The sequence below is a fragment of the Ylistrum balloti genome, unplaced genomic scaffold (genome assembly GCF_031769215.1).
Source record: "Ylistrum balloti isolate Yb309-2 unplaced genomic scaffold, AGI_CSIRO_Ybal_v1 Utg369658, whole genome shotgun sequence".
NCBI classification, from domain to species: domain Eukaryota; kingdom Metazoa; phylum Mollusca; class Bivalvia; order Pectinida; family Pectinidae; genus Ylistrum; species Ylistrum balloti.
Window position 1 is genome coordinate 971856 of NW_026781910.1, and position 205825 is coordinate 1177680.

The 205825-nt window shown below is 34.5% G+C and overlaps 2 protein-coding genes across 18 annotated transcripts; both read right to left on the minus strand.

Annotated features, from left to right (window-relative positions):
- Nucleotides 1–22461: 22461 nt before the first annotated feature.
- Nucleotides 22462–33505, minus strand: LOC132558345 (tetraspanin-18-like). Its single transcript, XM_060222895.1, has 7 exons — nt 33458–33505; nt 28844–29074; nt 28378–28452; nt 26088–26198; nt 25447–25680; nt 24405–24488; nt 22462–22542 (listed from the first exon to the last, which is right to left on the minus strand). Exons 1-7 carry the CDS (start codon nt 33503–33505, stop codon nt 22462–22464), a joined length of 864 nt encoding a protein of 287 aa, XP_060078878.1.
- Nucleotides 33506–50032: 16527 nt separating this feature from the next.
- Nucleotides 50033–168298, minus strand: LOC132558366 (poly(rC)-binding protein 3-like). Of its 17 annotated transcripts, XM_060222938.1 has the most exons (17): nt 168172–168298; nt 147488–147603; nt 128225–128272; nt 86397–86623; nt 75550–75573; nt 75223–75255; nt 74877–75014; nt 73324–73443; nt 71761–71889; nt 70476–70595; nt 68827–68865; nt 68194–68220; nt 65323–65352; nt 62846–62918; nt 62472–62649; nt 61946–62065; nt 50033–57620 (listed from the first exon to the last, which is right to left on the minus strand). In XM_060222938.1, exons 4-17 carry the CDS (start codon nt 86475–86477, stop codon nt 57344–57346), a joined length of 1389 nt encoding a protein of 462 aa, XP_060078921.1. In that variant the 5' UTR covers nt 86478–86623; nt 128225–128272; nt 147488–147603; nt 168172–168298; the 3' UTR covers nt 50033–57343. The 17 variants fall into 17 exon arrangements, with proteins under 17 accessions (XP_060078921.1, XP_060078913.1, XP_060078953.1 ...); XM_060222930.1 differs by lacking the exons at nt 147488–147603; nt 168172–168298 and adding an exon at nt 135991–136329; XM_060222970.1 differs by lacking the exons at nt 128225–128272; nt 147488–147603; nt 168172–168298 and adding an exon at nt 112695–112840 and having other exon boundaries at nt 74898–75014.
- Nucleotides 168299–205825: the final 37527 nt, after the last annotated feature.

Below are 205825 nucleotides of genomic sequence, written 5' to 3' on the forward strand. Positions count from 1 at the left end.
CAGCCAAGCTGGAGACTCTCCATCACATATACCTAGATAAATGTGAAAGGGACATCGTTTAAACCTATGCAGATAAAAGCAAACATCATTTTACACTTACAAATCAAAAGGAATGATACTTTAAAACTACAAGCGATAGGCAGACATCAAATACTAATAGTTACAAGGGGAATATATTGAGAACAATACTCATCTTTCCTACCTATTGACAAAAGTGAATTATTTCGAATTAACAAGGGAAAAATTTCTCTGATTTAAATTGTTTACAGACAACTGATTACAGTTCTGGTCATTAACATGCACTAATATAGATTCAAATGGTCATAAACATTTATTTTGAAAGCTTATTATCATCCCTTTTGGCTATAGCTACTGTGATGTAAACTAAAGCAAAACATAAATTATAAAACAATTCAAAATGAGCTATCTCTGTATCAAAGACTATTGTCGACACTGACTGTAGTGGACAGTACTGGACATTATCACCATTGTGTACCAATGACTACAGTGGACACACTGCGACTGTAGCAGATGCTGTGACAGTTCTGTACTATAGACAATAATAGTGAACATTACAACTGTAGCTGAGGCTGTGACAGTTCTGTACTATAGACAATAATAGTGAACATTGCGACTGTAGCTGAGGCTGTGACAGTTCTGTACTATAGACAATAATAGTGAACATTGTGACTGTAGCTGAGGCTGTGACAGTTCTGTACTATAGACAATAATAGTGAACATTGTGACTGTAGCTGAGGCTGTGACAGTTCTGTACTATAGACAATAATAGTGAACATTGTGACTGTAGCTGAGGCTGTGACAGTTCTGTACTATAGACAATAATAGTGAACATTGTGACTGTAGCTGAGGCTGTGACAGTTCTGTTCTATAGACAATGATAGTGAACATTGCGACTGTAGCTGAGGCTGTGACAGTTCTGTACTATAGACAATAATAGTGAACATTGCGACTGTAGCTGAGGCTGTGACAGTTCTGTACTATAGACAATAATAGTGAACATTGTGACTGTAGCTGAGGCTGTGACAGTTCTGTACTATAGACAATAATAGTGAACATTGTGACTGTAGCTGAGGCTGTGACAGTTCTGTACTATAGACAATGATAGTGAACATTGTGACTGTAGCTGAGGCTGTGACAGTTCTGTACTATAGACAATGATAGTGAACATTGCGACTGTAGCTGAGGCTGTGACAGTTCTGTACTATAGACAATAATAGTGAACATTGCGACTGTAGCTGAGGCTGTGACAGTTCTGTACTATAGACAATGATAGTGAACATTGCGACTGTAGCTGAGGCTGTGACAGTTCTGTACTATAGACAATGATAGTGAACATTGCGACTGTAGCTGAGGCTGTGACAGTTCTGTACTATAGACAATGATAGTGAACATTGCGACTGTAGCTGAGGCTGTGACAGTTCTGTACTATAGACAATGATAGTGAACATTGCGACTGTAGCTGAGGCTGTGACAGTTCTGTACTATAGACAATAATAGTGAACATTGCGACTGTAGCTGAGGCTGTGACAGTTCTGTACTATAGACAATAATAGTGAACATTGTGACTGTAGCTGAGGCTGTGACAGTTCTGTACTATAGACAATAATAGTGAACATTGCGACTGTAGCTGAGGCTGTGACAGTTCTGTACTATAGACAATGATAGTGAACATTGCGACTCTAGCTGAGGCTGTGACAGTTCTGTACTATAGACAATGATAGTGAACATTGTGACTGTAGCTGAGGCTGTGACAGTTCTGTACTATAGACAATAATAGTGAACATTGTGACTGTAGCTGAGGCTGTGACAGTTCTGTACTATAGACAATGATAGTGAACATTGCGACTGTAGCTGAGGCTGTGACAGTTCTGTACTATAGACAATAATAGTGAACATTGTGACTGTAGCTGAGGCTGTGACAGTTCTGTACTATAGACAATGATAGTGAACATTGCGACTGTAGCTGAGGCTGTGACAGTTCTGTACTATAGACAATAATAGTGAACATTGTGACTGTAGCTGAGGCTGTGACAGTTCTGTACTATAGACAATAATAGTGAACATTGAAACTGCAGTGGATGCTATGACCATTCTGTATCACAGACAATAATACTGGTCACAGCAACTGGCGGGACATTGTGCTTCAGACAATTGGGGACATGAAGAACAGGGTATTGATGCTTACTATGTCTCCCTATGGTAGGCAGCATCAAAACAATATTTTTCCTACCACAGCTGACCTTCCGTCACTCACATCATACAGCAGTTATTGGCAGAAATATTTCCATGCTTTACTTTATTCGGTCTGAAATGTAACATCATCACACATTCTAATTGTGATCAATGACAGGAAAACACAACATTCATTTATTTTTACATCATAAATGTTATAATTTCAGGAATAAATTTGATCCATCAACATATCACATCTATGTATAACTTAATATTAGTTCTGGATATCATTACAAGTAGAAAGTGAATTTTAAAATAAACTGATTTTCAGTTATTGCGTGAAAACTTGTATGTATGGTATACACAGTAATCATTTCATCAACGATCACACAGCAAATCTTCGCCCGTACAACCTGACATTTTTTTTAATTGATCCTAGCTGTTGTGAGGATTGATGTTCAAGATAGAACAAATAAATAAGAAAAATGGTTAAACAAAATATAAAACAAACTGTCTTTGGGAAGTTATTTAATTTTCTCTACACAAATGTACTTATTCTATTAGGATGTACACGTTTATTGAATTCTGAGCAAGCTGAAGAGCAAGCGTAGAGTTCCAGTCGATTTTAGTGGTCAATCACCTGACCTGTAGCTGTGCTTTAAATGTACCGTGATTAATCACCTTAATGGCTGCCCTCGGGCACATGCAGTTGGATGCATTTAAGTTACATTGCTGACCATCTGAACACTACAAAATTGAATCAACCGTAATTACATCTACGGCAAAGTTCTGAGATGCTACAAAGTTGTAAAAATTGGCACTGGGAATTTTCCTCAGATTTTTCTGTGTCATTGGGCCTACAAATGTTTTTTAACAATTATTTACTTTCCTGGTGTTCGCAGGAGAATGCATGCATTCAATCTGCTAAATTTTATGGCTGTGAAAATGTTTCTTTGAAATAGGAAACGTAGTTTCGAAATCAAGATTGAAACATAACTCTAGTCTTAAGTTTGACTAGATCCATCACTTCATTTCAATGAATCTGACAATCTCCAGTGAATAAATATTTGTCCCAAACTGGAGATTTTTTAAAAAAATAAATCAAAGTATTGTTTTCACTAAAATTATGTGTTTCATTCTTAAACTGAGTTATTAGGTTTACAGTAGACTGTAATATAATAAATTCCTGTGGGACTCTAATTTCATAGTTTTTCAACAAAATACAGTTTCATTGAAACTTGATTTGCAAAATTCATAAACAATAGATATTTAATTTAAACAATTAATTAATTTGTTAATTAAGCTTAAAAAAAAGAGTGCCATGAAATCAACAAAAATAAAACCACTACAAAAATTGATGATTTCAAAGTATATTGAATATAAACAAAACTATATAGAGTTGCTGAATTCATTCAGGCTTTACATGACCAGCTTCCTTAAGTACCTTCTCTATTCGCCATAACTGGTAATTTTGTATGTTAAAACAACTTTCTCTTATCTGATTGACACACCATCAACAGTATACACCTTTTAATATTTACACTTTCCAGCAAAAAAAGCTAGTCAATATCCACTTAAGGTCTTGCCTCCAAATTTATAGAATTATCCCTAAGGGTTTGTAAAGTAGAAATGCTGAAGATTGCTTTTAGGAAAAGAAGAGTCCAATAGGTCCTGTGTCACTCATTTGGAAATTTTGCTTTCAATTCAAAACAATTTTAATCACACTATACTGTTACATTTTCCCCAAAAGATGAGGAATGCCAAAGCTTCAGTCTAAATCTTAATAAAAGATATCGCCATCCAAAAAGAAAAAAAAGAAAATCTTAAATCCTTACTTCTGTTTCTTATGTTGTCCCTGCCCATTTACATACACTTCATGTACAGAAAATGAGCTCCAAGGATGTTTTCAACCAAATTTTGTCAAAATACTTACATTGCAAACAGAACACAATGGATTTCAAGATAGCATTCCCTATTGGGCAACACCCCTCGGCTCTTGTGTGGTAGATACCTACCATTTATTCAAAATCTAGTTCTCTTAATCAGAATCAGAGGAGAGGATGTTTGAACAAAATTCTGTCATTCCTGAAGATGGAGAAGGAATTTAAAAAAATATTCTATAAAACTCACAAATGGGCTCCATCATCCTTCATCACAAGAGAAAATTTAGGATTTTTGAGTGATTCCTTTACTTCCCCTATCAGGAACTGTCCCTCTGCCCCCCAAAGGGAATCAGACCTGTCCTTTTTAAAAACCTAATTAAACTTCACCCAAGGATGCTTCAGACCAAATTTATACAAAACCTTGTCATTGAAGAAGAATATCAAAGCAATTCCTCTTTTTCCTCTATTGGGCCTCAATCGTCTGAACACAGGGAGCAGATCACTGTCTACACAAAGTTGAGTATGCCTCACTCAAGGATGCTTCAGACCAAATTTGGACAAATCCAATCATTCCTACAGCAAAAGTATTTTTAAAGATTCACAGATACTCTACGAGAGATGCAGGTTCATGGAAATGAGGTTTGCATGAAACTAACAATCTACCCAACTCCTAAACTTGCCTTTATTACCAGGTATTTTTATCCATTTTTCAGTGCCACAGACTAGTTAACTTACAAATGTGTGAAGGCTTATGTTTCAATTCTTACTCATAGCATGTAACATACACATATGAACACTATCTACTAAGTATATTGGGTGCAAGTTTGCATTTTAAGGTTGGAATTCCCTTGGGAAGTTGAGACAGTCTAGGTTTGTGAGAATAAAGGCTTTGTATTGTACGTAAACATTAAATTTATGAATTCATACAGTTATCAATTTTACATCTTCCTTGGTTATTATAAACAGCTCTTTTAAACAGTTCTTATCTTTTAATTTTACAACTTCTATGGGTTCCACACCATTTTTCTGAAGACATAAAAAAAAAACCTTTGTAAAACTTCTAAACAGGAAAACTGTTTAAAGGAGTTAAATGTGTGATCAGTTTAATGCATAATGCAAAATTCAGGTTGAAACATGATGGTATTTTGGTGCAAGAGCCTCTGTACATACAAGCATACAAAATGTCCTTCAGTGAAATATATTCCAGAACGATATAATCAGGATTTGTTTAGAGAATTGGTAGTGTTTTAAAACAAGGTTGACATAATCTCACAAATAATGGACCAGAAAAGCTATGAGCTTGGATGATAAAAAGAACTACTCTAAATTTCTTAGGATATCAGATGAGTGATCATAACAGCACCAGAAAGTGTACCTCTACAACCTAGATAATCAAAGTTTAAACAGACTTGCAAAAAATCGAATTTTTGATACCATTTTCATAAAAGACGAGAAAACATCACACACGAACACAATGATAATCCAAACTCAAATTTGATAACACCAGGACAAAAAATTAACAAAAGATTTACACTAAGACTCCTGTGTACAGGGAGATTAAAACCCAGGTGTTGCAGGAAAATCAGCCTCTTCTGCTTCATCAACAACACCTGGCATGTAAGCCTGGGTACATCCAAGTAAGTACCTCATGTCATGTGTTCAAATGAGAATAAATATATTGATATGGAACCAACAGACAAACTAACGAGCATCAAACATGGCCAGCTTCATATCAGACAAGGAACTAGAATATTTCTCCATGAAATTTCCAAATTTCATGAAATCAGAAAGGTGAGAATGCTAAAGGAATTCCTCTGCAGTGACAGAATGACAACATAAACTTTGCTATTCACTGTTTATTTCTCAGGAAGGACAGACTGACTGATACATGATGGCGAGAGACAACAAACATGAACATCATCCTGATTTAAACTTCTGTACTATGATTAAGCCCGGATACTTTACAAGTCTTACTCTTTTTCATTACTTCACAAGAGTAGATTGTCCTAAAATATGCTCATGCTGTCTAATATTAGATTTCATATCCAACACTGTGATGTAGAATTATGATAAATGTAACACCATTTGATTATGCTGAAATAAGCCCATGCTATCTAATGTTAGACTTGATATCACTGTAAAGTAGAATTACAAAATCTATAACATTGTTCTCTGTCCTGTTATGAGCCTATGCCATGTAATGTTAAGACCTCATACCTATTTTGGTAAAGTAGAACTACAATATATGTAATACAATATAATTGTCTGGCAATAAGCCCAAGCCATGTCATATTCTACCTCATATCTCTCACGGATAAGTAAAACAAAAATACTTGTAATACCACTTTCCTGCCCTGTAATAAGCCCATCCCTAGTCCTCGAGTCAGAACTTGAAGGTTGGTGCTCTAAACTTATTACAGGATAGACTTAACATTATAAATCATTGATCTGTGTTTAAAACTAACCTGATGTATGGTCACTATTTCTACCAAAACTTGTCTTTCCCTGATGTTGACAGTGGACGTATTCTGAAAATCAAAAGTCAATCCGTTAAGCTTTCTGTACAATGTGAAGGTACCTAAGCTTTCTTTATAACGTAGACATACATTATCACTAAATTTAATACATATATCATTTCAGTTTTATATCTAATGAAAAACATGAGCAGGTTCATGTTTTTTTAATATTACATTTAAATTTCATATCAAAACCTTTTAAAGGTTTTAGATAGTATATCTCTATATCTAACAAACATTACAAAAACACCTATTAGTATTTATATTCTATAACAAAGTTATTGTGACATGGGGATTAATATAACATAGCTGGTCTAGAACATGGCCCAGTGGAGCAAGGAATGAAGTTTCTTTATATATACACCTACCTGTTTTCTTAGTGTTTGATTTGGATTAGCTTGAAGTACTTATTCTATAAATCTTCTAAGATAATATGTAATTGTCAAGGGAAATCCAGAAAATTACTATTTTAATTAACCCTTGTAATCACAAAATAAACAAAAGGCCCCGAGGGCTTGTATTGCTCAACTGGATATTTAAGTAAATAATGCAAAACTTTACATTCCTTTAGAAGGAAAACCTTTTTATTTTAAGATATGTAACGTTAGTAAATAGCCACAATTTACTGCTTGGCTAGAGAGAACTTCTCTTTAGATCAATTGGTTGAGCATCAGACTAGTACGCCAGAGGTCCTGAATTCAAATCCTAGTAGACGCAATGAAGTAAATAATGATCTCTGTTACATTGTCACCCCATAGGGACTCAGAAATAATACTTAGATAATACTTTCCCACAGACAACATCAGTGTAACCCCTGAAAAACGTGAGGACAAGTTCTTTCCTGGAGGTGGAGTATGTAAAGTTGGTAAATAACAGCCGCAATAAATAACAGCCGCAATATACCACTCGGCTAAACACAGCTTCCCTTTAGCTTGATGGTTTCAGCATCAGACTAATGTCTAACAAGTGTATGACTCTTCACACTTTATTATTTTACCTCTAATGAAGAAGAGTTTCAATATTGTGCTGTAATACTACTCACATTTTATTTTGTGTTTATTAATCAGATTAAGGATTCAACATTTTAAATCAAGTGGAATCCTGACAGAAACTTTTTAATAAATTTTTAATAAATTGCACTAAGATTTGTCACAAACTAAGACGACAATCTGTCAGCTGTCTATTTTCTATTTTTTGTTTGTTTTTTAGTCTGAGAATTTAAATGAGCGAATGTAAACTACTGTATTTATTTGATCAGACCATCACCAACAAATTTTAAAGATTCAGGAAAAATGAAAACAAACAGAATATTATCCTGAAATAAGCCCACCTTCCTACTAAGCCAGGATAAATACAGTACACATGATAACAATTCCTCTGAAACGTTAACATTTGTGAAATTTTACGTGATGTAATTAACACATTCATACTTAACTATTCTATAATGTGACTTCATTAATTTTCAAGTGGATTTTGTTTTTGTTTGTTTGGAGGCTCTCTTGCTTAATGAATTCATACGTCCATGAACTTTTAAAATTTGTATATGCAGACTGATTGATCTTTATTTATCTATGAATTCAAAATTCCACAAAAAAGTAATATTTAGAAAACCAACGAAAACCAAACCTGAAGAAACTATCTGAGTTAGCAATATATGTTTAATAGTATTATTTCTCTTCAGTATGAATTAGAGGGTGTTACCTGATCTAGAAACATGTAACTCAGTATTCAATGTTAAAGTCAAATGGCAGTATAGGTTGTTATGTTTTAATATGCAAAACAATATTTATATACAAAAGATATGTCCAAATAGTACAAGTATTGATCTTCAATTATCTACTGAAATTCACATCATTTTATAGAAAATGTACCAAACTCAAAATTGAACATTCAGGGACTGTTAACAAAAACAGCTATATATATACACATCTCTCTTTTTGTCAAGTCAGGGTACTATCAGTAAAACATACTTACGTTCAGTGATATCAGATAAAAAGATTTTTCATCCAATACACTCCATAGGAGATTGTATAAAATGTCAGAAAATGTACAATGTGTGACAAATCGGACTGGCACAGGTGTTTGATACAAATTACAGATTATAATGAAATATATCACCCAATACACCTATAATGTATATACAATTCTCCCTATATCTTCAACACTGTGTGAACTAACAACCAAATCCCACAAATGCCCATGGCAAAAATTGATAAAGTCCTGTTTATCATCTGTAACAACTGTGACGTCAACATGGACGGAACCATCAATGTTTCACTATCCACCTGAGGTGATGGTTACACAAAGCACAATTAAGTAATTGGGTTGGTGTACCCCCAAGGTCTCAACTACAGGACAAAACCTTCCACAAGCCGATTAATTTTCAGTTCTTAACACCTGTTTCATATTAACACTTCCCTGTATACGATGTCCTTTGATGGAGTCAGTCACCTTTCAGTTCTCACAAATTCTCTAATACAGTAGTATATTATTGTATTAACAAAACTTTAAGTCATATAATTTTTCCTCAGTAAATTGACCTTTTCCATTCCTAATATTGGCTAAAAAAGTCATAATCTGAGCAAACAAGGAAACAGGTTGTGGAAACTGAGAATTAAGTCATATACTTTCAGTCCATTGAGATATTCCATTCCTAATGTTGGCTCAAAAAAAAAACAGATTCCAGGCTGACAAGATTTTTGAAACGACATCACAGACATATCCTTAACAGAATATAAAGTTCAAATACAAAAACACAAAAAAACCTGATAGACATACCTTATTAACAATATATAGCAACATATTGTATTCTAATTGTGACAACAGTTTTCCCCTAAATTTATGTGCAAGACTGAAAATTCAAGGCTTTAATGTAGTTTTAATAAAAGACAATTTATTTGTCTATGTCTCTTAATATTTGGGTCTAAATGTGCCTACAAGGTACTAAAGTTTTACTACCTGTTAATCTGCAAGTGTGACTTACCAGTTAAACTTCATGTGTAACTGAATTTAAATTTTCATGTGTGAATACCTGTAAATTTCCATGTGTGAATACCTGTAAATTTCCATGTGTGAATACCTTAAATTTCCATGTGTGAATACCTGTAAATTTCCATGTGTGAATACCTTAAATTTCCATGTGTGAACACCTTAAATTTCCATGTGTGAATACCTTAAATTTCCATGTGTGAATACCTGTAAATTTCCATGTGTGAATACCTTAAATTTCCATGTGTGAATACCTTAAATTTCCATGTGTGAATACCTGTAAATTTCCATGTGTGAATACCTGTAAATTTCCATGTGTGAATACCTTAAATTTCCATGTGTGAATACCTGTAAATTTCCATGTGTGAATACCTGTAAATTTCCATGTGTGAATACCTGTAAATTTCCATGTGTGAATACCTGTAAATTTCCATGTGTGAATACCTTAAATTTCCATGTGTGAATACCTGTAAATTTCCATGTGTGAATACCTGTAAATTTCCATGTGTGAATACCTTAAATTTACATGTGTGAATACCTGTAATTTTCCATGTGTGAATACCTGTAAATTTCCATGTGTGAATACCATGTGTGAATACCTTAAATTTCCATGTGTGAATACCTGTAAATTTCCATGTGTGAATACCATGTGTGAATACCTTAAATTTCCATGTGTGAATACCTTAAATTTCCATGTGTGAATACCTGTAAATTTCCATGTGTGAATACCTGTAAATTTCCATGTGTGAATACCTTAAATTTCCATGTGTGAATACCTGTAAATTTCCATGTGTGAATACCTTAAATTTCCATGTGTGAACACCTTAAATTTCCATGTGTGAATACCTTAAATTTCCATGTGTGAATACCTGTAAATTTCCATGTGTGAATACCTTAAATTTCCATGTGTGAATACCTTAAATTTCCATGTGTGAATACCTGTAAATTTCCATGTGTGAATACCTGTAAATTTCCATGTGTGAATACCTTAAATTTCCATGTGTGAATACCTGTAAATTTCCATGTGTGAATACCTGTAAATTTCCATGTGTGAATACCATGTGTGAATACCTTAAATTTCCATGTGTGAATACCTGTAAATTTCCATGTGTGAATACCATGTGTGAATACCTTAAATTTCCATGTGTGAATACCTTAAATTTCCATGTGTGAATACCTTAAATTTCCATGTGTGAATACCTGTAAATTTCCATGTGTGAATACCTGTAAATTTCCATGTGTGAATACCTTAAATTTCCATGTGTGAATACCTGTAAATTTCCATGTGTGAATACCTTAAATTTCCATGTGTGAACACCTTAAATTTCCATGTGTGAATACCTTAAATTTCCATGTGTGAATACCTGTAAATTTCCATGTGTGAATACCTTAAATTTCCATGTGTGAATACCTTAAATTTCCATGTGTGAATACCTGTAAATTTCCATGTGTGAATACCTGTAAATTTCCATGTGTGAATACCTTAAATTTCCATGTGTGAATACCTGTAAATTTCCATGTGTGAATACCTGTAAATTTCCATGTGTGAATACCTGTAAATTTCCATGTGTGAATACCTGTAAATTTCCATGTGTGAATACCTTAAATTTCCATGTGTGAATACCTGTAAATTTCCATGTGTGAATACCTGTAAATTTCCATGTGTGAATACCTTAAATTTACATGTGTGAATACCTGTAATTTTCCATGTGTGAATACCTGTAAATTTCCATGTGTGAATACCATGTGTGAATACCTTAAATTTCCATGTGTGAATACCTGTAAATTTCCATGTGTGAATACCATGTGTGAATACCTTAAATTTCCATGTGTGAATACCTTAAATTTCCATGTGTGAATACCTTAAATTTCCATGTGTGAATACCTGTAAATTTCCATGTGTGAATACCTGTAAATTTCCATGTGTGAATACCTGTAAATTGGGATGCGTGAATACTTGTTAAATCACTGGGCGACTCAAAATTTCTATTTGTTACCGCCTGTCAATCTAAATGTTTATTACTACTTGTTAAACTCTGTGTGTAAATACCTGTAAATCACCATATGTGACTACCTGTAAATTGCCATGTGAGACTACCTGTAAATCTCAATGTGAGTCTACCTATAAGTTACTTTGTGTGACAACCTGTAAATCATCTTCAGGTGAATCTAAGGTAAATTGCCATGGGTGACAATCTATAAATTGCCATATGGGCCTAGCCTGTCTGTCTCCATGTAGGACTTACATGAAAATTGCCATGCGTGACTACTTGTTAATCACTGTGTGACTACTCAAAACTGCTATTTGTAACCACCTGTCATTCTCAATGTGTGACTACCTGTAAATCTCATAGTGATGTCTACCTATAAGTCCCTACATGTGATTACCTGTAATTCACTGTGACTACCTGTAAATCTCACAGTGATGTCTACCTTTAAGTCCCTACATGTGATTACCTGTAATTCACTGTGACTACCTGTAAATCTCACAGTGATGTCTACCTGTAAGTCCCTACATGTGATTACCTGTAATTCACTGCTACTACCTGTAAATCTCACAGTGATGTCTACCTATAAGTCCCTACATGTGATTACCTGTAATTCACTGCGACTACCTGTAAATCTCACAGTGATGTCTACCTATAAGTCCCTACATGTGATTACCTGTAATTCTCATAGTGATATCTACCTTTAAGTCCCTACATGTGATTACCTGTAATTCACTGTGACTACATGTAAACCCTCTGGTGTGAATATTGGTAAACCTTCAGGTGTGACTTTTGTAAGGGCATTTGTGACTACATGTAATGCCTATTGAATATGACATAAGCCTGTAAATCTTTGTTTGTGTTAATCCTTGTACACTTCATGTTAACAATATTTCAAACTGTGTGTGCTTCGACTACTGCTATTTATGGCTGTATGCACAATAATAAAAATGATTGTAAATGCCTGAAGGAAAATCACGGAAAATCTGTGACACAGATTACTGATCATTCATTGTAGATATTAGCTGCGACTGATTAAAGCATTTAAATGAGATTTATTCAATATACTACGGGTAAACTGATTCTCTAATGACCTAACAGTCAGTTAGCTTCACACTTCATCACACACTGGACGCAGCTCAATTGATTCTTTAATCAATTTACGTTAGTTCTGAAATTTCTACTCTTTCTGATAATTTATTCTCCATGTAAATTCGGAAATCTTTTCACACAAATTTCTATTTTATTAAAACAGAAATGTGGAATTGCAAGTGGACCATTGTTGTAAAACCTCACACCAAAAAATAAACTAATCCAAATCAAACAAATTGGGATTCCATTATGATAAATTAGGGGTGAAAGCCTGGGATCACCAAGGAAACACACGTATTTATTGACTCTTAATTCCTACGAAACATTAACGATTATAATAATTTCCGTATCAGAAGTAGGAAATCAATTTTTCATTCATTACATACTTTTTATCTAGGTCCGCTCGGTAATTTCAAACTACAATAAAACGGAATTAGGATAGGAAAACTCTGTCCAGATCAATCAATGTCTGTTTGTCTGTTGTCACCACCATTGTGATGCTATGTAGCCACAACATATAGCTTATAGACACACCTTCTTTGAAGCTTATAATTGTAACTGTGGAAAAATTCTGCCTTTATTTCTATCAAAAGTGAAATATAAATAAATTGTTTGCTTTCTCAAAAGTCAATATTCTTGAATAATATATATAATTTTTTTGTTTTCATTATGATTTCACATTTAAGAAGAAATGTTAGGACAAAATCATCATATTCCCTGTTAGCAGAGATTTGTAAGTTTAATTGATAAAGATTTCTAAACTGTACAAGAATTGTTCATTGAGATAAGTTTATTTTGACATTTGGTTTACAATGTATTGAAACAGAGGTGTTCAGTCCTCCATTGTGTTTGTTACTGAAGCTCCAACTAGTCACTTAATACTAGAGATCTTTGTGTGATGCGACACATGATACTAGAGATCTTTGTGTGATGCGACACATGATAATAGTTATCTTTGTGTGATGTGACACATGATACTAGTTATCTTTGTGTGATATGACACATGATACTAGTTATCTTTGTGTGATGTGACACATGATACTAGTTATCTTTGTGTGATGTGACACATGATAATAGTTATCTTTGTGTGATGTGACACATGATACTAGTTATCTTTGTGTGATGTGACACATGATAATAGTTATCTTTGTGTGATGTGACACATGATACTAGTTATCTTTGTGTGATGTGACACATGATACTAGTTATCTTTGTGTGATGTGACACATGATACTAGTTATCTTTGTGTGATGTGTCACATGCTACTAGAGATCTTTGTGTGATATGACACATGATACTAGTTATCTTTGTGTGATGTGACACATGATACTAGAGATCTTTGTGTGATATGACACATGATACTAGAGATCTTAATGTGATGTGACACATGATACTAGTTATCTTTGTGTGATGTGACACATGATACTAGTTATCTTTGTGTGATATGACACATGATACTAGTTATCTTTGTGTGATGTGACACATGATACTAGAGATCTTTGTGTGATATGACACATGATACTAGAGATCTTTGTGTGATGTGACACATGATACTATATCTTTGTGTGATGTGACACATGATACTAGAGATCTTAATGTGATGTGACACATAATACTAGAGATCTTAATGTGATGCGACACATGATACTAGTTATCTTTGTGTGATGTGACACATGATACTAGTTATCTTTGTGTGATGCGACACATGATACTAGTTATCTTTGTGTGATGCGACACATGATACTAGAGATCTTTGTGTGATGCGACACATGATAATAGTTATCTTTGTGTGATGTGACACATGATACTAGTTATCTTTGTGTGATATGACACATGATACTAGTTATCTTTGTGTGATGTGACACATGATACTAGTTATCTTTGTGTGATGTGACACATGATACTAGTTATCTTTGTGTGATGCGACACATGATACTAGTTATCTTAGTGTGATGTGACACATGCTACTAGTTATCTTTGTGTGATATGACACATGATACTAGTTATCTTTGTGTGATGTGACACATGATACTAGTTATCTTTGTGTGATATGACACATGATACTAGTTATCTTTGTGTGATGTGACACATGATACTAGTTATCTTTGTGTGATGTGACACATGATACTAGAGATCTTTGTGTGATGCGACACATGATACTAGTTATCTTTGTGTGATGCGACACATGATACTAGAGATCTTTGTGTGATATGACACAATACTAGAGATCTTTGTGTGATATGACACATAATACTAGAGATTTTTGTGTGATGTGACACATGATACTGGAGATCTTTGTGTGATGTGACACATGATGCAAGAGATCTATGTGATGTGACACATGATACTAGAGATCTTTGTGTGATATGACACATGATATCTTTGTGTGATGAGACACAGATTATCTTTGTGTGATGTGTCACATGATACTAGAGATCTTTGTGTGATGTGACACATGATACTATATCTTTGTGTGATGTGTCACATGATACTAGAGATTTTTGTGTGATGCGACACATGATACTAGTTATCTTTGTGTGATATGACACAATACTAGAGATCTTTGTGTGATGTGACACGTGATACTAGTTATCTTTGTGTAATATGACACATAATACTAGAGATTTTTGTGTGATGCGACACATGATACTAGTTATCTTTGTGTGATGCGACACATGATACTAGTTATCTTTGTGTGATATGACACAATACTAGAGATCTTTGTGTGATGTGACACATGATACTAGTTATCTTTGTGTGATGTGACACATGATACTAGTTATCTTTGTGTGATATGACACATGATACTAGAGATCTTTGTGTGATGCGACACATGATACTAGAGATCTTTGTGTGATATGACACATAATACTAGTTATCTTTGTGTGATGCGACACATGATACTAGAGATCTTAGTGTGATATGAAACATGATACTAGAGATCTTTGTGTGATGCGACACATGATACTAGAGATCTTTGTGTGATGCGACACATGATACTAGAGATCTTAGTGTGATATGACACATAATACTAGTTATCTTTGTGTGATGCGACACATGATACTAGTTATCTTTGTGTGATGCGACACATGATACTAGTTATCTTTGTGTGATGCGACACATGATACTAGAGATCTTACTAGAGATCTTTGTGTGATGCGACACAATACTAGAGATCTTTGTGTGATGCGACACATGATACTAGAGATCTTTGTGTGATATGTGATGAGATCTTTGTGTGACACATGATGTGACACATAGATTATTGTGTGTGTGATGCAAGACTATGTGATGTGACACATGATACTAGTTATCTTTGTGTGATGCGACACATGATACTGGAGATCTTTGTGTGATGTGACACATGATGCAAGAGATCTATGTGATGTGACACATGATACTAGAGATCTTTGTGTGATGCGACACATGCTACTAGAGATCTTTATGTGATGTGTCACATGATACTAGAGATCTTTGTGTTATGTGATGCATGATACCAAACATCTTACATAAGGGAAGATTTATTTTGATATCACATCAAATGAGCAAGCTTCAAGTCCTTATTTCATAACCATACATCTTATCATTCTACGTATTTCATCTAATAAACCTTTTGAACCCCAGTCATCCACAGGTATTTTTCCTCATCAGCATTGTATGCATCTTCGGGAGAAAGTGATAATGAATGCTCTATTCAATAAGGGACTTTGTGATAAGTGAATATATTTGCTAGCTGGGTTTAGTTAATGGGATCAATCAACTGGCCTGACAAACAGAGTCCAACACAATACAGTCCTTTATTAAATGAGAGCTAATTCCGTGATAACAAGAAGATTTTCATCAACAATATATAATTTCTGACCAATAGCCAATTGATTGGTTGGACCGAGCATCAACACTGCACAGTTCTCTTGAACCAAAAATGGTAAAACCGAGATACATGCCATTTCAGCAAATTGGAATAACCTTCCGCTAAAAGAAAGTTCAACTGGGTTAATTGTAATGACACCTGCAGCCATTTTTTTAATCATGTTTCCATCATATCCATTAGTCCTTTAAATATAATTCATGGAAACCAGAAAATAATTTGATCATTTTGCTAATAGTGTAAGACCACTGAAATAAGCCTCGATATTTCATGATTCTGGTTTGAAAAAAAACACAGATATCTCCTCAAAATTGCAGTCAGAAATGAATCCGGCAGACTTATACATGATCCGTTCCTAGTGTCATTCATTATATAGTAAAATGTGATTCATTGTATAGTTTGATATCTTCCAGGGGTTCTATATTTTGATTTTTCATTATTTTCAAGGATGGAATAGAATCAATAAGAAGAGGACCAAGTTGCTTACCTGTTCGACAGCTTACACAGATTAGTTTGTCGGTTTATAAAGTCATTATCTGTAAACTTGAAATCTTATTCCTCAAGCATGTTAATACACAAATAACATTATCAAGGTTCTATTGCTTGATGAAAATTCAGTTCTGAACATGTCTGACCCTAGTGATTTTGAAAGTGGGTCAAGGTCAATCATTTGAATAAATTTTATAGCCCTTCATCCAATTATGTTACAGCACCAATATCAATATTTTTTAACTTTTGATAATTAAGAAGAAGTGTTAGAATATGTTAGAACCCTGTGACTCTGAAAGTCAGTCAAGGTCATTTATTTGCACAAACATGCTGCAGGTCCAATATCAGCAACTTTCATATCCTTCTGCTTATTGAGAAGAAGTCATTTGAAGGTTTTTACACATTTGACCTCTGTGACCATGAAAGTGGTTCAAGGTAACTTAAAAGCCCTTCAGCAAAGCAAGCTGCAGGTCAAATTAATATCCGCACCAAGGGCCTTTTGTTATTGAGAAGCAGTTTTTTGCAAATCTCAACACCTATGACACCTGTGACCTTGAAAGTAAATCAAGGTCATTCATTTTAACAAACTTAGCAGCCCTTCCTTCCAGCATGCTACAGGCCAAAAATCAGAGCCATGTATCTTTTGTTTGTTGAGAAGAAGTAATTTGAAGATCGTTTGTTTATTGAGAAGAAGCTATTTGAATAGAAAGTTTACACACATCGGAGGACAGACAGTGAAGAGCCCACAGTGCATGACGACAGATGACATATGATGGCTTCAAGTCATCCTGACCCTTCTGGTCAGTTGACCTAAGAAAAAATGGATATCATAAAAATAAAACTAGTTTAGAAAAATACAGTCCATTTCATCACTTACTTGTGCATGAAAAAAATACACCCTTTTTGCAAACCAAAAACTCCAAGAATTGAACCCATCAAAAAATACTTCTTATACAGTACTGAAAATTTCTTTTAAACTTATTGACTTTTCAACTTTACATGAAAACCTTCCAATTTTTCACTTTGGTTTTTCATGAAGGTTCCTGGATACTTTGACGTGAAAAATGTACTGCATGAAAAAGACTTAGTGGTTTGTCTCAAGGTCACATGTGAACTGATCACATGCCTTATAACACTTATTAAGAAGAGTAATTAGTTTTTCTTTGCCCAGACAGAGATTCCATATGAGGAAATGTTTTCCCTATAAAAAAACTTACATGCACAAATGAAATATCTCAGCCCACCAATTTCATTTTGATGCTTCAAACCAAAACCTATATATGGTTCTTCCTGTTTGCTATTTACATAACCCCATGTAAAGATCAACATGTACTGTAATCTAAAGAGATTGGACGTATAGGGTACAAAGCCAGCATAACAACAGGAGAAGAATTGTATCCTTAGAAATCTTATATTTATAGAATGTAAAATAAGCGTATACACTGTACAACGCAAAATAGAAAGATAACTGTGTAGTATACAAGATAAGCTGTAATAGGTTCCTATGCTGTATTAGGAATCCTGTTATATCCTGTCTGGGCTCATACAGAACACAAGAATTTCATAAAATACTGAAATGTCCAAGCTACACAGTAATCCAAATATAGATTCTGCTAATTGTTAACATTTATCAGCAACATTTGTTCACCTTACAACAAATTTCTTTGAAACGTCAAGTATATTCAATCAAAACTATTCATTTGATAGTTATAATTAGGCTGACAAGGTCTCTTGAAAAACTAGAGATGATTCTCCGATTCTCCCATTGGTCATTTATTCTCAAGGTTTGATCAGAAACTTGACCACATTCATGAAAGTTTTCTTAAGCAGATGGTTTTGGATATATACTTGCCAATATTGGGGAATTTTCCTGCAGGAGATTGTTGTAGTCAGAGTTTACTACATCAGAGATTTGATGGAGAGATGTCTGGAATAGTCATTAAAATTGAGAAAACCATAAATTTAGGCCACCTTGCAACAAACTAGTACCTAATAATTACATGATGTTATAAAGTCCTCTTTCTAGTAGATTACATGGAAATTATTTGTTATGCCAGAACACAGTGGATTGGGACTCTGAAATCTCCCTCCTATACCGGGAGGGTCAGAGAGTTTGACTTCTAGAGAATCAACACACATTTATAAACCTGTGCCAAAGATATAAGCAATTCAATATGCAAAACAATATTTAACCCTGATCACCATGAAAACAAGCCAGAAGAATGGAAGTTGTAAAATCTTGATTTTATTGTTTCCTGATATGAAAATTGATCATCGATTTGGACAATGACAAAGAACTACACTGCTGTTATCTGTTAACAGTATGGCATGAAAAATCAGACACTGACAACTGTGATAAAAAAGATAAAATCAGAGTAAAGTTTTAATGTCTTGAGATTAAATAATATTGAAACAGAATTTCAATCCGAGATCTTAACAGAGAGTCTGGTCACTTAGGCAATGTTGTACAAAAGGCAAAATTAAATCAGAAGTGACAGATTGTATCAGGAACTGTATTAGACCCGGTAAGCACAATGTGTACACACAAAACCATATAGTAGATGATTGTTTGTGAGGCAATGAGTCAAAATGCTGAACACGGTTTTTGCTGTTCAGAAATTAAAAAAAAAGAAAAATTCAATATTTTCTGGGTTTTTAATTTTAATCGTGCCTTACCTTACCTTAAATGTTTTTGGTGACATGCAGTATTTTTTTCTAATTTCAGATGAAGCTGTCGAGGTATGCGCACCATACTACACTATAAATCGACAGCCATTAACTTGCAAGCTTGAGCGAACCCCGTCCTATCTACCTCCGAATGGCCCTTCTTACTTCCTGTTTAAATGTCCACTTGTTGTATTTCATTGCTCAATAAATAGTGCAACAATCAACTTATCGATAAACAAATTGACCATTAAGTCTGACCGCATTACATTCGGAACACAGGTAAACCCTACCATACTGGTCAATCGTTGAAGCTGCCGGAGATTATTGTATTGTAGCCTAATACTACAGCACACCATCGTATGTTGGCGGGAAAAGTTTCGGTCTGCTGTTGCAAGGGAAACAACTCCTTCAATAATATTGATATCGGTACCATTGCACTTGACGTTTTACGTCGCGGAATAAAAACGAAAAAGAAAATACCTTCTTTACAAATTAATTTTGTGAGATTTTCTCTCTAAAACTGACATTAAAATGAATTAGTGTCCGTGTGACTTTCTTTCTAGTTCAAGGAAAATATATTAAAATATAATCCGTTTCAGCTTTAAGTGTTCTATTGTCGACAATATGTACAATCAGGGACGTATAACCTCAGCGAGTATGACGAAGCCAACATCGTACCCTTACGGCCATTTTTGTCCCTTTTTCCCCAGTCATTAAACTATTATGTAGGTATCACAACATTAGATATAGAGTACTAAGTAATAATTACATCCAAGTAGTCAGTTTGGCCAGAGACTTCGCTGGTTTGGCACCTTAATGTACCTTACTAATCCAATACCTGACAGAGGTACACCGTGGAAAAGACACCAGGAACAGGTCGGTGGTTTTGTTAGTAAAGTGAAATTGAATTCAAAACTGATCTTAAGAACTTTTAAAAACAGGTCTTAACTGCGAAGTGTCTTGATAGCAATGTAGTCGTCATAGCGATAAATACATCAACAACGCCATACCGAGGCTTCACGGGTACTGAAAGAAACCGATTTTAATTGTGAGGTGTCCTAATACAAAACAAAGACATATCGAGGTTTATGTGGTCTAATAGAAAACAAAGACATATAAGCATTATAGAAAGTGAAAGTCGTTCTTAATCGTGAGGTGGTGTAATACAAAACATAGGCATATGAGGCTTTACGGGGACTGAGGTCGGTCTTAATTGTGAGGTGGTGTAATACCAAACAAAGATATACGAGGCTTTACGGGGACTGAGGTCGTTCTTGATTGTGAGGTGGTGTAATACCAAACACAGACATATGAGGCTTTACGAGGACTGAGGTCGGTCTTAATTGTGAGGTGGTGTAATACCAAACAAAGATATATGAGGCTTTACGGGGACTGAGGTCGGTCTTAATTGTGAGGTGGTGTAATACCAAACAAAGACATATGAGGCTTTACGGGGACTGAGGTCGGTCTTAATTGTGAGGTGGTGTAATACCAAACAAAGACATATGAGGCTTTACGGTGACTGAGGTCGGTCTTAATTGTGAGGTGGTGTAATACCAAACAAAGATATACGAGGCTTTACGGGGACTGAGGTCGTTCTTGATTGTGAGGTGGTGTAATACCAAACAAAGACATATGAGGCTTCACGGGGACTGAGGTCGTTCTTGATTGTGAGGTGGTGTAATACCAAACATAGGCATATGAGGCTTTACGGGGACTGAGGTCGTTCTTGATTGTGAGGTGGTGTAATACCAAACAAAGACATATGAGGCTTCACGGGGACTGAGGTCGTTCTTGATTGTGAGGTGGTGTAATACCAAACATAGGCATATGAGGCTTTACGGTGACTGAGGTCGGTCTTAATTGTGAGGTGGTGTAATACCAAACATAGACATATGAGGCTTTACGAGGACTGAGGTCGGTCTTAATTGTGAGGTGGTGTAATACCAAACAAAGATATATGAGGCTTTGTGGAGACTGAGGTCGGTCTTAATTGTGAGGTGGTGTAATACCAAACAAAGATATATGAGGCTTTATGGGGACTGAAGTCGGTCTTAATTGCGTGGAGGCTGTAATTCCGTATACTGTACTTTCATGCTTATGTACCTTGTCTGCTCCCACAGCAAAGTTATAAGAGAACAATGGGAGGGATCCGTACACAGGTTGTTGTTTGTATGAAGAAGTGGTTGAAGTGGTAGTAGTTGTAGAAGTAGGTAGTAGTAGTGGTGATGGTGGTGATAGTAAGTAGTAGTACTTGTTGTTGTTGAGGAACTCGTTGGAGGATATAACTCAAATCAACCGGAATTTCTGTTCTGGTTATTTAACTTTTAACAAAATGTTCTAGGTCAATTATAGGCAAATTGAAAAAAAGGCAAAAAGAAAACGAAAAGAAAGAAAAATACATTTGTCTGAGATAGAGTTTAAACATTTGTCTTCTTCTATCTGTTTTTATTTTTAACGATGAAGACAAACTCTTAGCTGGTCCAACAAAATGACATGGCTATACTCAGTTATTTCATCCTCATATCTTAATTTTCCAGAAGGAATATCAGATTGCATTTAATTATTTAACAATTAAATCTTTACAGAACATCAAAACTATCACTTTGAAAATCATGATCAAAATGAAGGACTTAATCCCCTCATTATACAATAGACAGACGCCAGCGCCTGTCTCTCCCCTTTCCGATCGCCACTGTGAACCATTACATAATGATTAACCCCAACCAGCGACGTGGACCCCGTCCCTCATCCAAACATGGATGATACATGGAATCTTAATCGTCCTTTTCATCATTCTGGTCTTTCTCGTCCTTTTCCTTCTTTATCAAGCAGCACGCGGCAATGACACCCAAAAGCTAAAAAATAAAATAAAACACGTGATATTATTTTTGATTTTATACCAAACAATAATACAATAGTAAACATAAAGATTTGTATTTGAAGGATAAGAATCATATCGTCGTTTTATTATTCCGCACAGAACAATACACACAATCAGCGAGACAAGTTAACATTCTGCGCAGCTTGTGAAAACGATGTATATTTTTGTCTTTACTCCAGCCAACTTAATAAGGATGTGTGCTGTTTTACTGTGTCCTGCTTTTCTTTTTAGGGTTCTATAATTTTCTTCTTTTCTTTTTTTTTTAACCTTTTTATCAATTCTTATTTAAATTTATCTAATTTTGAATCAAGTCAGATTAATCATAACACATCTTCACAAGCCGGAATATGTTTGTGTCAATGTGCACAAGATTATTTTAATCAATTTCAACAGTTCTCGCTCCATTTTTCTGGTTCTGTTTACCCAGACAAAAACATTCTAGAACGCATCTAGAGAGTATAAAAATATTTGACATTACTTAATACAGTTTTGTTTACAATATATTAGAACTAACACGCTGGTATATTCCCTGGAAGGTTATAAATATACATGTAATTTATCATAGCAAACACCCATTTCAAAACATTCCAATTAAAGATTTATTTTAAATATCCCGATATTGAATTCTTAACTGTCATACATCTTGAAGTTATTGTACGATATTAAAACTCCCCAATAACTGTCTCATGTGTTCTAAATCAGTTCTATACTTGAGAAGAGATAAGACTCCCTAATAGTTTTGTCTTTATGGGCCTTTTATATGTTGTGTAAATAAACCATTCCTTTCAGTACACTGTTCATGGGATATTTTCAAAATGAAGTTCTTGGTTGCCGGGCGTTTCGTTAACATCCCGTGGAGTTTACTATATAACTCGTTTGTTTCTATTAAATCTTATATATCACTTTCTGTAAACTTACTGGTAAGTTAATAATTCATTTGTTTCAGATGTAAATCTTAGAGATAATGATCCATGGATCTGATCTATTTTAATCCAGCAATATTTACTTTTTTATATTTTTATTCTCTTTTTATTCTCCGGCTATTTGGACGTCTAGTACACTTCTACATGTTGTTTTGTACAAGCCTTGAAACAAAGGGTTTTTTATTGAAAGCTGTCCACTGAATTCAAAAGTATACTTTACAACATTCCAAATCAATGGAAACGTTTGCTCCTTACTTTCTACCAAAGTGCACGTACTTGCATTATCTGTAACCATATACGCGTCATTGTTACACTCTCTTAAAACATTGCTGTTATCATATCTACATATATACTCCCCAACAACGTGTTAGAAAGTTCTTATACATTTATATAATGTCGGTCTGACCGTCTTTTTGCTTTTGTTTGACATGCTATGGAACTAGTTAAGTTAAAATCGTTACATAGTGATAGTATCCCCCGCGGAACTCCTCGGCGCTTTAATGCTGTATCATATGTTCGGTAGATTACATCAGTAATGTTTCTGTCTCGCCATCTTGTCAGCTCTGTTTTTCTCAGCATGACGAAGCTTTTCTTTAATGATGTTCAATAATCCCCAGACTATACTAGTATTCTTAACATTGAATTTCCCCTGTTATCGTGACAAACGAATTATCTTATTCTTTGAAATTACATCGATAAATATAAACACATCTGTTTGATGGTTTCGTGTCACTACTTTTATTACAAACAGATAAATGATTTTTCTTCCGATGCTGGTCTTATCTTGCTTGTTTTTTCCATAGAGAGTTACAAAATGTGAGTATAATCGATTTAATCCTTCAACAACTGAACAGAAATTGAGAACTACAGAATTATATACGATATTTTTTGATTTCTGAGGAATTGAACCTACCTCCATCCCCGCGATTCCGGCACCTACACCTATGACAATATTGAAGTACTGGCTAAAACGGTCCTTGATAGCCTCATAACAACCCTGAAATACAGAAAGCACTTCGTAACGTAATACTAATACCGGTAACGAAGTAAAGAAAACATAGTGCATGGGACTCCTTAACAACATGATAATGACGCATGTTTTCAGTCAAGATTTTGAAAGAGTTCACAATAGCCGTGCACTTCCTCCATCTAAAACCTCTATTGAAATTTAACCCCCTATTTGTTGTAATATTGTAAAAGAGTCGTTAGATGTAGTTTTGTTCGTCGGAACAATCTGAATCACTTTATCTCATTCTTAAACGCTCCGTCACCTTGACAGCATTCCATAAGGAGTCATGTTCTGGTTAACGTTTGTAATAGTCAATCAAACATCCCATAAGGAGTCATGTTCTGGGAAACGTTTGTGATAGTCAATCAAGCATCCCATAAGGAGTCATGTTCTGGGAAACGTTTGTAATAGTCAATCAAACATCCCATAAGGAGTCATGTTCTGGGAAACGTTTGTAATAGTCAATCAAGCATCCCATAAGGAGTCATATTCTGGTAAACGTTTGTAATAGTCAATCAAGCATCCCATAAGGAGTCATATTCTGGTAAACGTTTGCAATAATTAATCAAACTACCGCTTACTGAATATTTCAATTGAATTAAGGTGGGCGGGAAAACTTGCATACTTCTAAGTGTGCAATAAGTCATTTCATCACAACATATTTACAAAAGCTAGAGCATGTCTATACGTCAGTCCCATTTAAACACTGGTCCCTTTGCTCACTCCTACGAGAAGAATAAGGGAGAGAGAATAAAGATGTGCATTTTTATTAGCTTGTCAGCGACATGGAATGTCATAAACAAACTCAGGTGCAGTCTCCTGTAGTAGCCTTAATGTGAATATTCAAACATGAACCAACAATGGAACTGAACTAACAATGTAACATTTTCATTTCGTTCAAAATATTGGCAGTACACTAATTTGGATGAAAAACTCAAATCTTTACCTTTGACGAATATGAACTCGATTGTGTAATGGGACACGTGTTATTGGTCATAGAGTTGAGGAATCCTGTAATATCACTTGGGAAGAGAGCCATGTTAGAGAACTCGCAGCAAGTTGCAGGTATTGTGGCCACGCCCACCACGTAACTTCCGCCACCTGCGTCGTAAGCGTAAGTCGTGTTCCAGTTTGAAATGGAGGCGTATTCCGTCCCATTGTCAACGCCGCAGCATTGAAACTACAACACATATATGATATTGAGACGAGAAGCAATGTGGTTTTTTTATAAATCTACTATATTTTCTATTCAGATTCACTGCCGAGACATTATAGACATAAGTGGCTAATATGACGACATATCATTTTGATTGGTTCGTGGACACGTGGAAGGATTATGAAAGGAAACTAGCCTTCACTGCAAATATATTACTTCGTGTTTAACAGAAAGTTGATCATGAGCATTTGATATATATTTTTTTTTTACGTTTTTAAGCCATTACACACAAAAAGTCAAAATTTCATTACGTGTTTCCAAATCCTGTTACGGTAGTTAATGTCTTTCAAAATACATTTCTGAATCCATTCACTAAACGACGAAGAAATCATATACATGGGAAACAATCTAGGATACTGTTAAATACTTACATAGATATGGGCGATGTCAAAGGCGAGACTGACAATATCGGACGTATCGTATGGACCTTTGTAGCGGGTCTGTTGTAACGCCTTAAGGTTATCACGGGCATACGTCTCAAACTACAAATAAAGCGTTCTTATCAAGAAACTGATGTCTAACATTAAAATAAGCATGACTGGTAATCTGAATAATTGGACTGATCGCTTCGATTGCCTTCACAACAACATTTGAAGAAATGTCATCCTCGATACTCGTTACGCTTACTACCACACCCTACAGCCCCGGGTGGTTCTGTGTGCGACACCTTGTGGACAAGACGGGAAGACTAGTTTGCTCCGTTGGTGTGCATCAAACCTCGAATGTCACAAACTGGAATATTGTATTTGCTTTCAAGTTGGGTGTCGCTACTTTGTAATCTTCTAAGTAGCTTATCAGTCTGTGATTGGCCAGATTTTTTCTTCTGAATCCCGCTCTAGACCAATCAAATTAATCCACTTGTGCTCTTCAGTTTTGCAATGATATGTTCCAGGTGTGCAAAGAGCAATAGTGAGCGTAACTTCTGGAGTATTGAGGATGGATACAAGTTTAAGTACATGTATATATGTATTTTTGTTGAGATAAACTTGAAATGATAGTCCAAGAATCTACTCACTGATTATGATGAACGGTCACCAGAGCATACTCTGTTATTTCCAGTGATAGTACGTCTTTAAGAACCTTACGATTTATTTCATGGGAAGTAGGACCAAGTGGTCCAATTCGAGGATTTATTTCAAATTCTCATCTGTGAACGAGACATTACTTACATGGAATCACTAAGATTTACAAAGTGAGTGTCGTCGATGACGCAGAAAACACTTACGACTCAGGAACACCTGGTCCCGTAAAGTTTTTCAAGAGTCTTGAAGTAAATTTTGTTTGTTTGTTTATTTGTTTTTCTTATTATTATTTTACAATCTTTTCATTGATTTGGAGTTTGAATTTCTGTACATATGTCGGTATTGTTTTTAGCCTCGATCATTTTGTTGTTCATCCGAGGTCTTAATGACTCTCCCAATACCAAAAGGTAAGTTCATTTCTCATCCCTGTTTAACATCATTATTGATCACAATACTTTCATTTTGGATGTCAAGGTAATTTTCATGTTATGTCTTTGGATTCACCGAAAGTACGAACTTAAATATAGCCATTTTGATAAAAATCAACGACAGAAAATAAAATTAAATGGTGTAATTTGAAGACACGGAAGTTCTAGAACGTCTCGTTTCTCGATTTTTCCTTGCCGATTAACTGCACCGGAAACTGCAGCCTCTCGAATAGAACGTTAATTTGAAGTCTCAGTTCTTAGTCGAGTCTGTCGAGAGGAATATTTTTATTTCTGCTTGTTACCAGGTTGGCAGATTAAGTGACGATCGACCAGAATACGCGGTTATCTGTAGATATACATTATAGTAATTACACTATTGGTCATTAGGTAGAACCATTGTCTTCGTAATATTAATCTCCAGAACGTATACCTACAGAATAGTTTGACAACTTTAAACGCCTTCTGGAGAAATAGTTTGTTTTATATACGAACGTCTCTTAGTGTCTGCAGGCGCACTTGAAGGTGTTATGTGTGAAAGGCTACGATATAAGTAAGTATCAAACTTACGGAACTGATGTAGATTTTATAGTTTTACCACACTGAAGTATACTGACAATAGACACAATATGGGCAAACCAGTCGTTACACTACCACGACGCTGTGCCTTAAGTAAGAATGAGTAATACCATTTGTATAGATTGTGGGTATGTCTCGAAGAATAAATCCACAGCCGCCTTCACATGGGCGAAAGCTTAACTAAAGGCAAAACATGATCTCAAGTGTCAAGGTAGACATTAGAGAAAATGGTTGTTCACAAAGACCACACTACATATGTAGTCACCTGTTGTCTAATGGAGACAGCAGGCACAGTTCCTACCTCCTACCTGTGGGGTTATGTTACAGGAGAGAGTAAAACTCTTTAGTGAACGCGTCAATTGTTGACTAGAAATGGCTGTTGACTGCCGGTTTGTTTTTCTTTGAATTTACCAGTTTAAGTCGAACTGTTTTAAAAATGAAGACTTTATTCAAAGACATATATTTTCACCTGGTGTTCAAAGAACCTTACCTTACGCATAATAGGTTCGTGAAGGCTTGTTTATAATTTTCTTTAAAAACCGATTAACCTCTGACAGGTACATAAAACCACACGTTTGCCTCAAAATGGTACATGAAGCCCTGTTGGTCCCTAACTGGTACATGAAGATACCTACCTGGTCCTTGTAGATAACTGACAGAACCACCGCTGTACCTTGTGCTAACAGAATGGTACCTACAATAACAATATACTGCAAAAAACAAAATAGGTTTTAGTATTTGGCGAATTGAATTTTGTATTCTGACACATAGAGTGCATTTGGATCAAGGATTTAATCAAATTAAGATAGTCTAATTATTTTATTATTGGTAATTAAATTAAAGAAATATATCAAACGGCGTTTTCAGAGTTTACTTATCACACAACGTTCATATGTGATATTTATAGATCTTTCGACGTCATCACTTTGCTTTTCTGATTTTTCAAAATGGAACACAACTCGAATATTTTGATATTTTAAGCTTGACAATATCAACATTTTATAAACATGTAGTGTCTTACTATTTCCCTAAATTGTTCGACTCCCTTTAGGACCTAGGATGTCGATATAATGCCCGTACGAGGTACAGATTGATACCTACTATTATCAGACACTTGTTGTTCTCGCAGCATGCTCCACAGAAGCCCATCAACGACGTTATAAAGACGAAGCCACCCAGCCCTATGAAGACATAAGCGGCCGTTTCTATCAGTGATGGTGTCACGACGTCATCAACATTGAGGGAACTGGTGGCACTCCTGGTCAGTACCAGGATCTCACTCTTGTCCATCAGGATGTAGATCCCTCCAGCCAGACATCCTCCACCAAACAACTATAGGCAGCAATGAAAACGATATTCATATCAGTCTGAACAAACAAACAAAATAAAAGAGTCAGATAGATCTTCCGAAGGTACACTTATATTGGACGTTCTTCTAAAATCCTCAGGTACTATAGAACAAAATAAAATGTGAAGTTTATTGAATCCTTTGATTTTTCCCAGGTGCCTCCAAGATTTCAAAATAACCTGTTGCAGGATGACCCACGGAGGGATTCTTCGGTTAATATCTTATTATGAAAACATTTGTTCAAATACGTATGGAACGATGCGGAGCCCGTTAACTGACATGCTCCATACTTACTTTATTTCGTTTTTTCGAAATAATAATTCGTTTTTTCGAAATAATATTTCGTTTAAACGAATTATTATTTCGAAAAAACGAATTATTATTTCGAAAAAACGAATTATTATTTCGAAAAAACGAATTAATATTTCGAAAAAGCGAATTAATATTTCGAAAAAACGAAATAATATTTCGTTTAAACGAATTATTATTTCGAAAAAACGAAATAATATTTCTAATAAACGAATTAATATTTCGAAAAAACGAAATAAAATAAACATGGAGCATGTCAGTTAACGGGCTCCGTAGAACGACACATTATTTTCTTATTACTTTTTAGTGCGATAACATCGTCAACTATTGCTGATTTGGCCTGAATTTTCAAAGTGGTTTAAATGGTTGCTATTATCCTAACGATAAACCAGTTTTGAATAACATGTATGCCCGACTTGTGAATTGATTTAGCATAATTGCCATAATTCTTGCAAAAAAGCGTACCAGACAGGGATAATTTTTTCATCAATGCAAATTGATTTGGTATATTTTACATAATTCTTGAAAAAGTGTAGCAGACAGGGATAATTTTTCATCAGTTTTGATTTAAAAATTTAGAAAAGGATCAACAAATTGTATATAAAATATGTACAAACAGCGAGAGAATTTTAAGAAATATCTTTACTATCCCTGTGAATCCTTAGGGAAATATCAAGATAGTAGATGGCTGCCCAGTGAGAGAAATATCGTATTGAGAAATATTCTATATCTTTGTGCGATATGACGCTTGACGTGTTTGAGGCTGGTTAGTTTTTTGTATGTTGGTTCCCTTGTTGTATATTAGTACTTCGTTCTCATGTGAGAATGTAATATTTCCTACATGGGATGACATTGCCGGTGTCGGCCATGAAGCAGAAAACACTTACTCTTCCGGAACACATGGTATCTTTCTTCTTGATTTTTTTCATGAAAAGTCATTTGTTGTACTTGAACATGAATATACTATACCTACATGGACAAGTTTTGAATGAATTATTTGTGAGCTGATGTGATTCTACATAAGTTACCTAATACATAAATAGAGTTAAGAAGACGGAAACACTTTTTCTTTAACTTGATCCAAAGGATTCAGAAAAATGTATTATCTTCTATACTCCCTAAAATCATAAAAAGAGATGAACATTTTCAATGTTCGCTACTACCTTAGTTGAAAGACATGCCAAAACATTACTATACCTAACGTACCAGTAAGTAAACTAGTTTGGAATAAAATATGTCAAAATTATGCCTATGTTATAAGTAAAAGGGGTAGCAGACAGAAATACTTTTTTTAAAGTAACCTTGATCTTAATTCAGAAAATGATTAGAAATCGTGTCTAAAACACCGAGAACAAGCTTTAAACATGCGTTTCATATCAATGTGACAAATTATCAAGGTATGACGAAAGTTGAAGATTGGCCAGTGACAATCATGTCATTTTGCGACTCACCTATCACATTAAATGAGAAAAAATATAGTAGCCACAGCTGTTTGCATATCAACTTATTGAATCAGAATATCCGGTGAAACCAAGTCATTTATGTTGTATATCAGTTTTTAGTGTTATACTGCTTATGTAGACATATAAATACATGTTTCTTTTCATGATTTCTCTTTAGTCTGGTTATTTGGTGACATATTCAATAATTGGTTTTGACATCTAAAAGAAAAAACATATAAGGATTTTTTACAACTGATCTTCTTCCCCAAGATTGATGATTAAAAGTTGATAAATGCCCCCTTTAAAACATTGAGACGAAGTTATTTTATGTATATCTTATGTGGCTGATTTTTCTTCAAAGGAATGCGTAAACAAAATGATACATTTTACTACTTCTTTTGTTCATCCTACTTTCTCATGTTATGAAATTATCGTTTAAAAATAGAAATGTGTGCACTGTTTAAAATGTGTGATTTTGTTCAGTATTTTACTTTCTTAGATAGGGTTAAGTCAATTTTGATAAAAACGTCATCATTATTTTTAATAGTAGTTTTCTATCAGTAAACAGCACAAGACACCAGGAAATGGATGGTGTGATATTGAACTCCTGACAAATACAAAACATTGCTTGTAATCATAAATAGGTAATGCATTATATAGAACAGTTCAGCCTATTTACAGCAGCAAATAACATGTATTTTTTGCATAACAAATATTATTACTGAATTATCATTGATGTCATTGATTTGATCTGCAATACCACATTCGCATAGGAACATGCAAGTGGTGATGGATGATATCCTCGATATTTTCAAGAATGGATGAAACAATTCTTTGAAGTCGAAGGCATTGTGACTGTTGTTGGGGAGGCAAATGTGATTCCAAATTATTATCAGAGTCTTTCAAAGCAGCGTCCAAGGTCCATGTCAGAGGACTCCATTACACACGAGTCTAAGAAGAACCTGTTGATGAAGAAAGTGTCTCCAACGGTATGTATGCCTTCCAAAAGTTCAAAATTTTGAGCAACATCAGTCATGAAATCTAAACCGCAATGACGTTTATCTGAAGGCTTATTAGTTAAAAGGATATCTTGTTAATGGTGTTTGTAAAAAAAATCATGTTTGCCACACATGTATCGGTGTGTGTAATCTAATTTAAGGGGATATATAGATTCATTATAAACTCTGATGAAGACAGTTCTTAAAAACTGTAGTATCGGATAATCGGATAAATCATATATATATATTTCATGACTTTCAATACACACTCCCCCTCTCCTCCAATGTCGCTCACATGGTATTCTATGTTTGTCAAAAATAGAATCAGTGTTTAACACAAATACATTAACACTTACAACATTGGTTTTCAAAGTGAGCACATCCAATCATTTTTAACCATTTCCCACGACAAAGACCTTCTGATACTCATCTCTAAACAGTGTCACAGTTATTACCTGGTTTATAGGTAAATGTCATTTCTTCCTTTCTCGAAATTTGTCGGGCTTCTGGTTTACCATAATGTCTATTGCAAGTTTTGACAAATTTGACCCTTTGACCTTGAATATGTTTTTTTTTCAAATTTTGTCGGGTTCATCGCAGATACCTATTAACCAAATATAATGCTTTTGTGCAGTTTGATTAGGCAGAAGATGTTGCTTTAAGGTTTTAACAAATTACACAACTATGACCTTAAATAAAAGTCAAGGTTATTTTCTTCCACAAACTTTGTCGGATGTTATCTAACAAACCTATTAGCCAAACACTATCCTTCTGTCCCTTTTAGTTAGTCAGAAGAAAATGTATTAACATTTTAAAATAATTTGAACTCTGTGACCTTGAATAAGGGTCAAGGAAAGTCACTTCTTTTCGCAAAGTTTGTCGGGCTTCATTCTAGGAACCTGAACAAGTGTTACTTATAAATATATCATTTAATTCAGTGTGGTACTAGAACAAGTGTTACTCATAAATACAGAATTTGATTCATTGTGGTATTAGAACATGTTTTTACTTTTACAACAATCAAGTTTTTCCGACATATGATAAGCACTCATGTTGGCACCGCTGGAAGTACGCGGTTGGATTGAAACAAGTTTAAGTGGATTACTGCCCCATGATCAGCCGGGGACTTATTGAGGCGGAGGTTCCTTTTAGTAGCTGGTGGCTACTTCACAGAACAACACAAGGGAGGCCCGCCTGATGCCATTTAGAGTAATTAACGTAAAGCTCTTGCCAATGAACATCATGGCATCATCACAGACCGGTCAGTTTCTCAGTTTCCCGACAAACACTAACCATTTTTGATAGGGAGCATCGAACTATGCACCTCGGATCTTCGCTCTTAAGTTACGTAGGCCAAACTTGAGCTCTAATCGACAGAGCTTTTGTTTGAGGGTACACCGTATAGCGAATGAGATATCATATTTTTAAAAGTAGCTTATGTCTAAAACAACAAAAATATGCAGACGTGTAACAAACTTTAAAAATAATCAAACGAGGACGAAATATGATTAAAAGAAACAAAAAGTACCAGGAGATCAATGAGAAAGTACCAGGAGAATAGGACCAGACAACTATATTGCCGTCAATGTTCAGTAAATGTCAAATGTGGAACACTTACCAGAAATATGGTGTTAAATCCAATCAGATAGCACTTGGCACACCCCATCGTTCATATAGAGCGCGACTGTGGTGGTCACGTGCAGAGTCGTTGTCACGTGTAGGAAGGTATTTAGCGTGGGGTGAACGACTTATGTTGAAATTCACAATTTGATTTTCCTTGTCTTAACCCTTAAAACAAGGAAATAAAAGTTGTTGTGAATATTGTCAGCCGTATTTCAATTTTCATTTATCAATAAATAAGTATCTCTAACATTCCCTGGTGATGCACGTGTTTATGAAAAAGACACTGTATAATTGTAAATGGACCGTTGGTGTTATCACACTAACATAGGAAATATTATCTACAAATTCAAACTATATGAAATTCTGTACTAAATGAGCTGTATTATACATGTAGTATAGACTATTTACAGAGTGTAAAAATATATACTTCATTTACACTATCGTATTGGTGTCTCAAGTTCAGATTTACCCCCAAGTAACGCGTCGAACATGTATCGTGTCCTTTGATGATTTACCTTTTGTATCTCTTAATGAACTAGAGATATATAATATACTCATAATCAAATGAAACATATATGTATATATGTTTGAGAAAATGCATGCGTATATCAAATATTAATTGAAATATCTTTTAAATCTGATATTTCTTTTCTTTATTTAATGCTAACCTCTTCCAATATAAACTATGAAAAATAAAAACAAGAACATTCCGTTTTTGAAAAATGTCATGTTTACATTGAAAAGAAATAAAAACTGAAAAAGACAACTTACGTGCCTATTTCATAACTCCTTCTCTTTAAACCAACTGATCGAAGAAAGAATGATTGAAAACTCATGTAGCAGTTCGGATGTATAGGGTGGTCTCCGGCCTCACAGCTAACACTAAGGTATGTGTTAGAGCTTTAGTACTTACTTGTCTTTTACGTGAGGACACATCTTAAAATAACTTGAGATCCTAAACTGATTAACTGTGAAAACAATAAAATTCTCTAAGTCAATACAGTGTTATTTTGTTATTTTGTATATTTAGCTGTATTGTCAGTTCTCTGGACTTTAACCGCTTATAACGAATACAACTGGGTCACGATCCGCTTTTGTTGATACCAAACCCTCAACACCAACAACTTTTCATAATTGATTAAGTAACTGAAATCATATTGTGTGCAATAAAACCAATAATATATATATATTTACAATGTTATACCTACCAGTACATCATCATCATCATCATCATCATCATCATCATCATCATCATTATACATTTATAGGAATAATACAAATATGTTACCTGTATATAAATTCGTTGTTATGTAAAAGTGATATTAGCTCTTTAAACAGTACCGTATATCAATAGACATAAAAATGTATAAACAGCTTCACAGTTGTCAAAATTATGTAAAATAAACAACAGCAGTGTAATTGTATTATATAAAATAAACAACAGCAGTGTGATTGTATTTATATAAAATAAACAACAGCAGTGTGATTGTATTTATATAAAATAAACAACAGCAGTGTGATTGCATTATACAAAATAAACAACAGCAGTGTGATTGTATTTATATAAAATAAACAACAGCAGTGGAATTGTATTATATAAAATAAACAACAGCAGTGTGATTGTATTTATATAAAATAAACAACAGCAGTGTGATTGTATTTATATAAAATAAACAACAGCAGTGTGATTGTATTTATATAAAATAAACAACAGCAGTGGTATTATATAAAATGTATTATATAAAATAAACAACAGCAGTGTGATTGTATTTATATAAAATAAACAACAGCAGTGTGATTGTATTTATATAAAATAAACAACAGCAGTGTGATTGCATTATACAAAATAAACAACAGCAGTGTAATTGTATTTATATAAAATAAACAACAGCAGTGTAATTGTATTATATAAAATAAACAACAGCAGTGTGATTGTATTTATATAAAATAAACAACAGCAGTGTGATTGCATTATACAAAATAAACAACAGCAGTGTAATTGTATTTATATAAAATAAACAACAGCAATGTAATTGTATTTATATAAAATAAACAACAGCAGTGTGATTGCATTATACAAAATAAACAACAGCAGTGTAATTGTATAAAATAAACAACAGCAGTGTAATTGTATTGTATAAAATAAACAACAGCAGTGTAATAAAATGTATTGTATATAAAATAAACAACAGCAGTGTAATTGTATTATATAAAATAAACAACAGCAGTGTAATTGTATTATATAAAATAAACAACAGCAGTGGAATTGTATTATATAAAATAAACAACAGCAGTGTAATTGTATTTATATAAAATAAACAACAGCAGTGTAATTGTATTGTATAAAATAAACAACAGCAGTGTAATTGTATTATATAAAATAAACAACAGCAGTGTAATTGTATTTATATAAAATAAACAACAGCAGTGTGATTGTATTTATATAAAATAAACAACAGCAGTGTGTGTGTATAAAATTGTATTTATATAAAATAAACAACAGCAGTGTATTGTATAAAATGTATTGTATTTATATAAAATAAACAACAGCAGTGTAATTGTATTTATATAAAATAAACAACAGCAGTGTGATTGTATTTATATAAAATAAACAACAGCAGTGTAATTGTATTGTATAAAATAAACAACAGCAGTGGAATTGTATTATATAAAATAAACAACAGCAGTGTGATTGTATTTATATAAAATAAACAACAGCAGTGTAATTGTATTGTATAAAATAAACAACAGCAGTGTGATTGTATTGTATAAAATAAACAACAGCAGTGTAATTGTATTGTATAAAATAAACAACAGCAGTGTAATTGTATTGTATAAAATAAACAACAGCAGTGTAATTGTATTATATAAAATAAACAACAGCAGTGTAATTGTATTTATATAAAATAAACAACAGCAGTGTGATTGTATTTATATAAAATAAACAACAGCAGTGTGATTGTATTGTATAAAATAAACAACAGCAGTGTGATTGTATTTATATAAAATAAACAACAGCAGTGTAATTGTATTATATAAAATAAACAACAGCAGTATGATTGTATTTATATAAAATAAACAACAGCAGTGTAATTGTATTGTGATTGTATTTATATAAAATAAACAACAGCAGTGTAATTGTATTGTATAAAATAAACAACAGCAGTGTGATTGTATTTATATAAAATAAACAACAGCAGTGTAATTGTTTTATATAAAATAAACAACAGCAGTGTGATTGTATTTATATAAAATAAACAACAGCAGTGTGATTGTATTATATAAAATAAACAACAGCAGTGTGATTGTATTTATATAAAATAAAAAACAGCATTATGATTGTATTTATATAAAATAAACAACAGCAGTGTGATTGCATTATACAAAATAAACAACAGCAGTGTAATTGTATTTATATGAAATAAACAACAGCAGAGTAATTGTATTGTATAAAATAAACAACAGCAGTGTAATTGTATTGTATAAAATAAACAACAGCAGTGGAATTGTATTTATATGAAATAAACAACAGCAGTGTAATTGTATTATATAAAATAAACAACAGCAGTATGATTGATTGTATTATATAAAATAAACAACAGCAGTGTAATTGTATTTATATTAGTATAAAATAAACAACAGCAGTGATTGATTGTAGTGTGATTGTATATAAAATAAACAACAGCAGTGGAATTGTATTTATATAAAATAAACAACAGCAGTGTATATATATAAAATTGTGATTGTAATATAAAATAAACAACAGCAGTGTAATTGTTTTATATAAAATAAACAACAGCAGTGTGATTGTATTTATATAAAATAAACAACAGCAGTGTGATTGTATTATATAAAATAAACAACAGCAGTGTGATTGTATTTATATAAAATAAACAACAGCAGTGGAATTGTATTTATATGAAATAAACAACAGCAGTGTAATTGTATTGTATAAAATAAACAACAGCAGTGTAATTGTATTGTATAAAATAAACAACAGCAGTGTGATTGTATTTATATAAAATAAACAACAGCAGTGTAATTGTTTTATATAAAATAAACAACAGCAGTGTGATTGTATTTATATAAAATAAACAACAGCAGTGTATTATATAAAATAAACAACAGCAGTGTGATTGTATTTATATAAAATAAACAACAGCAGTGGAATTGTATTTATATGAAATAAACAACAGCAGTGTAATTGTATTGTATAAAATAAACAACAGCAGTGTAATTGTATTGTATAAAATAAACAACAGCAGAGTAATTGTGTTGTATAAAATAAACAACAGCAGTGTGATTGTATTTATATAAAATAAACAACAGCAGTGTAATTGTATTGTATAAAATAAACAACAGCAGTGTGATTGTATTGTATAAAATAAACAACAGCAGTGTAATTGTGTTGTATAAAATAAACAACAGCAGTATGATTGTATTGTATAAAATAAACAACAGCAGTGGAATTGTATTATATAAAATAAACAACAGCAGTGTAATTGTGTTGTATAAAATAAACAACAGCAGTATGATTGTATTGTATAAAATAAACAACAGCAGTGTGATTGTATTGTATAAAATAAACAACAGCAGTGTGATTGTATTGTATAAAATAAACAACAGCAGTGTGATTGTATTTATATAAAATAAACAACAGCAGTATGATTGTATATATATAAAATAAACAACAGCAGTGTAATTGTATTTATATAAAATAAACAACAGCAGTGTGATTGTATTTATATAAAATAAACAACAGCAGTGTGATTGTAATATGTAAAATAAACAACAGCTGTGGAATTGTATTTATATAAAATAAACAACAGCTGTGGAATTGTAGTTATATAAAATAAACAACAGCAGTATGATTGTATTTATATGAAATAAACAACAGCAGAGTAATTGTATTGTATAAAATAAACAACAGCAGTGTAATTGTATTGTATAAAATAAACAACAGCAGTGTGATTGTATATATATAAAATAAACAACAGCAGTGTGATTGTAATTGTAAAATATGGAATTGTATTTATATAAAATAAACAACAGCATGTTTTTTTGTAGTGTATTGTATTTATATGAAATAAACAACAGCAGAGTAATTGTATCGTATAAAATAAACAACAGCAGTGTAATTGTATTGTATAAAATAAACAACAGCAGTGTGATTGTATTTATATAAAATAAACAACAGCAGTATGATTGTATTTATATAAAATAAACAACAGCAGTGTGATTGTAATATGTAAAATGCATTATACAAAATAAACAACAGCAGTATGATTGTATTTATATGAAATAAACAACAGCAGAGTAATTGTATTGTATAAAATAAACAACAGCAGTGTAATTGTATTGTATAAAATAAACAACAGCAGTGTGATTGTATTTATATAAAATAAACAACAGCTGTGGAATTGTAGTTATATAAAATAAACAACAGCAGTGTAATTTAGGTAGATGTTAATCAACTCCCACGGCATCTAGTAATCATTCCGACTGTTGTATAAACAAATATGTAAAATCACACATTGTATAAAACATTAGCAAGTTTTTTTATTTGTTGGCAGGGTGAATTTTATCCCAAGGGTGTTTCACGCATTCACGGAAATAAGAACGCGCAGTAAATAGTTCCCGGTTGTTTTTCTTATAGTCTTATTTTTGAGAAGAAAACAAAATACCATATATCGGAATCACTCGTCGTGTTACCTCTAAATTATATGAAGGGTAAACAGTAACGATATAATCGTATTTACATCTTAATAAACAGCAACACTTTAAATTTACACTGTATATTATCTGATAAAGATCGTTTAGTGAAAGAATAGGCGTTTATATTAATGTTTTGTTAGATTTTATTTGAATTTTTAAAATCCAACTACAAAACCAATAAGTCTGTTTTACCGTAATCCAGCCCTGGTAGAGTTACTCCAGGTTGGATGCTGGTTTGGTCAGTTACAAAAGTCCAGTCGTTCTTTACCGGATCTATTTCCTTGTGACTTAATAAGTTACGACAGAATAATCGTGTTTGACAAGCTTGAACAAGAAATAGACAATATAAAGATTATCATTATATGAAAGCCATGCTATCTCAACAAACGATTGGAGTAAACCCTGTGTATTAGATCAACAATATTTTGATAGTTACCCAAAAATACACATGATTATTCACACGGAGTTATTTAAACCTCGTTTCATCCCTGCTATTTTTATTTCGGTGCATTAGAAATGCTTATCTTATCAAACTGGACCTAATGTTGTCTAGATGACTATACGTAGAAACACAATTTTCAGATAGACGGTTTGTAGTATGATCATTCTGAGGTGTAGAACTGGTAGCTGTCTCTCTGAACAACGTTTGGGAGGTCCCACACATTCTACCCAGGCAATCACTAGGTCAAGTATACTGGAAACATTCTATCTATCCGTGATTTTATGTTTTGACTTGGTCGGGGTCGAAAGCCAGAATTTACGCGGAATTTAGCGACCTGTCCATGGGTCAGCATTCGGGCAATGTTTTGTACGATTTGAAAAATAAATATATATTGTTAGTTTATTTCGTAAATAAACTGTTAAATTTCCATATTTTAAAAAATCTATCATAAATGCTTCACTTCTTGTCCACATTTTGTTGATAAATAACAAAATAGTAACCAATATCCCATAAACCCTTTGACATACACTGTGAGTATTATTTCTGATCCTGCCAAGCGGCGCACCCTTTGACTGCCGCTATATAGATATGACATGCAGACATTTGATCACGTGGTTGGTGCTGTAAATTGATCGAATATTTATAGATATTGTTGTCTGTTCCTTCAACACGTGTTCATTACTTGACATATATGTCACTCTTTCCTCTAAAGCATGCATATCGAGTCAGGCGTGCGTTTTTTTAAAACCTCTGTTAACTGGTACGGACATTGCTGAAGGATGATGATGATGATGATGACAGGGTAGAATGGTCGTTGTAACCATGGTAATGGAAGCATACATTTCTTTCTCTTTTGTTTTCTTCTCCTCATTCAGCACATGGCTGTATAGAATGATGCTTTCGTGCCATTGTGTGCAAATATTTGTTGAATACGAACGAAATCGTATCGAGTAAGATAAAATACAATGAAATTGACAGGAATATATGACAACTAGGAGTTTGTTTCCAATACTTATATCCCATCATTATCCAACATGTCGTCACCAATTCGGGGTCGTGTGATGCTTGTCTTGTGACTCCGACTTCACTGTGGTAATACTACCAACTCACACCATTTTTACAATAATTATAATTCACTTGTAGTAAACACTACAAAATGTATGTTATAAATATACAGACAAGAGATACTACAACAGCAAACAGATTTCATGTACATGTACAATGTACTAAACATTTTATCTGTTTTTTTATGTTGTATATATTCTAAAATGGCTGGATATCAATTGGGAAATCTGCGTAATCCCTGTATGTATTTGCGATAAATATTAAATATGTCAGATCATACAGCCTCGTTATATTGGTACATGTTTTTGTTTATTTTCCTTGCGATATTCCGTCACTCTAACTACTATAAGATTAGGTTTAAATTCTTTAAAGCATTGGAGTAGTGTTAGCTGCTGCGTGACTAATAATATATTTAATAAAATCAACTGAAATCGATACTTCCTATCCGCGCTGAACGCCGAACCTCTTTATTCTGTGTCGTAATATGAAACTCCACATTAGTAAGCGGCTGTAATACAATCCAGCCTTAAGAAGAGGATGATAAAATTTTAATAGTATTTCGCTCTGCATACGTAAATCTTACTGTAGATCACTTTTGTATGATGTGTACATTATATAGAATTTGAAAATAAAAAGCCTACAATATTCAAAGACCCCTCATGCCAACGGTCTGTCTGCACAAAAAAGTCATAATAGGAACGAAGTATCCTTGGTCGGTGTTTGACATAAAAAAACGATGGTCTTTTTAATATGTCCCTGGAGAGTTTCGAATTACTTACGTTTACCAGAGGATGATACTGACGCATATTCGTAATGTTTGGTTGCCTAAAGATAAATCACCTGAAATTAATTCCCAGACGGTGACGGAATGGTAACGCTTTTCACTCAGACGTTCGGGGTTCGTTCGTCCGGACGTAGAAAGGTAAAGGGTCACTTGTCCGACCAACGTGTTTTCTCTTGGTGTCAATACAAAAGAGAACTATGTTCCCGCTTAGATGATACACCTTAAAGTGTTTTTTTTATGGTGGGTAAACTGCATTTTACATATATTTAAATGACGTGCGTTTAAACATCAGTAAACAACAAAAAGGAAAAAAATAAATCTTATATTTACATTTTGAAAGCATTTTCCCTCCTTTATTTCGTTCCTTAATAACAATAAGCGTCGTTCATTTGACGTTAATCATGAAGAAGCCCAGCTGTACAAGAATTCCCAAGAGTACATATACACTTCATATTGCAATATCGAAAAAGTACGCTCTATTTCTAAACTGGACAATCAATGTCTTAACAATTCTTCGTCCTATTTTTTTCCCCCTTCCAGTACCCCCTGCACTTTAATAAGGCGAATCTCCAGTGAGACCGCCTCTAGAAAAAAACATCAAGCAACAAATTGGAACCTCCAATGTTAGATCACAATTGTCGCAGCAATAGCGTCTACGCTGTGGAACTATTTCAAATGTAGATAAAAATGTATGTTGTGCACCGTACGATTATATTAACTTCATGGCATTTAAAAAGGGAAAAGACAGTTAGGATTTAAGGAGCTTTGATATACACAGTGGTACGTTTCCAATCTCTGTTTGATTATTCATAAAATATACTAAAACAACATACTAAACTCCTCTTATGATAACAGTGTATAAGATATAAGATATAAGATAGTGCCATAGGAGCATTTCGTTATATCATTATCGAAATTTTAATTATTCCTTTCATTCTTGCAACTTCATATTTTAATAATCTTTAAACACTGCCTTATACAATAAGGTAACGATTAATTTTGATAACGTTTGCCTTTACACAGCAGCTAGCCCTGTCTCAGGTAAGCTTTTTACAGTTTCTCCCCAATACGCAATCCATTACCCGTCTCCATGTCCGCAGGTTAACCAACAACCCTCGTTCATCGCATAAAGCGGGATAACTCTATTTCCCCAATTTTCAAAACCGCATCGTTGCCAAGCTTCTTTTAGAAAGAAGTTGTAATAACTTCCGTGTACTGTGAGTTGCCGACGGGAACCGACTACCACATTTTGACGTTTGGTGGTTACTTACAGATAAATGTAGATTGATTAATTGTTGCTCTACGTCCTATTAAATGACAGGGTTTTAGCAACGGAAATCCAAGTTGGCGCGCTTAGCAACCCCCTAAACCTAACCGACACATCATAATATATAATCATGGCGGAGTGTGTGACGTCATCATTCACCGAGTTATCGCCCCTGTCACTAATCGTCTCCCCTGTTGTGTTTGCCATGTTTCAGGTGTTGCCTCCTATGTAATTCGACTGACGGGTTGCTTTTGTCGACATCATTGATGTTTTAGTTATAGTATAGTACCAAATTCGACTGATGGGATGGTTTTCATGACGTCGTTGATGTATATGACTGTACCGTAGAGTGTATACATCCATTTTTACAGCGGAATTCGACTTGTATAGAAAACTGACGTTTTGCTGTTTTTTATTGACAAAATTTTACCACTTTACAATTTTTACTAACAAAATTATTACTATTTCACATTTTATACTGCCATGCCGATTATTGGAATGTGCCATTTACCAGAGAAGTACTCTGTGTGAAGAACAAAGAACAGAAAACATTATTTAAAAAAAAAATGCGTAAAGGTGTTTGTCAGACGTATGGGAAAATGTTGTAAGAAAGCAAGAAGATTATCTGAGGGAGATATGGCAAGATCTCAAGCTCGTTTTAGGATTTACGGGTCCCTCTAAGTTTTTTGAGGGCATAAACATAAAGGTAAATATTACAGATCGTCGATTGGCTGCAAAACCAAGATCACTACAGCGTTCGAAGACAAGTGAGAAGCAAGAACCCCGGGTGAAATCCTCTTTAATCGGCGTTGGCTACATGTGGATTGCAGATTTGGCCGACGTGTCTAGCATCAAGGAGCATGACAGCATGCTTGGGTAAAGACTTAAGACAAGAAAGCCAACACCGTTTTGGAAGCTTTCAGCGAAATAGTTGCATTTTACGTTTAACATTTACGGAGCCGGAAAAACCTTCATATACGTCAAAGCACAAAAAGTAAAGAACGACGGTTCAAACACGGATAACGCGACAACGTAGCTGATACAAATTTATGATTACACAGTCTTTTTCGGACGTCAGCGTGAGTCTGAACGAAAAACACGTTTCCTCATCGAACAACCTGCATGCTTATAGTGCTTACATGGAAACTCTTTTGAGCTTCGGTCCGGCGGCCAAAGAATCTCGGTTGACGGGTAGTATGTACTATAAAAACACGCGTATGAAAATTAAGACGACCGGAGCCGAAAATCACGGTTACGTCAAAGATGAAATTGATAACGGCGACGAGCCAAACCGTAGAACTGATGGACAGATTGCACGCGGACTTGTTCGCTCAAGAGAGATACTTGATCAACAACGAAGACGTGAGGATAACGTTAACCAGAAGTAAACATTCGTTTTGTCTGATGGGGGAAGACGACAAGTTCAAAGTGGTCATACAAGACATTCACGTGAATGTGAGGAAAGTGAAACCTAGTTCGTCAGTTAGATCGGCACATAATGGACGTTAGAATTGACGCCCGTCAAATATCCCATAAGCAGCATCGAAATGAAAGCTGCTTCCATTCCGAGGGGGGAACCTCGACTTCGTAAGGAGATTTGTCGTTGGCTGCGTAGACAGCGATGCCTATAGCGACGTCGTTACCAAATATCCATTCAATATCAAATATTTCAAAATCAATTGCGTAGTCTTGAAAGTGAATGCCAAACAGGTTCCGGCAAAGCCTTTACGGCTGAATTTTACTGCGAAACATTACAGAAGGAGCTACAGGGGTTTATATTCAGTAGTACCGGCAAAATATTCCACGACGAGGGAAATAAGATCTCGAGGGAAGAACACATTTCACTTTAGAAAGAGAGGAAATCAGTTTCAGGAATTTTTTTTTCAGTGAAGCCTTGACCCAAAACATCAACGTGTATTTTCAAAGGTGTTTATGCCAGGAACAGTTTGCCTCGTGCCCTCGTGCATTAACGTCGCCATGTTCGACCCGGATACGAAACATGGTCAACACAGGAGAGTCGTATACATAGACGAAGAAAGAAGTAGAGAGTATCTGTTTGGATTACCTCCCTTTCACGACACTTTCGTGAATGTTTTAAACAGTGTATAACCTGGACACATAACCCTATTCGAATACAGCAACTCAACTCTCTAGTGTGTGTTCAGCACTGTATATTTATTTACTACACAGAAAAAGAGGGATGTCGATGTCTGACTTAACAGAAAATCTTTATTTTGTACATAGTTTCGTTCAAAATCAAGTTAAAGGGGAATAACTACATGTATGTAAAACAAAATAAAAACAAAAAATGTTGTATTAGACCTTAAAAATGCAGCGGGCAACAATGAGTCGGTTGCTAATCGATGATACCCTGTTTAATACGGGTTCTTTATAGTTTCTCGACAAATGTAAACAACCCGGGGTACTCGTAGCCATAATGTCACCGAATACTGGAAAAGTTCAAATTACAGCAAAACAGCATCAAACAGCGGCAGAACAGCAGCAAACGGCAACAAAGGATTACCATTACATATTTTGAAATAAAAAACATAAAAGTAATTTTGTAAGTGAAAAGTGTAAAATTTGGAAATGTGATAATTTAAAGAAATGTAATAATTTTTATGGTTTTTTTTGTCAGTGAAATAGTAATGATAAAGTTAAAATCATGTTCTTGCATGTAAAATACCAACAATACAAACCACACAAGTCATATTTTGTTGTTAAAAAGGATGTATACACTCTACGGTCAGTCGAAAACTTAACGACGTCGTCAAAACCAACCCGACAGTAGAATTACATAGGAGGGCACACCTGAAACACGACACTCTGATGTCATTGTATCAGGTACAACACTCTGATGTCATTGTATCAGGTACAACACACTCTGATGTCATTGTATCATGTACTACACTCTGATGTCATTGTATCATGTACAACACTCTGATGTCATTGTATCATGTACAACACTCTGATGTTATTGTATCAGGTACAACACTCTGATGTCATTGTATCAGGTACAACACTCTGATGTCATTGTATCATGTACAACACCCTGATGTCAGTATATGAGGTACAACACTCTGATGTCATTGTATCATGTACAACACTCTGATGTCAGTATATGAGGTACAACACTCTGATGTCATTGTATCATGTACAACACTTTGATGTCATTGTATCATGTACAACACTCAGATGTCATTGTATCATGTACAACACTCTGATGTCAGTATATGAGGTAAAACAATCTGATGACATTGTATCATGTACAACACTCTGATGTCATTGTATCATGTACAACACTCTGATGTCATTGTATCAGGTACAACACTCTGATGTCATGGTATCATGTACAACACTCTGATGACATTGTATCATGTACAACACTCTGATGTCATTGTATCATGTACAACACTATGATGCCATTGTATCGTACAGCAGTCATTGTATCATGTACAACACTCTGATGACATTGTATCATGTACAACACTCTGATGTCATTGTATCATGTACAACACTATGATGCCATTGTATCGTACAACAGTCATTGTATCATGTACAACACTCTGATGTCATTGTATCATGTACAACACTCTGATGTCATTGTATCAGGTACAACACTGATGCCATTGTAAAATGTACAACACTCTGATGTCATTGTATCAGGTACAACACTGATGCCATTGTAAAATGTACAACACTCTGATGACATTGTATCATGTACAACACTCTGATGTCATTGTATCATGTACAACACTATGATGCCATTGTATCGTACAACAGTCATTGTATCATGTACAACACTCTGATGTCATTGTATCAGGTACAACACTGATGCCATTGTAAAATGTACAACACTCTGATGTCATTGTATCATGTACAACACTATGATGTCATTGTATCATGTACTACACTCTGATGTCATTGTATCATGTACAACACCCTGATGTCATTGTATCATGTACAACACTCTGATGTCAGTATTTGATGTACAAAACTGATGTCATTGTATCATAAACAACACTGTGATGTCATTGTATCATGTACAACACTGATGTCAGTATTTGAAGTACAACACCGATCTTATTGTATCATGTACTACACTCTGATGTCATTGTATCATGTACAACACTCTGATGTCATTGTATCATGTACAACACTCTGATGTCATTGTATCAGGTACAACACTCTGATGTCATTGTATCAGGTACAACACTCTGATGTCATTGTATCAGGTACAACACTCTGATGTCATTGTACAACACTCTGATGTCATTGTATCATGTACAACACTCTGATGTCAGTATATGAGGTACAACACTCTGATGTCATTGTATCATGTACAACACTCTGATGTCATTGTATCATGTACAACACTTTGATGTCATTGTATCATGTACAACACTCAGATGTCATTGTATCATGTACAACACTCTGATGTCAGTATATGAGGTAAAACAATCTGATGACATTGTATCATGTACAACACTCTGATGTCATTGTATCATGTACAACACTCTGATGTCATTGTATCAGGTACAACACTCTGATGTCATTGTATCATGTACAACACTCTGATGACATTGTATCATGTACAACACTCTGATGTCATTGTATCATGTACAACACTATGATGCCATTGTATCGTACAACAGTCATTGTATCATGTACAACACTTTGATGTCATTGTATCATGTACAACACTCTGATGACATTGTATCATGTACAACACTCTGATGTCATTGTATCATGTACAACATTGTATCATGTACAACATGATGTCATTGTATCATGTACAAACAGTCATTGTATCATGTACAACACTCTGATGTCATTGTATCATGTACAACACTCTGATGTCATTGTATCAGGTACAACACTGATGCCATTGTAAAATGTACAACACTCTGATGTCATTGTATCAGGTACAACACTGATGCCATTGTAAAATGTACAACACTCTGATGACATTGTATCATGTACAACACTCTGATGTCATTGTATCATGTACAACACTATGATGCCATTGTATCATGTACATGATGTCATTGTATCATGTACAACACTCTGATGTCATTGTATCATGTACAACACTCTGATGTCATTGTATCAGGTACAACACTCTGATGTCATTGTATCATGTACAACACTCTGATGACATTGTATCATGTACAACACTCTGATGTCATTGTATCAGGTACAACACTGATGCCATTGTAAAATGTACAACACTATGATGACATTGTATCATGTACAACACTCTGATGTCATTGTATCATGTACAACACTATGATGCCATTGTATCGTACAACAGTCATTGTATCATGTACAACACTCTGATGTCATTGTATCAGGTACAACACTGATGCCATTGTAAAATGTACAACACTCTGATGTCATTGTATCATGTACAACACTATGATGTCATTGTATCATGTACTACACTCTGATGTCATTGTATCATGTACAACACACTGATGTCATTGTATCATGTACAACACTCTGATGTCAGTATTTGATGTACAAAACTGATGTCATTGTATCATAAACAACACTGTGATGTCATTGTATCATGTACAACACTGATGTCAGTAATTGATGTACAACACCGATCTTATTGTATCATGTACAACACTCTGATGTCATTGTATCATGTACAACACTCTGATGTCATTGTATCAGGTACAACACTCTGATGTCATTGTATCAGGTACAACACTCTGATGTCAGTATATGAGGTACAACACTGATGTCATTGTATAAGGTACAACACTCTGATGTCATTGTATCATGTACAACACTCTGATGTCATTGTATCATGTACAACACTCTGATGTCATTGTATCATGTACAACACTCTGATGTCATTGTATCATGTACAACACTCTGATGTCATTGTATCATGTACAACACTCTGATGTCATTGTATCATGTACAACACTCTGATGTCATTGTATCAGGTACAACACTCTGATGTCATTGTATCATGTACTACACTCTGATGTCATTGTATCATGTACAACACTCTGATGTCATTGTATCATGTACAACACTCTGATGTCATTGTATATGTCATGACATTGTACAACACTCTGATGTCATTGTATCATGATCATTGTATCAGGTACAACACTCTGATGTCAGTATATGAGGTACAACACTCTGATGTCATTGTATAAGGTACATCACTCTGATGTCATTGTATCATGTACAACACTAATGACAGTACATGAGGCACAACACTCTGATGTCATGTCATTGTATCATGTACAACACTCAGATGTCATTGTATCAGGTACAACACTCTGATGTCATTGTATCATGTACAACACTCTGATGTCATTGTATCATGTACAACACTCTGATGTCATTGTATCAGGTACAACACTCTGATGTCATTGTATCATGTACAACACTCTGATGTCATTGTATCATGTACAACACTCTGATGTCATTGTATCATGTACAACACTCTGATGTCATTGTATCATGTACAACACTCTGATGTCATTGTATCATGTACAACACTCTGATGACATTGTATCATGTACAACACTCTGATGTCATTGTATCATGTACAACACTCTGATGTCATTGTATCATGTACAACACTCTGATGTCATTGTATCATGTACAACACTCTGATGTCATTGTATCATGTACTACACTCTGATGTCATTGTATCATGTACAACACTCTGATGTCATTGTAACAGGTACAACACTCTGATGTCATTGTATCATGTACTACACTCTGATGTCATTGTATAAGGTACAACACTCTGATGTCATTGTATCATGTACTACACTCTGATGTCATTGTATCATGTACTACACTCTGATGTCATTGTATCATGTACAACACTCTGATGTCATTGTATCATGTACAACACTCTGATGTCATTGTATAAGGTACAACACTCTGATGTCATTGTATCATGTACAACACTCTGATGTCATTGTAACAGGTACAACACTCTGATGTCATTGTATCATGTACTACACTCTGATGTCATTGTATCATGTACAACACTCTGATGTCATTGTAACAGGTACAACACTCTGATGTCATTGTATCATGTACAACACTCTGATGTCATTATATCATATACAACACCCTGATGTCATTGTATCATGTACAACACTCTGATGTCATTGTATCATGTACAACACTATGATGTCATTGTATCATGTACAACACTCTGATGTCATTGTATCATGTACAACACTCTTTTGGCGATGTACCTGGTAACACTCTGATGTTATTGTTTCAGATATTTTAACAAAATATCAAACACTTGTATAAATTAAATAATCCAAATCTTTATTAATATTTTCTCATGAGTTTGGCAACACTTTTATACAGCTTGTACAAGAGTAACTGTTGCCATGGCGATACAGAGATTTACTGTCGCTATGGCGATACAGTCTAAATATCCAACACTCATGTTCCACTCCTAGTGGCCTGCAACAGTTCCTGATGACCTGTCACCCCCTACCAGTGATAAAAGACTAGTCTCTTCATTGTTTGGTTCATACCATTCCAAACACTAGGGGTGAGAGGCTATCAAAAATATCATTATAATAAATGTATATATTTAAATTACAACCATCATATTTATTTAAGTGACGATAGTGAAAAGAAAAAAAATATTTTTAAACTTTCCATTGTCAACAAATCAATCATCAATACATTACAATTGTATGACAAAAAAACCCTCAAAATTAAATATAAAATATGATAAAACAACTAGTGCCAAGTCTAGGCAAAATAGGTCACTGTTGTGGACATGCTCCTGGAGAAACATAACGTAGCAGTAAAATATATCAGTATTTCTCATCTTGCCAAAACAAGACATTTTCATAAAGATTCATATACAAATATATTCATATTTGTAGTAGTTTGAAGACGATATGCTACCATTATTTTTTACATTACAGTTGTTTGCTAAGCTATGGTCAATAATGTGACTAGATTTCTCCAAAGACATCTACACAATAGTGACCTCCCATTGTCAGAAGATACAGAACATTTTTTCAGACATTGATACAACATCACATGTACTTCCAAAACAGCACTACAAGTACACTCTAACTTCCATAAATATTTCCATCAGTCTGACATGTTTCTCATGTGAAACAGAACAAATCTGTTTAGGTACATGTTATACTATGCTACACCTTCACGATATTGATGTCAGCAATATATCTACATTAAGTACTGAGGTGATGTATAAAATGTTTTATCATTTCACAAATCTGTTGACAATTAACATAAAACAATCATTCCCTGCCCTCTATGGAAATGCTATCTACTCAGGAGCTCTGTATCCTCTGACAAAAAAGATATACTTATTGGCATGTAGGACTCGATCACAGTGATATCAGTCCATTAGGAACTTGCTTCAACAAGTAAATCAATTCAAAGAATGCCACAGATGCAAAACGTTTCTGTGACAATGATGTCTCAAACACAAACGCACATGTGATCATGAATGAAGTCATAATATGAAATAAAAGTTTGCACTTTGCCAATCACATAATATTATGAGACACACTCTGAATATGTGGACAGCACAACAATACAACAATTTTCTCAAACTCGTTTTTTTTTCCTTTTTTTTTCTTCTTTTTTTTTTACATCCCTCATGAGTTTTAACAATAACAAAAAACGAAAGTAATATGCTGTACTGATTGCTTACAAAAGTATTACTGAACACGTTCATCATCATTTCAACAACAAAATTCCGTTACTTCATTGTCCTAGGAACTATATAGGTGCACTGCCACTCTATCACTGATATGTATATTGTGTATTCAAAGATCACAGTGGGGCTCCACGCTGGGCTTCTGATAAAACTTAAAATAAACACATTCTTTTTGTAGGATGCCAAAATATAATTAACTATTCACTAAACTCAACTGATATCTGAATTTTTCTTTTCAAAATTATAAAAAAAAAAAAAAATGAAAAAAAAAACCTGACAAAATTTTCTCCCTTTGTCAGAGCCCCTGTTCGAGTATTTTTATCAAAGTATTTCTTTTGGCAGGAAATCATACAAACTTGTGTTGAACCTAATATAACAAATCTACTTTATAAGACATATATAAATATTTTGGCTTAATAAACTTGTTGAGGTTATAACTCCGAGAAAAATGTGACAAATATTGTTTATGAAAACAATGAGTCAGACGCTGTTTTTTTTTTTACACTACAGAAGTAAGAGAATTTGTGCATATGACAAAAATAAAAAAATATTCAAAGATATCGTAGCTACCTTTATGAACTTTTCAAATATAGAATCATATTGACACTGAACTATGATGACCACGGAAGCAACATCAACAGATTTTCCCTACTTAGCACCCTTTGGAATCAAGATGTGAAAAAAATGAAAGTAATTTCAATAATAATCAAAAAAAAAGAAGAGAAAGAATAATCATATATATGTATACCTGCAGTTTGAACAAATGAATCATAACAACTGTTACCCTGAGCTTCTTATTCCCTTAAATCGGTCATGCCTTACAGAGATGTACATATCTGGGTTGTGCACAATTAATCTTTTTGCTTGGGAGTATGCAAATGAGATCACCTGGTTCAGAAATTAACCAATGATAGATGGCTTGATCATGTATACAGGAAACTGACGCTAGATGGAAGATTTGATTTGCGTAGATACCCTAACTGAACATTTTTTTAACCGTTGGGCGATTATCACATGAACACATTTTAACAGGAGCTTTTTTTAAAAACAACATGTAGAGTTAACTCAGGCTTACAGAACTGCAAACTATTTGAGGTTAACGTTTTGGTATGTTTTACCAGGTAATGATTTTTCATGTGGCCAACGATTAACAGAGCAAGGTGATTGTGTAACAGCCTTAAACAGGTGCCACACACGGACACACCCACCGTGTCCACAGATAAACAACACCACTAAGACTGGACAATAGCAGTCTAATCACTTAACCTAACACCAGTATAAGCTCTTATTATCATGAAATTTTGTGAATTTTAATATGTCTACTATATAAGAAATACTTTTGAAATATTCCATCTGTGTGTGTGTTTTTTTATTTTCTCTTAATCTAATAATGCACCATCGTGTGAAATATCAATCATATGAAACAAGAAATAACTGAACATTTATTTTCAAATAATGCACAAAGGTGAAATTTTTCATCATCATTATTTGGTATTTTTCTTTTTTTGCCTTTGTGGTTTTTTTTTCTTTTTTTTTTTGCTCCCTCTTAAACAAAAAATATTCTGTTGGCAAATATTAGAAAAATGTTTGGTAATGGTTGTACACACTATGTACTAAATCTGATAATGTTAATTAATACAGGATATTACATAATAATGCTGACAATAACATTGGTGTTCTAAATAGAAAAGTTATTTATAAACACAAACTCTATAGGCCCTCGTTATAGATAAATATCATAAAGTGATGGGAACTGAATCATTTAACAAGTGAAAATTGAAGAATTAAGGTTTGGTTGAGCTGAATGGAAGTAAAAATAAATTTTGGCAAGATTTATAAATTATCTAATGTGATAAAAAATATATGATTACAATATAATAATAATATTGAGCATAATGGTTATAAGCTAATGGAGAAATGATAAAAGAATGGTAATAAAAGGGAGACAATTCTTGTATCTCATCACAAAGTGTTTCTTGTGAAATCTTGACTAGAATTTTGAGGTATTCAACGTGACTGTACAGGTATGGAGCCGTGTGTAACAAAGTGATGAAAAGCATGCATAGATCATATTTTGAACAATCCAAACATCTATTCCATCACAGGCAAGAACAGGGATACGTAAGGTGTTTTAAGCTAAGAGTTGAAAAGGAGAGCTAAGGAATGGAAAACTAAACCTGTATCACCATGGTTATTTTTCCTTCAACATGTTTTTAAGGAACAAATGTTGTTAAAACAATGGACAGTCACTATGATTCAATATTTTTGAGAAAATAAAATTGACCAAGAAACACTAGAAATCAGTTTACATGGGTTGAATTGTGTACTAATGGGCTTTATAATAACTTGTGTGGTTTAACATCCTGGCCTAGGAAAGGGCTACCCTAGAAGTATTTCTGCAGCTAAAAGAATATGCATGGATAATGACATAATATGACAGCAGGTCACAAACAATCCGACAAGTTCACTTCACACTGTTGCTAATTTTATATATATATATATAGTAAAAACACACAGTATATAAATCGGAAGCTCAGATAAAAATGAAAAAGATAATTGTAGTGTATACATGATCAAACCCTGCTACTACAAGTGCTAGTAAAACAATCGGTGTCATATAGAGAGTTCTTAGTGATGTCACATGACCTATCATTTCCTGTACATAGAACCAAATCTTTTGAGAAAATTATTTTATAATCCATCTGATATTGAATACTAATTAGCACTATTACCACAATGAATTTGTTTTTTTTTAAACACACTATCAATCTACAATATAATTTATAGAAATGAATATCAACATCTTGTTAGAATAATTTGATGGACTAGTACACATTGATACAGCCATTACGTTTCATACTTGATTTGACCCCTCGATGGCAGAGGTCAATGGTCACTGCACCAAGGTCACAGAGAACTCTCTATAATGTAGTGATACGGTAGAGTCGTGTTTGAAGTTCAATATCACGTTAACATGGTCCTCAAAGCACACGCAATTCTAGCGAATTCCCAATCCACACATCTCCGTCGTGATCCTAAAAAGTAACGAAGTGGGGAGATAACTCATTAGTGACTGTGTCAAGTGCATGACCGATTTTTCTAAGAACAATATCTGAGATGACACAAAAAAAAAGTTGGTTTAACAGCATGTTAGCAAAAAGTAGAGTTGGAAATTATTTAAGCATAGCAAACCCTTCATGAAACTGGCTTTCATCTTTTAAAAGTGATCACATGAGTATAGAACTCAATTCAATAGAGCTTATCCACTATAAACGAGACAGCATATTCTATGTAAAAAGCAAGAGAAATTCAATGGTGAAAATGGCAGAAATATAACAGCATTTCAACACTTGTCAATCAATTGTTAAGTATCAGGGGAAACACAAAATTCAAAACCTCGTAATACTTCCTTACACAAAATATGGGCAAAAAGTTAACACCAAACATTCGTCAAAACAGTAATATTGCAAACATATCTATATTGCAAAACATAAATTATGCAAATGAGGACTATGATTGTAAATGATTATAACTGTATTTAAAATCATTTCATTTTTAGAGGTACGATCTTGAAGGAACAATTCAAATAGTATCATATATATTATATATATATATATCTTTATACTGTATATAATTTCTATATATATATACATACACATATAATCTTAATGGGAAAATGAAAAACTAAAATAAAAACAAATTACGAGGGTGATATATATTGCAATCTAGTGATACGGGACCTTAACAACTACGAATGTACAAAAACACACTATGGATACACGTGTATATATATATATATATATGTAAGTATAGAGACATGCCAAATGGTGGAATCAAGTCAAAGCTATGTGACATCTGAGGCATTCAGTCTCTCATGTTTGTTAGCACAGCTAGCCACATCTCATAACAGGAAACACATAACTCTTTTACAACAAACAAAATCATTAATTTTAGTCAAAATATTTTTTTCTTCAGAATTATATTTTCTTATTCTCAATTATGCCATTTGCGAAAAACAAGGTTTCAAAAACATTTTAAAAAAAACCAAAAAGTACCCACCATAAACATATTGATAACAACTCTAATTAGATCTGATTTTTCCCCCTAAATTTGTTAAACAATTAATGAAGAAAAAAATGGTTACGATTGGTTTAGGAAAGGCAGTATGCCTCATGACAGTCACAGTTTTGACTTTGTAAACCCCATAAGACAATACTTGGCAAAAACAGTGTATCTAGAAGTAGTACAAGCTTTTAAAGAGCTACGTACCCTGTATTTATGGGGGATGGGGGATATCAAATCGATATGTACTCGGAATGTCATCACATCGGCTATACTAGAAAAATTATACATTGACAATTTTGTTAATATCTCCAGAATCAAGAAACATTAAATGTAGCCTTTTTTTTTCATTTACACAATAATTATCACTTTCACATTCTCATTAATTACACTCACTTAGGATACCATAACTGCACCATACTGTAATTAGCCACTCATTAATTATCAATTAATTGTAATCAAAAATAAAGACACCAAATTAATACTGCAAAATAACTATCAATAAAGTCTGCGAGACACAGAATTAAAAAAAATAAGAAAGAAAAAAAAACTATTTATTTTGAATGAGAATATAGTGAATAAACTAATATACATATAGATATATCCTTAACAATGAAAGTGGCTAAACTCACTCCAAAGTATCACTGTAAACTTCTCTTTGGCTCAAAAAAATACAGACTATCTCAGTGGAGTTCTAACTATTTCATTAATAATAATTAAAAAAAAAATTATAACAATTTGACAAAAAAGTTAATCATGTTGTAAGTAATTGAAATTTTGAATAATTTCTAAACAACAAACATTACACAATTAAGATACAAATGATTTCTTCATCAATATATGGATCGTCTATAAGTAGCCTTCCCCGCAGAAAGTCCATATCGTAGTCACTACAAATGCTGAGGCATGTGACGACATAACATGTCATCCTATTAGTTGATATGTTTTGGTTTTCCCTACCGAATATTTTTAAAATTCTCTGTACAAAAACATGTAGCCATCATACTCACTGAATGATTCAATAAAAACACATCCAATTTGATATAAACACCTATCATAATGGGAATGTATTTTTTAAAAAGAGAATCAGACTTATAAATTATTTTTACATACAAAAAATCTTTCAGATGTTAAAAAGTTTCTCTATAAAACCAGTTATCATATCCAATATTGAAGGAAAAAATTGAATGTTTACAAAAATCTGTTTCCATAAAATTAGATAAAATCTTGATATTTGAATATTTAATTTCCTGAAATTTAAAGTTATGAGGAATGATTTGTTGGTGAATAAATCAATGGTATCGCTCCTCCTAAAAACATGAATTTGTCCATATCACAGTTTTGGGAAAAGTCCATCGTGAAAATGGGGTGAGTGATTACTAAACATAGATGGTGTGGGACCATGGGATTGGGTAAAATACAACATATCAAAAAAACAAAAAAAGTGTGAGAGAAAAATTGAGCTGGATTAAGAACTATCACAGTGCTCCATCTCCAACAATAAAATCGGTTTGACAATGAGACAGTGAATTGGTATGTAACAGCATTGTAACTACTATATGGACTTTCTTCAGAGAGAAAATATAGCGTGGTTACTGGTAAGACCACAGCCAAATCTGTGTAAGATAAATACACTGAGCTGTTGCTATGGTAACTACCACTGAGACTAGTCAAGATATATATATATATCTATCTTATATAGAATTTTTTATAACATCACAAATGATGGTATTCGTATTTGGTCGTTATGGTGGCTGGTCACATGACGATTCCAAGCCATTCTTTACAGACTAATAGCCGACCACTCTAAGGTGCTACACCCACTCTAAATATTTGAGGTTAGTAAGGAGCGAATTTCATTCGGTCACCCCTCAGTGCATTCGTGGCGACCCCAACCCTCATTTTGGCTGTGAAATTTTTCTGACTTGCAGCAGCTGCTGCAGCAGCAGAATCCATCATCCCAATGTTTAGTCCAAGTAAAGGCATCGGCTTCATGGCTAGCTGATTCAGCGGAATTGCCAAGGGAGCATGATGGGACTGAACAGAGGTCAAGGTTGCAGAAGATGTAGGGGTCGAGGTTGTCGGGTCAAGGGTCAAATTCTTATGCATTTCCATGCTGCAGAGAAAAAAAAAGGGAGGGAAAAAGTATTAGATTTGGAATTAACAATCCACATACCAGGCAAATAATGTCTCTACGCTGGTCACATAGGCACAGTAAACAAATGTCGGAAACAAGAAACACCGTAGTCATGCAACATCCGTCAACATGCATTCTGGGTTAGGTTTGGAAGGGACAAAAAGGTCATAGTAAAGTGTCCAAAAAGGTATTTTATCAAAAAAAAAAAAAAAAAAAATTTGGAAAAAAAATCTTTTGGTTGTTAATTTAGGCTCTTGAAATTTATGAAGATACTTTTTAAACGTAATTCTAAACAAATTAAAAGGATGAAGGGAAAACAATGGGAAAATTGATTGAAGAAAAATCTTTATATTTGTTATAAAGAAATTGTTTGCATGCTTTGGTGTTTCTTGCTTGACCTGTTTTACATCGTTAGTTAATGCCAAAATTATATTGTACGTAACAAGTGTTAAAATATATATTGGTTTGATGAACGTAAATAAAAAATGTTTGAGGATTACACCTATGATATTGTATATCAAATCATGTTGGAAAAAAACAAGTACAACATATATAAGCATCTAAAAGGACAAAGTCACTACGTCATTCTGAAAAACAACAGACAGAAAAAGGACGGTAACAAAACACACTGACATCAGAGTTGATCATAAAGTGTGTGCTGATGATCGTGAAGTGAATTTTGTGAAAGTGAGGAAATGTGCAGAAAATAAGTTTCTATAGAATGAAGGGACATTGTGTGGTCAACTTTTGGTCAGATGTGAAGATCCAAGGTTAGTGTTAATTTGACCCTGATAAATGGCACTGTTTTTTTCATAAGCATTTGGTTTTATTAGCTTAAGCATACAAGCAGTGATTGTTAAAGTTAGGATTTTTTCATTAATCACAGACGTATATCAGTGTACAAAATTTTAGAATGGAATTGGAATATATAAAGTTCTTTTAACTAAATTTTCTTGGGAAGGTACTGAAGTCTTAGCAGATTTTCAATTTGTTCTCCTTTAGAAATGAAAATAATGATGAAAAGACACAATGATATGATGAAAAACAAATGATCAAAAAAAAAAAAAAAAAAAAAAGAAGAAGAAAAAAAACAGAAAAAGAAAATTCAAGTCATTGCTTCAAATTTTATTTAATTCATACAAATTTTCTGTTCACACAAAAACAGTCTGAAAATAAAATCATACACAAGCATACAATTACTTATCTTAAAGGCTGAAATATTTTCTATCTGTTCACTTTAAAGACCTAATATGTTAGTGCAATGGAAACAGGATTGGACAGCATGAGAAAGGGATCTAAGCATGAATGGTAGTCAAGCAAGAGAGGAGAGGGCTTGTGAAAGGGGAGTAACTCCACTTGAATCCTTCTACCCCATGTCTATCTGCAAACCTCCCACTGGATTTCTGATTTATCAACAATTTCACTAAGTGCAGTTATGGTTCCTTTTCCAGGTCATTTGAAATGAGATGGAAGTGACTATTGTTTCGTTAAATGTGCCATTTGATAGTTTGCTGGAACAAGAACATATTTGTATGCATTCATTGATATCTTGATTAGTAAAATTAAAGAATATGAACAAGAAGTTAAAAAAAAAAAAAAAATCATTAATGATTTTTTAAAAAAAACCTTACATTGTCAATAAAAGATGCAATGCTTATCTTCAGATGTCATTTTCGGACAACTTACTCAAAGAAAACGTCACAGAGATGTGATACATATCTAGAAATTTCTGATGTTGATGAGTAGAACATCCGTCTTTGTTTAAAAAAAAACATGCATGAAAACGACATTGCATCTTTAAAAGAATTGAATAATAAAACAAAAAAAACAAAAAAAATAAAAATAAATTAAAAAAAAAAATTACAAGAGTATGTTGTTAGTTAGCTTATTGCTGAGCAAAAATGAGAAACTGTTTCAGAAAATGAATTTATATGTGATGACATTCTTAGTAATTGAAAGTACCCCAAATAAAGGAACAATGTTCAGATCTGAAGGATTCCACCCAACTCCCAAAATCAAATGAAATCTGCATCTTTTAGTTGTTTTCTGCCTACAATATATCACTCTACGAGACGTTCATTCTAAAAGAAGGAATGAAAAAGTCACAAGATAATGGACAGCATGATAAAAACAAGAGTTTTAAAGATATCCGATTATCATTACATTAGTTCTATTCTGATACATAGCTTCTTATAAATGCACAAACACAAAACATTGCAAATTCAAAGTGAGGCAGATTGTTTTAAGCAAGGCAATGTTATTTCCAGATACAAGTTTACAGTTTACATGTAAAAAGCGAATTATCGTGAATTATCTGATAACTTAGTCAAAATGATTATTTGTAAACACAAGGACCTAAAATTATGTAATTTATAGTGTAAATTTCTGGATGTGTTTTGAGCAATCCAACTGTGTATGTCCACAACCATAAAATACCATCTATAAGCAGAAAATAATTTCTGATAGCAAAGTGCAATTTTCATTTTTTACAGAATAAATATTAGAAATTTCTGCTTTACACACCATAAACCATATAAAATGATGAGTTGACCTTGAAATATTCTGACCTTTCACACACTGGCTCTTGAATTATGTTAACCAAAATCTTTTCCAAGTTTCTTTAAAGTTGATGTGGAAAGATCACATTTATGGTGTAGAAAGAACATCTCAGCCAATTGGACCGAGTTCAATGTCATGACCTTTGAAATGTACAAAGTTTTGTTGCGGTAGGGTTAAATGGGTTCATAGAGTGAAAGCATTACTATTTGCTAACAGATGGACAGAAGAGCGAATGTATTTTAGTGTTTCAAATTTCCATTTTAACAACAGCCTGGAGAGTTTATTGCACCTTGTAATAATTTAAGACATGTGGTATTTATTGTCTACCAAATGACACCAATACATAAAAGGCAATTAATGATTAATAAATAAATAAGTTTATATGCATAATTATATTTGCTGAAATATCAATCATTTAAGCACTAGTAATGTTTTATATCTTAAAAATTGTAATTAATAGTACTATATTTTTTAACATGCCTGGGGATTTTTTTATGTAAAAAATTTAGGACATCAAAATGCATAGATTTGAAATAAAACAATTAAAAGCATTATCACACACATCAGCGATTATTCAATTACTCTTCTGTCTTGTTATCAAATCATAACAAAAAATACATATTTTGATTTTGGCTTAATCTCAACATTTTATAAGAATAATATTTAGAGTTAAGAAATACAAGTATTCTTCAAAAACTAAATTATTTGTTAGGTTCAAGATAATAAACTGTTTGAAGAAAAACAATATTATACACTTTGAATTCTGGTTTACTTTTTTTGTTAAAAAATAAAATAAAACATATTACATTATTTTTCTTACATTATTTGGCCCCTGAATACAATAAAGAACTGGTCCATTTCAGGGAAAGGAACATTTCAAAATGGCCATTCAGGAGTCTCAAAATGTGAAGTTTTATATGTGTTGAGGAACTATTGGAAGAAGTTTTGCATATAACCAGAGAAGTATCACAAATGATTCAAACCAATATTTTTGCATCCCAGAATCAAAACCTGATGTGAAAACTTGAATCAATGTGTATTATTGAAAAAAAGGTAAAGACAGATCACAATATTCATTTTTCACATGAAACACATGTGTGAAAAAGGATGTAAGTGTGAAGGTGATTAACATACAGCAGTGGTGAGGTGAATTACACAGGTGATGTGTTTGTGGATTGATTTTACTAGGACACACATATGTGAGGGCTAGACAGTGTGAGACATACACATATGAGTAAAGGGGACACATATATGAGACATGTGAATGAATTTTTCTAAGAGACAAGACAGACAGGTGTGAAATGTTCGAGAGTGAATTACAATACAAGAATGGCAGTAGACAGAAGAGACACATGAAGATGAACTAAATGGAACACATTGATACATGTAATACAAAGGTAATGGCAAAAGAGGTAGGGAGATAGGCAAAGCTGTGTAGGAGTTTACAAAGACAGGATTTATTAGTAAAATAATAAAAAAAAAATGTATATTTCAGCTAATTCTACAATTATATAATTGAATTGTTATTAAAGATAAAAGAAAATACAGCAAAATAAACAATTGTATTAATAAATAAACACTGGTGGCACAAAATATACAATAACGGAGTTAATGCGACAGCCGCGGCAGTACGACCATGCTACATTAGGCAGGCCGCGGAGCTCCAGCGGAGTCAACGGACCGCGGAGCTCCAGCGGAGTCAGTAGTAAAGCTGATGCTGCTGCACTTGCTGGTGATATACACACCTGGTGTTGATGAGGTACTGGGCCAGGCCGATTGTCTCTGGAGTGCCTGTAATTGTCACCTTCCTGTCCGCGGCACCATCCTCCGCATTTGAGATCTTGATAATAGCTCCTGACATTTGTCTGTGGAGAGAACATGGTAAAATAACAATGGTTGGGGTATTACTTTCGTCAAACTTTACTTCATACATAAGAAAGCAAATCAAATGTAGCCCAGTGAAGTGGTTTCTGTTTTTTTTTTTTAATTCTCCTGATCAACGTTATTCAATAGAAATTGAAAATCAATACGTTTTCAGAAATATTTCAAATTGAAAAAAATTTAAATATACTTCATTTCAAATTTGTTTTCAAGCTGGTCCAAACTGGAAATTCTCTATAGTGTTTCTGAACCATGCAAAGAGGATCAAGCATCCTCTTTTCTCCCAATCTGCTCATTTGATATAATGGTTTTAGTTTTGTACAAAGTTTTGAATTTTTTCCTACCTGATTTAATGAAACTTTGGTATAAAGTTCTGGTTTTTAACCCTACCTGATTTCGTTAATCTTTTGTCCACCTCGGCCAATGATACAACCAATCAAGTCATTTGGAATGGCCATCTCATGTGACTGTTGTTGATGATGGCTGTTTGGAATGGCCGTGTTGTTTGGTCGCTGATATGCCATCGCTGGGATACCTGGTGCAGTCATAGCCGGTATCATGCGGTGATCTACTAGGGACAAAAGTTGTGTTAGTCAACATTCAATTTATAGCGAACTCGTCTTTCTGAATTCTTCACAGTACAAAATGTCTACCTAATATGTGTGGCACGATAGCCAACCAATATCTATGGATCTTTTGAAAAATGACTAGAGACAGACGAAAGTCAAGATTTGTGTTCATATATGAACAATCATTGTACATACCTGGCAGTATCGTCTGAGACTGTGGAATTAGCGGGATGGCCTGACCTAACGACAGCTGATGTAGTTTCGACAGCTGTAAAGTAATATTGATAATAAAAAACATAAGAAAAATGCAATGAAAAGATAGATGTTAGAGGAATTTCATTTCAATATTAAGAGATAATTAAATCTTTCATAACTTAAACATCAAACATGACTGTTTTACTCTAGTTCATTGAAAACTTTATCAAAAATGAATTTACAAAAACTGCTAATTTGATAATTATAGTAATGTTTTTATCCTAAATTTAAGAAAAAAAATAGTCCCAATCTGTTGAAGATAATTACATGGAAATATTTACTTATCACTTAATGATATCAAACAAAATTTTGTATCTACAATTTCAACCCTTTGTGGATTGAAGCCTAAGAGTGATACAGTATATCGTCTGAAGACTTACAAAAGCAGCATGCAAGTATCATGCATATGTTGCACACTCTTAATCTTAGCTGTTTGTTCATCAAAAGTACAAAATTTCAATATAAAAAATGAATAAAGTAGTTTTGATCTTCGCCTGTAGTTAAAGACCCATTTGAGAGTTCACATTAGCTAACAAAAATGATAAAATTCCAGAGATAACTCAAACACATATGGTTTATGCTGAATTGTTCTGAAAGAAACAAAAACTTGCAGATTTTTTAAAGCCAAAATTTGATTTGCTCTGAAGTTCATGGACCTCATCAAAGTCAATTTCGACCACAAATTAGTGATTACACTTTACTTTAAGGTGTTGAATCGGTCAGAGGTACGTCAACAGTAATAAATATCTGTACCTCCAGTCGGTGATCACACAACTAAAAGGTCAGCTGACATTTGGTATCAGTGCATGTACTTTAACAGAAATCTGCTCCGTCACGTCATAAAATAGCACATACTAAAGTGATAATACATGGTCTCAGGAGGAAAATCTTCTTTTCTATTTTTTGGTCATTTAACACTATAGGCCTAAAGTGAGTTCTGCTTAACTTCTTTGGGATGGTTCCCTACTGACCATGTTAAGTGAGAACGGATATTCCATTAGTAAAGTCTATGAGTGATAAGGGCATAACCTTTTCCCTATAAGGTGTTGTTTTTTGGTAAAGATCAGTACTGATAGCTTCTGACGGTGTATAGCTTATTTTACTGATAGTCTAAATTTTCGCATTTTTACAAAAGTTGTATTGTCATATTTTTCAAGAAAAACATTTTTACAAAATTATACAAATATTTCATCAACTATTTTCTAGGAATCTATATTTAGCGATATTATTCTATTCTCCAAAACAACTTTCATCTTGATGCAAAGGAAAATAGTCAACATCAAATTTTATCGAAAAATGTCACAAAGTCATGGACAGATCATATGTCCATGTCTTTAAAACGTGTTGTCTTGCCCACAGGTGACCATCAGTTTTACAGCAATATTTTTCACACAACGATGTTTTTGTTTCGAATATCTGTCCATTCATGCTCTTTATCACACATTATTTCAAACCATTTCACATTTGTTTTTCAGTATTACAGAGAATGACAGTTAGTGGGGATGATCAAATTCAAAACCACACTTCATGATAAAGGAAAAAATAAAAAAATCAATCTGCAAACAACTTGTAATTATTCTCCAACTTGTATGGAACTTGTAAAGCATATGACATTAACTCCTGTATTTGATTTAAATACAAAACCTTGCATGTACACAAAATAGATTTAATAAATAAATGTAGCGATAATTTGAGTATGAAAAGTTTTGAAAGGAAACACTTTGTGTATAAAGTTGAATTAAAACTTGAAAAAAAACTTTAAAGAACCAACAGATACATAGAATTTAAAAATGAAAAAAGAGAGTAGAAAAGTGCATAGCTAGAAAATGTGTGAATAACATTACCATGTCCCATATGGTCAATTACATGCATGATATAATGATATGTGCACAGTATAGGTTTATGTGGATAAAATACTAATTATACTCTATGGCATAGGGCCTCCAGCGTCTAAAAAGTCTGAATCATTTTTCAAATAAAAAAAAAATCAAACAAACAAACAAACAAAAAATTTGGCGAAAAATTTAGAAGAAAAAAGCAGATGGTCTTGTTATCCACAGGGAAGGAACTGAACTAAGAGACAAGGCCGATGGGTTTTTTAACATGACAGATATCAAAACTAAATGCAGGAAGAAAGGGAGATAATCACAATAACAGAAAAATTGAAACAATTTCCTTTGAGAAAAAGAAGGAGTTAGATATACAAATATATATATATATATCGGGCTGATATAAATGTGTTCCAAAGACACTAATTTACAGCATCTACCAAACAGAAATTCACGAAAAGGTTTCAATAGGTTGTGATGAATATGGTATGTTGTATATTTGGTACAGAACTACGAGAAGAAAATTTGGAGAGAATTTGGAGAAAAAAAAATCATTCCAAAAGCAAGCGTTCACTGGAAGACCTTTACCATACAGTTATGGTCCTGAAGCCCCCAAACCTGTGAGGGAACAAGCAGAAGAGATAATCATCAGACTAGACCAGTCAGGGTAGAGATATTTGTCCCAGTCAGCATAGTATAGGTATTTTTCTAGTATCCACCTTTGACCACAAGCAATGTAAGATATGCTTTCCAATCAATCATTTTAAGAATTTCTACCTAAATAATTCAATAGCAAATATTTTCTACCTCACAAAATGTTAATTATTATGTTTTCTTTTTGCTTCAAAAATGGCACTGTACAGTAGAAATTTTTCATCCACAAACATTGTTAATATGTATAAGAAATTCTTTTCCAACCATTAATTTTTTCTGTATTCAAATTTCCAATTTTAAGAAAGAATTTTCTTCCCCTAATTAGAGTGGGAAATTTTGAATCCTAGACTATCAATATCCAGTTAAGGTGTGATAGAGGATCTGTCCCCCAAAACCTTTGAAGTGAAAGTTCCAAACAAAACAGTAAAGCAGTGATTTATGTGAGGGGAATCAGGGTTGAGATAAGATATGGATTGTCAATGTGGAGAGTTTACACAATCATTAAGTGCCTAGAATTTATAACATGTTAGAGAGTTTACAGGTGCATTTAAGTGTTTTAGAAATGGTATAGATATGTTTCACTTTTAAGCAAAAAATAAAAAATAAAGGAGTGCTACGACATAAAAAATAATTTTTTTGTCATACTCCCGAAATTAATCTTTCTCTAATTATAAATATACATAGACATCGACTCATGTGAAACACAAGAAGCCAATCATTGAACTCGAACGATTACCTAAAGATTCTCATTTTGCTACATTGTATATCATAAATTCTAATAATATGTCAATCAAGAAAATGGTTTTCCTTTCTTTTGTGTTAATGGTTATCATGTCAACTAGAGTGGTCTCCCCTTACATTGAAAGTCATGTCCGTCCATATGATTCACGGTATACAATAGCTATAAATCACCAAAGGTTAATGCTAATATTCTAATTAAGATGTATAATAAAGTCTATCATATTTTCAAATTAAATGAGAAAAAAGTTTAAAGATAAATGAAATGTCGCAGTAGCTACTATATAGTACATTTGTGTATTAAATATTAATACAAGACAAATGCATTTACAAAAAAAAACCTGTGTAATCTGACACTCTCAAGGACAATATTGTAATACAAAGATTTTACTTGTTTGTGTAACAAATGATATTTCGCCAATGTCTAACAAAACACTACCTCAATCAGAATACAGAGGGGTCAGATTTCACAGGTTTAACTTTAAATCTATATCTGTATACTTTAGTAAGTTATTTATAATTCAATAACGCATGTTCAATAAGACAATGGCATTGCCACAGAACATGGTGGTTGTATCACTGATACAATCTGTACTTCACATGCACAGCTAGGTCACTGTTGACACACATACATGCAGGTTTATTGGTTTTACAGTCTGCAGACGCCTGGCCACCATTACACCTAATCAAATCACCAAGGACAACGACTTTTGCTTACATACTTCCACAAATTTTCAGATTTAAAGGCTTGATTTTAATACCACATACCAGGAATTTTTGCGCATATATCATTTTTGTGTATTAAGTGACCCCCTGTCAGAATTGCAAAAACAATTAAATTGGAAAGTCTGCAGGTTTCCTACTTTTTATTGTAAATGCACCAGTAATACATACGGCTGTTATATCTACAGGCACCTGAACACTTTCTAGTCAGGAACACTTTTAATGAATAAATATTAGTTGGTAAATAAATCTCAAGTAGGACTAGACAGATGCCAAATGTCACTGGTATATAAGCACACTATGTCCATTCTGAAGTATTCAAAGTCTTCAAAAAAAGCCTATCAACTTTGATGACTAAATTGCAAAAAGATGCACATCCCAAAAATACCCTGATATGTGGCATTTGATGTGGGGAAACCTAAATGACATCTATGAGAACAGTTGACAGGGAATTTTTTTTATATATTTCAAACAAAACAAATAAATGATTTAGGATTAGAATTCTCATTATCGTGGAATTTGCACGATTACTCCAACTTTTTTTGAAACATCTGTTTAATGAACTTGCTGACCATCATCTACAGGCTATTAAAAGTAGATGTACTTGATACATGTACATTCTACATGATTAAAATGTAGAATGGAAGAAAGCATGGCTCCTTATTATAAGCAGAAAACTACTAGGAAGTACAAGAGATGGTAGTTAGCTAATTGGATAAACAGATGGAGCATGTTTTGTATATAAAAATTTCCTGATCAATATTCCATCAACATCCTAATTGAGGAGAACTTAAGCACTCACTTTCACATATGTTTTTTATTCAGACAGGTCATGATCATGCAGCCATGAATGTTATTTCTGGCCAGTTAATATATGTAAATTTTTTCGTTCACATCGTTTGAAGGAAAGACACAACAACCAGTTACCATGGTATTCTATAATGAGCAGAGTTTTTAAGAAGCAACACACATCTTATAAGACAATTTGAGATACTAAAATGGCTGAAATTTGACAAAAACTTTCAGAAAAGTTTTTTGGTCGAGAGTTAGACTTTTAAGAATGAATAAGATCTCAAAAACCAAACTCCAAGATAAGTGAATTTCCATATGGTTTTCAACTTATATGATTTTCTAGGTAACACAGGAGTGACGGACTGATACAGAAAATTACAAAAAATAGTCGAAGTGAAAAATGAAAGAGGATTTTGTCAAAGTAGGCCATGTCTGTAGAAGTAAAATAATATTAGGAGGATATAGTCATGGTTACAATGATAAACATACAATATCTAGATACACTGGAGTATATATTGAGATACAAGTACATGTATAATACATATCATTTACCTTATTATACTGAGACTGTTGTGTTATCTAAAAGGAAAATAACCAGATAAATTCATTAATCTACACAATCGCGATTTTCCTTTAAATGACACTATCTAATATATTTTCCTTATACATTAATTTAATCACAGGGAAATAACTCTGAAGTTTTGGAATTCTATTCTCCCGATAACAATCTAATTTACCAGAAATGATCACTAATTTTTCCTTTGAAAACATATGCTCCATCAACAGATATGAATGTATATTCTCTTCTTGGACGGAAAATTAATCACTTTCTAAATTGATAAAATGGTGAAAAGGTTAGCAAATTTAGTTCATATGACTTACATATTACAACAGCGGGTTAATAGGGTTAAATACTGGGTGCAGGATAATCAGCAGAAATGCAGATTTTTTTACCTCACAAGTTTTCAGCTCCGTGCACATAACACTCTAGTATTGTTAGTAGAAAATAACATTATTATGACAGAAAGGAAGAGAGTTCCAAAACCCTAACAGAGAAAGTCTCCTCAAACAGAATGAAGCTAAAAGGCTACATGATACCGTAGTCCAACCTACAGAGCATACATGTAGAGTAGTAGCATTAGATAAGGCTTGTTATAGAGAAAATTGTCTGGCAACTTATATTACCTGACTGTGGGACTCCGCGTTTTCAGGAACTGGTCGAAACTACCAAGAAGAAGAGGGATTTAAATAACCTGGACTTATATGGTGTATTATACCTGCTTTCATAGTCAGAACAGTTTGATGTATAGGACTTCAGAACAAAACTGCATACATTTGATTTAATTCAAAGTTTTGATAAAGTAAGTCAGACTCATTCAATTCAAAGTAGCAAGAACTGATCCTATAACATAGTGATAACTCGGGAAATCACTTATTTACTTTGGCAGGAAACAGACAAGAAACAGAAAGTATACACAGAAGAAATGATGACAAAAAATTTGTTAAGAGTCTACATTGCATAACAGAAACACAGCTGTCACTTTATTTCTCATTTCCTCAAATTCTATATGATTTTTTGAGTTTGATATGCTATTTCTCATTTCAAATAAACAAGAAAATGGTTGTGCTGTGAAAAGACAATATCTTTATGGCTCCTTTAGTTGAATGCTCTGAAGACAGGTAAAAATACTTTATACACCAAAATTAATGACTGATGGCTAAAGACCCAAACAAATTGTACATAGAGCCAACAAGTGAAAATAAAATAAGTATTTATGTACTCAAAAACATCATTTGAAACCTCAATGATGTTTACAATACTTAACCTTTACTTCATTAATTTGACACAAACAATGTTAAATGTAACTTATCTAGAACTGGTGGAATTCAAACTACATGCATGAAAACTGATTGATGATTAAGATTCCAAGTATCTAGCAAAAATTAATCCACACACATGTGTGTAAATTTGTTCCAAAAAATTCAAATAGGCTGTGTTCGTGCCACATTTCCTTGTTATATGGTGATAAGAGAATTGCCTTGATGTCTCTGTCAGGGACAGACAACTCCTTCTCATGTCATGCTGGTTGTTGCTCCCTTAAGCCAGGAACAACTTATTCCTTATAAGTGTGATATCAAGTTCACCTTTGTTTGGGACGATGGATATACTTATGAAAAAGCATACCAAGGGGAAGCTGGACATACCAGGCCAAAGATTTGAAGGACAAAACCATATATATAAAATCAGAGTTTATGATGAACATAGAGGTTTTAAACCTGAATAAAGATGGCATTCACAGAACCATAAACATCAAATGCATTGCTTTTATCACTGATTTCGTCAATGATCTTTTATCTTAGCTATTACATCACTTGAATTCACTTTGATAAATCCAGAAAATGAATCTTCAGTTATTGGCCTGGTTCTCGGGAATAAGAAGCAAGACAAAACAGGGTCATAGGCAGGTAAACAAGATGATTTCATTTTCTTTCAAAATTTTAATATTTTTTCCTTGTGTTTATGTGTCTATATTATAACAACAAAAGTATATTTTTTCCTTGTGTTTATGTGTCTATATTATAACAACAAAAGTATATTTTTTCTTTGTGTTTATGTGTCTATATTATAACAACAAAAGTATTTTCAGTGACAGAGATTCTTATTTCCAAATATCTTCTATTCACTAAAAATTTGTGAAATACTAACTTAATGTTTTCTTTGGGAAAATCATCTTGTCTTCAGCTGAACACACCACCACAAAACATCACAAAACAGAAGTACATAAATAAAACAAGAGTTATATCAGGGAAGTAACTTGGGCCCTAAGCCTTACCTCTGGCGCTGGCAGTCCGATCTGGCCCTGTTGAACTGTGTATGCCTGACCCCCTGCGAAGATTACCGGAGGGACAACAGGTTTTGGACGGTATTGGATGGTAGCTCCCTTAGGGGGGGACTGTTGAGGAAGAGGATGGAAAATACCAAAGGTTAAAGGTCACATAGACAGGAAGTATGGCTACAGTACTAGTAGATGTCAAGGACAAAAGCAGTAACCATGGAGACATTGGGAGACAGGCATAATTATTTGGTCCTCGGTTTGTCGTCTGGAAAAATTTGGAAATTGAGAAATTTCAGTGAGAATTAAATCTTGTGATTAAATATAAATATATGTACGAATATGTTTTGGTACAAAGGGTGTACATATAGTGGGTGCATATATATAGATTTGGGGTTACACTTACACAGACGCAATGGGATGATCCTGTCAATCATTCATTTAATCAAATGGGTTTAATGATGTTGAAGATTTTGTTTCCTTTTAAAATTGTTTTTGTTAAATTAAACTATGAATTTCTTTTCAGTAGTTCTTTTGAATTTTTATTTTTTAAATGAATTCATCAAAATAATTTTGAGGACATCTAGATGTATTGCCTGACTATGTAAACCTGTACAAAGACCTCGTCATACCGTCAAATGAAAAATTACAGTGCAGGTTTTATCAAAGCTTACATCCTTACACTTACATACTTGTTTAATTTCTTTCTGTTTTCAATAAGAGGATATCTTCACTTCTTCAAAAGCCAATTTTATGTCAATGAGGTTCCATTGTAAGCAGCTTTATGATGGTTTTACAACCTAATTGATATTACTCATACTATTGTATACAGTCAGTTCAGTGTACAAACTTACTATGATAAGTTACATCACATCAACCTGTTCCTTCAGAAAATACAGGATTTACCAGTGGCATTTATAAATGTGCTTTAGCTTAAAATGGATTAAAAAACATCTATTAAATCAAAATAAGAAAATTTCTATAATACCATATTTTAAGTACTTAACAATAATATCAGAGACCAAACCAGTCAAACCTATCCTGTCATAAGTCTGGGACATATAAATCTGAGGTGGGCTTATTAGTTGACATAACAATAGCATTTGTAACTGTATGGACTCATTGAAATATGTGGACATGAAAATTACCATTACTGAAAATTTTAAAGATTTAAAGCCTGTCGAGATAAACACTTTTCCGAACAACAAATTTTTTTCCGTGGCTGCCACCAGTGGTATGTGAAAGGCACGATAGTGCAGTGGTGACGGAAAAGACGTCAACTTACCTCCAACATAATATTACAGATATTTCTTATGCACTGTGTGATAGCGTCTGCGGTGCCTGACACAGTCACAGCGCGCTCTGTTGAGTTGGGTAACATCTCTGACGCCACCTGTATAGAAGCACCTGTAGTCTAAAATAAAAAAGGAAAAAGATAGGTTAAGTCCAATCTGGTTTAGTTAAAGCAGTAAATAAACCTTAATGGTATGGAACTACTTCTAAAGAAAGTGAAAATTTGGGTTAAAATATGGCACCTGAGGTTAATCTGTGGCACAACTAATACTATCACACAAGAAAACATCTGATAAATAAATACACACATGGCATTGATGAGGTTGTAAACACCAAATAGAAAGCTGAAGCTGAATGGATCGCTAGATGCCAGTGATCTGCACCCTCAACCATAAATCAAAATATTACAGTAATGCCACCTTTCAAAATGAATTATCTCTCGGGTTTGAAATATGCCAACATAGGGAGACAGACAGCTAAATGGGTAAACCTTCATCATTAGTTCCTTGTTACTACCATGGATTGATCATGGCGTTCATTTGTAAATACACTTGTCTATTTATAAGAAATAGCACTGGATGGTTTTAACAAGAAAGAAAGTAAGCGATGTTCAGGTGCATACAGTCAAATCACATACTTGCTCTCTGCTAATACTCTTGTGATGAAGCATGGCCTCTCATTGGAAATGCATAAACATTACTAATGAATGAAAATCTGCTGTAAATGTTCGGGAGATGTATTTTTATTTTTGATATTAATGACAAATAACAGAACTCCACCATGTACAGACTTTGTACATTTGATTTGTGCTATAGATAAATGAGGGATCATACATGCTGTAAACAGCTTAAATTGTTCAGTGTCATGTATCTATTACAAGTGCAAGCAGAGTGAGATATGTACTTGGGCCCATCAAAGTCATGAGAGATGGCCATCAACTTGCCACAGATATCTGTCTCTATCAATACTCCTTAAGCTGGGTAGCTTTTGGCATAAGTCCATGTCTATACTTCAAATATACAGGTAGACCATATTGGCCCATTTGCTTTTCGCTTGGGGTCAACTGTCGACAGTTATGCACAGGAATGGACCAAACATTTTGCTGCATTAGATTAGATAGAGAATTATATACCCGGATATGGTTATGAAAACCACAAGGGGAAACGAAAGTACAGATTATTCAACTGAAAGACAAAGAGAGAGACAGGGATGGTAATAAAATGGTATGGAGATGAAAACATAAAGTGACGCATTATTCTGTTATAAGACTCACTGCACATTCGTCGAAAACTATAGGACAGGCTAAGATTCAATCTTCTCAAACCTGAAGCCCCAAATGTAATAATTCTCCGAAGAAATGAACCCATATTACTAAGGACCTGTAGTGCATTATGACTGCCAAACCAGCATTAAAGGTAGATATCTGTATGTGTATGGTGGGCCCACATAAATATGTCTGATGATGAAGTATTCTGACAGAAAGTATTTGAGGTAAAATTACTTAGAAATCATTATTTTGATATTTCTGATAGTTTTTCTCCTTCCGACAACTTACTTCTCTGATTTCCTTGATTTTAGAGCCCCCTTTTCCTATGAGGGATCCGCATTGACTCGCGGGCACAACCAATCGTAATGTTACTGGGGGTTTAGGCACGGTAGGTGTGTTTTGAAGATCCTGAAAACAAAGAAAAACAAAAAAAATTGTCACTAGTTACAAAATTTCAATTCAAGATACAGTCATACAAAACAATTTTTACAAACAATTATTGAAAGAAATTAATGTCATATTTAAAATACATGCCAAACTCAAGCACTCAATTGTTCAGGCAGCATAAACAATTTATTAATTTATTGATCTGAATTAGCTTCAAAGAATGGCATCAGTTACCTTTTCATCTTTACAAATGAAAATAATTTGACAACAAATTACCTTTACTATTACATAGAGAAATCAATATCAAATGTTTGCTAATAAAGACTTATTTACTGAACACAATGATATTTTGACCAGGAACATTTCTTTCCAAAACAGTTTGATGTTCATTTTCATTTCACGTTTTTAGTTGATGAAAAATTTTATCCCCATATATGGCAGTGTGTTGGATCATATATCTACATTTATGTTCATCCCTAATGATAACTAGCATCACCATGGAAATTATTATAATTGCACTTTTAAAAAAGCCAATAGCAATATCAATATATGTCAATTTTTTAAAAATAAACTGATTTTTCTATTTTATTACTTTTGAATCACTGTGAAGGCCTAGAGTCAATCAAATGATTACTGCTTACTGGTGACAGTTTCACATACATAGTCATCGTTTTTCATGCACATGCTTTAACTGATAACAGTTTATTCAGAATGATCAAAATATTTTAGGAATGACAAGACAAGACATATATCACACTAGAGATTGTTAGACATCAAGTTCAAACTTAAAATCATTATAGACTAAAACAAATCATTATTTAATTTGTTCTCTGAACACAGATTTGTAATTAATTTTCTGTTTTAATTGGTTCTTCTGGAAGATATGACACATAGACCAGCTTCAGAACTCTTCTGATGCATATTTCTTCACAACAAAGTGGTAATTAGGACTGTTTTCTTTCTTTATTATTCATCTTAATAAAACTTAAAATGTTTTAATTTTAACCAATCAATTTTCAAAATGAAGTGGGAAGTTATTTGAGATAGATGTTGTTTTACCTCTTATTAGGGAATCATGCTAATGGGGGGCAATTCCACATGACACAGACAATTCAAATTACATGTAATTGCCAAGCATTTTTGGAAGGAATAATTATCTTAGAACGATTTAGTATTGGGGGGAAAAACCATTCCAGAACTTACTTTTTACAAATGAGAAATTTGTTAGAAAATAAAGTATTATGTAAAGATTTGCCAACAATCTTGACGTGAAAGCTTGGTCTGGTAGTAAAAACAAAACAGTGTGTCACTCTGTATCTGCCACATCAAAATTCAAACCTTTTCCAAACTTTTCAACATCTGCACCAGAGGTACATTTGTTTTTAAATGGTTCGTTAAATATCATTGTGTAAAGTAGACAAATGTAAGAAGGGTAACAAAAATGGATAACATACTTGATACGGGCCCCCGCTCACCTCTTCGAACTTTTTACAGATCATAGTGAATGCTTTGTGAATGCATTCTGTGGATCCAGTAATTGTAACAATACGTTCGGGACATGACCCGTCCGATATGTTAATTTTAGCACCACTCTGAAAAAAATGCAAACAACAATAAATATACAACAATATCATATGTTTTTTTACAGAGAGATGGATATTTTTTCTAGATCTTTTTCATGGAATCAAACTTAAAATTCATTAAAACACTGTTGTGTAATGTTTAAAGTGAAATCTTTCAAATATATTCAACATAAAATTAAGACATCTTCATCTATTATAATCAAAATGCCACACTTACATCCTCCCTGAACTTCTTAATGTTATCTCCTTTCTGAAAATAGACACGAAGAAAAAAATCAGTAATATTTTCACTGACAGCGATCAGTAAGATATCTTTGTCTGAATCAATATGTATCATTTAAAATTTTTGTCCTTAGTTATATCAACCAGTGTGAAACTATGATTGTCATCGGATCAACTGATAACTTATTGGTTAATTGGATATCAAATAAACAAATAAATGACATAACCAAAATTTTGTTCTAAGGTAGATAACTCTAACACAGAATTTAGACATCTGATTTAACTTTAGGATATAAAGTCTTAAAAATACAGAAATACTTACCTTTCCTATGATACTGCCAACTTCCTAAAATGGAAACAAAAAACTAACATTAAAATTTAACAGTTGATAGTTCATAAGTCATTCCATATTTAAAATACCTTGAAATGTCGATTCAACAGGTTTTCTTTACACATACTCAACCAAACAACAAATTACAAAATGTATTTACAGTGCAATCTATAGTCATTGAAAGGTCATATAATCCTCTTTAAGATATTAATTTGAAAAAAAAATAATACCTCAGCATAGTTGTGCTATTCACAGATGGGAATGTCCCTTTAACAGATTTCTATAAAACATGTCAGACGATTGTTTATACAGCCATGTGATACTACTACATCTCCAAATCTGTATAATTGTGCCATGTCCCTATAGTTGGAGCAACAGGATTCTGACCTAATATTGGTCAGTACACTGGATGGAGGCTGTGGTGATACCTTTACATTCCCATGGCAGTAAAAAACAAAATGGGAAGGACACCTAATTACCTAGCAGGCATACTCTCAGGTTATCCTTTAAACCCCCAAGGTAAAAAATTGGTCCAAAATTAATCAAGAAACACAATAAGTCTAATTGGCTCATTTTTTCTTCATCTTGAGGAAATGGTGGATATCTTTTGGCTGTAAAGCTGTTCAATTCCCAGGAGCATATTAATGAAGATGGCTGGAGTGAATCGGGCAAATCCATAATGCTTGGGTGGTTTAAGGGAGGGGAGGGGAGGAGAGGGGAGGGAGTTGTCTCATCATAGTAATGATTCAGGGCTGTGGTGGAATCAGATCTATATACACTACAATCTCTCAGTCAGAAACATATTCGAAGATCCAGAAATCTGTCTAATTAATCACAGTGGATGGATCAATTGCCAGTCCAAACAGATGCTCAGAAATACCAGACCTACGGCCTTTTTATGGCTAATAATAGAAATATCAAACAGATTTTAACAGACATATACTCAGATTTCATCTACAAAAGAAACATTATCATGTAAAAATATCTCATGTGATTTCAGACATTTGTATCTATCCAAAAAGCAAACAGTCAACAAATTGAAGATAACAGTTCTTAGATTATATAAAGGTTACTTGAGGCAGGAGAATATGTCACTTGTTAAAAAGATTTGGATAGCATGAGTGCTGATGACTGCACATAACATGTTGATGCATGTACAGTATGAAAATAAACCACACAACTAAGTTATATAAATCATCGATGGATTGTTTCAAAGGTCCGACCAGCTGACATTAACAATAAAATGGCAGATGTTTTTCTTCTTTGTTTTAACAAGTACTAATATGACAACAATATAATTTTCTTCATTATGAAATGGAGGAAAATGTGGGGAAAAAAACCTGTTGAAAATCAAATTTTCTAAAGTGAATTCTGTCACTCAATAAATCATGGCAGTGGTGGGAGACTGATGTATACCATAATTGGAAAAAACAACATGCGCCACATAAAATTCTTTGGTATCCCTTGTAGTTAATTGATCCTCTAGGCAAAATAGAGATTCTCAGGTATAATCTGAAGCTTTTAAATCTTTTCTCAACAATTGCCCGCTCATCAAGCAACAGATACAATTTCCGTTGGATCTGTGTAAATCATCACGTTGAAAACACGTGCATTTTTTTTTCTTGATTTGAATCCATTTTCTTATGGTGCTTTGCCATATATAACAATCAGATGAAAACCTGGTACAGTGGTAAAACAATCATAACTTTCAATGCAATAAACATAGATTTTTCTGAATTTATGATACAGTCAGATTCCTTGTATTACCGTTACAACTGAAGATATGGATAAGGAGTCCTAAGTTAGCCTCTTTGTAATTCAGCGGATTTATTTATGACACGTAATTAGTTATTGATAATAATTGATACATAAGCTCAATAATATCATAAATCATGAAAATGATTCACACATAATTTAATCATTATCAGAAATCATAGTTTTACCTCAAGACTACAAAAACACTTGTTCTCCAAAAAATGTTTTTATTCAGTAACAATGTGTTGTCTGTCCTAACATATACTTCTCATAAGTTATAGGTCTGTTGTTTATCATCACTTGTGAATTTCAAGTTGGAAGAAAATACAAAAACTTTACCAAAGAGTTATCAACATTATGTGTCTATCCTACTGTCCACTATTCACTTGTAATACCCCATCATGATCAATTTTTCTGTATCTCTCCATAGAACCATCTGAACCTCGCCCTTCCCTCTACTCCACCCTCCGCACCAATGATAACTGTACATTGGGGTTGTTTGGTTTTTTCAGATTTAAACATGTTTTGTGTTTCCCAGCTTCACACTTGTGTAACACAAATAGTACTTGGTAAACCTGGGCTAGCGATAACAACTACGAGGTATGCTTTATCGTATCTCAACATGTGATCGGTTCACAACTAATAAAATCACGATACAAGCTCTGATGTCATATCACCTGCAGCAAGTCCTCAATCACACATTTTTTTCCCATACAGAATCCTATTATAAAAGATTTGTTTTCTTCTTGTCCATAATCTCTTAGTCTTTTTTATCTACCCAAAACACACTTAACATCTTTCGTTTATTTTGCAATATAAACTTTGAAATAAATATTAATGAAATTTATCATGATCTGCAGATGTATTATCAATAAACAACATTGTAATATGTAACTGGGGCAGGTGAAAGTAAAACTTTATCTCTAAGATTTATAACTTTAATGGATAAAGCCAATTTGAAGTAATGGATCCACTTATTTATGGCCCCTCCATGTAAAATGATCTAAACAGTTTTACAAAATATGACTTATAGTTTCATTTTGAACCCTGATTTTGGTAATAATTTTGTTATATCAGTTTGGTGTGTTTAGCACCTATTAAAACCTCATTATAACCAGCACTGCTATTTACCTGCATAATTTAACCCTGTGTACTAGACTACCGCTACCTAAATTCTGATTGGCTGAAGTACCTTATGCTGTGGGCCCTGACTGACATACTGTGCTCAACACAAATCTAGATTATTTGACATTCTCTGACAAGTTACAAGACAAACTTTGGATTCTCTGCCAACGTTACTGTCATATAACACTGATTCTCTATCTCATCTGCCTCTTTTCATTATAGCTCTCTCTTCCTCTACGACATCCCATTCCCCTTCCTCCATCACCCTCAAACACCCAGTACCTATCCTCTATACCTCAATATGAACAGGTCTGTCTTTTAATGTTCAACTTCGGTAAACTCTAATGTCATTCTTCCTTCGTATTTTTTTTTTAAATACCAAAGAGACTTGTACCCACAAGATACAAATTCAGCTTCATAAAATCTTGTCTTTGAATGTCATGTATCAGACAATTTGTAGTTAGATACAAATTCAGTAGAGGCATTTTATAAAGTATACTTTATGAAACATAACCGACAAGCTGCTGCTTTCAATATGAAACTGCTAATGTATATAATGTAAATTCATTCAAACTGTACAAAGTTAATCGTATTATTAAGTTAATCATTCCTTCTGTGACTTTATCTGAGCTAATCCATTCAATATAAAAATCACATATAAAGATTATACATTTAACAGGAACACCTTCGGATCATTTCATTTATTAACACAAGTTCATGATTTTGGTGCGTTTTATTTCTCTGTTTGGTCTTCAGTATATTCTAACACTAATGTTATAAACATAAGTCATCATTTTTCAAGGATTTTGTTTGAAAAATGTGTGAATAATATACTTAGGTATATGATTTTTTTAATTTTTAGTGGTCTTTTTCTTAAACCAGAAATTATCTATCATTTTTCATGCGACATTATTGAAACATTTTTACCTTTCTTTTTATTCAAGTAAAACAAGAAAAGGCATTTTGACCACGAAAGATTTCAATACACATCCTCAACGATGACAAATTCTTAAAACATTTTCCGTCTTTTGCAGAGATTTCTAAACCAAATGTCCAATACTTTTGTAATAATTACAATATATGAGATGCTTGCACAACAAAACCTTGACATATACAGCTTTCTGCACCAGGAAGCCAAGTTTCTTTTTCAACCACCTCAGAAACCATGTGACAAGTTCAACGTTGTAATTTGCTGATGTGTTCCCAATGAAGTCCAATGTTACCTACTGCTAGATATCACAAGCTTATATTAAATTGAATTTTTCATTCATCAAATACAAAAACCCCCAGACATCTTTATGCATGATTGAGCTGTGAACTTCCTCCTTTTCTTTAATCCTGGACAAATAACATTATACTGGCACTTAGTGAGATGACAGCAGCTGTCTAAGCTAACAATTTATAATCCATCAGCTAAGATGTCCAATCCTAGATTTATACAGATTTCTATCATATTTGCATGCCTATGATTAGCATATAAACTTATTTTAAATAATTTCAAGACATTTTTTCTGTTTAAGGTAATTTTTTTTCATATATAATTTACTACAATAGTACTTCCAACTACTGTGTCATTCTTTTTTTTTTTTAGAAAAGTGAGAAAGACACAAAGTTTATTTTTGAAATTTTCATTACCCTTTATTTGTGGGGGGAGGGTAGGGAGGGAAGAGGGGGGATTTTTTTTGTCGTAATGTTTACTACAACTGTGCCTCAAATCTTCATGTCAAAATTTCTTGTCTTGCACTTGTGCCCAGCGTTCCATGAAATTTCAAACAAGAGGCTAAATTCTACTTAAGAGGATTAGTGGTTTTACAGAATGCCTGATTACCATCTGGAATATATGAATATCTAAAATCTTTCCTATTTATTTCACAATACCACTAATCGACAAATCAATTAAGAGATTTTCATTTCAATCCTACTCAACATCGAAAAAATAACCATTGGAGTTCAATACATCAACTGTAAACTAGTCAGACAACAGCTGGTTTCACTTTTTAAAATGCTTGAATAAATTTATTGCTGTGCGGCAATGAATGCATACAAAAATACGATGTACAGTTAAATAAAAAGAGAAATCGGGTATTAGTGAAACCTGTTACCAACTGATCTCACTTCTAAAGTATGAAAAGTTGATGATTAACTTGAATCAAAAACCCAGATCCAGCCAAAGTTTTATATCTTGTGAAAATGAAGGTGTCAGATGTTGCAACACCTTGTTAGAAATTCCAACCACTGAAAACTTAAAACTTAAATCAATACTCTGCTGGGCAATACAACAACAGCGATATATAACTTAGTGATAAATCCTTATTTAAGTAAGCCATCATGATGACACTTGACTCTTTGAAGAGACAGATTTGAAGTCTCCTGTTCAAGTTCTTCTGTTAAAATAGTTTGTAAAGACACCATACAAACTGCCACTATAATTTACAATTGCTTTTGAACTGCTTTTTAATCAGTTTTATTTTTCTAAGATCTGTCTTAATCCATTCTAATACCTAATATAAACAGCAAATTTAATCCTCACTTTTAAATTTTACACTTTTAATCTATTTTAAGGAAACAGCTTTAATCTAAACAAATCAAACTAAAGCATTTAGCCAGTTCTAGCTCTCTGAGACATCTTCTAAATTTCCCTTCTCTTTTTCTTTAATAAACAAATACAGCTAAATGCTGAAATTATCATGAATATAAATAACCACAATTTATAAATGAAATTTGTCCGTTTTTAATTTCTGTTTCAAATGTTTTCAGAGCATCGAGATTGCTAGGAGAAAGTTGTGTATTGCTATGGTTAATGAAGAAACACTGTTTCGTTTGCTGCAAAACAAAGTTCACTTCAACAAGGTCAACATCTATTGTCGTAAAATCTCAATCTTTCTCTTCCACAATACCCTTGTTTCCATGTCTTCATATATATTATCATGTTGCTTCATGATACTTATTGTATTGGTTGCATATTAATTCCAATCGTTGAATTATAAACTTCTTTAAATCTGCGAAACCAAACCTTTTGCTAACTTGATCTGTTGTTTTGTCAAACAACACATCACCTCTAACCTATATTGTCTGCAGCTTTGTCCTACAGAACAATATCACATTTGTTGGAAAAAAAGAAAACCTCCCTGGTAACCTCTGTTGTCTACTGGAATCACTGCAACCTAGCACATCGAAATAAACCTGACCTAATCCAAAGTGATGCCACCGAAGTGTCCATCTTGAGCAGATTATAAGGATCAACCTTACGAATCCATCCCTAACACAACGTGACAGCTATTACTAGCAGGTGACTGTACACGCTGGGGAAACTTTGTCTTGTCAATTCAAGTCCACTGAAGATTAGTAGCCGCAGTGAGACTAATGACTGTAATAAAAAAATCTAGGTTTTTGGTATAATGTATCTTTCCTGTCACATCAAAATGGAGAAGTTTCTGATATATATAACCACAAAGATATTTTTAATTCTAATCATGAATTTTCTATTTTCAAGCAATTTTCTATTTTTAAGCAATCTTCCAGTTTTGAGCATTTTTTCTGTTTCAAGGTTAAAAGATCAAGTTTTTGAAATTAATTCTGTTAAATTTTTTTATTCAAGAAAAATAGCTTTTTAGCATCTTTTTGTTTATTCTATTCATAAACTACTTCAGCTATACATATTTCCATTACTGATCCCTGAAGATCACTGTTACTTCTCAAATGTCATTTCCATCTAAAGCACAATCAAAACCAAAGCACAATGGGTAGCTGTTTCTAAACACCAAAATTTAAACATCTTCAATTGATACGTAGATGTGCCATTTATAAATTGTGATATCAGACACTTGCAATGTTAAATGTCAAGGTTATAAGTAATGATAGAATAATCCTTGAACTGTCAGGATTCCAACAAGAGCTTGCATGAACAGAAAGTAAAACGCCTAAAATGTTCAAAGTATCGGGCGAATCGGGAGTATCGGTAAACACATAAAAGAAATATTAGCAGGAAGTTCCTGGAATGACAAAGGGTAGTTGTCAGAAAATGTGCTGAACAGACGTTGTAAAACACCAAATAACTAATGTTACAGCATTTTGAAGACAATGACATTCACTGCGTTATCTAAAGCGCCTCCCCTAGGGGTAATTTCATGCCAGCAAGGTCATCCCCAACAGGTAGCCTAAACTCGGTTCCTTTAATAGCAGCCATCTTGAATTGTCTAAATAAACAATGCCAATGTGATTCAGAGGTAATGCAAAACAATCTCGATAAGTACCAGTTCCATGGTGACGAATACCCAGAGGTAGATTTACCAGATGGGATGTGACCTCAAAAGTCGTCAAATGGTGTTTTCACAGGAAAAAATGGGTCCGTCTCCTTGCCATACAAAACCATACAGCCAAACATCAAAGAGTGTTTTCGTGTGTTCACAGTTTAGCTATATAAGGTTGACACCATTTCCTTGGATTTTTACTACACACAGCACATGTCATAGCTACAATCTTCTTCTATGGTTATTGAATACAAAGAAAACTAACCTTAAATTTATGTCTTCAAAATTAAGTTAGCTAGTTCGGATAATACCATTTACTTCAAGAATCAATAAATAAATTTCACAATATCAGCTCTTAATTAAAATCATAAAATTCATTTAAATAGACGATAAACTAAAAAAAAAGAAAATTAATTTGTGTTGCTTAATCTTTAGTCAATGTCTCTTAAGTTTGCTTGATGGTCACATCACTGGTCCAAAGTACGACACCTTTATAAGAAGTTCGCGAAATCTCTGACCAACAAAAACAAACCCATAAACTAGAGACATTCAGCTGACATGAAATAATTACATTCCGAAGACATAATCATCACAAGTTGCCACACTTCAAGTGCTTTTACATTTATCTTCATTAATTTTGAAAACGCCACAACTGGCTTAAGACACCGAGTTATTTTGATCCTGTACTGGGATTTCAGTCCAGTATCAACATCTCACAAACACTACCAATATGATATTGATCTTCGTGTACTCTTCATTCAGATACCAGTATATCATTGACACAAGGGGGCGCTATTCAGTGGCAAGTTGTCATGGGATGTGCTGTTTTAATTACCTGGTGCTGGTGTTGGCTGTCACATGACTTTTCCTGTCATACAAGCCAACAACACTTCAAAAGACTGCCAGCCAACTAATTATACTGATTACAGCTACCCGTAATGCACTTCTCATGTTACTACCCTTTAATAGAACTCTCCAATAATAAAGGTAACATTGTCTACAGATTCAATTTGTTTGGTCACCATATTCATTCTTACACAGTGTATGGTCACCCATATGTAATGACTAAATGGTGGTATTCAAATGTTGTAAAATAAATTGATCTAACATGAAAATACTTCATTAATCAGAATCACTAAAATCAGTGATTTTGGGCTCTTATCTGACGAGAATCTGGAAGACGTCACTCAGTATGGTGGACTTTGTACATGGAAAAGTACTCAGACTACACTGCAAAAGTTATCTTACAGAAACAAAGTATTGCAGGTTAATCTTGGGGATTCATGTTCAGAGATCTATGGAGGTGTCTTATGTCTCATCATGAAAATGCTTTATACAAAATCTAGAAAGTACAAGATTGACAAACATTTTGATAACTGAGGTTTGAGGTCAAAAAACAAATTTTAACATGCAGCTCAATATGTACTTGTCCATCAAATTTTATAGCACCATGTAAAAGAGAGTTCCTCCAATGCTGATGATGAAGGACAGACAGAAAGTCAAATCTATAACCCCATACAATATGGTGAGTGGAGAACAACTTTAATTACTTACATCACAGACTTCATTGATAAATCATGTACAATTTCCTATAGCATTTCAAAACTGGAAAAAATGCCTGTGAAATACTTTTGTGTGTGTTTCTACCACTGTCAACAGATTTTAATTGGATACTCCATTCAGGAGAGCGATCAAATAACTCAGTAGTCAATATTACTAAAATTAATGGATTGTATTTTTTTACATGATAAAATGGTTGTGAAGTTTAATTAGACTGATAGTGTAAAAGCATTAGAACAATTACCCTTATTTACATAATTACGCCTGGCTACGTTAATTACAGTACAGATAATGAGCCCTCCCCTTGTTTAATTACAACAAAGATAATTACCCCTCCCTGAAGTAAATTACACCAGCTCACTTAATTTTGTTTGGTCTTTAAAAAAATTATGGTGGTGTCTAAATTTAGAAGAATCAAAGTTGACACAATATATCACATAATTTCAGAAAAATAGCTTACACTGGTGTTTGTTCAAAAGATTTAATGATTTTTATATTTATCAACTTGTCATTTTTAGTTGATTTTTTTGCCTTTTTTGTTTTACAAACTTTACCTTTTTTTTGCATCAAATTTTCCTTTAAAATAAATCTTATCTTTATGAACCAACATTTTTATTTATTTAAATGGATTCTGATTTATAATTATCACTTACATAATTATACATCAGTTATGATGTAAGATCATTATAACATATACATTAATCAAGATTGGCTGTTCATTATAATTAGTGTCAAATGTAATGTGATAATCATGGCCACATGATTTCCAGACTGTGCCTTACTGTATCATTACCATAATAATCAGCTTTTGTTTTCAATCAACACCTTTTACCACAGAATATTTATATAGGACCATAGTGTTATATAATACAGTAGATATGTAATTACCCTTCTACTGGGTATAATCTTGTCCCCTCACCCTCCACCTCTACACATGTTGAGATTAGAATCTGAGATAGCTCTCTCTATACCCATATAAATATCTTTCTGTAATTACAAACTGACCCCTTGCTGTCAGTACTTCCCCTAACAGGGTTCATTAGACTAGGAAAGATTATATCACATGTCAGGGTGGTCACACTTTGGGGGGATTGGATTACAAATGTGTATACAGAGTGTTAAGTAAGATAATTAGAGTAAGCAACATCATTAAGGGAAACTTAAGGCTAGAAAATGGTTGACCACAGACATCAATATTTTCTTTATCTTTGGGTCTATAGCCTTCAACATACCTATCATAACTTCTTGTTGGACTCAGAAAATTGCTTCTACAGAACTAAACTTCATCTCATCATTATCACCAACATGGTCCCAGATTTCAAGTTATCACATATATATATAACTGATTGAGACGTAGGAGTGTTTGAAGGACTCCTAAGTACTGAAGAGGTTTGTTGTTTGACAGGCAGAAAAGAAATTCTGGCACAAGCTTTAGGTAGCTACAATTACAATGCACTGGGGCTATGGGAGAGAAAGTATTTGTAGTAGTTTTGGCAATAGAGTATGGGTAAAAATCCTCAGCTACAAGGATGACTTTCCAATCCAAATTGTGAAAGAAATGGGGCTTACATTCAAGCACTGCTTTTTTCTATTATATATGTATTGAAAGAGACAGCGCTTATGTTTAAGCACTGTTTTTCCTATATTATATACAAACTATATAAAATGAACTGACATTTTCATCCAGCATCAATACATCCCTGCGGTAACATAAGTCGAGACCTAGTACCCTAACTTCAACATATTCCAAGATTCCAGACAAGTCAATCATTTTACACTTAAAAAAAAAATCTGTATCTCATCCCACCCTCTGATCTATCAGAAGGGTAAGTGACCTATAGGGCCCTCAAGATTTGTGGTTTAATGAGAAATCATGAACTTGGTAAATATTATCTATGACTTAATATATAATACCTGGTCTAATATGACAACCTCACATACCCTGTTTAATTTACTGAAAATAACTTTTAGAATCCGAAATACAAACATAGTATGCAATATCTTTGCTAAACATCAATATTATCTTATAACTGAGAAACATTGAATGAGTAGACATTCTATATATCTCTCCTGTTGACAAGATGAAGAACCAATGCTTAAATGATGTTGATCTGATGTTGACATGACATAAATCTGACGTTGACATACCTTTCCCTGCATGATCATGCGTACGGTTAACATTGTAGTGGGTGTGGAGTCTGTCTGCACCATGGTTTTGTCTGTTGCCATGTCACGTATACCAATACAAAAAGGGCCGTGTGGATCACACGTCTAGGGTCGGTGTGGAGGGGGGTAACTATGGGACTACTACGGGAGTCCGGGCCTTCAGGCCTTTGTAGGGTTTACACTGGGGCGTCTACAGTCCGTTAATCCTCCTGAAACATATCAAACACAGGTAATATTAAATAAAAATGTTATGGAATTTAAATTGTACTTTTTTTAAAAAACAAATCTCACTCAAAGGAAACGTAAAACTATCTTCATATTTTAACAAAGTACCAGCCACACAAGAAATCAACCTCCTGATTATCCTGACAAAACAGCAGAAGATATCATCTGTCAAAATTCCTCTCAAGAAAAATTCTTCACTATAATAATCTACATTTCAATAGACAATACATAAGTATGTGATAAAGACTTCATAATTAAACGACAAAGGACCTTGTCTCACAGAAATCTTAACAACGATTATCAAAACAAATCAAATCATGCAACACTAAGCTGTTCTCTATGTTTAGCTGCAGTACTAGTTAAGGTTAATATGAAGATATTATCCAGCCTAAAATTACCCAAAAAATCAACCCTGACACAAGCACATGGTGACAAGTCTCTGGAGCTACAAATTCTCCAGTCTGGCTTTGATTACAGTGGCCCAATGCCTGGTCTAACCTCAAACACACAAGTCTTCCACATGGCACAGCTTGTGTTGCTCAACCACAGAGTTCTGATTTCTTTGAATCAGAAAGTTCAACTGTATGAATCCAAAGTAAGTGTTCTCTTCAGAGGAAAGAATTTGCAAGTAAACATTAGCACAACTCTCACTTTCTCAAATACATGTATTTTCATCAATTACCAAAATGTGCATGTACACCATTAAAAGAGGTTGAGTATTCTAGCATTGTCACATGTAATGCATAATTGATTCAAACTGCATTAAGTGTTGTCTTTGTTGGAGACTTATGGTAACTTATTCTATGCTAAATGTCCAGGGATATGCTCCATCAGAAGAGTACAGAAGTCGTAAATTGTACACTCAAAGACATCAATTCTTTCCTGACTTTACTTGTAAGACAGCAACTGAAATTTGACAAACTTTAAACTCACCAGTACCATAACACTGGAGTGGAATAATATAAAATCCAAAATTAAAACTGTTCCGTCTTGTGTCTCAGTACATTATGTTTCTCTTGTTTGATTTACACCATCAATTTCTATAGAATTCCACAAGCTGGTCTAAACTAACATGTCCTTCACCAACACCAACGTCCTTGTGTCTGTCTTGGTAGGTGTATGCTAGAGATGTCGCCACAATGAGCCGACCAGAGAATGCAGGGCGAAAACTAGCAACATCTGTTGCTAAGTCTCTCCATGTGTTGTTGTGTCCTCCCTCTTGTACAGGGTAAGAAAGTGTTTTGTGTGATACAGGATAGCCCTTTACTTTGTCAGTATATTAATACCAGTGTTTCCATCACCCTGCATCAAACCTGTCCCCCCAGGCTACATGCCATACTAAAGCACCTTAATATGTTGCTATTTTTCTATCAACATTCTCCATTGAGCAATGTTTCTCGCAGCACTGCTTCTGCTTTCTTGTCATAACATTATTGTAACACACGGTCACAAATTAACACATGTCGTCCCATACATTATCCATTTTTCTGTGTTCCCTTACTTTGTCTTGATGTCTCAATTTCCATCTATCTTTCCATTTCTTCAGGTCTATTTTTAGCACAAGATCAGGACTTGTAAAGAATTTAAACTTTTGGTTTCATGCTGAACAACTTCATCGTCAAATGAAAAATAAATCTAAATAATTTCGAAAAAATATACAATGTATGTACAGCATCATTGCTGAATATTTTCATCATTTAAATTGTATAATATTCTTTTCTGAAATCCCCAGTATCATTCATCATTTCGATCCTTTCCTCACAGGAAAACCCACACTGACCAATTTTACCCTGGCCAACAATCCCTCACACATTCCTCTGTAAACAAATCACGATATTTCATGATCCTCTACAATATTGGCTACAGTAATTGACAAATCTCAATGACTCTCCGAGATGGACAACACACATTTCCCTCGAGTCTTCATGCTTCTACAGTGAAATGATAAATCACAGTACCCCAGGCATTCAATGACCTGTTTAGAATTCCCAAATCTCTTCTAAGCAAATAGATGAAAAGTAGCCTTGATAATTTTTCAACCCAGGTGTGAATACTACTTAAGAACATTACAACTTTTGTCCACCTTTAACTTAGAATAGGTTATTTCTCAAATTTAGTTTGTCAATGTTACACTTAATGACCATGGAATTATTGAAAATTTTTTGGATTAAACTTGTTAACAGATGATAAGGAATGGAGGTTGTCAACTAGGTTACAAATCACACAAGGTTGATCAAATTTCTTCATATTCTCGCTCTCACAGTCAAGATGTTCACACCACTCTGATGCTCCCTTATACTTCTGTGAAAATACAGGATTTCAATTTTACAGCTCAAGTTTTGCAATTATATTTCTACAATCATTCTCTTGAGTAGCAGTCTAAGGAAAGCGGTCTTTTTTAACTTCTAACGATATTGAAAAAAATCCTTTCGAAGTCGTTAACCAAAACTATGGCTACTGTCACTCAAAAGTCAAGCTGCCCCTTAGGACATTAATTCTATAAATTATGGACCAATTACACAAGACAATTTTTCTTTAAAGACATTTTTACCTGCCAAACTGACTGAGAAACATGATAACTTGCTAAAATGGATTTCATCCTATTCCAAAATCTGATTCTTGACGAAAAACTGACAAACAAGCAGATATAAACAAAACTCCATTACAAAACATGATATAAGCAATCAAAGTCAGGATGCTTGTACAGAATTTAAATTAGGAAGGCATGTGAAGACTTCAGCCATCATTTAATTGAAATATAACATCTGAAACAGTAGCTTTCAAATAATGAAAAAAAAGTTATTGTTCGTTCTGATGATAAAATTTAGAATATGAAACATGTAAAGAGATTTTTGAAACCACATTTCATTTAAATTGTTAAATTCAAAAGAAAGTTGTGTCCAAATTGCATTGCAAATGTTTGCTGCCATAAATTACCAAAAATACTTCTGACTTAACTAAGTCTAGTTCAAGATTTGAGAGTTATTTCCCCTGATGGTGGTAGATATTCTATTTACAGAGAGCATTACAATGTAAGTTGTAATAAATGTATTTGATATGAGTTTCACATTGAATATTAATTGAAATGTTGACCTGATGACTTACAAAAGTACATAACTTCAGCGGCTGCAAAGTTGAAAATATCAGGTATTTATCAAAATTTCTTTGTATCATATGAAATTAATAAAATCATAGAAAAATGACCAAATGAAAACAAATATATGATAAATCTATGAAAACAGTTGCTTGAGGCCAAGTAAACATGTTTTGTAAATATTTTCAATTATGTGGACTCAGCTTTTTACAGCACTTGTTGCATGGGTATGATATTACCATACAAAGTGTGATGTGCCATAATTGCTACATATATAAGAAGAGAACTCTAAGCCTCAGTAATAATCCTACCTGGACTGTAAAATATTGAGGTATCCTTGGATACCAATGAATCACACTAATTAGCTAGAGCAGTTGTATACATAAAACCTGACATATCAGATAACTAAAACAACCCAATAAACACATAGAAAACCTGTACAAGTTCTTGTCATTGGCTACTGGTTTACAAAGTATCACCTCTAGCCTTTACACATACGAAAAACTAATATCTATTTTACATACGACAGAAAATAAATGCATTAATAAACATACTGAAATCTCTGCATTGCAAAATTCACATACATATTTGAAACAAAGTTAAAACCAAAGTTTAATTAAGTCCAAGGTACAAAAAAGGGGAATTATTTCTGGAGGAACTTTGAACAGGATCTGATCAAAATATTAAACCTTCAATGCTCTTCCAGTTGTCAAGCATGATATCAAGTTAAAATAGGTGATATTTGATAATGTACTTTGTCAATTCTGACATCTCATACTACTTTACCAGGTAATTCTTGACAAAATGATGTAACAGTGTAATGCTAGAAGTCTGATTCCAACAGGATCTGATATAATCCCTTCTGTGCCCTGTATAATCCTGTACATGAGCTCAACACCAGACACCTGACAAAGCTATCGATACTAGCAGTGATTCCTTTTCTGATCCGTTAATACGCCAGTACATTAATTAAGTATTCACAGAACTTCACCTACAATCATCAATCCCTATATATCCATCAGGGATCTGAGATATGTAGCTTGTCTCTTCAGCTTTTCATCACTGTCGATCTAGGCATATCTAACACTCTGCTATACCAGCAGAAGTCATTAGTCAATTGTATTTGAGATGATGATGCAGCATCACATTTAAGCCAATTAAAAATAACACGCTAATCATCATCAGGGAATTTCAGGTAAAATACATTGAAAACATCTGCAAGGCACTTACCGGTATTACTGTAGAGATATGAAGAGTAGGACCAGAATCCCTGGATACATGTGATATCTATCCCCTATTGACATCAACTAGCGATGGACTGATCGCCTAACTACAATACTGTCACTGACAGATCAATATACCTACATTGAACAACAATGACCTGATCAATATTTTGTAACGATACTCTAATCCTGATAATCAATCTCAGCCCTGTATCATTACGAGCAGTTCTTTTTCCACAAGTGAAAACTTTTATCCATAATAATAACTCCCATATGACATATAATTCCTTTTCAACTGTTGTTATATGAAATAACACAAACACTTTGTGTTTTAGAAGACATAACAACAGAACTACAATGTCGTTAAGAAGCAATTACCGTAGTTGACGAATCTGTAGTAAATTATTGAACAGAATTACCAACCATCAACAGATCCAACTGGTAAGAAAATATTTTTCTACCGAACTACAACAAAAGCTTGACCACCAAGCTAGGACTGCAACACTGTTAAAATATGTTTCTTCCACTGGATTGAATATTTTACTTCCACAAGCGCGTGATGCTTACCATCATAAGACAACAGCCTTTCACAGACTAGAAAATATTATTCCACCACTGAGTCAATACTGTGTTGTGGAGTTAAGCATAAAGAATCCAGTAGAATCAGTTCTCCATGAATGGACAGATGCTGACTGATCCTGCAGGGTGAGGAGAATTCCAATGCTACCTGCTGTCAGGACACAGTATTGGACCAAGGCAGGTCTGGTAGTGATTTACGAAAAATTCCTCTGGCCAATCACTGTCAGCGCAAGACTATAGGGGCGGACATGTGGTCCTTGCAGGGTAGTAAATATTCTACACTTCTGCTGACCCCTAATTATCACAACTACTTAAAAAAAACTTCAAGACATCTGGTTAGAAAATATAGCAATTTTTTGTGATTTACAGGTGGGTTTTTTCCATAATTACAAATAACATTCTTATCTCTTTATAATTGTTCTCCACTTAAAGTCTTTATCAGTGCAGTGTTAAGTAACTGATTAATGTCTTTTTCTAACTTTGATACCATTTTGTATCAAAATTCAAAGTATGGGGAAAATCTTAAATGGCAGCTTAATTATAATGATTATAGAAACATACGCCTGCAGTCCTTTACCATATGCTAACAGTCTGTCAACAACACATGGATATCTTTCACAATTTTTCTCTCAAAGTTTTGTTGAATATCAATTTTTCATCAACTTAAAGCGTATTTACCACACGGAGATCTTCCATCATCTTTTCCAATCACCGATACTCATTCTAAAGGCATCTCACACACACAATCCAATTAATTAACACCACATTTCTTTCTACTTGACTTCAGGCTGCAGTTGTGTTTTCCAATTGTGGACCATGCAAATTCCCGATAACATGTTACATGTACATGGACAACAGGACACAAAGGAAAAAATACACAATATAGTACAGGGTAACCGTGGCAGTGCTTCCAAACTAGAGAGATCACACAGAGAATATCAAGTCTTACATATGAATATGCTAAAATTTGGCACAAAATCTCTGTTTATCACAGTATTACAAAATCCATCTTCTGACAGCTGATAATCTCATTAGGTAGGTGAGAAAAACATTGTCACAAAACAGGAAATGTATGCAGACTATTAGGTAAAAAAATAATTGGTCAAATTTAATCTACATTATTTCAAATCATTTGAATTTAATTTTTTTTCAGATTTATCATAGTGTTATAGAAAGTTTAAGATATTAATAGATATTAATGTTATAACAAATGATGTAATTTAATATATATATAAAAAGAACCAATAGGAACTTAGACTCCATAGGTAAATCTGTTTTTCACAGGTATAGGTAAAGATCTGTCAAGCATACACAGGTAAAAATCTTACATATAATACTACAAATACCATCAGAGCTTAATCCTTCATTTTGTAAGAACTGAATACTAAGACGGTAATCCGACAGTAGAATCTGACTTTAGTTGACGTATAGGGATTATGATGTAGTGAAATCAATGAAATAAACAAGCTTAGTTTCCTCGACAAAGGAAGCTCTTCCACACAGATTATAACCGCAAATCTCCACTCTAATCCACTAACGAAACATTTCAACCTGTTTTCATCGGAATCAATGAACTAGCAACTAATCTAAAACTACAGAAAATATTTTCTTGATTAGAAAACAGATCAAGATTGATGGCGTTTTTTCTTAGCTGATTTTATATAAAAAGGAAAATGAAACAGCATTTTTCAAACCATATTTTTTCCTCCTTATAGAATATAGCATGGCTATTATTTCTCTTATAATTATATATACCTACATTAAAAAAGTAATCTTACAAAATATATATGCTAATATTTTATCAATAATGTTGACAAATTTGTTTCATGACCATAACAAGGTTAACTTTGAAATATTAATGATATCGGTTTAATTCAAACTATGAATTGAATGTGAAAATCAAATTTCTATCTGTACAAAAAAACATTATTAAACAAGATATAATACATTGTGATCAAATATTTCCATGTAATGTATATTACTGATTTTTTCATGAAGTGTTTTGAGTCCTACTTTGGAGTTCCATACCAGAAAGATAATATAAGATGGCTCCATTATCCCTGATTCAACCACTAAATATGGATTTTCTTGTACTTTATATGATAATCAATATTACATACTAGTATATCATCATTATCCCTTTCTTAACCCAAGAAACTGACATTTAGAAAGTTCATAAAATTGTTTGGAAATGAGACGTTTCATCCAATCAGAAATTTTATGGATAATTCATGCCAATATTTATGAAAATAATGAGTGCATACTAAACTTCTCCAAATGTATTCTTCAGTGGACTTTTTCTTTAAATTTTGTGGAAAGTTATAAAGGAAATTAATTGATCACTATACAGCAATACTGCTATCATGAATTAGATTCATAATGGCCAGTTGTTGAAATGATTTCAATACTTAAAAATTATTCACTTTACTTTATTTACACTTAAACTAAATCTTTCAAATCTTTATACCTAGACTTTTTATTTTGGCTTAAAAACAAATTTTTATATCATTGCGGACAGAAATCACAAAATTTTGAAATATGCTTCACTTGAAAATCAACCAAAGCATGCCATTTACATTGTCAAAACAGAGTACAGAGTGAAATTTGAACTATAACACTACTTTAATTGAAAACAATTGACAATCTTTATTGTTATGGATACGACCTAAATCTTATTTTGTGTGGTCTCTTGATCTTGTATTAATATCTATCATCAGCACGAAGCAACGAAAAGTGACAAATTCCCAAACTCTATTACAGAAAAACCCTAAACTTAACTGTGGAAGCATACAATTGAATGTCATCATCTAGAAAGTTATCATTTGAAAAATACTTTTTCCTAGTTTGAAAGATTTTCACAAAATATTCCAGTATGTCCCTGTAAAATGCACATCTTGTAGTAGAAATAGAGAGACTTACCTATCACCACCGCTATTGCTCTTCTAATGACATATACTGAACAGGCATGCCCCTTGGTGACTGACCACACTGCTTAGATTCACACATTTGACCAGTACAGCAGGGGGATTATCAACACTTCACCCAGGGTGTGGATTAGTCTCTCCCTGGTGAACCCTACCTACATTAATGAACTAATCCTAATACAGAGCCAGGTAGAATCCATGGACATGACCTGGGGGAGAGAAGGCTGAGAGGTATTACAGGTGTGCCTCACCTGTGTGATGTCAGCTGCATATTACACAGCCTCAGTAGCAGGATATCAAATACTCTCTGATCCTAAATATCAAAGGATGTGATGTGTCAAAACTTCATTGTCATATTGGTATATTTTTTCCCACCATAAATAAAATTTGTAAAAATTGTAGTTGTAAATTTGTACACCTAAAGTACAGCCAGCCCCCAGATTGACTTCACTTGTAAGTAAATCAATATCATTATTATTATTTTTAATGTTATTTTTTTGGTGATGGGGTTGTTCTCAAAAGTTGTTTTCTTTTTGCAGAATCATTAAACCAAAGTATCCATACTAAAATTGAATAATAAGCATACTGGATATAAAATTTCAAAATATTGTGTTGCTTTTTGTATGCAATGAAATATAAGTTTTTATGATTAATTTTTCGGTATTCAATATGTTTACCATTAAAACTTTTAGACTTGACAGACATATCTTAGATTAACATGTCTTTTGTGGGAGAGAAATGATTGCCAGGACAAGTTTACACAAGTCTTCCATATTATGATGTCTTGGAAAACAATTATTCCCAGTAAACAATTATTTACCTGTAATTACAGCGACCTATCTGTCCAGCTTACCTGTTATTTGATGTCAACATTTACCTCTATTCAGAACTTTTAACCTACCTGTACAGGTAATCCCTAATTAATCCCATTTTTACCTGTATTAATCGTGACCAATACAATCATCTCTCTAATTTCTCCAAAATCACAAAAATACCCAATATATTTTCTCATGGTAAGATAGACCGACATTCAGTTGGTAACTTGGTATTGCATATTGCCTAAATTTACAATAAGATTTGGCTACTTTATTTTTGAATCTCCTAACTTATGTTTAGTCACAAAGTTAATTATTGGTTTTTTTTTGTATAGATAACTGTCCGTTACATACATTTCTTCTTTGAAGTATTACCAAACTTTTTGAACTGTTGGTTTATTTCTATAATTTTGGCAGACAGACTTTCAATCTTTCGTAAACAAGGTTTTCAAATTTGATCATGTTTACATGTTTAACAAGTAGATAAAGAATGGAGCTTCAACATCAGGGATTCCTCGACTTTGTAGATTTTATTAGGTGACATGTTTCGGATAGCTAGGTCAACCGTCATCAGTTTGACCTATAGTGTGATTAGTACCAAGTTCACATTCTGCTCCATTCTTAGGAAGGTCACATATATATTTAATGACAGAGTTGACAAAATTACTATTTCCATCATCATTAGAGTGCATGATTCTGTATTACTTCAAGCATTGCTTAGTTGTGCAATCTTAAAAAGACCCTTTGAGGTCATCACCCCACCTATTAGGTTGATAAGTATTATATGTGATCTCTGTATTCAAGTTATCATACATGTTCTTATTAGCACACAAATGTAAACATATGTATAGCTGGGCAATGTACATCAGATAACAAGGGAGATAATTAATTACGGGGAAAACTCACAATACCAAGTATATCAATGTTACCTGTTTAATATTTGTTGTTTATATGTGACCTCTTGTAACACACTCTGTGTGTCTGAGCGTACAATAAATCTGAAATCTGTAATCAATTACACCTGTATCATTACAGGTAGGATAACCAATACCTTTCTCCTCAAAGAAGTACAGAAGTTGTAGTATAGGGAGATACATACTTTTCAATAGAACCAAAATGAAACTAATCAAAATTTGAATTTCAAAACATCAATTAAAAAAAAAAAAAACCTTTTTGCTCATGATGAGGAAAGATCAATAGGTGTTAATGATCTGAATTCTGCAGCTCCAGTGAGTCACTATTGAAAAGGTAACAATGTCTACAGACTATTTTGGGCTGCACCTTTCCAAGATCAAGACTATTTTCTAACTCAACTCTAACCATGTTTCACTGTTCTTTAGGTTAACTCCGGGATAGTGGTGTCTAAATCAGAGGTGGGCTCGCCCCATAAAACAGTCCCCGCACTGCCTCCTAGTCAGGGATGATAGTCATTATGGGGGACAGGGGAACAATTACAGCCAGGACTGGCTGTTACATGGCACAAACTGCAGTCACTAACAGTAATTATTGGTCTAAATCCCCATAAACACAGCCAGTATATATAGTCTTTAGTTCACACTACACCAGGAAAAATATCCCCCTCACCACTTACAACTTCACACTAAAAAAGTTGAAGTGTCAAGTAAAGTAATGATCTTGGTTTTGTCCTTCTGCCGTGTACAAGATATGATTTTCATCATTTTCAGAATGGTTTTGTGTCTATTGAAGAAATACCCCAAGAAGGGAAAAAAGGTGGGGTGGGGGCGGGGGGGGGGAATACATGTCAAGTGAGAGTATTTGGTGAAGACTTATCACCTAATAATGAAGGTACAGCATTTTTTTGCTTTTCAAGAGATGATACATCGTACATGCAAATGCGCAAAAACGAAGATCACAGCAGAGCCCATTCCGTTTACACCTAGTACTGGCGACCTCATCTCAAGACACCAGGGCAAAGACAAATTAACTTTATGATGTAATTTGATGTCCCGACAAGAACGGTCGACTGGTCCTGTTGTGTCCAATGCCGCGCAATCTTGCTAAATTGTCTTGTCTTACACGTAATAATACTAAAACAACAGTAGGGATAAGTAAGGGTTCACCTGACCCCATGAAAAACTGGTGATGGCACCCTGTAATTTCCTGTGTGATTGGCCAAGAATGACCGCATAACCTGATTTCTGATGTCTTTCTATGAATATCATTATCAAGTATACAATTTTGGCTAACTGATTGGGCTACCTATTATTGCGTTTTATCTATTTGGCTGTTTGCATATATCAAATATTTAATTTTGTTTCAATTTAACAGATATGTACATATAATGCCTTATATTTCTGAAACCATATAGTTTGACCTGGAAAAAGATTATTGATTATTTCCAAATAAATCTAGAAATATTTGAGCATTTCCATTATCACTTTCTTAATAGAATTGTTCAACATCCCCACAATCCAAGGCATTAATAGAACATTTGTTCATTAATGATACCACACAATAGTTACCATGATAACTTCTGGCAATGTGACCTTTGACACAGAGATCAGTTCTGTGATAAGGACCAAGGTGATTATTGATTGGACAATAGTTTATTGTTTCGGTATGAAGTTGGGGATGATGTAGGTACCTGTTCGTAATTACGCTATTTCCTGTCTTGACAGAAAGCGACCATTTTCCTCAACTGATATTGGACAATTGCAGGAAATTGGATCGTTACCTGGTAAGGAAATCATTAAATTCAATTTCTTGGTAGATCAAATGATGACTAATGGTTAGTACGTTGCCTTTGTCTACTGCCTTTCTCAGCAAAATCGGCAGCTTCATTAGCTGGGAGACATTTGACACGAAAGAATATGCATGCATCTTGTCACAATATTTACAACCACTCAGGGACTCTTCTCCAGCACACTCTTTATAGTATCTTGTGCATATCCTTCATCAAAAGGCAAAGTCGTAAAAATAACAGAAGCGCTAGAACATTCTATTGGTATGATCACATGGATACGCACACCAGTTAAAGCTCCTACCTTATTGGGTCATAAAGGATTGTGCTGCCTGCATTTTATGAAAGGAATATGGCCTACGTACATCTGAGAAGAGGCAAATTCGTCGATAAGGTTGTTGAAATCATAATGCTAAAAGTACTAACATCATGAGAATGATTTGCCACTTGATTCAAAAAAGAAGATCAAACTGTTGCATTCTGTTTCCAATTTCTCTTTACATTTAATATTCACATTTCAGGTTTAATTTCACACCTCATTATAGAAATGAGTAAAGTTTAATCAGCCAATGATGGTAAGTAATGAATTATAAAAGCAAACAGACAACAATTGCTATCCAAGAGAGTTTAGATGTGACAGTACATTTAATTGGCAAAGAAATGTGTAAAAGTTATGTGACAGTACCTGTCATTGGCTGATAGGAGAAACAATGTTTATATATAAAGTATATGCAGAGACACGAGGTATCCAAAGGTTTTATCCCAAGCAGAATATTTTCTCTGGCAGAGATTCATCTCCGAGTGTGACAATGTCATACTCTAAAATACTATACACAGAAAATAAACGTTATTTCAATGGACATCCACTAGCTCAGAAGAATGATAATAGTTAAGCTTCATGTCAATAGGATAATTCAGCTTTTATTTTTAGATTTCTTTCTGTGTACTATTTTAAGATGTCTTTTTGGCCAAAATTAATTAAAATATTCAATTTCAGTGGTAAAATTTTGGAATCATTAAAATTAGAGGGCTACACTTATAATCAAAAGACGTTTCTGATTAATGCTTAATTCTAGAGATTCTTTGACATACAGTGTTAATGGGTGTGATTTTATTGGTACTAAAATCTATGAACCAGAAAGATTTTTTTTTCTAATTTGATGATAAAAGACAATAGAGATTATCTATAGATTCTTATTAAGATACAATAACTCTCACATTTTTGTTCCATTGATTCCGGTTGGATCTCGCGTGCCATATTTGAGTATGCGTTTTGCAGAATATCTGCCAATTGAGATTGCCTACACTAGCATGAGTAGTGACAATTACGTCAATTGATTTTATCCCAGATTGTGAAAGCAATCTTCTAATCCAATCCCAGACTGTTGCCTCTTATTTCTCCTTTTTATACAGTAAATTTTAACATAAGCTGCTGAAACTATTTCAGCTTTTTTATCCCGATTTTCTTTTCAATTATTACAGCGACAATATATACATCAACATGTATGATATTGTAGATGCTTTTTTTCTATGTGTCTGCCTGAATTGAAACATTATCACACATTTTTACAGTCTTTAGCCTAAGTTTGTAAAGCATAAGCCTACCATATAATACAATAGAAGTCCAGCTGTTGTATTAAGTTTCTCCCATTCTATATGATAACCCATCAGTGTTAATCTTTCAAACTTTCCCTGATCCTTCCTTTTGAATTACTGAGAATGTACTTCACTTGTTGAGACAATGCAAACTCGTTTTTTAACTTTAACGAGTGTGTCAGTATCACACACAATGTTGTATTAAGACAGGAAAACTAAGCCAAATTTGAGCTATGGAATATCAAGTTCAATAATGTAACAACTTGTCTTGCAAAATATGTAAATAAGAAAATACCATATTTTGAAGGTACTTTGTGAGAACAGTTTTATGACTTTAAAGCATATAACAAAACACTCTCTTCAAGAGTTTTTCAGTCACTAATGTCAGCACATAGTTCTTAATTTTTAGATCTCTTTGTATTGTTGTCGAAATTTTTTCATTTTCTTTCACTTCATAAATATTTTGTTAATAACATATCTGAGATATAATAATGGTACCTTCTAGGTATCTGTTGTCAGTGCACCAGTGTGCTTACCCAGGCTGAGTAGCTCAATCTTATCTGATAAAGAGATGGACATTATCTGTGGACTAGACACACAGAACAAGGAGTACTGATTACAATCCTGTACAGGATCTGACAATGTAACATCTCAACATGGTTATGTAGATAACTTCATATAATATTGTATGTCAAATTCACAACTTTAAGTAACAAACATCCCAATCTAAACCCCGAATGATCACACCTATTACTGGTAAAACAGCCAATATATCTGAGGACCCTCTGTCACATCTGTCCAAACTAGAACATTAGACATGTTAAAGAAGAAAAGAAACTGGGATGCTCTGTCACACCACATCTAACCGACATCAAACCTGTTGTTGATGTCACATGGACATATGAACAACAAATATGATGTAATAATCAGGAGTTTCTCCAGACCCCAACACATCTCTAATACTAACATAAGGTACTTGATGTAAGCTATGATATGTCCTGTTTCAGAAAGTAACAAACCATTTAATTCACCAGTGAAGATACGTATATGTACGTACAGTTATATTGTTCTAACAAAACAGAGTGTATAATTCTCAGGTTAACTTTACAAGTCATTTAAAAACAGATTCTAAAAGTTTGATAACTTGAGCATAATATTAAAATATTAAAATATGCCAATAAACATACCGGAATAAGATGTATAGTTATCCAACCTTGAATGTTAACAGCTCACAGCAATGTTAGTCCATCCAGCCTTCATCTAGTCACATCTCACTACTTGTACAGTCCAAAGTTGTATGACCATTGAACTGGGGAAAGCCAGACCTTTGGGGAGCCATAGGGAGTCTAGAGTTAAAATTGGGCCTCAGCAATCTACTGACAGGGGGATGGGTAGGACAGAGTGGTCCCTATAAGGCTCATTATCTAATCCCACTGTTTGATGGCTATCTGGAGAGGATGATAGCCCTATGTGATGGACACTGTTGTACCATAAACATATTGAACTTTGACCCTCTCCAATATCACACTGTGAGCTAGGTAAACTTATTGTTACACTCTAAGGAAGGCAAGACTACAGGATATAGTATAATGACTGGCTCTATTATTTCGATCAGGAAGACAGAGTAAAGGACAGAATATATTGACTGACTCTAGTATTACTCTGTGAGGAAGACAGACTAAAGGACAGAATATATTGACTGACTCTAGTATTACTCTGTGAGGAAGACAGACTAAAGGACAGAATATATTGACTGACTCTAGTATTTCTCTGTGAGGAAGACAGACTAAAGGACAGAATATATTGACTGACTCTAGTATTACTGTGAGGAAGACAGACTAAAGGACAGAATATATTGACTGACTCTAGTATTACTCTGTGAGGAAGACAGACTAAAGGACAGAATATATTGACTGACTCTTGTATTTCTCTGTGAGGAAGACAGACTAAAGGACAGAATATATTGACTGACTCTATTATTACTCTGTGAGGAAGACAGACTAAAGGACAGAATATATTGACTGACTCTAGTATTACATTGTGAGGAGGGCAGAATACAGGACAGAATTCTGACTGGCTTTCATCATTAATCACGATTTGACAACATATACCAACAAATTTTCATATCTCACTTTGAGGAAGGCACTTTTGACAAGACACAGTTACCAAGTTAAATTACTCATGAAAAATCCTTTTTGTATTTCTCTATAAAAATGATTTGATACTTTACCAGAGAATTAAACCAATCAATTAAAAGATTTCAGCCTTTTTGCTTTTAAAGAAAGGAGCTTATTCAATATGCTTATTATTTACCACAACTGCTATGTCCACAACACAACTCAGTATGATATTCAATTTTAGACCTGAACTCTTACACATTTTCTGTGGTATCACATATCCTACAAGGTAATATGATATTTATGATACATTACAGTAATAATAATAAGTAAATATTTACCTGATAATCCATTAGTACTTCTCCCTCGGTATATACATAATACAATCTTAACCATGCAATCACTTCTACTGTGTCTTATCCAAAACCTGCTGATACTGACTTGGTGTCACCGATTGGTTAATTAGAGATGCTAGACACTGTCTCCATGTCACTGATTGGCTAATTAGTGAAGCGTGATGGATTTGGAAGCTCTCCCTGGGAGGATTTCTCTCTAGATGCAGCCATTTATTATCATTAAGGTGTAACTTCTGAGAACTCTCAGATCCCTCTCAGATCCCCGATATATATCCTTTTCAAATTCTTAAATGATAAATGATTTCAGAATCTTCTTCAATTTCCCCTTAAATTATTCTGTGTCCCATAGTGCTACATATCCGAGTTGTACATACAATTTAAGGAATAAAAAACAGAAGATGAAAAAAATTGTTAAGACTTCAGATTTATTTTAAATGATTTACACCTTCTCTTTGTTCTAACTTTTCCATTTTAGTGCAAATGCATCTATTATAACATGATTTTACATGAGCCTAGTTGTCCTGACAAATTTGAACAAATGGTAGCACTAGTGAATGGATTCAATAAATATATTTTATGCTATATCATTAAAAATCAACGTATGGTTTTTCTTTTCCCCCCTCCATATATCAGAAAAAATTCCTTTCTGTTAAATTTTAATGCTTCTGCAAACCCTTTAGATGGATCAATATTTTAAAGTCATGTAAATCATCTTGAAAACACAACAGTGAAAATTTAATGAGTACTCCAAATAAAAACGATTTTTTGATGCTTGGAATTTTTACAGTTTTTGATGAATCCTTTCACTAAAAATATCAATATAAAAACCTCAATGCACTGGCGAAATTTCAAAACCAATCAGATGTTATTTAAAATAATTTCTTACTTATTTGTTACGAAGTAAATCTTGGGAACATCAACTATAAAATTGGACATTATGTTGTATGTTATCTATACTGCAATGAGCCTGTACTCCATAGTAAGCCCAGACATATATATTACTTCTCATAAAAATCACTATTCCCAACGATGTCACTTGTTCAGAAGAATTACAGACTATTATTTTATTGTCCAATTCTACCCATCCTGTAACTGTGAGAGATCTTTGTTTTGCCCCCCTGGGCTTTTTGCAGACTAACTACAGTAGTTTAAGGATGGCCTCTTTTTGTCAGAGTGACACACCTAAACCTTTTCTCAATACCTGTCCACATAGAGTAGGATACATCAAGACAGAATGATGAAATACCATAAATATTCAAGATCTAATTTCAATTCCAGTAGGTACTGTCTAGATGACAATTTCATGAAAATTTCAAAATATCTGTGCCAAAGAGATGGAGGCTTGACTTTAATATCCTGAGGAAAAAAAAACAAAAATGTATTTACAGACATTAAAAGTCACAGTGACATTTGCTACCTCTGATTGTAGATTCTAAGCTGTTCATGGATTATGGTTTCTCAATACCATCTGTTAGAAGTATATTTATATAATTCTACCATCCAGAATAAATTTGAGAAAAGAAAAATATGAGATTTCTCTCCTCTCCCCATCTGCTGTTAGACAATGGATATAGCTCACAGGCAAAGAAAATGAGAAATAAGAAAAAAACATTCATTACATCTGTTAATCATTTCACATTTAAAGATTTATCACATAAAATCTATCATCTGATATTTTGCAAAACTTTCTTACATTGAAAATACATGAAGACTTTCCTGAACTATTCAGATGCATGTGATTTTGTTTGCTTGTGTTTACACAGGAATTTCAACCGGAATACATGGTACCAGTACTTTGATACAATTAGCCATTTTATCTGTAATTAAAATTGATCAATTATTAATTATGATAATGAATATTTAAATAATTATGATTAAGATCCAGGAACTGATATTTATATCAAAGTCAAGGTCAGATTTCACATCACAGTATGTATTAATCAGCTTTGATCAAACTTTGATATGTCAATATACCTTATTGTCAATGCTTTCCACCAGTTCTGACAGGATTTTATCTGCATATATAACATTTACAATTTTAAAAACACTAATGTTTATCAAAACTGGCAGTCTAATAAAAAAGCCTGACTGTATGAAAGCTGACCTAGCCATTCTGTATAAGAATACTTGAGCTACAAGTGATTAGCGTTTCATTAATCACTGAGAGTTATTTAAGACAGCAAGGGCTGGAAGGATAGGAGCTTTGGGACCAAGCAACAGGATATTAGGATCAAGTTTTAGAAGGTCATTCTCTGCAGGAAATGAGTCCAGTATAATGAGATATCTAAGTATGGACATGAAAGTCATTGGATAATATAAGAAAAAGATTCTGGTGAACTATTAATTAACTTAAGTCATCTAAATATCAAACAGCCCTACTGACATTACCATAAAAACTCTATAGCTGTACATCCTAAAGTATAAGAACACCATCTTTGTAAGTCTATGCATATCATTATAATAAAGTATTATTGTTCAAAGTAAACACAATATCATATTCCCACCTCCATCTTTTGATTCTTAACTATATTCATTCTTCCAAGGAAAAGAATGGCAGAATGCCTACTGGCGTGTGCCTGATTAAAACAGTACCTGGATGTATGGCGACATCACAAGGTGTTTGTATAGATGATAATGTGGCTTTAGTTCTGTAGTACAAGTACCCACATGACCTGTAATTTTCTCTGTGTAGTTGATCAGTTATAGTACACTACATTTGTAGGTTACAATTTCCTCTGTGTAGTTGATCAGTTATAGTACACTACATTTGTAGGTTACAATTTTCTCTGTGTAGTTGATCAGTTATAGTACACTACATTTGTAGGTTACAATTTCCTCTGTGTAGTTGATCAGTTATAGTACACTACATTTGTAGGTTACAATTTCCTCTGTGTAGTTGATCAGTTATAGTACACTACATTTGTAGGTTACAATTTCCTCTGTGTAGTTGATCAGTTATAGTACACTACATTTGTAGGTTACAATTTTCTCCAACATGTTTTACTTTATAGTGACAGAGATTCATTCTATAAATATCTGAATATCTTGGATATATATATCATAACTGTAATGTATACCCCAAATAATCAACTAAACTTACTCTTTCGTTGCTGGTGTATTACTGTACTAAATAGACAAATCTTGCAACATGTAGCATATTTTCTTACAGAAAAAATCCTAACAAGCTTAATTGTCTCGCAATCTACAACATATTCCCCTTCCAAAACAAGACAAATTAATGAAAATCTCTCAGAAAACAGAATGTGAACTGATCCATTCTCAATATCAGAATTCAAAGACATTGCTTGCATGCAGAGAAGCAGTCGTCTGAAGGCCTCCAACACTGTATGTTTTGATGTGTCCATTGTGTCGTAGTAATGATGAGACATTGTTCCACATCAAAGGATTGCGTCCCCATACTAATTGTGTGGAGGAGGGGAATCATACATTTGTAATTTATCATAAAAGTAACCAGCAAAGGCTAGACAAAGAACCATCCTTTCTGTACCTACTGTGAGTTAATAGTTCATTAAGACAGTAAACCTGTGACACTATTAACCTCTTCATACCAACCCCAAAGTCAAATTATAAAAATTCTTATGAGTAACGTTCATTAGGATAAGGTATCAGTAAATAGGATGTGTAATGTTATACACTTGGTCTTATAAACTATTTAGTTGTTTGATAACACCAGGAATCAAAACACAAGTACAACATGTCAGCCAGACCAGAGAACAGGCCGTCCTACAGGGATCTTCATGTCCACCATTGTTTTATCTGTATATATTCTTTAAAAGTGAGTCCTTTTCCCTTTTTGATATTCTTATTTCTTAATTATAAAAAATATGAAAATTCCTCTAGAGAAATAGTAAAAGTGATCTTTAACAGTCAAATCCAGAAGGTCTCCTGTCATACATTTTGTTTTTCTGATCAGTCCCAAAATCAAATTGGTACAACTAGGGGACCAAGGGGAACCTCCAGGGGCCAAGGGGAACCTCCAAAGAAATAGTTATAACCAGAGAGGTTAGGGACGATTTGAATAGTCCAATGTGATGATGGTAGGCTAAAATTATCTGTATCTCATTCTCCTGAAATTGTTCAGTCTTTGTTAAAAACCTGATGAATAGAAAATTCATGAAATCAGTTTTTATTTTTTATCAAACTTGAACAATCAGCATCAGACTTATCAACCAGGATCTCTCCACTGGCATGTTTATCAATACCATCACATATAGCACTTTGACATGTAATGTTTTGTCTACCTTTGTCTACACCAGACTCCACAGCTCAAAATGAACCAAGTGGACAAAAGCAGAGTCTTAGCACTATAATGAGACAATTTTTACGAGGGGAAGACACAGTTTTATAGGGACTCATTTCTCAGCACCTATGTTTGACAGAGGAGAATGCGAGTATGGTAGCTAATGGTCATCAATTTTTGATGATAAGGCCTGGCCATTACACTGTCCTCCACGTTGGCGAAGAGAAGGACAAATCAATTTCGGAATGAGCAGGTCTAGGGCTGGGTGGAAAGTCTGTTCACTTCTGTACCTCTCCATGTGATAATGATGAGCTGCCAGGACTTGATTTACATAGTGTTTATTATATTATTTTCATATAAGTTTCTACTGGTAAATAAGAAAAATGAAGCGCAGTCTGATTACAGTAAATATTTTCTTTAGTTTTTTCAAATCATTCACATATTTCCTAAGAAGTCCAGGACTGATGGTAAGTTGCTAATTACCTTGTATTTGTAGCTCTATACTCTAGGGCTCCATTTTTCTGTAAAATTCTGGTTCTGCACCTAAATACCCTGTTGGCTATACTGATAGCATGTTCATTAGTGTAACCTTCTGCACTTGTATTCTTTTCCTACATCAGCTCTGCTGACAAAAACAGCCCTTACCATCTGTTTCTGAAATACACCTCTAACACTCAAACCATGGCATAAATATACAAAGCATCATTTTTGGTATTTTTTCAGTTGATGATTCTCACAATAACAGAAACCAAAGATGATGACAATTTTGAGACTAACAAAACTGTAGGTATACCCAAAAATTAGCCCATGCCTGCTAATAAGCCCAGTCACATCTACTGGTAGTTATGGTAAAAACATCAACATATGATATATCATTAACTTGCTATGAGTAAGAAGTTCCCTGATATTGTACAATGTTGTCATGTAGCTATATCTCATTATGTACAGAAATAAATTGTGTCTAACGTTATATGATGTATATATCCAGATCACACGGACAACAAATCCACTGCCCCCGACCCCCTCCTTGCCCTTCTCCCTTCAATATCCCATTCCCATAATCCCATACATGGCATTTATATCTTGAAAGTACAGAGCTATCCCACCCTGATTGTTAATACAAGCCAGCTTGTCTATTTCTAACATACCAAAACTATATCTGAAAAATTTTGTTGCATATTCCGTAATTTTGCCCTTTCACCATTAGAACAAAAATGAAAAGTGGGCAAGTGTTTGATGTTATAAATGAAATGTATATATTTATGTATCTTAGGGCAAATTGCAAAAATGAAAACTTTCCTTTGAGGGTAAAAAATAACACTGACCATAACTAATCCCCTATACAGTATGTTCTGTACAGAGTCAATCACGACTATGAGTTATAAATTTCGGTCTGTCTTCACTTTTACACCTGATATTGAGTTACATTTCCTATGGGACGTCTGTGACACCTAAACATTTAAGGTGGGATTTGAGATCAATTTATACACTAATCAATGATCTAATTAGAATCTGTGTCAAATCAATGATTTTCATCTGGGTCACCTCTATAGCAAATCTTCATCAAACGCTTGTATATATCAAGTCTGAAGCCTTACAACCAATTCCATTATATCTTGGTTTACTTGAAATGACTAAATAAAATTTGAGAGTGATTACAGGCCAGGAATGAGTTGTCAGCACCAGACAGGGTGTGAAGATGATGCTAGTGTCATGTCTTGCTGTGTGACACACTTCTCAAGAATCGATATACATTTCACCACCAATTATAACATAGACTTGGCTGCCATGATATCCTTGGACTCCCAAGGGTTTTGATGTCCTTGTCCCTCCAGGGGTTCCCCCTGCCAATCCCCCTAACCCTTGGAGACTCATGGATGTAAAATATGGCTGGGGAAGTGGGTGGTAATCTGAACTTCATTGTAACACATGTAAGTGGTCACACTATTTGAGAAAGCATGCTTTAGGGGGTCCCATCCAATAACATGGGGACATTTTAATATCCAAACATATGTTCTGGATCCCAGGGGTAGTAATAATGCAAAGAACCCCTTCCCTAAGGTCTGCCAAATTGCTAAATCGTGCCCTTGACCTTTACATTTAACAGCCTCCCCCCCCCCCCCACCCCACCGCCCATTTAGTCACTCCTACAGTAAGTATGTTATAGACCTGCTTAATGAATACCCCCTATTGTCCTGAGCTATAGGACTCCTCCATCCCCCTTTCAGTACATCTCCATTAAGTAATCTTTTACCTCTAAATACCCCTTCCCTTTACTCCACTATTATGACCTTTCACCCCATACCCCACTCTCCAAAGTAAAGAGCCCTCTTGACCAACATGTTACTCGCTTCACCCTACAGATATTCACCAGTCAAATATAAAATAATGGCGTTCTACGACTCCTTAATTTCATAGTTCTTGAAATGAATTCATGTTAAAAATCAAATTAAAATCAAAGGTGTCGGTACAGTATTATTTGGGATATGTGAAATCTAAAATGAGGCAGATATCTGTCAACATCATGGTGTCATGGTTCTGAGCTAAGTGACTCCTTTAACTGACTTCCTGTAGGTAATTATGAGAGAAAGGAAGTAAGACAATGACCATCCACTTAGACTAACCTCCACACTGAATTAAAACTCACTAATAAGCTTAGGCAATGACTTCTGTATTCCTAAAGGTCTCCAAAACACTTAGAAAGGCCTCTCTGAAATTTGAACCCCAATCTTTACTTTGTAAACAAAATAACCTTATTTTAATGTTAATCTTTTTCAAATTTAATGTTGATTGTCAGAACAAATTGTCCTCTTTAATATCTTAAATTTCAAACACAAAATATGCTGCCAAATTTCAAAGCACACTTGACATGCAATAAGATTTTACAATACAAATGATTGAGGCTAACACTCATTAGGGAGGAAAACAGCTTATGGATGTACTTGACAGAACAAGATTAATTGGCAAGCAACTACCAGTGCAAAATCTAACTTTCAAAATTGTGTTAATTGAACATTTCCACCTCTGACATCCTCAGTGGGATAAAAGTTCTGATAAAATGTAACCAAGGAGTCCAAATGAGATCGCCTCGTTGAAGACTGAATGATATTGAGTGATGCCAACAATTAGCTGATTTTAAATCTAAATATAGAGATATTTAATTATGGGCTTAGTACTAATACAAGTTTTATAGCTATATTTTGAAAATCAATATCTATTCTTCCATGAGTTGTTCTTTCTTTACTAATTCATAGCTAGAAATTTACCATCCAAATGACAGAAATTTAGTTCTGACAAAAGTACCTGTTTCCTGATTCAAAGACCAGCATTTAATTACCATATTTCCCAGATTATAAGCCTTGTTGAGCATGGTGTGTAGCTTATATACTGGTGCTGTTTATATGTTCACGAAAAAAAATCAGCCGAATGAAAAAAAAGAAAAAAAACCAGGAAGTGTACCAGTGCACCAGCATTAGATGGTACTGAGTTTTTTTTTATCTTTGAGTATGAATCACAATAATATCTTCTGGACTATTGCAGTATTTTGAAGCCAGAGCAGAATTTACAATAGCCTTTTGCATCCTGGGATTGATAGGTCATCGGGTTATAGGTCAAATTCTAGAATGACCACCATGTTTGGTTATGATATGAATGGTTTCTGGTACCTTACAACAAGGAATATTATGAGACTATAAGAATTTGGTCAGCATAAAGGGCCTTCATTTATATTTAACAGTACAGACACTGAAGGAGAGATTTTTAGGTAAATAGTACTTAATGTCCGGACCAAGATCTGTTCTTATACAATCTGTGAAGGCACCTTAACCAAACAAGTTCAATTTTGGCTATTTTGTCCGTTATATCAACAAACGCTGGTCAACCTAACAGATACACTTTGTAAGAAAGTTTCTTTTTTTGCATCATTTCATATAAAATCATTCTTGTATCAACTTATATTTTCATCCAAATTCCTTTTTGATGATTTCTTTGCAAATGAAATTTATGTAATATGATCAAAATTAAAAAATTCTTTAATCTGTGTTAGGAACCATCACTGTTCCTTTCGTCCTATTTCTCATTATCAAAACCCTACTTCTGTGTTAGGAACCATCACTGTTCCTTTCGTTCTATTTCTCAGCATTAAACCCCTACATCTGTGTTAGGAACATGTTAGGAACCATCACTGTTCCTTTCATTCTATTTCTGAGCATTAAAACCCTACATCTGTGTTAGGAACATGTTAGGAACCATCACTGTTCCTTTCATTCTATTTCTCAGCATTAAAACCCTACTTCTGTGTTAGGAACCATCACTGTTCCTTTCGTTCTATTTCTCAGCATTAAACCCCTACATCTGTGTTAGGAACATGTTAGGAACCATCACTGTTCCTTTCGTTCTATTTCTCAGCATTAAAACCCTACATCTGTGTTAGGAACCATCACCCCTTTACTTTTATATCTCTGCATTTACACCATATAACTTACACACAAGAACAATAATAAACACATATGTAAAAACCTATACACCGTCTATACATTTATCAAATATTTGTGACTTTGATAAATATAGGCCTCCTTAGTACAGATATTTCCTACAGCAGCACATGTTTAACACCTGTGATCTATTTCACTGTTGACCCAAACCTCAAAGGTAAACAGGGAATATTGAAGAATATCAGATGAAAATGTACTGTACAATAAATACTCGAGCCAATTCAGAAAAGGCCAGGGATCAAACACTTTTATGAATTCAATTTATGTTTTGTATATCTAGTTGGCGTTCAGAGATCTCCTGGGGTATTCCTTACAGGATCTACAGCTGTTGATGCTGGGCAAGTTTTGGACATTGGTTACAAGAATGACCCATCTTTTTAATCACCAGATATAGCTGAGATAAATGATATGATTATTACATTGGAATTTATACTCTAAGTACAGTTAAAAAATTCAATATGATTGCAAAAATGATAGGTATTTACAGGTGTAAATCCTGTCACAAATACATACAGGTAAATTGCATGCGACAGGTAAATATACTGTCACAGGTACCTACAGGTAAATATCTTAATAATAAATAATGGGTGATCCAACACTCCTAATGTAGAAAAATGCGGTAGTGTCCTGATGACGGCCGCATAGCGGTCGAAACATGTAGACAATGTTCACATGAAGTCTTTGTGGTGTTGAGATTCCTTTTTTATTGTTTTAGGTAAATATCTTGTGAAAGATACATACAAATAAATATCATGTATGTATATAAATATATACTTTATTTATTTTACAACAATTGTGAAACAAGCTATAAAGTTCAATCACTCTTGTTGGCTTGGGCAGGTGTCCCCATATCTCTTCACGTCTGTTCCGGGAATCAAACCTCGGTGGGAGGGGAGTGTGTTACCACTACGCCACCCTAAGGTACATATAGGTAAATCAGTACCTTTAAAAGTTATGTTAAAAAGAACAAACCATTCACAAATAGCGTTACAACTAAGTTTTTTGGAGAAACTAGACATTGAGTGGTATTACACAAATAAAAGCTCACTTAAGGAAGGTGAATATTCTATAACAGATACTCATATGATTATTGAATAAATTATATCCAATACCAACCTAAAAACTGAATACACATCAAATAAGGTAAATAAATATGGATCGTCATGTCAATGTCAAGCATGTGTGGCTGGTAAGAAGTAAGAAGACTTTTACCTGTGTAAACTGTCTATACTACAGTAAAGGTAAAGTTAATTTTACCTGTGTAAACTGTCTATACTACAGTAAAGGTGAAGTTAATTCTACCTGTGTAAACTGTCTATACTACAGTAAAGGTAAAGTTAATTCTACCTGTGTAAACTGTCTATACTACAGTAAAGGTGAAGTTAACTCTACCTGTGTAAACTGTCTATACTACAGTAAAGGTGAAGTTAATTCTACCTGTGTAAACTGTCTATACTACAGTAAAGGTGAAGTTAATTCTACCTGTGTAAACTGTCTATACTACAGTAAAGGTGAAGTTAATTTTACCTGTGTAAACTGTCTATACTACAGTAAAGGTGAAGTTAATTCTACCTGTGTAAACTGTCTATACTACAGTAAAGGTGAAGTTAATTCTACCTGTCTATATCTATATTGTGTAAAGACAAAGAGACTTTTAAAGAAGGATAGAATCCATATTACAGTAAAGGTGAAGTGAATTTTACCCATGTTGTGTCTACAACCCGGTAAATACAGAGTAAATTTTACCACAGAAAAGTGTCTTTATTGCCATAAATGTTAAGTTTCTATATTACAATAAAGATATAACAAGATATTACCTGTATAATGTGTCAATATTACAGTTAAGGTAAAGAAAATTTACTGAACACAGTGACTATATCATGGTTAAGGACCTACCTATTATGGTGCAAATTGCTGCAGCCACGTGCCTGCTGGTATAAACCTGTGGTGATATTTGTCTCACTATACAACCCACTGCAGCATTGTAGCACATGTAATCCTGAGTGTTACTCTATCACATGTCAGCACAGCCACACCATGATACCTCTGTCCACACTAGTTTCCTCCCACACCACCAGGCAGTGCTCCAGCACAGAACCGTCAGATTGAATACATTATATAATCAACCAATCACAGCACCTTCTTTATTAACGAGCAGTTGTCCTAATGACATTAGGAGAGAGTCCCATCAAGGTACTGTTGTCATTATGATGAAAGATCAATCTTTGGTAGATATGTATATATATATAGCTGTTACCATCATAAGATGGCAGGATATCAAAGCCATGCGATTATGACAGCTCCTAAAAAAATCATAGACACCTCAAATACTTTATTACATCTATTATCTATAGTTATATATATATATTTATGCTTGGATCATGACCTCTCTATCACCTATGTTGCCATACATATATATATATAATATGCTTGGATTATGACCTCTGTTGCCCATAGGCTACCTTATAATTATGCTTGGATCATGACCTCTGTCACATAGCTGCCTTATATTTATGCTTGGATCATGACCTCTGTGTCCCATAGTTCAATTATATATATGCTTGGATCATGACCTCTGTTGCCCAAAGCTCTCTTATATTTATGCTTAGATCATGACCTCTATCACATAGCTGCCTTATATCTATGCTTGGATCATGACCTCTGTGTCCCATAGTTCAATTATATATATGCTTGGATCATGACCTCTGTTGCCCAAAGCTCCCTTATATTTATGCTTGGATCATGACCTCTCTATCACCTATGTTGCCATACATATAAATATATATATGCTTGGATTATGACCTCTGTTGCCCATAGGCTACCTTATAATTATGCTTGGATCATGACCTCTGTTGCCCATAGGCTACCTTATATTTATGCTTGGATCATGACCTCTCTATCACCTATGTTGCCATACATATATATATATGCTATGATTATTTACCTCTATCACAGATGTTGCAGAATGTCCCTGCCTTGAAAGCCTTTTTTTCTACACTTTACTCCGGTGTATAAACAGTAACTCAAAATAAAAAACCCAACCTAACATAAAAAGAACTTTTCTTGGCATACAAGACTTAGCTCTGACCTAACAAGAGCTCACCCTAGTCTACAAGACTTAGCACAACTTACAAGATCATTATTAATAGCCTAGAAATATTCTTCCTAGCCCACAAGGTTTACCACAACATACAATATCTTTACTGTGAGCTGATGAAAATTCTCCCCAGTCCACAAGACTTCACTTTTACAAGACCTCACTCCCTAATCATTCCGAAAGTCTGTAAAACTACTGTACTTTCATATTTTCATACAAAAAAACAGTAAAAGAACCTAAAATTAAGTTCCTAATTTATAAACAATTTCTTGTGTTAAGTTTCCCAAAATCCTCAATCACTACAAAAATTCCTATCAAAGAAAAAACAACAGTGTGTAATCTTGGAGGATCTGATGAGAGCTATAGAGTCAGCCTGCTTTCCCACTGTTTGTTGGTACAATCTGTAGTTAGGGAATACGAGCTTCGCATTGATCCACCATCAACAAACAATGTCCCTAAAAACAAGTTGAATGTCTGCAAGATCCCCTTTCTCTACCTTTTTTGTGTAGGATTTCATAATCTAAAACTTAAATCATCTTTCTGTAACTATGAACACAACATAACTTAGATGGTGGTTAAGGCTATATGGAGGATTCTGTGAACATGGTACACTCAAATCTCCTCCAATCTCATTTCATATTCTTGGCTCCAGATAATATATATGCTTAGGGTAAAAATTTAACGTTTATTAACTTCTTTCAAAAACCAAACTCATATCATATTATACAATTTCTACAACAGCTCCAAAAATTAGTTCATAATTAAATTTTTTCTTTAGATACTGTTAAACGAACTTAATAAAAAAAACCCACACATCCTGGTAACTTACAGGTGGAAATCAGATATTTATCATTAGCATTTTCAACATTTCTACTCGGCAAAAGTAAATTCAAATCAATCAAAAAACGCTTCAGAAAAATAAAATTAATTCTAATGAAAATAAAATTAAGCAAATCAACCGCAAATTTCGAAATAATTCTAAGATAAAATCAGTAACGCAGCATCAAATAAATACGGAAAATAATACCAGTAAAACTTCCTTCTGGGACCTTATAATTGTGTGTTAATTATCCCTAACCGTAATGAAGATGATGGGAGATAAACCATTTCAGAAATTGAATCTACAGGCAACTTTCCATGCTATCCGCTGAAACATTTCATTATCATATGGTGTGGTTGAATTATGTTACAAAATAATATGGAAATTACCTTATCAGTTTTAAAAATTCTTCAATCATTTTTCTTTTTCTGCTTCTTCTTTTCTTAAATGATTAACAAAAATACAAAAAACAATAGTGTATGATCCTATAATGTGGAAAAGTAGTCTTAAATCGAAGATGTTTTCAGTTTATATTTTTTGTCAAAGTGTCAAATATTTAAACAGTACAAAAGGATGGGGTCAAATGTGAGTTTCTGAGAAATCACTAATGTTCTATAAGGAACATGTGTTCAGTTCTACAAGCTAAGCAGTCTTGCAAAAACCATTTGATTGGAGTCCAATGACAATGGAAGGGACTTGTCAGGTGTTAGAGGATGATCGTGATGGGAGACGGGTAATACAGCACTGACCTTAAGTTATGTTAGCTGTTCCATCTCATTTCAACAATATCCTACAACTTTTGTATTATACCTCTGTAAAATATGTCGTGAAGATCAACACTGGCACATACCTGTAATAATTTGCAGCTAGTTTTTTTTGTCCATAAAACCAAACATGCTATACCAAGCCTTTACATGGTCAAAGTTCAAATACTATCATTCAAAACATCAGCTGAAATGATGATGGCATTCGGGAACACAATTTCTGCTGATTGTGCCTGCATGCACAGCTGAAGACTATTGTAGAAACACTATTTCGGACATAAGTCTCAGGAAACTGTTTCTCTTTAACTCAAGTCAACATAACAAAAAATTATGATTTCTCTCTGAAACTGTTGAAATTTTTTAACAGTAATGTAAATTTACCTATCGATAGCTTTGAGAATAGTTTTTCATATTCATACTACACCAATTTTACAAAAGGAAATATTGTCCTAAGATTAGATCAGCTCTGATGCAACAACTGAACTATTCTGCATATTTATGAAGATTTCAAGATTTCTACCATTAAATTCAAATCAGAAATCATAAAAACAGCATCATTTCCATCTGATATCAGCTAATACTTGCTAATATATAAGTCTACTTTTACCAAGAAGAGTCCACTTCAGTCTGGATATTCTTATTTGATTTTATTCAATATATGCACACCTGCCAGAGCCAATTATATTCGTCAATTACTGTCGGTTTCTTCAATTAGTGAAGTCACTTTCAGATGTTAATTATGAGGAGGAACACATTTATTGCATATACCAGATAACACAAGGGAAACTAACAAAGGTAATCAATATCTTCATCCAAATGATAATAATAATAAAAGAACCCTTCAGTCAATTTCAAGTTTGTTTTCATTTGTCTTTCTGTTCCAGACCTACTTAACAAATTTTGTCCTGTCTGATGGAGGATTAGTAGGTATGCTATTGACTTATTAAATGTTCTTGGTAAAAATATATTCCATCATCCATTACTGACAATACTTTATCAAATCTAATTGGAGAATATTAATGTAGAGACTTATAATAATGTATGCTCTAAGCCCTCATCTCAAACCAAACAGTGTATGTAAGATGAGCTCTGATTGGTCCAAACCTCTCTGCTCCTGATTTCTACCTGGAGAACATTTTTTGCAGCACTTTGTAATGTAAAGCACCAATTGACTGCGAGAGGCAACATGACTTAGCCTCAATCCAGAAAAAGTATCAGGATACATCAGGGGTACTGACAGAGTGAAACAAAGGGCAGTAACTCTGGAAGATCAGAATGATTTTAAGTATATCCATTACATGACAAGTCCTCATGTAAATTTCATTTTTGTGATATCAACACTATCACTTGAAATTGCATCAGGCTAATTTGTTCCAGGAACACAAAAAATGAAGTGATGGAAGATGTATGTGTAAGTGATATCTTAATGCAACAGCTACATGTCTTCACATTTATTTTCATTAAGTTTCTTTTCCTTCGAGATCAACTTTTTTGTCATTTTGCAGTAGAAGAATTTTCCATTTTTTTGTTTTTTTGGATCTGGTCATTTCATTCCCCCATCCCCGTATTTTAAATTGTGTACTTTGGAAGTGGCAGTTTAATCATACACTATGTAGCTACACACAACATCAATGTTTTTTACACGCCAACCAAAGGTTGATAGAACAAACAAGAGTGACTCTGGGTGAAGGATCTAGTGGTAATGAATCTAGATGTGGTCTGACAGGTTTTCCGGTTCCCCATCACCCACACCTTGCACTAATATCCTGATCCATCGACAGACTCCCTGTGTAAAGGATGACTGGACTGGCTAAGTTCAGTGTGAAAACCTAACTGACTGAACAAATCCCTCCAACCCAACATCACAACCAGACTTAATGATCACGTAACAGTAAACACCAATTTCCAATCCATCGATTCTTGTGACTTCATATTTCTAAAACTGTTGCAAAAACAGCAAATATACAATTACAAAATAGTAAAATAGTTTATTTATCCCAGATAAATACAATATTATCAAGACCCTTTTCACTAACTTTCCATGAGATTTTAACTTAACCAGAAGATTTTTTATTGTGAAACTACCCTGTTATCATTATCATTAAACCCATTTTATAAGGAATAAATCTGTAATGACACAACTTCAGACTTATCAATTACATTACAAACTGACAATAGACAACTATTTAACTTCAAAAAATGAATTTCGAGTTGACCATAGAATGATTGCTTTTCAGGAATATTTACATAAATCATGGTTATGAACAGAATCTTGCACTTGGACCAACAAAAATATATCTTATAAATGTAATTTATAACTAATTTTCATTCTACCTTGCTAGACACTATGTGAGGCTGACAATATGAAATTATTCTTGGACTCATTTCTAAATATTTAAGCTCTACACTATAATGATATAAGATAGGTTTACATCTTGTTCTTAACATAATTTGTAAACCAAAATATATTAAGCAAGATAAAAAAAGCAACAACTATTTCACATACATTATAAATTCAATCTCATTAGCACATGGCAATAAATTTAACACCACCTATATTATTTTAGCAGGCTAAGGTTATTTAAAAGATACATTCTTATTCAACATACTAAATATTTCAGCCCGAGGTAAATCATCATTTCCTTACTAAATGATGAGATATGAGAAGCCAGAACACATTTGATATTAGTGTGAAAACACCATTTTCCAATTTTTGGTGTTATAAAGCACAATAAATCATTTCAGTATCTAAACACCATTAAATTAATCAATAAGATAATGAGATGATTGATTTTTCAAACCTGTATTTATTCACACTGTTTCCTTACAAAATGTCACAATCAATTGGTAGTCTGTGCTTAAAGAAAAAGATTTCCATGAATTTCATCAAAATCAAGCCAATATACCTGTTCTCCTCAGAAACTACCAGGTTATTCTTCATAATCAAAATCTTTAAAAAAAAGTGTATGGATTCAAATTTAAAACACAAAAAAACAAAAGAAGGTATTTTGAAATTTGTTTTCACAAAAACTGCTACCACCATGAAAATTATGATTGTGGAATGGAAGCTTATATCAGGAGACTAAGAAAACTGTAGAATTCAGTTATTGACAATTTGATTACAAAGGTCTTTCTAGGGTACTACTTTAAACTGTCTTAGTGCTATGGAAATGATGAGAAAGCAACATGATGAGTTTGTAAGACCTGCCCCAACAATACATCCTTAAAAAAATCAGTGTTTTTTCGATCTGCAAAATTGGATCTGATGGCTTGCCAATGCCAAGTGGAGAGAAATTCACACATATCAATTGATCAACTTATCAACCAACATCTGAAAACTAGGGCACATTAAACTGAACAATTACAGACCTTGATGATATTGAGAGAAAACTTGTTTCTTTTTTTTTTGTTTTTTTGATTATTGTGATGGAGACCTAATGGTAAAAATTACTGTGCATTATGGCCACTGTCAAAGGAGATTATTATGATATTGAGAAATCAGTACGGATTTGCTTCCTCTATGAACATCGTTGTGGATATTTTCAATTATTATGTATCCTGTCATCACACAGAGCTTAAATCAATTAAAATTCTCCAATTTTTAAAGAATATTTCTGAGGTACATCTTTATAATATCCCTGACATACTTACATTCTCTAATTATACCACTAGTAAAAAGAGAGGGATGTTGATATTTAAAGTGAAATACTGACAGTATTGTACAGACAAGAAATCCATTTTATCTGAAGAACAGATACAAGTTAATGAAAGCTATTTATAAATGTACACTGCCTTATTCCAATATAAGTAAATTCAATAAGAAATTAAATTATAGAAAATGCTTTGAAAACTTAACTCCTATAACATCAATTACTTTAAGGCTTCAAAAGAATTTAAAGTGGGAAATATCTGATTTATGAAATATTGATTATTCTACTCCAAGAAAGACCAAATACTTCAAACTTACATCCATATTTATCATCAGAAAGCCTATGTACATATGTTTAGTGAACAAATAATAACAATAATTGTAGATAGCTGACTGAAACTACACAAATCACACAACATAATTATGAGGGTCCATATATTCATATCGAGCCCCAGCTCCATCCCCCCACCCCTTCCCCCTCCTGTAACTGATCATTTCATTTTGTTCCATATTCTACCTTGTTGTCGGATTGTATTTGAAACCATAATGTCACCATACTTATAGAAGCAGAAATATCTGGCAATTTAATTTCATTATGAATCCTGCCAGCAAGATATCATCTGTAACATCCAGAGTTATCTGCCCATTAGAGATGGATTTTATAGCATTGACAACTTGTTTTCAATGTTGTTTTCTTGCATCTGTGATTATTTTATCTAAAACTCACTCTTGCTAAATTCTCTAAAAGATACGTTTGTGGATACTCCTACAATTAACTAGGAAGACTTTTACTGCCCCCAAAAAACAAAAATCCTTAGAATAAGAAACAAAACACCGGATCAAATCTTCTTACACTGACAAATCTTGATAATTTGTACCCTGTGCCTACGCTGAGATGAGCAATGTGATACCATATGCTTTTGATACATTAAAAACATTTTTTTCCAAGTGATTTCATGAGCAGGAAAGTAATTAAAATGAGCGTGGTTGAATTCTCAGCTCATCATAACAGGTACCATTTTTCTATTTTTTTTTAATGTATGCTCAGCATCTTGATGCGGTGTGACTAGGTACATTTGATACCTTATAGTGTAACAGCTACACAGCCCTCGTCAGTCTTAAAACATACTGCCTGTATTTACGCTACCTCAGTCACCTAAGGTTTTGTATTTTGCTGATTATTCCCACACTTACAGACTTTCAGAATGGCTTTCCTTTTCCTGTTGAAATGATTGAAAATCAGGACAAAATGAACAGTGGAACTTCTCTAACACAACAATGCATGGGACATGAATAATTTGCTGGTTTAGGGAGGGATTGGTTTGTAGGAGTGAAGCGAGACTGGTGCAGACCGATACTGTTCTGTACATTACATTACCAATGCCATCACTTTCACGTTATTTACACTGCACATGTCCAAATAAATACAGAAAAAAGCTTTATAGTGTAAAAATATCTTTTGTAAAGTGAAAAAACAGCGATACTTGTATACTATGTACAGCTTTAGATGAACTTATATATCTGTGCATTGCAATATGATCTGTGGCCCTATATAGCACTGTTCTGATGGTTGGCTTGTCCAAAAATGTTACCTACCAATATATTTGTTGAATATGTGTTTTTGTTGATCAGCATAGAAATCTTATCTTCTAAAATAACACTTGATTAATAGTTCCATTCTGTATGTGTTAAAATAACACAATTCAATTACCCACATTTTAGATGTGAAATTACAGCTTTCTCAGTACATCAGTACTTATTCTCACTTATTCATTTCAGACACAAAGTCAGTTTGGTATTTGGAATTGAGAGGGATGAGAATTGGGAAGAGGATGTCATTCCAGACATTTTGTTCGATTTCAAGAGGTGATCAGTTCGGTCTGCATTTTATCTCCTTGTTATTATCTCCCTGACATAAATCCAACCACAAAACAAGAAAGGTTGATAATATCAAAGATTACCAAACAAGTGAGCTGCTAATTTGTAAATGCTATAAACTTCTTAATGGTGTTATACGATAGTTTTGTAAATACCAATTTCGATAACATGGGTGGAAATGTCAAGATAGAAAATGAATAAAAGGTGAAAAGGCCTCCAATGTGTAATGACAACCACTATCAGCTAAGGACATAGCTCATGAGGTTTCAACATCAGACATAGAATATCAATAAGGAAAGTGAAATGTTCTATTATTGTTAAAAATTGATACCGTTTATGACAGTGAATGGCCCTTAACATTTGCTATCATTTGCAAGTTTTAAACAGGATCTTACATATCTCTTATGTATTTCTCTTAAGCATGACTATTAAGTAACAGAATCATCATGACTTTACTACTATTTGGTAAAAGAGCCAGGCAGTATCTGAAAAGGGGGTGGGGAATATCATTTAGGAATTATGATTCAGAGTAAAGCTGATCACATCTAATAGTTGAACAACTGGTATGAACATCAAACATATACTATTTTTTATTTGCCACAATCACCGTTTCCTTCCCATCTTTAGATCTGGCCATGTGTTCTTCTATAAGAAACAAATTAAGGTTTGGTACGTTATGGTAATTATTTAAGATGTTGTCCTTATAAGGAAAGTGACTTCTGGAGAAACTGTTAAGCAGGTCCTTTAAAATCTCTACATATCCCATTCTGACATACCATTCTAGGGTTTTGATCTCAAGGGTGTGGAGAATGTAGGACAGACAGGAATGACTGAAGTTGTCCTCCATACTTTCTCTGAGTAGGTACTCTAATCAAATCACTTTGATGTAATGGAAACACATAACTGTCCCCTCATTCAGGAGTTTAAGTTACAGTAGATCTCCTTAAACATAACACATTCTTAATTCTGTAACATATAATAATATTTCACATCTGGCCCTGTCACATGACAAATCGGTGAATGTCATTTGTCTTTAAAATAAATTCTTATAATTACTGCAAAATATTCAAATGTGCCTCACTTTCCAGCTAATAAATTATAATCTGAATTGCCATACTCGGTTATCAAAATAATCATTCTGGCCTTCAAAATTTGTGAACATTTACAGCACCTACAGAAGGTTTCAATTGGCCATATCCAATATAGCCACAATACTGGCAGCTGTATGTGGAACTTGACATTTTGATGAACATCAAGGTCTCTCCCACAACTTAGTATTTCTATCATCTTACTTCTACTCATGTGTAAAATTAAACAGCATCACAAAGCCCTCCTGATAGAAAACCCTACAGCCCTTCCCATTGAAAAACTTTCAGTCCTCCTGATAGAAAACCCTACAGCCCTTCCCACTGAAAAACTTTTAGTCCTCCTTATAGAAAACCCTACAGCCCTTCCCATTGAAAAACTTTCAGTCCTCCTGATAGAAAACCCTACAGCCCTTCCCACTGAAAAACTTTTAGTCCTCCTGATAGAAAACCCTACAGCCCTTTCCAATGAAAAACTTTTAGTCCTCCTGATAGAAAACCCTACAGCCCTTTCCAATGAAAAACTTTCAGTCCTCCTGATAGAAAACCCTACAGCCCTCCCCCACAAAATCTTACAGTATGTAGCCCTCCACAAAAAAGAATCCTACAGCCCTCCCAATAGAAAATTCAGATAATTCTGTAGCTCTCTCCACAAAATCATACAGCCTTCCAAAGAGAAACATCACTACAGAAGAGCCAATATCCACCACCAGAAAATCCAACAGCCTCTAATCCATAGAAAGTCCTTTAGTATTGACATACAAAAGAAGGATATAAATATTATAATAAGTGATAGTAATGGCTCCTGTCATAGAAAATTAAAAAAAAAAAAAATGAATGTTACTGATGCTGGTGATTCCTAAATTAAATTAAGTTCTATTTTTACCAGAAAAGTAGGCCAATAAAGTCATCAATTTGAAATTTTAGAAACAAAGTAAGAGTCGAGATATATACATAATTCCAACAGAGCTAGCTATGATGTATTTTGTGACTGTGTGATGAATGTTGCCAAAATGTCAAAAATAATGCAGTACAGATAATTACTCAAGATATAAATAAAAAGAAAATGATTTTAAATCAATGAGAAAGAGAAACATCACCAAGGAGGATTTCCTGTTTAAGACACATTTACTGACATCTACAGCACATATATAATTATAAATCTACCTGAAACTTTTCTTCATAAAGAAACCTATTCATCCAATTACTTAGGATGTAGAGATATGACATTATCAACAAGAACTGTGTATGTATGCATGTATACTGTGTGTCCTTATGTATATAATTATGTACCAGATATGACATAGACTGAAATAACTGGACCTACAAACTTCTATTTCTTTACTTCTAACCTCTTCGATCTCCACTTGTATCAGTACATAAAATCATGTCCTATAATGATATCTCACCAGTATTTTCTTATTTCAATCAAACCTCAATTGTGTTGCCTCAGAACCAACATAACATTGACAGACAGAAGGGATAGAAATTGTCTATTTGACAGCAATAAATATGAATGAAAACAGATGTCTTTATGTTAACCAATTCATGGTCTGTCAGAGTCACTTAATCTACTTGAACCCATCAAGACCAGTCTTCAGCAGATGAAGAAAACTGACACCAATGTAATCCACTATTTTTTGTATAAATATTGCATGTGGCATCCACTAATGTTGGTGTGGGGGCGTGGGTACTGACAAGGGGGAGGTAACTCTTTTGCAAATGATTTCAACATGTAAAACATAGGTTCCCAAAGATGTTCAGATCGGCACAATCACACATGATATGTTTGCTAATTAACATCATCTGGCATAGATATAATTCAAGTTTACCTCCTATACATACCTGTCCTAACCATTAACAAGTTAGGACTTTGTCAAGTGGATGGACAATGATGGACAGTAGAAAGTTGGAAAGTAGTCAAAGCGTTTCTGGACATGTGTACGGGATGAAAAGCCCACCCCCAGAACCAAGTCAACCAATGTACATATCAACAGCTTTACAGACATGTGTGTGATGCCAAAACGGCAAGTTTTTGCCAGAGACAAAATGGCCTTGGGAGTACAGGTAACCAAAGATGTCTGCCACAGCTTGTGGCCATTACGATGGTCGATCAGCCTTGTGATGATGACATTGGCAATGTAACAACTATTCCACCATGAATGTAGGTTGTCCTCAGTAAAACTGGTCCCTTTAAGGAGACTAATCTCAAAGAGATCAGTTCTACCACAGATTGCTCTTTCCAAATAATTACCAGAAAAATATGTCTTTGTTTGCTGTCCCTGATACAAGCTACTTATTTCAAGTGAAAGAACTTGCTACCTTTTGAAGAGTTTCTAAAGATGTCATCAACACTCCATGAGAAAGTCCATTTACATTCTCTATGCTCAATATGCGGACCCTACAGTGTAATAAATCCAATGGATGATATTTTTAACCAATCTGAATTTTTTCTTCGTACACCCAGTAGCCTCATTTCAATCATGCATTAGTACCTTTCCCAGCTCTCCCAATATATTTCACCAACAAATGCAGATTTTTACATCACAAGTGCATCTCACCTATACAAATTGTTTCATTTTAATCAGAAGGTATTTAAACTCACCCCGTCATTATCTCCTATAATCACTGGCCCACTGAGACCTGTGTTTACGCCGAACCGGGGACATTTGGGATCATCCCTCTAACACCAGATTATAGATCAACTTCTAGATTTAAAACCACCATCACATTGACAAAACCTCTATGACAAATAAATTTACTTCTTAAAACTGGGCAAATGTCTCTTGCTTCCTTCAGAATCTTGTCATTCTAACCTGACACTTTAAGTGTGAGAATTCCCACGTTAATCAGTCACATTATAAAAAACATAATTTCAACAATAAGTTTCTAAGAAATCTCCTTCAATGTCAATATGTGGTGAGGGTGATTCACTGTTCACTGAATGAAGTTTGCAGTCTCCCAACCCATATCATTGGTTTTCAACTCTCTTCTCATACTGACTGGGTTTTTCATAGCCAATTCTGATTTCACATCCAACTCTACAGTTAGTTCATAATAGCAAGATTGAAAAGTGATGATCGAGTCTGAAATAGCCTCGTTTTGATAGAGTAGTAGAAGTCACAACAAAAGTGTAAATGTAATGTAAGCATCATTAAGTTACAATTTTTCCACACATATATATATATCAATCAAGTTATTATTAAACAAATTTTTAAAAAAATCAACATAATATTGACATCAAAACCAGATTTTATACATCACAGAACACATTCATAAAAAAATTCTGAAATTCCTGAAATTTGTTTCCCTTTAAGAAACTTTCACTCTCTGAACATTTTGATTTGTAGAGACAATATTTGGCAATGAGCAGCTGAAGAACTGAATACAGAAGATTGAAAAAATAATAAACAGACATTTTGTGTGTTGCTAAATGATGCCAGGAATTATAGATGCACAAAACAAGGAATGGCAAAATGAAATGGAAATGTTCCAGGTTAGTAAGTGAACAATGTCAAGAGAAAACATCTGTCCACTTGTGGAAACAGTCAGCAAACTTGTGTGCATAGGTTTCCTACATCTATATGTTGTTGCAAGTCCTTTAAGTAAGGGTCAGGGGCAATAAACAGTAATACAACAGGAACATATCTGTCATCTCACTGGAGTTATTACAGTCTAAATTACTATATAGTCTTTATACTCATTAGATGTCGCCTCTAACCCCCTCCCCCAACACACACCCAAAAAATGGCTTATAACACGAGACTGTGCTTCTACAAATATGAATGACTGTTTGTGTGGTATTTTACAGCACACATTGAGAAAAGGGCAGATAACTCTAATCGGACATGTAAATGCAAGAAGAGTTAACTCAAAATTAATAAGGATAAAATATGAGAGCCCAATGTTAATCTACAATATATTGTTTTACAATCAATCAAGTGCAATGCTTAGAGCACCAATATTTCTTGGAGTGAAAAAGTGATAACTGGTAAATGTTGCAAGACATCAGTGCATGGAGAAACATGAAGTACAATTTAATACTCAGACATGTTTTCTGACAGAACAATACAGATATACACACAGATGGAACTTGATGATGATTGTGTCCTACAAAATATGATATTGTTTCTTGTTAGGTTACAACTAACAAGGGTCCAAACCAGTAGAGAGTCCCTGATGATTAAACATGAACATCTGACCTGATAGGCACTTATCTGGACAAACAAACTTAATTGGTACATCTGATGGTAGCTATTCCTCAATAAAACAATGCAAGCACTAGTGAAAGATGATCCTGCCAAACTTTATGTTGGTAGGATGAGCTAATGAAGAGGTCAGCACATTACTGTCATTAGCATGATCCTCACGGGGGAGTAACACCAGAGAATGAAACAGCATCATTAAATATGGTGCTCTGCTTTGATACCATTCTCCTACCTCTAAAGATATTGGTATTCTTCACATGTAGGAGAGTTCCAAGACAGGGAGGTAATCAGGATACAATATAAAGATGAAGATTACAATTTACCTGTAAATTAATTTTCCCACAAATTTGATGTTCTTAAGAAAATCGAAAACCTTTTTTAATGAATGAAAATGAAACTGAATAAAATTGTACAAATTTCAGGAGTCACCCTAAGATATGGTTTTTCAAAGTTGTCAGTTCTAGAACTAAATAACACATCACAAATAGATCAGTTCACCAAATATTTTCTATTTCATGTTCATATATGGCAATATTCATCCGGCAATTATCCTTAAGAAATAAACTCACTGTTCAGTAAAATTTTCCACAATTTCTATTTCATTGGTGTGTAATAAGCTTAAGTAAAATTTTCAACAAGCTTTTTCACATTTGCCTGTGATAAACTATTGCTTTAGTAAAATTTTCCACATGTTCGTTTTCATTGGCCTGTCTAAACCCATTGTTTGGTAAAATTTTCCATATGTTCGTTTTCATTGGCCTGTCTAAACCCATTGTTTGGTAAAATTTTCCACATGTTCTTTTTCATTGGCCTGTCTAAACCCATTGTTTGGTAAATTTTTCATTATGCTCTTTTTCATTGGCTTGTAAAAAGCTCATAATTTAGTTAAGTTTTCAACATGAACAATTTCATTGGCCTGTAATAAGCTCACTTTCAACATGTGCTATTTCATTGCTCTGTAATAAGCCCATCCCTAATTTGAATCAAAATTAATGGGTAGATACACTGGGCTTATTACTTGATCAATATAGCATCGATTTTCCAGAGTCATTTCTACTTTTGTTCAAAAGAGGAAATACAGATAGGAGTTTATAAAACCTGCACACAAGGGCATCATTGTAACATCATCCCACTTATAATAACAGAACCTATATGAAGGTAATTATACAGTGTTATCATCCATATTATCAGACAAATTATCAAATTGAGATACATAAATTATTGGGATGATTATTGCTGTTGACCAAGCAATAATTGCTTTGAAATGAAAACTCACTCAATATTTTGTTTTTATGTTAGGTAGTGTTTTAAAAAAAACCATTGCATTGAAAATCACTTAATTTGAACTATTTGAAGAATAACTATAAGATCCATGACTTTCTCAAGCAGTCCAATCACTGTTAAAGAGAGACTGAATTAGAACCAGCTGGGGTCTATAACAAACACAGAATTGGAAGTTTATCAACCATCTCAAACTTGTCTTTGATAAAACGAACAGTTAACACCTTATATACTAGGATAAGGAGCCTGCAAGACCAGGCAAAACACTCATCTCCTTATCAACAACTTATCCTGACAAATTAGACAGGAGAAAAAACATTGTACCTCTACTACAACACAGCACACTCACGTTAACTTGTGTAATGATTACAATTCAAGATCATGACTGAACTATTGGAGGATATGGAAATTTTAAAACTAGATGCAATTACACCACGCTATTTCAAGTCCTATATGACATCAAATTACTAGATAGAAGCATATTAACAAAGTCTGTGATTGACTAAATAGTTTAGTTAAGATTTACAAGTGGAAAAAAGGAGGAGAAAATAAATTCTGATCTGAAGAAATAAATCTAATCAAAAATGTTATGATTAGAAAGATGTCACAAAAACACACGAAGAAATATAAAAAGGTAAACTTACATTAATAAGAGTTGGGAAGTTCTCAAATCTGCAGCCGTGCGTTTGTACCTGTAAGTAAGATCAGAATAAGTCTTCAGTACAGCAGTAACCTAATACATTAATCTACATCTAGTAATATATTCATGGGTACACACCCAAGATTAAACATTTCCCAAACAGATGGTTTCTCGCACAAGGCAGGGTCATATATTCCATCATGTCCCATGATAGTCTCCCTTTGATTGTTTATAGTATCTGAAAGTTAATGGTAGAGGGGAGGGAAGGAAGGGGAGGTGAGGGGGTAGAATGCATGTTCATGGTCCACAAATACTTTTTGGATGTGATTTGAACTCAAAACATTCTCTTAATTCTTTCATTATATCAAATAAGCAGCACTGATTTTGAAGAGTTGAGGCCCTTGATGAAAATCACATCATTAACCAAAAGAATAGACCCTAAATTTATCAACTACTGCAGAGTGTACAGACTATAATCTCACTAGACTTAGCAGATGCACAAAATGTACTCCAGACAGTCAAATTATTAAATATTGTGTATAAATCTTTCCGAATCTCATAAACACAAGTTATAATGCTCTACAAAGAAAGGATAAAGTGATTTGTAAAATTACATTTCTTTTACTGTAACCACCATGTAAATGTTTGATATAAATATCTTATATATCACAAGAATTAAAACATGTCATCAATATGTAGCTTCAATCCAGAAGAAATGTGCATATATCATTTATATAGAATTGCTGTGAACAAGTAGTAGTGAATTGGGGAGGGAAAATAAATAATTTCAAATTTCTGGTTTCATTTACGATCAAAGAGGTTCAGTATTATTGAGGCACCTAGGGGGTAATTATGATCCCCTGTAATACAGATTTTATTGCCATATGCTAGCTAGCTGGATCCCAAATACAAGCACCAGTCAACCAGTCCTCCACAAAAATGCCTGTTTTTGATTTTCATTGCTTCAAGGGATCTTAAAATTTGATTTCACCGTGGGGATTCTTCAAGTTTTTTCAAGATAATATTCACTTCAATGATTTGATATCTTGCATCACTTTCCTTAGAAATTCATTATCTCTGTAGAACAGATCCTCTGGCATTTCATCTCTTTTAATTAACATATACCAAATTTCCTGGAGGTATTATCTCCCTTTGCTGACAGTTTGACAGGCAGAAAAAATATATCATTTGTTTTTGGTTGATTTTTTTCATAACAAATATCATGGAAGAGGAATCATATTTACCAGTCAAATGTAACAGATGAAAGAAAAACCTAGCTATAAACATGATATTAATGAATTATCTTATCATTTAATGAGATCGCTCGATGGTGAAAGAAATGGGTTTGCTTAAGCATGCACAGGTGTGACGACAATGCAGATTATGAAAACTATCAGCCAATGTAAACTTAACTCTGACATGAAAGAGTTCCAAATCAAGATCAGAGAGTATAGCTCTCACCCTCTTTATCAGCATTATGAAAATTAAACATATTTTCTCCAGAGCATTCGTTTGATTCTTCAGTCCTTCCATCCAAAATACATTGTTTAATTATCAAGCATTAAAAGCACATACCTCCGACAATACATAACTCTTGCTATAACTGTAAGAAAAGCTACACAGAAGACTTAATGATGAAATACCTGGTCAGTATCCAAAAGCAAAATATTTATATGTCAAAATCAGGTATAGAAACAAATTCAAGATGGCCAACGTTCTTCTTCCACTAGGACTTTGTATACTTGCCGCAAAGCTTTCAACTACAGTATAAACAAGGGTTGAAACTTAGTACTAAATAACTCCCTCCTACTTCATCCTACATTATATTACAAAACGATCAATTCCCTCTCATGTCTCTTCAAACTCAAAAAGATTTTTTGAAATCCATTACAACCAATTGCAAAAGCTCGAGGGTAAAATTTCCTTCTACCATCATATAGCGATACAGAAAAGGATTGACAGATAAGAAAAAGGACAATTGCTTGCCTGTCCTTTCGGCTGGTGTGATTTACTAGCTGTTGTTTCAGGGTTTTAGTCTGTCGTTGGCAGAATCTGTCTGTAATTCTCTCACAGCTTATTCCTTTCTCCTAGCTCTGCTTTTTATTTTGCCTCCTTCGAGAACTCAAATGCAGATTTGTAGATTACAGAACACACTTTTATAGAAAAATTTTGAGTGAAACCAAAATCCCTGCGAGTTTCTACAATTCCACATTACAGTAAACAAATAATAAATTTAGAGATGGAAAGGTTATTTGTAAACATAAAGCTTTTTGTTTTGAAGTGTTGACCATAGTTTACTCCCAATTACTTCAAAAGAGGACTTCACATAGCTTCCAAATTATATAAGATCAGCAACTTAAGTACAAAAAATGGTTTTATTTCATTTAAGCAAATCTCTTAAAAGGTGATACTGAAAAGTCTTTGGTAATTATACCTATAGTAAAATGGTGTGTGTTGCAACTATAAGATAAGCCAACACAATGAAGGTATCTAACCTTCATCCTTCTCAACACCATCAAGGTATCTAACCTTCATCCTTCTCAACACCATCAAGGTATCTAACCTTCATCCTTCTCACCACCATCAAGGTATTCAACCTTCATCCTTCTCAACACCATCAAGGTATCTACCCTTCATCCTTCTCAACACCATCAAGGTATCTAACCTTCATCCTTCTCACCACCATCAAGGTATTCAACCTTCATCCTTCTCAACACCATCAAGGTATCTACCCTTCATCCTTCTCAACACCATCAAGGTATCTAACCTTCATCCTTCTCAACACCATCAAGGTATCTACCCTTCATCCTTCTCAACACCATCAAGGTATCTAACCTTCATCCTTCTCACCACCATCAAGGTATTCAACCTTCATCCTTCTCACCACCATCAAGGTATCTACCCTTCATCCTTCTCACCACCATCAAGGTATCTACCCTTCATCCTTCTCACCACCATCAAGGTATCTAACCTTCATCCTTCTCACCACCATCAAGGTATCTAACCTTCATCCTTCTCACCACCATCAAGGTATCTACCCTTCATCCTTCTTACCACCATCAAGGTATCTACCCTTCATCCTTCTCAACATCATCAATGTATCAAACCTTCATCCTTCCACACACCGTCAATGTAACTTACCTCATTTCTTTTTAACACCATCAATGTAAACTATCTCATTTCTTTCTAACACCATCAACTTAACCTACCTTATTTCTTTCTAACATCATCGAAGTGACCCATATTAAGCTTGCAGAACACCTTGAACATAAAGTAAGTAAGACAAAACTTAAGCTCTCCCCATTCACAGAATCTGTCCAAAGGTCTCATCTGCAAGAATGCTTTTGCCCCAAAATTTGACGCGGCTTACATAACACATTTTGCATTCCTGCCAAAATCAGATGCTTCAATTCAAGAGTCAAAATAGATAGGATCATCTGAAACTACTGATAATCACAGTTTCTTGTACTACAAGACATAATGTAAACACAAAGATAGACGTGATCAGCCAGCTGACTTTCTCAACAGTTGTTTCCATCTTATGTATGTTTTGAAGATGACATCAGTCTACTGTTCTAGTTCCCAAATTTTGTGGTAGGGAAACCTTTCAAACATTTATCAAAGCTTGCAGCCAAATTTCCTCTGTGAATTGAAATATTTACATTACTAGGAACATCACAATGTCTGTAGAAAGGAATATTACAAATTACACCATATATCCACATCAATTTTTCATAATTGAGTCTTGAAATGACCTGTAAAAAGATGTTACAGCTATTTCTAAAAGACCTTCATGTCAAAGGTTTTTCCTATCAAGGCAGTGACCATGTATAGAGTATAAGGTTGTGTAAACCTTCTTACAAAGATCCCAATTTTATTCCTCAGAATGTCAAGGTCTCATGAACCTTTGTTCGGACAGATTAATTCAATGTCTAATTCATTAGAACACCCATCCAACATTCTGACATGCTGATGACCCTCATGTTCAAATTTGGCAATTTTTATTCACTTCAACCTTGAAACCAAAAGTAAAGGTTGTGAATTAGGATGTCAGTTCTTAAATGTTGCCTATTCAGCCTACAACACAAATGATGCTAATTTGTGAAATGGAATATTCAGTTCCACATATATGCTAATGAAACTGGTGAATTTGCATATTTATCAAAACAAAAAGCAATTAGAGCAGCAGGAAATGTTCAACATAACGCAAGATCATATTATCTGGGTTACTCCTTTACTGGTAAGTGTGGTAGTTATCTCCCTTTAATACTCCAGCAATCATTTTGTTCCTATTAAATCTGTATTACCAACATTTTACTAGTTTGTTAAGAGAAATGGAAGACAATTTCAGTATATTGAGAAAATATTTAAAGTCAGCAACTAATTCGTGGAAAGGGTTCTTTTAATCATGCATACAGTATGGAAGCTTGCTATCCATAAAAACCACTAAGCACTTGCTGCACACACTAAAGTACATTGCACTTATAGACTTCAGCACCCCTTCCCCTCTTTGTTATTTACACAAACAACAAAATTCTATTTCCAATTACAAAATTTGTTACATTCATAATTTTACAAAGCATTTCATCTAAACCCAAATGATATCATTCAATTTTATAAACTAATTTTAACTTTCTAGTTGAATTTTCACCAACAATAAACCACACACCAGTAATGTACTGACCAAGCCATTACAATACAATTCCTATTCATCCTGGGTTAGCCCAGATGGTCCTTCAGGCAAAGTAAGCTGATGCCTTTGTCCATTCATCAACTCTATGAATCCTCTCTACTTGTCATCAACGGCTAAGGAAATAGTGGGTCTGAAACCCTCCTGGGGCTGAGGGAGTCATCTGCAAATACTTAGTTTTCTCTTATGTTGGTATTTTTCTTTTTCCAATTGTTGGAAACAGAAATACCTTTAAAATAATTCTTCTTCAGTTTGGATGCAGGTATTTTAATAAAATTTGGTTTGGGACTTTAAAATCCTTGTTATCTTCACAATACCATTTGATGTGAAGGTGAAACTTCCAGGTGAGCCATACAAGTCATTTAGAACACTTGTTTCTATATGTAATGTCACCTGCACAAAACTCAGCTGAAGCGATGTATTTGCAGTATGTTCTGTTATCAAGTCACAAGATCAAAAGTGTGTCACACAATGACCAGTGACTTCGTTAACATCTGACATAGTGAAAGTCATACAGGGCAATTAAATCTGACATAGTGAAAGTCACACAGGGCAATTAAATCTGACATAGTGAAAGTCATACAGGGCACTTTAATCTGACATAGTGAAAGTCATACAGGGCACTTTAATCTGACATAGTGAAAGTCACACAGGGCAATTAAATCTGACATAGTGAAAGACACACAGGGCACTTTAATCTGACATAGTGAAAGTCACACAGGGCACTTTAATCTGACATAGTGAAAGACACACTGGGCACTTTAATCTGACATAGTGAAAGTTACATAAATCCGATTCACATTTGTTTGCCAGATTGATCTGCTTGTGACCAGCCAGGTTTGAGGCAGAATCTCCTGGAGAAAGCTGGTGGCTACCACAATGAACATCATTCAGAAGGTCTGCCACATGCCATCCAGAGCTATTGGGTTTCAAATTACTTGTCCTAGGGCACAATCACAACAAAACATGTTGGCTTGCCAACAAAATGATAACTTCACTTGTTGCTGCATCAGTCGAAAGTTCTACACACTGAGCTATTGCAAGCCTCTTCAGATTCACAAACCAGACAAATACAGACAAAATCATCAGTACACAGACAAGCAGTGGATGATGTATTATGTTGACTTTTTTCTCTTTAATAGGTAGCAAACCAACAAATACACGTGTCATAGAAGGTTTAACAAATCAAAAGAAAAACAGCGAGTAGTTGGACGACAGATAGCGCCCTCTATAGGGAAAAACCAAACCTAGCACATTACATATCCTTCACCATCAAACAACAAGTTTTATTTCTGAGTACAATGCCAATACAATTTCCATCAGACCTGTTACAAAAACGTTTCAGTTCTGATGGCCTAGGTACAATAGCAGTTAACCTCCTGTCAACACAGCACATATGTGGGTTAAACCCAGGTACATATAAATCTGGTTTCTCCATTGCATACCAAAAAACAAACATGGTTGTAATTTTCCGACATTATAAAAAAGTGGCAATATAGAATCCCTACAGGGTAAATAATGTTCACCAACAAACAAACATATAAGTAACAATAACAAATAATTTCACCTGTCCATACAGTTTTTAAGAAATAAAGTTTTATTATCAATAATGAAATTTAAATTTCAGGGTTAGTGTCCTGATCTTGTCAGCCTTGAAAGCCTGTTCAGGTTAGGTATAAGTGAGCGGAGTATTCTAATCCGATTAAAACTACCAATTAATTGATCTCTCAGAATCCAAATACTTTACTATGATACATAATTGCAAAATTCTATTTTACAAACAAAATCTTCTAAGACTGAAACCTTTTTCTTGCAAAAGACAAAATAGTGAAATATTTTCATCATTCTTTGAAGTGTTAAGAAACTTTTGATAAGATAGCATGATTGGGAAACATCTTATAGTCTAAGTAATCATTCACAAGTTGTGTGTTGGATTTTTCTCTTGGAGGGCTTTAGCAGCTTTTATTGGCCTGTTTAACACAGATGGGCCAATAAACCCCCTACTACTCACAAACCCTGTGTTATTAGTTGTAACACCAAGTGTTTTTTTGGTGTTAATTTTCTCCCTAAAATAACTACATGTCAAACACATAGCAGAGAACAAAGTCGTTGGTTACTTTTCCAGATAATCATTTTTTATAAGGTTTTAATGTCGATGGCACCAGAGTGCAGGTACAACTTAATGGCTCCTGTAAAATAGCTTTACCAGTCATCCATGTGTATCAGGCAATGAAAATAGGTCTAGATCTGTAGCAACCAAATATGTAAACCAACATTGGTTCATGTTGAATATTCAAATCATGAAATAATGGAATACATTTATTAATCTCCTTTAAATTTAAGTGGTTATGATCCTATGCTGATCGCAGAAAGAAAATGTCAGAAAAAAAAAATAAAAATCGTAAATCCAATCTTAGCCTGTTGTTGCTGCGAGACCGTCAACTGTTCATCTGAGTAATACAATTTACCTGAAGGCCATTACATTGCATTATCATAATTAACTCAATATATCATGTACCATTTTTTTCCTCGTCAATGAAACATTAGACATGTAACAGAATTATCTCCCCCTGGTCACAGTATCATTATCCAATAGTCTTCCACAAAAACCAACCAAACTAGATGACACGTTATAAAACGGTCTGCAACTATTTTATGTAAACCCACGACATTCTGTAAATGTGAAGACCAAATCTTCAAGTTAATAGCTGAACACTTTTCATCACTCCTTAGACGATACAGAGGACTGTGTCACATGATAATTTTTTGGTTGTCACATGACGGGTAAATGAAACAAGACAAGCTCACCTACGGGAAGGTTAAAACTTCATTATATCCTTTAGGTCTGTAATTACATCAGCCATGCCTTAGCCAGGGAAAAAGTCTTTAGAGCTCAAGAGAGAAGTGAACCATATTTCTGATCTTTGATCTAATTTGGGCCTTAAACAGCAAAATAACCAAGAACTGCAGTCGGGGGACTAGAATGATAAGTTCACAATTCAATTCTGAATTACTGATAATCAATTAATGTGATAATATGAACGGTCAGAAACATTTAGACATAAAAGTGTGTAACCTACCTTTAAAATGATTTCGTGATTTCAGACAGGAAACAGATCCACTCAAATTATTTGCAAGTAATATTCAAAATCCCTGATTAGCAAAATCTGTGAGTCCAATGAACAGATACGATCAGAATTTCCTGGTAAAAATATATAGATGACCACAAACCATAAATAGCGTCCTTTACCACTTGTCAGTTTACTCCTCCACTGCTGAAAGAGTTCCAAAAGGGAGATAAATAGTACTTTGGTGTTGTTTGAGCTAATTAAGAATAAGCTTTTTCTGTAGTTTACAAAGAGTGAGAAGACTTCTACAGTACAGAAGGATCACTGTGAATGGTAGCCAGTTAATGAGAGTAAGCAGTGTTCATCGACAACATGGATCCAATTTAGTCTTGTGTCAAGTGATGGAGACTTTTCCAGGGATTCAACAAACAAGGCATGATGCTTAATGGCTAATCAACATGTTTGGTACACATGTGTGACAGGGAGGACACACACACACACAGAGGAACACATGTGTCGGGTATGCCGAACCAAGAACACAACGCTCTGTGCACATACCAGCATTTCCACTTTACAGACAACATGTGGACTTAACCATCAACTCTACTAAAGCCCTGAGAACTGAGCAACCCCAACTGATCAGCTAGCAATGGTATTCTACAGCACAGCTGACGAAAAATTCATGAACTCCTTTGAATTGGAGCACTATTAAACTTACAGTCCTTGTACTTTAAACTTGAATAATAGAACTTCTACAAACTACTTGTTAGTCAGGAATGAAACTACCACTACAACAGTACAATAGTCCCTTTTCTTGACCTGTCTTCCCTTCTGTACTGACCCTCTCCTTAAATAACTGCAAATACATTCTTTTAATTGTTAAAACATGTTCAATCTTGGCCTTCCATCTGGTATCCTACTAAAAATAAAACCATTCCATCTCATGTATTTCCAAAATCTAAACAATACTTCAAGGAAAGCATTTGATTTGGTTTTCAATGTGGCAATCATTTTTAATATTGAGCACAATAAGGAACTGGGCAGCAAACAAAAAGAAGGAACTTTACAGAGAGGATAAGAAAATAATCAAGATGGAGTTATTAAACATCGAAGAAGTTTAGCACTCTGGCTGAGGTTTTCCCGACCTTTGTTCTAACATGTGAAGATGATTTGTAGATCTTATGGATGAACAGCAACTGAGTCTGTCAAAACAAGTATTAGGGGCAGGAAATGGTGTGTTTATTGTAGTAAGGAGTATTTAGTGCTGACCATTCTGGTTGAAGATCGGAAGCAGTAGGTCACAGGCCTCCACTATATTGTGTACCAGTTCTTTACCATACATAATCTTTGGACTTTCTTGGGGAAAATGAGTGTTGAGTATAAACTTGATTCAGTTAGGAATTTATTTCTAGAAATCTGTAACCATTCACAGGTACCAACCTGTAAGGCATCAAAATAACCTGAATGCTGGAAAAATATGCAGCAATCTGACAAAATCACGTCACAAAGTACCTTCATTTTCTCTCAATTCAATTATAAAACTTTACAGTTTCTTTTTAATACTTCAAAATGATATCAACACAGTAGTTAAACTGTCACATAACTACACTTTAACTCATGAAATATTGATAAGTATCATAATCATGAATTTTTCAATTCCTGCTATCACCTGTAAGATTCCCAATGACCTTAATAGGAGAAAGGTGACAAAGATATTTTCTTGTTTAACACTACAAAGGGAGGTGTAACTCTGAAGACATGAGAATGAAAGACATGGACTTGTTTTTGCTAAGGTAATGAAATACAGAAAAAATTCCTATCACATCTGATGATAAGAATCAAGTTCCTCTTTAGGACAAAGGGTAATAGTTTGGTTCAATTTTATACTATTTCTTTAATTGTGATTCTTTTTTCAGAAAGGTTCAATAAGAACAGTGATTTTGATAAAGAGATTATGACAGCAGACCTGAACCATGTTAACAGTACCAGACGGATTGTGCTGCCATAGATAGCCCGAGAATCACCAGTGTGGGATAACTTCAACATGTTTGCCATAAATCAGTTGTGAAATGTTTCATTTTCTGTGGTAAATCAAAAGAAAACAAATGAAACTCCTGTTACTGCCTAACATAACATTACATAATCCTGTAAAATAGGCTGTAGTATTTACCTAACAGATTACCCAGTTCTCATCAAATCAGGTTACTAATTGATCTAACATAAAATACATTTGAAGCAGCATTTGATTTCAATGCAGAAATGAGGAAGAGAAAAGTATTTCTAAACATCTAATTCAGTGGCACTAAGCTTTAAATGTTCCACATACATTTTTCAAATTTCACTTCAATCTAATTTCTAATAAAATTTGCAAATTTTATTGAGGGATTTGTTTCTGCAATATCCAGACTTTTCTTTACTACATTTAACCTAATACACAATCACGCTAGTTACAGGTATGACAAACAATCTTAGAATATCTAATTAATTTGAGTAATCTGGTAATACATCCTGGAAGAAAATATTTTTTGGCAAGTTCAATAAAATGTTCTTCACGTTTTTTTAAAGTTTAAAGATAAAAAAGAAAACCTATATATCACACTATGATAATGAGATTGACCAAATTAATAATTTTGTTTCAACAACTTGAAGGATTACTTGTTGGAACACAGCTGTATAACTGAGTACAAACATCAGAAGGAAGTAACGAAGTGATGGCCATGTTTAATCAATAGCTATACCATGAAATGCTGGAAACTATACTTTCATGTATCCTTTGGGAAAGGTTAAATTTACTCTCATTTTATTGTATATAGAAGCATTTCTGTTATTTCATTGTTGAAATGCTAGTCAAGACAATTCAAAACATATAGTCAGTGCCAAAATGTATAAAACAAGGAAGGGAGGGGATGGGTAAGGTATTGTCTTCACCTCATACTGTGTGACAATTAACACATTGGCTTGGGAGAACTTTCCTTGCTGCTTGGAGTACCAGGAGCTGGTAGGAGACAGTGTTTCAGCAGCTTACTTAAGTACTTGTGCCCCGAATGGTGAAGCATTTACATAGAGCTCTCAATCCAAATATGCACCTAGCTAGAACACGCAGTATGCAACTACACATTTCCTACATAAAGTTGATATCAGCGGGATTCCCCTACCTGACAAGGTCGATTTCAAGCCCTCAGATCTAAACCCAGATATTCAATAAAAACATAATTCAAAACTATTTTGCTGCGTTACACTATCAGATACTAATCACGTTACTGCTGTTCTAGATTTGTAGCAAGTTAAACATCAGGGAATATTAGCCATTCGAACACAGTTTAATGCTATTAAATTATCAACAACACTATTTTTACTCTTAGGAAAAAGATCAAGAAGTTATCTAGAAAATTTAGATTTTTTTCGTGTACAAATTTTACAATGATAACCCAATGCTATTTGCCCAACATTAGATGCATTCATCACTACTATGAATCTGTGATCCAGATTCTTGTCAAATTTATAGGCGCTACAGCACCGCATGCTGTTTTCTGAACGATGTGCAGCACATTCAAAGTTCCACACAAGTCTTCTGCACTCTATGAAGGCAAGCCTCTTGTTGTTTCTTCTGTCCTAGTAGAGTGTATTGAACATTACAAAAAACCTAGCTATTCAGATACAACCAGGGAGTTCAACCAACTCTTTACAACAGTAAAATGGAACCAAAATTTGCCTTTTTTGATATCTTCTATAAAACTAAACACGAACATGTATGAGGTAATTTCATCATAAAAGCCTTAGATGTCAAATTCAAATTTCTGTTTCCACAATGGAAGGTAAGTTATGAAGTGTAATATCTTGAAATATACCATCAGGTTCTATTATACTGGGTAGACTGGTATTAATAATGGTGTTTTTCATTGTCTTTCACGTTTCCATCTGATAACTAACTTAAGCACTACATCAGCAAGTTTCCTTAATTACAAAAACTATGATTCTTATGAATAAATTCGTCAATATTCATGATTTATATATTACAAATGACAAAAACAAACCACCATAAAGTGAATTTAGAACCACCTTTAGATTAGAGAACTCAAGACTCCATGTTTTTCCAAGAAATTAGAATCTGAGACATTCATTTTACAGACTAAAATTTTGAGGGAGGAAGGCATGGAGACCATGAAATTTTGACAATAAGTCAATGGTATAAAATGTCATTACACAATTAGTCCTACAGGCAGTACATCATTTAACAAGGTCAATGCCTAGTGGTGTCACTGCTGAGAATCGACCAATCATGCACGGCTTTAGATGTGTTGACCGACTCATGGATATTAGGCGATAACCACAATTTACTGTTAGGGCCACCTGATACATTGGACATGGGCCTAATGAAAATAGATGAACCATGCTGGATTAGGAAAACGAAAATTTGCCATGTCCGCAATCTATCTTCTCTATACCGCCATGGTGACAATTGGAAAGCCTACTTTTAGATTCAGTAACTGCGACATCCTCATCCATAGACTGGTGTGTCGAGAAACTGATAGCTGATATTGTCAGTGTGACCGTCATTATAACTCCAAGCAGAGAAAGACCTTGTGAGACGTTTTACATACATTTAATGCCTGTCTGCTGGAGGATCCGTGGTCGCCGGAGACAACTGAAGCTGACCTGCTGTTTTACAAGGACAAGTTGTCCTCAGTGCTTTGGTTTTACATGATTCCACAATTTGTTCTATCAACAAATCTTTTTGTTTCTTTTTAGTATCATATAACCACACAGTATTTTTAAGCATCTTTTTACTTATTGAGATATAAACAAATACATCATTTAAAAAACAATTTGTAAACAATGCTAGCAGTAGAACTTTAATATTCATTTTTTACAAATATCTAATTATTTCTGTCAAGTGGGCAATTAAATCCATTTCCAACTGAGTGTTTGTTCAGAGATAGAAGCGACACCCGAAACAATCATTACATTTTGTACGGCCCATCCTGGAATCGCGCTATAAAAGGCACATCAACTTTGCCAAACAATATCTGCATTCTGCAGTAACGTAAATTTGCTCCAGGAATACAGCTAGAATCACACAATCTAGAACTAGCAGAATATATTTGGCACATTCTCATCTCTCTAATGCTCCTACATAGATTCCAATCCAACTTGTTAGCATTTTAATTCAGAAGTTTCAAAATAAATCTTAATTGAACCTGTTAGCATTTTCAACACTCTATTGTAGACATTAAGCACTTAAGTTTTTCGTATTTTGTACAGGCTACACTATATCGTTTATTCACGGACATCTATGTAAACATGTTCTGCTAGAAAGGTTAAAATGGACCTGTTTTTCTTACTCCATTATGCAGTAAGTGCTTTTTCATTAAAAAAGTGCATTTTTTTTTACCTTCACATTAGAGAAAATATGTGTTTCACCACAGAGAAAGGTCTCTCTCACACATTTGTTTTTCTATTGGAGGTTTTAACACCAGTTCTAAGTCACTAAAAGGTTTACTAACATTTCAGCAGTGCTAGGGTATACTAGAACTTTGACTATCTTAGAAGTTTTCATTTCTTTTTTTTATCCATTATTTTTGTCAAGTGATAAATGAAAATTACATCAATTTCCACACACAGTACTATAAAGAACTTTCAGTTTTTCAGTTGAAAGAAAATGATAGACGACTATTGCATGACAATTTGCTAGTCATGAAGTGGTTTTAAAGGTTATTCTACCACAGAAACAATAACAATAAAAAAAACCCACATAAACTTTGAAACTTAGATGGACAATTGATAGTTATTATCTCCCTTTGTTTTAGTGTTGGTTTTTCAGAGATCCTCAATATCAATGATTAGTACAAGTTAGAATTGGTATTGTAGCTCCAAGAAAAGGTTTGCTATTCTCTGTACTTTTTAGAATTATTAGATCAATTAACATGTAAAAGATAATCCTACAGGATTGGGAACTAAACTCTTTTAGGATGTAGACCAAATCTTCTTTATTCAAAGTTTTCTTTATTCCATCTTATAACACACATTACCAATGAATGGGTCTTACTAATGCCTTTTAGGTGATGTTTAACTATATCACTGTTAAAGACTCCGATGATTCAAACTTCTAAATGAAACAGGCAAAGATAATTTTTAGAACTTTATGGTTGTTAATTTGTTTTTAGTAGGAAATGTTAAGAAAATGACAATGTCATAAAAAAATCATAGTGGCATACCGATTGTCAAATCACCTTCAATCCAATGGATGATATCAGTTCACGTTTGACAGGACTGAATGTCATGTGACCCGTTACATGTATGAAGTCCCCTGTTAACCTTGTCATATGTTTCATACTAATGTACCAGTCAACTTTGTCAGTGTACAAACCCAACAGTGAAACACCAGATTCAAGGTTTTGTTACTGCCACAATCCAATAAAGCAAACCATACTTTAGGACAAGTCATTCTTGTTTTCACGTCCCTAATGGTCACTTCCTGATAAATCACCCACATAAAAAGCCATCACGAAACCCAATAATTGAGGAGTCAAGAAAATAAAACACTTTGTAACCACAGATTCTGTGCTCGTTAACACCAATTTGATTGGTGATATCTGATTGGATCAGAGGGTCGACCTAACTGCCAATTAATGGCTTTCGCTTTCATGTGACCTGTGACGGCCATATGGAGAAGAGACTTGATTGAATAGAAAAAAAAGAAAAAGAAAATAAAACATAAATCATGTATGTTCTGGGTTAAACAAAGAGAATATGTCAACGTACCTCCTCTAAATATTTAAATAATTAGTGATTACAATTATGCAAAATATATCCCTAAACTGAAAATAATATTTTCAACTTGAAGTTGAAGACTTTTACCAGCATTTTATTATTTTATTACCATCACTTCAAGCTATATTACTAATTCGGTGGAATTTTGCTATTTTTTTTCATTAAAAAACCTTTTTCTGATATTGACAAACATATCTTCAATCTTTAACAACTTAGGTTTACACAGTTCAATACCACTTTCTCTCATACTTTGGTTCTATCAATGATTTTGCAACAATACAAGGAAAATATTTTTGGATTTGTGAGATCATTTTGAAAAACATCAAGCATTACACAGAAGTCTGGACTTCATTAGCATTAACACATGGAATATATTGTATTTCATTAATGGCAATATGAAACCACAGTAATGTTACAGGGATACAAAGTATTGAGCAACAGGACTTGAAAGTCTGGTTACCTATAGGAATATTAACTCACGTTTCCATTTACATATAAAATTAATTACACCGAACATACCTTTTCATTTTCATGATTAGAAAATCTGAATCACTGCAACATTTATAATGCAGTTGTGTTATTGATTTGGCGATGAAAAGGTTAACTCACAATTTTAAAACATTTATGTTTTAGATCTTCTGTTTGTGTTGACTCCTGGGCTTTATTTTTTTTTTACATATTTCATTTGTGGTGACTTTTGTGCATTTGTCATTTTTACATTTTTAGTCTGTGTTGACTGTTGTGCTTGTGTCTTTCCTTTCTTTTTATTTTTTTTTTTTACATTTTTTGCTTGTGTTGACTCCTCTGCTTGTGTCTACTTTATATTTGTTGTTTGTGCAGACTCCTTTGCTTGTGTCTACTTTAGATTTGTTGTTTGTGCAGACTCCTTTGCTTGTGTCTTCTTTAGATTTGTTGTTTGTGTTGACTCCTCCGCTTGTGTCTTCTTTAGATTTGTTGTTTATGTAGACACCTGTGCTTGTGTCTTTATATTTGTTGTGTAGACACCTTTGCTTGTGTCTACTTTAGATTTGTTGTTTGTGCAGACTCCTTTGCTTGTGTCTACTTTAGATTTTTTGTTTATGTAGACTCCTGTGCTTATGTCTACTTTAGATTTTTTGTTTGTGAAGACACCTTTGCTTGTGTCTGCTTTAGATTTTTAGCTAGGGTTTTCTATATACTTTTTAGATTTTGTGCTCTTGTCCTCTTCTAATTTTGTGTTTGTGTTTTATCTAGATTTTTCATTACTGTCATCTTAACATTTATGTCAATATGAACAATTCAAGCAATGTTTAGTCCAGTTGCCAAAAATATCTATGGAGAAATATAACAATGGTCCTAGCTCTGTGTATAATAGTACACTTGACCTTATTTCAGTATGTGACAATCCACCAGCACAACCTGCAGCCATATCAGGATATACCCCTAAAGGCTGTCAGGAGGTCTTTTGCAAAATATTAGGATGCAAGCTGGCTATACCAAATTAAGCATCATCAGCTGGCTTGCACAGCACTATGACAGCAGTCGACAAGCTCATGGACATCTCCTGGGATATAACATCTCAAAGATATGGTCAGTATCCTATAAGGAATAGCATTATTGAACATTTTTTATATCAGAGTTACATAATTCTATCAAAGTTATGTATAAATTGACTTACCATAGAAAATTATATCCGACAATGTACAAAATTTGAATTCCCAAAGTCATTATTTTCACATATGAGAGAACTTTATTTGTCCACAAGGACACATCTTGTGAGGATTTCTTGGTCTAATATTTGAAATTTCGTGGTACATAATTTGATTCTCTAGGTAACAACTAACCCTCTAATTCAGCCTAGTTAGTCTACCACCATCCAGGACTAAATTATAATTCCAATATATGTAATTATCACATAAATAACTTGTCATCAGTGTAATAATATATATTACATAAATTTTGACATGACCACATGTTTAGTAAAACTGAGGAGAACTGAAATAAACTTAAGGTTAGTATTATATCAATTGTGATGTCATAACTTCTTGGCCAACTCAAGTTCTATTTCTGTCTAATAAAATCCTATTTTCACAAATCCTTGCAAAGGTATCAAAATTATATGATAATGTTTAGTGGTGATAACTACATTTTGAAATACTGGCAATTTCTATCATCTATAGAAATAAAAGAAACACCTTGACTTAGCCTTAATGAATAAGACTGGAAATCGTACGAACGTTTGATCACAGGTCCATCAGGAACGATGTCACTAGAATGTTGACAAACATTTTCTGAAATGATTTTCTAATAAAAGTAACAGAGACTTTGACCTAACATCCCTGAAACTAAAAACATCTCATATCATTTGTCCTTGATATGGATGCGAAATTTGATTAAAATCCCTCCAGCCACTTGATTGCTGACAAGGATTTTTCAGAAATAGTTAGTGACCTTGAGTTTGATCTTAGTTCCCTGAAATTTGAAATTTTTTCATGTTATAATTATTCTTTATAAATGAGTTTAATTAGAATCCCTCAAGATATAAAGCTTTTCGAGCGCTGACAACATTTTTCTAAAAATAGTAACAGTGACCTTGACCCTAAGAGTCATCAAAGATAAATGGTTCTTTATAAGTGTGTGAGGTTGGATCAGAATCTTTAAAGGAATGATATTGCTAAAGTGCTAACAGGAATTTTCTAAAATTTAACAGTCATTAAGTTATTGTAAAAAATCATGTGCACTAAATTATATATCTTTTAACTCTATCTCTATTATTTTCAATGGATACAAATGAATGGTGTTTCTTTAGCAACATCCATACTATGTAAGTGGAACAGAATCATTAGCATGAGGTTTCCAAGAATGATGTATGATTGTTGTAATGTCACCCACCTCTATACCTTCTTTAATAAACTTTACATGGCAGATGTTTTATGACATTGAAGACAATTTGCCATTTTGCAGAGAACGCCATGACCTCAGAGCTCACTTGAATTACAAGACAAGCTTCCAAATGGAACAATAGAAAGATGGTTTTATGTCTTTCTGGATATTCTACATTTTTACTGTTAAACAATAAAAGATCTGATACTTGAACTCTTCAGTGTTGGAAGAAAATACTTTGTCATGAAATTTAGGTCAGGTATTTAACCTGGGAGTCTGGATATATAACATTAGAGTAATATTTTCTGTTAACCAGGTTTTCTGCTTGATCTATTACATAACAACACATCAGTGCTTAGCAACACTTGGAGACATTGAATTTCTTTTGGTATTTATTCTTTTCACTTCATCAGCGTTGAACAATTGCTTCTGAACTTAATACAAGTCAGCTAACTACAGCAGATGGCTTCAACATATATGTATGTATAAATATGAACATGTATGTATATCTAGGTGTTCATAACATGTATTAAGACAATTTGTAACAATGACCATCATGAGAAAATTCCAGCTGTCTATCAGTATAACTTCTAACCTTCCTTTTTTGGGGATGTTGTCGTGGTGTAATGGTTAGGCATTTCATTGCTAGAAGATTTGATTTCGCTGTAACTGATTATGAGTTTGAGGCAAGGAAAGGGTAAGAGTAAAAACTTGTCAAAGTTCAACATTTAAATATTGACATTGATGTTAAGTGGTCAAGGTTCATAATAATATCTACTATTTGAAAGCTAACAAGTGATCCCTGAGGGATCTTGGTGCCCACCATTGTTTGATCTTTATTTGTTCTTTGAAAGTTGGATTTTTCCCATTCTTTTCTATTCTCGGCTCTGTTTTTGCTCTTAATAATAATAGATTTGAACTTAAATCTTTTGTAGAAATTTAAACCAGCACAACTAGGGACCAAGGGAAACCTACATATGAGATTTGAGAGAGATCAATTGAGCACTTCAAGAAATAGAGATAACAATCTTTACCAGGTGAAATCCAAGATGGCCGCCTGTCGCCCAAGTTGATTCTCTGATCAGACCCAAAATCATATCGACACAACTAAGAACCAAGGTGAACATACACATGAAATTTGAAAGAAATCAATCAGGTACTTTTCAAGAAATAGCGATAACAAACTTCATTGAAAAAATCTAAGATGGCCACCTGTCAGCCATTTTGTTTTTCTGATCAGTCCTAAAATCAAATGGGCACAACTAGGGACCATGGGGACATATGAAATTTTAGAGAAATGGTGGACTCAAATTATACTTTTGATTTCTAAGGCATTGATGGTGAAGAAAACAAAATTTAACTATTAAGAATGATTAAATATATATATAACTGAGTAAAGTTTATTGTTAAAATAAAACAGGAATACACATAACTTGTGCACGCAACACAAAAACAGAATAAAGAATGAGTGATTAATTACATACATAAGACACAGTGAGTACATGAACAGTTGTACTTCATTCTACTGAATGGTTGGATCATATTTCCATGCAGATTTTCAATAAAACCATTTCAATTCATTTCATCGATACAGTACAGTAGAACTTGATTTATATATGGTAAGGGTTAAATAAAAGCAAAGTTATACTCTGGGTATAAAAGAAGGAAAGATAGAAGGACAGATAGAAGGACAGATGGATGAAAATGTGGCCACTTACGCTCCTCCCAGATTTTTTTGGGGAGCATAAAAAAATGATTAAAATCAAGTGAAAAATGATTTGCATGCAAAAGAAGAGACTTACCTTTTTGGTGACCTAATTTATGCTAACGATGTAATTTGAGTGTTTCTAGTTTGTATAATATGGATAAAACTTACCTTTTTTTGAAAGTGTTAGTCAGGATAGTTTGGCACTTAAGGACAAACTGGCTAGGTGGTGCTTCGTATCCATCGGGACATGGTCATGTGAGATCAAGGATAAAAGCTGATTGTAGCTGAAACACACAAAATGAAAACAAATTGTTGAAAAGATGCTTTTAAATTAATAAATAATATTTCTATGCCATTCACAATGTATAAGACTCAAGACACCCATAGATGTCAATTATCCATAACTGTGACCTCTGAGACAAGAAATTGGGTCAAGGTCATATTACACCCTGGAATCATGGGTAATGATAAGGTAATGAGACTCAGTAAAATGGTACAGGATCTATCTTCAGGCACTTAACCAAAGAGAAGCAATGCTTTTTTAAAATTTCTATATCCTTCTCTAAAGGACATCCACCTTTAAAACCTGACCTTTGGCAAGAGCTGCAAAACCTTAGAGTTGTTGGTAGAAATATTCTCAAGTATTTTTTTGGAGAAAAAAATTCAAATAATACAGGATGATAACCCACACATGACATTACTGTTAAAGAGCAGGTACCATAATATAGCCAGATTTATTTCTGTTTAAGAACAAATCTTCGACATTTTTATGGAAATTGTACAAAGCTGTAGCAGCATTGTAACATGTTTCAGCACATGAGAAAGACACTGGTATGGTTCTGAGAGCTAGCTCTTTTTAATCTACACTAACAGGTTTAAATAGATATATTGGTTCAAGATTGAAGGACATCGTTTTAAATTGTTGATAGTGACTTCATATTATTGAGTATTCCCTTATCTTTATATCATACCAAAGCATCACCATCTTTCTATAATGACAGAGTAATACACAAGACAGTTAAGAATAACACATCACAGATGTCACATCAATACCCAGACAAGACATCAAAATAACACAATCTATTCCTATATTACAAACAAGCATCAGCGTTGATCTAAGAGAACTGTTTCATATTAACTCTGTAAGCATCTCCGCATAACCCTCTCCCCTGGGGTACCTTACCTATTTATACAGCTATGTTAATAAGACAAATATGTGGACCTTCTCTAATCATTATCTTGTCTGTGACCACATGTCAGCCCGTCCCTCCAGCTCCCTCCTCAATATAGAAAATGTCGGTTCGTTAAGTTTGTTCTGTCACATTTTATTTCTTACATAAATATTTCACTATCATCACATAAGTTAAGACTAAAGATGATTTCATTACACAGAAATGTTGAGGTTAAATTTTGTTTTAATAGTTACCTCAAAATCTTTCTCAAAAATGGTTTCTCCCTTTAAACAGCAATTATACTCCCAAAATGAAAGCAGCTTGTATAATACATATCATCATTATTGTCAATTAAGTAAATTTCTCAGAAAATATTATTCTAAGACAGTACATTCTCTTCATATAACACCAAGTTTTATATTTGAAAATGTTTCATTCTTTATATATGAAATTTTGTACCTCAGATTTTAATAGACAGCCTTTGAACCTTTGGAACAGTTTTGGTGCTGAAGTATAATGTTTAAAACAAAGGAGTACATAAATTTTGAAAACTTTGACCTTCTGGGCTGTAACTTTACCTTTGAACTTGATGGTTAGGAAAACCTTTTAACTCTACTATATCTAAATTTCTATTGAAGGCAATTTTCTCCTGCTGACACAACCTTTAAACTCCAGTACAGAAAAAAACTTTTTATCTCAACTACTGCAATGACCTTTGTATTTCTAGGTTTTGAAATCAACCTTTGATCACTAGTGCCAGAACCACCTTGACCTCTAGTTCCAAAACAATATTTGACCTCTAGTGCCATTGTCGAGTGTGACTTAAAAATGTACAACCATCCAAGCCATCTAATGTTTGGTAATGAATGATCTTGAACTTCTGAATATTTAAAAAATATTTCACCTCAAGTATTATCACCATATCAACAAATCTGACTTATCTAGTGACAAACTAATAATCTAGAAACCCATAACCAAACTGTTGACCCATGCTCGTGTATAAATAGGATAACTCTGACCTCCCCTCCAGGATCTTATATACCTATTGTAATTTTATATAAAATCACAGCACTTCTATAATATGAAACATGTTTATATGATAAAAATGGATTCTTCTGTTAGAGACATGAACAAGACTAACTCTTTAAACCCACAGGATATTTACAGTTAGCTCTGTAAATCTACAGAGACAAGCATCATTTATTAAACAACCTTTGTCAGAATTCTGTGTAACGCCACCAAATTTTACCAGGCAGGCGGTCACACATGTACCAGTGCAACGGACCCCACTATCAAAATCTGTGTTGTTATTAAGTGGTAATTATGATAGACATTTCCGTGGGCTAAAGATACTGGGGAGCCTTCATTACCGAAGGGAGCATTCATTAATGCATATTATGGGCTGAAGAATGCCACAATGATCGTTGTCAAGCATGAGGTATCAAGTTATTTTTTAATATTTTGGACTTTTATGAAAGCAATGAGTCCTGTGTGCACTGTTAGTGGCAGTATTGGGTAGATACACTGTAGCATCCTGTTAACACATAGGTTAAAGTAAAAAAAAACCAGAAGCAAACCAAGAAACATCGACTATAAAATATCAAATTTATTGCGGAAAATATCAATACAAAATACAAAATGTGAACTTCTTACTGTTATAGAAGATATTCAAGATTAATGACAATATGTAGCATCCTTTGCAGGTTCTTCACATTTTGTAAAGCTAAACAAGTCTAAAATCCTTGATACATAATGCAACATTATCAATAATAAAAAAATCTTACAACACTGATTTTACAGACTGTTTTTACAGATTACCTGTGATAAGTGGTCACGCTTGATAAGAAACCATCTATGTTTAAATACTCCTGTATTAAGGGAACATCTATCTTAAGAAACCACATATGTTTAAGACCACCTGAGTTAAGAGACCAATTGTGTGAAGGGATCACCTGTGTTAAGGGACCATCTGTGTAGAGACAAGTAGTGATAAGGAATTATCTGTGTTTAGGGACCACCTGTGTAGAGAGACAAGTAGTGATAAGGGATTATCTGTGTTTAGGGACCACCTGTGTAGAGAGACAAGTAGTGATAAGGGATTATCTGTGTTTAGGGACCACCTGTGTAGAGAGACTAGTAGTGGTAAGGGATTATCTGTGTTTAGGGACCACCGGTGTTAAAAGACTAGCTGTGCTAAGGGATCATCTGTGTTTAGGGACCACCTGTGTTAAGAGATTAACAGTGTTCAGAGAATAGCTGTGCTGAGCGATCACCTGTGTTTAGGGACCACCTGTGTTAAGGGATTGCTTGTGTTCAGAGAATAGCTGTGCTCAGCGATCACCTGTGTTAAGGGACCACCTATGTTAAGAGACTAGTTATATGCAAAGGTAATTTTTTTTGTACTTTTACAAGCAATTTCTGAATACAGGCTTGTCAACAGAATTAAAACACATGATTATTTAAGAATCTATGGGCTGGCTTAGATGTAGGATTGCTTAAGCTGGTTATGTTAAGCTATGAGCATTCAATCTCAGATAAAGGGTACTTAAACGTGAACCAGCTAAATATTTTGTTTGGTTTAGGAAAGTAAGTCCTAAATGATGAGAATTCTATTTTATGCTTGAGCTGTCGGAGATCAAGGTCTTACAATGTTTTGTCTGTGTGACCCGCATGATCATGATAGCTGATGCCTAAGGGAGCCATTTCATGCATTCATTGCCTACCTATTGTCAAATGCACCTTTTTTAATTGAATGTACCCCTTGACCTTGGTTTCTGAATCATTCCAACAACACGATGATGGCTGTGGAAGATCAGAAAGGAAAGCTTTTAAGCATATTAAAAGTCCTGATTTTTATTGGCAATGTCATGAAAGATGATCTGACCTGCATTGTTTATACAAGAGCTAATTTAGCGAGTATATCTTAATCAGAGCAAAAAGTCATGATTGAAAGACTCGTTGCAGATACTGAAGATATCTGGAGGACTTCCCCTACAGGTGGTGGTGGTGACACTCTTGCCGATGGCAGATCTGAATAACTAAATGGAGCAAAACAATTTAGCTTGATGTGTCTCACCATACAATGATACTTCATCATCAGAGCTGCAATATAACAAACACTTCTTAAACAGTAAGTGTCAACAGCTCAGAACTGTAGGTTTACAGTAAATAGGCCTTATCATTACGCTGCTAAGTATGTTTATAAATTATTTATACACAGTTGATCTGACAATCTTTAAACCAATATTTTAAAGAACATCAAGAAAAGACTTGTTTTATTTTTCTTAAAAAAATTCTTTAATTCAACACATAAACATCTTTTTTTTTTAATCATAAACTATTAATGGAAAAAAGAATTCTGTTTTGTGCTTGATTAAAAGCCCTACAACTGGTAAGAAACTTTGACTAAAGTTTTGTTGGTTGATGGACTAAACAGAGGGACTAGCTGACGATCAAGGCTGTTGATGACATAACCCTCAGTTCAAGGTCAGTAAACAACAGCAAATTTACAACATAGCTACTAACTACTAACTATGTAGCTGGATACAATGATCACCTGGAATGATGATTGGCTAGCTAAATACTCTTACAACATGTAATGGTCATCTCCCCCTAGAGGTACACTACAGGATGTTTATTCTTATCATTTCTGCAAAAAAAAAAATATAAATAAATAAAGAAAAAAATTGTTCCTGCTTTATTTGTGACTAACAAATCAATAGCTTGTGTTAAAAAAATTCCTTGCCAATTGTTTTCCTGGAAATATACAAGTGCACTAATTCTTAGAAAAATATCCCTCTGAGAGGCCCCCTTCTCTAATTCATTATACTAATAACAGTATTATTACAACTATGTCACTTACTGCACAGAAAGGCAGTAGCTATTGGACAATGTACTTCTATATAGAACTACCATAATTACTTGTGCTGTTCACTTGGAATGTACACAAGTAATGTCTTCACCAAGACTAACCAAATACTAAATTGTTACAACACAGACAGAATGATGGACGCAATCAGACATGTTCAACTCATTTCTACCCTCCCCAACGAAACCTGAACCAACTTAAAAATTCTTTGACAGAAACATTTATATTGCACTAGAATGCTGTTTCTGGATACTGCTAAGATTCCTTTTGCAACATACCCTCCTTTACCCCTGTCCCTGTAACTGAAAACTAACCCCTCCCCTCTTTCCAACTGGTGCATCCTTACCATGTGACAAACACAACCAACATTCTCCCTGAAATACACACTCAGTCCTGCTAATGTTGGGAGTGGAACCTTGCCAAATTCACACATCAAGTCACCATTCCTGACAATAATATAATACCAGATGATTTTTTATGCTAGGTACTGATTGAATGCATATGGTGTAATAGGTCAGGTCAAGTGTGCAGAGAAATCAAAATATAGAAAGTTTCAGAGACAGACAAGATATGAGACACATGGAACAGAGGCAAGATCTGTAACCAATGGCTGAGAATACTTGCATCCAAGAAATGAAGAAACTTGTAACCAAGGAAGAAATAAATTTGTAACTAACGTCTTGATGAAACTCTTTACTAGAGAATGATGAAACTTGTAAATAAGGTTTGAAAAAAAAAACTTGTAACCAAGGACTAAAGAAACTATTAACTAAGGATAGAAGAAACTTGTAACTAAGGACTGAAGAAACTTGTAACCAAGGACTGAAGAAACTTGTAACCAAGGACTGAAGAAATCTGTAACCAAGGACTGAAGAAACTCGTAACCAAGGACTGAAGAAACTCGTAACCAAGGACTGAAGAAATCTGTAACCAAGGACTGAAGAAACTTGTAACCAAGGACTGAAGAAACTCGTAACCAAGGACTGAAGAAACTCGTAACCAAGGACTGAAGAAACTTGTAACCAAGGACTGAAGAAATCTGTAACCAAGGACTGAAGAAACTTGTAACCAAGGACTGAAGAAACTTGTAACCAAGGACTGAAGAAATCTGTAACTAAGGACTGAAGAAACTCGTAACCAAGGACTGAAGAAACTTGTAACCAAGGACTGAAGAAACTTGTAACCAAGGACTGAAGAAATCTGTAACCAAGGACTGAAGAAACTCGTAACCAAGGACTGAAGAAATCTGTAACCAAGGACTGAAGAAATCTGCAACTAAGGACTGAAGAAACTCGTAACCAAGGACTGAAGAAACTTGTAACCAAGGACTGAAGAAATCTGTAACCAAGGACTGAAGAAACTTGTAACTAAGGACTGAAGAAATCTGCAACTAAGGACTGAAGAAACTCGTAACCAAGGACTGAAGAAACTTGTAACCAAGGACTGAAGAAATCTGTAACTAAGGACTGAAGAAACTCGTAACCAAGGACTGAAGAAACTTGTAACCAAGGACTGAAGAAATCTGTAACCAAGGACTGAAGAAATCTGCAACTAAGGACTGAAGAAACTCGTAACCAAGGACTGAAGAAACTTGTAACCAAGGACTGAAGAAATCTGTAACTAAGGACTGAAGAAATCTGTAACCAAGGACTGAAGAAACTTGTAACCAAGGACTGAAGAAATCTGCAACTAAGGACTGAAGAAACTCGTAACCAAGGACTGAAGAAACTTGTAACCAAGGACTGAAGAAATCTGTAACTAAGGACTGAAGAAATCTGTAACCAAGGACTGAAGAAATCTGCAACTAAGGACTGAAGAAATCTGTAACCAAGGACTGAAGAAACTTGTAACCAAGGACTGAAGAAACTATTAACTAAGGATAGAAGAAACTTGTAACTAAGGACTGAAGAAATCTGTAACCAAGGACTGAAGAAACTCGTAACCAAGGACTGAAGAAACTTGTAACCAAGGACTGAAGAAATCTGTAACCAAGGACTGAAGAAATCTGTAACCAACCAAGGACTGTAACTAAGGACTGAAGAAATCTGTAACCAAGGACTGAAGAAATCTGTAACCAAGGACTGAAGAAATCTGTAACCAAGGACTGAAGAAACTTGTAACTAAGGACTGAAGAAATCTGTAACTAAGGACTGAAGAAATCTGTAACCAAGGACTGAAGAAACTTGTAACTAAGGACTGAAGAAATCTGCAACTAAGGACTGAAGAAACTTGTAACTAAGGACTGAAGAAATCTGTAACTAAGGACTGAAGAAATCTGTAACCAAGGACTGAAGAAACTTGTAACTAAGGACTGAAGAAATCTGTAACCAAGGACTGAAGAAACTTGTAACCAAGGTAACTTGTAACCAAGGACTGAAGAAATCTGTAACTAAAGACTGAAGAAATCTGTAACTAAAGACTGAAGAAATCTGTAACTAAAGACTGAAGAAACTTGTAACCAAGGACTGAAGAAATCTGCAACTAAGGACTGAAGAAACTCGTAACCAAGGACTGAAGAAACTTGTAACCAAGGATAGAAGAAACTTGTAACCAAGGACTGAAGAAATCTGTAACTAAAGACTGAAGAAATCTGTAACTAAAGACTGAAGAAATCTGTAACTAAGGACTGAAGAAATCTGTGACTAAGGACTGAAGAAATCTGTAACTAAGGACTGAAGAAACTCGTAACCAAGGACTGAAGAAATCTGTAACTAAGGACTGAAGAAATCTGTGACTAAGGACTGAAGAAATCTGTAACTAAAGACTGAAGAAATCTGTAACTAAGGACTGAAGAAACTCGTAACCAAGGACTGAAGAAATCTGTAACTAAGGACTGAAGAAACTCGTAACCAAGGACTGAAGAAATCTGTAACTAAAGACTGAAGAAATCTGTAACTAAGGACTGAAGAAATCTGAAACTAAGGACTGAAGAAATCTGTAACTAAGGACTGAATAAACTCGTAACCAAGGACTGAAGAAATCTGTAACTAAGGACTGAAGAAATTTGTAACTACGGACTGAAGAAACTTGTAACCAAGGACTGATGAAGCTTGAAATCAAAGATGAAAGTCACCTGTGGCTAAGAATAGAAGAAGTCAGGGACTGATAAAACTTGTGACTATGGTTTACAGAAACATGTAATCCAGGATTGAAATTACATGTAACTAAGGACTAAAATATGAAGACTTATATTAATGTGTAGGACAAGTTGTACAACTAGTTTAAATTTCAAAATGCTATGACATCAAATATGGCTATAGAAATATTATCGAAAACAGTTTGTATACTCAGTAAACTTTTATCATTTTCAATCACTTAAAACTAGATTTTCAAACAATCAAAAGTTTTATTAACTAATAAATCCTGAAAGTCATAATAAGGTCTATCATCTGACTGAAAAGTCACCATGTGCTTACAACCTATATCTAGGTAGAAGAAAGGCATAAAGGACAAGGTCTCTTCAATCAGATAAATCGCTGTGGGTTCCTAAGCTTAATTTTTGTAGGTGTCGTTTCCATGAAAGAACTTTTTCCTGGCACCAGCATATGTTCTACATCCATCAGTTCTGATGATAATGGACTGTTTTGTCACTAATGCTAAAGATTAGGTGTAATGGGAAAAATATGGGTGTGTACTAAACTCATCGAATGTCACTGCTTGGGGAGGATCACAGTGAATGTTTTAATTTTGCCTGCTTTGAAGAAACATTTACCTTCATTTACTCACAAGGACATCGCTACCATTAATCACGACCCCAATCGATGATGTCTCTCCCTCTCTTTGTTTGTTAAACACAACTATTTAGTATCAATTAAGTTACAAGAAAATAACTTTCCAAAATTCATGTAAAGATATGTTCATTGGTTTCTATCTAATGTTTTTGTTGATAACTTTATCTCTTCGCTCTCTTTCTTTGGGTGGTATTCTGAAGTGGACGTGTATTTTTTTCCATATTTTTTCTCAATGCGCATATTTCATAAGTGGTTGTACAATTCCTCTACAAAGTAAATATCATTTCCATATGGATTACTGTACTTATTATAATTATGTGTATGATTCGGAGGAGGTAATACACCAGTATGTATTGTATAACAGTACATCCGAACTCCATATTTATTAGTCTGTTAATAACTAGTACAATTTCCTAAAACATCAAATGACAGCCGACACTTTCATTTGCCTCCCTGCATCATTTTTATTTCTAACGCCAGATTTGGCTGTTCAGAAAGAATTTGTTTCATTCTGTAAGAATCTTTAGTGTATAGTCCTCAAAGAATTCATTCTCTCCTGGAGCCAGCCAGCACACATTTAGTTATTATCATGTGGACCAATAAATAGGTCTATGAACCAAGAATCAGGTACAAAAGTAATACAAATGCCAGATCATATCACCAATTTCTTCGTCATCAGTAGATCACATTCACATGCTGAATCATCATGAAAATTTAAATACGTACTTATGAAATAAAAACTGATACCATTATTGGTATTTTTACTTGCTAGGTCTAACTACTGGAAAAGAGAGTTTATAAAAATGCCCTGGTACCCAAACATTAAGGTGCTTTTATAAAGGGAAGAAGTTGTCTCGATTCCACCCAGAAATCTGTTTACACCAAATGAGCACCTTGAATCAGGTAACAGAACAAAGATATCCACACAGGAGATAAAAAGTATGTCGAGTACCTCTGTCAATGACCTCGGATCAGCCTTATTCCCCAGAAATAACAAACTGTTTTTGATATAAGTATTATATATGTTACTTGATATACTACCAAAAAATATATGCACAATAATCTATGATGAGCTATTCTCCAATGACATATCCTTTCATCAACCATTCTCTAATGTTGCCCCCTTCTTCTCCCACACTCCACCTACTAACAGAACATTTTTATGCGCTGTCCGAATCTCTCCCCCACACCCTCCCTCATCACCATCGCCATCCCATGTGATTCTCATTACTCTACTATGTGGCACTCATCATTGCGAATATAAAGGCAAAATGATGTTGATGAAATGTAAATAACCTCCCTTAGCGTACCCATAATTCTATGTCGAAAATATGACATTCCGGACGGTATTACATATGGCCGATCTGAAAAGACAGACTTATAGAATGATTGGAGGTATTCCGTTGTGTCTGTGTTTGATTAAATGTGAGCCATGGAAAAATTCACCCCACATCTGCATTGATATTTGTCAGCAATGCATGTGACAGCGAAAAAGATTTGAACTTGTATCCATAATGATCAAGGCCATCACAAGATCCTACATCAAGATGATATATCTATTTTATATCAGTAACCAATTCATTCAATGAGTACATCACTGACCCTGAATTTACGAATTGAAGAACTTTTACATAGTTGATAATTGTATCTAAATATATCTTTTATTCTTTTCATGCTACATTAAAAATAATTAATGAAATCAATATTGAAAAGTATTCCCTGGTAGATCAACTCATTTCATTTGATCAACCAGTCACAATGCACAAAGTGAAAAGTAGAAATTTTAATTTCTGTTAAGTAGTATATCAAACTCTTAATGACAGATACCTAGATCCTCTTTGATAAAAGAGATTGATGCTGAAATTACAGATGTGCATTCAAATTAACAGAAATGTGTTCAGTACAAAATCTGACAAGAAACTGATTTCTTAAATTCAATTTATTTGAGAAATAATAGAAATATCTATATTTTACAGTGATAAATTTGAAATTAAAATAAACATATACCACATACATTCAGATGTCCCTGAAAAAATCCCTCAAACTAAATATACCGACTAGATAAGCAATACCAGGAATTTTTCTTTCTTTTTTCCCCCCCCTATATACTTCGTTTTTCCATTATAAAGGTAAATGAGGTAGCAGTCTGTTACAAGTCCTGATCTCAGTAACATGAACACTGTAGAGATGTGCATCAGTCCTGATCTCAGTAACACAGACAATAAAGATGCACATCAGTGCTCTTACAACACATGATCAATGAAATTACACCAAGGTAATGAATGCTTATCAGAAAATGAAATCAGAAATGAGCCATAAAGTGAAACTTTACCACAATATTCCATTTCAATCTACTGATAACTAAAGGACAGTCTAGATTCCAATTACCTTAACATATACATAGACAAGATTTGATTACTTTTTTCCTTCTTTGTTTATTGCTCCTTCTACTTCTTTTGTTAGATGTTTCAATACATAGTATACTTCATTTATAAAAAATACCAAGAGAAATGTTTAAAGTATGTATCTAGGAAATTAAACATTATCCATGGAATATTTTATTTTTTTAAATTTTATATGCTGATGTTTCACAATTGCAGAGGGCAGATATGAACTCTGAACTTTAATATATCATTGACCTATAACCTATGAACTCATACTGGAAAAAAAATTATTAAAAATTAGGTCATCTTATTTATACATACATAACAAGAAGCTTACATTATGTTCAAGGTATTAGCTTGAATAATTGTTACCATTATTCTGTAAGCAATATCAAATAGTAACCTTTAGTGATAAGTGTTTATTTCCCAGCTGTAGTGAAACTAGTATATATTTTAGCTCCAATACCTACAGCATAATTTGTAACAGATCTTGTTGAGATAGCGCTATAACACAAGTCAATCTGTAGCACTTCAGTTGTCTGCCATCAAAATGTCTCTCCAAATTCTCCGACGAAATGTCCTAAGAATATCTTTTACCTAAATGGAGCCAAATGTGTATTAACATCGTTCTGCTTCTGCTCAAGTTCAGATCAAACGAAGGGTGGAAAATGGTCGCCTGTCTTGTCATAACTATAATCATATTATCTTCTGACGGCAAGTCAGCAAGCATCAAGGAATATCACAAATTTTACCTAGGGCTTTTACCTCTATGAAATTGATAGCCATATCTACATCGAAAGTAATATCACTTGAGCCTCAGCGTGTGTAATGCACATGCATGGACCCATAATCATTGTAGACATACAATGTGTGATACTCCTGCATGCTTTGACAGTAGACGACAGCCATTGCCAATTTTAGTCAGTGCTGTAGCATTGAGCAGCACAATCTATGTCAATGTCGAGCACATCATACTACATGCTTTTTGTGTTAGTAAATCAAGTGCGCATTTTCTAGAGCAATTATTTTTCTGCATGACAACCCAAATCAAACAAAGTTGCTGGAGCCTGCACAAAAAGGGAGGTAACCTGGTCTCTAGTTGCATACTGTTAAAGTCATAAATATAAGATTTACGTTACTAAATTATTACAGCTATGTTTGTGACAAGTCATGAGATGCATGTTTTGCTCTTATCCTGCAAGGTTAACTAGGTCCCAACTTAAGTCTGGTACCAAAGGGTACCTTAGGTGTAAACTTGTACAGGTATGTTAGTTATAATGCTCTTATCAAATTTTCCCAATAAATGATCCAAGCTGTCAACAAAATGGTAATTTTGTTGTCTAACTTCTCCGTGTTAGAATTGCTCATACAAAAGTTACCTCCCATCTTCACCTCCTAATTCCATGTAAACTGCGATTTTTTTAACCCTCATCCTTTCTTTATACAGCAATAATAACAAATCAAGGCTGATTTGATTTTAACTTCAATTTCAAAGCATTTAATAACATTAACTCACTTTCTTTTAAATGGACACAATTATCACTATACAAAAATTAAGGTGTGTTTTTTTCCATTTATTTGAAAAAGATCCAATGGTCACCCAATTTGAATGAACATCTTCCACTGTTGACTTTCAGCAAATTTCATTAAAAATGAACATGACTTTGAATAATGTTGATCAACTTTCATCAAAACTCAGCCATACATGAAATGCAGTACTGTTCAGATATTGTGCACTGCAAGTTGTATATAGTATGCTTATTAGAAGTTCAGATTTCACTTAAATGTATCAATATTTAGCTCAGGATTTGTACATTGCATACAGTTTCAAAATCACTAAAATTGGAAAAAAAAAAAAAAAAACAAAAAAAAACTTACATAATTTAGGTTATTGTGAAAAAATATTAAGTGTGTAGATAAGTGGAATTGTAAAGGACACAGTTTCCAAATGCTAAACTGTAATAAATTCTATACTTTCTGCACAATAAAGAAAATCTTAGCAGGAATCATCAGTACAATAAGGAAATTGCTTTCTGATAGACAGGACATGGTGCTTGGAAGCAGAGCTATATTCTAACGATAAATTCATGCTCAGGAAATATTAAGAAAATCAAATTAAATATTCATGATAGAAAACTCATACCAATAGAACCCAGGAATAAATTGCTGAAAAGTGAACATTATATTATATAGATTGTGAAAAGGTTATTTATGGAAAATATTAAAGATCTGCTTACACTTCCTATGAAAATTTAGACAAACAACATCATTATCACACACAAAAAAAAATAGTAAAAAAAAACCCAAAAAGAAACCTTAAGGTATATATTTTCTCTCAAAAACATACTTTTTTTCAAAACACTTGTTTGATATAGATATTATAAAGTATTACTGAAACAACATTTAAATCCTTTGACTTCAAGAGCAATTGCTACATCTCAGTTCCTGAAATCCAAGTTTCTTAACTGATATGCTTTCCTTGGGTATCCTAAAAGAGGCCAAAATATTATGAAACACTCTGTATCATTTGCCCTAAAAAATCCCATACTTTTTCCTATTATTTTGACAAAAGTCCAGTCAGATAATTCAAGCAAAATTATATTATCATTTTGTGTACTTCCGGACATTCCATCTCCTGGGTCTGGTGTGTGTCATTTTTCTTTTCAGTCATTCACTCATTTATTCATTAATACAATTTCTTCTTCCTCGTTGTGTTTATTTCTGTAATAAGCCAAACCATTCCAGTACATCTGCTGCTACATCAAAATATCATCTTCATCAATTCTCTCTTTTTTTCATTAGAATTATGCCCTTGAGCTTTTAAAGCTGTTTACCTCATTCCCATTACATCATCTCCAAAGAATGAGGTCTCTGCAATTTTTTCCAATAACTATAAATTGTTAAGGTGATCTTTCCTTCTGTCCATTGCCCCCTTGACTAGTGGTAGTTTTGCAAACATACCAAGATAAGCAAACCAGAGTTAGCTCCCTTAGCCTAGCTCTCCCTTAACATTAGAAACGGATAGGGCCTACACACATATTATCATGGAAGCAAGAAATTCTAAATACTGTAGTGTGTTACTTCCAATGCGACTCTACATTGTGTATGGAATTAATCAAAACAATATAAGCTGAACCATTTCTCATTAATGAGGTTAGTATTTCATATTAAGAAATCAGCAGTCATACAAGAATTTAAAATACAACTTTACAATAAACACTGACACATCAATATCTTCTTCAGATTAACATTTCAGAATAAATAATACCAGAAGGGTTCAATGTTTCAGATGTTTGGAGGATAGGATCTGACAAAATAACAATATAGCACATGATATTACCTATCAGCAATCTTAACCTACCTTGAAATTAAACGAGTGACTAGAATTTCAGTACCCTAATAAGGCAGGTGAAATAATGAACTTCAGGACATGGCAACTGACAGTAAAACTTAGGGGAAACTTAGGTTAAAGGTCACAGCTACAGTAGAATCTCCAGTTAATAAATGTATCATCACGCAGGATAACTCAATAATGATTTAGAAAACATAAAAGGTTAATACTCTGATAATATCATACAAATTCTCTTGTTAAATCATGATTTGTTCAAGAAATGCTTCCTTCACATAGATGATCCACTAGAGATAACCCACATATTATCTACTGGAAATGATGATACACAGATTATCTATGTGAGATAACCCACACATTATCTATATGAAATAACCCACATATTATTTATGTGAAATAACATACAGATTATCTATGTGAGATAACCCACACATTATCTATATGAAATAACCCACATATTATTTATGTGAAATAACATACAGATTATCTATGTGAGATAACCCACACATTATCTATATGAAATAACCCACATATTATTTATGTGAAATAACATACAGATTATCTATGTGAGATAACCCACACATTATCTATATGAAATAACCCACATATTATTTATGTGAAATAACATACAGATTATCTATGTGAGATAACCCACACATTATCTATATGAGATAACCCACAGATCATTGTCATGTGACATGACCCACATATTACCCATGTAACATGACCCACAAGTTACCCACATGACTTAAAACTACCCATGTGACATGACCCACAGGTTACCCACATGACTTAAAACTACCCATGTGACATGACCCACAGATTACCCATGTGACATAACCCACATATTACCCATGTGACATGACCCACAGGTTACCCACATAACTTAAAACTACCCATGTGACATGACCCACAGATTACCCATGTGACATGACCTATAGATTACCGTCAGGACATGACCAACAGATTACCCACTGACTAACCATCAAAAGAAAATAGTTTTAATGATCAATCAGATAATTGTGGTAGTAATGTTCTATAACAATACCAAGTCTTCATCCACTAATTATTTCTTTTCATATGAAAACAGATTTTTTTTTCAAATGTATAAATCATAACTACAAATTTTTATATATCACCGTTATCATGTGTCCTTACATTCAATAATCAGGACCTTTATGGAATCACAGCAGACATATCTTGGAGCAACTCTGCAAATGATAGAGAGACATGTGCCAGAGGGAGGAGTGTCAACACTGCCTGTCACTGAGATAGACACAGTAGGGGGCCATGCATGTTATAGACATTTCAAACATGGAAAGCCTTGCACACATTTACACTTAATTAGGAAATAAGTCTATGCAGGTTCAGTTTTCAACAAGTCTTATCAAACTGCCAAATGTAAGCCCACCACTAAGTATAAACAAATATAAACTCTAAGCTTGATCTTAAGTCTTGCCATCTAAAACCTCAGTTTTCTTCTAAGTCTCACCAATATGAGTTCTACAACTATTTCAGCTTTATTCCTGGTTTTTGCAAAAATGTAAGCTGTAATCTTTATTCCAAATCTTAACCAATGTATTTTCCATATTTGATTTTATCAAGTTTTATAAAATTAAGCTCCAACATTTTTCAAATTTCTTTGCTTTAAAATTTAACCTTGAATTAAGTCTTAACAATTTTGTTAAACACAAGATTTAAATTTCACTGATCTATGTTCACTAGATCTATGTTCACTAATCTCTGTTCACCTATCTATGTTCACTATCTATGTTCAGTAGATTTATGTTCACTAATCTATGTTCACTAATCTATATTCAGTAGATATATGTTCACTAATCTATGTTCACTAATCTATATTCAGTAGATTTATGTTCACTAATCTATGTTCACTAAATCTGTGTTCACTAATCTATGTTCACTAGATTTATGTTAACTAAATCTGTGTTCACTTATCTATGTTCATTAGATCTATGTTAACTAAATCTGTGTTCACTAATATATGTCACTAATCTATGTTCATTAATCTGTGTTCACTAATCTATGTTCACTAATCTATGTTCATTAATCTATATTCAGTAGATTTATGTTCACTAATCTATGTTAACTAAATCTGTGTTCACTAATCTATGTCACTAATCTATGTTCACTAATCTATGTTCACTAGAGCTATGTTCACTAACCTATGTTCACTAGATCTATGTTCACTAATCTATGTTAACTAAATCTGTGTTCATTAATCTGTGTTCACTAATCTATGTCACTAATCTATGTTCACTAGAGCTATGTTCACTAATCTATGTTCACTAGAGCTATGTTCACTAATCTATGTTCACTAGATCTATGTTCACTAGATCTATGTTGTAGCATTTTACTCTAGTTTCAGATTTGTTTTGATGTCCTTAGTAAACTTAATAGCTCACAGCTCAGAATCAAGTTCTAAGCATTACTTGATTAAGTTCTATGGTTCACTGAAGCACTAAACAGGACTCAATACTCAGCAAACCTAAGCTTTATGCTTGTTTCCATGTTATTTTATATAAATATTCCAAGCTAGATGTTACATGCAAGTTCTCTACTAAATTCAACTTTTAAAAATTCTTAGATGTAAGCTTGATTAAACTTCTCATCAACATAAGCTCTAACATCTAATACAGATGTAAGTCCAATAAAATTTAACTGCTAACTCCTTATTTTCCACAAGTTGTAGTCTTCCTTTCCTTCAAACCCCGACAACAACATTTGAAAGTTAATGAAAGCAACTTTAAAACTGAAAAGTGGTATGTATTAACATCTAATATTGCTACTTATACGTCAATAAGCCCATGCCTGTTACAGCATTGCCAACTCATGTGATTTCCCCTGGTCAACCTGGTATTTACACTGCTTTTAGTGATTTCTCCCTCTGACTCATTGGGTTATCGTGTTTTTCCTTCATGCTGACTTGCTTTGGAACACCTCAAGATTTACCACTATTAAATGCTATTTACACGGATGTAAGTAGTCTCTCTCAACCAGACTCTTATATTCTGTATTCCTCAAGCATCTAATTGAGCAAGACAAGTATATTAGACATGGTATAATGAGGGACAACAGAGAGAATTCTCTTGCATTAAAGATGGGCAAGCCTTGTTTTTAGTTCAGATAATCATCCATCTGTGATTTATATGTTAGTTCTATTTTATTTTGAAGATGTAGACATTTCACATCATAAGCTGCCAGAGGCTGCTCAAGTTAGCACCACAAAGAAGTAAGATATGTTCAAGTTCATGAAAAAATGTTTTGGAAATCAGAGCTTATCTAGTCCATATGGGAATCATTATAACACTAGACTAAGATGTATCGAACCATGGGTCAATATATAGTTTATTAAGATGTTGCTACCCAGCTGACCATGTATACTACCCAGCAGCCTCTGTAATGTTTACAGGTCATCACCAAATTGGAACAGTATTCACAAAACATTTTCCACATTTATCTTACGTTTCGGAACTTTTTGACAACATTTTTGATGATTATTTTCACAATGTGAATTGGAACCAAGTGTAGCAGAACAAAGACCATGTGCTACTTTTGATAAGTTTCTTACATGATGTAACAGTCAACAAGCAAAATGATACTTTGTTCTTGTGTTAATGAGTAGAGATGAAGAATTCCAAATGCTGTCCAGGTGTTGAAGGTTTATTGCGATGTAGGCTATGGAGAAATGGAACACTCACATGCCTTCAGGAACTGATACAAACTGGCTAGAAAGATGGTGTATTTATACCAGCCATGTTATTTAACTGATGAAGTACTAATACACATTAGTAACAGGTAAACATGGATTGAAGTATACATGAGTTGTCAACAACTTGCACACATAAATGGCAATAGATTCAGCTGTTTACAACAAGATAAAGTTACACTGACCATCATACAAACTGCTTAGATAGGCTTCAGGTAAGTGACTTATATAATCAGGGACTAATACATGAACATGTGTAGTAGATCAGTAAGACAGAATGCCTCTGGCCACTGGTCAATACATAATTGTTCACAGTATATGTCAGTACTAAATTAACAAAGGCAGATACATTATGATGAAACATCGGACTTATTTCTAGCACAATTTTGAATTATTTAATCTTACATATTATCTTTTGATAGTTTATAAGATACACAACACTGCTATTTGTTACAATAAGACACATGTAACAGAAATTTAGGAAGGGATTCCTAAAGATTGGAACTACACAATGACATGTCTCACTGGGATGATGAACCATTTACTTATAAGAATTATAATGTATATAATAAAGATATGATGAACAAATTACTGTATATAATTACTTATTTCAAGTGTTTTATTAATTGTGCACATCTTTTATATTCTAAATTTTCATGACATGAAAAAGATTGTGATGCACATTACCCTTGTTTTAGCTGGTGATGACCAGATATTTCACTGTGAGAGGTTGGCAGTACTGCGGTAATACCCCCACCTCTTTCTAATACATGTATTATTGTTCAGTAGCATTTTCAATGGACACTATTTCAATATCCTGTAATATAAGCCTGCCCCCTAATTGTAAGTCAGACAGTTAACCAAAAATTTGTAACTGAATGGAAGAGAACCAACATCCTGGTTGTCTTTCGGCCTAGATCAGATCATGAAGGAATCAAAGACGGATACCAACAATATTCAATACAGCCCCATCAAGGGAGGTAAATACAAAGGACATAGGAGATGGATACGCAAGTATTCAATATAGACCCATCATGGGAGGTAAATACAAAGGACATAGAAGATGGATACTCAAGTATTCAATACAGACCCATCAAGGGAGGTAAATACAAAGGACATAGAAGATGGACACTCAAGTATTCAATACAGACCCATCATGGGAGGTAAATACAAAGGACATAGAGGATGGATACTCAAGTATTCAATACAGACCCATCAAGGGAGGTAAATACAAAGGACATAGAAGATGGATACTCAAGTATTCAATACAGACCCATCAAGGGAGGTAAATACAAAGGACATAGAGGATGGATACTCAAGTATTCAATACAGACCCATCAAGGGAGGTAAATACAAAGGACATAGAAGATGGATACTCAAGTATTCAGTACAGACCCATCAAGGGAGGTAAATACAAAGGACATAGAGGATGGATACTCAAGTATTCAATACAGACCCATCAAGGGAGGTAAATACAAAGGACATAGAGGATGGAGCATCAATCAACATCTGGATTCTGTAGCTTTATTATTGGTTTATATGTTTCGGCCTTTTAACTTTTAAGTCACACAGTGTTTATTGAAGGATAAAACAGTAAGATTGTATCACCATATAAAAGTAGGCGTAGATAGAACTTAATTTGTTATCCTCAAAATTCTACTGCAGAGGTAGAAACTATCACAATGTTTCAAATTCCTGCTTTGCACTTTTGTAACTAGAAAGAAACAAAACATCAGCTAATGTCTTATTTTCAAATCTGAAATGAATGAAGGGTGAAAAACTATAGCCAAATGTTTCCCAACATAAAGTATAGAATTTTAAGACTATTTCAGCACCATCTATAAAAACGTAAATCAGTAATTTCATTATAAAGTTTCACCATAAACATGCTGCTGGTGAGGGTTTATGATCCTGATAACAAAATTTCATGCTGACACTTTCAGCTTACATGCATGAGTATAAAATTTCATTCTCAGGGTCATCGCAGGAAAATCCTGCTAGAAATATGCAAATATTGGTAACATAACATTTGCATTAATATTTGTAACACGACATTTGTATAAATAATTGCAAACAAATATTCCAAAAGAAAAATATTCCCAAGATGGAAATTTTGGGACATAAACCATTGTTATTGTTGTCGTCAAGAAACCTAAAAAAGCCTGGAATATTATTTGGGGCAAAGCAGATCTTTTTTCAAAGATGTTGTGTTTGCTTGTTTTTTCTTGAGTATCCTCAAAATTAGATGAACTTACAAGGACAAGTTACACCATAAACATGATAACAAACTTACTTTATTAAAAATATATAAAGTGAAAAATAAAGCAGATGTTTCCACAAAAGATTATATATATATGAATCAAATAAAATGGTAACTTCATATCAGAATCAAAACATGGTGAAATTTTAAAAAAAGGGGGGAAAAAAAGGAATAAAAAATAACATGAATTTTCAAGAACAATTTGGAAAGTGAATGGAAAAGAAAATTTCAATGTACCAAACAAAAATCCTGAAATTTATAGTATCCTGATTTGTTATACCTATTACATTGTATAACAATTAATGTCACTATCGTTTATGTTGTAAATAATGCCAATATAATTAACAAAGATGTCACTTACCTGTTTGAGATTTTAAAACAAATGGTCAGTCGGACTGTCTGTGGTCCAGTCTCTCGGATATATTGTAAGCGTTACTACGGCAACTGCTTGTTTGTTTGTCCGTCCTTTGTAGCTCCTGCTGCATTTATACTTCGCCAATCTACAAAGATGGTAGCGAGAATATCTTAATATATGCTGTCAACTGTTTGAGGCAGTAACACCAGCACGCTGACAGGGAGAGATCAATAGAGTTAAGACAAGGTAAGGCCTGGTCTGTCTCTCACGACCAACTCGCTCCATGCTCAACCTCCTTTTTTATGGTCGCAAATGTACTTAAATTCTCCTTTAGAACATGGAAGAAAATGATTGGTCCAATTTACTGCCAGAGTGTTGACAAATTTTGAAGCTGTGAATTTGTTAATTAGGGAATATTGACATTGAGGAATATTCGCGAGTGGCTGTATCTCTCCCCACGGGCTTTAACCATGTAACAAGGAACACGATATAGACCTACTCATTCGTTTTCCAATTTAATGTAGAAATCTCTACTGAGATGACCATAAACTGCTTCTGATGATGCGCCTTACTGAAACTTTTGATAAAATTATAGCTCACCAAAAATCTAATTTGGTACCGGCCTGTTGGCTCATTTCGTCACTGTGACATTTCGCATTAAGTTCTATCAAGGGGGTGAAAAAAAAGTCTCCTACTTGTATATGAAGATTCCTTCTAATTACCAGCTAACTTAAGTCATTATGATAATGATGTTCAAATCAAAGAAAAATTCCAACTTCCAACTTAGAAAAGATAATTTCCTAAAATAAATCCTTCATAAATTCGTAGATTTGTGCCTGTCGTAAAACATATGAATTACATAAATTAATCTAATAAAGATACCTACATTTTCAAAATGTTCAAATGTTGGTTTCTATCTGATGTGGTTTAAGAAAGACAAATACAGGAACAGTTGTTTTAAGTTGAGCCCTTCTTCAATTTTTTTTTCAGCCCTGCTAAAAACAGCCAAATCACTTGTCCCTAATGGCTTATAATTATTCTACTTCCTAAAGTACATGCTGGGATGGGATTACCTAACTATCATTGTTATGTTTTGTTGAAATTTTTCGTGCCAATCTTTGGTTATCTACGGGAGGAGCCGAATTTGGCATTTTTTGTTTGTCATGGCACCATCCTTCTACCGACTGTTAACGCTTATCTTCTTACACAGCCTACACGATACATTGCTGGCAACCTTCTTAATCTCGTTACCTTCCTAAAACACGTTCAAATTAAGGGAAATGAAATCAGCCAGCTACTGTGGATAAATCCTTCCAAGGAATAATTCCCAGAATACCTTTAAAAGTACGATTGCACAATTTTCTAACCTCAAAACAAAAGGATCTGAGTACTTTTACCCCTAATTTCATGTTGATTACAAATTTCTATATCACTTAAAATTCATAAGAAATAAGTTGTCTTGGTTTAGAATATTGCTAAGGCTCTCTAGTAAAATCAGAAAGCTTTGAATTAAGATTTTAATAATACCCATTTTTTTCTTCTTTAATTTTGTGGGGATCAATTATTTGAGTTAAAATTTGTTTGCAGATATGACTGATTATACAACAACATGGAAGTACTAACACACAACTTGAAGGCACACAGAAAAAATGACATCACCTGCATGAAAGTTTGATGTGAGATTTTCTAACTTGAGTTTTGTTGCCCCCTTTATATGAACGGAGTCTACTTTAACAATGCCGTAACTGTAACGAACTTGTACTTTCTTTATACCACCAAGCTCATTACGAGAGAAACAACTGTGTGTAAAACTTGTCTGATGGCACATTCTCACTGTCACCTGAAGTCTCGTTTGAAGAGAGTTCCCAGAAACATTGTTTATATCGTTGTTGTCTTCATCGCCAGGTCAGTTGTATTTTAGGTATTCCTTATAAATGTGTCGTTCAAAACGTCCAATAATTAAAGACGTCATTCCAGTTTTAATTAGATTACTTTGAGATCACCATTGGCCTTGTTACCATGTCTGATCATAAATATCTCTGGTAGGAATCAAATAACAGCTAGAGTGATGAGGAGCGTTTGTCTGGGAAATAGAAACCTTTGTGGAACATTTCATCCCAGTTTATCTAGGCTCACCCTTTTGTCATTTAGCTGAAAATAAAAGGTCAACCTACATCTGATGCTATAGATCAATGTATACTTTTCAGCTTTTAAGGGCAAGTTTAAAACTGGAAAAAATTCATCTTTCGAAAGAAAATGCACAAAGACACAAGCTCCATCATGGCAAGGTTCTGTATCAACAATTAAGGAACAGAAAAGACTTTGCCTGAATGGTTTAGTCTGACAACTACCTTGTTTAAATGAAATCAAAAACTCTTTTTTCAAATATGTTACAGATGAAAGAAAAGAACCACAAGACTTCTTAGTTATTTAGAAGAAGGTGTTTGCAGATTGTATCATAATAGACCCTGGGACATTGACATTGTGAATGTCACTTGATTGCTATTCATCCTTTGGACAAGTGAGTTTAAAACATGTCCCAAACCATCTGATACAGAACAAGGGATAGAAGCAAACAGCTTACATCATAACATGGAAAAGCGAGAACTGGCAACATAGTTTAAAAAGCATAACAACCTGTCATTCTACAGTACATATATTAACATATCAAACTTGGAATTTGTTGGTGACAGAAAATCCCCTTTGACAGAATGAAAACTATAAAACCTATATCAGTATTTGATCCTCCATCTTACAGACTCAAACGAAAGTCAGCAACTGTTGGTGACAAAAGTATATGAGGTATGATTCTAGATGAATTAATGCTTTGTTAATAGAAGGTCATAACTCTATGCAATTTACCACTATACAAAATGTGTGAATCCTACACGACAATCAAAGTAACACTAATTGCTCTGGATCTTAATTACCAAATTTTGTCATTAATATAAAAACAATCGAACATAATTCAGAAATGTCTGTGAAATAGTGAGCCACAAACAGAATGAGAGTGAACATGTAGAATTATTCTGGCTGTTGTACATTAATACTGGTGGTAACCATTGTTTGGGATATGGTCTATTTACTTCAATTGAAGAATGAAAAAGGAGATTAGTCATTAATTTTTAAGAACTTATCTCACAGTGTCCTTCCTACAAACAATTTAAAATTGTGATACTCTACTTACCTCCCCTCCTCCACAAAATGCCATACCCTTTCTTCAATAATGAAACCTAATTTTGTGCTTTTTAAACATTAAGATAATTAACATATTCATATTTTCATTGAGGGAAAACATAAGTTCTTAGTTTTTAGTTTTTTAATAATTTCCCAAAAACTTATTGTTTATTCAAGGATAAGAAATATATGCAGCAACATTTCATTACATGATTATATTATACCTCACATTAGGTCCAAACTGTTTGATGATATAATAATACGTGTGTCTGAAGGAAATAACAAAAGATTGAAATGATTCATAATTTAAGCTTAGATAAATTTGATTTCCAGGACTGACAATCTAACTACATGTAGTAGTCTAATACTCAATAGCATCATGTAATCAACAACAGACAAAAAAATGGGTCACATTTTCCTTATTGTATGTTTTCGAGTTTCTAACTTAATAGTAGTAATCCTTATGTGAAGACATGAAAATGTTGACGAATTCAACTGTACAGTAGTTAACAACACTTATTGTATTTTGAGCGACATTAACAGTTCCTACACCATGCATAAACTATCACACATAATCTACCATGACAACTAAAGGATTTTTTACTAAGGGTCTCGGTAAAAACTGCTGAAAACTAGTTCTTGAAGCCAAGACATAAAGAGTTATTTCCCTTGAACATAACCAGTAGCCCCTCGTGGCAGTGGTGACAGTTTTAATGGTTTCCTCCCTTGTGACATATAGGTGGAGTTAAAACAGCTGACACTGACATCTTGGAGGATATTCCAGAAAAAAATTGCAAAATGAAACTAAGGTGACCTTTGCTGATGATATATTTTAAAATCATTAACATATTTTTGTAAACAAAGCATACTTTCCATTTCTAAATAAATCCATATGCTGTGATTGATAGTTAGGTTACAGATTTCGGCCCTTGTGGGTTATAACGGATGTAGAAGGTGAAGGATGAGAGACATCCTCTGTCGCCTTCTCAGAACAACATGAGCTATCTGTTCTAATCATCACCCGGGGGGACCTCAGGGACCCATCACATGCAATCAATACACAACAGTGAGATGTTCAATCTCAGGCAAACTACATTTGAGGCTCCCAAGGGGGAAATCGTAAAATGTATTTTGCAATCTCTGCACTCCATGACCTGTAAGATGCAGGTTGATTTTGCTCGTTGCTCTAAATGATGTGCAAATAAATTGGATTTTACGTGCACCAATTCCAGGTTATCATTCCTTATAATGATATCTAAATCCACAACTGTCTTTTGTGTAACGGTCACAAGCCATCTGGGAAATAAAATATAAATTTGTTAGTCTGTTGTCAAAATACTGTGACCACTGATATGCTGTTGTATCAAGAAACACTATAGACGACATAATTGGTCAATGAAAATTTTAGATGAAATTCTGACAATGATTTTGATAATGGCTATAACTAGTTTAAGGTCATTATAACTGCCAATTAATTATCACTATTTAGTTTTTAATATTTTTATTTTCATATCTGAAACTCAAATCATTGTAAATTAGTACAAAGATTTATTGTGGAGAGGCTTCCAGGGTTTGTAAAACATAAAACACAAGAGTAATCTCCCTTCATTTGACAATTATTGCAATATAAAGGTTGTTTGACAGTTTCACTTTTCCTTTTCAAATATTTGAAATTTATATAGATGAAATATTATAAATTGGTCTTTAAACATTACATTTCTGTCAACTGTTCTTAGTGCAGTACCTTGTGTAGTATCTTAAGTTAGTTTTAGTAATTCATTAAATTAATTTTACTTACTGTGTCAAAGAGAATCTTTACTTAATTATAGCCTCACCTCTCATATCATGCTTATGCTTCTACTTCATTGACATTATAATAAGTTCCACACATGAAATATGATTCCAGTGATGAATTCCAATGTCGCTTTACAATGTGCAGGAATGTCAAGTGTTTCTGTGACTTAAAATGTAGCCAAGCTAACAAGACTTTAAAGAGCCTTTCCCCAATGGGTAGAGGTTAATGGCATTAAGGTGTCAAACCCCATTATTTGTCTCCATTTATCAAGTCAAGGATTTTACCAATTGATTGCTACCTTCTTTCCTTAATTAATACTATTTTGTTTCAATATGTGATATGTCTTTTCCCCAAAGGGAATCCAAAGTGATTTAAAACAGTTTCAATGAATCGCAGTGATAACTTAACACAGGAAGAAAGAAAGCATGCATAAACTGTGAGAAACCTGGCCACAAATCACAAGCCAACCAATTTATATCCGTGAATGTTTAAAGGTGATTTTTAAGGTTGCCTGGTGTTAAACTATTTGGTTATATTCAAACTTGATTAGAAAATGTAGGAAGTTTTTCTATCCTCTTTTTTCCTCGGGAATAATTTATCATTAGAATTAAAGGTCTCGAGATCAGTCTTGAGTTTCAGTAAATCAAGATAAAAGCGTCAATGCAAAAACAAAAATTTTAAGAATGAATCCAAAATCTGACAAAGGCTGAACTTGTCTGAATTGTTTCAATGTGTAATCTAAAGGGATTAGACAATCAAAAATGTATCAAACATGTACATAATAATGTGGAGACTTCAAAAATATGCATGTCATTAACCATTCTTTTGATTTTGTTTTTTTTTGTTTTGTTTATTGCTTTTTGTCTGTAGTGAATACCGGGGCAATGATCTCCCTTGGTTGTAATTAATGACGCAATGTGACATGGACGCAGCAAGATCTTGTGGATCTCCTGTGACAGTTTGACATGAATTTGGATTGCAGCACTTTCTTGACTTCTAACTTCTAAAACCATACAGATGTGTCACCTCCTATGTGAGTAAATTCACCATATTACTTCTTAGTTAGGAGCTGAGAGTAACATTAGTGTGTACAGTGTGTTACATACACACTATTCCTCTCTACAAAATTCCTGGTAGCCTAACCAGTGTTTAGTATTGCACATTTTGAGAAATTAACTGGATTTTCCAATTATATATATATATATTTTCATGGAAACTCTTTTGAGAAAGATTAGGAAATATGTTTTCCAGAGAAGTGAAGGAAAAAAAGCAATTTTGATTACAACTGAATTTTCTATAAATGAAAAAATAAAGAAATCACTTGTTGTTATGTTGATATGAGATGGGGGGAGGGCTTCATAAGCTGTTAGAAAAATTATTTCTAGTTCAAGAAAAAAGAAGTGTCTAATTTCACTTATACAATATCTTCATATCCATGTCACAAACTATCAACAATGACTTTCTCACCCATCTGAGAGATCAGCTTGTCTGATTTCAACAACCCTGATAAAGGTCTGGCTTTACTTCCTTTAAATCGAAGAAACAGAGGAGCAAATAATCGTCCAATTGATGAAAAAGTAAATAGAGATAAAACACTTCCTATTATTAATGTACAGGATTTGTATTATAAATACAATAACTGTTTTTTTATTAATATGTCAATAACACATAATCAAAATTCTGTTAGCACAAACCAAATAAAGGTAAGCCAGTCACACAAAATTGACCCGGTGAATAGAGTGACACGTAAATAGAGGATGTTTTTCTCTTTAATCTCCTCTGGTATATGAGGCACCTATGATTTATGAACATTCCTCCACAAAGTTACCAATACATTTCCTCCACAGATCACCAACAAAGTTCCTCCTAAGGTCATCAATACATTTCCTCCACAAGTCACACTTCCTCAGAATCATAAACACAGTTTTGGTGGAGGTGCCAGAGGGTATTACTCCAATATCTTGCTGATTATTACAATATGATTAAGTCATACACATTTATTGTATACTTGTATGAACATAGGGAGCACAGCTGTCAGCAGAAGAATTCTACCTACATTGATCACTGGTAATTGACTATTATGCTGATTAAGTTTAGAACCATGTCGGCGGGTTGGATCATAAAAAGATTATAAGGTGTGAATATGAAGATAATGTGCTAGCAAAGGTATAACATTTCAAAAGACATTACTTGTGGTTAATCCAAAAGTCAGTTTCAAGTGTCACATTAAGTTAGCCATTTTATCCTCATCTGAGGTAAAAGACACTCAGTACAATTTCTAGAAAGAAATCCAGCAGACTTTACAATTCTCTTAAAGAAAGGTTACTAGCACTAGGTTCGATTTAGAACGTCAGTTTTCCTTAAGAGCCTGTTAGAACTGTCATAATTTCTTTGACTTGTAGTATAGATGTGCTATATACCAGTCAGTGTTGTGACTACCAACTATATGACTAAAACATATACCAGCTTGTGTACATGTTACCACTGTAAATACATGAATATCTACATTTACCACTAAACAAACCAAGTTAACCATAATCCAGACTTTCTATCTAGATCTCTAAGGCCTCTTCAAGGTTTAGTAAGCTGAAAAATAAGAACTGTCGAGGATAAAAAAAATATAGGAAATTATGTGTTTTCCTAGAAAATAAATGTTCCCACACTGTAATTTATTACAGCATTAGATCGAGATACTATCTAGAGATTTATTTCACCTTGTAATCTTATAACTGAATGAAATAACTTATCAATCCACTAAAATGATGAATATTGTTTAAACTGTCCTATAACAATCTGAGGTTAGCTAATAACATTTCCAATCACCCTGATTTTTTTTAAGAGGAATATCTAGATTAAGGTTCAGTCACATGACCCTGACTGTTTTTGAAGAGGAATATCTAGTTTAAGGTTCAGTCACATGACCCTTACTGTTTTTGAAGGAAGATATCATGACAAAGACTCAGTCACATGACCTTTTAAAACACATGAAAAGCCCGCAATAATAGACAACATCTTACAATAATGTAGTTTTTAACAAAGAAATCACACAATTCTATGCAAATGTTTATTATCTGAAGTGATCATTTGATTGTAAAATCTACACCAATTATGATAGAACATAAGGAAATATTACAGGAAAAAAAAATCTTCCTTTGACATTTTTGGAAATTTTGGTATTTTTCTTACAGAGAAAAGGATTGTTAAAACACATATTGACAGTATCATTACAAAGATCTTGGTGACAATAACATCTCATTTGAAATTGAATTACCTCCCTTCCTCCTGCAACCACCATTCTCTACCTCAAAAATTTAAAACATTGCTGCAGACCAAAACGTTTCTTATCTTCAATCACTCTTATACAAAAACTTAATTGTTTAACGGAAAAGACTTCAATGAAGATGCACACAATTTGAAAGGCAGTTTCCATCAAACTGTTACAACATCAGTGTTGCCAGCACACTATAAAGGCACCTGATGAGGGTAATTATGTTCTAAGTATGTAGAAGTTGAACAATTAACAGATCAGTAAGACCTACTACAGGCCTATATCAGCAAAACTGCTGTACTTTTAAAACTTTTACAACCTTTTTAATCAGGTAACAGGGCTGACCAAGACATATATAGATCTAGAAAAGTACAAACTCACCTACTTGGGAAACATGTATGCTTTGTAAATTTCATAGTAAGTTTTTAGTTTGAGGAAATGAAAAATATATTTGATGTATAAAAGAATGAATGAATTCTTATTTCAGACACCACATGTATATTGTTTCAGGTTTTAATTTTCAATTAGCGAAAAAAAAAGGAAAAAAATTCTTATTTAAATGTATGCAAGTAGTGATATTTTGGGTTTTTAGTTTTAAAAACTGAGTTTTTATAACCTATAACAGATCTAAATCCAATTAAACCCCATTTTATATTCTATGTGTATGTTCTGTATTGTCAATATATATATAAGACTTTATTTACATCGAACTACTTCATTCTAAGGATATGTCAACAATTGTCAATTTATATCATGTTTATTTACATCTAACTATGTAAAGATATCCACTGGGTCTACAGATTCTATGGGAATTGATGATATAGTTTTTGCCTGGTAGAGTTATACGAGGGATCCCTCAGGATGGTTGATAAAAAGCCTCCCTTGTGGACTGTGTGTACCTTCCACAGGATATTGGGTCTGTCAAATGTCAATTATACTTCTATTGAATAACACATAAACCTATCACAATTCTCTCAAGCCTGACATCTCCACCATCCGACTCCTTTTTTATTCCACATCTCCCCTTCGATTGAAAAGCTTGACTATCAATTATATCATACACCAATCCCATTACACACTTTGTGATTATATGTTATTCAAATCTGTGATTTATTTCAAATTATGCCATTTCGAGTTACGCATCATGTGCTACGGAAAAACCATATGTAGGATATCACTTTCTTAGGAGTCTAGTGTAAGTCTACATGGAAATATCAATTGTTGGGAAGTCACTGTGGCATTACTGGTGGGAAATATACAACATAAAACATTATGGTTAATAAAGTAAATCCAAGTTATCCCCCTTGGATCAATCTTGGTGAGTGACCTTTGTAAGCTTTGGTGTTGGGATCACAGAATGTGATTGATTTATCATGGATAACGTATATGCAACTCACTGGGATGCTATGCGCATGAATCATTTTATCATGAGCATAACATAGCACAACGTTTCTTTGAAAATATCAATATTGGTGTGTAGATTCACAGTTATAGCTCAAGTATGATATTTTCTGTGAGGTGAAATATAATATACATTACAGATTTTAAATAAAATGAAAAATAATCTTTTTTTTTTTTATTTTGATTCAAATATAAGAAAAGTATTGTTATATTTCAAATTCATTTAATTTTAAGGTTCATTTTGTTTATAAAAATATAAGTAATAAAACTACACAATGATAGATAGGAACAGATCCTCAAGTAAAACACTTTTTCATTTTTTGTTTTCAGTCTGAAATAAACTTGGACTTTTGCGGTAATCTATATGGCTCCTTCTCCTATCTGGTGGCTACCTTACGGAACAACATGAGGGAGGCTTGTTGCATATCATAAAAAGTAATTAAGGTTAAGTGTTTTGCCCTTGGATAGAACCATGACACTACAGACCAGTCTATGATGTAACCTTGGATCTTAACCTGAGGTTGCTAAACAGATACATATATTTTTTAATACTAACAGACATCAAAGTGATACACTTACATCAAAGATTATACATGGGTAGCCTGCAACTAGTCCATCTTTATTTGTAGTAAGAGAAATTTGTAATCAGCTAAATATCTGATGTACATCGTTGCTTATTGATAAAATAATATAATTGTTTTAACACCTGCCAACATTACATGATGTGCTTGTCTACACCTTTCGTCTGTGCTGGCTCCCATCTGGACACGGTCCAGACTTTCTCGTAACACATAGTAAATGGATAGACATCTCAGAGGAAATCTATAGATCTGGTCTGGACAAGTATGACCTTGGAAACCAGTAGTGATTTAAAACACTTACATATTATAATTGGCTTGGTTAAGTAATCTCATACAACAGACAAAGTAACCTTTTTTACTCCACCATACTTTTCAGGTAATGAGTATGAACAAATGAAAAATAAAAGATAAAAAAAAAAAGGATTCTTTCTTTACCAATATATATTTATATGCTAGTTAATGTTTTGAAAAAATATTTTACACATATTTAATTAATAACAAACGCACATAAATGTAATGTCAGTATACTGCGAATGATAACGTTAGTTATCTCCCCTTCTCTTATGTATTATGTATGAACGTCACAATGTCATTACCAAGATGTTATAATAAATGTATCACATGAAGATGGCCGTTAGGCCTGAAAACGTTAGCGGAATACATTTGCTGTGTTGATTTCATTCTTTTCAAATATGTATTTAATATCTGTTCTTAAAGCTTTTATTTCCCAGCTCCAATGGCGGTATACCAGGTTGATGATCTGCCATCAATAGCATGATAAAGAATGATGTCCCCACATGAAACATTCATACCTTGAATAATACGCTCTACGTTTCTCCTTGTAACAGACTGCACTGTAATATTGTATGTTGTTTTGTTTTTTTCTTCTTTATCGTAATTATGGTACAGAATCAGGACAACTGTGCGTGATTAGATTGCCTCAGACATGTAATTGAAATAATCATTGTATTCTTAAAAATAACTACATTTCTAAATTACTTTAATCTGATAAAAGGAATAATTAGGTGACTTTTGAATGAACAAGTCCAACTATGGGGTGTATGTTGAATGAACGAGTTCAGCTATGGTGTTTATGTTGTATGAACGAGACAACTAAAGGGTGGGTGTTGTATGGACAAGACAACTAAAGGGTTTGTTGTATGAACAAGACAACTAAAGGGTGTTTGTTGTATGAACAAGACAACTAAAGGGTGTTTGTTGTATGAATGAGTCTACACAAAGGGTATATATTGTAAGGTACAACAGACAAGCACCTCTGTTACAATTCTGTAACAACCACACAGCTGTGATATTACCAGTAGACACAATGACCAATCCTACACTGCTTTTCCCCATAAAACAGAAATAAATTCTTGATGGATTTTTCAGTCTTGCTAATTCTTCAGTCTACAGACCTTTTTTTAACTTCTTACAAGGCTTTCCATGTTCATCATAGCATGATATCATGTGAACAATTGTTCCTGTTGCTGAGAAAACACTTTGATAATCATTCCTCAAGCGTATAGAAAATAATTTTAAACTAAAAACTTTAAAAACCTATCTTCCTTTTTATCAATGTAGCAGAAATAATCCTTTCAACCATCTTTCAAGATCTGCTTTGCCTAACCATGCTTCTACTAATTCCTTTCTTTAATTCAACACACTAGAGAATAATTCCCATCCAGGGAATTTAAATGAGAATTCCAGGAACATCCGTTTCTGTGACAGTCGTTCCTAGACATGAAGGTTGTACAAGCCTGGAATTGATGTACACAAGAGCTAAAATCTTTATAGGTCATTTGTTATCAAGGGAGATAACTAGTGAATAATGGGCAAAGGTGACATTTAGGTTGCACACACTATTTGTTATGGAAATAATATTAATCTAATTCCTAACTTTTCAAAATCACAGATCATGGGATATATTTTACAATAGAAAGACAAATGTATTAAACTTATTTTAAACAAATCATTAATGTGTAACTGATAACCATTTCTGACATGACCATTGACTTTGACCAGCAAATCATAGAATTCCTGAGGTTGTGTTACAGGCTGATTTCTAATCATCGCTATCACCAACCAATCAGATAATCAGGTAGGCAAAGAAACAAACATTAAGTCTTAGACTGATAAGTCCTTGCACATTTACACATACTAAAGCTCTACAGTAAAACTTGAGAAACATTAAAAACAATAACATTTCCATCAAAAACTTCATTGTTTACTGAATTATGTGTATGCAAAAATATTCTGGTATGTATTTTTGAGAGTTGATACAATTATGTAACCAATTTGTTTTCAGAAAAAAATGATTAACCAACAAATCAATAAATAAAGAGTATATTACTCCACTTTATGTAATATTTTGGAATCCATTAGCGATCAGAATAAACATCAAAGCTGGTAAAGAGCACAAAGGATCCAATGATGGTGGGGAGGAAAAAGGGGGGGTCTCAAAACAATACCACGTCCCATCCACATCCCAAACCTCTGATGGTGGGGAGGAAAAAGGGGGGTCTCAAAACAGTATCACGTCCCATCCACATCCCAAACCTCTGATGGTGGGGAGGAAAAAGGGGGGTCTCAAAACAGTATCACGTCCCATCCACATCCCAAACCTCTGATGGTGGGGAGGAAAAAGGGGGGTCTCAAAACAGTATCACGTCCCATCCACATCCTCATCCTCTAGAAGTCTCTTTACCAAATATGCATTTATTGAAATATAATACAAATCACTACCCTCATAAATAATCATGGAAGTCTGTAAGTCATTACAACTGATAAATACTGACTGGTTTATCGTGGAACCAAATCCAGCTAAATGTTTGGTCTGAGAGAGTGTCTCCTTTTGGTATGGGGACAAAAAGTAAACATAGTAATAAAACTACCGGACTAAAGGATGTGATTAATTCTTAACTGAAAACGTACGTGGATTTCTGTGAAAATATCAAGGACCTATAAAATTGTCTCAGAAATTTCATTTGAAATAAAAACTATCTTAGAAGCTGTCTTTTAACCAAAATTTGATTTTAACCAAAAATGAGAAAATACAAAGTAGAATGTACTCATTTTCATAAATCTGATCAAAAATCCCATATGACTTTTTAAATTTCAGTTGCATTCCTGCTAAATGGTCTGACATCCCGTCTTGGATGTGATTCAATCAATCTGGCCTTAATTTTTTAAACAAATCAAGTTTTATCAAATTGTGATTACCGTCCTTGTAAGCCCAGATGGAATTGCAGAGAAAAATCTGAAAGTTTTTGTGGTGAAAGACACCTAACATTGTGTTCTAGACAGCTATCTTGGTAGAAGGTAAAGTGCCTGTAGTAGTTCTACTACAATACATATTCGATGTGGACCCCTGAAACACGTTCCAGGTGTTATTGTGGAATATGTCACTTTTAAATAGGGCCCCTTTAAGACATTGCCCATGTCATTGTGGGATCATGGGATCACACTTTTACTGTTGGATGTGACCCCTTAAAGGCCATTCTATGTGTCATGTCGGAATTAGACACACTCTTGAATAGGAAATTTCCAAGTCTTGTTTTAGAGTCTGTCACACCTTTGGATAAGGTCCCCTTTAATGGAGATTCCAGCTGTTGTGTGGACCCCTTAATGGACACTACAGGTATTATTTTGGAATCTGACACACTTAAACACAACTTAAAACGTAGTTAGATCAGTTTGCCTACAGACTATTTTTGGTATTAGGTGTGTTGTGCAGAATGCCTAACCATGGTGGCTGACCTTGTTGTCACAAATGACCATACTGACCAACTAAGTTGGTGTAGATCAACTGTGATTAACACATCATTTCCGGCCCAGACTAATATAAGAGAAATTCTCTGCATCCCTTATAAATGAATAAAGCCTTGGATTATTTCTGATTTGGTTGTGTGCGGAGGTGAAGAGACTGATCAGTGAAGTCCATAGAGGAAGGATATTGGTGTAACAGCCACACTGCTTCAGCAAAATAACACTAATGAAAAATTACAGAAATCAACCTTCCACTCCCAAGGATCTGTACTATAATAAATCTCCTTTGTGAGCAGGAGATCTGCCATTTTGTGCTTCTCTTTTATCCAATTCATAACCCCACCAGTTACTGTCAGATAAAAGCAAAAAAGCGTAAATTTTCCTTCTACATAGGACCCAGGCAAGACTCGTCAAAAATAGCCTCCACTCAAACACGCTAAAAAAAATGAGAAGAAAACAAAAAAATACAGAAACAGTATCATGTGCTGGAGAGTGAGGGCAACAGGTATCTATTAAGACCTCTGACTTACTGCATAGACTCATTCCATCCCTAAATAGGTCCAGACTCACACCTTTGATTAAGGGGAACCTACAGTGACACATCTGCACTGCCTGGTCCCTAATCCTGTTCCCAGTTGACCCATCACTCAGGTTGGCCCTCCATTAGACTGGTCATGCTCTGCCTGTACCCACTGCCCATTACATAGGAGCCACAGCAACAACCACTTATCTCACAGACCATCCATCACAGGGCCGCCATCACAATGGTAATCACACCATCATCCTGCTGCCCTCGAGACCAATCTCTGATCCTCTTGTCAAGATGGTGTTACAAAACATCTATATTATTTCTTAAAGTTCACAGGGCAATTTGAAAGCTCAAGGAATAACAGCACAAGTTTGTATGTGATATGTGTATTTGTTTATATCTATTCAAACTGACACAAGTAAATAAGGTATTGAATATAAAAGCAAAAGAAATATACCAATCAAATAAAGAGATGCACTTAAAACACGAAAGTAGTATTCTTTCATATTTTTGTACTGATCTGTTCCACAACACAGATATTTGATTTCAATCCACATCTAAGAAAAAGTCTGCCATTTTCATTCTAATGTTCTTGACTTTTGCAATTGAACAGATGTGAATTCTAAGTAAACTAGTATCATTTAAGTTCCTGGAAAGTTCAGTCTACAGTGCTGGTTCTGGCAAAAACCATTCTTAATCAAAAAGTGACAATTTCATCCTAACGCATTACAATGTTGCTGTGGTGATGTCCAATCATTCCTTGTGTGAAATCAGAGAAGATAACACCATGCTTAAAGCAAATGACAGCCTAGCCTTTAGCTTTAGAAACAGCTTCATGTCAAAAATGTCGCAGAAATCACCCCAAACCTAAATAATTACCATGAAAACCTAGGAAGTGAAGACTAGGCTTAGAATCAACTTCCTAATTCCTGAATGTTTTGCCACCAGCACATTGCACGGCATTACAGACCATTATCCAAATCTTACAGCAGTTTGTTATTCCAAATTTTGTGTTAACTGAAGAACATCATCATGAAAATCATCATGTTTATAACACTACCTAAAAACGCCTGATATTGGTTTGAGGAGTGAAAGATGGAATGCAAGAAGATTAAGGAAAAAAAGTCAAGAGGGCATAGAGTAGGGTGAAGTATAGGGGAGCAAGTAGGGATAAAAAGGGCATGATGTAAAGGTCAGGAGGGAGGAAGGGAGATCAGGATGGCAGGTTATGGGATAACTGGTTTAGGATAGGAACGTCTAGCACATGATGGCTCAGGATAGGAAGGTCTATGACAGGATTGTTTAGGATACGAGAGTCTAGGACAGGAGGGTTTGGGACAGAGAGGACAATAACAGGAGGGTTTAGGGTAGGAGAGTCTACAACAATGGGATTAAGGATGAGGATTAGGATAGGACAGTGTTAGGATGGGATGGTCTAAAACAGGAAGGTTTAGGATAGAGATTTACGATAGGAGGATCGAGAGGAAGGTTTGGCAGGGGATGGAAGAGAGAGGTGGTATGGAACAATTTAGGGAGACAGGTATGGCACAAGAGGTTTGGGAAAAGATGATATCAACACTGGATATCACAGCCTAAGCTCTACACACTAATTCATAACCAGATACAAAATGTTGAAACAGTGTCTTTATCACTAGACTAATCATTCATGATAATAACAGATATTTCATACATCAGTTAATTCTGTCAAGCTGTAATGGGTTGTGGCAGTCATCCCTCAGCACCTTTCTTGACATCTGAATCAAACATATGGTTTGGTATCAAATGTGGTAATGCTTTGATGCCTAATCCCACCACAGCCACCAACAGCCATGTTGCTGGTCACACTTGGTGAAAACCTCATACATGGGTAACCATACTGTGATCAATGGCTTTTACAAGGTTGTGATGATAAAACTCTATAACAGTTGTCTCGATGGTCATTTTTATAGCAGATCCCAAGATGTTTGTACAACATTTTTGTGTTCTCATCTATTCTTTTAATGACTTAAGATTGATCAGCGGAAGGTTGGTTCTGTTTAATATTTACTCCATTTTTAAACAATCATGGACTTTAATTTACAACTAATACCAGCAACAAGCAAAATGTGACAATGTAAAATTATGACAAACTTGAAGTCTTGTAATACGAAAGAATGCTATCAAATAATGTTAATCTATTCCGGTTTTGTACTATATTTATCTCATTTTTCTCTCTTGATGATGTCTTAAGATCTTTATTCATGTGAAGAATAAAACTGTTTTCCAGAACACACTCAACAACTCTGGGGGATAACCTTAAGGCAATTAAGTCCCATACCCACCACAACAAGGAGACGCAGAAAATGCATTAAACTTGTCTCCATATCTGATGTACTGCTGTGGGCTGTGTAAATTAGAATTGTCACTATAACCTCAGGCAGCAATTCCAGAGGACAGGCCTTGTTACCAGGACACAGACTCAGAGAAATTCATCTGACCATATTGATAATTGGCCATTTCGAGGACAAATTGGTTCCAATAGTTGAGTCAATACTTTCGCACCTTCGTTTTCTCTCAGACCAGATAAAATGAAAGGAAAGTGAAGTTTATAATAGTCCACAGGGAGAGCAAGCAACAGGTTGACACAAGGCTAGACCTACACATGTCTAAAATGGCTGAATTTTTGGAGGAATTAATTAATATTGGTACTTCTAACAGGTTGACATGGCAATGTGTACTGCAGTTGTCAGCTAATGAGTTTCCTCATTTTACCTTGGGAAAAAGCATTAACTGAAATGTGCGCTATCTTTTACAGAAGATAGTGAAAGTCAGGAATATCTTACTGAATCTTTTAAGATGATTAATCCTGCAGAGGGGGCAACACATCATCTCTGGTTAATAGTCAAGGGGACTCACACTCAAGTGGGCTTATTACAGGACCCATGGGGCCAACACATCACCTCTGATTAACAGTCAGGAGGACTCATGGTCAGGAGGTGGGCTTATTACAAGACCCTGAGGGGGCCATCACATCACCTCTGATTAAAAGTCAGAGGGACTCATGGTCAGGAGGTGGGCTTATTACAGGACCCCAAGGGGGCCAAACATTACTTCTGATTAACAGTCAGGAGGACTCATAGTCAGGTGGGCTTATTCCAGGACCCCAAGGGGGCCAAACATTACTTCTGATTAACAGTCTTATTTTAAGAAAATGAAATGATGTTCGTTGGAACTAAGCAGCAATAGATATAGGTGTGGTTGGTGTCATGCACATCCTGTAGTGATAAGTTATGTTTTCCAAGTTTATGAAGGCAGGCTGGTGTGAAATTTAGGAAGGTAAAATACAAATAATGCTCTGTCTACTCCAGTTCAAACATACACTTGCTCTTTTCATACATACGGGCATGCAGGGAAAAAAGAAATTTTTGGACATTTGAACTCTTTGTTATTCTCAATTCTTGGCATTTCATCTGCATCATATCATACAGAATACAAACAAGACAAAACGATTTTGACTTACCCGATCAAAGGACAAGTTTACTGTTTCCTGTTTTAAAATTCTCCTGATATTGGGATGTTAGAATAGGAAAGGGTGGAGCCTGTTGATGGGAATTTTGAGAGAGATGGATCGACCAAGTATGGGGCATGCTACTATCTATTAAAATACTCATTAATGTTTTAATGAACATTCTCCTAGCTTGTAATCTAACAATTTATTTTTTGATGAAAACTTGAATCGGTTAACACCTGTGGTGAAAAGAACGTCTCCCAACATTTATCTATAAAACACTCTTTAAAAGTAATTCAGATCGAGGCACAAATGTGTCTGCAGTCTCCTGTACGCCTGCAACATCGGCTATCTCCACTTGTGCAATGTGTGAACTGCTGGCAGGGATGGCACTTTATTCAATAAATATCTTCTTCTACTGATCAAGCAAACAAACACCTGCAAAGTCTTTAGACTATATGCCGAAGCACTAAGTCGTTTTACACCACAGAAAATCCTTTGAAATATACCATGTACTTAGTGATCATGATACAGATATCTGCTCCCCAGTGACCATGTGACCTCATTAATACAACAAACATGGCAACAAAGACTTCAGAAAAGGATTAAATTAAGCATGAACATTTCAGTAACTAGTAATTATAAATTTTGAGTTTCTTGTGAAAGAATTCCAAATGCACTATATTTTTTTTTTTATGAAATAATGAATTATTAGGGCAATATTAAAAAATGTCATCATCAAAGATCCATGAAAACAATGCAATTTAATTAAGAGAAAATTATATAGGAATTATTCAATAACTTATACAGTAACTAGAAATGTCATGCTTCCATGAAATTCAACCAGGTGGAAAAGTTATGTCCATCATACCTGGCAGGACCTGATGTTTTATCATTATGTCTGATAGAACTATTTGAAGGTAGTTTATCCATTTATTTCACTGACGAGCTCTAATTGAGCCACTCACCGGGCCACCAGTAACAACTTGGAGCTTAGGGGATAAAAAAGAGTGGCAGCCATTGATTTAACGAGAGAAAAAAATATGAGTTGTATCAATGATAGTCTATTACTGCCTCTCACAGTCATGAATTTGGCTTTTAATAGGGATGAGATACATGAAATATACGTTCTATCTAATTGTGATTTATCTAGGCACTAGGCCCCATGTTCTGGAAATGTAGAATAACAGAAGGATTAGAGGTGGGTACTGAAGCCAGGAATGAAGGAACAAACGAAAAGAAAAACAACAAAGTCAAATTTTACAATATAACACTGTGGCAAAATGTAATGTCCATCATATATCGGCCTCTACAACACCCGAAAGCTTAATGGCTGAGAATTAGAACAAATTTCAGTGAAAATACAAATATCGCTAATCATTTCAGTAATCCCTAATGTCAGGTAAGTTGATAATTTAGTAATGTTACTATGAAAATCACATTTACATGTTGTAACATCCAATAACAAACCCTATTTACCAGTAATAAGCTTGGGGGGGAGGGGGGCAGGCTGATCTCAGACTTAACAGATCTACATGCTTATTACAAGACGATGATAAAGAATAAGTTGGTATTTCTACTGTAACTACAATAAAACTAGATAAATGGTGAGTTTTAACCTGGTATGGGCTTACTGTCAAGATAAACCTTTTCCATAAGTACCGTCACCAGCTGATGTTGATACAGTTTAAAACAAAGCAGAAGAAAAATAAAACAAGGAAATGAAAGAAGAAAATAATGGTCGGGAGTTTTTCCGTGGCATTAATCATTAATGGACAGCCCCATAATATCAGACTTTAAAATTCTATACAGATGTTATATATGTGAGTTGAGTTCCACATGCCACTTTCCCTGTCAATGTTAAATTGTTACTCTTCAATGTTGGAGGTTGGTTTATGGGCATCTTGTGACAGCATTATGGGTAAAGTCCGAGAAATCGGAGCAATGTGGCCAAATTTGGCACCAACACTGTGATGTATAGGCTCCAATGAGACCAGGGGAATCTAGTCGTTATTCTCAGTAAAACATCGGGTAGTCTACTTACTACAAATGATTCATCATTAAACCAGTAGAGTTGTTGTATGTGAGAACTTCATTTGTGATTTAAACTTCATGTACCACTTCTAAATTTACAGGACAATATATTAATTAAATAATCATGTAAAAAAAAATACAATATATCTTCTATGGAATGATTCCAGTTAATTATTCGTCTAATTTCCAGCAGAATAATAATTCAAACCCAAATTTGACAAAAACAAAGGCCAAAAATATGTAAAAAGGAAAGATTTGCAAGGAGACTTCAGAAAAAGTACAAGAAGAATAAGACCAGATTAAAAGAAAACAAGGTTCAGTCTTTAAAAGACAGATTTATTGGGACAAGTTTCAGAAGGCAGTCGCTATCACACATCAGCAATTCTATACTTTAACTCGAGAAATAATTCTGTAATTTGTTTACTGGGACAAATACAAATGAAGTTAAACAGATATGTTTACCATATCTCTGTGTAAAGCCTAAGTTTCATATCCATCAAGTTATTGCACAGAGCCTTTTCCTTTCTAGGAAAGTCACCAAGAGCATCTTTTTAAAACATTGAAGAAAGGTGGCCTTGAAATTGAGTTGATGACATATTAATTGGTGTGTGAACACATCAAGACAACTATGGCATGTCTCTATTGTGTCTCATCCTTTGTTTAAGAACTGTTTATTACATTCATAAATATCCCATGGAGGAAAAGTTTGATGTATGTCTGATAGGAAAACGATCATCCTGGGATTCTGAATCAGTGAAACACTTGAAAGGCTAAAACCTAAAGTCATCCTTCAGGATCAAATGTCACTTGGGGATATTTATAAGACCAAACTCAGACGATCCCCCTATGTAAAAATTTCTCATGTCAAAAGCAAAACCTTTAAAGCTTCCTGCCAAATTTTATGACCACAACAATCCCTAGAAAATGGTACTTTCCTTGGATAATGCAGTTTCACTCTTGCAGGAAAATGGATTTCCACAAGGTAATATCAACAATACAAAAAACTGGATTTCCAAGGAGTTACTTCAACCTTGCAGGAGTAGTTTCAACCTTGCAGAAAACTGGATTTCACATGAGTGATTTTGACTTTGCAGAAAACTGAATTTCACATGGGTGACTCCTACCTTGCCTATATGACTCTATTGACTGTTTCATCCATACAGGAACAAGTGATTGTTCAGATCTGGGCACATTATGTAAATACTGAGGTTTGGGAGACAATGTCAAGGAATAGGAAGAGCGAGATTGAGAGAAAACTTGTAACTGACCTATGTTTGGATCTTATTTCTATTTCTGAAGGTGAAATCTCGATGGAAATAAGCATTACCAAAGAACATCAAGAAAATACCAACAAGTCAACATAGTCATAATCCAAACTAAAATTTAATAAAACTAGGGCAAAATATGAACAAAAGAAAGATTTACTTGGAGACTCCTGAAAAATTACAAGGAGATAAGGTGTTGCAGAAGAGTAAGCAATTTCTGCTTCGTCGACAACACCTGCCCAGTAAACCTTGGTCAAATCAAGAAAGTAAGGTCACAGTCCCAAACAAGGTATACAACAACAGAACCAACAGGCAAACTAATGAGTATCAGTCATGCCCAGCTCCATATCGCACAAAGAAATAGAATTTTTCTCAAAGAGATCATTATTGCAACCATAAAACGTTCCCATAATTTTCATCAACTTGCAGTTTTTGAAACCCTGTGTTACAAGACTGACCTCAACAGTTATAGAGGACATCACCTGCCACTACATCACTACCAAACCTAATGATGTAGTTTGGTAATATTAAAATCTTTTTGCTTTATTCTATATTGTTATTATGAATCGATTAGAATAATATGATGGATGGCAAGACATCTTTGAAACGGGAATTGAAAATACTGTATCTTATTCCTTAATTCTCACACATCAATTTCAACAGAACAAGAATTCTACATTTTGTTGATCTGTTCTTTAACAAATGTAAAATTGTTACTAGATAAAGCCATGTTATCTCCCAGCACCATGTAACATCAATCTCACTTAATCACCAATACACAAGAATAATGGTTCAAGATAGAATATTAATCAATCGTCCAGAAGCTGTAATTTGTAGAGTAAATCCTTTAATATCACAGCTTATCCATTCAGTGTTATACAGATCAGCAATCTCACAACACGAAAAAGATGAAAAATTAATTCAAATGTCCATTGTAGATATTGTGGTATGAATGTTTCAACACCTTGTAGTTGTTTTGTATCTAACACAAGTGTTTGTAATCAGCAACAGCATTGTTGATCAGACCAGTACACAGCTTGCCGACTATCAGGCCTACAGATGTGGTAAATAATACATATCAATCCAATTCTATTTATCTCACAGACCTGAAATTTACACACAACAAAAAGTAGTGTTCTTATTATTCATTTATCACAGACAACTTACCATTTTTTATTTTCCAATGGCTCTGCCATTACTCTGATTTATAATTACAAGTCTTTAATTGACTTAAACAAGGACCCATATTTTCAATTTCAATATTGTCAGTTATCTTAATCAGAAATACAAAAATGTTTACTTTTTTTTCAAAAGCTTACATTTTACACCAACGTTTCTGTTGACAAGTAATCAATTTCTCCTCACATCTAAATCAGAAAGTAACCGACAATACACATTTCATTGAAATTCGGATTTGCTTGTTATAAAATTTCACTTAAACAATCTGAAAATACTCTATTAATCTTTTCAATAAAATTCCCATACATCCTTCTCCCATAAACCACCCTATAAAACTTCCAAGATATCTTTCAACAAAATCCCCTTACAATTTTGGCTCCACATATGCATCTTTTGATAAGTCCTAATGTACCCTTTATCAAAACTCTTACATACCGTTCAACAAAACTTACAAACATTTTTCAACATTCTTTCATATGCTGTTATAATAAACCCCCATTTACAAAATCTTTGTTAAAACTCCAACAGTTGTAAAAGGTGTAGGATTCAAGTAAAGATCAAAACAGTCAAACATTTTTGTCATATCTTAAATCTTCTTCAACTATAAGAGACCAATCTACTTTACATTGTCTAAGAATGTGATTCTTCTTGGTATTTTTCATGTTTTTTTGTTTTTGTGGGGTGGGTTTTTTTTTTTACCATGTTATCTTTTTAAGGTTCCATCAGTGAGATATTTCACTCTTGATAATTCCAACATATTCTCATAACAGATAATATTAACATTCCAAATTTCCTATTAATTTTGGTAAAAGGTTATTCCTAACATAAGTTTTTTTCATTAGAAATTAAGATTTTAATGTTACACATATTTGAAAATGTATGCTATACATTTTAAAGTTGTTTAAGTAGAAGATCAATTTTAGTATGTTTTGATTAAAAAAAAAATCGAAAAATGATCAAGAAAACAGTACTCTACTTGCAAGGCCATTTACTACACCTTGGAGCACTTTTTGTAGAACTGAACTTAACATTCCAAGATCCTCATCAAATCTGTGAAAAAAACATGAGGTATTATGGAGAGCCAATCTACCTAATTAGTACACAAGCTGAAGGGTAATTGAGAAAGTCAAGCCCGTTAGCCGTGAACATCTATGTTTACTTAAAGATTGGTGTTCCAAGGTAAGTGTTCAGCTGCCAACTTGCTATATTTTCCATCATTAAACAAGCTACACTTATTTAACTCACATCTGTGAAATGTGAATCGATACCGACTCTCTCAGCCTGTTTTTTGTCCCAGGAATTCAAATGAACTGTAAAATGTCAGTTCATTAAGAGTTATTTGGATTCGCTTTGATCAGATGTCAAACTTAGATTACCCTTACTTGTCAAACATGCAACTGAATCGGATCTTCTCTGCCACAAGTTAGGTACTTTTATTATAAAAGCATGTAACTGATCATGACCAAACCAGCCTGCGGTAGGTATTTTCATCATGGTACTTCAGGTTAAGACTAACTTTCATGTAATCATAATTTGGTAATAATTCATTTCGAAGACTTTTTCAATCGCTTTTTATTCTAAAGCCGAGAAATTCATCAGCAAGTTTAAAATCCTTGTATAACCTATTTTAATTTTGAACATTTATATTACAATAAAAGAATCACTGGTTCATGACCAACGCTACATAACTTTTCCATAAAGGAAATAAAATATTCAATGATTCCCTTGATTGTATTCCATCAGTTAATATAGACTCTCACACTACACATGTACTTGAAATAAAAATTGACTGGACAGCAATGTCAGAAATAGAAGTAATTTAGGAAGTTACACTTGCAGGAAATTTCAGCTTGTAAAACAAAAACTCTTTGAAATTAATGCGAACAGTTCTCTTTCATTTCAAAATACATTTTTTAATATCCTATGCATTTGTACTGTGCTACTTGTTCTTATGAACTCAAAATTGAATGAAATAAAGTTTATATTAAAATAAATGAGATACAAATTATGTATATTTCATATGAGGATATTTAAAAATCAAATTCCAACTGCAATTAGAATTATGAATTAAAATAACTTAAAAAATACATAACACAATGACACTATTACATAACGACAACACACCCTGACCTAAATTGGGATTTCTTCAGAAACTGCTCTTTCACAAATCTTGATATATTCTGTTTAACTGAGAAAACTGAACCATTCTGACAAACAATACAACATACTAGAATTGGCAGAGTAATTAAACAGGGCAGAAAAATATCCTCTCGTGGGAAATCAGATTGATTTAAACAGTATCCTACAGAGGGCGACTAAAGTTGTAATGCTAACGCTAGATCCGATACTGTACATCATTCTAAGGATTGATATTGATAGAGACCTATGTATATAAACTTAACTTTAACAGGGACTCTGAACATCAACTCTATTTCATCTTACCATGATGTATTTAAATGGGGAGGCCCATGGGATCGGTATCATCACCAACTTGTTATTATCATCACCCACTCGTTATCTACCTTTTTTTTTTTCTAATTTTGAAGGCATATAAACTTACTAACTGGTGTCTGACCCATTTTATAAATTGAAAAAATCTAGAGTTATAGGTCCAAGCTACAAGGAAGGTTCAGTTCAGTTAAATATTGATTTTCAAAGTATTTACTGCAGACAAGCACAAGGGAAATAGTAGTTTTCTTACCTCTTTAAAAAAGACTATTTCCCAATGTTTTAATAGTTTGTCTTGAAGAGACAATAAAATGGCTTTTCATTTCAGTAATAATTACCATAACTTTAGTATGCAAATACAGTACCTACACCCATCTTTGTATCCCAACAACAAAAGATTCAAAAGAAAAACAATCCCGCCCTCCCTACGATCCATAAGCCATCACGGCAGGAACGCAGAGTGATCTCCCTTCCTCTTACCTTTATGGCTGCCGACGAGTGCGGAGGTGTCTGAGCTAAGTGCTTTTCTTACTCCTTCTCTTCGTACTGCCATTGTCGTTTGAGTATATTGTTACTCTATTAGTAGTCTATAAACCCATCTCCCAACTTATATTGTGAAATTAAGTATTGTCATTTGTTTATTTTGACCGTATTTCCGGCCGTTTTTTCCTCCACGTATTCGAGTGCGTGACTACTTGTCTCGTTGCTCGGATTTGCGTGAAGTTGGAATTTCTTTTCTTGCTGCTTTGTCGGCCGTGTTGTACGGCCGTTTTATTTATGCAGTGCAATCTTGCTGCGTACGGTAGGCTTTGTGCTCTCGTTCGTAGTTTTTTGATTGTTCGAGAACTTCGTTTCCGGCCGTGTTTTTACTCCGCGTGTTCGAGTGAGTGACTACTTGTCTCGTCACTCGGATTTTCGTGAAGTTGAAATTGTTTTCTTGCTGCTTTGTCGGCCGTTTTGTACGACCGTTTTCTTTTTTTGCAGTACAATCTTGCTGCGTACGGTAGGTTTTATGATCTCGTTCGTAGTTTTTTGATTGTTAGAAAACTTTTTATCCTTGTTTTCATTGTTACAATTTTTTATTGTTTCGATGCTGGATAAAGGTGCCGGGTTTACGTCGGGGGTCAGCGCATGGATGTTCCTATTTCTATAGATAATGGGAACCCCATGATACCTGTCCCATTTGCCGACATTACAGCCAGACCTCACTATGTGAACTTTGTTTGCACATGGAGTCTGCTGCTTAGGCTCCCATGCCTTTCCAGCTAACTTTCCGCCGGAAGAGGGATTCGTCCTCTTCTTCCGGTAAGGGAAGTAAGCTTTTTAAGACCTCCCTCCTGAAGTTCTGAACCAGAGCGTTCCTGCTGGGGGTGCTCTCGTTCCACCGAGCTCCGCCCTTCAGCAGGGGGTGGCTCCCCCTGTCCAGGTGCGTCCTGGAGTAGGGGGGGGGCAGCCCGACCCTGACTCGGCGCAGTCAAGGGTCGAATTGGCCGGTAGCTCTCGATAGGCGGCGGTGTTACCGTCGGAAAGGGACTTCCGGTCGAGGTCTCTGATTCCTTCAGGGACCTCGGCACGCCAGGTGGCGTCGTTGGTGGGGGCCGCTTTGACTCCGGAACTGTGCCTTCGGGTATAGGTTCAGGGGCCACAGACTTTTTGTCAGGATTGCCTGTGGCTACGGGGATTAGTGACACTTGAGTTCACTAATCCTGGTGTCAGCGCGGGGTCTGTTTTCCCACCCTCACAGGCTTCTGGCTCTGGGACTTCCGTCCCAATCCAGATTTCCCAGTGCAGGGTTTCCCAGGGGGTTTTCCTCCAAGGGTTTGGGGCTTCAGGCCAGGAGTCCGGTTTCCGGTCTCCCTTTCCCCCGGGCTCAGGGAGTAGGGGTGCCTGCGGGCACTTATTCCTGGGTCGCCCAGGCCAACCTGCGGATGGTTTTGGGTACCAACAGTTACTCAGCAGTTACGGGCTTAGCCTGTACATGTCTGGGTTTCCACCTGGTGGGAGTGGCGGTTCATCCTGGTCCTTTGGACAGGATGTCCAGCCCCAGACTCAGGCAGGCCATCTTGGCCAGTTCTGGGGTCACTCCCGGCCCGCTGGACCGTTCCCATTCCCTCAGGGGTTTGGGTTTTTACCCCATGGGTCTTCACTCGTGGAACCCATAGGGGTTGGTCTCTCCTCTAGGAGATGTTATAGCAGTGCGGAATCCCCCCAATGTTCTGCTACTTCGGGGGCCTTGTTGGCCGGTCCTATAAAGGTTTGCCAGACCTTAAGGACTTCCGCCTCCAGCGCGGACCCGTCGGTCTCCTGTTCCCAGGGGTCGGCTTCGGGTCTCCGACCCAAGCCTACAGCTACAGCTGTTGGTCGCGCTGCGTCCAAATGCCATAAAGAGGAGTTCCCCTCTGCGGAGATGGCTCCTCTGGCGGCCCCTGTTCCTCCCAAGGGGACTTCGGTCTCTATTGAGGAGGAGATGGACATCGAGGGTGCGGGCTCGGCAGAGGAAGACGATGTCATTCATCTTTCTCCTGGGCCAAGAGGGTTCACAAGGGGAAGATGGCCCTGAGACTGCTGAAGCTGAGGCTCAGCATGTGCTTTCTGGGATGCGGGTCCTCCGGGCCAACATCTCCCGGATTCTCAGGGCGGAGGTTTGCCCACCGCCTCAGCATCGTCGGCGCCTGAATCCACCATCCTTCTGGGTTCCCTGGTGGCTCCTCGGGCTTCCGTTCGCTCAGATCGGTCTCTGCCAGAAGGCAATATCATGTCTTCGGTTCTGGCCACGGCCCGGGCTCCGGTTTTAGAGAAGGACTCCTTCTCTACCCGTGCTCTCGGGTTTGTCGGTCTGCAGCTCAGTGTTGGTGAATTGTCGGAGGCTTCAGCTTCCGACTATGCCACACATGATGGGCAGCTGGCCTCTCAACCAGCACAGCTGGAGTTGAGACAGCTGGCTGCCTGGCCCGGCAAATCAGTGGACCAGGTGGTGCTCGATCCCAAAGAGCACCACAGGATGGAGAGAATGTTGCACCTCTCCATCCAAGTTCTGTCATACATAGACTTCCTGACAGTTTGTCTATACAGGGTATCCGATTTGCCTGAGTGTCGGTTATCCGAGACAGAACAGCCGACATACAGGACACGGCAGCCTTGCAGGTTCTCTGCTCGTCAATGCCGTGTTGGCTAGGCAGTTTTCAGTTCTGAAATTCCGCCCAGTCCAGTAACCCTACCGTTTCCGCTTGTTGAATGCCCCCTTCTAGGGCTCTACCCTGTTCAGGGGAGCTCTTCCTTGGGTTCAGAAGGATATGAAGGAGGACTCGGTCGCCTCAGCACTTCTGGTGAAGAGGTTTCAGGCTGAGAAGGCCAGTGCCTCGCAGGGGTCAGTGCCTCCTAAGAAGAAGGCGAAGTCTTCGGCTGCTCAGTTTTCTGCACAGCCCAAGTCCCAACCTCACTTCAACGGCAACAAGGGGAAGGGTAGGAAGGGTAAGAAACCTCCTGGGGGCAAGAAGAAGGGTTCCTGACTATTTCTGCTTCTTGGCCGCGAAAGGCGAAGGGTATGGCCGGGTGGACGGTGGTTCTCCTTTCCCGGGCTCATGTCCTTCTCCTGCAGGCTCAGGCTCCGGGTGGGCAGACGATTCTCTGGTCTGGCAGGGGCTCGATCTGCCCCATCCGGAACTCCCTGTGGGCGGACGTCTCTCTGCTTTCCTTTCCTAGTGGCAGGATATTACAGAGGACGCTTGGGCTTTTGTCGGTGGTCAGGGAGGGTCTAGGTATTCCCCTTCTTCAGGATTCGTCCCTCACCTCCTGGCCGTTTTTGTTTCTTTCCTCCTCCCGGGGATTCAGAAAGGGCACGGGTGCTCCAGGAGGAAGTAGGGACCATGCTGCCAAGGCAGAGATGCCCTTGGGGCTCACGACAGCTCCTTTGGTGTTCACCAAGTTGCTGCTGGTGTTTCCTTCACTCCTGCAGAATAGACGTCCACATCTATTTCGACGACTCCCTCATGCCTCTTTTGGTGTGGGAATCGTTAGTGAAGGACACTCGTCTGGTCCTGAAACTCTTGCTCAGAGTCGGCTTCATTCCTTCCAGAGAGAAGTCAGAGGTTCCTTCATATTAGGACTTCTTCTTCCTGGGGAACCATTTTGACATGGTTCGGGGCTTAGCCCTTCCACCTCTGGAGAAGTTTGAGAAGGTCAGGGCTCTGGCTCTGACTTTCATCACTTGGTCACTTGTCCAGGTACATTGGTTCCTCAGTTTTCTGGGGTATCTCAACTCCTTGGCATATGTGGTCCCCCTAGGGAGGATTCACATCGGACCTCTCCAGATGTTCCTCCTGTCTGACTGGGTTCCGTCATCCAGGAGGCCTGGATCCCGCTTACCCAGTCGGTCAGGGAGTTCTCTTGCTGGTGGACCATTCAGGAGAACGTTTTCCACGGGGTACCTCTGACCAAGCCTATCCCCTCTATGATCCTGTTCATGGACGCGTTCATGACAGGAATGTGAGCTTACCTCGATGGGGGAGTGGTCTGGCGAATAACTCTCGGAGCACATCAGTGTACTCGAGATGACACTGTTCATTTGGCTCTGCAGTCCTTTAGGGGTATCCTGCAGTCCAAAGTGTGGCTACCGACAACAGTTGTCGCGTATCTGGAGAGACAGGGGCCACCAGGTCTCATGTCCTGTGTGCCCTCTCCATCCACATCCATCTTCTCTGCCAGGACATGCAGTTGACCATAGCGGTCAAGCATCTTTCTGGCAGGCTGAGTGTGTTGGTGGCCACTCTCCAGGCGCCACCAGCCGGTGTTGACGGAATGGCAGCTGTGTCCCTTGATTTTCAAGGGGAATTGTCAGGCGTGGGACAGACCTATTATAGACCTGTTTGCCACTTCCCTGAACAACCAGCTGCTAACCTTCGTCTCCCCGGTCCCAGACCGTAAGGCGTGGGCTGTGGACGCCCTTTCTCTGGAATAGGAAGGGACGTATGCATATGCATTCCCTCCCTTCAACCTGGTGGGCAGGGTTCTACAGAAGTTCTGGGAGCATCACTGCTCCTTACTTCTGAGAGCCCCTCTGTGGCCGAGGCAAGCTTGGTTTCAGGAGCTCTTGTCGTTTCTGGTGGAGGAGCCCTTGGCTCTCCCCACCAGACCGAATCTCCTTCGCCAGCCTTGGCCCAGAACGACACACTCTTGACCAGAGATCCTCCACCTTCACGCGCTGAGGCTATCTCTGGAAGCCACGCCAAGGCAGGCTTTTCTCAAGAGGTGTCCGATTGCATTGAGCAATCAATCAGGGCTTCCTCTTCTGCCGTCTACCAGTCACGTTGGATGATCTTCTGTGATTGGTGTGTCGGCAAGGAAGCTTATTCATTCGAAGCCTCTGCATTTGATTGCGGAATTCCTAATCTCTCTGTTTAGGTACCGCTATCTGCCACCTGGCACTATTGCTGGCTATCGTACAGCTATTGCCAGAGTTCTTGCTTGTTATGGCAGGAAGGAGATCGGTTAGTCCTCCTCTCTTTCTGCCCTAATCAGAGGCTTTGCTATGAATAGAGTTGTTTTTAGCGAAGAATCAGGTTCCGGGGTTCTCGCACGATCCCATCAGGATCCTGGCTGTGACTAGCTCGGAGGAGCGAGATAGGTTGCTTTGTCCTTGTCGGGCTCTTAGGTTTTATCTTGATAAAACCAGGGGGGGCGGGGCTCTCGATCCCGTCTGTTTTGCCCATTAAACAGGGGCAACGAGATATCTCCTCCCAGTCGGTTTCCAGGTGGGTTTGCCAGGTGATTTAGTATGCTTACGAGCATTTTGATGATCTGGCTCGGGCGAGAGTGAAAGCGCGGTCTCACGAGGTCAGGGCCCTTGCTTCATCCTGGGCCCTTCTCTCAATGAGTCCTCCTTTCAGGAGGTCATGTCTGCAGTATTCTGGCAGGGCAGGGATACCTTAACAGATTTTTATCTGTGATCCCTAGCTTCCCACTCAGAAGGCCTGTATCATTGGGACCTTTGGTGGTGGCATAGTCAGTGGCTGGGCCTCCTCGTTAGCCCCGGGCCATGTCTTTCCGTACGGCGGCATGTGGGTACACCTGCTCTTTCACAGAGAGGTCCCTTCCTTCACTTTAGCACTCTGTTCTCCCTCCCTACTACTTTGGTTGTGCTGAAGGGGCTGCCTGGCTTCTAGTCACCACTACGGTAAGACGAATTCGCATACTAAAGTTATGGTAATTATTACTGAAATGAAATTGAGGTTTTTTAATGTAAAACCAATTTTCATGATGTAATACTTACCATAACTTTATGGAGTCCCACCCTATCCTCCCCTCTTCCTTATCTGCCTGGCTGCCCCTCTGTGGGGTTTACGCCATAAAGGTTATTAGAGGAAGGGAGATCACTCTGCGTTCCTGTCGTGATGGCTCATGGATCGTAGGGAGGGCGGGATTGTTTTTCTTTTGAATCTTTTGTTGTTGGGATACAAAGATGGGTGTAGGTACTGTATTTGCATACTAAAGTTATGGTAAGTATTACATCATGAAAATTGGTTTTACATTAAAAAACCTCAAATTTATTGCCTTATTCCATTAAAAACAATTGTCAACTAGTTGCATACTTTTTGTTTTTTCCAAATTAATACCAAACAGTACTATCCTTATAAATCATTGCTGTATAATAGTTTATAATGGCCAATAGAAGAATTAGGAATACACAGTATCCTTGTTAGTATATTATGAATGGACTAAGCTTTGGTATCTTGGTGTTGTACCGTGTTTTCCTTGTTATAAGCTGCACTGGTATATAAGCAGCAGACCTAATTTTTAACTATTTTTTTTATTTGATCCACACATTAGCTGCACCAAAATATAAGTAGCACCTTTTCTTACAATGTGGTAACTGTTATGTTGACCAAAGTTTGTTGATATACGACAGAAGGCAATTTACCAAGATTGTCAGTGTAACAATCGATGTAAGTTTTCAAATGAATTATACACAGTAATCCTTTATTTTATTGATGTGTTTCAAAGAAGTAAAATAGCAATTATAAAATTCATTTGGCGTGGGAGCCTCCAAAGATTATCTCTGCACAAATGTAAGGCCTGACATTATATACGATTTACTTAATATCTCCATTCTTATGGTAAACATGCATGGCGGTCATTTAAGAATTTGACCTATATCCTGATGACCTATCAATCCCAGGATGCAACAGGCTATTGTAAACTTCCGCTATGGCTTCAGAAGCAACCAGAAAGTTCAGAAGATTTGTTGTAATTCATTTTAAAAGGTATGATTAATTAGATCCAGAAATCAGAATTTTTCTTTTATTTCAATAATAAAATTATCCTGTATACAGTTGTAAATGACGGTTCTAGACGATCTGTTTTTGTCACAAACATTTTGTGGACAGATACTCGTAAAAAACTCTGTACCATCTCATACTGATGTACTGGTACTATTTTTTTGTTTTTGTTTTTCTCATTCTGGTTATTTTTTTTATCCCCCACATGTAAGCCCCACTGGTATATAAAGTGCACGCTCGACCACTAAGGAAAAAAGCTGCGGCTTATAATCTGGAAAATACCCTATATCATGACTGGTCTAAACTTTGGTATCTTGGCTTTATTTACATATCATAACTTGTCTAAGCTTACGGAAAATACCCTATATCATGACTGGTCTAAACTTTGGTATCTTGGCTTTATTTACATATCATAACTTGTCTAAGCTTACGTGTTTTGGCTTCATTTGTATATTATGAATAGTCTAAGCTTTTACTTGGTGATATTCTTCACTTTTCTTGTTTGTTGTGATTAATTTTCTATAGCTTATAATTTTTTCCTGATGATGTTTGTATTTTGTTACAGGGTTACTCTGTATTTGTACTTTAAGTTTAATGGAATTTGTTTGATCTGGACTCATAATGATGCTGCTTCCTGTTGATGTTTGTATATTGCTACAAAGCTCTGTCTCCAGTACTGTTAGTGTAATGAGATTGGTTTGGTCTTTGTCCTGTCTGTTGTGAAATGGTTTATCTTAGTTCTGTACTTTGTGTTTTTTTCATGAATGGTTGGAGCCTGAATAGATAAGGTAAAATAATATGAACACTGTTTTTTTCTGTTATACCATAATTGCTTTTGGTTGAATATTCCTTTATTTCTTTATTTGAGACTAAAAAAAAGCAGGGTTGGAATGTACATTTATTTGTATATGAAGAACAATGGACAACTATTCCTGATTGGAATGATGTGTTTGGATGTTCATGAGGTAGTTTTGACCTAGTTAGAATCCTCTAGGGCACCATTCTAGCTAGATCTGTTGTGAAAAATATGCCCACAGTTCTGAAAGATTTACACCATTGTCAACCCATGATTTTTTTAAAGCATTGCCATCATAATTAAATAGAAACATATATAGATGTGTGCTGTAAGAATGATTTAAAGTTTTCCCCCTCGTAGATGAGATAGCGTTTATTGAATTAGGACTGGCAACACCTCAGAGCACCATGCGTTTGTTTATGTACAGCTGCCACTGAAGGTTAGAATAGCTATAAGTCACCTTTAGATCCAGGAGACCTCCAGTAGGTCACAAGTAGTGGTCTTCAGCAAATCTATTTTATCTTCTTTTGGAGCTCAAACATTTCTCAGTTAAGTGTTTGTTCTTGCATTTACCGCTATCTCCTACCAGATTCAGAGTGACAAGTTCTTTGTGGAACTTAACAAGTTAATGTTTTACTGTTCTATGGGCTGTGTAAACTGTTCAATTTGAAATGGTAACCTTATACACTACAGCAATTGAGAGCTATGTAGACTTGTTATATTAATTTATTTTTATTTTGTAGTATCTATCATAAATAATTCTGAATTTCTAATTGCCAATAATCCATGTGTTTCCTTTATAAGGCATTTTAATGAAATTCATATTCCATTCATAGATATCTCACAATTAAAGTGAGTAATGTTTGTTGCTCTCTACAGAGAGAAGTTCAAATTCAATGTATAATATTTTATCTTACTACAAGATTGGTTTACCAGACGTTTCACATAATTCATAGTACATGAGGGTATACTTGTGAACTTGACAAAAATGTATTAGCAATACATAACATCAGTGCATGTTATATAACAGACTAATAAAATGTCTTTCATACCTTTGTGTATAGTCGATTTTTAAAGGACTGTTTATGTATTGGTACAATAAATATTGGTGCCCGTGTAACAGTAAAACAGCACTGAGATGACATCAAGACATCGGCAATACATGAAGGTCTTGAGGTCAAACATTCATCTCATGATTGAAGTCTAATGTTGTGTAATCAGAATAATCAAAGTGAGGAAATTTCTATCATTATCGAAAAAATTTGATTAAAGAACCTTATTAAAGTTTTACCACATTTTGTGATCCCTCAGGAGGACGTGACCTTTGGAGGAGATCACCTTTCTTTTATATCTATATAGAATGAGATTTAAAAGTGGTTTCAATATTTTTTGTGTTGGCAGAGTCAGAGGTCATGGGTTGAGAAGACCTTTTACAAGCGAGAGTGCTGCAAATTCATCGCCAGTCTGCGTGATCCTGGCAAGTAAGTAAAGTCATGTTTGTAACTTTTGGTACTTGATCTTTACCATGTTAATATATCAATTTCCTGTTTACTTTAAGATATTACCCAAAGGCATACAGACTTACAGACCTGATAATAATTACTTCCCCTTACAGAAGCTGCATTATGTCACTAAATTGAATGAAGATACTTATCACAAGCTCACTGGGGTCAAATGTTTAAGTATTTGTATTCATTTTCAATGGAATTACGAAACAGGTTGGAATTTAGTTGTCATGTACGTTCAGTGTTTTGAAAACTTCACTGCAAGGCCTAAAAGTTGTTCAAATTTATGCAATGTCCTTCAAATCCACTCTTGCTACAAGCAATACTCTGCAGGCTTTAAGCTGTATGCTAGATACTGGATAAGGCAGTTTGCTTAGTTTGTGCTTGTCATTTGTTAAAAACAAAAATTTAGCCCAGGTGACCATTAAGGCTTATGGGCCTCATGTTCTTTTTTTGTTCACAGGTGCTGCTGTGGTCGTAACAAAGACTGGCATGACACACTTTCAAACCTCTACAGTCCCTCCCCTGTAAACGAGAAATGGCATCCCTATGGTCACACAGAGTCATATCCTACAAATGCATATGGTACTATAGAGTTCCAGGGTGCACCACATCCCAGCAAAGCACAGGTAAAATTCTAGAGGACTTGGTATGATCAGAACATTTCTGGTCTGATCATTTGGGCCATTTATAAAGCAGGTAGAACAGCCAGGACAAACCAAACAATGCTGTTTCATTGCCCTGTAATATGTCTTTTTCTGCTTCAGTATGGTTTTGTCCAGTTGTGGAAAATCAGATGTTATGTTCTACATTAAAGAAAGGCAGGTTTAGGTTTAAAATTGAAATAATGTATAAGGCTACATGTTTAAAGTTTGAGAGTAGCACATATTTGATGAATGTACTTGATTTGGCACGATCACATTTTAGATTAGTGTATTATCTTAGGGCAAGGTGTTAAAAAGCAAAAAATAAGATTATCACTAGAATATGTACATTGATTAGTTAGCCGAGGTAGGAGTGGCTATAGTTTTCCTCTCTGTCCCAGTGTGATAGCACTCAGGTGACTTCATTCCTGGAGGGATTCTCATCAAACTTCACACACTTATAAAGCATCAAAATATCTTGGAAAAGTTTGTGTTATAGAGTTGTTTGGCCAAGGTCAATGTCATTGTTACTATTTTTAGAAAACCATTGTCATTGCTTTAGCAGCTTCATGCCTAGAGGGATTTCCATCAATCTTCACACACTTATTAAGGATCAAAACATCTTTGACAACATTGAGTTTCTGGGTTGTTGGGTCAAGGTCATTTACTATAGTTAGAAAATCAATGTCAGTGCTCTAGTGGCTTCACCACTTGAGAGATTTTTCTTTTTTTGTTTAAAGTTTACACATTTAAAGCAATTTTCATGCTTTGGGCTATGGTCAACATCACCATTATGTGTTCTTTTGTTTTTGTTGTTGTTTTTTTTTTTTTTATTTAAGAAAATTGTTAACATCACTTTAGCAGCTTCATTCCTGACTGGATTCTAATAAAACATTTCACACAAATAAATAAATATAAAACACATTGGTGATGAAATTGCATTGTCATATTGTCATACTTATTCACAGCATTGTTTCAACAATAGCAGTTATAAACCAATTGTATACTCTTTTTCCAAATTATCACCAAACAGCACCATCTTTACAAATCATTAGTGTATACGTAATCGCTTGTGGTGGCCAGAAAGGACCTGCATTGCTTCAGCAATACTCACAAGGTTGATTTTAATTAGTATTCAGTTCTTGTTTCTTTCTGGTTAAGGGACAGGTGTTACTATATAAGCTGGTATAGGATTACCCTACATCAGACAGAATCATTATTACCTAGCTTACAACTGTATTGATAGGTAGCATTCTGATTTAGGAAATCGATCTTAGTGGTGGAAGTGAAGCTATGTTAAGGAGAAAGGAGTCTAACTCACATGGAGTCCTTAATTAGGAAACCATTGCATTTGTTGGGTGTTAGTTGATATTGATATAATCGCAGCCAGTGAGAAAATTTTCTAAATGAAAATTAATTCGATATTTGTCTTAGAGACAGCTTTTTCTTGTCTCATTTCTGTGTGTTTGGTCATTTTGAATAAAACACTTTGCTTTACAAGATTTCTAGGAAATTTTGGTACTAATAATTTATTACCTCATAGTGCATCGGTTATATTGTAAAAATGCTATTTGCAACACTTTTTTTGGTTATGGGTGTTAAAAGAGTGATCTATCCACTTAGCTATTAGTGTTGTTGATGTTGAGTGTAATAGAGTTAGGGCACTTGTTATAAGCCTTTCCAATCAGACAGACGAGCTTAATGTCTGTGTGTTTTGATAATAGGTAGGCCGATCAGCTTAGCCAGTATGTTAGCCATCAGTCAGGATGTGTGCTATCATGTTGTACTATTGACACTTGCAATTGAGGATGACAGTTGTATGACATTGATATCAATTTATACTGCTCCAATACACACAGCTTCCCGACCTACATTTCTCTCTCAAAGCTTATCACTTTATTGACTAAACTGATAGTTGAGCAATATCACTCTTACTTACTGCTAGCTGTTAATGTAAATAAGTCTGCAGAGGCCAAAGTTGTTTTAAACACGTTATCCACGTAGTAGATGGGAGGAAGCCATTTCACTACACTTATAGTCACCTACTGCCAAATTTTATGTTATGAAAAGACATCACTTGTGTGACAGGAAATCTATGAAATCAGTTTCTCAGACCTCATCAAGTTTCCATAGACAAGTTATATCCTGGGTCTTCATTCTTGCATTATAAGGTTTCTGATGAAGATTTAAAACAATGATTTCAAAGACAAACTATTATATCTCTTGGAGCTTATGTGGCATATTCAATATTCTGTTAACTTTTACAACTTGTACTAAAATTTGATGTCTTTTCTGCTTTAATTAAATGGCAAACATTTATTCATGTATGTCAGAGTTAAAATAGTTTTGATATGATGGGAATTGCTGATTGGTGACTTAGTTATAGTTCCTTTAAAAAGATTTTAAAAACTCTCTGTATTTGAAGTTGATAATAACATTGCATTGACATATTGAACCTATCATACTGACATTTTACAAAAGTGATCTATTAAATATAAGCTCATCTGAAGAG

Coding starts and splice junctions, on each gene's coding strand:
- LOC132558345 (XM_060222895.1), bottom strand. CDS start 33,505: ATGGGGTGTGCCAAGTGCTATCTGATTGGATTTAACACCATATTTCTG. Junction 29,075..33,457: donor GATTTAACACCATATTTCTG/GTAAGTGTTCCA, acceptor TGCTGCCTATAG/TTGTTTGGTGGAGGATGTCT. Junction 25,681..26,087: donor TTGACATCGCCCATATCTAT/GTAAGTATTTAA, acceptor TATGTGTTGTAG/TTTCAATGCTGCGGCGTTGA.
- LOC132558366 (XM_060222938.1), bottom strand. CDS start 86,477: ATGGCAACAGACAAAACCATGGTGCAGACAGACTCCACACCCACTACA. Junction 70,596..71,760: donor TCTGTAATATTATGTTGGAG/GTAAGTTGACGT, acceptor CTTCCTCAACAG/TCCCCCCCTAAGGGAGCTAC. Junction 62,650..62,845: donor GTCTCAGACGATACTGCCAG/GTATGTACAATG, acceptor TGTCCCTAGTAG/ATCACCGCATGATACCGGCT.